The sequence below is a fragment of the Lichenostomus cassidix genome, chromosome 9, assembly GCF_008360975.1.
Source record: "Lichenostomus cassidix isolate B80296 chromosome 9, HeHo_3.0, whole genome shotgun sequence".
Classification (NCBI taxonomy): Eukaryota; Metazoa; Chordata; class Aves; order Passeriformes; family Meliphagidae; genus Lichenostomus; species Lichenostomus cassidix.
The window spans coordinates 12,126,504-12,354,814 of record NC_139490.1 but is presented as its reverse complement, the minus strand read 5'-3'; the positions used below and the strand labels follow the sequence as shown (position 1 = coordinate 12,354,814).

Below are 228,311 nucleotides of genomic sequence, written 5' to 3'. Positions count from 1 at the left end.
TTCCTCAGGGCAGAGTGAATTAAAAAAGAAAAATTGTAAAAATCAAAATTCCTTCTGGATCACATTGCGGGGGGGGAAAACAGAAATCCAATGCTCTTACTGCCTAACTCTGAGCTATAGAAAAATAACATCAGTGAGAAAATTACTATTTTCATAATTACTATTCTCAATAATTGTTTTTCAAAATTCCATTAAAAGCACTGAGTGCATTTGAAACTTTGAAGTGGTGAAGTAGATCAAAGGATATGTATGTTTATTCTCTGTTATTTGTTTATTCTCTCTTACTAAGGAAGCTGTATAGTATTTGACAGCTACAAGCAATGTTTTTGTGGAATTTGTAGGATCAAAACAGCAATAAACTTAAAGCAGTATGTCTCTTGATAGATTTAAATACAAAATATGCATGTTATGTTGCCAGTTAAATGGATTGTGGTGTTTTTCTCTCCTCGGAACAAGTATGCAGTATTTTAAACAAGAAACAAAAGAAAGGGAAATGATACTTCTTTTAATCATGAAAAGTGGAGCTTTCCTGTATTTTAGCCAACCTTTATTTGAAGGGGGGCAAAAAAAGTTGGGAAAAAAGTCTGTATCAAAGAGATAGGAGATAGGACATGGTTAAATGGATTAGATTGCCTCTGGAACACAGAGACATGTGTATTGCTACATACACTACTGCCAGATCTTCAACACAAAAATACCTCTATGGATGGGAAAAAATCAGAGCCAGGATTAACAAACAACAAAGAGAACAATTCCAGAGAGATTAAAAACACCTTTTCTCCATTTAGCGCCTTGACCAAAGAGTCCACCAGGATCTCTCTTCTTTCTTTGCTACATTTCCTAGAGCTGTATCTGGAAATAAAGAGGACTTTTAGTGTCACTGGCCCAGCCTTTGCAATGAAAACCTCATAGAGGAGCAAAATATTGAGGAAGATATTTTGCCTAGAAGCAGAAGTTCATCCTTCCAAGCAACATGTACCCTTCAGTTTGTCAACATTCCAACAACAGCTGCTGGTTATCTGTCATATGAATATGCTTTCAATGTACTGGGCTTGAAGCAGCTGGGCCAACTTGAAACCAATTTGAAAAACATGTTTATAGAGAAAGGCAAAGGAAATGACCTGTAACATTGTAGACACAATATGTTCCACATGAGAGCTCCATCAGTTGAGTTTTTACCAACTCAGTTATTTTATTATCATTCAAGGTCTTCAGTTTTCATTGTGCTTCTGTTTGTAAGTAGGTCTGCAATACCTCTGACTTCCAATCTGTGTTCCCACTATTTTCTGTGGTTCTTTGGTCCCAAAGGAAAAGCAGCAGTAAAACAGCAATTTAAGTGAAAGGCTCCACTACCCATTCTTGTGCAACTACAGCAAAGTGACTACATCGATGACTAAAGCAGGATTTGCTTACCTAGTAGGTATGTGAGGAGAATTAACAAGCAGGTACTTCCTTTCTGTTAGGCTATGAAGAGACAAGAATGAGCTTCAGAGAGTGATACAAAATGGTTCAAAATGAGTGGTTCCTCTTCCAAGAAATTCCCATGCAAAATGTGACAAATCTGCCTTGAGCAAAATGCTCCACCTTCCACCCATCCACCACTCAAGCCACCAGACTTTAGGGAAATGTGATAGTTAAATTGACCACAAATCTAACTATTTTGGATGTTAGGGTCACAGAATATAACAAAGGAGAAAGTTGATGAAGAGAGCATTCTCTTGTCTTTTATTCTGCATAAATGCTTAACTTGATCCAGAATTATTTCCAGTAAACTGAAGTAGTCACTTTTGTTTCATGACAAAATCATAGTTCAAGTTCCAGAATCTTGTTATTCTGTGACAGGAAGATATTGAACAACATGACCTGCTCTTATTTTCCTGATTGAATAGCAATTACCAGCTTCTTCAAATATGAGAGAAGTTTCAGCAATTCACCTAATTCAGAAAATACATTGGGGAAAAGGCAACATTAGGGAAGCAAAATATTAAATTAAAAACAGTATGAATCAAAACCAAGCAAAATCCCAAACTTCACATATTCTGTTCTAAGCCTTCCAGTGAGAAAACAAAGTCAAATGTGAGCAACATACTGAACAAACGCTTAGGTAGGAAATCTTTGACAGCAAACCAAGAGGAAAAAATTCCCCAACCCCTCTAGAAGCTGCAAAGTAGTAAAAATCAGTTAACCACAACAGGGAAGGAACAACACCTTTCACTATGAAATTTCTCAAGGCAAGGCAGGAGTATTATGGAGTTTTATGGGGGAAAAGATTACATTTTTATATACAGCTAAAGATTCATTATTCCGTTGTTTTTTTTTTTTAATCTGTCCAGGCTCTGGGACCAGATTTCCTGATGACATTCGCACACAACCTGCAGCTGAGCTGCTCCATGGCTGGAATCCTTAGTCAGAACATCATGGATGTGACATACTGGCTGCAGAGTACAGCACTGGGCCTTGGTATGCCTTTTCTACCTTTTCTATGAAGCACTACTACAGCAACATTTCCACATCAAAATACTTTTTTTTTTTTTTTTGAGAAAATGTTTTAAATAATTCACAGAAAATGTAAGGATTTCTGGTAGCTGTGATGTTTCAGGAGGCAGTGGATCAAAGCATGGTCTCTCTCTTTGCTCCTCCTTTGCCCCTTTCCTAGCAGATCTGATTTCAGGCTTAGAAGCTGACAATTGTATCAAAATATAACTAAGAAGCAGAGATAAATTAGTAGCAAAAAGTAGTCAAAAACTGGACCTGCGCAGTCCAAGTGTTTCTGAATTACAACCTAGTTTTACAAACTGCTTCAAATCAAGTTGGTATAAAAAATATTTTTTTCTCAATCATGCTTTACCAAGCAAAAAAAGGAAGTAATTTAAATATCTGGACTTGCCTGGATGTAATACAGAAGAATCTGGATACTGAATTTAAAGCAGCTATCTTATCTGTGATGCCTAACATTTCCATGCATGCAGACAAAAGTATTTCCCAGGAATTGTGTTGTTTATGTTTTGCAGCTTGCTTCTCTTATGCTTCATTGAGGCCTTTTTCATACAAGTTTAACAGACATTTCTCTAACTGAATTAATTTTCAGGTAAATTCATGGAAGTGAGATTTGACTACAATGACAAGATTAAATTGTTTGCACTCTTTATGTTTTCCTTTGTTCCATGAAATCTACTGTTTACTAAAATACAGAAAATTATTAATTTTTTTTTTAATTTCACTTTTATCTTTTATAGTGAACTTCTTCTGTGAATAAAAGGAATTTTTTACCTAGGGAAAAATCCATAACTCAGTCAGATTTGATTCACACCCCTCAGTAGCATGCATTTGGTTTGTTGTTCATTTTTTCCCCATGATGTCTCACAAATAACTAATACACTTGCTTAAGTCAGACAGACTCTCTGCTCAGTTTGAGCTTTGTTTACTTATATGTTCAAAGAGGAACAAAGACTGCCAAGATTAATCCGTTCAGCTTAATACCCCAAACCTCTTCTAATGAGTGAGCTTTCACTAGTTTTTGCAATTAGCATGTTTTAATAAGGCTGTACAACTATAGATTATTAGTCCAATTAATTGCTTCAAGAACAGTTTTATGAATACTTCTGATTAACTAATAACCATCAGTCTTTTTGAGAAGGAATATATTTTTACATGAAAAAACAGATGTGCAGAATCTATTTGAACTTTTTTGTTTGGTATGTTTTACAAGCTTCTTTTGGTGTGGGTTTTTTTTCTTTTTTTGGAATATGTTATATGAAGTCTAACTCCAAACTCCTCTAGAAAGCAAGAAGGGAACTAATTTTATTGATCTTTTCATGTATGTTTTGTTGGGAAGGAAGCCAGAGAATTAGCCAAAGTTTTATTTGATTAGAGTGGAGTTCTACTTTCATCTGTAGCTTGTGAACTTGGATTTCTTCAACAGATGTGAACAGAAAACTTTATTCATTTCTAAATAGTCTTGTTCTTCCAAAAGGACTCCCTGACCTCTGTCCAGGTATAACAGCAGTTGATACAGCCTGTCTTTCAGCAAAGGCCACAGGATTTCAAAATCATCCAGTTGAATGCAACTATGCAAGTTAGTTAGGCTTCAGACTTTATCAGGTCTGCAGATGAAAAACAAGCTATGCAGGAGAAAAACGTTCATGATTTACATCACCCTTGAAGGCCATCACATATAAAAAGCAAAACAGAACAGTAAATTACCCAGCAATCTGCAAAAAGAAATTTCAGTTAGGCCTAAGGGTAGAATCAATCTGCTCAGACTACTCTCTTCCTTGAAGTTTTCCTGTTGTTTTTTTAATGCATCCTGGACTCTCCCATTCACTATCATCTGCCTTTACTTCTACTGATGGTGATCCTGCTGTGCTCTGTTAACATCGATACAGCATCACTGTCTGGATCATATGCAGTGGGATGAAATGGAAATCCATTTGTCTGTCTAAATCCTTCTGTTAAAACTGGAGGTGGATGATTGCACCATGACAATCTGATTTACCTTCAGCCCCTGCAGAGCCCAGGATGGGAACTAGGGGAATACTGAGGAAGACAACATGCTAACAGTCTGAATTACATACCCTGGACAGGCTCCAACAGTGGGCAGATACTCCTGTGCCTTGTTACAGAATAATTCTAGAACCACCTCAGCAGAACCTGGTTCTGGCATTGCTGGAGATATTTATAGCTGTAAATGGTGCGCTGATCCACCCCAGAGGAGAAACTCCTCCACCCATCAGATAGATCCTGCACAAAGATGGCAGCTGGAAGGTTCAACTGCCTTTTATTAGTAAGAGCACTCAGTGTTCCTTTTTGCTCCATATCCTTGATCTCATCACTTCCATTCTTTTCTCTCCTTATACAGTACCTGTTCACCTATTAAGTAGCATCTGGAAATGTGAAAAAAAAATTGAAAAAGAAGATACCTGCACATAGCTACCAAATCAGTAGGATATGAGCATGTCCCTGAGCCCTAAAGTTGAAAAAGCCTTTGATGAATTAAAAGATGCAATATTAATAATATATAAATAGAGAGAAAGTACCAAGAAGGCTTGGAGCATATGCTGGATAGCAGATTCTGCTGATCCTGGCCTCTTCAAAGTACTCTCAAAGGTCTTCAGAATATATTCAACAGTATTACTTTTCAAAACTAAGGTTAGAATACATTACCTTAACAAATAAATGATCCTAAGAGGCTGCCCATACATCAAACACATGTACCTGGTCTGGGGCACGTGCTAGGACATGGCTACACTACAGGCACAAGCTGTGTTAAGATTTGCACATTGCTGATCTTTTGGAACATAATAAATATCAACAATATTAAGAAGATTAATTTGTCAATCAGGGATTGTAAGAACTGACAATATTTGTGACCAAAATATGGTGGACTTTTTTAAAATGTAGATCAACAAATTATCGGATTCAGGAAATCTGTATCCACTGAAACTCAAAAAAACCCAGACATTATTTATCCTCAGACTTTTGGGCTCAGTTTGATAACAAATGAGATGAAAGGCTTCATAGGATAAAGGACGTTTCTGAACTGCTAACATTGATGTGTATTTTTTCCTTTTATCTGTCTGTGGTTAGCCTTCACATGCTTTTCAAAGTGGAGTACCAGAGTAATTCTCTTCCAAAAACTGAAATAAAGAATTACTACAAAGATGAATTTCAGCTGGAATATGGCCAGTTATTTACAGGGAATACTCTTTGTGAGTGACAACATCATAGGAGGCTGTATTTTTAATCATCTAAAAACCAATCAGCTACAACAAAATTGCAATTTCTGACACTGTTTTCAGCTTCAGTTATGGTAAGTATAAGACAAAATACATGTCCTGAAGGAAATTACCACACATTCTCCTTTTGGATTTTGTTACTTTCTTGATTACATAAAAATTAATTTTTCCTTCTGAATCTATTCAGACATATAGGTAATGCTCTGCTCTCTGTGATAGGCCAAGGTTTACTCAGCCATGGCCAACTGATGTGATGTTGGCTCGTAATCAGATGCTAAAATGAACAGATGGCTTAACCAAATCTAATTTGCTATTTTATTTATCCTTATGCAGCCGCTTTATCATACAAGTATTAAACATTTATACTATACAGTTAGAAGAACAAGACAATGTTTAGAGCTAGTTTATGAGCTAACCTGACAAACATCTATTCTGAGATGCAAAATAAATCACTTAAGTAGGATTCCAGGTCAGTGTTTTTTCTGATGTAGTCTGGGATGGAAGCTGCAAAAACTGACATTACAAATTCTAGTATTCAGTAATGCTTGCCAACTCAGTAGTCAATGCTGCATTGTTGATTGTTTGGAGAAAAAAACCCCAAACATAAAACCAAAAAAAAATCCCATCATCTCCAACTGCATGAATAAGGAAGCAATTTATTAAAAGTAAACCCAGACTTCGAAAACTGGCAATCTTCTATTTCCAAAATGCTTCTCAACAGGGAATGATGACATCTGCAAATTGTTTGATTACTTCTTGTAATCATTTATTCATTGTAAGATCTGGGCTTGATCATCTCCACATTATTGTCTTTGCAATTGTCTTCATGAGATCAGAACTTCTTATCTGATATCAGTATCTTTATGATGACCTCATCATTGTAAAATTAAAACTTCTGAAGACTTTGCAATAGTGTTTTGACACTGTCAGAAGTCATCCTTCTTCAGAGACTTGACTTGAAGTAAGATTATTACTGGGCAAGAGCTTGCAGTTCTGCAAATTAGGCCATTAATTGCAACCTAAGTTTAAATCCTATGGTTTGGCAAAAACAGTTTTATATAAGTAGGCCCAGTAGAGTTTTTGACTCTCCTTTTAGGAAAATATTAATTATGGGTCATATTGTTAAGCATGAACTGTGCATTGATTTAAAAATATATTTCTAACTATTCTGTATCTAAGGCTGCTTTAGTGAGTTGACTCTAGAGAACCTCATAAAAAATTAGGTGTCAAGTCTTATGCCACATTCATTCTTAAAATGCTTGATGACATTCAAATTTCTGTACTTTGAATCTGTAACTACATCTTTTAATCTGATATTAATATAGATTAGTTTTCTAATAGATTTTCACACATTATGTAATACACATATATGTAGAGATTACCTGTGTCTGAACTCCTTTAATTTGTCTGGTTACTTAGGCATAACAGAAAACAGAACTGAGCTCATAAATTCTATTCTTTATTCATTTATACACTGATTCATTTAGAAGTTCCCTGTAGAAAACATCAGTCACATCAGGACACAGCATCAACAGACAATTAACGTTGCATTCAATGCCAAGTACTCATTAATGAAAACTAAACAGATGCAAGTGCACTGATGCAAACACGCCGTTGTTCTTCAGTGCAGGCACAACATGAAAGGTAAAGCTAAAAATGCTTTTGTATGACTACGTTTCATTTGATCTTCTTAGCTTACATGTAACTTCCACAGTATTGCATCACCTATAAAATATTTACTTCCAATCCACACATGATTAAATCAGAGGATGTACAAGAATCAGCAGCTGTATTATGGAGTAAAATTCTACTGCTACCAGAAATTTGTACACTTTCAGTTCTGCAGATACCTGACTTAAGTTTCAGTGAAATGAGTGAAGAACCAGTTCAGTACTTTTCTTCTCTGGTGGGAAAAAAGCTAATTGATTATGACCCAACTGTGTTTCCTCTTATTCCTCTTTGACAATAATATGTCAAAATCTGCCCCATGTTATTCAAGAAGAGGAACATTACGATTAAGAACACTGCAATAACATCTGATGGACATCTACCACTACATAAACTAACAATAAAATACTGTAAAGTTTGTAATTCAGCAACCAACTTATTTAAAAATATACACATAAATTCACATAAAACAGAGCATAACAAAGTAAATTAAATTCACTTTGTCATATCAAGAGTTTATCCAGCTCAAATAGCAAGATTCTTTAGCCAGGACCCCGTGAGACTTTCAGCTGTTTTCACAGGTGTAGAGGAAAACACCTCTACTAAATAGTATGCAAATAAAGCAAGGCCAAGGGAATAATCTATCAGTTGATCAGTGGGTTATTCTGGTCTATAACTGATAAAAAGCAGGACAAAACAATTTATAAAAGCAGCACAAAAGAACAGAAAACCTGTTTACTTTTTCTTCTTAGAAAAATGTGGGCACTCTTGCTTCTCGTAGGTGCTGCATCTGTTTCTGCTCACCTGCAGGATCTTTCCCTTGATGGGTAAGAACAGACATCAAGTTTTATATTTGTGTGATTTCTTCTGAATGATCAAAAGGCTTTCAATTTACTTACCTTTTTCAAATCAAATATTTTTCTTCCCTTACAGGCAGAAGGTCTTTCGTGTGATTCCACAGAATGATGAGCAGGTGGAAATCCTCAATTTCCTTGCCAGCATCATGGAGGTAAAGGACTTGGGAAAGTGGTTATATTGTAGTTGAAACAAATATTTCTCCTTTTGCTCAAATAACAGATATCTTTTTTAAAAAAACATGCCACTGAATTAAAGACCTAATCTTGATTCCATTCAAGTCAGCTGGACTGTTTCTTTGGAAGGAATAGGACAAGGTGATAAAACTAGAGCTGTACAAAACATTCAAATATCTCCCAAAAAAGTCTGGTTTACCCAGTCTTAATGTCAAAGTGTTCATCCGAATTTACTAACAGACTAAATAAATCTTAAACACTGTATTCATTGTGGGGTGCTTTCAAGAATGTATTAGATAAATCATGGAAATTCCAACTACCAGAACTTTTACCATTACAGGCAAAACATTTTCCTCATGTAAATAATCTAAAAATTTATACACCAAACAAAATTAATTTTCCATTGGCCTCTAGTCTCTCATGTCATCTTTTCTTCTCTGACTTTCCTTTAAAGCTTCCTCTCTCTCCAAGCTGCATGTTTCTCTCTGACCTTGATGTAGATATATGATGACACAATGACATGATAAAAAACAATAAAGACAGCAAATGTGTTTTCAATATTTCTGTTCAGCTTTGATGTTGTAAAATAGCTGTTGCTGAAAAAGACACCATTAGCTTTAGGATGAAAGGATGGTATTTTTAAAGAAGTACAGATGTGGATACCTCTCATCAACAGGCTACTATAGCATGCCGGAACAGTTTTCTGTAGAAGAACATACTATTGGAATGGTGCTGGCAATATTAAGAAAATTAATATATACCATGCTTGCTTTTAAGTGTAATGTATGAAGGGATTGTTTGTTTTCTTTTTAAGAAAAGATCCCTGAAATACCATTGTTATACAAAGTAGTCAGTCAAGACTGACGTAATCGTATATTCTGGAACAATCATCTCACTTGATGGCAATAATTCGTGAACAACCAGACCCAACTTTCTTTTACCTTCATGAGACGAAAGGGTGAAAAGGCATTAGGCTGGCAAATCAGCTTTGCTTCCATTGGCTTTCAACAGGGCACTAAATCCAGAGGCTCAGATGCTTACTTCAGAAAAAATAAGTGAAGTAGCAATAAAACTGTTGTTTGTCCACTTGGAATGAAACATCTTCAAAGACACAGGTTCCTCCCATCGACTTTATTGATCTCTCTTTAAAACCCTCATACAGACAACAATCTTTTTCAGATGATTTATGTAAATATTCACATAGTGAACCCCTGATAATGAGTTCATTTCTCTCTAAGATTTGTAGGAAAAAACCAGAGCGAAAACAAAAGAAGCTTTAAGAATGAAAGAATTAGTAAATATAGTTACAATATTTACAAGTCTGTATGAATGAAGATGCTGGAGAACACTTGACATCTGTGAAACTGTCTCTGTCATCTCCAGAATTCTGCCATATAAAAAGCAGGGCCTAATCAAATCTTTCTAATCAATTTCTAGTTAAAATTTAGGTTGATACTTGTGGCAATCACTGCTGGATCAGTGAAACAGGATGAGAATGAAATTCAGTATATTAATCACAACCTCACCAGCACACACACACCTAAAAATCACAGCATGTGTGTATTTACCTGTTTATGTATTCATTTGGCCTTCTTTCAGGTCGACTTTTGGCAGCCAGACTCTGTCACAACTGTAAGGCCAAAAATGCAAGTTGATTTCCGAGTTGAAGCCAAGAAGTCATTTAACGTTGAAGATCTTTTGAAAGAAAGTGGAATGGAGTACCAGTAAGTTTATTCTCACTACTGTACTTTGAAGAGAAGGGGCCTAAATATTGGGCAGGATGTGTTTGAGCTTTTTATATTGGTCAACTGATTTTTCTGTCATGAACTTCATCCCTCCTGTGGATGACTCTGCTGGGTTCAGCTTTTCTATGACAGTTCAAATGGGCTGTAACTGCATTGAAGGGGTGAGATGAAATATTGATAGAGGCAAGAGACAGGAAGCTGAGATGCAGTACCAGAAATTTCCCTGAGGTAAAACCTCACTGCAGTACACAAGGCTGGAGTATGGAGTGGGATAGAAATATTTCCTACTACAGACAAAATGCAGCGAAGGTCTAGACAGAGCCAGAAAATACACCAGAGGGAACTGGACAGGGAACTGAAGCCAGAAAATAAAATGGTGATCTCCAAGGGCCACCATGAGCAGGTTCCCACAGAGTTCTCTAAGTTGCAGAACAACAGCTGGAGGGCCAAAAAACCCAACAGGTGACAGACAGAAGATAGCTGCCAGGTGAAGGGCCAAGGAAGCATGGAAAATATTCCCAGGACAGCCTTGGGCTGACTGAATTCACATAGCAGATCCATGGCAAGGATCTCTTCAGAGATTTTAATTGCATATTTCCTAGAAGTAAAAGAGGCCCAAGCTGACCAAACATGATTGCAGCACAAGTGGAGGAAACAGAGCACACTGCCACATCACTGGGAACAGAGGCACTGTAGTGAGTAGCACTAACGGAAGAATAAGGAGCATAAGGAGTTGCCTGATCCTGCTCTTTACTTCATAAATTCCAATCACTGTGTGAGCATTAAATGAGGATGAAAAATTGACTTTGAGCTGGAGTGGGGTTGCTCTGCCTTCATTTCTCCTTTCACCTCACTTTAGCATTGCAAATTGGGCGTACCCAGCTTCATTATCAGAATTCTTTGATGTGTAAATTATAGTCTGTCAACATCATGTACTCACACACTGAAAGTCAGCATTATTTGATCAAATTTTTATTATTTAATTTGGCTGAGTGTAGAGTTTTTTTCTCTCAGCCCCACTGTTGTTGCTACTAGATCAGACACCTTCACTGGACATCACACAATTCTCATGATAACTTTCATGAGCTGCTGAATCCAAAGGTAATCCATGCCTAAATTGACTGGCCTGATGTCAATCATATCTGATTTGGATGCCACTGCAGGAACAGAATCTAAAAACACTCTAAAATTTCTAGACTTTCAATAATCCCACAGTGCACATACAGCACAGGAATCCAGTTTCAGTGGAATTTCCTCTTTAGCAAAGGAGTGTCTGCATGTGTTAGTTTTCCTGTAACACTCATTAACTGCCTCAGGTCCATACACAAATCTTTTGATTGCAACAAAAGGCCAGAATGTCTGGAAGCTGTCCCTGACAAACTTGAGGGGATCGTCCTTGTGACAACCCAAGCTGTTACAATTCTTTTGAAGTGCAGCTGCAGTGCCATGACATCATGTCATTTGCACTGTTTGTTCTGAAGACTGCTGGTGCCTCAAAAGCTGGCCTCCTGCTCCTCTATCCAAATCACAAATTATCAAGGGCATATCCTGGATGAGAAAGATTTGTAAGAGTTTTAAGACAGGCACTGGAACAAAGAGGACTTCATTTTTTGATAGCCAAGGCTGAAATATAAGCAAAAGGTCCTCAAGAGTATGTTCAGTGGTAAGCTGTGCCTTTGTGTCAGCCCCAGGGTAAGATCAGCAGAAGAGATCCAACCAATCCAGACAGGATGTTGAGGTTTCCTTGCAATTGTGTGCTCTATTTCAATAACTCACCTCACATGCAATAAAGTAGCTTGGAGGATGGACAATGCCACCTGCAACAGAGCTGTCAAACCACATCTAACCTTTGGAATCTTGGTTTGACAGGGAATTTCATCAGGCAAACATCCTGGGTTGCTGCCTGGTTTTGAAACATTGCTGCAGTCTAACTCTCCTCTAGTGCCAAAAGTTCAAGAGGAAACTTTTCCTATGAGGCAGAAGAAACTGGCAACATAAGATCAACCCAGAGCTCATTACTAGACACTCTCTGTCTCAGCATTGCCATTTTTCTGAAACCAAGCTGTTGCCAGCCTGGAGGTTTGTTAGTATGGCAGTAAGGCAGATGCTAATCAGCAGGAGCCTACTGCTCCCTGCTCATTCTGGTGGCAAGGTTGAGGCTGGAAGTAGGTTGAAACTTGGAACTTATATATGTTATTTTCAACCTGCCCACCTTTCCTTTCACAATCCATGCTGCCTTAATGCCAGGAAGACCTTGAAATGTCTTACTTTCCTGCTAGATTGTTGTGTGTTTCTCTTCATACTTTTCATGGTCCTTTCTTGCAGAGTTCTGATTGACAACCTGCAGGCTGCACTGGATGCCCAGTTTGACAGCAAAGTTCGTACTGCCGGTCACAGCTATGAAAAGTACAACGACTGGGACAAGGTAAAGTCTAGAATTTACACATTATCAGCTTGGTACCTCAACCTTGGTAGTCAAAGTACTTCCAGCCTTCTTCTCTTTTCCTCTTCTGCTCCATCTGTTGATATGATAATGCCTCCAAACTCTTCCTCTCCATTACTGAGCTAATTTGTGCAACCTACACTTTTTTCCTCTACTTTTGCTCCCAGTGTTGCAAAGAACCTCTGACAGAAATCCAAAGACCAGGCTGAGATGCTTCACTACTAATTTCCTCTTTCCTTTTCACTACTTCTCCCACCTCCTCTGCCAAACACCTTAATTCCATTCCTTGCCTTGTTCTAGCTCTTCATCTCCCACCATAAGTCCTCCCCCCTTCCTCCTTTTTTCACAGCCATGCTAATTTTTCCTGACATGTAATTGTGGCCATGTCACTCTTTGCATCTTTGTGGTGGCTCCTTGGAAATCTACAAACTCTATTAAATATTAGGCCACACTAGATGCTCAGAAAGTCTGTTCTGGCTTGAAGTCTGTAAATTAATTAGTCTGGACCTGAAGAACAGAGACATCAATAGATTTAACCTCTTTATTAAACAGATAGCTGCCTGGACTGCTGATATTGCTGCTCAGAACCCAGACCTTGTCTCTCGTAGTGTAATTGGAGAAACATATGAAGGACGGCCAATGTACCTTCTCAAAGTAAGTGCCTCAATTTCTTCATGCCAGACTCTTCCCTTATTAATCTCTGCAAGATTATGATGTCTATTAAAACACCAGTGATGCTAACAAAGTAATAGACTTTTTGCAGGAAATCTGTTTTGTTCGGTGCTATTATGATTTTTTCAAATTTTATTTTTTTAAAGGAGCAAAATGAATTATTAGAGGTTCAGACATATAAATTCAATCATACTCCTGAGAGCTATTTGAGTGATCATCTACCTTTACATTCTCTCCATTTGTTATTTGTAAACCCATTTGCTCTAAAAGCATCTATAAATGTCAGTCTCTAGCAATAGGAAACAAATTTGTATCTTCACCATATATAATTTTGAGCTGGTTTTGACTGGGTGGAGTTAATTTTCAGTGGCTGGTACGGATTATGCTTAGGATTCCGATGTTTAGGAATCCTATGTTTAGGATTCATATTGATTTGTAAACAGGGATAATTCAGGGATGTTTTAGTCACTGCTGAGCAGTGATTACACAGCGCCAAGGCCTTTTCTGCTTCTCACACCAGCATCTAGGGGAATGGGACCTGGGAGGAGACACAGCTGGGACAGCTGACCCCAAATGACCCAGGGGATATCCCAAACCACATGGCTCATGGTTAGTGATAAACTAGGGAGAAGGTGGGTTGTGCTGAGATAGGAAAAGGCTGCAGGCAGCCTAAACCTAAATAAGTTACCGCTGTGTCCCTAAACAAGCGAGGTAAACAACTTTCTTAGAAAATGAAGCAAAGAATGCAGATATGTATGACTAACTAGAAAAGACACCTGTGGATAGTTTACTGACCAACGGTAATGTAATAAGGAAACCCTGCTATGCATGTGAAGGAAGTGTATAAAAAGGTGTACCAGGAGATAATAAGTTGCTGATGCCTACTGCCATCTTGTGTGTCAGCTGTGAGTCCACTGTCAGTGGTCAGGGCCATTGCATGGGGTCTGGTTGAGCAATTGCTTTCATTTGCATCACCCTTCTTTCTTGGGGTTTATTTCTCTGGTTTTGTTATTTTCCTTTTCGTCATTATTATTATTGATTAAACTGTGCTTATCTCAGCCCACAAGTTTGCTCTGAGTGAGCTACAGTGTTGTGCCTAGTTATCAGCGGGGGTTAAACCACAGAAAGAGTTGTTTGGGTTTTTTTTTTGTAATTCTTATTAATTAATAAGACCATAACTTAAATAAAGGTGAAAGGATAAGGAGCCTTTGCCCCAAAATGCAGAAGTATTTACAATAATGTATCATTCAAGCATACAAGACAAACTTTTAGAGACACTACAGGAAATAAATCAACAGTGCAGAATAATCAAATATTTGGGGGAAGCTTATCTACATTAATAAAAAAGAAATTATTAAGAGTACTGTTTTAGCTTGGATATCATGGTCAGCCACTGGTGGGAGCACTACAGAGACTTCCATTTAAACAATGAATACTATATTTGTATAATGTTTGACTTTTCAGGTCAGCAAGCTGATTGACTTGTTCTGCATACCATTTATTTTGTTCAAGCCCTGGGTGGGTTTTATTTGTTGGTTTGTTTTTTTCCTAGATGGGAAAAAGTGGTTCAAATAAGAAGGCCATTTTTATGGATTGTGGTTTCCATGCAAGAGAGTGGATTAGCCCTGCTTTCTGCCAGTGGTTTGTGAAAGAGGTCAGTAAGCTTAATGATGAAAAGGTATTTTATAAAATGCAACTATGTTTAAGACAATCTTAAGTGAGCGGCAAGAGCTGAGGCCACTGCCTTTTTACCATTAAACAACTGTCTGCTCATGCTTTCTCTCACTACATATAGTTAAGGTGTAACTTAAACCAGATAGTTGTGCTTGGACCTGTAATCTTTCAGCAGCTTAAGACAACCTGAAACATGTCTAAGAAATACTGATAACTACAAGGCTTACTCACACAGTTTGTAAATTCTTTTTTGCACCTCTAGTCAGAGAAAGGTGAGAGAAAAGCAAACAGCTCTAGTAACACTATAAACATAGTCAAGAAACCTGCACAGGTGAAATTAGCTTCACTTCAGGCTGGGATACTTTAGGTCTTGAATTCAAAATTGTATGTCCTTAACATTTTCTTTCTCACCATCAATATAAAGCAGGTGGAAGTTATCAAATGCTGCACAGTCATCTTCATAGAGACAGGTATACTACCCCTCACATGGGGGAGATCAGTTTAGCAGAGCAACTTACTGATTGAATCTCAAATTTTGTAATAACTTCTGTTTGAAGATTTAAAAAAAAAGCAAAAAAACCCAAACCACCAACAAAAACAAACAAACAAAGCCACACCAGAAGCAGCAGCTGGAATTTAAAACCCGAGAAAAGGAAAGCCAAATTACATGAGCAAGCCATGCTGGCAGAGGCATTGGTGGCAAGTGTAATCTCAGTCTTATCAGACAGGCATGCGGTTTTGTGTAGGGAGCAGTGGAAATTGGAAGTGACATTTCAGTGGAGTCAATGGGAATGTGATTTCATTAGTGCCTAATAAGGCTGCAGACAGTATGTGGTACCATTTTTCTCTCAGCAATTCACGTCACTGCAGCTGTCATTTTCACTGTCTGGTCACTTAATTCATGGGTGTACCTGACACCAGCAGTGCCTCTGCTCAGTGTGTCCATAGGCAGAAGTGCTTTAAAAGTGCAGACCTCTGAGCATCATCAGCATTTCACATGGGATTGTTTCTAGACATAAAAGTAAAAAAAATAGAGAAAAACACAAGCAAGGTGGATTTTTATATGTATCTCAAACCAGAAACCCACCCAGACAACAAAACCAAAAAACAAGCCTAAAATAAAACCCTGGAAAAGTAATTTCAAGTGATATGAAACTCTTTTTCTAGATTTTACATCCCACTGTCCTACTTGCCTTTCTCCATTGCATTGCCCCCTGTGTGGTCCTTTACAGCCGTGTAAAGGAAATGGGTGCAACACACTTAGAGCAAATTTCATGATCATTGTATGGTCTCTCAACACTGATATGGATCTGTGAACAAGCATAACAAGTGCCACACCATGAACAATCAGGATATACAGAATATGGAAGGAGTTAATGTGTTTGTAATTCAATATATGTGTCTGGAAAACTGGAGAGAAAGATCTGTTTCCTTATGAATAAATGCATCCACAGAGTTATGAATAGAAAGTTAGGATGCTGCTCAGAAATAGTCTCTATAATTTTGGTTGTTAATGGAATTTTTGCACAACAGATATAAAACATGGAAATAATAATCTTTCCTTCTCACATAAATTAAACTCAAACCTTTCAGGTGTTAGGATGTAGGTATAATACATGGACAGAAATATTGTTCTGTCTGTAATCTGTGAGCAGATGGAAATCTCTTTCCAGTGATTTATTATCCTGCTCAAAATCAACATTCCTTCACATTATAATTTATCCAGCAGTATAAGATGGTTTTTTAAAACAGTGTGGTGAGAGTCAGTGCAAATCTAATCCCATGCGACAACACAGAGGAGCCATCTCAAGTGCTGGAGTGACCTGGATGACTTTATCTACCACATTCATTAATTCCTGACCCACACCCAGGCCTTTACATGCAAACAGGAGACACACATCTGTGAAGACATCATCAGCTTTTTCTACTTTTCTCCAAGTAGGCTGTGGAGACCTATGGAAAAGATACTGTCATGACCACACTTCTCAACAAGCTGGACTTTTATGTTCTGCCTGTTTTTAACATTGATGGTTATGTCTACACTTGGACAAATGTAAGTATGTTCTTCTTTCTTATTATTGGAAAAGTCAACTGTCAGAACTTACTCTTAGTTTTCATCTATGAATCTCTTGCAGGACCGCATGTGGAGAAAGACGCGCTCTAAAAATGCCGGTACTGTTTGCGTTGGGACAGATCCCAACAGGAATTTTGATGCTGGCTGGTGCAGTAAGTGTCTCCTGACAAGAGTTATGAGCAATTATACACAAGTGCAATAGCCAATATACTTAATTAGGGATTTCCTCTACGTGATGGTCCAGCTTCAGCTGGAGTGAAGACCACCAGTGGAGTGGTTTGTGTTTAGTTACTCCATTGTGGAGTAACTTGTGTTTAATTTTTAGAGAAAAAATGGGGGGGAAAGCCTAACTTTGGCTGCTAGCATCATCAGTATGGCTACTTCTATGAACATATCTGCACACACGTGCATATATATACATATATATTTACACACATGTATACACACACACACTCTGCTGTGAGTTCAGAATAGAAACCAAAGCTTTCATAGAGAGGGGTCTCCTCTGAGTGGTTTCCACTATTCTGCTTCCTGGAAGTGCCTTAGAAATGGAGAAGTTGTGCAAGGAAAGGACTGTTAAGTACCAAAGCAAACCAATATCCCAAATAATTTCCATATTATAGGGCTTTACACCAGTATTCATGTTCTTCCAGTTATGCACACTGTAAAGGCCATATTTATTCATTGCTATGGGATTTTTCCCAGTGTCTTAACTATGCCATAAGATATTCCTTGTTCTGACAGGCATGTGTATTAGTGGGATTTCCAAGGCTTACCTACAAGAGTGGTGTAACATGACTCTCCTAACAACCTACTTTTTCATTAAGTACTCATTAAATTCACCTTTCTTCTCAGCTGCTGGGGCCTCAAAATCCCCCTGTGCTGCCACTTACTGTGGCTCTGCCCCTGAGTCTGAAAAGGAGACCAAGGCTTTGGCTGATTTTATTCGTGAACATCTTTCTACAATCAAGGCATACTTGACAATTCACTCCTACTCCCAGCTGCTGCTGTTTCCTTATTCATACACTTACAGTTTGCCATCGGATTACCAGGAGCTGGTAAGTCTCTTTGTCATTTTGACCTAATGAAAAGAATAAGCAAAAATCATCACTTGCTATTTAGCTCCCTTTAACTTCAAGCAGTTTCTTTAACATCTGGAAAGAATCCATACTGCCAGTTTTTGAAAATATTTTAGTATTCCTTAGCAAGTACAAGGGAAACTATGATGGTTTCTAGATGGCTCCTAAGTTTATCCTGTGCTTGAGCTTTATTTAATTTCCATATACCCAATGAAATTGCCACAAGGTCAGTTTGTTTTCCAGCCATGCTATCCAGAAATCCACTCTGCTGGGCAGCACTGCCCCTTCCTGACTCCAGAGGTTGCTGTATGTGTAGCTTTAATATTTTACATTAAAACACTATGGCCTGTAACCCAAGCTAGTGGCTTGATAGATTGAAATAACTCAACTAGTATCAACAGCAGGCAAGGGTCTCTGTCTATCACTTTCTACTGAACCTCAGATCTTACTGAAGTAAAATGGTGAAACTCCTACTGGCACAGGGTCAGGACAATGAGGCAGTTCTGGACAAAAGTGTAATTGAAAACAGATACATAACATGGAAAAAGTTTCAGTTTTGAGGCCTTTTTCAAGAGGCCTGGATTCAAACACAAACCTTTTATTTAGAAGAGGAGAGGATAAATGTGGTATTTTAAAGGACAATTCCTCTTTTATCAATTCTAGAGAAAAGTCACATTCTAATGCCATTTAAGTAAGATTTTTTTTAATGTTTAAAAACAGATAGAGAGGTTAGAACTATTAAATGTGCATAAAAGCTGTAAACATTTCATAGGCCAAGAATCAACAATCATGAATAATAAAATGACTTCACTTTTCTGGCATATTAGCAATTAGAATCTGTTGGCAGGGAAAACAACACAGCAAGACAAAACAAACACATTTTGATTACCCCTCTTTCCTGGATGCTGCCAAAAGTCCAAGGCAACAACACTGTGTGTTGCTCTGCTGTGCAGGTTTGACAGATTTATGAGTGCTCCCAAATACATGTCTTGATCCTGAACACAAATACAAACTGAGGCCAAGAGTGAAGTTTCTTGCTAGATTTTTTTACAGCCTAAAAATGAAGATTAAATTAAAATGAAGAGCTTGTTTTCTTAATTTATATTCCAGGAACTTTGTAATTGAAATTATTTCAGGGAGTGATAGTAATGTCTTGCCTTCATTTTTTACAAAAGCTTCATATTTCACACATTGCAGTTCAGTCTAAAGTAATAAAACAGCACTAAACACTTGAAGCTGCTTTGTTGTCAAGATCAAAAGGTTCCCATTTGTCAAAAATTTGCATGACATTCTGCCCCCACTGCTGAGTGAAGAGCAAGTGTGATGAAATGTAACTAAAAGTACAGTGTGTTTCTCACAGTATAAAATGGAAAAAGTTTACATTGACAGCTCATTACTAAAATAATCCTTAGCAGTAAGAAAGAACCTATGTGCTTTGCTAGATTTTAAAATTCTTAAATTAAAATTTTACATTGTCAATGTTCTATTCTAATCCATAGTAAAGTTTAAACTCCCCTTTCCTGCCATACCAGACAATTCTGCTATAACCATAGAGCATAAAACTAAACAGCTCAGCAATACAGGTCATATATTCCTCTTCAGCCACTTGATTTCACTTTGTATATTAGTCTTTCCAATGTCACTTTATCCTACATTTTAAAACAGTTACACTGCTGTTCCAGGAGGATTTCCATTATATTCTTCTACAAAGCAACCACAAACCTCACCACCATGACAAGGCAAGCTTCTTATGAGTGTTTTTCACATCTTAATTAAGGGAAATTATTTCCTCTATTGGTGATCCCAACAGAAAGACAGCAGGATCCTGGAGGTGTTCAACTTGTGCAGTATCTGATTTTAACAAGGGAACATTTGTTGCCAAAAGTCCTTTTGGAGAATGAGATCAGAGTATCACCCAATCAACATGGCCTGTATTTGGGATAATTAAACAGAAGGGCCTTATGCACTCCAGTGTCAGTGAATTAAATAGAAACACTGACTTCCACAGGCTGCAGGTCAGGTTCTCAATGCAGTTTTCAGGTTAGTTCAGATAACTTGGGACACATTCATTTAAGCTGTGACTAGAGAAAATTTAACATTTTCAATCAACAACTGTGCTCACTTGAGACAAGATAGCTACAAAAAGAGGAATTACTTTATATGTCAATTGCTGTGTTTAATGTCTAAAAGTTCTGCCTAGATTTAGAATTTAGAGAAATGCTGAAGAATGAGAATCTTAACTTCTAATAGATATTGCTTGGGCAAATAAAATAATTATAAATCATTCTGTAAATGAAGAAGCAAAATTTATAGTGCCATTATCTTATCTTAGATGTTATTTTTACCCTGACAGATCTAATAAATTAAAGGAAATATAGCTGCCATTTCTTATCTCTTTCAGTGAGCAACTGGACATGTGTTTAAACAAAACCTCGCATGTCTGCTTATCATTAATAACAATTTGTTCCACTGTATTTAATTAAAGGTAGCATAATACCATGGAGCTTATGTTGCATTCCAGTGTCTGAGATATAGAAGGGTGTAAAAAATGAGTAATTTGAGATTGAAGACACTAAGTCTGCAGAAGAGAAAGGTCCAGAGAATGTCTGTACCTTCCTTCCCTGAGCATGTAGTGAACAGCATGTCCTTGGGGCTCAAAAGACTTTTTCTGTTCAATGCCTCAAGAAATCACCAGAGGGCCTAAAACCATGTTGGTTTGTCAGGTAGAACAGGGCACTCTGAGAACCCCTTTATGCTCCACTGCATTGCTACAGCAAATCCCAACACCTGCAAGTTAACTGTAACTTAGAGCCAGGGACTAGAACTGTCTATCCCTCAATCATGGGGTGTAAAATGTAATAAAACCATGTATGTCCCTTCCTTTCTACAACTTCCCACTCTTCCCCTGAGATGCAAAAGGAACTGGGAGGTTATCAATCCCACAGCTCACAAGGATTTTACTGAAACTTGTCTCCCTATATTCAGGGTTGTTGTTTTGTTCCTCCCAACCTGGGGAGTTGCACAAAACTTTCATTGTTATCCAAACAACAAAAATAAAAACACCCAAGACAGGAAAATCTAGGTCAGGAATTTCTCAGAAGTTACACAATATTCTTGTGATGACACCCTAAAAGAAATATGTCCTCCTTTTGGAGAATCATATTTTGTCTGCTTCACAATCCTCTTGGCTCATTCTTTATTATACCCTGGAGTATTGCTCTTAACACAGAATACACACTTGAATCTCTCCCCCACAGGGAACAGAAGCATTAGCTTTTCACAATAAGAAAATATGTTTGGCAAGACCACTATCTCTCCACACCCCAAAAAGATGATTTTCATCTTTATTTTACCACTCAAATTTTTGTGCTCTTGCAATAAAGAACTATGCATTTAATCAGACTTTTCATAAACAGTTCAGCCCATATTTTTTAATCAGTTCATATATTTGCCTTAACTTTCCATAAGGTCACCCTATGCTCCCCTCATTTCCAGCAGACAAATCTTTCAATTCTTGTTTGTATTTGAATTGGGTCTGAACTGTAGTTTGAGAGAGCAGAGCAATGTGCATCATGCCCTTCCTTCCTTTCAATTCCATCTCTCAGTTAAACTCAGCACCAAATGTATCTGTGCAGTCCACTCATACTCACTTATCAGATTAATGTAGGTGTGTTATTACAGTTTCACAGGCTGCAGAATATTACATACATTTACAACCCAAGATAATTCCAGTATTAAGCCTGTATTACTTGAATGCATACTGGCTGCATGGGTTGTTGTTTCAACTCACCAAAATTCGCCCTCCATATTGGATCAGTCTAGCATTTCTTTTCCTCTTGAAGTGCTTAAAATAGGACATATTAGAAAGTGGAGATATGCCCAGAGTCTGTGCAGTCTACAAGAGTGAATTTCAAATATATAGCATGACACTGTGAATATCAGTCTGATTATTTAACTTAGTGCTTGTTTATGAAGTCCTGGATATGTTTAAGACATATGAACACCTGTGGTAAGAATTGTTGATAGCAAAAAAGCTACATCTAAGAGATACAGACATACCAATCAAGCATTGCAATCTGCTGCTCTTGTATCTGTGCTATTGCACAGATTGTATTACTCTGATTGTACTACTTGTTACAGTAAATATTGTTAAAGTCAACTGGGAAGCACAACAAACAGGAAAATGGGCAGCAAAACAATATTTCAAATTGGCTTCACAGCCCCTCTGTTGAGTTTACCACAACAGAACTGTTCTGTACTGGCAATCTTAAAATTGTGAAAAGGATGTGTTTAGTAGCAGCATCATCCAGATGAAGTTCATGAGTGAATCTGGCTGATAGACAAGAGTTTCCAACAGGTGTAGGACCCATTTACCTCAACTCAATTGCACTGGAAACACTCTCACCCGGGACTGATTTCTTAAGCACTCTAGAAACTGTCACAGAGCAACAGGTTTGTAAAGAAAAAGAATCATTCCACTGAAGTCTTCACTGGCTGGATTCCCTGGGCTCTTGGAGCATATGCTTAACAATGAGCAACAACAGAATAGTGAACTGAACTACACATCATCACAGTCTCTTGAGGGGGAGTCTGTTTTTATTGGCAAAACAAGAAGGCTCAGAAGTTTAGATTCACAGAAGTTTAGTTTAACAAGTTTAGTTTAGCAAGTTCACAGAAGTTTAGTTTAGCAAGTCCACATTTTCAGACTTTCATTAGAAAGGAAGTGGAGGGCCACTTTATTTAACAAGTAAAGCACACAAGACCAAAGTGAAGGGAAAATAGTTTTCAACTTCAGACAAATCAGTCTGCAGTCCAGTGAGGGAAGAAAGCAAGGGGTCCAGTCAAGCAGAGAAAAGGCTTTTGCAGACCACACTGAGATTGAGAGGGCAAAGGGAGTTGTCCACAAAGAGCAGCTGCATAATCAGCATCCATGGAGTGTTTCTAAATGGTCACAGTTTGCTGGCAAATTCAGCCTGATGATACAAGAGTAAAATGAGGGAGATGCCCCCATAAAAATTACCTATTAATACACAAAATATGCTTAGCCTGATAATTTATCTTGTTAGTTCAAACTTCCAGATGTGGTGAGAAACAGAAGCCTGTACCCCATCTTTCATTAAAAGCTAATCACTGAAGAAACCTAGGTTTGAAGGTTGTTAATTATGTAAGATAATGGCAACTGAGAACACAACTCTGCTGTCTCAGTGGCCCACGCATTCTGTACACAAGATCAAGAGAAATATTGGTAATTGCAGTGTAAACACAGATGGGTGATGAGCACAGGAAATGCTGCCTTCTGCTGAAAAGACCAGCTCTGAAAGCTCAGCTGGGAGTCAGAGGCTGAAAAGCCATTTTTGCTCCCAGTTACAAGGCATCACTCTGGAGTTATTTCTTCGACTGCAGGGCGCCACTTGTTTCTCTGCTACTATAAATCTCAGCAAAATTTTCCTTGCAAGAGAGGGATTCTTAACAGTATAAAACCCTAAACAAACAAACAACTCCAAACAAACCACAATTCAGTTAAGCCCATTGTGCCAAGAAATGTAGAAAATCATTGAACAACAAAGAGTATCCTCAAAGGTCAAAAGGAAAACAATGTTTGTCCTTGCAGGTGTATTTCAAATAATTTACAGGCTTGAAAACCCAAACCACTTTACATTCTTTTGGACAACATTGGGCATTATTTATATACCTCTGTATAGACCTCCCTATTATTTCCTTTTTATGGATTGCTTGGAGTAATTGAGCTATTTTGAAAAAAAGACAATCGCATTTTCCTCATATTTTGTATTTATACTCACAAGTATTTGCTTAATACATATCATTCCTTCTGCTTTATATTACATTATTAAGAGATGACATTAGTTCCTATAAAGTTGAAATTTATTTTTCTACCTTTAGGTTTTGGACTGCAAATCTCTTAGGAAAGTAAATGGTAGAGAGACACTTAAAGAAAAACAAAAAGATATCAAAACTTCTGATAAAGCTTCATTTCATGATGAAGTCATAATGCTTAGAAATGTTTTTTACTTAGAGAGGTTCATTTAAAACAGCACCTTTATCTCCAGCCTGGAGAGCTTGAGGAAATTGTTTATTTGGATTCTAGGCTCTAAACAGCTGGAAAACATAACTGCTCTTTCTATAAATCTCTGTTTTTACAACTTCCTGGCCCATAATAAAAAAATCCCTCAGGTAAAAAGATTTCCTGACATACTTTTTCCAGTATCTGTTCTGGTATGATTTAAAGCCATCATTTGGCTGCTGGGTGGAAAGAATGCCCTGGGTGAAACAGCCCCAAAGAGCAGCTCTGCTATTCTATTTTCCCTACTTTAGTTTACTAAAGAGAGAGAAAATACTAGTTACCAACAGGTCTGCATATTGTATCAGACACTCTTTCCAAATTTTATTTCCACTTTGCTTACATTTGAAAAGAGGAAGAATCAGTTTACATTTAAAAATTTGACTCAATCTCAGCTGCTGATTAAAAGTGTATATTATAAACAACAGATGGCTGAAGAAAATATGGTATCACTAGCAGATAGCAGACTCCAACCTCTACAAGTCCCTCAACATGTGTTAAAAATTATTATGGATTTTAGAAAAATCAATTTGTTGAGGGATTAAAAAAGAAAGAAAAAACCAAACCAAACAAAAAGAAGACCACAGGAGAGAGCTCAGCTATTCCAATTGCTCTACATCCAAAATTGTGAAATGCAGAGCAAAAACATTCTTCCTGCAATTGCTCGTCTTTGTGCGATAAGAGAGGCCAGAAACTAAACCCCACGTTGAGGTACAGCCAGAGTTATAGGTGGGAAGACAAGCTTCAAGTATGCTTTGGTCTGCCTGGTTTAAATATACTACATATTCTAAAGGACCACAAATTCCTACACCAAACTCCTATAATTCTAAAATGTTCAAAACCAAACATTTGGGAATGGGGAAATACTTGGAATTCTGCAAGAGAGTAGGCAGCCAGTGATAATGCAAACGTTGTGATGTTTTTCAGAAGATGAGAAAGTTAACCAAAATTTTCTAAATACATTGCTCAATATGCCTTTTTGAGTAATTCAGAGGAACACTTGAAGCATAAGGATGAACAGAGAATATTTTACAATATATCTTCCACTGGGAAGTAAGCCAGAGTGTAACCTACAGAGAAGGAAAGGGCCTGAGGAAATTCCTGGAATAGTAAGCCATTCAGCTGCAAGCTATAAAGACATGGCAACCCATTGCTAATTCTTATACTGAACATATGCTTTCAAAAATCATTCATATTTATCATCTGTTAGTAATAGTTTTCATGTTTTATTACCAACATGCTGTATAATAAAGAATTGAAAAAGCCACACATTCCAAAGAAAAGTCTGTAATTTTCCTTAATGCAAACATACAAAGCTTCATAGTAGTATTGATGGGCCTGATCCAACCCTCACTGAAATCAGTGGGAGTTGAATGAATCCCTCTGTGCACAGGAAATGAATTGAAATTAATGAGACTACATATGGTTTCATGGTAATTTATGCCTTTTTTGGCTGTTAATATTTATAAGACCTTAATCTGCTTCCACTTGTATCAATATTCAACTCCCCTGACTGAGTCGACTCTATTCTGAATTTATAGCTGCATGAGCAGAAGGAAAAGAAAGGCTATTGCATGTTTGCAATTTACTGTACCAAGTTATTACCATTCTCTGAGATTCTCTTATCTCTTAGTAAAGTTCCTTATTTACTTTTAACCTTGTACAAAAGCTTCTTCCAAGTCTAGAAAGTGCTTTTACCGCTTGTCCCCTTATCTGTCCAAACCCCACTGGACTGTACACCAGGCTGCAGCAGACCAAAACTCAAACTGGCCAAAACTCAAACCTTGGAGAACGAGTTCTTTACTGATGAGCTTTTCACAACACCAGGACAAGCTGTGCCTTGTCAGCTACTGACACCTAGTCATACTGAGAGGTGAACAACAGTTTTCAAATAAAAACTTCTCCAGCATGGCTTTTTGGTTTACTCAACAATGTAATTGCTTAGATTCACTCAGAAAGCTTCTGAAAATCTGCATTTATCATTCTTTTCCTACAGAATTCCATTGCTAGTGCTGCTTCCAAAGAGCTGGCCAGTTTGCACAACACTAAGTATACATATGGTCCAGGAGCTAAAACAATCTGTAAGTACTGACCAAAATATACTAATAATCTATATTAAGTGCTGCTAGGACTATAAAATGCAGTTTTCTAGTGATTATTGCCCCTCTTTCTAAGTAGTCCCCTTCTTTCTTCACATGCATGTACTAAGAGGTATATATGGGATCTGTAATTTCTAAATTATGTGATAATTTATTCCTTAGGGATCCCAGGAAGTGTGTGACCCCCTGGAAAGTAAAGTGATGTAGTAAAATGTTTATGAATTCATGTGCATAGCATGAATTCCTAAACCATACACAGTTTAGATTTAAACATAAAAACTTTGACCTGAGATTTTCTGCATTTCCAGTATCTCCAAGTCAAAGATGAATCTTTTGATTCCACTGTGTGATGTGAATCCTTCAACCACTCTAGCAACACTAATTTCTTTTACTTTGCATTACATTCTGAGACAAATACTAATGACAATCCTATTTGTAATTTGTAATGACTAATTGTTCTACCTTTCTTGGCAACTCGGCTGTGGATATGGCCTTTGCACTGCCAAAAACCAAACTGAGGTTGCCAAATCTAGATTACAGAACTTTGTATCTCCCATATTTAAGATTGCTTAATTAACTTAAATACGGAAACTGATTTCTCTTGCCTGTTTCTCCTTCCTGAAATAGTTCACACAGCCTCCCAAACATTTGAAAAAACAGTTTCTACCCATTTTTAGAGTATTTATGGAGATTGTTCCTTTAGAAATGTTTAGGTGCTGCTTTACAATTCTGGAGGCTCATTCTTTAGCAAAAGAGACTGTTTTTATTGTACCAGGTACTGAAAAGGGAGGGTACTATTTGTCCAGCAGGAAAAGACAGAGATGAAATCCCATACTTCACATCTCTGTGAACCTCAAGAAGCCACCCAGTGAGAGGGTATTTGCTTCTGATACCAAGCCTTTCTCAACACCCCCATGCAACCCCCACCATTCTCCTGTTCCTCAGACATTTGTCCTATGGTTTCCCCACAACAGTGACAAGGAGGGAACTTGTTTACACTTGCTTGCACAAATCAGCTGGAACAAAGCTCATAAATGGTTGAAAATCACAGAAGTTTTCCTGTGAGCAGGATAAATCAATCAATTCAGTGAATATTTCTTTTTATCTGTCCTTTCATTCCTGGCTATGTGACTTGACTCCAAAGTATTTTTCATTTGATGTGTAGTCACTCTTGCCCAGTTAAGCTTTATTTCATTTCTTTCCCTGCAGACCCTGCTGCAGGGGGCTCTGATGACTGGGCTTATGATCTCGGCATCAAGTACTCTTTCACTTTCGAGCTCCGGGACACCGGGAGATATGGTTTTCTTCTTCCTGAATCTCAGATAAAGCCAACCTGTGAAGAGACTGTACTCGCTGTTAAATATATTGCCAACTATGTCCTGGAGCACTTGTATTAGAATTGAGTTCTAAAAACTATTAAAGTAGGCTTTATTCAAAGATGCTTCCCTTTTTTTTCTTCCCTAACAATACATTTTTATTTCTCTTTACTTAATGTTCTTAGTCGTATTCTTAGTCCATCATAGGTCACTAGAACAAGTTTTTCAAGAGAAATTTTAGAAATTCAAGAGAAACAAAACGTTTTTATTAAGGCAACTGACATAATCAGGGGGGTTGAAAAAGAAAGAGCACAAGATTAAAGGTAAAGGTAAAGGTCGCTTTAATGATTAAAATTATCTTTACACATAGGAGATGGGCTGAGTGTTAGATCTTAGACAGCCTGATTCTTAACCAGAATGAAAACAGCCAGGTGACACACATAACTAGACTTTCACCCAAACGTTCATTGCCTGACTGGCAACAGTAGCAAAGAGAAGCTCACAACACACTTTTAAATTATATTAGCCCTGATGTACTCTACTAAATTTTCTCAAAACCCACCCTGGATCTGTCCCATCATCAAAAAATAATTGGGATCTGCTAGTCCAATCTGGATGCAGTCATGAAAATTATAATTACTATTAATGGCCAAAACTTGATATAAATCATGCTACCCTGCATTTAAGGCTCTCATGCTCACTACAGTAGCATCTCCCAAAATGTTCTCAGAGTCCTGGTACTTCCTGGGGCCCCATATGTTCCTACTGTCATGAGTGGAAGACTCATAAACAGCCATAAAGACTAAGTCTGGTGATAAATGATTAACTGATTCTTTCATGAAAAGCTGTACAGAATTATCCCCTCCCGATCAATTTTCTGTACAGGTAATGTGGGTCTGATCGGGTCAGAGTGAGTGAAAGTGATAAATTGCCACTCGACATCTTTCCCACAGAGCTGCAGAAAATGTGTTTGGCATCTATTAATGCTGTTTTGAGCTTGGCTAATATGGGACACACTCTGTAAAATGATAGGGAAAAACCTTATGTCAACACAGAACCTGGCTGATCTCCCTGCCTCTGCTGGAAGCTCTGAACAGAGACTTCTACTGTCCATTGATGCTCCTGGAATTAACCCCATTTCTGGCAGATCCTTAGCTAACCTGCTAAAACAGCCCCAGAAATCCATCTTTCAGAAAATGGGTCTCCAGAGAAAATCATCAGATTTAAGACCTGTCAAAAACTCCCTTTTTTTCCCTTTTCAGTGGAAGGAAACAGGAAGACAGGGTCCAATTTAAAATTACACTTTCATTTACATGTATAAGAAAAAGAAATGCACACATCCACTAGCCCACTCCAATTAGCCCAGCAGCACTTGGATCAAACTATTCCTCACACATGACTGATCCATCTGGTTTTGATCACTGGTGAAACTGAACCTACGTGTGAAAGTAGCATGTACCAGTAAAGAGCCATATCATTCTGTTTTGCAATAGAAGTGGGGGGAAGGATAATCAACATTACTAAAAATAGCACAGAAAGGATGCAGAACATACTGGCCAGAGCCAAACATGTCACAAAGGGCAAGAAAATAAATTTCTCGGAACATAAAATATTTTGGCTAATTTTAACTGAGTATTAACAACCATCCAGGGACTACCCCAACTGTAACTATGTTATTTGGGAAGATGTCACAGGCTTTACACCAACTGCAATGTGAATCGCTGATACTTGGTACTATGGTGTAGTTGACAAGGTGGTGTTCAGTGAAAAGTTCAGTCAGCTTGATGATCTTGGAGGTCTTTTCCAACCTTCATGATTCTGTGATTCCATTCCATGATTCCATGATCCAATACCAGACAGGCACTTTGTAAGACTGCAGGCAAGCAAACGTAGAGCTACAAATGCAGTTGAGGGGTAGGTCACAGCACCCAGCAGCTCCAACAGCATTTGAGTTACACCAGTTAATTTAATTGTGTGACTCTAAGGCAGAATATGGTACACATTTGGTGGCTCTGACATTCACAAATCAAGTCACAGCAAGGCAGTGATCTGCAGCTTTTCTGTGCCTTCTCCCCAGAAGTTCATATTTTGGCCTTAGCTTCCCATTAGGTCACCTTATGCTTTCCTCATTTTCAGCAGACAAATCAAGCTTTATCAATTAAGTTCTCCCCAGAAGGCACTCATTAGCACTGCTGATCAAATTACACAGATGCAGAGAAGAGCAATCAAATGTGGTATTATCATCCATGCAGCTTGGAACAAAAGCCAAAGAATATATGGGAGAAATTTATGCAGAAAAGGACATTCTGCTAGCAGGTAAGCTGCTAGTGGATAGACACTGAAAGAAAACACGGAGAGGAAGCAAAAGTTCATCAAGAAGGCACAATGCTTCGAATTCTAGCATCACTTTCAAAAAACATGCTAGAAACTTCACATGCAAAACTGATTGATAACCTATTCTCAAATGAAAGCACATGAAACTCCACATGAACACAAGAAAATACCTTTTTATCACAGATGCCCAAACATTGGACCAGATTGCCCAGAAATGTTGTGGAGTCTCCCTCCTTGCAGATGTTGTTCAAAACTTGGCTGGACACAGCCCTGGGCAACCTACTTTGTGCTCTTTGTGATCCTGTTAATGTCTGCCTGATACAGGTCAACCAAGGACTGAGATGAACATTTTCAGCTTTTCCTGTTTGATTTATACTGATCCTTTAATCAGATAAATAGAAAAGGAACATTTTGTTTTCTTGATTAAGAATCACATCAGAAAGATACCATCTTTCTCATATTCAGCTATTGTTTAGTCAAACACATTCAAACAGCCAATTCATTTCAGTGTTCCCAAACTCAAAAGGGATTAAGACCTGATGAAGTGCTTTAAAGACAATGTACTGCCTCTCTGCCAGGTCTCACAGGAGTGATATTGGAGATACCAGACCACTCACAGAGAAAATGTCCCTTCAGTACAAATCACAACTGCAAAGGCCTTTAACAAAGGCAACACTTAGAAATTCTTCATTCTTTAACACATAGAAAGGTAACTCACACAAAAATGTGTGAAATGCAGTAAGTCCCAACAGTTGTGAGAGAGTTAAACATGAGCTTCTGGGGAAGGTATTTCCAAGTTGGCTCAAAGTTGTCAAGCAACTGCTGACACATAATGGTAATTCAGAGAAGGCAACTTTTGCTCCTAATGATCCAGACACAACTGCCTCAAAAACTGCGCTAGAAATTAAACCTGTGCTTACAGAGCTGCCTGCTCTGAACTCTGCTTTGCTGACATATGGCCTCAGCATGCTTCCTGTCACTTTGAATTCTTCCAAGGACAGATGTGGGCTGTGCATTGAAGCAGGTTGTCTCTGTGTTCCCTGCTGCACTCAGAACAGCTGCATTACAGCTGCATACAGCATTTACTACAGGAGGAGAGGAAACAGCCAAATGCTTTTGAGAATGGGTCTGTGCCCCTGCCCTTTACAGGAAGGATGCCAGGCTACTTGTGGTAAACTTTGCAACCACAGAAAACAGATAATTTGCTATCAGTAAATGAGTATGTACAGCTTAGCCAAGAAATAGGGAAAGCCAGCCAAGCATCTAAACCTTTTTCTTCAAAACTTTAACAGTTGGCAAGCACTGAAATCTTTTCTTTCAGCATTTAGCAGAAGACTTAAGATGCTTAACTGGAATTCTTCAAGGAAAGTATGAATCACACTGCTTTAATAAAAAAAAAATCAACTTGCAATTTCCTGGCTTCATGGGGAAAAATCAAATGTTCAGATTTCTTTTTAATACACTGATACATTAGGGCATAATGGAAAAAAAAAAAAAGGATAACAGTTCAGGAATAATAGCTGTCATTCCCAGAGACCCCTGTGTTGCAGCTGCTGACATGAGAGAGGGAGGGACTGAGTAGAGCTCCACATCACAGTGACCTACCAGTTCATGTCCAGAAGTGATACAGCTCAGAGCTGTTCCTACAGTTAGCCCACAACCTCATCAGCCTACCACAAAAATCCAGTGGTATATAATTTACAATTATAAAATTGTAAATTTTATAAATGGCAAACAGAACTCAAGAGACAAATGTGCTGTTATGCAGCACAGCAATGATATCATTGCTGACATTTATGTTGCATCATCATCACTCACAAACATGGTTCTTTTTTCCCCTTTGTAAAAGTGCAACATTCTCAGATTATGAAACTGTAAATACAGCAACAGATGCAAAAAGCCTTTCACTTACAGGTTTATGTCTCTGTTCATGGGATGTGTTTATAAAAAAAAATAGCCTCACACAAGTGAACTTTTAGAAATTCAAGTGCTCAGCACACTTAGCAAAAATATTCTAATGTCACTCAAATCTAGAAACTGAAATCCATTTCTCCTAAAAAACTATCCTCCATATATGACAGCAAAAACTCTGTCCCCCATTCTCTTCCCTGGCCTATACACAGTCATGCCATGAAGGTCTCTGAATTAGTTCTTCACCCACCGTGGAGAAAGTTAAAGGAAAAGTAGTGGTGGTATATTCAAATAAGAAGTTTAGGCTTACTGAAATCAACAGTTATTTCACTCAAAAATTAAGCTGTGAATCCTGTAAGAAACACTGGAATTTCACAGAGGGGGTTTTATGTAATTTTACACATAGCTTTTATTAATTCTTCAATGATTTTTTAAATGCGCCCAGAAATTGAATGAATAAATGGTTCAAAAGGAACAGTCATTTTGTACAGACCTTCAGGAAACTATTCTCACATTTTTCTCAACAAATGGAAATACTGTTCATGACCTGAGGGCTTTCTTTAAGAATGATAAATAGAACATTTCCTACTTGAATGGAACTAGAATTCCTAATGACATAATGATATTTTATACCTTCCCTCTTTCAATGCCTACCTTTGAATCACGTCTGAAAACCAACAATATAATCCTTACAAATGTGGAACATCTTTCCTCCATTAAAAAGAAGGCTGAATAGAAAATGATGCTTTATCTCTAGCTTTTGTCACCACTATTCCTTTACAGTTTCAGTTTCTTACATCTCTACTGTAAGTTATACTGTTACTGACAGAAGTCCTGGCAACAACATATTTAACAATAAAATATGTTTAAAAATAATTATTTTTAAATGTAAACACAAAATGTGTATTTATTACATGCTAAATAATAAATACGCTAAACTAGAAAATCCATTACAATTTAGAATTTTTAAAACAAAGTAAAACTTGCATTTAAAAAAAGCCCTGTCACACTATAGTTACACCTGACTGTGTTCAGGTATTGTGCATTTGGGAACCACAAAGAAGCTAATTTCCTAGGATTCTAATCATATGCAGCTAAGAAAACTTCCTTGTTAAATTGCATAGTCCAGTATAAACTCCTGGCTAACACTGGAAAAGCAATTCTTGAGAAGCAATTCTGCATTTTATATTCACTTAAAATCCATTAAAATGTAAAATTATTAAAAACCTGAAATACAGATTCTAGAACTCTGACATTATGTTAAATCCAGACCAAACTTCGTCTGGACGTATCTCTACCCACAAAATTTCTCAAACTCCCCTAGATTTAACAGTTGCACTGAAGCTCCCTGCCTGAACAGAGCAGGCACTTGCCACAACCATTAAAACAGGGAAAGCCACTTTTGCTGTAGTGCCATGTGTGCAGGGAAAAGCACCCAGAACTTCCCCACAGGAGGCAGCCACAGTACAAGCTCTGGAGCCTTCACCAGTTGGAACATTGATCATCCTTCGTGTGGGTCAGACCCACCCTGCTGCAAACCTCTCTGGTCAAACCAGGCTCTGCAGTGCTGCCCAGCCAGCTCCAGTCAGAGCCCATCACAGCCCTGAGTACTCAAAAGCTGTGGTGCTGCCAGCATTCAGCTTTGCATGGCATTTTCTCCTCTCTAAGGACAACTCTGTGTCTGGGAATAGTTAATCACCTTCAGATTTCATTCTCAATTCCCTATTGTCACCAAGGAGTGTGTTGTGCCTGCCCAGGTGTGCACTGCTCAGGGAGAACTCCAGCCTGCCAAGCACTCAGCCCAGCCAGGAGGACAATTCACAGAGCAGGAGGAACAGCACCACTCCTTCATGGACATCAAAGTGATTTTGTTTTCTAACAGGGAATGAGTCATTCTCATGCCTGTTTTAGTTCAATTAAACATCTTTAGGGGAAAATTTATGATCAAATACAGAATCACCACTGTATCCAGGGACAGTTGATGAACACCATGTATTTATTTAGGCTTCTGGGCCTCTTTTAATATTTTATTAATTTGGCCTGGATGACCATTTTGTGTCTAGAATCTGAATTATTGACAAATCAGCTAGAATCTTCCCTCACTTTTCAGATCCTTCCAGGCTTCTGCATTCTTCTGAAACAATGTCTTTCTCTGTCAAACTCTGTAAACCAAGTAATATTCATGGCTTCGGATTCTGATAAAAATTATGTCCTGCACATAATTTTGGACAATTTTACTAGAGTAAACTAGAGGGGGAAGAAAAACGCTACAAAACCCAAACCACGAGCCAGTCCTCTGCCAGCCTGCACAACCTTTCAGTTCTACAGTGCTTGATGTTATAAAGCACCCTACACATCAGCAGCCTTGAGGCACTCCCAACTCTGCTGCTTCAAGGCGTGGTAGAAGACATGAATCAGTCACCAGTCACTTTTGTTACAAGCAGAATTCCAACATGCAAGAGTTTCTTCAAGAAATGCAGATGCTGCCTTAGCTGCACAGTGAGATGAGATGCTTTCAGAACACATCATTCCTTCCACAACAGCTCCCCAGCTGACTGAGAATCCTGGCAGCCTCCACTCATCCTGGAGCCAGACACGGCTTCTCACGACATCTTGTGGCAGCAGGACCAGCTGACAGGGCTTTTGTTTTCAAAAAAGTAATTTAAGATGTGAAACAGTGATATTCCAGAAAACCAAACTCACAACAAAAAGCACCAATTTATAATCAAGTAATCTGGACAGAGTAGCAACACTTTTTATAGACAGGAAAATTCCCTATAAAAATAAAGACATAAAGCATAAAATAATAAGACCATTATTTTAAAGCAAAGAAGTCAGAAAACTGAAACAAAATCAGTCTAAAGGAATTCAAAGTGCATGTGAGCTACAGATATACAACTATAATAATACATGTATTATTAATACTTAAAATATTCTTACTAATTCTAACTAAAAAATCAGAATTTTCTTTCCACTTTCTGGTTTGCAGGGAGAGATTGGCATAGAAGGGAAAAGCTTCATTGTCCAGAAATGCAATCACAAGCTGACTCAGGCTAATTTATTCTGATATTTATGTTGCATGTAACAGGATAAATAGCAAAATAGCAAATCTTATTTCCCATTTGTTTTCAAATTATGTTTTGAGAAAAGATGTCTTTTAATTATACCTCAAAAAAATCTTGGAATACATCAGTCCCAGAAGAATTAATAGATAGCTCACCTTGAAAAAGGAGTCAGAAATAGCCCTAATTAATTAAATATAATAAACCAAAATTATTTAATATATGGTCTTATTTCTACAAACATATTCCTCAAGGCACACAAGAAAGATGTTTTCCCAGCCACTAACTGAATAAACCTTAATTCACACTGGTTTTTGATGGAGGGTATTTCACTTTCTCTCTGCGTAACTTAGTGACTGAAATCCTGACCCAGCCTCTCATATAGCTTCTGGAACAGTGGCAGCTTTTGCTGTCAGGGCAGAAACAACTGGCTTTGTCTAGACTTGGTTGGAGGATAACAGGTTTTATGTACTCAGAGATGAGCACTGGAGGACAAAGAGAAAGCTTCTGGGAGGAATATTCAAGTGGAACTGCGGCTTTCACTGAAGTCATGAAAGGGTTTTCAAAAGCGTTTGCTGTAGCACCTTCAAAGCAATAAAACCCTACACCAGGAATAATTCATACTTGTTCTTCAAATGTGAAAAAAATAAAAATCTAATCTCATCCAGGTCACGCACACTGAGATGAGTATGTGTACTTGTGTCTTTCTTACTCTCACCTGTTAGTGTGCTGTGAAACACATTAAAGAGTTAGCAAAGACAGCCCTGTCAGCACTAGGACTGAGTACACCAAGCACCTCATTCACCACAGGCTTGTCACACACAGCATCAGCCCCCTAGGAGTGAGACAAAACATTTCAAAGACTAAAAAAAAAGGGCACTTTCCCACAGGGATACTCAGAAGCAATAGACTTAAGTCTGCAAAGTCCCTGAAGGACTACTGTGACTCCACAGAAACAAACCAGACATTTAAAACCCTACCTACTCTCTTGTCAAGCCGCAGACATTTATTTCATGTGCAATACAGAACTTCAATTTATAACCTGCTACAGACCAAAAAGCAGACTGCTGGCACAAGACTTGCTGGCACAGTCACACAAACAATTAATGCGAAGTTGTGAAGCATGGATTGGGCATCTTGGTGTCAAGCCCTCCTCCAACATCATGGGTGCGCTTTGGCAAAATCTGAAGAGATTGCTGGGGGCAGGGAGAGAAGCCACCTCAGACACTCTTTCCAGTGGAAAAGGTAATTAAGCTGTTGCTAAACAGAGAAACAGCAATGGGCTACAAACCGGCAAGTCCTAACCTCCATTTGTCTCCACTCTGAGAAATGGTCTACAGACTAACATTATCTCTTTGATGAAAATCGAGTTTTTGGTCATTTCTACAACCAAATCAAAGCAAAAACTCGAGAGTCCAACCACAACCCCCACGTGGTGCCGCTCCGAGCAGCCACCCCCGCGCAGTGGCGGTGTCACCACCAGAGGGGGCCAAGGACACCTCACCTGCATTGCCCCTCGGGCGCTCCACACTCCATCTTCCTGCTGAAGGAAACATTCACGTTACATCTGAACTCACCAACTACTCAGTGCTGCAAAAAAGTTTGGCTTCTTACTTAACTTTTTCTTTTTCTGTAAAGAACCCAAATAGACACTCAAATGGCCTTCAAGTAGGAGCTAAAATAATCTTGGAGAATATTACCTCAGTGAAGTAAAGCATATCTTTGTCTCAGAAAACAGGTTGGGAAGCAGAGTGGCGAGAAGGTGAAGATCCTCACAAATTGTGGATCCCTGACACAAGAACTGATCTCTCCTGCTTTCAGAAAGCAGCTTATCAAGGTCGGCAAACTTTCTTCTCTTGTAACTCTGATTGGTATCCCTCTTAAAACAGAAATTTCACTTTAAAACGGACTCTTTCCACTGCAGATATGCAGCAAAGGACAGTGATTGTTGTGACAGACAATCTTATTACCACCTCCATTTCATTTGAGAATAACTGTCTGGCAGCACTTACAATAAGAAACTATTTTAAACCTCATTTTTAAAAGGAAGATCACTTGAAAATTACTTAAGACCAAAGACTTTCACATTTATTTCAGAATCAGTAAATAATTTCTGTAATACAAAGAAATCCAAACTAGAATGAAGAGCATTAATGAAATATCTTTCAGAATCTAGGTAAGAACTGAACAAGACTGAAAATCCAGTCAAAGGGAAAGAATGTTCATTCTCTCTATCTCAAAAGACGTTAAAACAAAGGATGTGGCCAAGAGTCTGAATACAGCTCCTTTCTTTTACTGATTTTGTTAAAAAGAAATGTAACAAACCACTTTAATGTTACAGCTTTATTTAAAAGAAAGTGACTTTGAAATTTTTGGTAACACATTTTCTATACAAAATCAATACAATGAAAAATAAACTTTAGCAGTGTTCTAGTGCAGATTACAGGCTGTGAACTCATAATCAAATGTACTATATTGGAAAAGGTAACTTTGCTCAAAGTCTTGTTTGCAGACTAGCACCAAGTGATCCCAAAAATCCAGTTTTACTCTACATGCCAGAAAACCTCAAAGTCCACCCAAAACCACACTTCCTAACTAAGCAGTTGTTCAACCTCACTGGTTTTCCAATGTACAGTAACAGCTGTGACTAACTGTACACAAGAAATACATCAAGATTTCCTATAATACCTTCAGTGAGTAAAGATCAACTTTTATATACCTTTAAAGATTTCAAAGTAGTCATGGACAACAAAGTATTTGAACAAAACTTGAATTGCCATTTACATGAAACTCTGAAGCCCATGAAGAAATTTCAAAGCCCTGTAGCAGTTCCTTTTAAAATATTTCATTTCAGCAGGTCAATTGCATTGATCTTGGGATCACATTTTTTAAACCTGTATCTGTAGTGCACCAAAATCCCAACATATCAACAAGCAGTAAGAGTAAGATCCAGGGAAAGAGAAAACCCAAAACAGAACAAGCTATGCAATCCTGAAATTCTTTTACCATTCTTATCATATGCTCAGTAGAAAGCAAGATTCCTCCAAAACTCCACTTACTTCTATTTTTAATTTGTCTGAAATCAAGTTTCTCAAATAGACTGCAGAGGTCTGTTTCTTGCTTTCTGCTGGGCTGCTTCTCACTTCATGATTCCTGAAGTGAGATTCAATCTCATTTTCTTTATTATGGCTGTTCATGTAAATGTTCTAGGAACAGCATCAGTGAAAAAGGATGCTAATCCAGTAACCCCAGAAAATCTGCAACTTAAAGTCTTCCCTAGAAACTGAAAAATTTCCCTAGAAATTCCACTTCCTTTTCAGGCTCTTTGCCTTTTGCTTTCATCTGTAAAACATCCATCAATCATCCTTTATCACTGCTCTCCACCCTGTGATACCAATGTAAACAAAACCCAGCAGTAGAATTATCAAGTTTTGCCAGAGAAAAAAGCACCATAACATTACATCTTTGTTCCTTTCAGTAAGTTATAGCAGCATTTAGAGGCCAAAGCCTCACATTCTAATGATTAAAGCCTTGCTCCCAGGTCCTCTGCAATGCTTTGGATCCTGGCTTTAAAACAGAAGAGGTACTGAACATGGGATGTGCTCACAGGAATATGGATAGGAGTTGCTGTGAATTTGTGTGCAACAGACCTCCTTAGTGTCTGGGGACATTACAATGCAGATTTGGTTCTCTTGTGAGGCCGAGAAGTCACTGGCATTGAACAGTTTTGCCATAGCCACCTCTTCCAGCATCATAGTCTTGCCGATATTCATCTCGGACCTTACAAAGAGGGAGAAAGGGAAGTCTGGTAAAGACAAGGCAAAGACAAGGAACAACAATTTCTCAAAAACTCTTATACCACTGGAATATAGTCATACTGACATCACAACATGTAAGCAGCTACAGAGAGCTGGCCAACAAAACAGAAGGCAAAGTACATCATGAAGAAGCCCAGAACAGCATAAACCAACTTCCTCTTTAATCACGACTGGAAGACTCTTTAATCAACAAAGCCCAAGCAAGGATGGCTGGCCTTGTGCTTTGGCAGTACAAGCCACTGCCACCTGCTCCACTTTGGGTAAGCCAACTGCTGTCCTGTGTGTTCCTGACAGCCCCTTACATTTCCTGGGCTTACTTACAAGCATTATCTCCCCAGGCAGCCAAGAGATGTTTCTGCAAGTACTTTTAGCGAAACAGATGGAAGAGTTATTTATTCTTACTGGATTACACTGTCACTGATCAGATGTCTTTCAGTGTTGTCTTGAACAATGACTCCTAGGTTGCTATTTCTGAAATTGTTCTGTGTTCATTCAAAACCAAAGTCACCAGTCCCTTAAAACCCCAAGCTCTACAATGACCTACCTGTCCCCCTGATCTTCCACGGCCATACTGCCTACCCTCCTTAAATCCTGCATCCCAGTCTGTCCTTATGATCCTGTCATCAAGTCTGGTTCCGTTGATGTATCTCATTGCATTTTCTGCATCACCTCTGGCATAATACCTTAGGAATAGGTTAATGAAAAAAACGGACCTCTAGTTTCAACACATGGAAAAAAGAACAGTATCAAATGGGCTATAAGACCAAGTCTTTGCTTGAACCATCTTCCTGCTCAATTACTTTAAAAAGCAACTGCTTTTAGGAAGCTACACCAGCTGAGGAAACTGCTAGTGAAAGGGAGGAACATGCAAAAATTCAAGCATTAAAAATGCATATATTGGATTAAGTTTGTCGATCATGCTGACATTAACAGCACAAAGCTCTATTGCTAAAGAGTGAGATGCCCCAGGCATGGTCTGTTCAGGTTGCAAGCTTTCACAATTCTGGTGAGTTCACTGGAACCAGTAACAGAATGATCCTCAGAGATGAGCACATAATGAAGTCACACGACAGGAATGAAAGATGCCAACAGAAATTTTACATGAAAGTACAAAAAGAAAGACCTTTTTACCTGGGCACGGAGATTATGAATTTTCACAAAGGGTAACTATCTAAGAGATGTCTGCATTTAAGCATCACAGTGAAAGCAACCTCTTAACCCTGCTCGACATGCAGTGTATGCTCGAATCACAGAAACACGGTTGGAAAAGACCTGTAAGATCATCAAGTCTAACCGTGAGCCCAGCACTGCCTTCTCTTGCCAGGGTCTCCCACAGACCCTTCAGCAAACGACTAATTTAATCCTCGGAGAACTCTCCCGTGCCTTAGAGCCTGCAGTGCAGAGCAGTTCACCCACACCCTGACCGCTCCTGCCGCCCCGCACAAGGATACTCCACGAAGCAGAAGCCGCAGGCGGTTTTCTTCACTTTGTCCAGCCCCATGATGACCTTCTTGATGTCGCCGCTCTTGCCGAAGAGCTCGTGGATCTGCTCCTCCGTGGTGTAGAAGGAGAGGTTCCCCACGTAGAGCGTGCAGCTCTTCCTCAGCAGCCGCTCCTGGTCGTACCGCGTCCCCTGGGCCGCAAGGACACAGCGTTACCTCACGGCTCGGCCCGGCCGGACCGCGCGGAGCCCACCCCCGGCCGCGGCTCACCCGGAAGTGCTGGTCCCGGTACTGGCTAAGCTCAGCGTAGGAGTCGCTGCGCAGGATGCTGAGGGTCCCGCCGGAGCTCATGGTGACGCTGCCCGGCCGAGGTGAGGTGAGGCGAGGCCAGCCCAGCCCAACCCAGCCCAGCCCGGCCCGGCGCGGCGCTGCCCAGCGCAGGAGCACCGACACCGCCCGCGCCGCACCTGCCCGCGCCCCGCGCACGCGCTCTGGGGCCGCCGGGCGCGCAGCCAATGGCGCGGCGGTGCGCGGCTCTCGCGAGCGCGGCGGGGGCGGGGCGCGCGGCACCTCTCGCGAGAGCGGCGGGCATGGCGCTGCTGCGGGCGCTGCTGCTGCTGCTGTCCAGCCCGCGGCTCGTGGAGCGCCTCTCGGAGTCGCGGCCCATCCGCGCCGCCGCTCGGGTCACCGCCGCCGCCCTCACCCGCGGCCAGCGCGACCTGGCCCCGCGACTGCTCCGCCTGCGCGACGCTTTCTTCGCCGAGCTCAGGGACGGCGCCCGCGCGCGGGGGTGGCCGTGGCCGCGCGGGCCGGGCCGTGGCGGCCGCCCCGGGTCAACGCCGTGACCGCCGAATGGGGGAGACGGGAACCGCCGCCGCTTCCCTGCGCCGGGCGCACGGGCACACGGAGCGCGTTGGAGCCGGCCGGTGAAGGACCACGGGCACTGGTGACTGCGGGGCCCCGGCAGCCGCTCCAGACTCCGGCGGTGCTCGGGCTGGGGATGGCGAGCTGCGGACTGGACGGTGCGTCCCACATCGCATGGCCTGGAGCGACTCCTCGGGAAGGCATGAACACGGGAAGCTGTTCCTCATCCGCGTGATGCATTTCCATTTCAAAGCCAGTATACGCGTTCCACGGTTCTCAGGAGCAAGCAGACTCACGTTAGAATCATCCACAATGCTGTGAAGATTGTCACTTTAAGTGCTTGATAAACTTGAAATAAAACCACAATTCTCATGGGAGTGCCTGTAACAATGTCTATCTATACAGCAGTAATACTCTATATTTGATACAATATTGTTACAAAAAAGGCTTTAAGTGTTGATGATGATGGATGGGATAATGGACATCGTACAGGAAGGCAAACGAGATTCAATAGCTATCCTAAAAGTACACCTCAAGTCTGTCATAGCAAGAGGGGTTTGCAAGGAAAAAATGGCCAGTAGACCCACCCCGAATTAAATGAAATATGTATATATGTACATACAGTGGAAAAAGATGCACCCATCATGTGTGATACACTGGGCAGGTTTGCTTAAGATGCTGTATCTGATGACATCTATGACACTAAAGCAGTTAACCTTCCTACAGAGCATGTTTCACTGTTTGATCCAGCTGAGTAGAGGCTCAGTGGGCAGGATCATTTCCATTCTTTGTATCATCCCAGGTGAGAATAACCTCATACATCGTCTGAGATACAGTTTCCAGCATTGCTGGTACAATTAAACCTTTACCAACAGAGACAGGTATGCATGGATGGAGAAATTGCCTGTACAGTGTAAATTACAAAGTCCTGGCTGGTGAGACAAAAGCAGTATATTGTCAATCTGAGCTGGCAGTTGTAGTCCAGGTTCTCTTACTGGCTCTCTGCAGGTTAACTGTGCAGTGGTAGACAAGTCTTCATCCCATGGAAATGGTGCTCCATTACATCCCTGAAGAGTTTCAAGATCTATCTTACTCAGACTGCCAGAATTTATAAGTTTTATGGAAATAATTTTCAAGTTGTTTAAGGAAGCTGAAAATGGGAAGCAGGACATGGAGTACCAGCTGAGGCACATGGTTCTTATCCCAGTGTAAGAGAACAAAAAGTTAACACATTTGGTGTCATGATGCTTTTACAACTATTTACACTACTTTGTGAGTCACCAGGACAAACAGACAGGCACCTCCTCTCCCCCTGCCTCCCCCCAAACACGCACATTTAATTTACAGGCAGGTCAGCAATGAGGAATGAAGGCTGTGGGATGAACATACAGGGAACACAACACAAAATGCTTTACAAGAGAACAAGAGTTATGTTCCCTGAACATATGGGTCATACCCATAGCTTGGAAAATACAGGCAAGTACCTCACACGTTCATTTTTTCCAAGCCTCTCTCTACAGCCTGGCATCGACCTACATTATTCTTGTCTCTGTTGAAAACCTGGCTCTTAAGACCTTATATAAGGTTGTGTGGGTGAAGAACTGCCAAAAGCATTACCACCTTTGTGAGCAGAAATAATTCAAGTGTCAGATTTGTTCCATAGAGAGAGGCTTGATCTCCAATGCATGTGCCAAGTCAGGATGTTTTGGATCCAGAAGTTCACGTAGGCAAAACCAAAGATTGTAGGTCATGCTGTGCTATTGAGAGTATACATCACTGTCAGCTGAAGCCCAGGTGTTGGCATCCAGTTTAAAAGGAGACTGCTCTCCAGTGGAGAGCCAGGATATGACCTGTCATTCCCACTGATCTGATTTAATGGAGAGCAGTTCCTGCAAGCAGAGGGGGCGCAGGGGATGCGGCTCCACCCTCGGGGCTGCCTCCCCTCCACGGCAGTAGAATCGGGGGATCTCTGACCCTGTGGTGAGCCCTTTCAGGGATCCCTCTGTTCCAATGGCACGAAGGATCAAATCCCCCCGAATTACCCTCTTTCTGTCTGCACAGCTCCTCGATCCAGCTCCCGCAGGACCTGCCGTGCGCTCTGCCGGGGTGGCAGTCGTGACAGAGCAGTGACAGATACGAGACACACGGCGGGAGCGCACAAGGGAAGGAGCGCCCGAGCTGCAGCCGCGGAACACTAGACACGCTTAACACCATCACAGCGCTGCCCTCCCGAACTGCCGGGGGCGGTACGTGGGTAGCACGTTCACGAGGATGGAACTGTGGCAAGAAAGGCTAAATAGGCAAAGCTTGGATTTTAGGATTTAGCACAAGTACTTAGGCTGAAGCATCTTCCGTGTTCTAAATCAGATTCTGCCAGATCAGCACTGGGGATTTTTGAAGACGGACCCACCCAAGGCAGTGGTACAGTGCTGGTGCCTGTACTGTGACTGCAGTCTGGTCTAATGCATTTTTTAAGAACATAAAATAAAAGCTTACCGAGTCAGACCAGCTTTTGTCTAGCCCTGTAACCTCACCCCAGCAGCTGAGTTAATGCCTATTATCAGTAAACACCCCACAGCCCCCAAACCCTGTCAGAGATTATAAGAGCTTTCAAAAATAAATCTCACATGGAAAGAGCTAAGCTTCAATCACAGTTTTGGTAGGCTCTAATTTCATCCTCTCTCATCAGGAGAACTACAAAAGTTCATATGAAATGCCACAGGGTTGATTAAGTAAAATTTCAAGCAGGTTCTATCCAGAACTGGCTACCCTAAGAGCATGAGGAATGAGAATAATGAGACGTGGGAGAGCTCCCAGTGCTACTGATGGTGCTGAAAGAGGAGGGTCTCACAGCAGCTTCAGTCAGTGCCCAAATGAAGTACAAAACTAAAACATTGTTCTAAAACCTAAAGGCTCTGATGATTTCTCTCTAGCTCAAGGATGTAAAGTCCTAACTGACTTCTCCAATTTCCACTGGACAGGAAGGGTAATTCTGGTGGGTCTTCCATTGATAAGTGTGGAAATATCAAAGTCTCGTTCTTCAGTGAGACACCACATTTTGTAATTGTGGCTCTGACAGTACCAGGGATTATAATAAAGATGTGACAGTTGCTGCAGGTAGAATTGCTTGCTCGCTGCTCTACTGTCTGGCAGAGGGTTTCCTCTCCAGACCCAGCCATGTCAATGACTTCCACGTGCATGTCTGTTTTCTTGATATTAAGCAGAGACCTTGGAGGCATGTAGGTGTGAGCAAAGAGTAGAGTGTAGTGCCTTGGATGGCTTGAGGATGCTGGAGAATGGATGAGTTGCTCCAAGTGAAACAAACAGGGAATCAGCCCTCCCTGGTGTAAGCACCCAAACAGAAGTGCCCCCAGAAGGTTGAACAGAACAATGAGGAGTTTCCATTTCACAGCTCTGTTTGGTGACGCGCTGAACAGGACCAACGGCAGGATGAGAGGAATGAGAAACCGAGGCTCCTGGTGACTGAACAGGGAGAGAAATGCCAAAGGAAAAAAATAAAACAGCAGCAATGCTGGACTGCCCTCAGAATGCACCAACAGCCCAGGCAGCTCACGGACCAGCATTAATTGATGGACATATTTCTTTAGCATTCTAAAGCCAGCACCAATGGCCAGAATATGTAAGATCCCAAACAGCATTACTCCATTGACCATAAAATGTGTAACTCGTGGGTGACTTCCATGCAGTGCAAGATTATGAGGATTAAGATTATAGCTGAGAAAATTGAAGGGGGTTACTATCATTTTGTCATGTAACTGAGCTATTACATCTATTAGGCTGCTCTTGTTAGTGCTGTAGAGGTTGTCTAAGCTCATGGAGGTAAAATAGAAGGTGTCAGCAGTTATGAAAACAATAGCAGTAAAACATGCACATAAGATAAGCTTCAAAAGGTGGTTTATGAGAGTTTTAATGCTCTTTTCAGAGTCAACAATTAAACCAGCCCAGTAAAGCAGGGGCATCAGAGCAAATGCCAGAAAAGTTGGCCTGTTGAAAAACCCAGCAGTTGTTATGACACCTATGAGAGAGCTGCTTGTAGGCTCTGCTGAGCTGCCACTGGACTTCCTTGGAGAAACCAGTACCATGAGAAGAGCAAAGAGGAGTCCTTCAAGCGTGTTGGTAAACGTTCTTGTATAAAACACCAGAGTGACATATGATCCAGCAAGAAGTACCAGCGCTTTCCACGGGTCTGCTCCCCAGAAAGGGGCTAATCGATAAACACTATAGTCGAGTATGAAAGAAAAGATTGTAAAGAGCAGGCGAGGAGATACAAGAAGAGTGTAGCTGTTGATGCAACTTGAACATATGTCCAGCTGCTGCAAAGACTTGATCACCCAGTATGTAACTCCTGATGTCATTAATGGGAAAACAACTGTTCTGCAAGGAGAGCTGGAAAGGAATTCCCATGGATAATAGACCTGTAGGTTTAAAATATCTCCTACAAAAGAAGAGAAAAATACATACATAGGTAATATATTTTATTCAGTAATTGAGAATTAGGGATAGTACTTCATATAAGTGGCATCACAATACAGAGCAGCTCCTAAACTTTTGGGACTGATGGCAACCTTGGCATTTTCAGGAGCGTACCATTCATTCATTCATTCATTTTTACAAAGCGTCAAGCAGCCTGTCACGGTCCTGTGGTTCGAGGCGCCCCCGGCTGTGCACAGCGCAGAGCAGGAACTCACCCACCCGGGCAGCCCTGCGGCTTGCGGGACTCGCCGTGTGACCGAGGGGGATCCCTCGGGAGCACCGCCCGGCCGCCGATGCGGGATGCGGGACACGGTGCCCGTGGCCGCGCCGCTTCGCGTCCCCTCCAGCCCGCGCGGGGCCACCCCGTCCCGGCCGCACGCCTTACCTGCCATGACCTCCGGCGCCTGGAAGAACTCGTCGGGGTGCAGGTAGCCGCTCTGCGGCAGGAGGCACCAGCCCGCCCGCAGCGCCGCCAGCAGCGCCCACAGCGCCCGCGCCACCATGGCGGACCGGCCCCTCACGCGCTCCGCCAGGGGGCGCGCGGCACACGGCCGAGGCGCCGCAGCGGGAGCCCGGCGCGCATGCGCAGCTGCCCAGCAAGCGCCGCCCGCGGCCGAGCCGCTCGGAACGGCAGAGCGGTGAGGATGGGCACGGTCTGCGATCGGCGGGGCCAGCCCAGCGCCCAGCACACCGCCTCAGCCACATCGCCACCTCCAGCCCAGCGCCCAGCGCCCAGCACACCGCCTCAGCCACATCGCCACCTCCAGCCCAGCGCCCAGCACACCGCCTCAGCCACATCGCCACCTCCAGCCCAGCGCCCCACACACCGCCTCAGATCGCCACAGACAGCGACCACCTGCCGGGCAGTCCGTTCCAATGTATAATCACCCTTTCCGTGAAATCCTCCTGATGTCCAACCTAAACTCCCCCGGCAGTTTTAAGAGTAGGAGTTCTGTGAGGATGTTCCCTCATCCTGTCACTGCGTGGGAGAAGAGCCAGACCCCCACCAGGTTACACCCTGCTGTCTGGCAGTTTTAGAGCAGGGTAAGGTCACCCTGGAGCCTCCTCTCCTCCAGGCTAAAGACCCCCAGCTGCCTCAGCCGCTCCTCATGGGCCTTGTGCTCCAAACCCTTCTCTGGGTACATCCCAGCACCTCAATGTCCTTCCTGAACTGAGAGGCTCACAGCTGGACACAGCACTCAAGGTGTGGCCTCACCAGTGCCAAGCGCCGGGGGACAATCCCTGCCCTGGTCCTGCTGGGCACACGCCAGCTCATGTTCAGCTGCTGTTTTGTAATTGACCAAAAGCAAAAGAAACACAGCAGTGAGCACAGCTGGGCACAGCTTGCCAGCAGCCATGGGTTTGAGTGCTGGGCAGGGCCTCACTGCTCCCTGCACAGACACCAACCCCAGTGGGCACAGCCAGGGCTGGGAACAGTGGGCAGTGAAGGGAAAAGGCAAACGTTCATGTCCCAGAAAAGCTGTAGTTTAGCTACCAGGCTGGAGTCTGGTTAAAGGGTAATTCTCATGTTTATTTGCTGGTTTCACTTATTTACATGATTACTATCTGGCTTTACCAGGTTTTTATAACACCAAATGTCTCTTCATCCCAGGATCATGAGGTGGTCTCTACAGTCAGGAGGACAGTGCCTGCCAGCAGCACAGCAACATTTGTGGTTAGTGCAGCTATGAATGCACTAATGGCTACTCAGAAGTGAAGTACTTTGTTTCACCTACAGCAAATACAAGTTTCATGCACAGGCACTCAGGACAGCCCCATGTGGAAGGAGGACAGCCATGAGGTTCTTGATGAAGGCTGCATCAAATTAAAGGTCACAGGACATCTCTGTCCAGCCATGAGAGCACTGGGTGTAGAAAGTCAATAAGCTCAGTGGATGCTCATATTTGGCTTTGTTCTTTTCTCTGTCAAAGGATAGCCCCCTTTCCACTCTCTTTGGGCTTCTTTTTCATCCAGTGACTTTGGAAACTTCCCCTACTTCCTTCTGCTGTAAGGTAGAAGACTTTGTCCATGGCAGAAGCTGTATTCTGGACTGGTCTCTGTTTACAGCCTGTCCATTTTCTGTGCACTTTCCTCTATGGCAGCAGAGCTCAGGAGAAACTGGGTAGGATGGGTAAAGCAGGGATGTGGAGTCTGAACATAACCAGCCAGGAGGCCACTAGAGAGAGGATTCACTAGACAAGGTTTTTGATACTGCCTTCCAAGAAATTCTTCTACAGGTCAGAAACCCAGTAACCATCTAACAGTTCTTGGAGATTCTGGGTGGTTCAATATTAGCAACGATGGCAGAAATGCTCCAGTTTTAGGCTGATCTTGTAAACCATGTTGATACTGGATTGCTGGTTTCTGCCCCAAATTCCACCCCACCCATGCAGACAGGGGCAGCCGCCAGCCCTACCCCACTCCCTGATGAGCAGATGCTGTTGGCACTTGCCCTGCAAAGAGGCAGGAAGAGGCATTCACATGGTAGCACAGCACATTATCCAAACAGCAGCTTTTCTGAAGAGAAGGTGGCAGGGCAGAGGTGGCCTGGAAGTTGCCATTTGGACAGTGCTAGTCCAAGCCTTGTATCTGACATAAAACAAGCAGGGGAATGACAGCAGCCATGAGTGAGTATTGTGTTATCTTATCACCTGCCCCAGAGCACTGGGGTGTTTGCATTCCTTCAAGGGACTCAATATATTCACTCCCAAGCCATTCTGTATATGTTCTCCTCTCTTCTACTGGCACAATCTCAACAGCAGAATCCTTAAAAATCAAGTCTTTTCCCTGAAAAGCTGAAGAATCAAACATTTTGAATCCATTTCCATTGCTGCTGTTTCCAAAGTAGACCTGAAAATAATGAAAAATGCTCAGTATTTTGCGAGATGAAGTGCCATGTTCATCTCATACAACATGAAAGATGACAGGAACTGTTTTGTAGATGAAAAATTCATAAACAATTGCAAAATCTCTCTTATGCGTTTCCTTTTAGATGCTCCAGTAGATCAGATACAGAATTCTGCCACTGGCAATTACAAGAACAGCATTCGTGATTTTGTTTTTTTAGTTACTAGCTGGAAAAAGAGCTGTAGTTTTAAAAAAATTCTCCTGCCTAAATATTGCTATGCAATGTAGGATTTGGCTGCCCAGGAGTTACAGACATGACTGAAGCCCAGCACAGAGATATTGCTCAGCATTGCTTTTGAACTAATTAACTTCAGGATGGAGAGGCTGCATGGTTTACCATGTACCTGGCTGCAGCATAAACATACCCAGCAACGTTCTATTGCCATTCCAAGGAAAATTCTGGAGTGGAAAAGCATTAGCATGTACCCTATTTCTTGTAGACCTCAAAGAGAGGCAGAAACAGGGGTATGCCATGGGAAAACACCTTAAGCTCTAGGAAAATTACTACTGCAACCAGTGGCTGGGAAAAAAAGTTGAAATCCCTTGTGCACCAGGGTGGATTTAGTGGGTGAGTTACATGGGTTGTATTTTACCTTCTCTGTCACACCCCACAGGGCTGTGCACAGTGCACATGCTGCCAATGCCATGATGCAGGACATGGCAATATGGTCCTGTTGTCTTTATCCTTGGATGTGTGTTAGACCCTCAAAAATAAATGGATTACTGGTACCTGGGCTCTGTCCAGTAGTCCATATACAGCAAAAACGTTGAGATCTGGGTGAACCATAACGGCCTGAGCTGGCACCTGAGCCAGGTGACAATCAGCAAACTGGGTGACTTCAGCACGGGCACCATTTGGACACAGTAACTGGAAATCACTGGACTTCAACCTTTGGGCCCAACTAGCAGTGTTTTTACCTGAAAAAAACAAACTGGTCATTGTAAATCAATGAATGCTTTAGAGCAAGAGAAAATTAATGAATTACAATAAAGAGACATGTAAAACTACATACCATCTGTGTTCTCAAACACTGTTGAGTGCTTCACAAAGGCCACATCCCCAGAATCCTCTGCCAGGCACCTAAAGGAAGTCAAAGATGTAAGTTCAATTCAAAGCATCTTTATGTGAACCACATTTTTTTAATAACTCATAGGTTTAGAATGCTTTTTTTTTTTTGCAGGCACTCCTGCAAACAAATGCACTGGACCCAAAGTTAGTAAGAAAAACCAGAGAAATTAAGCATCTTGGACAGAGAGAAAAGCAACATCTTTGTAAAATATAAAAAAAATTATTCTGAATTATAAATTTCAAGAGTGGAATAGAGTAGAAAAAATTTATTAAAAGCAGTGTGGAAAAACAACAGAAAGGACCAGTATTAGATGAGTAAAGAAATAGAAGATCTCTTATGTGATCATCAGTGCAGCATTTGCAGCCATGTACAGTGGTGATCTCTAGTTAATCTAACTGCAATTTCTAAGGGTACTGTCCCAGAACTAGGTTCAGTTACCACTAATTTTCTGAAGCAGAAGCAGCCCAACATCCCAAGGGACCCTAAAACCACCTCCTCTCCTATGTAAGTTATTCTACAAGTGTTTTAAAGAAGCATTTCCTAAAACAAAATAATTAAATCCACCTGTGAAATAGATGCAAAGCTGTAACTGTGCATGGCTTATGTAGTACAAAATGCAAGGGAAACTTATTACTGGTAACAGTTACCAAAAATACATATATTTCAATTGCACCTGGTTTAACATCAGCAGTTCTGATCAAAGGTCTCACACAATGTGGCTGACACTGTCAGGCAGAGAACAAGGATTCAATGGTGCTGCTCAGTGCACGTCTCCATCAGAAGCAGCTGCACCTGACAGATTTTTCACTACTCTGCACAGTTTAATTTGCCCCAGGCACTGGGATATGCACAAACTGAATAGCCTCTCACACCTCTAGCCAAGTTAGACTGAAGACAGCCAGTGTTGAAGGAATCTGGAACTCTGAGGCTGAATTTTAAGTTCATCTCAATCACATTCCATAACTCGTTCTTCTTTCAGAGAGGATCACCTAAGTGTCACAGCCAGACCTACACCTACTTCTACTGTAGAAGACTGTAATCCTCCAGTTTTTCCCAAATTCTACCCCTTTAAATACTTAATACTTTAAATACTTCTCACATCACTCAATGAATTAACCACCTTCTCTATTAAAAACAAAAAGTTGTCTCCATATAAAGTTTGACTGTATGGGCACTTTTATCAAATGCACAACCTTAGAATTATGAGCAAGGCTCATGCAGCTTGTAACAGCATTTGTTGCTCATTCATCTGGTGACTGGGAGCTGGCTCTGTTAATCCATGAAGTACAGCAGAGGATCTGGGATTTGCCTGCAAGGCATGTACCCAGCAGAGCAGCTGGACTCAACTAAATAGATTTGCAAAAAGTATTTATCTAAGTCTAGCACTTCAATATTTGCCAGGCAGTTGCTGTTGAAGCTGTTCCCATGAAGGAAAAGGGTGGCTTTCTGCCAGCTGTTATGTGCACTCTTACCTTCCAAGGTGAAGGTCAGGAGAGGAAGTGCTCATTCCATATCTAAGAGTTTCACAGTCTTGGGTATGGCCCCCTATATACATTTACACTGTTACACAAAGTATTTATTACATTTTATACTACTTTCCTGCCTGTATTTTTAACATCCTTTGTTTTGAATAGGATTTGGTAATTGAACATTGGCCATCGCTGTTTGTGCTGTTCAGAAATCTACCTTGAGATACATCCCCCAGAGTACTTCAGAGTACTGAAGACACACTGCAGGCTCCCTGTCACTCTCTGCAAGGACTTCCAGCAGCCAGATCCTGGCTACTGTGTGCCTGCTTCCCTGCTAGAGCTCCCTATGGATGACCTGCCCATGCAGAGTGGCAGACTGTCTATCCCACAAGATTAAAGCAAGAGTGGAGACCAACAACTATCTCCTTGGTCCTCATGAGGTGGATGCTCTGTGTACAGGCATATGGGTTGGGCTGCTGGTCACCTGGCTGTCTGCAAGGAAGCTGGCAAAGGCTGTGACATGACCCAGGTCTTTAAGATCCAGTGAGGCTGTGATCTTATGATCCTTATGAAAGGCTGTGACATGATCCAGTGCAATGCCTAACCTGCGTTATTGAGGATATCTGGGGCACGTGTCCCACCCCATTTGCGGCACCTGCCATAGCAACAATGACCTCTGTTTGCTGACTGGGATGGAAACCAGGTGCTGTTTGCTTTTTGTCAGGCTGACACACTAAATCACACTGTAGGGATCAGTTACCTGAAGGCTCCACTGTAGCTGTAATAACGTTCTTGGCTACTTGCACTGCATTTGTTGTTTCCACTCTCATCTCCAATACACAGCTGACAGAGTTTTGCTGGGTAATTGTCCTGTTCAGCTGAGGGTACACAGCTGGCAGAGAAAAATTCACTCACAGCTAGGGAAAGACAAAACCAACATAAGGAGTGAAAAGCGTGGTTGCAAACTTAAAATTTCAAATCATTATATTAAAGACAAAACACTGCTTTGCAACAGATATGATTAATATAGAGGTATGAAATATCAACATTACTTCTCTAATTAAAGCTTATCATTGGACTATTACTATATTTTTGATATGTAATACTGTTGTCTTACCTTGAGGAATATTACAGCCTCTGTTCTTAATAATCCCCCTCTTAAGTAGTACCCCAATGGGAATATTCCATCCGGCATTTCTCCCCAGTCCAGTGTGGCAGGACTTCTTCCCTCTCAGCTCACTGATGGTGAATGCATTGGACGGATTTCGTTTCACCAACACCACAGCATAGTATGCATTGCTGCTGTCATCAGCTTGTAGAGAAAAAAACAAAACACAACACATTACAGTTTCCCTTTAGCATTCCCACAGCTTAGTGATCATATATGCATCTATTATACTTATTTGGTGGCAACTTCAATTGCACCAACAATCTGCTAATCAGGGAGAATGGATGTACATGTAATTATTCTTCACTTCTACTGCCTCATGCTGTGGTCTGTAAGCTGGGACACACCTGAGCTGAATAATCTACAGACAAGACAATGAGTGTTCTTGTTACCACCACCTCTTATAAATACATCCCTCTGAAAAACAGTGTTTGGGGCGTAAGTAACTTAGCAAATCTGCTTCAAGAAGTTATTTTTATGTGAAAACTTTGAACCTGCATTGAAACTTTGAAGAGTTTTGCAGCAAATTTAAACTCTGCCTTAGTGACACTGTGGACACAAGCCCTCTTTTAATCAGTGACTGAAGCAGCCACATTAACAGGAAGAATTTGCTTCTAACTAGAATCTACAGTGCAATTTCTGTATTTTTGCTTATTTTAAAAATATTTTGACTTGGTGAATACTATTTTTTTCCATTGAAATTTTTTTTCAGAATACAAAAAACAAATGAAGAGGTACAAGACTCAAAATTGCCAAACTCAACCTGGTCCTGGAGCAGGACAGACAAGTTGCCTCACTGTAGAAGTTCACCTCATACCCTCCTCTATCCATGGTGTGAGGGTAATAATTCTTATTTCCTTTGAAAACAGGTTTCCCAGAAGGGCTGGGAACAAAAGACTGTGCTTTTAGTGCTGTTTTCAAACAACCTGGAAAAATAAGGTCTGTATTTATGTTTCTGGCCCTTCTTACCAGAGTAACCTTCTCCAGCAGCTGGTACAAGGCCATATGTCTTTCCAGCTGTGTAAATATCAGCTCCACCCAGAACTACAGCATCAATTTCCTTTTTCTGAAAAATAAAAGAAAATATAGTATTTCTGTGAAAAAACACAGCAGATGTTTTCCATGCTACAATGATGACACCTTTATGGTCACACCCATGGCACCTTGAAGGGCAAGGCTTACAGCAAAAGAGCATCATACTGCTAAAGAGAACATCCAAAACATGCATAAAGCATCATCAGTGAAACAGGGACAGGAGATTTCACACACACAGGCTCAAGCTAGATGGGAAACAGTGCCCTCATCACACCCAAAGATCGTTGGGGTTCAGGCTCATCCAGACCATCTGAGTGACAGATCATCTCCTTGAAATCCAGTGTTCCTGCTGGTCACCAAAGGAGTGTACATATCTAACCCCACCCATGCAGCAGAGAGCAGCTTCAGTTCATTTGGTTTATGGCACAAGGATTGTAGCAGCCTACCTGAATCAGTTCCATGCACTCCTCCTTTGTCTTGGCTGAAATACACTGAATTTCTGGCTTCAAATTCTTTTTTCTAAAGGCAACGGCCATTTCACCACATTTCCAAATCTCCTCAGTGGACACAACACACCAGTTCAGGCTTTCTGGCAATGCTGCACAACAACGAAAAGCAGATACTACATTCACTTTCTTTGCAATACACACAGAGGGATCACACTGCCCACTGTCACCTGTGTCCCATACACATTATTGAAAACATTTGCTTCTGTGTTGCTCCCCATCCCGCCAGCTCAGACTTACTCCTGACCAGGAACCAGGGCACTTCCAGATTAGGAGTTATGTCCCCATTGCAAACCTCTCCATAGCACAGGAACAATTCCTACAATTGCTGACCATTTAGCCCAGCCATAATGTGTTAGTTAAATGCAGAAAAAAGCCACCCTGAACACAGGCTTCCTCACACCTGACAGTCACGGAGCAATGCCCAGAAGAGACAACTTAGGAAGGTGAGGGGCATTGCCTCAGGGAGGCTCAGTTGCCAGGATTATTAAGCTTCTTAAGGCAAGGATTCTTACAACCTGTGTTTCTGACTTTCCCAGAATGTGTATTAAGTAATTTCTACATTCCTCTGATAGCAGGAAAGACCGTAACACTTCAATAAAGAGCAAATGAGGGTTTCCTTCAGCTTATGGAGGAAATCCTCTGCTAGGCACCAATTCATCCATTTTTACAGACTACCTGGGGATTTGTGCAGCAGCGCATTATTATTTCCCCTTGTCAGCAGGTAAGAAATGAAGTACCAAGTAGCAGTAGCAGCTTACCAGATTAATGTCTCTCATACACCAGAAAGGGTAGAAAATGCCCGTATTTTATAACAAAGTGGGCCAATTTGCACAGGAAAATGTTCTGCAATGCAATATTGCTTCCAGGTCAAAAAGTGGCCTTTGCCCATGCTCAATGATCAGATTGGCATCTTGCCATAACCCTCCAAGAGTGAGAAGAAAATAAAGCAGAACAAGATTATCTGTGCTATCAGCTATCTTTTTTCTTGGTTACAAATAGGAATCTACAGACAACTTACTGTTGGGGTTGCAGCTCAGAGCTTCCATAGCACGAAGATACTCATCACCCAGCCATGCCTGGTAATTCTGAGCTGTGATTGCAACAAGCTCTGTGGTGGCATCTCGGAACAGAAGATTTTGGGCACCGTAGGCTGCAGAGTCAAACATCTGGAACTTGGCACCCACCCCATTAAATCTTTGCTGCAATGTTAAAGAAGAAAGAAGTACCTGTCATACATGTGTGACATCCCATACCCCTTCAAACCCCGCAGAGCCATGGGTGCCCAGATATCCTGGTTTCAGTTTGGTTAGACAGGTGAGAGAGCCCTCCTAAAGCACAAAGTAATGAGGAAGAAACAGTATCCTACCTGTCCTTGGTTCAGGAGCCGGAAGACAACAGTGCCATCTGTGTCAGGCCGCACAACCACAGCCCGAGCAGGGACTCTGGCCAGGTGGCAGCTCCTCCACTCTGTCACCTCAGCTCTTCTGCCATCGCGGCACAGCAGCTGGAAGTCCCGGGAGCGGAGCCGCTGCGCCCATGAAGAAAGGCTTCTCCCTGGAATCAGATGGGATGTGTTCATGGAACAGACATCAGGTGGGGCTCATGCTTTTGGCTCCAACTCTCCTCTAAGCCTCATATGTGGAGCAAAACACACATCTGAGCATCTCTGAACTATTCCTGACTGCACAGCATGTCTGTGGTGTCTGTGCATCTCTGTGGTCCTTTCCTGTAACACCTGTGAGGCTGCATTGAGCTGTTCTGGAGTCTGCAGCAGTATCAAGAGCATCCCTAAGTTTAGGATCACATACCACATTATTTTGGTTTGGTTTTTTGGTTTTTTTTTTGCCCTGGGTCAGATGGGTCCATGATATTAAAACAATGTTATGCTCAAGGTAGTTTTCACACAGTGCCAGATAGGGCAGATTAACTCTCTCCTAGTCTCCACTGAATCCCTTGGCAGGCTGGAGCAGTAAAACAGCCCAGGTCTGTATAAAAAGTTTTGTACTGTTGAAGCTCTCTTTCCAGAAGCAGCTTAAGATTCCACCTCTAACCTTTACAGAAACTATCAAGCATTTAAAAAAATCTCCTCCATCTTTTGGTACACACCTCAGTGGGTACATATGCTTTCACTATTACAGCATTTTTTTGCTGATTCCTCAATTCAAAATACATCAAACATTTGATATTATACTGTCATTACAAACACAGTATTTCCGCCCTTGCAGCCATTGTTGAACAAGCTTCAGGATTACTCACCATCTGTATATTCAGGCACTGTGCTGTGCTTCACAAAAGCGACCTCTCCAGCACTTTCAGCCAAACACCTAATAAACATAAATCCAAGCACAAAGATGCATTATAAAACCCCCATGCTCTGGCCACTGCTGACAGCCCGAGGGCTCTGTGCTCCGTTCCATCAGCCACAGACACTGACCTATTTCCTTGTGCTCAGAGTTTTGCTCAAGGCAGAGACTAGTGGCTGGTAGAGCATGAAGTAAACTATCATTGTCATTTGGTGAACATGAACAACATGTTCAGTGCTGCCTGGGACAAACACCATGACCTTCTTTGTCCAGGACACTTCTGTGTCTAAGGCAGTCACACAATCCTTTGGGGAACACACAGGAGGGGCAAGTGTTTCTCGTAAGCAAGTTCTGCCCTCATTAATGCTGTGACTTGGGGACTGAGAGCTGCAACACAGCACACAGATGGGAAAGAGGAAAAAAAGGGAAAGATTGGTGTGCAAAAATGGAGGGCAAACCAACTCAGTAATTCAGTGCAGCTGAGGCAGGATGACTGAAATAGACAAGTAGGGCAGCAGTTCAGCTCTCAAGCTCCAAGGATCATCAGGTTTTACCAGGAAAGATAAATCAGTAAAGCCTGCTGAAACACTCAGATTGTGTCAACAGCTGCTGGACAAAGCAAACAGCACTGGGCTTTCCCTGCCAAGTATATGTGCTAAATATCCATTTGGTTTCAATACTTAGTTATTAATACCTGAAGGAGTCATTTAAAAATTACTTTTGTTCAGGCAGGTTAAAAGCATGGCTATCCTAACAAAACAGATTTTCTAACAAGATCAACTGCAAGCTCTGTAGTTTCAATTTCCTGTCAGTGAGGCCTGGACATGATGACTATGAAGAGAGTACAGTGATAAAAAAATTGACACAGACATGATTTTTACCTGAAAGCCCCACTGTAGTCATAGTATTGCTCTTGAGAATTTAGTTCACATTTATTCTGTCCTTCTGAGTCCCCTTTACAGAGCTGACAGAGGGATTTGGGATAGTTCACACCATTTGCTCCAGGAACACAGCTTGCATTGAAATAGTCACTTACAGCTAAATGCAAAATTAGAATGAGACAATTTTTAGCAAAGAATAAACAAGATCCTACAATTTCATTTTAACACATCCACGCAGAACATTTCTAAAAAGACTTAGAAGGCACAAGTTATTTTCTTCTTAAAATACAGCTTCCAAGTTTAAAAAACCAAAACCCCTCAGTCTTCATCAGACCTACATTAGGTCTATTCCATCATGCAAGGAGCATCAAAGTCAAAGAATAAAAGGGCAGCTGAATCGTACATTTCTGTACAGACAGGGTCCCAAGACCACTAGGAAAGCATTGCTGAAGAGCAGATCTTTGCCCTGTAGTTCTTGCCTTTTGGAAGGTCACATCCCATGGCTGCCAGGTGCCCAGTGTCAGTGAGATAACCCACAGGCACATCCCAGCCTGCAGTCCTGTTGATGCCAGTGTGACAGGAGCGCACACCCTTCAAGCTGTTGATGGCGATGTTGGAGCTCTTCTTCACCACAGCCACAGCATAATAGGAAGTTCCAATCTCTGCAGCACAGGAACAAAAAGAAGCAACCTAAGTAGCCTCACAGGAGCATTACAGTGAAATTCACTGATTTTTGGCCTCTTGTGGCTTCCCTATCCACAAGCAAGTCACTCTGTTGCAATTCATTAATCTGAAAATTATGGAACAAACAACACAGCAAGCAGGGAGACAGTAAAAAACCAACAAAAAACAACCCAAAAAAGTTATTACAGGAGCAGCCATTCTAACCCAAATGCCTCAAGACAGACTCAGCCACAGCCCTGTGTCTCCTGTTTCCCCAAACAGTCTGTTACAGGCAGGAGCAGCCAAGAGGGAAGCTGACCATGACCTACTGTTTAGAGTCTTCAAGAGGACCCCAAATAAAATACAAACAGTAAATACAAGCTTTTTCTACGCATTTTAAGTAATCTAAAAGGTATTTAGCCAGAATATACCTTGATCATATACTTCTCCAACCACAGGTTTCAGACCATGCTCCCTTCCAGCCTGGAAAATCAAACGGCCATCCAGGGTCACTGCATCTGCCAAGTCATCCTGTGCAGACACAAGGGCAGAATATCTGTTAAAGCTTAATTATCAGTATTTATCAACAACCAGAGAACCTATGCATTTGGAAGAGGCCCCTTAACCTGTATTTGTGTGTTTTCTTCCAGTTATTTTAAGGGCACCCAAATTTGTGAACAATTACCAAGAGGAAGTTTAGACCTTCAAAACTGCCTTCCTTCAGAAGCAATGCAGAAACCAGCCCTGCATCATGATGGCTTCACTAATCTTAATAGTCCAAAGGAGCCTTAGAAATGGATGCTGCAGCCCTGTGCAGGATCTTAAGGCCCAGTGATTTAAACCTTCATTCATCTCTGTAGCTAGTGCCTCAAAAATTGAAGATTTAAATTAAAAAAATACATTTTTGAGATCACACACAGATAGTTCAAATAATATCCTTCAGGGCTACAAAATCTGAATGCCAAAGTGCACTCCAAAGCACCCACAGAGTCTGCTGGCTTGTAGCTCAGCACCCAGCCAGACACACATTTTGGGAGCAGGGGGCACTGGGTTCCCAAGAAGGATGAAAGTATCTAAAAAGACTGTTCAAATGGGGAGAATACAAATCTGAGGCATCCAGTCTGGGGAAGGTGTCCAACACCACCACATATTTTCTGTTGATTTAACACCAAGCTGGCTGCAATCCTGCTACAGCTGCTGTGGACAGCACAGGATGGGACATCTCCCAGCAAGGCCAGGGGAGCTGCTCTTGAGCCCTCTGGCCAGCAGAACCAGCTCCCACTGTGCACTGAACCCATAGAAGCCAGGAGAGGGCACTTCACACTTGGACAAGATATTGCCAAGAAAATTACCAGCAGGGTGACATTTTGCATTTCTAAGCTGATTTCAAGTTTCTCATCAGTTTGTTTAACCTCAGTTTTGGCACTGGAGGGGGTAATTTAGTTTCCCCATGCCTTGGGAGCTTGCAAAGCACTGGTCAGGGCAGGGCTAGGACTGCCTAGCACACCACAGCAACTGAACCACATAAAGAGCTTAAATAATTTTTAAGGGATAATGTGAGAGCACAGGTAATATGTTGATGTTGACATCTAAACCAGATTTGAAGTTGCCATGTAATTTGAAATCTTTTAATTGTTTGACTCAAAGGAGAAAAAAGATTATATTATTTAATCAGCCAAACCAATCTACGTCCTGAGAGCTGCTTCTCATGAATGAGAACTAAAATCCAAGGGAACCTGAAGAGGAGTTGGGGTTAAAGATATTTGCATCTTAAAGAACAGACACAATCTTTCTGGAATAACTAAATGTGATAGATGTGTATCTAGACATGACATTTCACTGGTGAGGGTCAGAGCACAGGACAGTTTAGGAATCAAATACAACCTGTTGTTTATAAGGGACACCTGACAACAGAGGAGGTGGGAGTTAAGAGGATTTTACCCTCAGGGAGAACAAAATGAGCTTCTAGAATTGATGGTGGATGGAAAATAGAGCAAATAAACTGGAAAGGGCTGGCCACAGAAGCTGTGAGGTATGTTTTATGGCCATGTTTTCATGGGAAATAGCACTTTTCCGAGTGGAAAACTGAACCTTTGAGCTTTGAGCTCTATTTAGCCACAGAGCCTCTGATAAATAGCTTCTGTAAAAATAGCAGAACAAGACAAAAACAGTCTATTGTTGTATTTAACACAAATTAGTTTTCAAGCTACAGACCTCTCCTTTAAATACACAGAATTATTGATGAGGTGACTTATCAACAACAGTGTGGGCATTTCTTTTTGGTTTTTTTTGTTTTTGTTTTTTTGGTTGGTTTTTTTTTTGCAGTAAGCCTTTACCATTAAATTTAGCAAAAGCATGGGACTCACACACAATTTTTTAATAAGTATACATGTGACGGTAATATTCCATTCATTATTTTCAGAGGAAGTTAATTTCTGTGTGTCACAACATTTGAGAATTACCTACATAAGTGATTTAAAGACCTGCTGAAAATCAGCTCCAGTCACATTAAATGTTGTCAGGTTCTCTAGTTAAATATTTAGGTATTTCTTAATTTTTACACACCTTCAATGAAAAAGGTTTTTTCCTTTATCCATATGCTAACACATTCACAGGTCTAAGTCCAAGTTATGCAGTGTTACAAAACATCTCTACTTCTTCAGCCACTGTGTCCAGCTCCCTTCTTGGCCTCAATGATCAGAGTTCAGTGCAGTTGCCAACTCAGGGGTTCCACACAGTCCTACGCAGAGCAGGCCAGCTTGAATTTTTAATAGATTATTAGCACAAAGAAAAGAAAGGTCTCAAGGACAAGTCTTTTCTGAAGCCTTACAGTGAAAATTCATTTTATCAGAAAGCAACTCACTCATGCTGTCTGCCTGCCTGCTACTTCCAAAGGCTTGCAAATGCAGTTCTGTGAGCTCTGTATTTCAGATGCAGATACTCATCAGTCCTTTCCATAATCTGCTTTGCAGAGTCTAACAATGCAGCAATCAGCCAAGTGGTTTTGGGAAGATCTGACATTAGAATGTCCTGTCTAATCCCAAGGTAAGATCCACATCTGTATTGGTATCTGCTCCCAGCATTCTTAATACAGTCTTGACTCCTTACTCAAGAACAGTATTTATCAAGATGCAATGAGGTAGTTTTAGGAGTCAGACAACCATTCTGCTTGTAATTTTTGTCAATAGAAGATATCAGTTTTTGAAATCTGTTCCTTTTCTCTGGCCACACAATCATCTGCCTCATCTCCCTTCAAACTATTCCTTCAGATCTCCTTTCCTTCCTCTGAACCTCTTGTCCTTGACAGGCTGCACCTCCTCCACAAAACCTGATTCTTAGGCATATCTACAGAGGATACACAAAGAACATTATTTGTTAACACAGCCAGCCAGCGTTCCCTTCTCCCACACTCTGCCAGTGAAGACAACCACGATTTCCTGCCTCCACACTTCTTCCAATATACACTTTTTACCTCCTACCCCCTCCTAAGGAGGAAATTATTTTGCATACATCCACACATTCACAATCTTTAAAACCTTCCCCAGAGGCATGCTCTTTTTGGAAACTGACAACACTCTGGGCAGCTGAATTAATACAGCTTAATACAGAGGTTTGCCCTTTGCTCACCCCACTTGCTGCTTTGCCTCTGTCTTGTACTCAGTATTGGGAGATTTGATTTGATTACACTCAGCTCATCTGTTTATAAAGCAATTTCCATGGCAGGACACTGAAATGAGAGTTTGATCCAGAGTTTATCAAAATACAATCTACTTAGAGACTAAGCAGCACAGCTTTAACTACTGTCTGCATCTTGTAGCTCCATCTCATCTTAAATCTGCCAATCTGACACAATTCCCAAATCAAAGATTAGTATTTGGTAGGAAATATTTAAGCCTTTTGCTGTGTTCCTAATGACTGGCCAGATGTGAGCAGCCAAACAGATGACATGGGGCCATTCTGACATTCAGGTTCATATGTACACTTTTAGGTCTTTTTTTAAAAAAAAGATTTGCCTTGATTTTTCAGAGCCATGAATGCCAGGAAGCAGAGGGTCAGCTGCCTTCATGGCCCAACACTCACCACAGAGTTGTGCACCTTGCCAGGGGATTATTATCAGGCACATGGAGAAATGGAACTAATGACAGTGCTGTCACTCCCAGCTCACCTTGATCATGTGGGTACAGTTAGCAGCAGAGCCTCCTGCTGTACACTCCAGAGGGGGAAGGATGCCAGCCTCACTGAAGGCCTTGCTCATGCCATTGCACTTGGACAGTTCTTGCTCAGAGACCGTGCACCACCGGACATGCTCCAGGCCGAGAGCTACAAACACAACACCAAGAGAAAATATTACAAAACACATCAGTGCTTTTGTAACAGAGCTTACCACTTAGAGGGGCTCAAAGAGCCAAACTTGCATTCTGCTTCTCCCTCCTAAACAGAAAAAATCAGGGCTCACTTTGCAATAAGTCCTTAGTCCACTTTCATTCTGATTAACGTGAAAACTGAAGCTTTTTTGGACTGACTACAAGATCAGATTCAGATACTGAAATCCAGTGGCACTTGTTTCTGACATAAGAAATATGGGTACCCTGGAACAGGTCATGGCATCCAGACTGTTCATAACACCTTGCAGAATAATCATCTTAATCAAGTCAAAAGCATGTGAAATTATTACTTAAAATTATATGCTATAAACCAAGAAGTCTTTGCAAAGACAACTCTGGTCTCAAGTATTGCTAGTTAGTACCTGGAGTCCTGCCCCAGCCCTTTTTGATCTGAATTAAAAAAGCAACCTTTGGTGCTCAAAAGCCTTGCCACTAGGCTTATTATGAAAACTAGAAAAGTAAACTTGGCCCTTCAAAACAGTCTTTCATAAGAGATCATGACCAGAGTCATGAAAAGGGGAGGGCAGAGCCATGAATGAAAAGACTGAAGTTTAGTAGTGGAGATTTCCATTGATTAGTAAAGAAAGGTGCCTTTCAGAGGCCCCAAACGCCACCCTCCTAAGTGCCAAAGCTACAAACACTTGGTTGCTTTTGCAAGGAGATGTCATCGTGCGCAGACAATGTGGTGAAATGGCAACACGAGCGTGGGTTACGCTGACCAACAGGCACAGACCATTTTCGTAAGCAGGGACAAAACATTCCACCCCTTCTCTACAATTTCCATTTTTAAGCTGGAGTCTGCTGTAAACCATTTATCATGTGGTTTTCTAATACCTCTAACTGGCCCTCTACTCCCCTACCAGTGCCATTCAGCTGAGATGCCACATCTGACTGTGCAAGCTAAAAATGACTCCAGCAGTGCCCGATAGTGCTCTGTGCACATTTTCTGACTTAGTGACTGCAGACTAAACAAGACTGTTGATGCCAAAAAATCCCAAACTGAAACAGTGGGTTTGGCTCGCTGTTCCTCTGCAGCACAGAGGGAACTCTAGTGCTGTCAACAAATATTAAGTCAGAATTGGAAAGCTTACAGGAAGTTCTCATGGCAGCGTGTGCCAGCAGAGGGAGAAACAACTGCCCACCTCTGAGTTACAGGAATTCTGAGAACAAAGATGGTTAGGAGAAAGGCATAACAGGTCATGGTAAAAACCCATCCCACAGAAACTTAACATTTATACTACCTCCCCTGCCAGGGTGAAATTTTCACCATTAATTCCTTGGGACTGGAAGAAGAATCATGTTTCTTGTTGCTAAAGGGTTTTGGGGTTTTCTTTTTATAAACATAAGCAAATAGAAATTAAACTGGGGAGTCAGCACCTCACTATGTATGTATACTAAGTGCCATTTTTCAGCCTCAGCATTCTGATTTTAGATATAGACACACAGGAGGTAAAGCATGAACTGTATGAAGAAATCATTAGCCATACACCTGAAATATAAAGTTCATTTAGCTCTATATTTCAGCCAAAATAGTGAAACAGCATGAATCTGTCGGATTTTTCCCATCACTCATCAAAATCTGGTTTTATTGCTTCCTTTCCAAATTGCTGAACTTTGATGTTAGAGGAAAGGCAGATCTGGGCAATGTCATTGTTTCTTCCTTACAGGTTAACCCACCTGAAGTGGGCTTGAGCACAGACAAGGCCTGCAGTTAGCCTCTCTTCCTACTGCGAAGGAAAAGCAGCTTAAAACATCAAGTCAGTGTCTGAACCGAAATTTATTATCAATTTTGGCATTTCTGTATATCAGTAGATATAAATTTTGAAATGGCAGAAACTGGCAACTACCATTTGAAACATGCTCATGGTCCTAGACACATATACATATAACTATCACTGACAAACATCCTATTAACTCCTCAAAGTAATGGTACTAGATTGTGCAACATCAAATGGCAATTTATACAGCTACTACTACACTATCAAGGGCTTTCAACATAAACAATGGGAAAAAAAAGAAGACTAAAATAGGACCATTTCTTTTCTGAAGAACTGAAAAGTGCTGCAGAAGCAGCACCTATACCTCTGGTGAAATTAAAAACATCCACCATCACAATTTGGGAGTGGCAGGAGAAAGCCAACATGTTGCACAGATAAGTGGAATAAAGCAATATTTCCATTTTTACATAGAAAGTGTCATAAAACTGCTCACTGTTGTGAGAAACAGACACCACATCAGCAGAAATTGATTCAGTGCTGAGGAAATACAACAACTGACATCAATGAGTGAAAATACATACATGGTGTTTAATATAGCCTTTTCTACTCCTTGTCTATTACTTCCTTCTGTTAATTTTCCTGGCCATATGAGACTGGCTCTGAAGTGGTTCTAGTTTCCTTCTGCTCTCTCACATCACACACATGTCCCAAGCCACAGCAAAAGCTTTTGGAGGACACTTACCAGCATGAAAGAAGAGAAGACAGAAGACATTTCTGAAGCTTTTCATGGTGAAAATTTTGGGATCTGTGATTTTTTCAGCCTTCAGAACTCCCAGAGATCAAGTTTCCTGCAAGAGTGCTCTCTCCAGCCTGGTCTTAGGTGAAAATCAGCTGCATTCAATTGCCGATGCACTTTGTTCAACAAGATACCTTGCTTACCTTGGCACACACCACCTTGTAATGACTACTGGAAAAGAAAGCATGCCTCTCTGCACACTGCCTCTACACTTGGAAAAAAAACATCAGACCTGGAAATTACAAAATATCTGAGGCACCAATGAGGTTGCTACTGCTTTGGCACCACCCACAGACTTCATTCAACAAACTGCTGCACAGGAGAGCTCAGGGGTGGGGCAGGGCTGTGGAACCACATCCTCACTCTAAATTTGAGATCTGTGTATTCCCTGTACATGGGACTCAGGAAGCAAAAGGAGACTGAAGGTAAGCAGAGCAGTCTAGTCACTTTATGCCACATTCTCAGCATTGTCACAAATTGCAATAAACCATAACCAGAAGCCCAGGCTCTTACAACAGCAAAGCCTGGACACTCTACAAGTGGTACAGCACATGCTAAGTGCACATTCCCTGAAATTTAATAGCAAGTGCTAAAATATAGCTGAATTATTCTGACTTTTTCAAGGTTTAAGAAGAAGCCCAGACAGGATTCTCTCTCCCAGAGTCAAAACTGCTGACACTAGCTGTGTTAAAAGCTGCTGTGAATTTTAGTGTAATTTTCACAGAGCGACACTCATTTGTGCTGCCCTTCATTTCTCATTAGTCAATGAACTGCAACTGCCTGTAACACTTTGTTCAGATAAAAGCCATCGAGTGCTGCTTTACTCTGCTCACTGCCATTTCTCAGCTCAGCACCCAGAAACAGAAGGGCTGTGTCCTGTGAGTCCTCATAGCCAGGGAGAGCACACAGCTTTGTGCATCCAGCAACAGCCTGTACAGCTGGCAGTGTGGCAGGATGCTTCCAGCACTTACCAGCTACCTGACTGCAGTCTGGATGCATGCTAGCTCTGACCCTTACTGGCACCTGTAAGACAACAGCTGAGTCAATGAATTGCTATTTCAAGTTTGGAATTAAAAAAAAATAGAGAATGATCCCTCTAAGACCTTCTTCCCAAACAAAACCTTATGGCTGAACTCTGACTCTTGGCTGGTTAGACCATCTGGAATTAGTCATCTCTTTGTTGTCTTAAGTGTTAAAGAATAACCTGGGTGTCCCTGGAGTATTTCCAAATGTTTTCCTGGAGCCATTACTTGGATCCTTCCTGTGCCCTTCCTACTGGCCAGATTAACATCTGAAGCCCTCATTCCTGGATGTTTGCAGAAGGGTTTACATTCATATACACATGACAAGAGCGATGCACAGTCCTAGCACCACTTGCTTAAGACTGCAAGGGCAGGATTAATAACAAATGAATATGGTACCAGGCCTCTCCTATGGCTCTCCTGATTCTCTGTGGGAAAGGTTCAAAAAGTAGAGCAGCAGCCTTTTTGTACAGGGCGTGAATTCTGAACACAACCCCATCTAAACAATCACACAACCACAGTTCATCAGAATTTAGATAATTTTCCTATTTTATTCTTGACTCTATGAGTATCTGTGCTTTAAAGAGGGATCAAATTTCTTAATCTAGTTTTCAGCACAATTTAGCAAAAATGCTGACAAGGAAATAATTAATATAACTTACAATAATAATAGAGAGTAACAAATACTTCATCAAGCATGTGCCTGTATAGCAATTACAAACAGCTGGGTTATCAGGCAGAAAGAAAAGCCATGATGCCTTCACTGGGCCAGCTAGAGTGGTAGTGCATCAGTATGATGCCATTTGGATTTCCTAATTACTCTAGTTGTTGAATTAGAAGCCTTAAGCAAAGTACGTGTATTGCAAAACAACTCTAAAATACAGAGAAGTGTACCTGAGAAACAAAGATATATCAGCACCTGATGCTGGAAAAACAAAACCCAGAGAAACACTAAGTAATGCAAACCCCTGACACTTGCACAAGATAGGACAACGAGGAGCATCAGGACTCTCAGAATCAACTTTTCTGCCAGTGCCCAAAGGCAACATCAGAAACAAGCAAACAAAAAACGCAGAGCAAATGCCCCAGAATCCTTTGGGTTTTCTTGATCCAAGACTTGTTTTCACTCCAGCATGACAACTATGTAAGATAATTGCTGCGGACTTCAGTCTGAGTGGAGTGTTTGGTGATACCTGGCTAGTGTATGACAAGTGCCTGGGGGCAAAGTTCAGGGACAGTTACTCAGACACTCCAATATATGAAAGAATAATTCCTCATAGACCTACTCAGCTGAACAGGGTTCTTTCTGATGGGTTAAAAAAAGACGGAGAAAGAAATGTATACAGAGATCTCAGATATGTTTTCAGATTTGATATTCATATCCTTCTATTTTTTTAGAGGTGTTTTTTAAAGATATCTCACAAGACACCTCAAATAATCAGTCACTTTCAAAGAGGGAGACAACAGTACACTTCTAGCTCCCTTAAAAATCTATGACATTATTTATCAAAAGCTGCATCAATTCAGAACACCATGCCCTTATAAAAGCAGGAGGTCTGAGAAAGACAGCACACCTAACTTCCCAAATCTTGAAAAACAGAAACTCTTTTGGGCCATACACCAGCAGCTTTAACTTCCTGTAAGCATCATTAGCATTCCACAGAACACCAGCAATAATTGTGTCACAAGGTTAAACCTGCTTTTAATGCAGTAACTTCCCCAGCCCCAGTGTGGTCACCAGAGTCTCTCTAATACATGATTTTCATTTACAGTCTCAGTCAATTATTCTAAAGTGCTACAACACCTCTATTTATCATAATTAAAAACACACTTGACAAATGTATTGTACAATAAAGTTTATTAGCTGTTCTCCTCTTTCTAACAAATGGAATGGATAGTGTTGATAATTCTTTACAAACCAAAGCTGATTTGGTTGTGTGACTGCCCCATGACTGCCATAAGTACATCCCTCTTAAAAACAATCAGTTGCAAACAAGCAATGGCAGGTACCAAATAATACGGGAATTAGAGAATTTCATTATTGAAGGGTTTGGTACAACATATTCATAACATTCAGCACAGAAGTTTGTGCATTGCAAATGGAAGATCTTGTGCCTGTGCAATCTGAGATGAACACGTACAGAAAAAAAATATATTGTTGACTCTGAATTCTCCCTTTGGTTAAGACATGCATATTACGAAGGGGATGGGGGAAGACGAACACCCGGAATTCCGTAGAAAAGAGGAGAACTTGCATGTATTTTTTTCTTGTACTAATATTCCCTGGACTTCATGCCCAGCCATCACAGCCCATTTAATTTTTCCGTGATTAAGGAAGGTAAATTCTAATTTGCTTTTTTATTTTTATTCAAAACAAAAAGCTAGGAGTAGGTGGTAAAAGAAAAATATATATTTTATATATATATATTTATATGTGTGCGCAACTATGTAAAGAAAATAATTCCCATAGTTACAGAGTTTAGTTAAAGAAAGTTTAATATATATATATATTTATTATAACAAAATAGGCAGTTATTGTGGGTAAAATATTCATTAAAATCTGACCCCTAAGAACACACACATTTTTAGGCTATGAATCATACTCTCATTGCCCTAATGACCATCTCTGCTGCTGTTTTCTGTATTACTGCCAATGGAAATTTGGCATTCCTCTGAAAAATACAAGGTTTCCTAGCACCTAAACATATTTTTAGGCTCAAAAAGTGTGATGACCATTATCTATAAAGAATTTCTGTAACACACTATAAATAGTGTTTCATGAGGAAGATTAAAAACATTACATATCTTTGTCCCTAGCAATTTTATTGGCAAAAAATGAAAAAATAGATTATAAGAATATCCGTATGAAATTATGAAAATGAATATCCCTTTAGGAGTAGTAATGGGACTTAATGAAAATGCTAACTCAAAATTTGAAAGTTTCTCTCTAACTGCCTGGAAAGAAAAAAAGATACCGTGACAATAGGATTGAACTCAGAAAATAAAACCTGAAATTGATTGCCCTGACCAAACCATGCTATTAAAGTTAAGCGTGCAAAGTTACTCATAATTTACAACTTCCTTGAATACAACTTTTCTTTCAATTGTTATGAAATTTTAAAAGAATGTCTATAAAGCTTTTTTGAAAAATCTTTGTAAATTACTTTCCCTTAAACATTAAGGAATTTTACCAAGCAATTCCCTCCCACCCCCACCCTAAACTAATAGCTGGTCAGGCCATTCCACTGCCATGTTTGAAAAATGGCAAACCAACAACACACAATAATACAAATTATTTAAACTAAGAGAGACACCAAATGTAAAGCATTATGGGAACTGCAGAATGTGATGGTTAGGGTATGAACCACGCTGGAAAGAACTAGAGGCAGGCTCCACTGGAAGGGCTTAAGAGTCGTCAGATGTAGTAGGTGATGTCAGTTAGAAAATGAAAAATAAAAATCTGTTTTCATAATTTTTCCTTTGCTGGAACCCAGATGTAAGGACCAGACTGTTCCTCTATGATCTGTTTCACTTGGTTGTAGATTTCCTCCAGTGTGTCTCCCTGGACAATAGCTGCAAAACATAACGTGGCAGTCAGCAATCATCCCTCCTGGCTCCTGCAGAAACCAAGCTGCTCCTTGCCCGCAGAGTGGCAGGAGGATTTCTGACTGCTGAAGGAACTGACACTTGTGGACATTGCTGGTTTCTGTGCTGGAGTGAAGCACAGAGTTGTACTGCAGGACACACAAAGCACTTCTTTGGGGACAGGAAGTGGCTTCCACTGCACTACCAAATGCACATAAAACTGAGCAGTTTTCTAACCTTTTCCTAGCCACAGGTTCCAATTCGCCTGAGTCAATTCAAATCCTCTAGTATTCTTTTTAGCCCAACTTTCATTTGTGTTTCCAACACAAAGCCAGACAGTGCAGGGCTGTGTCCTCACAGGCTGGTGAACTCCTCAGCTCGATCCTGAAGCTGCCCAGCAGGGCTGGCTGACCATGGGATGTCTACCTGCTAGTTCTACCTTTGCTTTTGGCTGAAAAGAGGAGGAACTCATAGAGTTTGTTGTCCAGATGACAGTTTCAAGTTTTATAGGCAAGAGGCTTCCTTATACAGTTAAAAGTGCAATCTATACTCATTCCTATGGTGTAAATTAAGATACCTTTCTGCCAAGGCTAGCAAATAATTAGAAATGAGCCAATATGGATGTGTTCTGACATGTCAGAATTAAGTATGGTCTGGTGAAAATGAAGTTTGAGCTGTTCCTACCAACACTTCAGACTGGAATAGCAATCACTGGGAGATAGCAACTTCTTTTTAATTAGTGTCACACTCTCAGTGTCAATAACCCAAGATGTAAAGTTTAGCACGAAAGACAGTTTTGGAGGCAGGTCAGACTCACTCTTCTGTGCATTAGTAGAGTAGTACTGCTTCTGAGCCTTGCTTTCATGCAGATTACTTCCCTCTTATTCCTACCATTCCATTCTCGTATCTTCAAAACTTTCTTCCCATCTGCAGCCCAAAGCTGTACTGCCTGTGGGAGGAGGCTGCTCCATTGTTATAGATAAGCATAATGTTCACAGCACAACAGGGCATTAGAAAAATTAGAAATGTCTTTTTAATGCAAATAGCTATAGGCTTCAGCATCTTCCCTCCATCTAAGTTCAACCACACCTCTTCCAAACTTCCTTGAGGATAACCTCAAAGCTGCAAAAGATGTGCTTTTCAGGTACTTCAAGTAAATTTAAAGTCTGCAGAAACTGAACCTGTTGATGAAGTTGGTTTCAGTTACCACACATGATGTGGTATTTTTCAACAGATTAGGGAACACTCACACTTCCTGTTTTACCACCTGACTCACATGGGTGGTAGCCTCCAAACTGTAATTGGGATATGTAATGGCTTCAAGTATCTCAGATTCAGAAGAGAATTTCTGGTTTGAACTGGATTATCAAGGAGAGAAGTCTGACCATCTTCCTTTGGAGAGAAGTCTGACCATCTTCCTTTGTCAACAAGCCTTATACTCTAGAGCAAAATCATGGATTTTAGCACTAGAGCACTCAAAAAGTCCCTTAGGTTTTTGAAATATCATTATTTATGTCCCTTAATTTCTTGGAAAAGTGTCCTATATAATGTCCTGAGACAGCCTGGGATAATACCAGCTACTAACTAAATATTTAATAGATGTGTATTAAAATAAAGTCATTCATTTTCTGAACAGCAAAGCTGACACATTTGCAAGCCATTTGGTGTGGGATTCTATAATAGGAAGAATTTTCAATATATGTTGCAAGTCCCACAACTTTCTGGCAGCAGACAGAGACCTATGGGAAGAGCAAGGTACAGTCTTTGGAATAAACTGACAGCTGGATTGCACAAAATGGAGAGAACAAGGCAGCAGGAAGACTGGGGCAGGGAATCTACTGGTTCCTCTGTCTTCAGCCTCTGTGCAGCCACCAGCCCATCCTGTGTCTCTGCCCAGCTGGAGCAGACTGCTGCATCCACAGCTCTGCCCACATAAGGTGTGGGAGAAGGAACTGGGCAAAGGAGTCATGTCACAGAAAAGAAGTGAGTGGGGCAGCAACACTAAAATACTGCAAAACAGAACATAAGGGAAAGGAGCAATTGTCTGTCAGGGTAGGAACAGGGAAGGTTCATTTCTGGGCTCTTGAAGGTCATGACTTGACCAACCTCCCCCTGTTAGAAGCCACAAGGCAAAGAATGAGCCCAGTTTGAGTGATTGCAGCCCATCCCTTGCTGTTATAGTGAGACCCATGGCATGCACAAATTTGATTCCCTTAGTACCATAATGCTGTGGTGTTCAATTTCCAGAGGCTTAATTTAACCTTATGCTTGATCATCTTCATAAGTCAGAAAAAAAAAACTAATAAAAGTAACTAACAATTTCCTACAAGTAGCTTTGCTGAGCAATTTCAGGTCTGCAAATAAAAGCTTTAAGTGTATGAGAAACCAACAAAGCAAACATCCACATTTCAATACCCAGGAAAATGGTAGAAAGTCTTAAAGTTTTTAAAACCTAAATTAAGCTCCCAGTAAATTATTGTGTATATTAAATTAATTGATCAAACTGAAATCAGTGTCGAGATACTAAGATGACTATATACCTCAAAGTATCACGGATGATCTGAAAAACAAAGCTCAGCTTTATCTCAGTGGTTAGGCAAGTACTATTTTTACAGCAAGCAATAAAATTTTAACTCTGGCAAGTGAACAGTCACAAGCAAAACACACCTGTGAAGTGTTCAGTAAATTCTTGCTCCAGTTTCATGGCTCTCTCAAATGTCTTCCTGGCTTGCTCTTCTGTTAAGCGTTTATTCATTTCCCTAAAAATGAAAACATTATACCTTTTTTAAACTACTAACAAATCCTTGGGAGTCTTTGAAGTTTTAAACTGTTGTTTGAGTATTAATCCTAATAAGAGGGTTAACCCTAAAGAAACCAAGCAAAGACTGTAGTGGAAATGAGCTGTTCTGGCATTATATTGTATGGAATTTTAAACAATGACATTTGTTCTCAAGCACATTAATTTGTATTAGAAACCCTGTCCTAAAGTCCCTAAAATTAAACTCAGGGAATTAAAAATTATTTAAAATATAAACATTACAATTGTCTGCACATAAATTGTGATTGGCTTTCAGATACAACAGCCTCAAACAATTTAGCCTGAGGTACTTCAGTTTTACTCACATGATATTTTCCACTGTTTTGGGTTTAATAAAAATGGAGATTGGGTACAGCTGGGCAATCTGCAACCTTTTGATCGCATTACCAGAAACATCCAGAATGCAATGTTTACCCTAAAAGTGAGAGAGAAGGGGAAAATGGCACTAAGCAAAGTTTAAGTCACAAGTAGCATAGCATAATAGTTTAAAAGAGAAAACATGTCTCCACTGCAACCAACAACATTAGAGTATCTGCATCAATGACACTGTGATTTCATCACTTTGGCACAAGGTCCCACAATCTCCTCTGCTGGATTACACAAAATTTGAGATGTTCCTGTCCCTTCTTCCTTCCTTCCTTCCTTCATCACAGGTAGCAGCCCAATCAGCAATGCAGAATCATAGAGTAGAACAGCTTGACTTCAACCACACCACCAAAATTTTTTATTTTGCTTTTTCTTGGTATTAATTTGAAGATGCTTTAGGGAGGCAGCCATGACACTGGGGCAGTTTAGAGAGAAGCCAGATGACTTAATTGGCATACCTGAGGGAGTGACCACCCCTGCTGGCAGGCAAATATGTCACCATAAAACCTTCAGATGGAACTGCACACAAGCCCTCTACTTCCCCAGGTACCACCCAGTAGAAATACCACACTGGAGATGGTGAATGCAATTTATTTTGGTTGATTTATTGTTCATCTCTTGAGAAACAAATATAACTTGACCATTCCTTGGGCAGCTGGAAGACAATGTGTAAGGCTAACTTCCTCCCTCTCTCTATTCTCCCACAATAAAGAATTTTCCAGCTTCATCTCAAAGGTTCTTCCTGTTCTCAGTTCCTTTCATCTCAGATATGCTCATTTCCACCTCACACATTTTTATTTCTTTCATTTCTGAGTAGCATAAGATTAATTTTGCATATCATCATTTTAGAAGGGTGCAGAGGAAGAGGAACAGGAAACCACTGTCAGGTGACTACATAAAGAAAAGCTTTTTCTTTAGCAGGAATGGTGAATGGTGGAAATCCGTGACCCAGGATACAAACCCACAAGTACCATACAACTAAAGGTTACTCATATCATACAACACCATTCCTGAACTCCTGGGAAATCATTCCTGGAGGAATGTCTGAAATTACTGACATGCTTCTGCTTCCTGGCAGAAGAAATAACCAGGATCATTTACATTTGAACTCCCAAATGTATTTGAGAGTACACTCTCATTTGTATTCTCAAATGAGAATACATTTGAACTCTCAGAAATACACTTCCTTCTTCCCACTTTTTTATTTTTTTTACAGACAGATCAAGTCAACTTCAGTTTGAATTTATAAATAATTAGAATTTGCAAGGAATAGGTCAATCAAATTGCTTCAGTATAGAAACAGTAAGGTCAATCTTCAAAATGTACTGGTAGTTATGGAAAGATTTTTTTTAATGGAATTCTTTACATTTTCTCCCTTCCCTTTGTTAGCTAAAACCACGAAGAGCACAAATAAGATTTTTACAAGTTTTCTTCTGCACAGGTCTATGTCAAAGAGATCATCATATTAATTAACTCCACAACCACTACTCTTAATTATTTAATGATCTCTGTATGTGAGCTAGACTAATTAGGCTATAATTCCAATTATTTCTTCAATATTCTCTTTAAATGAGAGAGCACAATATGGTTGCTCTTTTCCCACAATTTAATCACAATGCTTTCGTTATTCCAAAGCTTCATTATTTTCCTAAATGTGTCTGTAACAATGTGCTTGGTTTCTAGATTTATACAAATTCCTTTAGAAGTCTGAGTGCTGCTAATGGCTTCTTGCCATCCTTCCCTATTTCCCTGTCAGCACAGGCATATAATCACCTCAGTAAATGGAAGTAAGTGGCACTGATTTACCTTTTCTGCTACTTCTCGCACTGATTGGACACTTGTTCCATAAAGATGATTATTGTACTGGCCAGCTTCAATGAATTTGTGATCCTGAATATCCTTCTCCATTTGCTCTCGAGAAGTGACAAAATGGTAATCACGTCCATCCACCTCATAATCTCGTTTTGGTCTAGTAGTATCTTTAAATATAAACCAGTAGTTTTTACAGTGAAACAAAAAACAGTGACTTTTTTCCCTAAAATAGCCCAAAAGTCTCCCATTTATACTGCAAAATTTTCACAGAGATTGACAATTAATGTAGGTCTATAAAGTTTAAACACTATATTAACTTTTTTTAACCCAGCATACAGAGGATGTCTATAAAAAATTAAGAGAAAAGTATTATTTACAATTGCTTTAGTATTTGCTGAGACTTACGTGGAACACATGAACCAAATTTGTCTGGAAATTCAGAGATCAGGTCATCATTTATTCTGTCTTTCATGGGTCCCAAAACAATCACAGGTCGAGTGTAATTGACTATCAAACATAAAGGAATAATGTTGTAAGTTTTATTTCATATATTTGTTATCTTTCCAGTTCATCAAAATAAGCTTTCTCACATAGCAATCATTTTAATACTAAAAAGAATATGTATTCCTAAAGAGAATAAAAACATGTTGAAGAACATAAATCAGTTAATAGTCATGCCATGTTACACCTTCATTCTCAAAACACCATCCTCAGTGACTGAAAATGAGTCTTAAGCCATGAAGCCTTTGGAAAAAAAAACCTTTTCACAAAGTAACATCCTAAATTCTACTGGAAAAAGGAAAGAGGGGAGGTTGGAAAATCTTTTCAATTCAAAGAGGCACCTAAGCAGTAGCACAGTTCATGAAATTCTGTGTTGGGAGAAGGTTCTTTTCCTTTAAGGCTCCAATGAAGCATTCACATACATATAAACTCACAACCATAAATTGTTTTTGTAACTATTAACACCGTTACAAAATTTAGTACCTTTTAAAAGCAGCTTAATTATTTATAATAAAGGGGTTTTGGTTGAAAATTAAGCTTAAGCAGATTATGTCTAATCATACTGTAAGAACCATAAAGACAATAATGCCTAAGTATGTTGTCATGATCATGTAATTTCAGAAGTTCAAATTTTAATTTTAGGTTCAACGTGTCTGCACCAATAACTCCAAACTAATTAAAGTCTGGCCTATAAAATATATTTTAATTTGACTCTCAGAGCTATTTCCTTTCTACTGTATTACTGTATTCATAAAAGGAATGTCTTGAATCCAGTAACTATCAATATATTAATTAAATAAGAAACATCTTTGCTGTTTCTCCCTTTGTGAGCCACTCTGGTGAGGAGGAACACAGAGAGCAGCAGCAGCTACTCCTGGATTTCCATTCCACTGGAAATCAGTGAAAAGCATTTTTTTTAAATTCAAGTGAGAAGACATTTTCTCCTAATGATTTCCATTTCATTAAATTTTACTTTTTTTCTGCAAAAAATCCCTTGGCAATTACTAACCTAATTAGCTGAATTATAAGAAGACTATATAGAAATGGCAGACTGTTTTAGAGACATTTCAGTTACAGTTGGTAAATAGCCAAATGATCTATTCACACACTTTTTGCTGTGACAGAAACAGTGAGAATGCTAAAATAATATGAAACAGAAGAAAACTGTAATTTTTGAGCCTCTCATTGACAAAACTGTTAAGCATAATGTATTTTTCCTTCCACAATATAAACCACACAAGAAATTATTGAAGTAGCACACCTTTGGATTTTGCACTAAATAATTTTGCAATTTTATTTAATAATTTACACCTTTATAATGTATCCATTTGAATAAATTAAAAAGGGTGAAGAGGTTTATCACGGTGCTTAGTACATAAGGGCACATGAAGCATCCTGATAATTCAGATTATTTTATAGTGAGTGAGATCTACACACCTTCTTGTTGATTGACTGGTTCATATGACAACACATATTCCTCCTGGCCACCTAAAATGTAAAGGCAAAGACATATCAATGTATTTTTTTCCTAAAGCAACATATTTCAACTGAGTCATTCTATGGGGTGTAACAATACAGACATTGCTCAGCAATATGCATTACAATGAAACTGATGAAGGACATCTTTCAAGAGCGATGAATTATAAAAATCACAAAGCTAAGCCAAGCACCGAGCTTTAAAGCATAAGACACAGAGTATAAATAATTTCCTGGTGTACGCTGGCATGTCAAGCTGATGTCAAGCACAAGAAGAATTTTCAAGCCTTGCTGAGCTGCTGCTCCCCACGTGTCCTGGATGCAATGCATGCATGCTGTCATTCACTGCTAGAGCAATGCCACCCACATGGGGAACTTCCTCCATACTCTGAAGCCAGCGTTGACAATAACATTCTTCCAGATTTATACATGGCTGAAAACCATGTATGTCAAGATATACAGATCTTACGTTAATTTTATCATGAACTGGCATTTATATAAAGAACTTCAGCCACTCTAATTCTACCCAAAAATATATGACTGCATATACTAAACTATTATTTTATCAATTAATGTTTAAAGACAAAGTTAAAAACAAAGAATGCCTTGGATTGTTCTCAGCTCCGGGAAGCACATTAGCAGTGAATGAAACTAAAATAATTGTATCTTGGATTTTGACAGCTGTAGGCTTTTTAAATGTTAGTGAAAGCATCTGAAATATACCTCAGTTGCCATCTCTCTAAAAGAGGGACTATTTCTAGTCTTACATGATACCTCTGAGTAAAATTTCTTACAATGAAGTAATTGAAAATTAACTCTGATAGTAGAGAATTTGTAATTCTGAAGACACAAGCTCAAATTATATGACATTGCTTTGAACTGAAGAAAATACAGTCCTTCAATATTTCACTTGTTTAATTTTGGAATATTCTTTGATGTTCATAAGCCATCAAACAGGCAAAGGAACATACCAATGCTACACCACAACTGTACAGAAACAGATGGCAGAACAAAGGTTTTATAAATTCGTGTATTTCTTCTATATATCTATTCTCTATTTCAAAGCAAATACCACTGATATTTTAAATCTAGATTTTACCATTTCATTAACAGAAATATTTTCCTTATTTTGCAATAAATTTATATTCAAACTGTCCTACAGCAATAGAGGAAGGAAGACTTTAATTTCCTAAGTTGTTGCAAGTGAGGAATACCTTAAGACAGACACAAAACCATGCAACCTGTACATTTTAATATCTCCAAAAGTTACTCATGCAAATGGATTTTAGAAGGACAGTATATACTTTCAGAACCCTTTTTAGGCTAGAGAGAGGAATAGGGAATCATGAACTATCAACTCATCTATGAAAAATCCAGCTCACATATAATTAGATACTTCTTTGGAGAAGTCACATTGCTATAAGGTCAAAGATAAGTTACGCAAACTACTAAAGAGATAAGAATAAGTAAAAGGCATCCCCTGATTGAGGGCAAAAAGTATATATTGTCACTGCTTTTCAATACTTTGGAAAAATGAGTATTAATAGACTGAACCTTTTGAACAACCGTACTCATCTGTAATCAAGATAACTTTCATATTAGACAGCAGTAAGAAGAAATTAAAAGAATATTTTAATAAAAAGTGCTCAGAATTACACATTCAGATAAGCAAATCCATGACATTCATAATAAAATCATGGCTTCTCAAGTAACAATAGAGTAAAAAACTAACTAGTAGTACCAATAATGAGCTTTCAATGTAAATAAAGCAAGCTCTCAGAAAATCCTTGGTAGTGGGGGAAGAGAGGGAAGTAACAAATTTATAAAGAAAGAGTCATGGTTAGATAGTTTTAATGGTGTATCATTAAAAATTATTTAAATTTCTGTTTGTCAAAGGCAACTTCCATATGTGCTCAATTTTGTATTATTCTCAGGGACTACAGATGCCTCCCTCAATTGGTTTCTTTTCAATTACAGTCTGCAACACCATCAGCATTTTGCATACATGTGTGTGTATATATATATATATATATATATATACACATTCTCTCCTTCAGTGTAATCATCTGGAAGAAAACATGTGGCTCATCACCTCTGAAAAGATCTACAGCTTCCAAACAAATATATCTGTTAATGACCTACCTTCCTTATAATCCTAACAAAAATTACATATTTCTGCAGTGCCCATTACACAGTTAGCAGGCAGCCAGGAGCTGAGCAGTGAACCATTGCAAGACTTTTACTGTTCCTTTTTTCATGCCTCTCTTCAAATCCTAAGCTTTGCCATTGTCCTGCTCTGCTCTATCCTGGCTTCCAGGTCTGGAGTACAACCTTTCTGGGAAGCTGTTCACCGGAAATGAATAGTGGGATTGAAGTTCTTGCTGTGGTTCAAGACATTTTAAAGCACAGTAGAGCAGCACCATGCAGCCTATTACCCACCATGAACAGGGAGTGCTACTGCAGCCTGGGTAATAGTAAACAGTACTGTAGCTTGTGCTAGTTGGAAAAGCAAACTGAGTGTGGTAAATAGAAGATACTCTGTCTTCAGAGAGAGAGAACTAACATGCTGATTTATCAAACTGACTCCAGCACTGAATGTGTGTCATATGCTTTGAAGACAGTTCATACTAAGCATCCACACTTGACAAAATAAATGAGCTGAAAGCAAGGGTAAATACATGTTTGCTTATCTGTACTTTCACTCAAGTACATACATATTAAATCTGAGTATCAGTCATGAAAAACTTTAGATAGTTATGTCATTATTTAACAGATTACACAGTTTGGTTACACTTCCAGTATTAAGGCTCAACTACATATAATTATACTTGTCAGCATTAAATTTACACTTCAATTTAACTGGTCTAGCTAGCTTATGTAATTTAAAAACAAAAAGAAGGAGTAGATTCAAATTAAGCTGAACTAAGAAAATCATAGACAACAACAAAAATATCCATAAAGGAGGTTTGTAGCCATTCTAGAGAGTTTTTTTAAAAACAAAGACATAGAACAATTTGCAGTACTCCACCAAATACACAAATATGGATTTCATCTGAAGATGATAGGAAAGTTCTACTTAACATGTAAATACCCAGAAAAGACAGACAGACAAAACCAAAGAAGGAGCTACAAAAGGTTTTTAATAAAACAAAGGTTTTAAATAAACAAAGAACTTAAAAACACTTACGGTAACTACTTTCACTATCGCTGGCATTAGAGGTTACATGCTCTGAAATTGCAACACAATGGGAAAAAAATAAGGAACATACACCAATGGCATGAGTCAAAAAGAAAGAAAATCGACAAAAAATAATCCAGATGAAAGACAATACTCATATCAAAGTGCTGAAATCAATACATACTGCATATAAAAGTTTTAAGGTACTTCTCATAGCTCTCAGGTTCAAGCTTAATTTCATGTGAAAGGAATTGATGTTAATAAAAAGAAAAACATTAAATAGCACATAAAATAAGATTACAAAAAGTACACTAATTCATAATTCATATGTAACCCTGCAATTTTTAGGCTTTCACTTCAGGATTAATTTTGTTGTGTAAAAATCATGGGATTATGCATTTCAACTTTTATGCAGGCAATTTATTGATTACATTTAGAGTCTTGTAGCAGAAAATAGTGGATTATATTAAATACAGTGTAGCACATAACACAACTTACACTAAGTGTGATAAGGCAGTTTCAAAAAGTCTGTGCTGAAGAACAGACTAGAATCCAATTGTTGATAGAACAGAATCATCTAGAGATATTTCTGGACCATATTACATAGTTTAAATTAGCTATGATCATAAGGCTGTAAAGGCTGCTTATGATCTTGTGTTCTAAATCATAAGGCCAGAAAGGTTGCTAAAGTCTTCTGGCTTAGTCCAAGAATTCCTTTGAAAGTAGCCATTTCAGAACTGAAAATGAATGTTACAGCTACTAGAATTCTTACTTCACGATTGAGGACAGGTAAAGAAGTGCATTGGCCTTTACAAGTCATATGAACACTCTGCCTCACAGTTATGCCTTGGGAAAAAATGTTATCCTTAATGACCCTTAGCCACATCCCTTTAGAGACTCCTTATCCTACTGCATAAACCCCTGACAGTGTATGTGTTTAATATCTGTGATGAAAGCAAGGTCTTGACTTTTTTTGTTTGTCATTTTAATACACTTAGTGGTGGGGTGTGTGTACACAAACAGATCTGCTAAGAGCAGGCAGCAACTTTTGAATCTTACTGGATTCAAACAGAAATACAACAAATGCTTATAAATCTCCTCCATAAGCCTCCACCTAGTCTAAAAGCATCACAAGCATTCAAGTCTGACAGAAAAACTTTCGTGGCATTTGTTAAGGAAAAGTTTTAAGTAGCTGTAAACATCAGTCACCTAGAGAGAGGAGTGAAAACTGTAACTAGTTAAAGTATCACAGCAATGGTTGTACTACTACTGTAAAAAGCCATAAAGTTATTTTAAATAAATAAACATACAAGGACAAGATATAAGTAACATTAAAAAATAATCACCAGATTTAAAAACACAGTACTATTAAGGACAAACAAGTAAACACTGGTAAGCTTCTGAAAACAAAAAAAAATCTAATGTGACAGTCACGTAAACTTTACATGTTCCTGAAAGCAAAACCTCCAAAAGATTACAAACTAAGAAAAGCTTATGAACCATTTTTAGTCAACCTCCTTATGCCAGTAGAGCACCAATCTCAAAGAGATCTGTCAAAAAAAAAAAGTAGTAATTTTTCAGATGGAGGTTAGAATAACTTGGGAGTATTTTGATCACTTACTCAGGCCTTTTGATCCCATGTCGTCAGGGACCTCCTGCAGAGTAGTCCCCAGAGGGCAAGCAATAAAAAGACAATCACAAAGAAAATAATTGTCAGTAATATATAAAATTGGCGCTACGACAGGAGACAGTTCCGAGAACATCACAGGGAAAAATAAGTCTATAGAATTGGACTTGACTGGCACATGAAGTGCAATCAGTAATGCAAATGGCAGAGAACACAGTTTGTTTGGAACCTGGTCTGAATTAGCACATTTATGCAACTACGTTTTGAGAATACACTTTTTTTTTAGCACTGGAAAGAACAATGGAAATCAAAGTAATCTCTCTTCATTAGGAAAATCAAATTAGAATGAATGACTTTGAAGAACCAGTCTAAAGGGACTGATTTGAGAAGCTGGTAAGCTCCACTATCCTTTCATCAATACTGTGCCTGTTCCCATCACTGACAGCACTGGCAGGCAGCTACCTCCTCCAGTTAGTCAACAGCATTGCCCAGTTTGTTCCAAACTCAACACTCTTGTGTTAAGTTTTATTTTAACAGCAAAGGAAGGGTTGCACTGGTTGTGTAGACTGTTTGCCATTGGCACCACAAGCTCCTGGCCTGTTGCAGCTCCCGAAACTGTCTCCAGGGTAACACCCTAGTGCAATCTAGCAGGCCCTTCTACTGCGCTTCGCTCTCCATCGAGTGCCACATACTTACGGTCAATATCACTGGTTTCCTGCTCACTCTGGTCCTTGTTCTTGTAGAAGGGAAATTTTCGGGAAAAGAGGTTCTTTTTACGCTTGTCATTGAATGACTGCTGAAGAAGAGAAGGAGGGGCAAAACAAAGGATGTCTAATGTGTGTGTGAACAAAGGCCCAGAGCAGCAGCTTTGCGGACGCTGACTCCTACAACCACCTTATGCAGTGCATATCTCAGTTTAACACTCATCCTCTCAGCTCGTGAGAAATAGAGATTGGGATCATGGCTTTGCTCATACTCTCCATGTTTCACATGCTTAGTACTGAGAAAACTGGCAGGCTGGTTCATCCTATACAGCCTGACCTGTATTGCACAAATTTAGGCTTCCCACAAGGGTAAAAAAAAAAAAAGCGAAAACTAGGCTGCTGTAAGATGGCCAAACCACAATGACTCAAAGTCAATTAAATCACTGATATGATCTCATTTAGGGGTTAAAGCATTTTAAAAAAAAAAAAAAAAAACCCAAGGCTTTTGCAAACAGCTGATAATATAGCAGCACATCAGAAGTATTTGCCAGCGTTACCAACCAACTAAAAAAACAACTCCAAAACTTATCTGTGTTAATATTTTACTTTTGCAATTCATTGCAAGTTCACTGAAAGAAATTACTTTGTTCTATGTAAATCTGCATCCTAATACGAAGATTAACTTTCAAAACCACAAACTAATTTCATTGGTTTACTGTGGCAGTTATGTTTTTCAAGACTACATTTATAATTACCACATGAAAAACCCTGTACATCAAGGATCATGTTCAGCAACTTTTGACATTAACTGCTTGTGTTGCTGAAGAATTTCTGCATTTCAGTTGCTACAAACATTTCTAGAGTTACTCACATAGACATTCACACCCATGTGAATATAAACTATTGCACTTTGTCCAAGTAATGGAGAGCATCAATGCATTTTCATTCTTATATAGATATATCTATAGGTAATTAGCACAGATTTTAGTAATAACTGCCATGTCTGCTGAAGACATCATGTGACTACAGCACCTTTAATTTGCTGTTCCAAGTCAATAAAAAAACCTCAGAGTATAGATCAACCAGTTATGTTTTAATTGCAATTATGCCCAGAACTAGAGCTAATACAGCTAACTTAAAGTCAGCAGAAATTTCCTTCCATCTTTAGGCATGAGTGACTCATCTGACCAGTTTTGCCAAGACATAAAGTTTGCCATGTTTTTGTCATTTGGTTTGCAGAAAAAACTACAGCGGAAAGGATGGCAAAATAGGAAAACCAACAAACTTGGTCTTGAGACCCTGTTCTGTAGAGGGACTATTTATTTCTAATCTAAGCAGAGCCTAGAGCCTATGTACAGCAGGAAGTAAGAAAAGTGCCACAGAAACATGTTTTAAAAGCTACTGTAAAACAGAAAAATCATGCATTCAAGACTATTACAAACTGTTTCTAAAATTTGGAGCATGTTAATTTTCAAGTAATTGTTTGTCTTTCTCCAGCCAATGTGAGCTCAGATTCCTCTATTATATGCAATACAGTTGCAAAAGGTATATTATCCTTTCTACCAGCATTAAGTATGAAAGAATTGCAGTAACAACTAGGGTCAAACAGGACAATGTTTTTTGCAAATGGTGTGCCACATTTTTTGATACAATTGAAAACTAGCACTTGGCCTTCCTAAAGAGGATGTCTACAGATGTGCTCCTTTCCTACAGTGCAACACAAAAGCTGCATCCTGCTACAGGACTAACAATCCTTCTGGGCATCTGTTTTAATACAGACTTGCTTGGCAATAGCAGAAGCATCCAGTGATATTTTCATTACCAAGGTTTGTTAAAAAAAATACTTAAAATGACAAGGTGTAAAAGAGGCACATGGTACCATGGGAGCACAATCAGAGACATTGAGCTCTGGAAATAACAATACTGTGCTAAGGAGGAAATCCATAAAACCTTTAATTGCCCTGCATCTGTGTTCGACTAAAACTGTTGTCCCACAGTAAAAATTGGTAAATTATCAACCTGACACAAAAAGATCAAGTTGCAAGCCAATCATATGCTTGCAGGAACCATAGTTGGCATGGGCAAATTTTTAGGTTATGGTTCTCCTGACCTTCTCTAACAGAAGGCTTTGCAAATGATTTCTCACAACCAGGAAGGTTAATGTAATCTACAGAACACGGACAACAAAGAAATATGTCCAAAGGAGATCTTTGCTGAGTATACTAAAAAATACTATAATGTGAATTCAAAAAGTGGAAGTCTCACATCTATATAATTGTTCCATTTGGGCATGTCAATCAGTTTGGCAAAAGGAGACAAATGTAATAAAGCTAAAATTGTTCAGCTTAGCTGAGGTGGTGAGAATGTGCAATTTGTACAGTTAAAATGAGTGGCTGATTTATTGTACTTCATAAAACATAATCAGGTTCTTCATTATAGTTTTGAAAGTATTTAATAATAATTATTTTAACTTTCTGTACAGTAAGTCTTCCTGAGCTAATATGAAACTTTATATATACTGCATGTCTAATGGTCAGAGTCAGTTCCATTGCCAAAAAAGAGAAAATAAAAGTAATATTATACTGATTTTGCATAAAAGATTAGCCAAAAGATTACTTTTAAAAGACATCATGATTATAAAAAGCCAGAAGGATTTGCTTATTAGTTGAAAATGCGTAGTAATTGCATTAAATTTTTTATAAGCCCACTGGCAATCATTCACAGGCATCATAAGCAGGAATATATTAAACCAGAAGCAGCACAGAAAATGGGATAAATGTGTATATGAAAAGAACAAACAAGAATAAAATGTAACCATCTCTGCTCCAGATTTTTTAACTTTCCTTATAATGAAAGGAACATGGATTTTAATGTTAGCCACTGCTAGGGTTATTCTTCAAGGTAATAATGTAGAAATTTTCAAAAACTGTATAAAATTGGTATTTCATCCTGTTCATGGAGTATTAGCATACACAGACACAGGAAGGCACGTGGTCCATGAGGACATGTATGGTGCAGCCAGCTTATTGGGAAAAGTATCATCATGACAAAAACAGGAGGAATATTTTCAGGAGAAACTCTGATGTTAAAACATTTACAGCTGAAGCAAAAGATTGTGAATAGTGTAAGTGTGTTTGCAAAATGAAATGTTACTAAAGGAAGAGAACTGCAGTTCTGTATCAATGGCAAGCGTAGTTGCTTTTCCACTCAGTGTTCCATGCATTCCTTTGGTGCTCTGTCAGTACACAGGGCCTGTGCACCAACTCTGCTACTGTCAAAATGTTACTTCAAACACAGCAGTAGTTAACTCTTTGCACTTTAGAGCTAGACAAACTACAAAACCATGCAATTATCTTTCAAAGAACATGGTAACATTTGAAAAATCACTTAATGTAATGAAAAGAATCTGAAGTATTTAACCCCTCTTTATATGACTTCTAAATAGCAAAGTCAAATTACCATGTCAATTGATAATATTTTATTCTAATACCAAATTACAAATGCACCAAAACAGAAAAATACTGCAAATAATCCAGTGAATCTCGGAGGCAGTACTGCTCATCCCCATCACATGTACTGGGACAGGAATCACATATGGTGCAGTGAACTGCATCAAGGGACGGATGAAAATTAACTCTGCCCTTGCATGAAATTCTTTGAAGTTTCTATGCTCATAAATGAAAAAAAGAAGTTACTTTATGCTGTCTGGATAAATGTGTACTTCAAAACTTCTTTTCATCAGGGGGATCCTGTTGAGGTTTACTTCATTGTTTTCTAGATGCATTAAAAAAATTCTTACCAAAAGTTTCTACTTTTCTTGAAAATTGCTGCTAAGTCCCTCCTCAAATAAAGGGAGTCCAGGAGTACAAACCACACTCAAGGACAACATTGCTCTACAAACAGCACTTGCAGAGCTGTAAGAAATGACACTGTTCAACACTCAATTAGTATATACAGCTCCTACAACCTTACAGTATTAACAAGCATATATGTTTCTATCCTAATTCTTTAAACAATTTGCAGTGTTTTGGCAATTAAAGTCTGCTTTGGTGCTCGGAACTATTTTATTTCTATTTAACAGAATTTAGTCTTTTCACTCAAATCTGAAACTGATTCTCCACATATAAAACCACTGAAAAATGTTACCATTCACAATGGCAGGTGTAATTAGCACTTCATTAACTCACCCCTTTATCTCCTCTTGTTTTGGAATTGAATTTCACTGTCTTCAAACGGGCTCGTTCTTTTTTCTCAACCCTACCACAAAAACACACACAAAAATGGCAGAATCAGCAAAACTCCAGAACGTCATGTTACTGCTTGTAACAACAGAAATATATTGGTGTACCTTTTGTACTACACATTTTATTGCTTATGACACACTCAGAAAATGGAAGCCTGCTAATGCAAAACTGTTATTTCTCAAGTGATGAGCTGTGAGAGTATTGGAGTATTTTGTGGCTATTATGTGTTTAATAAATCCAGAGGGTGCGAAGAGGAAAGACGACACAGTAAGTGAACAGCCTCAATTACCAGTCAACAGCAGATATTAACATTCAGAGCACCTGGACTCTTATTTGAGTCTTCAGTATACCAACAAAAACCTCATCTCCATGGACTCTGGCTACCAAAGAATGATTTTCCAGTTTTCCACGTTCTGGGTAGAAAGAATTCATGACAGTGTCATGACTTGAATAAAATTAATTTTGCACATTTTCATCCATAAATGGTTATTAAACTGTTATTAAACCAACAGGTAATGTTATTAAATGCACAGCTTGCTTAAAGCGAGAACAGATATGGATATGAACCACCTTTATCAACTTTAGCACCCACCTTCTAAGGCTAAATAGGGTTTAACAAACTTCTCATTGAGTAAATGAGAATCCCACTACAGATTACTTTGAAAAAAAAAAAAATCAAACCAGTGGCTGTTGTGGTACAGAATTAACAACAAAGAGAAAAGCATATACAAGATATGTATTCATCATTTCAGATGTTTAATAGCAGACATCTCAAAGTCAATAAAGTATGACATACCTCCGCTTGCTTGGGATAACTCCAATTTCATCACTTTCTCCATCTGGGGTTACCTGCCGTGCTTGCCACCATTCATCATCAGAAGCATTAATGACATGGAGAATATCGCCAAATTTGAAGTTCAATCCTTGACTCGGAAGGCCACTATCTTTAGTCTTGTCATAATCAAAAAGAGCTCTGCGTTGAAAAGGAAAAATTAAATGTAGAAAAAAGCAAGAAAAAGCCAGGAGAGTATGAATAGCACAAAATAAGAAGCAAGCTGCCTGTGCTATTCATAAATGATTGCATCATTCTGACAGGTACTTACAAGAAGGCTGAATGCACTCTCTCATACACACAGAATATGTAGTGCAGTACCCACACACACTTCTAAGTTTTAATGAATGAGAAAAAACTTCATCCAGAGCAAAAGTCTAGTGCTTTACAAAAAGTCTGCAGAAGACACCTCCTGCAATTCAATAAGTACTTTGCACAGAGCAAGTTACATGTCAGCCTAGGATAAAACAGACAAGCAAGCATTTAAAGCACACAGCCCTGTCAAAAGTTCTGTAATGCACACTGTTTCATATAAAGTTATAAACTGAAATTATTTTAGTAAATAAAAAGTACTGTCTTTCAAGTAAAAGTCAGTATCCTGCTCACAGGGAAAAAAAAAAATCAACTTAGAAATATGATCTGATCACCACTTTGTAGTACCCAAAGGCAAAGGACCTTATGAACATTCTTTGGGAAAATTCCTGACCATTTCAAGAGAATCTCATCCTTTTTCCTAAGGTAAGCCTGTTTTAAATAATAGGCACTCCCAGTACCTGAACAGCAGCTGCGTGACTACAGTTTTATTAACATTCCCTCTGCCAGCAGGATTGCTTTATGCAAACCCACGATTACCCAGCCCACTCCCATGCCTGCTTTGTACTGACTCTGTTCCCCTTCCTGCCTAAGAAAGCACAGCTGTCTGGAAAGGCACATGGTCCCCCACACTATGGAACTGATCTGCTTTACAAGTAATGTCTTTTCTCCCTTTTGCATCATTTTATACCTGGACAAGTTCCCTGAGGAAATGGAGATATCTGCTGTATGTTTCTCCCAGCACAGCTGAGGGTTTAGCAGGATGTGGAAATGAAAGATTACAGGAGCCTCTCAGCAAACAGCAAGAGATGCTCTTAAGATTCTCCCTTATAGAGAACTCTTATTTTACATTTGAAAATAGTTCATGAACCTATGGAAAATAAGTGCTTGTATGACACAGTGAAAAAAGTCCTCAACTTTATTTCATTTGCCAGCTCATATGTTGTCAGTGCTGCACTTTCTACACAACACCTGAATTTAATTTAGTTGATACCAAAACCATCACAAAGTAGTGCCAACAGATTACAATGTGATTATTTAAAAGTCTGTCATTTTCATTGTCCAAATTGACTTGTTTCTTCATCCTAAACACTGGTTTTACATACCTTCTTCTGCTAGATTTTTAATATCACAAAAATTTTTAACCCATGTAAGTAATAACCTGTTTGCTCCAAAATGTAAATACTTGAAGCTTTGTAAATATTGCCTTTCTAAAGCACTGAGTGTATTTCTTTGGCTTTGAACAGCATTTGTTCATAACCAACAACAAATTGTTTACAGGGAAAAAAATTCAAAATATTCTGTCAGACCAATTCACCCTCAGTATCTATTGCAAAACCAGAGTTGTTTGAGACACCATGCCTTTCTTGGGCTATAAAATATATTAAAAAAACTCTTCCTAAAGGATTAAAGGTTTTAATAAACATTTTTAAAATGTCTAAAAAAAGAAAGAATTTTTAAAATGCCTTCAAAATATTTACTCTCCTGATACAAAGAGCCTTATATTTAAATCTGCAATACCTTTAATTTAACTTTATAAAATTTAGACTTTAAATTTTGAAATAGCCTGGAGGTTGAAATATCACCTTCCTTAGCAGTGCAATCTTCATGATAAGATCTTGTGGGTTAATTCCATAGCATACTTAAGATATCCTGATTATTTTTTAAAAAATCAGAATCATTCTTTTTCCTTGAAATAGCCAAAATATTGCAGGTAAGAAAATGAGAGATAGGAAGTAATTATTCTTCCAAATTTATTCTGCACATTTGTTCAAGAGACACTCTGGACAAATATCATTTCACATCTCAAAATAAACTGCACATAATCCAGTATGTACTTTCAATGCAGATTCAAGCTGTATACATTTTCACTGAATTAATTACATGCATCATGAAATTTATTTCCTGAGATTTCTGGTTAGCATTCACGCAATGATTTCTACCAGCTCCACATTTAACTTCTATTTTTGAGTTTGCATATAACTGTATAAAGCTGTGAGCTGGGCCTAACAGCATCAGTGTATGTGTTAACTGCATGAGAAAAAATGCTTAGGAGTGAAATGGAGGCAGAAATGGATAAAATCATTATTACCAGCATGTGCTTTTCCAACTAGATAGATGGTTTCACAGAATAGTTTTTGCACAACTAAAGGCAGTTTAACCAAACACATTTCCTCTGGTGAAGTCACTTCAAGAAAAATAATTTTATTGGGCAAAAAAGTCATAGATGGTGAATATAGTTTTATTAAAAAGATGGTTTAGGGTGTCACACAATAGTGACAAAACTATGCAGCTAACATTTCTAGGAATACCAGGAACTGCTAATGATCATGTGAATGACCTCAAAAGCAAATAGAACTAACAAAACTTTCTTTTGATTCCAAGTGATTAACATGGCTTTTCCTCTATGCCTGGCATGTCATCAACCAAGAACTCACTTCACAGCCCAGATAACATATTTATCTACAGGCTGATATATAAAAAATACTGCTTCTATTAACTTCCTCCATTGAGAGTTTTATTACAGATTAAAAATGTTATGTATACGTTTACTTAGTGTAACTCATAAACACAAATTTACTTAAAAAGAAATTTAGTATTCCTGATCAACTACTGCTCTGAATGCAGTCCCATGATATTTACTGTAAAGTTCTATTGAAATTTAAATGGAAAGTCCTAGAAATTATTTTATAGAGAAAGCACAAAGTAATCCCTTTTATTTCCCTTTGTATTACTCAGGAAAAAGAGCACTAAAAAGGTAATTCAGCTCCTTTACCCACAAGCCTAAAGAAACTGAAGTTCGGTTGCATATTTCATGAGTATTTATGTTTCAAAGCCAAAAATTTAATGGCTGTGTAACAGTGCCAAATTTTCCAGAGTATCTTTTTACCTGCCACACTCATTGCTTTCAGTATCATAGACCATTGACCAAGTTGTACTGAAACATTTCTTCAGCAAACAAAGCAACCAGGAAATCCTGCAGCAAAAGCACCTCCATGTTCCGTTTCATTAAATATTAATTGATTTTACCACTTCACAATAAACTGCCAGCTTGTAAAGGAGGTTCTCTGAGTTTTTGGGAAAGTTATTTGAAACTTAATGTTTGAAATTTCAGAATAACAATTAAACTGCAGGCAAGTACACTTAGCCTGCTGCTAATACCAGATCTTATTTTTTCAAAGGATTTAGTTAAAATTTCCTAGTGATTTTAAAACTGTAACATTTCTTCAACTTGGAGACAACCATCTTTGCTCTGGTTCAAGCCAAATCAGCACCATTGTTTGAATTTGGAATGTATTATGCTGGTCACAAAACCACACAAAGGTAAGAGTAATTTTCGATTTTGAATGCTACACATTGCAGACTGAGATTTGCCACAGCAGATGAGATAAAATATGGAACAGATTTACCCTCTCTTAACATATTATCACAGAAACTTGACACGATGCAGGTATCTCACATGTGCTTTTTGAATCTGCAGCTGAATGTACATATAGATATACAGATATGGATATAGCTCAGATGCAATTATGAGAGATTATTATGAGATTATTATTATTATGATGAGAGAATCTATCTCCTCAGTAAACAAAGATCAGAAGAAATATAAAGCAAAATAAGAGAGGGCACATCAGCACATCTGAATTAGCTGGGGACAGGGGGAGTGCTGTGGGGGGAGACCTGGATGTGCAAATGGAGAGTCAGCTGCTGCTACTGCTATATTTGTATTGCCCTCCAAGGACTGTTTCCTAGATTGCTATGCAGCATTTTTTGATACACATACGATTACAAAGAAAAATCTGCCGTTTTACTTAAAATTGTATTTTCAGGCAAACATAATTGCCTTTTCCTTAATATTACATAATACCACAAAAATGCTGTTTAGAGGCAGACTATTCATAAAGATACTGTGTTTACAGGGACCCAGTGATGTATATGATTTTATTTCCTAATTTGTTGATGATTTTGAGAAATCACCAGAGATGATTTTCAGAGTATTTTTATTTAATAGGTTTTCTGCAATTGTGATTGAATGTCTATAAACATTTTACCGTTGGATTTACCATTCAATTCAGCATTTTGTTACATAACTAGCATCCTCTAAGGCATATCCAAAACCCAGTACAACTGAAAAAAGATAGCTGAAGTTACTAAAATTGGGTTTGAATTGGTACAATTAAAAGTACAGTATGAATATACCAGAGTGACTTATTATAAGGAATAAAAGGGATAACTAACATGTTCTGTCAGTATCTAGCAAGATGTGAAAATATTCATAAAAGATACTTCAATGTGGCCAAAATTACATCAGAAACCAGACAGAACAGATGTGAACCCATTCTGTGCATGCAAAGTTGCCTCCCAGTCTTTGGCAACTTTTGGTGTGATGACAAGAGCAGATCTCAAAAGCCCTAGCAGCACCCTCTGTAAAGAGATGTGGGTAGAAAAGTCCTTTGGCTGTGGAATTTTTGCATTTTAGATTTTTGTACTGACTTATACCAGCACTGGCTGCCAAGCCTCAAAAACCTTGAATGAAAAGGTCCTCACAAGGCTTCTGTCAATAACCTGGAGAAGGCTGCAAGTTTTGCAGTAGCTGGCAAAGTCAGAAGCTCAACAACTTCCATCAGTGGAATGAAAGCTACATAAACATGAAATGCTTGTCAGTGGCTTAAAATATCAAACCAATGTGTGAACATGAGCATAAGCGGTTTAGAAACTAATCAGGCTATAGCTAACCAAGCAAAATAAAAGCATTTAGAATTGTTTAGGCTTAGTTATATGATGAGGGCTAAAGCAATAAATCTTGGGATTATGGAAAGGAAGATCTCAGCACAATAGCCATATGTACACCTACATGTGGAAATTCAAAGATATTGATAACTGTGATATCAAGCACTTACCCTTAGTATTTAAGGCATTTATTTTTAGATGTTTAAATTCTGACCCCCAAAATACTTAAGGCAGACAGAACTATAAAAAAAAAGTAGGCTCAGATCTGAGAAAACCATAATCCAGCTACTGAAACAGTAAGTCAAAACATAGGAACTACCTGTTGGAGCCAAGTTAAAAGAAGCCCTGTGAGTATTTAGCTACATTTGTGTCAAAGCCTTCAGAAATAGGTCACAAAGGACCATGACTTCTCTGAGCATCAATGCAATTACTCAGGGAAGTGCTTTGTGTAAACACTGCTTCTTTTACCATAGTTCGCTAGATAGAACACACCATGAACAAAAAGTATCTGCTTTGGATGAGAAAAGTCAGCAGCACCTGAGCCTGCTTACTTTTAGCAGGTAAAACCAGTGAGGTCCTACAACATTTTAAACCATATTTAACCCAAGCACTACAACTACTTGAAGCCTTAACTGCTCTGTTGAAACATTCTGCCCCTACCAAGAGGCTACTGCTGGCCCTGGTTCTATCCAGAGATAAGATAATTTGGGGAAATCTAAGATCAATTTATTTTTAAAAATGCAACCCGTTTACCCATGTTCCATACTTGAAATGTTATGCATTATCAGTACATGATAACTAGGAGTAGGAGTTGAGTGACACATGAATAAGCTGCACCTTGCCATAATTTCCCTGTGAAACCACCTATTTTCTCATCTCCTTCATGTTCTTATATTTCCACTTCCTTTCAGCCTCCTTCATGTTTAACTTGATATGAATAAATTAATGCAATATATTCGGTTCATTTGCTTTGCATTTTCTCCCTTGGTTACCATGGAAAAATATTCTGTAACAAAATGCAATTGGATAGAGAAATAAGTTTCTTTAATAAAGCCAAGAATACAACTAAAGTAAGCTAAAGGAAATAAGATGGAAATCTGTCAAAACCTTAAGAAAGGGAAGACTATAAATTTGAACTCAAGTACTGAACAAGGGAGAATATGAAGACTACTGTCACAAAACCACAAAACCACAAACTGATCTAAACAAGTTGTTAAGACTTCATATACACTGACTTAAAGGAGAATTATATGGTTTTGCTAAAGGATTATCATCTCTCTCAAAGCAAAGGACAAAAAGCACATAATAGCATCACTCTTCAAAGTTCATATAGGGTTCTCAGGGATATTACTTCTTTTTCAGCTATATTATGTTAATCAACCAAAGTGTTATTTTTATTATATTTGCATATAAGTATCCATTTATTAGTACTTAGGAAATAATTATATGAAAATTCAAATACCAAAACAGTAAGTCTACAGAAAAGCAGAAAAACACAGTAGCAATACCATGAAAAAGATGATTACCTGACATAGAGGGATCTCTTCTGGCTGGTTCGCAAAGATCCTGATCCTGAGCTAATGCTACTGTTCATCATCTGTTCCCGTAAATCATGGATTTTAGCTTCAAAACGACTGTATTCTGTAAAAAAGAGAGGCATGGCAATTAATTTCCTGCCAAACTTCAGCAATTAAACTGAAATAAAATCTAAAATATTTGCAGTTAGAAAAACAAACAAGAATATTGTACTTCAAAATTCTGTGATTGTAATCTATAGTTCACAGTAACTATTTTTTTCTAATTAAGACAAACATTTCTACTAATAAATTTCATACTAATAAAAAGACATTGATAAATTTTAACCCATGACAGAAAGAAAACTATAGAACATACATGTGAAATACATGTTTATAATCAAGAACTATGTATTTTAAATTCAAAATGTTAAGATATGGGAATGAAAAATGTCTGTACTTCAAAATTACTGGATTTGATTGAGATAAAGAATTTAACACCACAAGGTGGGAAATACACAAAACATCTTCTGAAATGTGACCATGTTCCTCTGGGAGCTCAGGAAAGGAAAAAAAATCCAGAATTTTGGCACAAATCTCAATCCACTTGTAAACGGCATTAGAGATTCAAACTGCCCCCACAGAATTATGTACAACGTTAATCCTGGAAAAACGGATTGTGTTCTTAAGCAGCACCGTGTACTAATAAAACTATGCTAAATGCATTTGGTTTTAGCTACAAAGGTAGGCAGGAAAATAGTAATTGCTTCTTCAGGACAAACATCTCCTGAAGTGAGGTACTTACATGCCGTCAGCACAAAATACGAACTCAGAGCAAGAAAGTTTTTCCTTCAGCTGAATAGTTTGGACTTCAGGATCAACAGATCCAGTTGTAAACCCTTCCTAGTCAAAGGCAATGTTCTGCAGCCACCACCTTCCCCAGGAGCCCACGTGATGGAGATTAGAACAAGTCAACAGTGGGAGAGGCAGGCTGGGTGTGCTGAGCAGCTGCTGCACTGGGCAATGCGCTGCTCTCCAGGCTGCACCCTCACTGCCTGCGGGCAGCACGGCCATGCAGCAAGTGCAGGGCTCACAGAAAGGGCTCTACAATGAAGAATCCTGAGAAAATCCCTAAACTAAGGTTCCTTCAACAGCCGTCTAAAAACTGTGAATGTTTTGTCATGTTATGTTCTGTAGCCCTTTCTCCCCACACACCCATCATATAGTGAACACCAGCAGCATCTATAATTAACCCTATCCAGATAATGACAATATGAACAGTCTCTTAAATAACCCCAACTTCTGTCCTTTATAAGCAAAAGCTAGTAGCTTTTAAGATATCTTAGTTTTTAAAATAGCATCAAGTGTCTTTTTACAAATAAAGTTCAGGTCAAACACTTTACCAGCACTAAATCAGACTGAGGAGGCTATTTGACCAGAGAAACAAAAACATTATTTCCACCACTACCGATCCTACCTCTAATAACAAAAAAATGTAAGATGACAGGACAGTAACCCAAGAGGAATGTGAGAAAACGACATTTTTTAGAAAGCAGCATTCCTTAGGGGAAGGGCTCATATGCAGTGAGAGAACAGCCCATTCCTGCTGTGCTACTGCTGCACTGCAGGGCTTTGGGGAAGTCACCTCATTTTACTCATTTATACCCAAGAAATGATAAATGTAAAAAATTTTGTATGCCCCTGTATGAAAGGAAAGCAAGCACAGAAAAGACCAGATAATCCAAGCATTTTCTTGTGCTACAGCCTGTTCAATACTAAAAATATCTGCAGCTCTTTGCAATAGCTACTGGAATAAAAAAATACAGATTTCTGAATCATGTGTCATTTTCTTGAAGAACCAGACTTCCTCCTATGCAGCACATAGCTGTAAGAGGGAGGCTATCCCCCACTATTGCTTAACTCTGCTTTATCCTATATTTCATCCCCTGGTTGCTGGTCTTGCAGCTTCCTGAATTAATTTACTTTTTCTCATCAGAAATCCTGGGAAGTAAGCGCTGAATGAGTGACAGGGACATCTGTAGGAGTAAGGAGGAGAACAATTTCACCACAGAGGTTCCTGCCATATGAATAAAGCAAAAAATGGAAACTAATGGGCTGGGACTGAGAAGGCTTTATGTTCAAAAAGAAGAAATGCCAAGAAATTTCATATTTAGGAGAAGTTTAACACTGTGCAGTCAGAATCTGGTGAGCTCCTTTGATGTAGAGCTGGCTAAAATTTGAGTTATATTGCTCTTAACAGAAGGTTTCAGGAGGAACAGGATGGAGAAAAATCTCATCATCATTGGGTTTGGAGCTGAAAAGTACACAGGATTTTGGATTTTAAAAAAAGAAATGTTAGTGTTAGATACAGTGGTACTGAAACTAATGCTGGAGACAGAAAATGAGACAGCAGCAGGACTCTAATAGCACCAGAGAAGCAGTTTTAGTTTGATACCCAAAGGATCAACACCCATGCCCCATTGACTAAGCAGGGTTGGTTCAACTTCAGCATTATAGAGTGTGAGCTCTGCTAATGTGACTAGAAGATGTTATATTTCTATTGCTGTGGTTAAGAAGAGGTGGATATCAAGTGTCTTTTGCACCTTCAATCTCTTACTTCAGTTTATCATCCCTGTATTCTCACAAATGCTAGAGGACTATTTTCTTTACAATTCCTTTGTTTCTTATAGGTATGCATAATAGTCATATATAGTGTATGACAAATTTGATATTTGTTCTTCTAAATCACAGTGAACAGCACAACAAAATTCCAAATGGCTGTCACAAAATCATACAATGAACATAAAAATACATTACTTTTTTTTAAAGTCTTATTTTGTAACATCAGCATTCCAGAAATCTGGAGCTGGAACAGACACAGTCAACAAGATGAAAAGGACACACTCTGCTTTCTTGGCCAACAGGAAATGAAGAGCTTGGCTGAGAAGGGATATGTTTGATTTCTGGTGTAGTGTTATCAGGGTAACCAAATAGAAAGGGCATATGCTTTTTAAATGAAAAAGTAAAAGTGATTTTAACCCATATGAAGTAGGCTGGTCATAGGAATTCCGTCTACAAATATGCTTCCAATTTCCCAAAAGAAGAAATTCAAAATGAAAAAAAACCACACAATCCAACCTTGCAATCCTTTCAGGTAAGAATGTGATCAGGCTGCAAAACCGAATGTATATGCAACACAACAGCAGTGAATGACACTTAACTCAGAATCTCTTGTAAGGTTTGAATTTTAGGAAAGCTGCTGATACTGTTCATCCAATAAAAGGTAACAGGCAGCAACACCAGCATGAGACACAATGAAATAAAAACATTAGAATATGGGCATCTTTTCTTGCCTAGAATTTTCTCAAAGTTTCCAATAAGTTTAGTATCTGCTGTCATAACATAGAGCTGGAGGAAGCAAAAGCACCTCCTGCTTTAATTCATGGCATTTATCCAAGAGAACTCCACCATCACCAAAGGAAAAAACCCCAAAGCCTACTCAGGTTTACACATAATCAGTTGTTAAGAACATAGGATGAATACATCTGGGCTCAAGTTTAAACTTTAAAATTATACTGGATAAGCAGATGGTGCAAAACTAGACTAAATCTGCTCTATTTCATGTCTGCATGCATTCCACAGCAAGAAACAAAAAGGAGGCGAGGAAGATTAGCAAATCCTGGAAGATTACTCTGATGCCAAGCTGCTAAAGTGATTTAACCCTAGAAATCTGTAATGTGTTCCATGTCAATATTTACTTGAACAAAAATCAGAACTACAGAAAGGGTCTGATCAGCGAAACTTTCCTGGACTGCCCATCTGGTGGGCAACAAAACACAGAGACAAACAGAAAAACGGTGAATTGTCTGTGCAGGCAGGGGAAGAGGAAAACGAGGCCACAAAGAAAATGCATCTGGTCTGGAACACACATTCTAGCAAAGGGGGCAGAAGAACAGAAGGCCACACAAGGGATGGGAAATTCAGCAAACAGCACAGAAGGAACAGCAACTCTAGGAAGCATGGATTTGCGTACAGGGAACAGATGGCAGCACAGCACTGAGAAGCAGAGATTCTTACATATATTGAACCCACGTAGAGCTGAAAAAGTTCACTTTAATTAAAAAAGTATGGCCCTTGCTTCCCTTTTCCCATCTGCCTATAGAAAACCCTCTTTAGTAGGACCCATTGGATCTTCCTAAGTAGGACTCTTGTGCTGACAATTTTATATAATTACTAATTTATATTCTTCTATCAAATCTCGCAATATTCAATTTTCCTTTTCATGGTGCCTCCAAACAGAAATGGAGTCTGGAAGTTAGGATGGCCACCATCCCACTGATCCTGTATTTATCTTCCATTTATTTTTCTTTTAAAATGCCCAGACCACAGTAAAAACATTATAAATCATTTTGAGGAGATATTATTTCGCTGCAATGCTTGTCATTTGATATTAACATTGCCTGGGACAAACCACAATGAATTCCATATGCTATTGGTGACTTTCATGCACTCTGATGTTTAATGAGCTTTTGTCTCATTAATCACTTGAAAGACTGGGCCAAGGAATTTTGAAGATTAGAAAAATTGCATTTGTATTTAGTTAAGAACACCTCCCACAGATCCTGGAAAACTCAGAAAAAGACTAGGTCCAGCCACTGCTGAGGTGAATCCACTAAAAATGGTGCTGAAGACTTACCAAGCATTCACAAGCAATTTTATTTAGTATATTAAAGAGTAGGAGTGAGGTTTTAAGGGATTAAAACATGTGTAAGCTGCCTTATAGTGTCTCTCAGGGCTATATATAGCAAAACCCTTACCTAATCTTAATGGCTCCAGTTTTTAAGACACTCTAATTGACTAATCTAGATTACTTGCAAATGAGTAGAACCAGGTACAAAACAAGCAAGAACAAAAGCCTGGAAAACCAGGAACCACACACCCAAAACCAGCGCAAACTCTTTTGAAGTGTGGGTTTTTTAAAGAATTTTTCATTTTATGAAATTGGGATGCACTGATCTTTTGAACCACCTTTAAGATAATCCATGCCCTCATCTAAAAAGCAAGCAAAGCTCAGCCTTGATAAAAATAATTACTGAAAACTAAGTTTTGTACAAGCATTATTGGCTTTGTGCTACCCCAACTGGATTTTTGCACACAGATTGACAATATATTTCAAGACTAATGCTCAGAAAACAATCCTAGCTTATACAAATGAAAATGCTACTATTTCCCAGAGGTTAGTTATTGTCTTTTGAATTCCACTAGAAAATAGTACATAGATGCAGCAATGTAAACAGAAAAAAACAGCCAAGCAACAGCCATTGAGCAGGGAGCTCTAACCAAGATTTTTCTGCAATTCCTCTTTTTTTTTTTGAGTCATTTGTTTTAAAGAAAAGATAGGATGAAAAATACAAAGTTGTCATACTTGAATCTTATTTTCAGTAGATAAATACAATACTCCACCTAAAATGTGACTAACAAAGTATAAATATTTTTGATTGAGCTATAAATCTTGAATAAATTTTGCACTGGAGAATCCTTATTTCCATTAATAAAACTAAAAGAATGTGCGTTAACTACCTATATAAACAATGTCGGTTCAGAAGCAGATGTTTTACAAAAATACCATGAAATCTCTTGATGTTTTGGTTCCACCTTCTCCTAATCCTACACCAATCCACCAGATCACCTAAGAACATGAAGCTAATCTGATCACTTAAACATCTTACCACTCATTCAGAAAAGAAATTATAATTTTATTTTTGGTATGTCAGGTGAATCCTTGGGAAACGAAAGGCTGCTACCCTTTTCTATCATGACAAGCTTATCAGAATTTTGCCCTGCTTTGGGGAGAGGTAGGGTGACCAGTGAATGACTGCTGATGCCAATGGACTTGGCCTGCTTCCTTTTTCAAGGCCCTCCAAGAGCAGACTCCATAATTTATGTAACTGCAGTTAACATTATCCATATCCTTAATACAGTTTGGTTCTGATCTAACAGAATACAACTACAATAGAAAGCTTAATCCACTAAATTATTTTCTACCCAATTTCAAGCAAATATGTTTTCATATTTTTAATGTATTTGTTTGGCTATTGTATTATTTTTACACTTAAATGCACTCAAGCTATAATACAGTTATGGCAGTCTACTGGCACCTTATACCTTTTTGGAATGGCAAAAACCAACCTTCCAGAAATTCTGAATTTTGAGGCAACATTATTATTACATTTCAGATGATTTTTTATTTTGAATCAGTGTAACAATGGGTGTCAATATGAAACAGGGAGCCCTCCAAGAGCTGTAAGCCTCTGCACAGTCCTATACTTCCCCCTTGCTGCTCCTCTCCTCACTACATTCCCCTCAAGCACTCAGGTTCCTGTATGCCTGCTATGCAGCATGATCATAATTCTGACCTTTGTGAATCCCCACTCCCAGGAGATACACATATATACAAACTGCTCAGTGCTTCCCCTCATTCCTCCACAGCAACATGACAATTCTTCCTGCCATCCTACTTCTGCAGAAAACCCCGAGACACAGCAGGGCAGCACTGAGGTGTGTGCAGAGCCAGGGAGCAACATGAAAATGAAATAGATCAGAAGCCACTACAAATTAAAAGGGCTTATCAGAACACTTTTGTGTACTGAAGCAACATCTCCTGTTTCGAAACTGCTCCAGGTCATGGCATTTCTTTCCCCGTGGAATTCACAGTAAAGCAAAATCCCTTTTTATTCATGAGTGATGCCTTGAAAGGAGGTAGAAATTTGTAGTACTAAGTGTGGGAATAAGGAAAAGCTCCCAAAAAATGGTGAAATTGACAACAACATCCTGGCTTCCCAAACATATTTCTACAGGGTCATTCCTGTTCCACAAACTGCGGCTCTTCTCCCCCTACAGATCCCTCCTCTACAGCATCCAGCCCTAACAGGTCCAAACCCACTCATCTGTGCAACTAGGAACACTCTGCACCCACATCCATGCCATGTATGTGCCACAGAGGATGTACCAAAACAACCCAACAGTGACCAGTTTCCAACAGCAGCTCCTGGCAAGCTGCAAGATAAAGCCTGCAGTCTGCAAGGAGAAAGTGTTAGGTCAACTGAGAACACTTGTGGTGGTGCCTGATGCATGAGCCACTTCTGTAAACAGCAGAACACACTCACATTCCATGCTTGGCTTTCACCTGTCCCAAGAGTGCTGGGAAGTTGTTGAAATTTAATACAGTAGCATAGAAAAACTGTGTAAGGCATCCCTTGAATTTACCGAAGACTCCTAAAAACTATAGGAATACCCAGAAGGACATTTTAAGGAATGCAATTACATCTGTTTTCACCCAATTCCATAACCAAGCAACATTGCGGAGATTTAAGGGAAATAAAAGTCAGCAGTTACATGATTTGAGCCCAGATTCAATAAAATCAATTTCATTCAGCCATAATAGCCTACCCCAAATCCAGTAACTAGAGTTTAGTTACCATGGATTTGAAGAGGTAGATACAGAAAATTCAGCCCTTTGCATGAGAAGAGTTTTCCAGTGATTAATTTTTCTATAACCCAACTCAGACTTTCCTGTGATAGAACTGCTTGAAAAAATCCTCTATTCCCGAAAATGTGGTGAGAAAGACAAATTGGAAATTTCTGATGGGAAAATGGGAAATATGATAGGATGTAAAAATATAAATTAGCATCCCACATCTATGAACATCATTCCCCACCACATCTATGAACATCAAACTGTCATACACAATTACAGGGAGTGAAGTGAGCCAGTCCCAAGTGTCTTCCAAATGCTCCTATCATACTGAATCTCTTTACTCAGTCATAATGAACCCTGATGGATGTCTAGAATCTCCTTGATCTGCTCTAGCTGTCAGCATCTTTTACAAAATCCTGCTGGATTGGTAAATATAAATCCAATACATATGTAATACAAGCAATTATAACTGATGCTCTCCATCTTTATGAAGATATTTGAGAAACATCAATAACGAACAACAACTTTATGAACATTTTAATACTTGTTAACCTGTTTCCAAATGGCATAAACAAAAAAATGAAGATAACTACACATACACACACATATATATATATATAAAGTTTACCACTTAAATGAATCTAGTGAGGAGAGAAGACTCCCATGTGAAGCTATAATTTAGGAAATGTGAAGATGACCAAAGAACACACACACTTTTACCAAGTGCACTCAATCACACTAGATGGTATTTTCTATTTGGAAAGTCAAATCACAAACAGACTGCTTTCCTACAATAGCAAACAATAACCTTTAAAGAAATATTCTCTTTACTAATCTCTGAGATACAAACAACGAGGATCTGATTCAATTTACCTCCCACACCAGACCCAATGATGCTGACAGCTGGATTTCCATTCAAACTTGTTTTACAAGTAAGAATAAGGCAGAGACGTCAGACATCAGTAACTAGAGCTCTCTGAGGTAGGTTGGACACGAGTCAATTCATACTTTGCCTCCAAAGTACGGTGGATCTCAATTTTCTAGTTATAATTTTCATTCATGGCATACCTCAAAAGGGTAGAGTAAGCCCCAATGTGATTCTCACATCTTCACTCCAAATGAAGATTTTGAGCACCGTTCCAGAAAGAAAGATGCTCATGCAGACCAAGCATCTTGGGGGGAAGAAACAAAAAGCAATCCTGTCTTCAGTTAATGAGTCAGATGTCTGCCCATCACCTAGGGTAATTTGAGGCACATCTCCCACATGCATCCTCTCAAATGGGCCATATAAGTCTTTGAGAACTGAATTCTCAATACAGCTCAACTGCACACAGTCTTGTTTTGAATGCTTCAGTAGCCATGAAAGAGTAAGTACAGCTCTAGCCTTGAAATCTACAAGTGACAGTCGCTGAGTAATTTCTAAAAGGCAGCATATGTTGCTCTGGGCAAATCTCTGTACAATGACTCAAAATCTCAGCAGTCAGTCAAGTACCTCAATACACATTGCAAGAAAATAAATTATCTACTTGGACAAGTGGTATAGAAGAAAGCTGTTATTTCCAGTGCAGAAAGAGCAGGAACCATCCAAAGTGTTTAGTTTTCTTCTTCTGAAAGGAAAAGGGTTCTGACTTTTAAAGTATGAAAGGATTCTTTTCTTCTTGAAGCCTGAATCCTAGAAAGAGACAACTGAAAAACTGCTGCTTTTGTATGAAGTCTGCACATACCCTCTGGCAAGGAAAAAGAAGTATTTGTGTACTGGGAGCACATATTCTACACCACAGAAACATTTATTCTTCTCCCAGGAGCCACACTTCACCATGCCTTCCTGGCAGAAAAAATAGTGACCATAAATGCCCTCTTTGAACAGAAAAAGCGGTCAGGTGTTCAAAAGGACAAATCAGAGATAAATAAAAGCATACATTTTATTTCTCAATAAGGTGAGGGGCCTCTACCCAAGGAGCAAGAAGGTGCAACAATTTGACTGACCTATGACAACGCTGAAAAGCCATACAGAGGATAGGTCAAATGTGTATCAACAGAAATATTTGACAATTCTGACAAAAGCCAAAGAAAATATTTCAGAACCAATGCTGACCTTACTACTCTTTTTGAAAGGAAGCCTCAGAGTGAGCTCTCTTAGAAAATGAATGCTGGAACACAGCAATGTACAGATAGAACATGTGACCAGGATACACACCCTCCTGAGACAATACAGGCATTGGCGGCATTGGCAACACTGGCTGGCTGCAGGGATTTGACCAGGAAGCAGACAAACCAATCATTTGACCTTATTATTAACAGAGTTCCTGGGTGAGAGGAGAGATAGGATGTTGATGCAGGTGGAGGGGGTTAGGGAATGTGAATATTTCAAAAGTTGGAGAGGTCAGGATAGAAGAAACAAGACACAAAAGAAGAAATAAAGAACAACTAGAAGTGTGCTGCGATCAGCCACCTTACAGATGAAGGCAGCAGTCCTGTTTCACATCCAGTCCTGATGAACACCTACATTACTTGTTTCTCCTCTCATAAGAGATGCTAGGTGGAAGGACACTGTAGATTATCCTTCTCTGAGTTTCAAATTGTACAAGGGAACTTGAATGTCTAAAGCAGCCCTTACCTTCTGGACGGTACTGAGCTACAATGGTCACTGCTTGGCCTGCGTTCTTCAGGGCTGCTGCTGCCTGTTCGTGGGTTGCTGCTTTTAGATCTACTCCATTTACCTGCAAGTAATACAAAAAGGTTCTTTATCAAAATTAATGCTGGTGTTTATCACCACAGAACATACACCTGTGGAAAAAAATTAACTGGACACAAACTAGTTTTCATGCCATGGGAGTTTCCCCTGCTTCCAATATCCTTACTGAAAGCAAAAGTCAATAAAATCCTCTCTCATATATAACCCTCTTAAGAATTACTGCAACTGTTACAGTATAGCACTCAGTGAATGGTCAATTTTCTTCTCAAGAGTGTGTTCTTTCTTTTTAAGGAGACACGGAGAATGTTACTATCATGGCTCAGGAACCTTCTTAGCCAAAGAGTGCCCACGGACAATGCTGTCACCACATCCAGCGTCAGACAACACACTCTGTGAATCTCACATTGTTTTCAATGCAGCAGATTTAAAAACAGCATCACGAAATAACTGAAGCAGAAACATGTGTGCCACATTTTAGACCAAATGCAGTTTTCATAGTTCAAACTAAAATAAAGATGTGCTTTAATATCAGAGTTTTAGTAACAGCTGTTAAAAGGACATAATTCTTCTTAAATAACTTCCAAACTACAATCTCATTGTCCAAACAAATTATTCTCCATAAATTAAGTAATTTCACAAGGAAACACACAAAATATTTATGACCTTCAATACTAATATAGAAAAAGCCCCTAGAAAGGTATGAGATGGATCTTTTTGAGACTAACAGGAAGTTCAGTCACTCCAGGAATTAAAGACCTAGTTTTAGATGCTGCTGCCAAGTATCTCCATCTCATTAGAAGGCTTATTTCTGAAACCTGTATTTTTTCAATTTAGACACACACAGCGCTCATCTACCAGACTGACATAAGTTAATGCCTTCACTGAATGTTTCTGAGATAGGCAAGTGCTATTTTAATCAGGTTATAAATGAGAAACTGAGGCAGGCTAAAGTCCTCAAAGATGCTTTGGAAGTCCATTGGCATCTGTTCCATTATCTCAAATTTAGCTCAGTTAATAACACTCTTTGTATATCATTAACTGGCATTAATATGCAGGGAGGGAGAAACTTTTGTTGCTGTTTAAATAAAAGAAGCAGGAATCCTACAGAAATTATCCGATCTCCTTTCCTAAGCTCTCCACTGAGGTCAGCTGGCCCTCCTGCAAGGATGAAAGAGATGAAAATTCCTTCTCCATCTTCTCCTCCAACAATGTTGAAACCAAGACCTGTTGATCCTCGATGTAGGACGACCTTTCTAGGCTCCCTGAAGGAAAAGAAAGGAATCTATTATATTCCTGGTCACTAGACATGAGTAAAAGTAAAATAAACAATTAGAAAAGTTTCTAAATGCAAAACAAAATCCCCTCCCTGTTGTTAGGTGAACTGAACATATCTATAAATATGTATGTACAAATAAATAAATACATTCCTATCATGCTACAGTTCTATTCAGCACTAAATGTCATTAGTTAACACTTCTCCACATTGTACAAGAACATCAAAATAGGTTGTGACATTCTCAAATACATTTCCAATTTACTTGAAAAAGTTAAACGAAACCAAATTGTTGCACTCTCTTTCATAGGAACCCCTCCTAACTTGAATGAGGGGAGGAAAGAAGAAACATTGATATGGCCATTCAACTTCAAATGCAGAAAGACTCCTTCCAAAAATCTACTAATCTGCTACTCAATCTAATACAAGTAAAGCATAAATGATCTCAGAACAAGACATTTCTAATAAAGCAGAGCAACTCTGCACTGCATTTCAAAAATCACTAGAGAGCACTAAAGAACAATTAATGGACATTAAGTGTTTGGAGGCATTATTAATAATTTACAGGATAAAGTAAGAAGTTGCTTTTTTTCCAAAACAAAAAAATCATTTAGTCCAATCTTTAAAAATCACTCAATTTTTGCAATAGCTATTAAATCATCTTAAGGTCAAATTCTTTAATTTCACCCCCATTGACTATTATATTCATTTTCTCAGAGCACTATTCTATCACAAATAAATCACATTGTGAAAAAATATATATATATATTTCTCTGGATCACACCAATACATTAACAAAAACAGAACAGAAGAGGGAACAGAAAGATGCAGTATCTTTTAAAATAACTCTTGAAATTTATAAACTTCATTTTGGAATGGAGAGAGTGTCATATGAGAAGGTAATTTAAAGAAATCTAAATATTCTCTGAATAGCCCTTGCATTTCAGAAGAAATCTAAAAATAGCCTTTAACTGTAATTTTAAAGGAAAGCAATAAAACCATAACGATATCAACAGGGTAGAATCATTTTGGCTTATAACTCTATCTAACCCTAAGTTAAAAGTACAAAGACATATCCTACCTTCCTCTACACTAAAATCCATTCTCCAATTTATTATGCCACTTAGGTTTCAATCCTGGGTGGACCCTGCCTCAGAAACTGAGTGACATTTTCCATATCAGATGATGGTGTGACACAGAATTCAGCAACAGCATACTGAAAATGCAGTATAACATCCCTATACTTGCAGAACAGAAGGGCAACAAAATTACAAGAGCTTCCCTTTATCAGCAATGATGAACACAAGATTAATGCAATCTACTGAATCAGTGAAGGAACGAACAGTCTGTTAATGGGAAAGGATTAAGAGCTCTCCAGCCTTTCTGGATTTAGAATCCATCAAAACAAACCCTTGTCTGTGGGGGCAGAGAAGACCCAAACATTGCTGGCTTTAAAATAAGAAATAATCTCTGGTCTGCTCATATCACCCTAAAAATCTCTGTCAATGCACGCAGCATTCCCAGGGCTTTGTCTTTTTAATGCTATGCCTGGACTGATAAATAAAGTGTGTGCATGTATATATATAAAAATATATCTGGTTTTCTCCTTACAACAATGTTTACACAAGTGTTAAAAAACAAATATTTATTTCTTGAGATAAAATACAGTATTCACTAGTGTTTTGCCCACAAACACATCCTCAGGGTTCCCTGGTAATCAGTTTGACACTTAGCTTTGGTTCTTCATTACCTGGTAATCTCATCATCTCCAAGCATTCCCTTGGGAACTGGTGAATATCGCCCTGGTGATGCTGGGGGCAGGGACTGTCCCAGGTAGGCAGATGGAGTGATATGGTTATCCACTGGCTGAGAATAAGCTTCAAAGAGGGGAAGGGAAAAAAAAAAATACGTTAGGATAATATAGAAAAAGAGCTGGAGGAACTGAAACAAAGGAGCAATCTCTTCTGAAAACAAACTCTAGCATTATAAATATCATAGTTCTAAAATAGTGTGTTAAAGCCACACATTTCCCAGTCTCCTCACTAAGTCAGCAAGCAAATTTGTCGGTTTGATTGTGTCTCAAATGAAACATTTTTTTGAAACAGTTACGGTGGACAGTTGAAGCCAATGGGGACAGTCCAGAGATTTATCTGTTTTAAAGCTGTCTTTAACTTGAATGAAGCAAAGTTTTAATTGAACTACAACATATGTACTAGAAGAAATTTAGCATCTTAATGATTACAATTGATGGAAAATAAACACCAGGAGAATTGTTCTAATAAATAATTAAGAAGGTGCATGGTATTTCCAAGTTAGGATCATCAATGTTAAGTGCTCATTAAGGCACAGTCATACCCACTGTTTGCTATTACAAATCATGTTCTACAGTTGGAAATGTTTTTCCTGGTGTATGTGCTTTAAATTTTGAGGCTTTAACATGAAGGATGGGGACTCTTTACAGACACAGTATTATTACAGTTGCCAGATTCTCTTTGCTCTTACTTGCTATATCTGATGTGGTGCCTAACCTTTGAGGATTTGCACTAAACCCAAAGCTCTTTAACTGAACATTCATGACACAGATTGCAGAAGCAATCTGCATATTCTCCTTCTTTTTTTTCCCTTTTTAAACAATTATCAAAAAGTTTGGATCATATACGAACTTATCAAGAGTATTCATACGTAATATATTTGTTAAATAGCCAGCTTTCAAACCACCCAATCTGCGCTGGATGGAGCCTGTATAATTCTAGATTCCTTTTACACCTGTAGGCAATAAATTCTTTACATGGCATATGCATCAGGTCAACACTGTCAACATTTCTGCAAGCATTAAAATCCACTACTAACAGCTTCAGCAATTTAAAAGCACTGATAAAGTAATTGTGCTATTCAGACACACCAGCCCTCAGTTAGTTGCATGAGACTGTGCAGAACGTTTGGAAATCATAATTCTGGATACACAAGAGGTTTCAGCAAAATTCAGAACTGAAGTTCAAGAGGTGTCTGGTGTCCTTCTATAACACAGACAGAAGGAAGCTCCCTCACAGTGCTTGGCTTTATGAGGTCTAAAGCAAAGAGAATACTGTTTTCATTAAAAGCAAATGATCAACATAAGATTCACATCTCAGAATTCCCTAAAAATTAAGAGCTGTTCGACATACATGATTCCTAAAACCGGATTTTTTTAGAACAGCTGCAACACACCGACACTGCACCTTCATCCTTGTACTCTTTGCAGGGATTTTATAGATCCCTGTCTGTCCCAGCACAATATGTAGTTTCTGTGCACTGGTAAGAGATTTAGACACCTAACTGTCAATTTCAAAACTTGGGGTTTTTTAGTCACGCTGGAATTCTAGCAACAGATTTTTGCAATAATTACTAAACCATACTGCAGTATTTACTTATCAATGGAAAAAATATATGCATTTTAATACAATATTATATCCATGTCATTGTACACATTTTTGCTTAAAACCAAACTGCACATACATACAGTTACTTAGGTTTTTCTCAGAAAATTTTAAACCTGAAGCACAAAAAATGAAATGCAAGACATTATGAGCTCTTTTCCAACTACAGGAAAATGGGTTTTGATTAAAAAACTTGAACAACTGTTGCACAGTATAGCAGCTCTGTACATTCTGTTCATGCACTAAATTATCTCATTTCACAAAATGAATTTAAAATTGCTTTTAACAAGCCCATGGCAGCCATAACGATGCATATTTTATAGGAAGTAAGTAGATACAAATTCTATATTCATTGACTTACAGTACTTTTCATTTGATTGCTTTTCAGGTTCCTAAAGCTTTTAACTGCACTGTGCTCAGAAACATACACACCACCTACTACAGGACCTTATTTTAAAAATTTCTTTATCCTTTCACCATGCAACCAAAAATGTAACCAAAAGTCAGCTAGCAATGAATATAACTATTTATTATTTCAGACCTGTGGACTGTTCCACAACAGCACTGGTTACATCCTTTATAGAGTTTTACATCTGCTATTTACTTGGAACAGTCTGGTCCTTTCTCTTTCTCAAGGCTGGTGCTCTCAGTGCTATGAAAGCAAACCTACAAGGCACAAAGAGGCTTTCTGTGGAATTCTTGCACAAAACCATGCCTGCACCTTTCCTGAAACTGTTTTACATGGAAATTAGAGCTGGAGAATATTCATAAGGAACATGATGGGAATAAAAGGAAAGCCATCAGTTTTTGAATCCTAAATGAGATCTAAACTTCTATTTCCAGGTAAATATTATTACTGATGGAACTGATAAACAAATTGTCTCTTGGATGAACAGAAAATTGCATGTATAAAATCAACTTGCTTTGACAGGAAAAGTCAGACTCTTAAGAAGAAATTCCATTTCCAAATCCACCCTCTCCTTCACATAAGACAGTTCTAGACAAAAAGAAAAAAATGGAAGATTTCCTATTACTTTCCTATTATCTGTAAACTGAGGACACCAACTACAAGTACAATCTCTAAAATGGGAAATAAAATTAAAAGTTTATTGTCTCTTACTGTTATTACATATTCTTCTTTTCCTGTACTTATGCCACTTAAGAAATGATAAGGCATTCATGTCTAGTGAGGAAACCAATTATTCCCTACCTCCCAGTATTTTATTTCTCAATGTAGGGTGGAAATGCTGTACCAATGCACAATAACACAAAGGAAACAATACTCTGAAATTAATTAGGAGTCAAAAATGCATCAGTGATAATGTCTTCAAAAGAGGCCTGTTTAGGAAGAAAGTTCTCTCTCTCAGAAACTAGGCTGTTGTTCCTCAGCACACAATAAACATGGGGGGTACTTCTGTCACATTTCCATGTTTTCTATCCTGGGAATTCTCATTTTTCAGCCCGACAGGGAGTGGAGAACAGAACCCAGAGGGCAATGTGTTCAGAAAGAACAATCTTTCCTAACTGCATTCTTCTAGAGTCAGAAGATGCAGATCACTGTAAAGTAAACTGTTCAGACTGGCAATCCACACCTCAAGAGCTGAAAGAAAAATCTCACAGAAGCAACAGAAACAGGCACAGCACTCAAGTACTCCAGGTCTGTGGCCAAGCTTTCATCACCCATACCCATCCCAGTCTCTAGAGCTACAGCACACAACCAACCATGAGCTATTTTCTCCACATTTGTGCCCTGCTGAATTTCTGGCCACACACAGCCCCAACTCTTCAACAAGATTTTCTACAGTAACTTCCCCACAGGCAGCTGGACGCCGTTCACTCACTCTAGTAAATATCAAAGCACAGAGGTCAATTTTCAGCCCCAGGTGCACAATGTTGGTATACCATCTGTACCCTTCCCAATAAATACTGCCATAAATCAGAATCTCAGAAACCTCTTGATCAAATGCCCCTTGTTTCAAAGGCACTAACCCCAAGGAAATATCAAATGATTTAATGATCTATATGGATTCTAACTTATTTGGTCACTTCTTCTGAGCCATCAGACCACCTGAAAATGTCACACCATTGTGTGGCCAATACTTTTCCAACAGGAGTTCTAAAAGAAATCTGATTTTGCACTACAGCTAGACACTGAAATTTGTGAATCTGGTTCTCAAACAGTTCTTCAGTATCCTTAGCTCTGCACTTTAAATCCCCATCACCAGGGCAAGCGAGGCCACCCTATAAATAAACAGGACCAGTTCAGGAGAGAAAACCTTAAAGACAAACCAAACTGTAAATCTGGACTTTTGAATTAACTACCATGTTCACACAAGTTAGCACAGTGAGCAACCTACTGCATGTTCTGCACAGTACTAAGTACTGTGCACTGTGCTTTAGCTGTTTCTAGTAAAATGAGAATTTTTTAAAAACCCACAGAAATAAAAAAAAGCAAACAAAAAACCCTCCCAATGGGGTTTTGTAAGTGAGCAGCTTACATACAAACTCAGGTAGCAGAGTTTCTGCTTTAACATCATTTTTAACAGACATGTTCACAGGGACCCTCTGTGCATGTCTTACTTCTCCTTTGTGGTACGACTGAAATCCTAAAAACATGGATAAAAGGATTCTCCTGGACAGAAATAGGAAGGAGCATTGCAAATACATGTCTCAAAAGAGCTGCAGGTGAGTGGGTGAAGAAAGAAGCCTGGTAACTGTTTCAACACCGACCCACAATCCAGGTGATCCTAGAAAATGCCTCTAATATCTGCCATCTGGTAAAAGCACTTCAAGATCCTTAATCTAAAGCTCTTGAGCCCTGTACTGCTCTGCTCAGTGCAGTATAAAATACTCCATATAGGTGCCACCTTCTTTTGGTAAGAGTTCTATCTAGTTGAGCAGTTTCTTACAGAAAGCAGAGACTTTCTAGGTGCAAAATTATCATATTCCTTTATAAAGCAGAAACAGCCTCCAAGGAGATTCGTGTCTCCCTTTGACATTTCTGTTGTAAATGTGCAAATGCTGAGAGGTAATGGAAAAGCTTTTATTCTGCCCTGCATTAGAAAAATAGCATTTAGCATCTCAGACACACGCAGTTGTTTCTTATAAGTGGAAGACTGAGGAAAAGACTAAACTGATTTCCTGGAATTAAGTCATTAAACACCTCAGCAAGACCTTTGGGTCTGCTTTGTGTTCAAACTCCTGGCAGTAAGTTCAGTCTCTGCACCAGCTGCAGTAACAGGCAGCTGCACTTTGATCAACAGAGACACAGGCTCAGGGAGCCTTGGGTAGAAAAGGCTTTCCTGCTGCAAGGAAAAGCAGCAGACTAAAGTTTCATCAAAGGACCCAGCACTTTGCAGAGCAATGCTCTTCGGTCTACCAGAAACTGTAGAAAACAGAGTATCTTCAGATAGAGAACTGAAGGTTAAAACTGTAGCTAAATGAAATGAAACTCAGAAAATCTTCTCAGAAGCACAGACAGCCCAGAAATCTTGTCAAGGGTCATTGAAGGACAGACAGACAAGACACCTGGAATCTGAGAAAAATTTCTAAGATTTTTTTTCAGAATGCTTGAGTAGGAGGAGAAGGGTTTCCAGGAGCAGCTACTGGAGCTTGAGGTACATGACAAGGTCAGGAGATTGGCTTTTCACTTCTAAGTAAAAGGATAGAAGTGACACCTCCCACAAGGGATGGGATACTGGCACAGAATGCCACCATCTCTCAAATCACACCTAGAGGGAGAGCAAATGAGAGAAACTCAGGAGGGAGGATGGTAGTGGGACAAAAGGGGCCTACATGTGTGACCATTTATCTCCAGGTAATGGATGTGACACTAAGTCATGCTCACTGCTCCTCTTCACAGCCCCCAGGAGCATGAGACACTTGTTGTCTCTCCTCGTACTCAGAAGCAAGTGATGAGCAACAGTGAGTCTCTAGGGGGTGAGACATGTGGCCATGAGAGCCACAGAAACACACCTGCAGCCCCACTGGGGCTGTCTTTTCAGTATACAAGCTAGAGGGTGTTTTTCTGTATAGCTGATACTTTTCCTCTTTTATCAATTTAAATCCCATTTTTGCCCCATATAATTTTCAAAAGCTTGTAACAGTTAAAATACTGAAAATGGAATATGTTAAAGCCTTAAAGGAAAAATTAAATCAGAAAGATAAAATGAACTTACAGTTTGTGATGTCAGGAGGGGCATAACTGTCATTCATGAACATGCTGGTGGGTTTTGCAACCTTCAGATAAACAAAGTCAGATGTGTTTTTTAAGGCAGTCACTGCTTCTTCATGAGTAACTTCTTCTAAGCACACACTGTTCACCTAAAGAGAAAAACAAATTCTCAACACAGGAAAATATATTCTTTTCATAGGACACTCTCTGAAAGCTGCTGGATGACCTGCATATGCTTTTTGTATCTCTGAAATAGTACCTGATGTTGATCCAAAACTACTTTATTTAATTTTGTCAGGCAAATGTTTTTAATGGATAAAGTAATGCTGGACAAAATAATCTCTCACAATAAATTATAACAAAAATTCCTTAAAGCCTTCCCTATATTTTATGATGTAAGCAAGTTAGCATGGAATTTTTTTGTACAGATGACAAATTGTAACACTGGAAAGCAAGTCACCATTAAAAGGAAGTTTTCCAGTGCCCTTGCATTCTGAGGAAGTCCTATAAACAAAACCACTTCCTATGATGAAGACTGTAAAATTTAAAACCATGAAATACGAACAGCATTAGCATCAAGCAGATGGACCTTTGGGTTTGTGAGCTTGCATGGCATATGAAGATGAATATTTATTGTGCAGCTAATAGAAAGCATATTCTCTGTCTTTTTTCCTCCCAGTTCTCAGGTAAGGATTTGCTCTTGTCTTGAGCTGATTCCACGGAACTATCCATTGTAACAAGAAGTCCTCATTCCTAATACTTAAAAGCAGGATTCTTCACATGAAGGGATAATCCCAGTATTCTTTAGGTACCTTCACAGTCCCCAGCTCTGTGTTTTAAGTGGCAAAATTATCCCAAAAGTGTTTTTACAGATGGAAAACTCTGCACTAAACATTTAGAGTTAGTTTTTACTGTTGGAAGAGCAATAGAACACATGTTCTGCTGTTCTGCACTGTGAGTACAGATGTACCCCAGGGCTCTTAGAGAGGCAAATACTGGTAGAGGAAGGAGTGTAGACCAATTAACCCTACAAGAGTTAACAGTTCAGAAATATATTCAGAAATTTCTGGCTGTGGCTCTCAGTTTTCTATCTGGACAACAAATTCATGGATTGAATTTAAGGAAGTTGAAAGATATTTTTACTTTGTGCATAGAAAAATCCACCTTTGAAGCTATTTTAAGCTTTAAAAAAATTAACATGCCATTCAAAAGCATTACAAACACTGAAATGCAATATAAGCAGCAGTTTTGCTACAGGCTGGCTAAAGGCTGGCCAGCCACCAGTACAAGGAGTTCTATTCCATTCTTCTCTTTTGAGAAGAGAAACAATCCTATTGTATGTTTGTTTACAATTCTGTCACTCAGATCCCAGAAAAATAATAGCAGGCATCAGAAATAAACATGCTGATTCATACAGGTTTTGCATGGAACATTGGGCTGAGGAATAGATTTCAGATTTCCTGATGAGATGGTGTTGAATGATGCAGATTTAATTTTATCACTGATTTCCAGGCAGCTTAACCACAAATTGAATCATGTCTTTATTGAGCCTAAAAGTGAATGATCATTAAAAAATGCAGCTCTTACTTACAGCTAAAAGTTTGTCTCCAATCTGAAGTTTGCCATCTTTATGTGCTGCCCCACCTTCGATGATTTTGGTTACATAAATGCTGTTGTCCCCAGGTATATGCTGGTTTCCTACACCACCAGCAATACTGAAACCAAGACCTGCTTGGAGATAAAGGCATTACTCAAGAAACCCATTTGCATTCATTGGATTCAAATTCTTACATAAAATAACACTCCCTGTATCACACATAAATATATACAATATCAGGCTCTGGCTGAAGCAATTCTGATGCCTTTTCAAGTGAACTCCATAATTTTGTAGAAAATTAAATTCTAGAAAAGACATAACATGTACACAAGTTCTGAAAAACAAGCTAAATCATTTACTTCATGCCTTGTAAAATATGGGCACAGCAGAGCTACAGAATGGCCATTGATATTTATAGAACTATTGCCCAGCAATTACTTTCTCTAAATTATTTTAATCTCTCAAAGATCCTTTCTAGGTAATCCAATTAAGTATTTTACTCCAGTTTTTAATGTACTTAAAAATTACTAGATACAATCGGAAACACATTTTTGTCATTTAAAAGAACTTTGATTCTACAAGAACAGTTTCAATTCTATCCTTCTTATGAAACAGAAACTTTATATTTCCAACATACCTTTGGGGCCTTTCACAAGTTTGATTTCCACTATTTTTTCTGTGACTGGTTTTCTCCTTTTGACATACAATCGTACAATTGATCCTGCTTCTTTCAATGCTTCCACTGCTTTGCTGTGTGTCACATCCCGAACATCCACCTCATTTACTCGGAGGATACAATCGTTAACCCTGGAGACAGCAACACTCATGTTCAGCTGCCGTGTTATGGCACAGTGCACACATTAGGAGCCCAATATTTTATCTATAATATACTAACATACATGTTAACACATTAAAATAAAGAGATTTATCTCCAAAATTCCACTCATTAAAGACAATGCTCTAAAATTAATCATTAGTGCTTATAAACAAATCAAGGATCACTAGAAAACATTTAACAGGAATATTTCATTCACAGCTGAAGAGGCATTATATTACATGTGCCTCATTTAGACAGTGTTTTGGCCAGGTGTTTGTACAAATTACCTTTAGTTTACAGTTGGAAAACAAAATTTAAAAAATCAAAACCTAGAAGGCACACAATGAAAACACACTGGTTTTAAGCTGTGATATGAACAAGTCAATCTTGCTTTTCACAAGCAGTTTAAGTGCTGGCCTTCCAGTCCATTTAACATGTTGCTGTAGTAACACTGAGCCCTCATTACACTAAGTGCAATGCCTGGCCCACCTGTCACCATGTCCTGCCAGATGTACCTCTGGCAATGGCCAACCAGCTAAAATGAAGCCTTCAAATAAGCTCATTAGGACTAAATCCATAATACATCAGGTATTTGCACACAAAATGATGGGGCAAGTTCTGGGTGACACAAGAGAAAAAAAAAAAAATAGGCCTACAATCAATGTGGATGGGGAACTTTGAAAAATTAAGAATTATTTCCAAGCATAAAAAAGGGTTTTTATTAAGCTTAACTATCTTGTGGATAAGAAAATCCACACATGGATAACAAAGGTTACCTATCCTACCTGTCTAATCTTTTTCTTGAATTAAGGACTATGAAACATATGGCATAATAAATTTGTACCACAGAATTGAAAAAGTTCACTCAGTTTTCCTAAACTGCAGATATTATTAGTTTGGGAGACACGTATTGGTCCACTCAAACATTCTTCATTATTTCCAAAACATATCTGTAATGACAACCTATTTAACATTTAATGCAGGATGATAAAACTACTAAAAGTAACAGAAAATTTTCTATCCACTGTTTAAAATACAATCATAGCACTTAGCAAGCCAACACAGAAATTCATCCTACCGTAATCTTCCATCCTGTGCAGCTGCACCCCCGGCTATAATTTTTGTAATGAAGATACTGGCATCATCCCCAATATGTGGGTTGTCTGTACCACCTGCAATGCTAAAGCCAAGTCCTGAATTTCCCTAAAGACAGAGGGTAAAAAACAAATTTACACATTTCGTTTTTGGGGAAAAGATACTCGGGTGTATCTATTTGATTCACTAGAGAACCAAATCAACATAGCTTTCACTGATAATAGAAATATTAAAATACAGTTTAAGCAGTATGCTGGATATACACCTTCTATGAAAATAAGTATAATTACATATTACACATATGTAAGGAGAACATAAGTCATTGTACGACTATAAGAGACACAGTTTCAGGCCCACAGCTTTCTCATTGAACTTAATAAACCACATAAAATATTCTATGTCTAGTGTGCTAGATATTTGAGATTATCCATACAAATATTTGCTCCTCAATAAATTATTAGTGACACATTATTTTTCCCAAAGAAGCCTTTAAATAGCTTGTGTCCCACCATTAATATATCCCCACAGATGCAGAGATTCACTGACATTTTTCTCTTCAATGGTTGCTTGCCCTTACCATCATCTGCAAGACCTCTTCACCCTCTCAGTAACCACCAGAACTGCACAGGTATTACATACAATAATAATTTGTCTTTTTGTTAATACTGCACCTCAAGTGAACAGAGCTAGGTCTCAATGTAGGAAACCTAACAAAGAAATGCATGTAACAAGCTGTCACTTGTAATCTCAATATAAAACTTAATGAGATATAAGTAAAAGCCTATAAAAAAATAGCAATACAGGAGATGAAATCAGAATCTGCGCTGTTAGGCTCTGCAAGTCTAGGTAGCAACATTAAATGCAGGATGTCTTAGAGGAGACCATCCCCCCATTTTACTCTCAATGGTCAAGGATATTAATAAAACTTTCAATTCCTGCTTAGCAACTGAATGTACCTTTTTTATTTAGGGTAAATAATCTACCTAAAATAAAAACGGAAGAGTAAGAATTGGTTTGGATTGCTATTTTTCATATTAAAGTATCATAAATCCCATTTCAAACAGAGTACAGAATGAATTCAGCATGTTACCCTTTCAAGAGTAATTTCTTCATACTCGTAATCTGCATCCGTGCCATTGACCTACAAAAGAAAGAAAAGCGAGACTTACAGAGAATTTTTCACTTTACACAACACAGTTTGCTTGGTTGGCAGTTCACTCCCATCAAATCTCAGCTGATTCACAGTGACCACTGAGCTCAGAGGGGACATGTGATTTTCACACCACTCTGTTTTTATGAATCAGACAACCTTTTTGTATGAGTTTAAAAGCTGCCATTTCAGAGAGCAGACTGTTCTACACAACTACTGTAGGGCACAAGTCCTCTGTTTCTGATTGCCAGAAAGAAAAAATGCTCTTGAGATCCTCAGATGTTCCTCAGGCTATGCAGCAACTTGAAACTGAGAAAAAAGAAATGGGATGTGGGGTAGAGAAGAATTGTAAGGAAGAACAGAGCAGTATTTTCCAATTGTTGCTCCACACTGAGCAGAGAAAAATCAAAGACTGATGCTTTATACCCCATTCTCATGAGAAATTGGTAAGATCCTTCTAACATAACATTTAACAACTGTTTATACTACTATTTATCATGTTACATACATACTAAAGTTCAACAATTTAAAACAGGGACAAAAAGAGAAGAGTTCAGAAGAATATTTTGTAAAGCTTGATGAAAAACCAAAATCCTAGAAAGAAGCCTTGTCATCCTCAGGTTAGAAAGGATACCCACATTCTTTGCTACCTACAGAACTACAACAAAATCAAATACCAGAAGCAACAAATATCAAAACTAAGCAAAATAAATTAAATAACAAATTCTTAATCATATTTAATATTCAAGAGAATTTTTTTTTTCAATTACTAAGATATCTTGGAACTCAAACTCTTTCCTCCACAGTTACATACAGCAGCTACAGACAGTTCCCAATTTCTAGCCTTTTAGGATAAAATATTTAACAAAGTAAGAAATAACATTTGTAGTATTATTTTACAAAGGACCTTGTCTATCCTTAAGATGCGGAGTATCTGATAGACTTCTGTATTCTTAACACAATAAAGATAATGTATAGAAGAAAGCATTTTAAAATCTGACTGTTTTCTAGCAGAGAATTTTAAAAGGGAATTTAATTCACTCCAAATGAAATAAAGATCGAGCTACTTCCTTCCTCCTATGTTTAACATATTTAAGTGCTCCAAAAGCTGGCTATGCCATGACTTTTACAGGCTGTCTAATATCAAGCTCATTTTTCCCTCACTCTCTAATTATATCTCCCCTTAATACAATAGAAGCCATATCCATTCCTCACAGATTATCATCTTCTTTGCAAAGTACCTCAAAAATGATTATGTCCTCAGTAGCTTGTTCAGTGGAACAGATACTGTGGTTTTAACACATGATATTTCTCTATTAAAAAAGCGATAAGGTCCTGACCTCCTGAATACGTGAAACTGGATCTGTTACTACACCAACACAAAGGAAGCCACTGTGATCAAGAGGTTTTTATGGCAGCTTAGTCCTTGAGCTATTATCTACAGGAATGACAACATGTGCTAACTGAAGCAGTCATCCAGCATTACAGTACCTGCAAAAGGTTCATGATGATTGATCAGTGTGCAGTGCGTTTTTTTATTTTCTTTTTTTATTAAATAAATAACAAGGATGATTAATCATTTCCCTATTCATTGCTACTGGAAAACAAAGCCAATCCTAATATATTTAAGTAGTCTCTTATTTCCATGTACAAAACTCTGTAATCCAATTTAAAAGATCATCTAGATAAACAGGAGCAAACAAAAACCTCCATCATTTTTATCTTCTCCTTTAGCTCAGTTCTATAGTCTCCCTAATTTTTGAAAAATTACCTTTGTATTTATTTATCTAACAAACCAAACATTATCAGAGATAGGAGCAATGATAAAAATCATTCACCTAGTCTATCTTTTCCAAGTTTTAAAGGGATCTCAGACCCACTAAGCTAAGCTTTATTTGCAGGAGTTTCCCCTGGATGAAGAACATTCTATATAAATGTTGTAATTATGTCTCACAAATGAAAATCTCAGCCTTCACATAACTACACTTATTACCTTAAAGTTTCAAACAGATCCAACCCATTTTTATAAACATTTAGAGCACTAAAACCTTAAGTATAGCCACTGCACGAAGAAATGTTTTTATGTGAAGTGCAACGGAAATAGCACATTAAATATTTAAGCATCTGCCTGCACAGTTGAAGAAACAGATTGTTCTCTGGACACTGAACCTCTGGAACCTCAAACAATTGTGTTTTGCACTGTCATACATTGCTACTCAGAAAAATTCCCACCTGCAATCTGCAACATTTTTTTTCCATGAAACAGCTATTTAAGGACTTAACCATCATGGGAGCTGACAAAATCAAGCACCACCCAAGAGATAAAACAGGTTTTATTAAGCAGTAAAAAAGCCCTACACTACTACCTACATAAAGTATTATTTAAAGTCAAAATTGAAAGCAAGTATTGACTTACGTATGTTGAAGTCTCCAAAGAATCTGTATTCACCAGCACTGGAGGGGGATTTGCCTTCAAAAATAAAAAAATTACACAGCATAAGAAAAGGCAATATTAATGATAATTTTGTAACATTTAACTTGCTGGCTTTCTCAAAGATCCTTTAATAGGTAACCTCACCTTGAGAATCTCAAAATTGACCTCCTGAAACACTTGTTATTCTCCTGAACAAATTGCTTCCCTGACACAAAACCACACCATTAGGGAAGTCTGAGATGGTATTTAATATCTAAATTCTGACATTTATTATCTTGTTTTTCAAAAGAAAACCTGAGTCATGCTACCATTTGACATGATGCCAGTTACCCCAGAACTTGTGCTATGATACACAGAGGTTGTTTTACCAGTCAGTATCTCGAAACCCATTTTTGGTGGATTTGATTTCCCTTTCTTCCTGACAGGAACAGTCACCACCCCCCTCCACAAACTGCAAAATGGAAAGCTGCAGAAATGCAACTTAGGGAAGAAAGGACCTACAAAACGGACTTGCAAAAGCAAACCCACAGCAGACATTCAATTACCACACAGCAGCACATGCCTCTGTCAGAAAATTGTTAAGGATTAGCAAGCCATAAGCAGCAGACATTATTGCTACAGAAATCAGAAGTAATATTAGCATTTTTACAAACCAGGAACCAGCAGAGTAAGCTTGCACTTTTAGTCTCTCATACTACTGAGAATTTTTCTGTGAAAAATGTGGTTTCAACCAAAAGAAAATCCATAGAAACTGATGGCATTTCTCAGAAATATTTCCAAATTTCCCATTTATCCATTAATTAACTGCCTTTAAAACAGGCAGCATATATTCTGCTTTAGGAATACGGGCAAAACAAACAAAAAAGAGTGTGCAGATATATTCCAAACTCCAAATACTGCTGACATATTAAATTCAATGGCACTAAACAAAGTTAATCTCCTTACTGCTTTAATGATTCTGAAGGGGGTTTTAACATATATAAAAATATATTATCTTTAAATTTAAGACATTCCTTTTTTTTTATCTCCTATGTATGCACGTGTGTGTGGAAATAAGTTTAGGGATAGTCTAATAGACTGCAAGTGAAGCCAGTATTAAACTCACTCAAAGAAAGTTAAAACCATGACAATTGCATTAACCTATTCATATTCTGCATTTTTGTTTCATTACTATAACAGCAACATACTTCTGAAGAATTCATGACTTTTAAAAGCTCACAAATCTAGGAAGTGATGATTCAGAGGTGCTTTTCAAAAGGCTGAGATGAACAATCCACCATCATCACACAGGAGTCATCAATCTGCTATCAGGCGTCAGAAATTAAGCCTGTGTCATTTAATAAGTACTAAAATCAGGTGGGATCCACACTGGTTAACAGAGCAGACAATTAAAAGGAAACAAAAAGGATGACACACATGACTGTCAAAATGCCATCAAAAGCCTTTCTCACCCAGCAATTCTCTCAATAGAAGCATGGGCACACTTCATGCAGTAAAGACATTAAGCACTAGTTATTAATGTCACAATAAAAATCTCTGTCAAAATCTCTGTCATAACCATTTGCTGCCATTAAGTTAAATTTCCTTTTCTGCTTCTTATTCAAGATCAAGTTCCAGTAAAATAAGAGCAAATTAAAAATAATATCCTGTACTAAAAAAACCCAATCATTGTGCATCACCATAATTTATTGTTAAGGTTACAATAAATATAGTCAAACCATGTGGTTTTATGTCTTTGCTGAGAAGAAAGCAAAGATCAATTGCTCAGTCATGCTCTTTTCACTCCATTTTGGAAAGTATTTTTATTCAATATTAGGATTCTGTAATATCCAATTATATTCAACAAACACAGTGCCAGTGAAAGCTGGTTCCCCAGGATTTTTATTCTTGAGGCAGACAACTGTTCTTCTTTTCATGTTTAAAAAAAGAAAGACGACTAAAAGCAAAATTGCTGTTAGTAGGTGAGGTTTGGTGAACAGTATGTTTGAGGGACACACATCAGCCAACCAATGCAAAACCCCTTCCGTAAGTTCAGTGATTGTTCCTAACACTCCTGCATTTATCAGAATTCTCCATCAAGAAGCAGAAATTTACTGTCTCTTTCAAACATGAATGAGAAAAGCTCCATGCCAGGCATTGCAAAGGTACTGTCTGGACATGGTTGCACTGGCCTGCTCAGCTCAAATCCTGATGTGGGCAGAATCCTTCTATAAGAAGGGAGTATTTCTGAAACTAATCAAATCTCTGGTCTTCCTGATGGAAGAAATACAAGTGACAGATTCAAATAAACACACATCTACTGGAAATTGCTCTATAAAACAGCCGGCTGCAAAAACTTTTGCTAATTATGGGTTATGCAAAAATTAGAAATGCAGCAGGTGGTAATCTTTGTCTTTGCTGCAAGTTTAGTCAGGTAGCTTGAAAGCAAAATTTAAGAAAAAAAGAGATACTGATGTGCATACTACAAAAAATTTCAAGTGATATTCTAGATAGCTTAATTTCCTTTATAAGTTAATAAATATCTGTCACCAAACAATTCCAAAAACTGACCCATCTTTTCAGAAGGGGTGCACTCATAATTTCAGACTTCTGCACCGAAAGTTGCAGGAAAGTTACCAAAAAATAAAAGCAGAATTACAAACTATTTACAAAAATGTAACTGCTGCCTATCTTCGATTGTTCCATAGTTTGCCATGCTGTGGTCACATATGCCAAGTTACATGGAAGATATTAATGTTAACTCGTGTTTACTGCCCTCACTTGTCTTGACAGGGTTTGGTTTCTCTTTTGGGGAGTGTGTGGACATTATGGGACCTAAAGGGAAGTACATTTTATGGGTCAATCATGTTAGAAATGGAGAGGTAAAAAGATCCCCTTTGTATTCTAAATTGCTCCCAAAGCAGTAATGCCAACAAATGGGTGGAGAACATGAGAAACAGCATGCAAGTGCAACTGAGGAAAGACACATATTAAGTATTTCTATGAAATGAGAAAACATTTTGTAATAAATAAATCAAGCAGTAACACTTTAGTAAGGGTGAAATGGCTCTAAAGTTATTAGAACACAAAATATCGTATTGCTTCTTTCCATTATTTTGCATGGTTTTTCTTCAGTTCTTTCACAACTTACTAATTACTGCCATATGAAAATATAAATGGACTAAAAGCTGACATAAAAAGAACAAAAGTTAGGGTGAAATTCTAGTGTATTTAACAGTTCACCTCCAACCTGAATGTGTGGTGCAAAAAAATGTGTATTTCAACAAAGCAACAAAATAAATTATATAAATAGAAGTTGAACAAGTTTAACAAAACAAAACAGAATAAAAACCTGTGGTATGGTGGATGGGATGGTCTCAGCAGGGACTGGTGGGACAGGGATCACAGGGACAATGGGAGAAGAGGAAGGAACAGCTTCTGTGGGCTAAAAATCACCAACAAAACGTCAAAAATAAAGAAAACTAGAAGAACAGTTTAAAACATGCAAGAGTCAAATTCAACAGCTTAAACAAATGCTGAACTATCACACAGATTCAGAGACTCTACAATGCAGAGTCCCCTGACCCACACTGTACAGGGCAGCACATCCCCAGCACTGCACTGATGGTGAGGAACCCAAAGCAGGTAGACATGCCCAGCTTTATTCACTCCAAGGCTCTCCCCTTGCAGCACTGAGACTTTGGGGTCCAACAAAAAACCTGCTCATGTCAGTGAACAGACTCAGGATTTCTGTGGGCTGGTTTCACAACAGAATCCCTTCACCAATACATAACAGAGTGCAAACACAGGGAAACGGGCTGAAGTTAATAGCACTGAACAAAGTTAATATTCCTCTTTAGTAAAGAGGAAAAATCAGAAGTACTTTAAGGTTTCTAAACTCAGCAAAAATCAAAGAAAACCTTTTAGTCAAATGGGTGGAAGGTCCTAAAGGAGAGTCAATTTACCTCTCAAAGATCTTCACACAGGTTAACCAAATATCTGCAGACTAGGAGAATTTTGGTCTTAGGAATCTTCATTAAAGTAACAATCAGAAAACATACTGACACTTAAGCTGCAAGGGAATAAGATTCCAAACAGCATTTTGAGCAAAACTTTGACTCAAATATTTTTGAGATGTTCACATACTGGTTGTCAGCAAGCTGTCAGCAACATAAACTGCTGGCAACTATCATTGAAATTACAAGCTCAACAGCAGATCAAAGCTCTTGCAATTTAGTTGTTCCAAGATATTCTTGTGATCTTTAAAAATAATAAAGCACAATGACAAAAGAAAATACTAGATCCTGAAGGTGAACAAAAAACCCAGAACATACCAGTATGAAACATGTTTTAAAAGTCTGAGATATTTTAAAATACAAAGGAGCATACATCAAATGCAGCCACCAAATTAAAGAGTAATAGCAAATAAGAAAGCTGAAACAGCCCAAGAACAGTAACCCATATTAAATGTACATATGGTATTTCTACAGGGATTTTTCAGCTCAAAGTCAATCCACCCAAAAAGAAATCTGGTGATAAATGTTGTAATTTTTGAAAGAAGCAAGAACAAAATATATTTGATATCTTGAGAGGTATTCCTAATGTCATTAAAACATTCTTACATATATGGACTAGAGCACAATATTTCAGGTGCTTAAAAAAAGGAAGGTAGGGGACAATCTAAGTGGGTCTAGAAAAATATTAATATGCCTTTTGCAAAGGATGCAGGAAATGCTCAGAGCAATAAACCTGTGGCATCTGAAATAACAATGCAGCCCTTAGAGGAGAGAACAAAGTCAACAGCTCGAGCAATCCCTCAGCCCTACACATGCAAAAAATAAGCCATGCCTTTAAGTAGGCTTTGTTCCAAAGAAAGTGGCTTTCCATGTAGGTAAACACACTAAAAACCCTAATAACCAAAATTTCAGATATACACATATTACATACCAAAATACAACACAACACTGAGGCTGAAAAGCTAAGCATTAGCTCTACAGTTACAATCCTGCAATAAGAGAAGGTTAAAACCAAACTGAAGTTATTCTGAGATCCTGACCATACACTTCCCTGACCTTTGACTTGGCCAAAAAATTACCAGTGTTGCAGAGGATTTCTTTATGGACCAAACGATCTGAACCCCTCTCTTTGCACCAAATGTCAGCTTTATTTTCCTGCTTCCTTTCTTTCCCCAGTTCCTAACTCTCTACGTGTTTCTCATACCCAAATACTTAAAAAACCTACCAATCAGTTCCAAGTTTTAACCTTATTATTTTAAAACTGACTTTGTTCAAAGTCCTTTAATTCTTCAGGGGTCCAGGGTTCATAAGTTATTCATACAGTCATCGTATTTTCCCTTTGTGCTGTTGGTTTAGGATCCACTGAACCTTAAAAGCTCCCTGCTCCTCCAAGCATCCTGGCAGTGATCCTGCAGAGCCTCCTCCACTGCCATGTGCAGGAGGAAAGAGGCAACAACATTGGCAACCACTTTCAAAGCATGTGCAAATCCAAATGAAGGCAAGACCATCTTCACTAAAATGTTTCATAGAATGCATTGGACTGATGCAGGCACTGTGGCTAGGACAAGGAAGCACAATGCAAGAAATTAAAATATTTTCAATTATTAGAGAAAGAAAGCCTAGAACTTCCTTATAACATAAGAACAATAATTTTATTTTATTAAGATACATAATCTATCTGCAAATGATTATATGATACAGATACCTGCGACAACACTAGAATAAGCTCCCAGAGTACCATCTTAATGCTCCACTTTCCAGGAATTTTCATTAAATATTTGTGATATGTAGGAATTTTTCAAACATACACTGAAATATTCTGACAAATTAAAGCTTATTCTCAAAATAACTTTCAATAAAGATGTCTGACTAAAGCATTTAATGATCCTGGTTTAAACAGACACTAGCTAATGCAAAATACAAAGAAAGCAGCAAGCCAATTAAAAGCCTCCTTTTGAATCCATATGAACTACAGTGTACAGTTATGATATATTATATGTAGGAATGCATGACTTGAACTGTAACTCACTTGAACAGATCTGCCAGCCTATATAAATGTGCTAACACCTACACTGAAAAGTCATTCTTTTACAACAGTATAAAAAAATTGCTTCATATTTATTGGTGTAATGATGGACTTTATATTTTAAAAAATCATTGAAGTGGTATGTTGAAAAAAGCTAAGATAACAATGCCTTTAAGTGATCAGCTGAGTTCCTCCAAAGCTAACACTATGTCCAGATGTTGTGAAAAGAAAGAACACACATTTCCTCATGTTTAACCAACACACAGTAAGTCCTTCTGTAAGGAAATACCAACTAATCCATACGTAAATCAGAGCACCATACACATCCTCGAGCAGACAACTAAGCCAGCAAATTCTGTAACACTGTTCTTAGTAAACTATGAAAATATATGCTTTGGAAAACAAAAATCAAGCAAACCAAGCTTTCTTTGCTTTCAAGAAATTACTGTAAACCCCTATATTGTATACAGTGCAACAACCTTCATTGGAAAACATGACAGCAAGTATTCCCTTGCCAATTTGATTTCAATCATTGCTACTTTGATTCCCAGCAATAAAATACAAAGGAAAATTAAGTAAGGAAGTCATTAGAAACAGCAGGGATAAAACTACAGAAAGAAAAAAAAAAAGCTACATACTTTCTCCAGTTTGCATCAAAAATGCACATCCCCAAACACATAGTGCAACACCTACCTTTCCTAAACAGTAATTAGAGCACGAGCCATCAGACACCCAACCACTAGCAGCTTTTACTTTTGCTGTGCTTTTCGTAGGGCTCTTTTTCACACTGTCACGTAGGTTTACAAACTTCCCTCTGTGCTTGGCAGCCACTGGCAGCGTGGAGGAGCTGAAAGGTGCCCGAGTGCCCAGCGCTCGCTGAGGCTGCCGCAGGGGCTGCTTGGGCTGCACGTGAGGATTCTGACGGATTTCCATCCTCGGGCTCCTCGTTAGATCACACAGCTTGAGGGTTCCCATCTCACCACCATGAGTAGTCATCAAAGTGGCAACTCTAATAGTCCTTTTGGCAAAAAAAACCCAAAACAAAACAAAAACAAAGCAAAAAGCCCCCAGGCAAACTATGGAGGGAAAAGAAATGAAAATATTTCTTCCTGAAGAAGTTAAAAATACGTTTCCTAGGTTATGGTCATAGGAAGAAACCTGACATGCTCTGCATTAGCTAGGTCTGCATGTTGTGTGCTCTCTCACTCTATTTAAAGAGCACCATTGAACCACCACACAACAGTCAATTTGCTGGGCATAAATAATCAATGCAATGCACAAATGATTGAATAGAGGGCAAAAGTCATCTGACTATTATAAAGAAGCTACAAAAGGTTATTTCTCCCATAAACTCCTACTATTCCTTTCATTTTTTTCCATTTTACCACCTCAAAACTTCTCCAACTTTTACATCTAGAAAATTTTAAAATTCTTCTGCTTTTCTGAATGCTTCACGGGGGCAGAAGACTAATGAATTTACAAGAAGGTTACAATGGAAAGTATATGAATTGTGAATGGGCAGATACATTGTGCAAGATTTCAACATTAAACTTTCAAAGAAAATAAATTTGTTAATACCATAAGACCTACTTTGTGTTAATAATTTTAGGAGTTGTATTTCCATGAAATACAGCAGCACCACGAAACCAGAACTTTAGGGCAAACACTGTTTATAATAAAATATTTTTTAAAAAATTTAAGACATTTAAATGTACATGAGTTTTTCATTATTTATTCAATTTTTAATGCCAAGGATGCATGATCTCTATTCCATTTTTATTCCAATATTAAGACAAAAAGAAGCTCCAAAATTAGTCCTTCCCCCATTTCCCCAAAAAAGCACAAAAAGAGGAACTAGCTTGATTTAATCATGTTGTTGTATATTTAATTTCACCAGCCCATTTTAAATTCTAAAAAAAGGTAAGGGTCAAATGTTAATTTCCCAGCACCTATATGAAAATTGACAGCTAAATATAGACACATATATTCCCAGCCTTACAGAGGAAGAAGTGGACTCAAATCAGTGGCCACAGAGTTTTCTCAACATGGACACACAACCAGCATTTGCTCAGCATGCACCATCTGCTCTTGCCCCATGGGTCTGTTCCAGGAATATGTGGAATATCTGAATATCTGGTGCTGGGTATGATGAGAATGAAGGACACCAGCCCATAGAAAACACAACTTGATTAGGTCAGCTGTACTGTATTTAGATAACATGGAGAGATTTCATCAGTTCACAACATTAAAACATGGTTATTCTCCCTCTCCCATTACATTTTCCTACAGCAAATGTGAATATTTAAATTATGAGTCAGCATAATTTTTACACTCAGAATAAAGAAATAGACATACAGACCTAAGTACAAACATTTCCAGTTATTTATAGCATGAATATTAAGAGATAAATAGGTACTGACAGATGCTCCTCTAATCACCAAGAGCTGCCATGTCTCATCTTCTATCCAGAATGGATGTAATCAAGAGCTGCAGAACATATCATTACTGCAATATTCATAAATGCAGAGACAGAAAGGTTTGTGGCCAGTGACAGGAAACCAGAAATGTGTTGGCCATACCAACATTCCCAGACTTGTGCAGGCACACAGTAGGGATATCTTTGAGCTGTGAAGCATTGAGGAGCTGGAAGACTGGATCCACTAACACATGTGGGCAGATGCACCCAGGTTGTTCTGTTCAGAGAGTCCAAGAACCTCTAGATTTTGATACTGAAGGGCAAAGGCAGAGATGAAGATAAGCACATTGTGATCGTGCATAAATACAAATAGTTGAAAAGCAGCATATTACAAATTTTTCTCCTGTGAGAAATGTCCACAGGTGCATTAACACTGAGCAGCTCTGAGGCACATTCTCCAGCCTGCAGGGATTATTTGGATGGAGGCTGTCTGATGCTGAAACCTCTGTATCAGAACCCTCTTTGGCAACAGTGTGCTAAATGGCAGCATTTGTAGACCACACACATCTTTTCCAGAGACATTCAAGATTGCTCGAGGTTTAGCAGGATGCATTTATACCACCCATTTTACTTGCATATCAGTACCCAGCATGACATTGTCTAATTACTAAAGTGCAGAAAAGAAGCAGCAAAGAGGTTTGGGGTATAAGGCTTTTCTCTTGCGTACATAATAAATCCCAAAATACATGATGTTCCAGATTCAAAAGGAACATTTTATTCCTGGAGGCATCAACTTTGTTGAAAACACATAGAGCCAGTAGTGTTTTGATTAAAACAAAAATAAATTCACTTTTAAGAGTGCTAAGTAAGAAAGCTGAGGGCAAAGGGAAGAGACGCTGGACACCATATTCTTGGAAACTCAGCTGTCTGGCTTCCTATATTCTCCTTCAAACAGGAAAGGAGATGATATCATGCAAAAGATAAGACAAAGGAATTCACGTATCTCCAGTGTGTTTTCAGACATTTTGACTTCAGTGGCAAAAGAATGAACATGATGCAACAGAAAACTGCTAACAGTGATTTTTTTTTTTCTGGAAGTCCTCATGCCTTTGGTCCCTGAGGTGATATAAATAATGTGTCAATAATTAAAAGAAAATAAAAACTTGAAGGCAATTGTAGTTCAAAAAGCAACAGTCCAAGCACCAAAACACAGCCAAGGGACAAGAGGTAAAGGCAAAATACCTAATCCCTGCAGGGCTGTATAGTGTGCCATGGCAATCTCCAGTCAAAAAGGTCAGGCTGCATTGAAATTTCATGGTATGCAAGTACGGAAAGTGACTACAGCATAATCGAAGCGTAGTGATGCTTATTATATAGAACAATCATGGTGTAAACAAAATGAAAATATAACAGCAAGCAAAAAAACAAACACAAGAAAAGGAAGAGAAGACAAGATGAATGTTATTCAAAGACATTAATCAGATATTTGAGCAGTATCAGGATCACTCTGCCCAATTATATCCACATGTGAGGTAAGGAGAGCCTGCCTTGGAGTCACACTGGTAGAATTAAAAAAAAACCAGCAAAGCAGTGGGACATATGCTCAACCCAAAGCTAGAAAACACAGTTGTGTAACTGAAGCTGCACAGGTCTAGCAGATCATCTTTTGACTGCAGAAAGCAAGTGTTCTCTGCAGACTGCTTTAATTATTAGCATGAGCTGCTCTGCTTTAATATCAAGCACTAAGTGATTTTTCATAACCAGAGGGGGTTGAGGATCAGGTTGTGCTCTCATATTAAATACCACCTCTGAACAATTTGTTGCTAACACAAAGCTGAATCATCAATATTTTATTCTTTTAAATTACTGCATTAAATATACAGTACACACTTTGCAGCAAACTGTTAAAGTACCAGTAATCTTCTGTAAGTAGTTTTTCTTCAAGAATCATTTTCTTTCCACATTCTCTACCACCCACTCAAGCGCTGAATAGCAACAGTACTCGTAGAAAGGGAAAATAGTACTAATATTTAACCAGCAATGTCTACTGTAATGGTCTTTTTTAAAGCTTTGAAGACCAACTTTCATTACTTCAAAAAGCAATTCTAATAGCTAGAAAAATACTTCAAAAATAATTTTGTACTTCACCCTTCCTACTGCCTTCAAGCAGATACTACAAAATCAGCAACTTCTGTTAATGTGACTTGACTGATGAAAACAAGTCCATATTAATCATCTCTTCTTGAAAGTAGAAAATAAAATATCTTCTAAAGTGCACAAAACTTTAAAACTGGAAAGAAACTATTTTGATCCACTACCCACTGACAAAGCTGAATTTAAAAGGCATAGATTCTTTCTAAGGATATATAGTTTAAGGTCTGGTAGCGTAGTTTTGTATCTTTTCTCTGAACTACATCCTAGAATACCACAGGACATATCACCAGTGAAGTGTGCTATTTTAAGAACTCTGCATCCATCTTCCTCAAAATCACAAAAGTCAATACTCATCTAAAAATACCTTCAGGGATTTATAGGCTGTTTCATGGCATCTGACAGCGATAAGAATAAAGCACAACTGCCACTCATGTGCATTGCCAGCCCCTGTTATCCATGTATGCTGCCCAGAGGATCCAACAGAGCACACAGCTAGCACTAAACTCATGCACATCTCTGTCCCCTTCTTCCCTAAGTCAGCGCCAGCCTGTGGCCTTGGCAGGTCCTCAGTACCACAATGTCAGTGTTGTTAAGTCATAAATTTAAAGACATGCATATTTTTCCTGAGTGTATTTCTGCACTACTCTAAATAAAATTTGCTTCAAGAGCATTTGAAAATGAAACATACTACAAGTATGTTTCCCTACAGCCCAAATCGAGTTTCAAAGACATCAAATTACCAAATTTCACAAGAGCTAAAATTGTGTAGAACTATCTGAACATAAGCAATCATGTTTCAAGTCAAGTATTGACTTGAAACTTCAAACAACATTCAGGCATCAAACCAGCCTATAACACAATCAGGTTAATATGCTGCATGTATCTGAATTTTGAGAACTGCAAAGACAGAAGCCCTAATTCAGGGCAGGCAGGAGTCCTTTCATGGCTGATAAGCCAGTCTAGAGAGCAAAATCTGCTGAATACACAGGATGGGAAGCAGAACCACCAAAGATGACAAAATCATAAATATAAGAACTACTCACTATTACCTGACCAGGGTAAATGATAAATTTAATCAGGATTGCCTCAGCCCATGGGTGGTTACAATTAAGCTTTTCTAACATTCTGCACTGATGCAAAGATAACTCTGGATTTCTGATCTGCGTTTCTGACTCTCCTACCCCTAGAGAGCCCAGACAGAAAGCAGAGCAACAAAGAAGCAGAGTCTGAGGCATGTCAGGGTCTGCCTAAATGAAGAGGGATGAGTTAGTACATAATGGTTTAACAATGAAGACAGGCAACTAACTCATCTTGGAGCTGTAACATCAGTTCAGGTGAGTATTGTAACAAAGATATGAAAGGATTAAAGGCACTAGTCTGAATGTCTGTGACTTTAGCTCTCACCTTTTTCAGAGTGAACCACAGCTCTTGAAAATCCTATCTATGTGAGCACTCTATTTTAAAGACACACCACTAACATGCTAGATATTCTAAACTGTAGGGCTTATCTGGTAGCTTGATTTTGTGGTGTTTTTTTTTTTTTAACTCAGTCAACAAATTGATTCTCTAACCTAGTTTCCTCCTCAAACCCCACAGCATTTTACAATGAACTCAGATGAACTTAAAACTCGGAACTTCAAATATAAATAAATAGCTTTGAAGGGGGAAAACAAAGAGAGCAGAATATCAGTAAAATCACAGATGGTGAGGATGAACTGAACTGATTTGAAGACAAATCAGTTTGAAGCAATTTCTTTACTGTTTCAATTGTTTATTGCAATCTTTATCTACAAAAACAGCCTCGAGAGGAACAATTTGTACCATGGTTCCCCAAGCCAAAGTAAAGCAGTGAAGGCAGTGACAAACAGACTTATTTGCTGACATAGGCAGTAGCAAAATGAGAGTTTTGTATGTGAGATAAATGAAGACCAACAAGGCAGAAATGGGGAACCTGGACCTACAAAACTATCACCAATACTACTACCATGCAGTAACTTATGGTTGTTTGATGAGTAAAATTTTCAGGTGCTAAGAATCTCATGCAGATACAAACACTAGTCTCAACAGAGCTAAAGTTTCAGCAACCAACCTGTTCTCTCTCTGTTAAGGTCTAAAATTGGACTCTTGAAGACTTACCTTACTGTCCACATCCTACATGAGGTATTCAGAACGACTTACTCAGCTCAAATTAATTTGTCCTGTCACACCTCTCAGGGACTGATTTACTCTCAGTCATATTCCAGATCCATAACATAAAAAATGTACACAAAGTTAACATTAGTTTTAAGCAAGCTAATTTGTAGCTTTTGTTTTTGAAATACTAAGCAAATGTCCAGCACTGAACCCTTTGCAGCAGGTCAGTCATCTGTATTCACCAAGCAACTCAACACTGTAAGCTCAAAACAGAATTGCAAGGCTCCTCATTAAGTTCGTAAGTGCTGTTGAGAATGAATTTAATGCATTTAATTTGCAACTCAAGGCAAGGCCTAGAAAGCACCTTTTAAATAATATCAGCCTTAAGAATAATAGCTTTCATTATAATTCTAATGCACCCACAAAGAAGCCCAAGCAGGATTCTAGCATCAGAAAGAGCCCAGACAAAGAAAAAAAACAAATTCTAAGACTTTATTATAGAAGAATAATGGCAGCCATTGGGTGTCAATATTTTAGTTTTTGATATTCACAGTAGAAAGGGTATGCTGTGCTAGGGAACTGAAATGTGATAAACTGTTCACTCCTAAGAACATTATTAAATCAAAATACAACATTAAAGATTGGGTATTGTTTACATGTTTCTCAGAACACATAATTTGCAATCATTTTTAAATTATTCAGGAAATAACTAAACCTAGACAAAACACCCATTCTGTTATTTGTAATTCATTGAAATATCAAAGAAGTTCTGTACCTATCTAGCTCTGATCCTGAAAAGTGATCTCACTCAATACTAGAAACACATCAATTAATTGTCAGAACCATCTCACTACTCTTCTCCGACAAGTTTTTTGTTTGGGATATTTTTTAACTGAGTAAATCTACAAGAATCATTATTCGTAACATATGAAAACTATGCATGTGAACCTCATCTTATCTAAAATTAGGCTAAGAAACATTCAGGTTCACTTACTTATAGCACCCCACTGCCCTTGAAGTCCTTAGGGGACAGTCTTAAAACAAGAAGCAATGAAGCAATGTGAAGCAAGTTAGTGAATCAGAGCTAGAGCTTCTCATTTTAATATAAGTACTTATTTTATTGATAACTCTATTAATCTATGAACAATCTATTATCTGTCTAAAAATATTTTTATAAAACAAATAAATTTTCCCTAGAACACTATGGATGAGCAGAACATCCTTTACCTCACATTAACAAATAGCAAACAGAAAACCACACAGGAAAGTCATCTATAACAACCCATTAATTAAAATCCATTAGCTTTAAGCACATAAATGTCAGGAAAAAAAGGAAAATTAATTATTTTATTTATACTTAGTTAAGGTAATTAGAGTGCCTAACCTACAATATGTTTGAAATTTCAAATTCTTCATTACAAAAAAGTCTGTAGAAAGGACTGAGGCAAGGGTTTTGTACTTCTGAATTTACAATTCAGGAAAAGCAAAACAAGCTGATTAATCAGACCTTCAAGAGTCCCAACTATTTAAAGAAAATTCTGCAGTTTCCTTTTTTATAATCTCTAACGCCAACAACACTACACAACACATTTCTAGTAATGTTTCAAGTCCTTAAACACTGAGAAGCTAAGAGACATCAATTAAATCTTTAAACAGCTTAAGGGAAAAAAGAAGTGAGGTTATGGCCTGCATTTATTTACCTCACTACCGCAATTACTGAAAAAGCACTTCATTTCTCATATCCTCTGAACAACAAGACACCAAGCTAAATGTATCTTTAGCCACAGTGTTTTAACACTGGTAAGGCCATGAGAGAAGTTCTGAGTTTCAGGCTGACTCTGACAAGTAAGATTCAAATGTTTCCATTTTCAGACCAATGTCCAAGCTGCTCCTTGCCCAGACTGCTCTGAAAGAACTGACCTAGATCCCGTCTGCCTCTATGAGCTCAATTCTAATGAACTACAATAAAATAGAGTCAACAGAACAGAAAAGACAAATCTGACTCTTCAATCCAAAGAGAGGCTATCTCCTTAAAAAATACCCTGAATTCTGTTTCCAACACCGTCTTGCGCTTAAACAAACTTTGAACAAAATGCAAAGGAGGTCCCATAACCCCAACTCTCCTCCCCCTCGTTAGGCTGCAAACAAGCAGAAGCAGCTCTTTCATTGTTGAATCCTTGCCGCCAAAAGAATGCTGCCCAAGTTCATGAGAACTCATGGGCTCACATTATTAAACACACACGTCATCTCCAGCTCTTGGAATCCCTCTGCTGGAATAGGCAGAAATCTGTGAAAGCATCACAGCTCTTTGGCCTGGGTTTATATTTATACTCTTCCATAACCCTGTGCTCTGGCTGCTGCTGAAACCAGGGCACCAGCCTGACAGACATCCCAACAGTTTTCTTCTGCGCTTTTTCTTTTCCAATGAGCAAAAATGCACATAGAAAATTGTATTTCACAGTACATTCTACTTCATCTGATCATGGTTACTGAAGTTGAAAGACAAAAGTTGATAAAAACTGAGCACTACAGCAAAGGTAAAAATGAGCAGGCAAAGAAACAGGGTGAAACAAGCGAAAAATTAACACTGAAAACTATGAAAGAAGAAAGTGGACTAGCAGATAAGTAAAAGCATATTAAATGGAAATGCTATAAACAGATAACTACTCAATGGCTTTAAATTTCAAGAACCAGAAAACAAAATGGGGGGGGAGGGTTGTGCTGGTTTCTGAGGCTCAAACCCAAATTAGCAACTGTCAGTTAAGTTTTTTAAGTCCTGCATTACTTGAATTTAAGTGACAGCAGTAATGTATGGTGGAAAAATTAACACCAGACAAAACTCAACCTACCAACACTCCTCCCAGTTCCCAACTGCATCAGAACACAAAAAGATTCTGTGGCTCCAAGATGGACAGCATTGTATCTGCTGTACTTAGAAGATTGCATAGCAAGAAAAAAACAAGAGTATTTCTAATTCAGACATGCCTTAGGGCAACAGCTACAAATTCACCTGTTACTTGTATCATTAATCACATTCTCTGAGAATATTAATCTAACCACTAGTCCTTTCCAGATACATTTCAAGATTAATTCCTGCCACTCTCATCATCTCACGACTGACACATCACTCAAGGGATAAATCTATCAGATTGCATTTCCTTAGGAGACGTGGAGATTTCTAGGTCAGATGATCATGATTGCTGAGTGACACATAAAGGCCAGAAACTGAGATTTTATTCCCTGCATTTAACTCGCACTATTGCCAAGCTTCCGAACGTCCTCTAGACATTTACTCCGGGTTTTTTTTCGTAGTGTAATTTATTCAAAAACATCAAGTAACACAGTGCACTACAGACAGAGACAAATTATTCTGATAGGTCATGTCCCTCTCCACTGGAAGAAACAGCACTCCAAACAACCAGTAAAAGTTGCCATACTGGATGAGAGCAAAGGCCCAACTGGTCAAGAGTCTCACCAGCAGTAAAAACTGACAGATGGGCAAGTAGGAATTAGACATATGCCCAGTAATTTTCCCAGAAAACAATCTCAGAATCTGACAGTCAAGGTCTTCCTGAGCCACTCTCTGTAACAGCTTCTCTGCAACAGCCACCTGCTCTTTGCAAATCCATTTAACTCCGCTTTTAAGTAATTTTCTTTTTGAGCTTTCAAAGAGAGCGTTTTGTCCACAGTGTTTTGCGTCAGTGACTTTCACAACTTTAGAAGACATTTTATAGGACAGTTGTGACAGATTTAGAATTAGATAACTATTACAAAATTTCTAGTGGAGAATTCTCCTAATTTCATTTTCATTTTATAAGTCTATCATATTTTCCCTCAGTTTCTTTTTTCCAGGTTTATTTTTAAGTTATCTGTCCTTATAGATAACTAGATTATTCTTCTTGATGCTTTATTACCCTTTTTACTTATGCTATATCCTTTCTAAGACAAGGAACACAGAACCCCCCCACAAAATTCAAATGATACACAATAAATATACTCAGATCATGTTCTGTGCTACTTGCTACTGCTTCTTTAATAATACCCAACATTTCATTTACCCTTTCTATTACTGCATGGTACTAAGGTGACATTTTCAGACAATCATGAGTGACAACTCCAAAGTCTCTTTCTGGAATTGAGATACTTCATTTATATCCTATCATATCCCTTTTATCTCATGGCACCATTAATTTTAAGACTTGGATGCAAGAACCATAGTTTTCAAAGACTTCTGTAATTATAACAACCTTATGATGACCACATGTTCCCATGTAGATTTTAGTCTACATGTTTCCTGTTTTTAAAGGTGTCTGGATGATCTCCAAGTCATTATTTTTCCATTACAAAAAGAAGCTGCCTTGTCTTAAGAATATCTGTTTATCCAATTACCTGTTAATTCTTTCATAGTAATAATTTCCCAAAGTTCATAAAATAAGGAAATCAGACCTACTTCGCTGCAGTCTCAGAGAGTACAGCTCAGCTCCTTTTAAAAAGAGCATTATATTTGCCTTTTCAAAATTTTTGTTCTAGGAATACCAAGACAGTTTAAACAAAAGCATCACACACAACATGACAGTTCAGGCACAGTAAACACAAGTTTCATAAGAAATCCTGAATAAATGTTATCTCCTATTGATCACGTGTGCCTCAACACATTAATCTAAATTATATTGGCACCTGAATCTTATCATTTTTTATACAGTAAAATGAGTAGCAGGAAGTACTCTGAGCTCACAGGTGGGACAGCCCTAGCTAGTTTTCTGCTTGGAGATAGGCATCTACTTTGGCATTCCACACCTATCTGGGAATACAGTTTTAGGTCTGTACTATCACCACCTTCATCAGCAATATTTCATGGTCAATTTGCATAGCACTTGATATAGCATCTAACTACTCAAGTGCTGCTCTGTAACGAGGCATAATGTGCTCAAAGCCTAAAAAGCTGTACACGGAATTTTCCCCCACTGCATTAATCTTTTTGAATTACAGAGTTAAAAATTAAAAGCAGTAGTAAAGAAGAACAATAAAAAGAGGTTTTTTAAAAAAACATAAATTGCTTTCCAGCAGTTTACAGCTTTCAAAGAGCAGTTTAGGCCATTATATTAGATGATGGACCAGAGATTGTGATGTATTTTGACATTCTCAAGTAGAAACCTTATTTGTCATTATAATTTTTACATAGGAAATACTATTTTATTACCCTGATTTAACAACTACATCATGTCCCACTCTGCTTTTAAAATGCTTATTGCACCGGTATAATTCTTTAAAATTAAGTTTTCTATCTGACTTGGAATACAGATGCCTTTTTCTCCTAAATAAACAAGCTTTCTAGTTTCTGAAATCTATCCCTACGTATTTATAGTCTGTGACCATATAATCTCCTGACTCTCCTTCAGATGAACTAAGCAGAGGTTGTTAAGTTTCCATTATTAAGCAGGTGTTCCTGAATATCAACAACATTTATAGAACACTTTTTTGAACACTCCAATGATTTATCATTTATTATCATTTATCATTTATTTTATATGGTTTCACACTGATTACCCTACATGCTACAGACAGAATCCAGAGTTCTTCCTCTCTCCAATGGGAAAGCTGACTCCCTTCTCACCTGCTACATCACACTGCGTATTCAGAGACAGTTATCTAAGAAAAACAACTACAATTTACTTAGTAAATTAAACTTGCTTTGAAGTAGAACTGTACCCCAGAAGCACAAGCAATCGTTACTCCCCTGCCTACTTTGTTATGAAAGCCAAACACTGCTACCTGGGAGGAACATCACACAGGCTGTTCCACTCACTTCTACAGGCATCAGTCTTAGAAAAACAACTTTAAATAAGCAAATACACACACTGTGAGGCAGCACTGATAAAGAGAGTAAAGGAGGAGAAGCTACAAGACTCATCCAAAACATTCCCACGGTATGCCAGTTTCCAGGAAATACCACACAAAGCAGTGGGAAGAAAGTGAAGATTCCATCAATGAAAAGTCCTGTACTATACCTGCATCCCATAAAAGATGCAGCTTGTATAAAGTTCTATTAGAAGACTGACACAGCTACATGGATACTAGCCTCCAATAACAATAATAATACTAACTTCCATACAGTTTAAAAATATTGGCAATTTACAAAACAACCCAAAATTTAAGCTTACTACAAGGACATGAAAAAAAATTAATACGCAATTCTATTTTACCAGTAGTTTAGTATAATTTATTTTCTCCTGACTTTTTCTTATCTTTTCTGTGAAAAATATGTATGAGGTGATCTGGTTTTATGGAAATCATTGTTCAAATATATTATTTCCAAAAAGACCATTGCAAGAGAAAAGAATATACAAAAGAAACACTTTAATGGAGCAATAGACTGAAAATTCATAAATGCCAAGATGAGCTTACAAGAGACAAAATGAGTCATAAATGCCTGTTATCTGTCTGGAGAACACGTCAGCTCAACTACATCCTAATGTGCAGTTAAACACCAACAAAAAGAGAAGGGCAGCAAATGCACAGCAGAAACAAGCTGTAGAGCAAGGCTGATGTATTAGACAAGTGGGTTATAGGCAGCGAGATGAAATCCAATACTGACAACAAGTCACATGGAATAGCAATAAACGGCACAGAGACACCCTGAGGAATACCAAACTGGAAAACAAGTCCAGAAGTGCTTTGGCTGGTGGCAAAGGTTTTTTAAAATTATACCAGATAGACAGAAGGGAATCCTTGCTTTTCTTTTAGAGGACTCTTTCAGTCCTCCAGTGTGCTCTTTTGATATTGAGTCTTATGTGTGCATCCACAAAAACCTGGTACATGGAAGGGAGCCTTAAGTCTTTCAAAAGGCAAGTGACAGAACTGCACCAGTTTGGGCATTTCTCATGGTTTCTTAGGGAGTGAACCGTCATATGGCCATGCTGGTCAAGTGAGGATCAGAGCTTTAACAACTTGAGCACCAACTGTAGCAGCAGCTTCCAGTAGGTAATGTTGGTAAACCTTAATGAGGCACAAGAAAACTTCTGCGACTCAGAAGAGTCAGGAAGCACTATTGGTTTGCCTTGGAGTCCAAGCAGTCCCTGGAAGAAACTCAAATAGTAGCAAGAGATGATCACTTAAGAGGCCAGTGGATGATCCCAAGTAAACAAAGGCATAACGTAAAAGATATTGCAGCTTTCTGAGTATATGACAGAGTAGGTGATTTTTTTTCTCTTTTCTGTCATGACAAATGACTTTCAGGGAGAATATTCACGTAATTAATTTTGACCTGTACAGAAATGACTGTTGCTAATGCTATTCTGGGAAAGACCAGAAAAAGCAGATCCTCAAAAGGATTCAGAGAAGACTTGCTAGGTGGTGTCGTATTAACAAGTCGTCAAGTCTCAGTACTAAATTTGGCTTCTGTATTACATTTTCTGAGCTTCCATGACAGATGGCACAAGGTTATCAGCCTTTATTGTGAAACAGGAATGTTCCTATCCATTTTGTAAGGAATAAAATGGAAGAACAGTCCCAACTGATCCAAAGGATTTCTCCTGAATTCTAACTGGAGAAACCTGTAGAGCTTTCCTGAAATCATCTAAAGAACTATGCAATCTTCACTTGAATTAAATTTGGAAAGACATATTACAAACAGCATTAAAGGAGCATCCTTCCTCAAGGGAGGAATGCAGCCACTGGGACCTCTCTGCTACAGAGCCATTACATGATAAGCAAAATGAGACTGATGTGGTTATACCAATAAACAAGAATGAGGCACTTCATTTTAATTGCACATGAGAAACATAACATGAGGAGGTTGATGTTTTCCTTGCATTTCCATTTTTTGTGGATCTGTCAAAGAAATTAAAAATTGAACTGTACTGGAAATGCTTTCACAATATGCTTATGATTGACGTTCAGCAAACAGCAGCACGTTGAAATTAGTTTGAATTCTCTCCCAGGGAGAGGGAGTGATGGACATGTTCTTCACTCAGACTATCATGCCCACCTTTAACAAAAAAGGAAAAAAATAAGGGCGTTCAAGAGCCTACATGCTTCACTGAAATTTTTAAAAATTGTTATTCATCAAGAGAAATTTAAGCTCCTCCTTTGATTTGGGATGCAGACAAAAGCAGTGCCCCCAGCAGAGGTTCTAGGAACAAGAACCAAATCCTTCTCAAAAGATACTGCATAGCTGGTGTGCACGTAGAGATTTCAATTTCTCTTGTTTAACAAAACAATTTCTCTCCTTGAGTTACTATAACTACCAGAAAGGACACGGACATGAAGTTTACCAGGACTCTGAGCTGGGTGTAAACTAGAAGCCTTAGTTTATAATTGCACAACACGATACCATGTCAGCTCCCAAACATGGATGCAGATCATTCTAAAAGACAAGGTCATGTTTTCGAAAAGCATCGAAGAAGTTTCTGTTGAGCTAAAATCTTCAAAGTAAAGGAAATATTCTGCCCATTCTTAATCATAATTGAGAGTGCTCTTGATGTTGTGGACCAAAATAGAAGAATAGGAAGAAGACGGTTTTCTCTTTAGATTCAGTGGTTCTGTCAGACAGTAATTTAGTTAATAATTGTATTAAGTGGAACATGTACAGCAGCTTTGGCAGCAAAACAGAAATGCTATACTATAGGAGCCATGCTAGAGCTGTTCAGTAAGCTGGCAGCTGGTGAAAGACAGACTGGCCTGTATTTGACTTTCAAAACATTTTGTCAATCAATACAAGCTTCAACTGAGAGGGCAACTATCACAATATAAAATGAATTAGGGAAGTTATATAATAGCCCTAAAGAGTCCTACCTTTTTCACAGGCTTCCATGCACTTGGGTTCATACAGCAAGACCTTGTTAGTCCACCTGAGTTATTAGCTGAAGACAACAGATTAAGAGGGGATCCAGTGTCTGCCTTGCCTGAAGATTCAGTGTCTTGGGCACAGTGCAGACAGAAAGCCCCTGTAGTAGCAGCAGCAGAATTCCAAAAGCAAAAGATTCTGTGTCCCCTTCTTTGTTTACCAGATTTCTGACTCATTCTTGAAAAAGCAATTTTCTTGCTATACAATGCAACAGAAATATGAAGAAATTATGTTACCAACTCTGAGCGAGACAGAGCTGTGAGAGAGCAGGTGAGAGAAAGTGGAACCTAAACCCCTCTGGCAGGAAGCAGTGCCTGCAGGTAGCTGGAGCCCCGGTTCAGTTCCTGTCACCACTCCTCCAGCTCTTATCAGCAGTGCTGTGCTGCAGGTGATTAGCTGAGGTAACACTGCACATGCCAGCACTGCAGTCACACACATGGCTTGGGCAGCAAGCAGCACAACCCCATCGCTGCACAGGCCCCACTGCAGGAGAGGGGAACCACTGCTACAGCAGGGAACCAGCAGGATGCTAACAAAACCTACATTACATGAGCCATGGCAGTTATTCTTCAGATTTTTCTATAAATGTTATGATTTTAAAACTGCTTATCTCTAAAATGTCAAGCAAATTTCACAGTCTTGAGAAGTTTTCATCTCTACTGTACACAGAAAATGTTTACAAAATGAACCAAAGGTTCCTGAGAAAGTCCTTTAATGCTTTGGTTAAACTGTGAAGAATTTCCTACTTTTTAGCCTATTGACTGAACACATATTAATGCATTTCTCTTACAGAATAAATTCATACCATTTTTATCTCTTCTACAATGCCATCTTACAGAAAATGCAACCAGTGGCAGAACTAAGATTTGCAAAATAAACTCATGCTTTTGCAAACGTGTGATTCTGCATAGCTAAAAATCAAGAATGAGAAGGAAACTTAGTACAGTAAAACTCATGTTTCAGTTTCAGAAGGTGCTTTTTTAAGGAGAAAATCATCCAAAGCACATACTATTTAAGGTGCTTTCTCCTGCATTCATCACAATATTAGCAGCAACAATATATAAATACTTCACTATATAGCAAAACACAGAAAGGATGATTAATATTACCCTAAGAAATCAGTTTTTGAAGAAGTACAATAAAACAGGGATTAGAGATTGGACATTTTTTTAATCATTAGCTTTTTAACACACCTTGCAATAGCTCTATGCTGTGGTCTGATTAGACATGGCATTTTGTACATTCTAGAACTATGTCAATATTTCACTGACTCTGAAAGCAATAGTCTAGGACTAATAGCACAGTAAAGCTTTTATCAAGATCTTAAAAGGAATATACACAAAGTCAAAAAATGACTGAGCTCAAACAACTCAAAAAAGCAGTTGACAAACTCTAAAATTTAAAATCAGGTTTTTTAAATTATAAAGTGGATTTAGGATTATTTTTCTGCCCTGCTCCTTCTCATCTTTCCTAAATCATGTCCTTGAAAATAGAAGTGAAAATTAGCACAGCATATTCAAGGAGCTGAACAATTTTTCAGTATCAAATGCTGCAAGTGTATCATGCTCAGTTACGTGCTAAGAACAGCCTCAGTGCATTGCTGTTAGAACCAGCTTAATGACATGTGAGAGTCAGACAAATCAGTTTCTGGATTTGTAGCACAGCAAGGGCCAAATACCAACAGTTAAAATACTTTCTGAGACATGACAGCTGGACTGACTGGCAAGAATAGGGGCTTCTCAGAGCTCTGGAAAGACTTCAGAGAAAAGCAGTGCTCTGGATACAGTTATCTCTAGATACAGCTATCTTCCTTGATGCAAGATGCATATCTCTTGTTAGGACAGCACTTTAAATTACCCAGTATTTCTCATTTGCATAATGGTATATTTACCAAGCTCATAGCCCAGTTATTCACCCTCGTGACAGTATAAATTTGTTGCATGCTTGGTTTTATCATTATCTTCAATTTTATACCACAGATTTAGTTTTTATGAAAGAAATTAATAAATTTGCTGCCAAAAATTGAAATATCTGCTCATAATGAGATTCCTTAATTCTTCTAATTGAGTGACTTACACCACATCACAGAGAACAAGGAGGAAGAAACAATCAAGGCCTCAAATTCCTGAGCATGTTAAATCTGCTTCCAGGACTCAGAGAAGCCTGGTGTGGCTAGCTTGGCACACATGCATTCTTCTGGGCATAAATCAAGGGACAACTACAGCAAAAAGCAATGCTACCATATCCATCACCAACTGCAGCCTTGTTTCTTTAGGATGCTCTCTACTCAAAAACAACCTACTCCAAAATCAACCCTGCTGGGGTGAGGGTGACCCAAGCAGGTCCCAGAAGGACCAGCGTGTGCTGTCCCCTCTCCAGGAATCATTTCCCTGCCACTGGAGATGGAGGGAACTAAGCAAGTATGAGCATTTCATGCCATCCAAGAAAGCAAACCAAATGAAGGGGCAGCTAAAACTGGGGGCTTTGTAGCAGATCCACAGGGGAAGCAGGATACAACTACTTTAAAAACCGTCAAATTGATTTTGTATCTGTTAAAAATCACGATGTCACCAACAATAAGACTCAATACATCGCATCTAATTACTTATTTGGACTCTGCAAATGTGGTTACATTAAAATCATGGGGATGTATCTCAAACGAGTGAATAAAAAGCATCAAGAATGTTCAGAATACTACAAGACAGAACTCAAATGGAAGAGAACTGAAAAACAAAATTGCACCAACCACAATGAACAACCTCCAAATGCCTTTTTCTCTCCTGAGGCTAGAACAGCTGCAATGGGTGGATAAGGTATGAGCACAGTACAACATCTTTCCTGAGGAAGTGGCTTCAACAAGCTCTTACTTTTTTAGTGCATTACTTCTGAATATGCTCATTAAGTTTTTTTTAACAAACACTTCAAAATATTCTCTGTTTTCTCCCCTCCTTCTGGCCAGGAACATGTATAAGCAGCTCTTTTTAACAAGGAACTGTCACACCTATGAAAACATTTGGCAGGCTTTCCCAGAGGTAAGCAATCTTTTTCATAGCAGAAAAATAGAATGAACACTGGGATATTCACGGAATCAAGGCTTTGGTTTGAAGCAGTCTCAGGAACTTTACCTGACCAACCCTCACTCAAAGCAGAGGCTATTCCATATTTTATTTATCAGCAGATTTTTAGGCCTGATTAGTCAGTCCAATTGCAAGCTTTAAGCATACCAATATCACTTCTTCAAGCTTTAAACAAATAAGAGCACCAACAATTTTTATTCAAAATGTTAATACTGTATATTTTGCCTTTTAAAAAATAACAGTATTTAAAAGCTATTATGCCTATCTCATGAATCATTTGGCATTGCATAATAACCCATTAGAGAAACTACAGGATCAATCTTCCACATCATGTACAAGATGCAACAAGAAAGTCAAAATTCTCCTCCAAACTCTCCTATTCATTGTTTACATCAGATTCATAAGTATAAAAACAGCTAACAATAAGCAGACTTCAGAGGAAGTACCAATTTACCACCTTTGAAACAACTACTAAAAGATACAAATTATCCTAACAAAGTTTGAATATCTGAGGGTAACAAATTCTGCCCTCTTTTACAAGTTTTTGTAGCATTTCAGGTTAAATCCTTCAAGACGTGTTGACTAATGATGAATTTTACTTGACAGTAAGCAAAACAAACCTAATCTCCCATGTTTAAATAAATCTGACATTCCAGCATTGTTCCATAAGTCTTAGTCATATTTTCCAAAGATATTAATTTTCTAATGCCAATAAGTTTAAGCTTCTCTCAGAACTCATCCGAAAGCCACACACTTAAAATTTAGCTTGCTTGCTTTCACCTGACTTTGAATGATGATTAATACAAACATCACTTAGAGCAGATGGACTGTGAAGTTGAAAAATGTTGTTTTTCTTACAGACTGCACTATTGAATATAAGACATTCCTTCATCTCATTTATGTATTGTTAGTAGCCATAATCCTAGAAAGCTGTTACAGAATAGAATTTGTTGTGTTACCTGGAGTTAAGGTTTTAAATTATTTAATTCTTTAGATAAAATTCCTTAACCATTACATAGTCTATTTGATTTGACATCTTACTAGAGCTCTGGAATTCATACTTCTTAACTACATTATTGCCCTCCCGAGCTAGGCAGCAGAATGCAAACTACATTTTTCAATATTTCACTGTTTCATTAGAACAGCTCATATTTAAAATTGCTGGAGGCTCATCACTTGCAAAATACCTTAAATAAAAATCAGACCTCATTTAGTGTTTCCATTTTCATGCTTTAATGCTAGAAATTATACGGAGCTATTTAAAACATGAAAATGAAAGCAGACAGAACACACCATTCATAAATAAGAGATTCCATGAAATCATGCATATATAAATAATTGCTCTTTCTGACTAGCAAGTAACCAGCAAACATGCAGACACAATCACTTGAACAAGTGGCATATTACCTGGGTGGAGCTGGCAGCAACAGAAATGCAGTCAATGAAACCATGTCTCCGAGTGAAAAATGCCACTATCTGCTGCCACCGGGAAGGCTCAGTCCGTAACTCATCTGTTGAGCCTTTCTTTGCCCACTGCTTCTGTTTGGGGCCTGCAGAGCTGTGGCTTGAGCCAGTGTTGCCTCGACTGGCGCGAGAATAGAGGAGTGTGTTATTTCCGAAAATGTAATTCATCTCTGCAGCTCTGCAGGTGGTTGCCAGGCAGTCTTAATTCCCTACCAGCTGCTGAGTGGTGAATGAGCAGGAAAAAAAAAAAAATGCAGATAGAATTACAGCAGCATCGTTTACAAACCAGGAAAACAAAATTCTTGCTAGCTGATGCTATTTTTCTTCCAAGGCTTTCCAGCCCTTACATCCCCTCTCTACCTGTGATTACAATGATGAGGATAATCTTGAGCAATTTCAAAGAAAAAAAAAAAAAAAAAAAAGCAGCAAGCAAAGGTTTTCCTTATTTTTCTTTCTCGAAACGCACAGGATGAAAACCTCGCTTTCTCCTCCTAGCTGCCAACAGATATTTAAGGGAAACTGGGTAGCAGGTACAGTACAACGTTACAAATTCACAGCTATGAGGATGGTGGTGGATGATAACAGCTACTGGGTGGAGAAAGCACGGATCAAAAATAACCAAGTTTCAATCACTGCCTGTAGAAATATCCAATAGCATCTTTTCACTTCCTTGCTTGCATAAATTATGAACCCGAAGCAAAGAAAACAGGGAATCTATAGAGGAGAACTGCACTTGTTCACTGATTCTGTCTCTATGAAAACATTTCACAGGGCAAAACTGCTAACACCATGTTTAAAACAAATATATAAGAAACAACTGTTTGCTGGTTTCTTGTTTTTCCCCATTCTTTTGTGCATAAAACAACTATAGAGGGAGTGAATCACAGTGCCACAAACAGTCATTTTGTGTTGTGTGTCAGAAGATGTATAGAGAGGTTGTTCTGCTGTGGTTTGGGGTTTTTTTAATCAGCAAGAAGATCAGAGAGCCTAAGATTAAACACTGCAAGTGCACACTGTCTTGTTCTCATTCTGTGAATAACATGTCACATCCATAACCCCTATGCCCAAATTTCTGTGACTACTGCAAAATTATTATGAAAGCAATAAGTGTATATATATATATATATATATATATATCTTCTCAAATATATATCTATTTCTCAAAAGAACAATTCAAAACCAAAAAACTCTTACTGTTCACTAACGACTTTTCAGTAAGATTATTTTTATTTCCCATGCACAAGACAATTATTATTGTTATAGGTGTGCATATTATCTGCTGTCTTCATAGTAAAAAAGAATGCAGAATGATTACCTGAAAGATTATATGGAACTCAAGTTACAGAACTCACCATTCAAATTTTTATAGCCAACCATTTTTTAAAAAATCCTCCAGCTCACATCAGACAGATTATTTAGGCAATCAGTTAAATACCAAGCTTTCAATGCAAGCTCATCTCTGGAAACCCAAAAGTCATTAAAACCATTTGTGGTATATTTCTACAGCCATAATCATGGCACCAGGGCAAACATTTTAAAAAAGCAGAAAGCTTTCCATATGATGCACAAAGGCAGAAAAATTCCTTACAACACAGCCACAACTTACAGCCACATAATTCTAAAAATCCACTGATTCATGATCAGTGCATTTTAGTGGGGTTACCAAATTCCCCCCCATACTTTTTGGGGTGCAACACAATCTTCTATATAACAAATTCTTACTGACAGCTATCCTGTTCTGAATAAGAGTTTTTTCCCAACAGCTTCTATTACAAGCAGAAACAAGTACATTAATTGAAATCTGTCATGGTGAGATCAATGCACCATTTACTTCTAGTCACTAGTACAGCTCAATAACACACCACATGCCAATATTCTGAGCACACCTTTCAGACAGACTTTATTAATATTTATAAAATGCAATGGCTTATCACTGTACGTCACATGAAACTCAGTCTGACTTGGGCAGTGTCCTTAAGGCTACGAGCAAAAGATAGATCATGGAGGTTAGGAAATGCCTGACACACAGTAGATACAATGATCCTTTCCAATGGACATGCTTTTTATAGTGGGAATTTTTTCACATGAAGACTGCAGCCCTACCTGAGCACTACGTTTTTCCAGACACAAAAAAATATCTAGCCTAAAAAATGCTATGAATTTATTAACAGAGAAATTGATTAATCCCTGGCTATGATTGAAGGTGTTTGGAACAAGGTACAAATTACATGCTTTGAGTTCCAAGTCTTTATAAAGAGTCAAGGTGAAAATATTTTTTAGCTTTTTTCTACATATGGCCATGAATGTCAACACTGCTATACAGTTTATTAAATATCTTAGAGCACAAGAATTTGTCTAACTTTTGAAAGAAATTGTTCGAGAATTCATTTCTCTCTCCGTCTCTCCCCATAGGCTCCAAATAGAGCCACATGGAAAAGTATTGTTTAAAATTCTGGAGGAAAACACCACAGTGCATGGACAAGCAGGGTACCAAGTATCTATTTTTCTTGCTGTTATATCAATATGTCTGAAGACAAAAGAGGTCTGCTGTGTTTTAAGGTAGTTTCTTTCAACAATGATTCCCACACAGCCACTATGGCATCAATGACAAAGTGATTTTCAAAATCAGCACTTCAGGAAAGCATCGTATGGACAAAAATCTTCCTGAAAGTGGAGCAATGATGATTTAATTTCAATTGAGAGAGAAATCCAGAAAAGTACTTAAGGAAGAGGTTATGCAACCCCGCTGGTGATGCAAGACAGCAATCTGTGTCACCTACACTCCATATGGATGTAATGATATCGAGCAAGATTTGCTGACGCCTAAGCAGATACAGTTGCAGTTATTTGTAGAAGGAGCTGGTACTGTGGTGATGAGAGAAACCCTGATTTTTACATGTTACAAAGCAACCTGAGGATAAAGGCAAGGCATAGCTCTAGACATAGCACAAAATCAGGATAGCACAAAGGAGTCCACATTAGAAGAATGGTCACTTGTGCAGTTGAAAAAACAGTGGGAGGCAGTAAAAACAAGGGCTCATTTCAGTCAAAGAGCATTTCAACAGAGGGTCAAACACCTACAAGAGAAATTGGGAAAAGTTCTATTTGCACAGAAAAGGCAATATCCAGAGAAAGGAAAGTCATCAACACAGATGTAGCAGCTGGAATTGCATCTGTGAATGATTGCCTCCAGAGTCAGGAGGCTCATCAGGAAACTCCAGGAAGTCCTAAAAGGAGTGGAGAGCTTCCATCACCCCTTTTTCATATGCTGGATATTAAATTGATGGGGATAAAATTAAAAACAAAGCCAACAAAAAACATTCCACACCAAAAAAACCCCAAAACCCACTATTTACTGTTAGGCAAGAATTGAGAATTTGCACATTTGAAAAGATTCCAGCACATAATTAAGATTTCTGCATCAGTACACATATCTGTCTGCAGGTTAAGAAATTTACTGCAAGATTTGTCTGCCTTTGTGGTGGCTGCAGAGTAGCATTATTTGTTCTGTGGCCAATTAACAAGATACAGTAATCACAGTGGTTACGAAATGTAAAAATCAACATCAAATACTTGGACTAGAATTCCTCTGACTTTGTTTCCAAGCAAATTCATAATGACATAATGCTGTATTTTAACCTCTCAGATAAAGGTTTCCTGGGCATAACTTTACAAGCAGAATGCACACCTAAAAATTAAAAAGGCACAGCAACAAAAATTGTTTGTGAACAGAAACAGTAGTTATATTTCAATCACCCTTTATAAATAAACAGTCCTCCTGAAGCATTTGAAAAGTGTTTTGTACTAGTTTTACTACTATTCTGCTAAACAGAATATTGGCTAAAATAAGCACAGACCCTAAAGGAAAAAGCAACTGACAGACTTCACAGAGAAAATTCAAGAATCACCTGAAATAATGGCAGGGACTTATTTTCAATACGACTTAGGTTTTGACCAAAAAATAGAGACAAAAGAAATGTGCAGAACTTAGATACTCAAACATAAGACTACGCAAGTTAAACTCTTCAGGCATGGGAACAGAAACAATACTGAAAATACAGACACAAATTAATGTTTATTTCTTACACTTCTCAGAATTCCAGATTTAATAACCTTTTACTGTCATAAAAAGACTAAGTCTCATTAACAAGCGTATTCTAAGCCAAAGCCCAGGAGTTCAGGACTCAAATACTGTGAAGAAAGAAAAATTGTTAACCTTTTTTGCTAAGAGATCCTAGAAAGCCTGTCTTAACTTTTAGTTCAGATAGGACTGAATGATAGTTCTTGATCAAGCATCATTCACATAATAAGAAGTACATATCTCAATGCTGAAACTAACTTATAAGTAAATATCCCAGCACAATTTTCTCTAATGATCTATTTTAGCATAAATATTTAATATAAAAGATCATTACCTTATTACTCACAATACACCTCAGACAACCTACCAATCTGGGCAGATGGAACTGCCTGGTCTTCCGCACTCTGCTCATGAACCTCCTGCCCATCTTTTTGGCTCGCCAGACTGATAAAAACATCTCGTGTTTAATGCAAGTCTCCTTAGCCTTGCTTCAGTCATCAAAATGAACCCAACTGCACCGAGAGCTCAGGGAAAATCTCGGGTGAAAACAGTGCAATTCGTTACTAGGAGGACTCGATGTTGATTACTGTATCTTAGGTTGTTCTAATGTTTGGATTAATCCACAGTCCATCTGTTACAGTTTTTCTTTCTTGTCTGTGTTGACAAGAATTCATTGAGCAGATCCATATGGAGAACTGGGCAGATTTGGTCAACTGCTTCTTAATATAAAACACAAACTGACACCTTTGCAAATATTTCCACATTCTTCAATTACAGGAAGTTTAAAAGTAGTAACCTTTCAAGAACTTAGGGCAACTCATTTTAATTAAAGACTGCTTAACAGCTCCTCTCAAGTGCGACCACCAAAGTACAATACTAGTCTAAAAATAAGTATGTCTGAGGGTATGTTCAAGCTTTTCTTTATAATTCCTAGTATTCTAGGTATGTTCCTAACACCAGAAGCACTGCCTTTCTGCTGAAGATGGCAAAGCTTTACAAAGTTCCCAATTTAGAAAAAAGTAACAGATTGCAACCTTCTCACAATCATAACCCATCTTGCAAATTACATGTCAACTGATCTTTGATTTCTAAATGGAAACAGCATCTTCATCTTCAGGATAATCTCACCTACCTGCTCAGACTGCAGCAGGACAAGAAAATGTACTGGGGCAAAGAGGAAGTTAAAATTACTTTGACTGTTGGCTTACCTTGAACCTACACAGTTCAAATCATAAAGACCATTACCCTGAGAGCAGAAAAACTGTCCCAATGAATGCAGAGGCCTGTTTTAACAGAAGCTCCACAAGCTCTGAAAGACTTTTGGGGAAGCACTTGAGGGAATGGAGAGGATTGGAGGGAAGACACACCAGGAGATAAAAAGAAGGGAACCTATTAAGCTTATCAGCACAAGATTTGGGTTCATATGGAAAGGAGATTGTTGACATTGAAGGAAGGATGTGTGAATATGCACATTTATGTAACAGCTATTTCCACACAGATTAATGGGAAGGAGTTAAATGAAGGTACTTGTTTGCAGTTGAAGAAACAGGGCAGAATAGAGAAGCAATGTGTGCTGCAATACCTTTACTGCTATAGCCAGATAGCTAAAAGACTATCAGCAGATAGCCAAAAGACTATCAGCAGCTAAAAGATTTTTTCAAAGTCAGAGAGTAACTGTAGATCACTGTGTTTACAGGCTATAAGACAACTATCATGTGCTAATCTATAGTTCTGAATATAAATTTTAGTTTCTGAAATAACCATTCCCTAGTCATTTTCATCATTTTAGAGACTCAGTGTTACTGACTGTAGTTTCATCGGTGTCTCCTGAGTCAACTCTTACCCAAACTGAGGGGTCAAACCAGTTCATTCTTCATTCCACACTAGCTGCCCTCTGTCTCTGACCATTCCTGTTGTTCTTCTCTGAGTATCCAAATTTGCCTTCTTAATCAAGATAACGAACAGTGCAGATTTCTAGAGTGATAACATAATGCAGTTTTATTCCCATTTGCTTCTCTGATTATTCCTTGTATTCCATTTGCCTTTTTGACTGTAAATTGAGTACCAAAATGATTATTCCATTAATCTGTTATAACCCTGAGCTCTTACTCCTCTGAGATAATGCAATGAAAACAAGTTCTTCCAAGATCCTTCTGGCAACCTCCATCCATCATGATTACCAATCTTTATCCTTAACCTTTACTTTCCGTTTGTTGTTGGTTTGGTTTTGGTGGGGCATTTTTATTTGCTTGGGTTTCTTTAAAAACTAAACCCCAAAATTATTTTTTTCCTTATTTCATGACAATTTAAGTTTCTCCATAATCTTTTTTGAGTGCATCCATTGTTTGCATCTAAGAAAACCTAGAAACCTAAATCAACAAGATGATCTTCAGGCACATGCTTTAAGGGATTTGTGCAGCAGAAATTCTCTTTGCAGGGCATTCATTGCTTTCTCATCTCTAATTTCTCCACATGCTCATTGATTCTGCTCTTTAGAACAGTTTCACCGTGTTTTGCCAGTACAGAAATGAGAGTGAGTTCCAATTTCTCTCCTCCCTTCTGGAAGCTATTTTAAGAACAAGTAGTACCTTGCCATATCTCATTCCTGTGATACCACAGTCAGGATAAGTAGGCTGTTACACAGCACTGCAGCACTAATAGATAAGCAGTTTCAAATCAGGGTTAATTTAAAACCATTACACTTAAATACCATTAGGCCCTGGAAGTACTCTTCCAAAGATGACTAAAGATATGAACAAAAGTAGGCATACGCTGAGTGGGCACAAGACATTTATTTCACAGAGTAAAACTACAGTGCATGTAGTCAGCAGAATTGCTGTGCTACGATTACAAAGCCTGTCTTGGCAAAGGTTGGGGTACCACTGACACACTATCAGACACATTTTTGAAACTACATGTCCACAAAGTACAGGATATGGGACACAAAAACACAAGCTGCTGCTTCTAAGCAAGAGGAGAGGCTGAAGGACATACTTCTCACCCTGCAGGCACTCACAGCACTAGGTCAAATAAAATGCCCAACTAACCTACTGCCTCTCTGAGCACTGATCAGTGCAGGTGTAGAGGGATCCTTCCCTGCTCAATACACCATCACAAGCTCCAACAGAGGTGCACAGCGCCAAAGAAGGCAAACTCTGCCTTACTGCTTTTATTCTAATAAAGGACTACTTGCACTCTAATGCAAACTGAGCCTGAATACTTTCTCCCAGACCTGCCACTACAAGGTAAGCAGAAATAAAGAACAGGGGCACTGACACTGGGCACAGCTACTGCTTCAAGGGTATTCACTGGACACTTCATTTGGGCAAAAAGATTCCTTTAGTTAAAATTTGGGGGTGAAATTTCCATCTCTTTTTCAATGGGGAACAGTATTTCACCTCAGTTTGAAGCATTTCATTGTTCAGAGATGGGAAAACAGTAACTCATTTGCATTTAATGTCATAATATTATGAAGTCATGGCTTTATTCACTGAAGTAAGTTTATATAACCACGAAAGATTCCTCCAATGTGCTTTACATGGGCAAACAACACTAATCTACATGTTTAAAGCATTTTAGAAAAGACCTTTGGTAAAGGGAAGTGGGGATTTTTACTGCATGACCTGAAGCACAAGTGTTGTAGCAGAATACAACAGCCCCAGCCAGAATGACAGGTCTGTGCAGGAGATCAAACAGGCAGCAATGGGAAGGGGAATCTGCCCTGCCTGAGCTGCTCAGCACTGTCTGCCCCCAGAACCCCTCGTACAGGGAGGAGCATTCCTGGGAGAAAGGAAAGCAGCCAACTGTGTTTCATGAAATACAGACAAGAGTCCATGATCATGGAACTATTAATTGAAGGTTAACATATTTCCCCCCCACTACTCCCAACCTATTTCTCACAATTCCTAGCATGTGCTACCACTACATTGAGGATTGCACAAAGCTGTTCTAGAGATAGCAAATATTCAACCAGCAGAATGTCTTTGATTCCTTACAGATATTTGATTCATTCAGTAATCAAAATTTTCGTGTATAGCATGAATAAGCAATTTTAGACCCCTTACTAGACTAATAAAGCCAGTACAATGTTCCAACTAAAACATTTCTGTTCAGCAGTCCATGTCTGTGACACTTGTAAGGAACAAACCAAAGGTAGGTAATTTCTTCACACTCTTTGAAGATTGGTGCTAAAGTGAAAATCTCCAGAGACAGATCATCGAAAAATATTTGATTAAAGAAAGAAGAACTGCAGAGACTTTTCTCAATCAGTAAGTTTAGCTTCCTGCTACCACATGCAGCCACATGATAATTTATAAACTCAAATACTTTGAAAGGTTTTAGAATTTGTGCGAATTTCAAATGGGAATTATGGATACAACGGAAATTTATTGAATACTGCAATATTAAGTATTTATTTCAGAGCAAGATAAAGATGTATTGTACTAGTCATGGCACATTTTTCCAGTACAAGATATATTTAGTAGTTTACAAATTATTACATGTTTTCTTTAGAACTTCTCTATTACCAGCAAAATAATAGCCCAACACAAAATACACAAACATAATACAGAAATATATTGAAGCCCGAATCAGATTCTAACTTAAATGCTGAATTGCCAAGCTACATCATATATATATGATAAATAAGCTGTAGCACACAGGTTGCTTCATATAATTTTTTTTTCTTATTGCACCATGACCCATTATTTAATACCCTTGTAATATTATTTTATACCCTTGTAATACCTATTGTTCAAAGATTTTTTCCTTGATAGAAAGCTTCAGCTTCCACTCCACAGTTTTTACAACTTGCTTGGTACGATATATCTGTGACAGATTTCACTTGATTGGAGCTGTTCCATAAGCCAAATTTTAACTGCAAAGCCATCACTGCGAAGGGGCTGTGACCTCACTGCTCTCCAGCGCTAATTCAGTGCTCCATTGAGCAAACCCTGCTGTAGCATCGCCATCTCGTGGGCAACCTGCAGAGCAGATCACTGCAGAGCTCTGGGGACCTCGCACTGGAGCCGCACGTTTCTAGAAATTCTGGTACTAGCTGCCTACCTACCTGGAAATATTCTTCAAAATCTCTGGGACAGAATACTTGTGAAGGATTTGAAGTTTGACCATTTTCACTACCTCTTTATGTTTCTCTACCATTAAATTTATATTTAAAGAAGCTGGTTTACAGCATTAGCATTCCATTTCACACTGTATTAGAGAACAGAGGACACAAAATCTCCTGAGCCAAGTTTACCTGTTTGTTACCTGAGACCCAGCAAGTAAACATTTCTTCTTAAACTGACAAAGCTCCACTCTAACAAGACAAAACCTGTAAGCCTTAGTTAAACTTTAAATCAATATAGCTAGTATCTCCTATTTCATGCTTATTGCAAGAATGCAGTATTTTAACCCAATCTGAATCTCAGGCAGCCCACTCCTCTGTCAAGAAGACAAACCACCTTCACTTACTACAGTACTCAACATTTGATAAAGAGCAATCACATCTAAAAATTTGGGATACACATTTGTATTTTTGGTCATCTAAAGCAGCTCTTTAAAATAGCATCCACCTATCCAAGCAAGTTGTAAAAGCTACTTTAAGTCCTAGACTATTTGAAAGCTTCTCTCAAGAACAAAATGCAAACTAGTCAGAGCCAGGCATCTCCCTTCCCTTCTGTTCTTTTGTGTTATTGCTCCAGACTGCAGAGAGCTTGCTATAACAGAAGGTATTCCTCAAAATCCAATTCTACTGCCCTCTGCAGCATTGCTTAAAAAGTAACATGCAACCATAAAACCACTGACTTCTTCAAAGAACTAACTCTATATTTGAAATTTCAAATGCATTTAACATTCATATTTAAAATAAAAAACTAACTCCTCTTATTATTTTATTCATGTGCTAAACACATTTGGTATTTTGTTTAGTTCCCTTAAGCAATGAACTATTGCAGAAAGCTGATTGAGATCTTGTATATCAGCCAAGACCTGGTCCTTGCACAGTGCACTAAGCCAACCTACCAAATAAATCACACAAAGCACTCTTAAATCAGAGCTGTTGTTGCTAAACTGCTCATCTTCAGCATGAGCTATGCCAAAACTATGAACACCTTACAGATTATCAGGCTGAAGGCAGAGCAGACCAGCTATGCTAATAATACAACAGCAACCTTGGTTTTTCAATTCTGGAGAGAAGCAAGCCAGCAGTCAATTAGCATCAGAATCCAAAATTACCCAAAACACTGGTAAACAACTGAAACCTGGAGCCTCACCCCAGTTTTCAGATGAAGAAAGCTTTGAACAATTAAAATTTACCATATGTTAATTTGAAATCAGGAGTTACCTGAAAATAATCAGACATATGCTAAACACGGTAATACAAGCTGCATGATATTTCCCTTATACACATTCTTCCCTATTGAGTGATGATTTCCCAGCATTTACCAATTTGAGAAATGTAATAGCAATCCTCCTCAGAGACCTAAGATACACAGTATTTTGAAAAGGCCACACCATATTTTTCAACTATACTTAATTCCTAATTCTACTTAATTCTATTTTGAAAATACTTTTCTTTCTTCCAGACAGTTTTACAGCACACCTCTTTGCCTTTTTATCCCTTTATGCTCTCTAAAAGGCAAGACTAACTGCTCAAGGAATTAGGAAAAGCTTGTGAACGAACAGAGTTGACCTTAAGTTCCCAGAGGAAGAGGATATTTTTAAATTTATTTCTATTGTTTGCATATAAAATGTGTTTTATTCCTTTCCAAATATCAAATTCAGGGAATTAGACATGTGAAAGTTTGTTACTGTCTAACTTCTTAAGCAAGAAAAGTTTGAAGTCCTAGCCATTCCCAAAAATTGAAAGCTGTCACATTACTATTCTTAGAAGGCTCTTCAGATAGCAATATAGCCCTCTTCAAAAAGGTTATTCATTAGGGCTCAAAGAATTCAGCTTGTCTAGCTGAGGACTATGGAAAAATACTGAGAGTTCATTATGGAGATATCACTAAAAATATGGTTCAATACCATCATATACATTTTTAAAAATTTAGAAAATATGGAAAACAATTACTAAATGCACTACTGTTGCTTCTGACACACTACTGTTGCTTCTTCTACAGAAGTCAATGATAAAGAGATGATACATTCAACAAAATTTTTCTTCATAATTAAAAAAATGGAAATATAACTAGGTTCAAAACATTTTTATTAAATTATCATAGAATGGTCTGGGTTGGAATGAGCTTTAAAGATCATCTAGTTCAAAGTCCCTGCCATGGGCTTGAACACCTTCCACTAGACCAGGTTGCCCAAAGCCCCATCCAACCCAGCCTTGAACACTTCCAGGGATGAGGCAGCCACCCCTTCTCTGGGTAACCTGTGCCAGAGCCTCTCCACCCTCCCAGTAAAGAATTTCTTCCTAATACCCAATCTAAACCTACCCTCTTTGAGTTTAAAGCCATTCCTCATCTTGTCCTGTCACTACATGACCTTGCAAAAATTCCCCCTCCAGCTTTCTTGTAGCCCCTTTGTGTACTGGAAGAGGCTCTAAGGTCTCCATGGAGGCTCCTGTTCTCCAGGATGAACAGCTCCAGCTCTCTCAGCCTGTCTTCACAGGAGAGGTGTTCCAGCTCTCTGATCATCTTTTTGCCCTCCTCTGGGCTTGTTCCACCACCTCCATGTCCTTCTTATCTTAGGGACCCCAGAGCTGATGCAGCACTGCAGGTGGGTCTCACCAGAGCAGCACAGAGGGGCAGAATCCCCTCCCTCAGCTGCTGCCCATGGGGCTTTAGAAGCAGCCCAGGACATGTTTGGCTTTCTGGGCTGGGAGCACACACTGTTGGGTCATGTCCAGCCTCTCACCCACCAGCACCCCCAAGCCCTTCTCCCCAGGGCTACTCTCAATATAACAGCATTTGCTCTTTGCAGTAACACAGGACACCATCACATACAAACAATTCATGCTAAAAGTATCAAGCTATAAGCCTACCACAATGTAAGCCCATGTCATCCTTCTAAAGCCCAAGCACTCACCAGTATCAAATACTTCGTCCACTTTTTCCTCAAAGCCAGACAAGGACTCAGAGGTGTTACAGAAAACAGAATTTAGTCTGACACACAAAACCACTGCACTATTCAGAGAATGATTGAGCTACATCTATATACTAACACAGTAAATAAAACTGCCTGTTATAACCCTGTCCCAAACCTCACATTCATTTTGTCTTTTTAATCTGTAAATTCATCTTGAAATTACTGAAGCTGTCTTGAAAAAAAATAGTGCTGCATGCTGAAAAACTCCATTGACATACACTGCACATAGATTCTCCATTAAAATCTTTAATGGAAACAAACTCAGAACCAACTCTACAGGATCCTGACCGAAAACCCCAAATGTAACTGACAGCAGGAACCACAGTGCCCCCCAAAACCACACCCAAAATCTTAAGTTACCTATAGTTGTTTTCTGGGCATTTTACTACAATGCACATCTAGAACATGTGGAACTAAGTCAATGCTTTAGTATCTACAAAGTAAATTTTACAAATGAGCAGTTCCATAAAAACAGAAGCAGGTATTTTGCATGAGTTTTTTTTACCCCACAAAATTGAATTCCTGGAGAGCATATCAAAACAGTTCACTCTAACTTAAAAAATGCCTACCTTTACTGGTGAAATGTGAGAATGGGAAACAAATCCATGGACATTCTCAATCTGTGACAGATTCTTCTCTGAGACATGAACCAGCTCTGGACCCGTCACCTCATTGGCAATGTGTGGAGAGCTGTGCTCCTGTGGGGGTGTATCTTCATCCTGATAGCGGTATTTCTGGGGAAAAAAACATAGAAAAGGATCAGCCCAGCACAGAAATGAGAAAAAATTATCCAGAAAGCCTAAGTCAGACAGAAATAGTTATTCTTCTGACCTTGCCAACATCAAGGCAATAAAATCTATAAATAAAAGTTTTAATTAGCATTTTTAGTTTAAAGATTGATCCTACCCAAAAATGTTCCAGGCCTTTTAGTCCCACCTGGAATTAGTATAAAGCTACTTAAACCCCCGCAGGGTTTACTGTGAAGCATCCCAACATTTTCCAATCACATTCACCTTCATACACTACTACTATACACCTAAGTACATGCATAGTTATTACTAATTTATAGGGAGAGCATGTCATGTTATTAAAGGTATAGAAAAACCTTCTAAACACATACTAATTTTAACCTTGAAACAAGTTATTCCTGTTATTGAAATATATTTAGGATAGAAGATATTCCTGTAGGGTTTTTTTTAAACAGAATTCTAAGATCTACATACTACAGCTTAAGTCAAAACCAGACACTTTTCTGGTAATTCTTTTACACATCGTAACCCAGTAGATGACTGCAAGTAACCCATTTGTCTGTAAGCACAGGAACACTACACCAAACCAGTATCTAACATACAGTGCATAATCCCTAGCCCCCTCAAGAGTTACATGCAATTTCTATTTCAGGTAACCACAAAGATCCATCCCCTTCATCAAAAACTCCTACAATATTACAAAGGTGAGATCTACAGGATAAACTACAAAGAATCTGCTTGAAATGATCTGTTACCAGCTCCTGTAATGCTTAACACATTCTTAACTCAGTTGTAAAGTAGAAGCAGTACAAGTACATTTTGTCTAAAAATGGTAATTATTAGTAGAGAAGCAGAAGATCCACTTCTTGCAGCAGAAGTAATTCCAAAGAAGAAAGCAAGACCATTAAGACTTCTGTTACTGCAAGAATCCAACCCCAAATACTTCCATACCTTCTCCTTAGCTGGATATACCAAAGGAGAGATGGTGAAAGCTGACAGTTGTGAAAAACTGCAAGTGATTACTCAAAAAGCCCTCATTTTTCAAATCTTTAGCAGAGAAGTTTCATGAGATAACCAACTTAATAGCTCACTACTACCAGAAGATTAAAGTTCTTTTTTACTTTCCCTGCAGCAGTGAGATGCTGGATTGCTCAGCCTCAGACTGCTGCCATTCATCTATTTCCTGAGATTGACTTGTTTTTCACTTATCAAAATAAAACCCTGAAAGGAGTTGACATTGGCTCTCTAGAGAAGCCATATTAAATATTTGAAACAGAGAAGAATTATCATCTAAACAAAGTGTTGGCCAAAAATACAAGGGTATGTTACCAGAGTATAAATTAGACCACACTGGCAATTAGAGAAAATAAACACTGGAGCTTCAAGAAGCAGAGAAAATGTCATGCAGCATGTGAGAAAGTAGGAATTCTGCTAGCTTAAAGCAGCCTGCTCCACTGTAGGCTGTGTTTGGCTGGACTTGAGATCTAAGATGTCCCTTGCAGACCTCAGGCTTTGATTTCATTATGAAATACAAGAAAATTATTTGAAAGTAGATTTAGTTTCTAGATCATTTCGGACAACATCCTATAGAAAGCTAGAAGTGGGTAATTCCAGTTTTATTGCGGGGTGCAGGGGAGGGCACACACAACAACATCCACATAGAAAAAACAAAAACAAACAAACAAAAAAAAAAAAAAGCTGAACAAACTAGTTAGTCAAACAGTCACAGGTCAATCAAAACTAATTTCCTTTATAGAATAGTCAATACCTTTAGACTAAGCATAGAATTACCTTGATTTTTTTTTCCCCTGAAAACGGACACATTTATTAGGAACAGGTACCTTATTAGTAACAAGTACTTGAACATCAATGACTGCAAACAGGCTCTAGATTTCACTGAGATATATATTTTTACATTTTAGAGTGTATCAGTGCTTATAATAAAACAGTGCATATGAAGTTTTAATAGATCACTTTATCATTATTTTGATTTTAAAAAAGGAAAAATGTCCCGCAAAAGGCACGCACAGGACCTACAATCATCTCAAAAAAAATTTTTAAGTAAACTGCTAATTAGATTTTGATGCAATATTTAAGATTGACTGTACTATTATTTGCGAATAGAAGACAAGAACATGAAGTCAAGAACATGAAGTTGTTTAAGAAAAGACTGGATGTGACACTTAGTGCCATGGTCTGTTTGACAAGGTGGTGTTAGGACATAGGCTGGACTTGATTATCTCAAAGGTCTTTTCCAACCTTGTTGATTCTGTGATTCTGTGAAGAGCATGAAAACATAATATCCACGCTCCTACCTATTCTGAAAGGTACCACAGCCCTCCACAGAAACTATTTTTGAGCAAAGTGCTTTAAGCAAGGTAAACTACTACATCTTGTGCCAGCTAATTCTCTCTGGATGTGTCTGTAGTGCTTTACTGTGGAGCAGCATCTCTGAATGCTGTGCCTCTGGTCTGAGGCAGAGCGTTCAAGCGAGCTGCTTGGTCAAACAGCCTCCACTCAGCACTGCCCCTTGCCTTCCTCTCCCAGGAGCTGCCAGCTCCTGCACAGGAACTCAGTCGGCTGCTCCAGTCACGCCAAGTGAACTGTACTGCTGCATCCAAAGCCCTGTGCAGGTTCCCCTCCATGTCTATGGGGGTCCACAGACATGATTTCACAGCACAGCCCAGCTCTCTCCAAGGGCAGCCAGAGTCCAAAGAAGCAGAACCCATTCACTCGCTCTTGGTCAAGCAGAACTCATCTCCCTGCCCCTTGCTGAGAGCACACAGCTGACTTCAATGAGCAAGCTCAGCAAGCTAATCCAGCAGAATGGTTTTTCCTCTTCCAGCAATAACAAATTTTCTGAAGTTCCCTGGAGTGGTTCATGGCGAATTGAGGCACACATCAATACTTGCATAACAGGGAAAACAGCAGGTAAGGAGTAGGGCCAACCCATCTCCAGTGGCTAGGAACAGAACATTAGTCTGCTTGCAAGGAAGAAAATCCAATCTTGCACCCAAATCCAGGCTCCAAGGAGACCCTAATTTATATGAGCCAGCCCAGCAATGGACACTTCAAAGGCAAGGAAAAGGTGTGGCAATGCAGCTCTGAACTTGCAGACAGTCTCAGCTGCACACTTCCCAGCACTCAATCAGGTAGCAGCCAGGCAATTTAATTCCTTTTTTAAGAAGCTTTATGGACTGCTTTATAACTTAAAACCATAATTTTAAGTCCAAAGCAACCAAGTGCTAAATATTTAACACATCCTTTTGACAGAGATACTGCCCCAAAGGATTCTGTTGCATAATACAGGTGTGTCAAGATTAATTCAAAACATTTCTCTTCTGATGCAACATAGTTAACAGGGTATCTTCAGGCTAAATTATACCCTCAATAAGTTTTGAATTGTCACCAAACTCTATGGTCACTGATGTAAACAACTGAAAAATACATTAACTTTAATAAACCAGTGCTAGTTTGCATGAGATGAGAAAATTATCCTAATTCACCACAGTGAAATAATTTTTCAGGCCCACAACCTCCTTGCTTCAAGTCTCAGGTCCAGCAAAGTTAGACAAAAATAAGACTAAAGAAAGTATCTGTAACTATATTCAGGACAAACAAAGATTTTTTTTTTTTTTGGACATTTTATAGCACCATTTTTCAGAACGGAGATCACCTGCTCACAGAAAAAGCACAGAAAAGTTTTAAGAAACTCATTCCAAGAGGTTCATTCTAAGAGATTAGGTCTTCCTAATCTCTTATCTGTATTTTAAAAAGAAGATATTTCTAACTCCCTTCCATTCTCCAGACTTTAGCCCTCCTGTCCCACCAGCCATACAACTCTCAAGTTACTGCTTACTTCCAACAACAAATCCCAGGAAAGCACAGTCTGACTTACAGTCTGTCCCTGGGTTAAATTTTCATTTTCATTGTACAGGTCCAACCATGTTTTGAAAGAGGTTAAGAATAAAAGAAGACTTGAATAAGTAAATCTAATGATTTGAATTTTTTAAAATATACAGAAGCTCACAGGGTCAGACCGTCTCTGAGGCAGTATGAACAGACAGTGTGATAAAAATACAAGTAATTTTAGACCACTTGGACAGACTTCCCCAAGTTTAAATACTTGTCCTTTACTAGTCATTGCTCCATTTTACAAGTTAAACTAAATCTGAAAGGGCCCTTTAAAAGATCATTCCAGCAACTGAAGTTACTGTGAAGCACTGTTTGACATGCAACATCTCCACTCCTGCATGAAAGGACTTGATGCAATGTCAAAAACAAATGGGTAGAGACTAAATACCTACAGTCCTCACATCTCCCCAAAAGCACAATTCTGTCATCCAGATGCCCTTCAGCAGAAAATAACTTCCAACTCTAATAACAAAAGCAACAATACAGACAAATTTTGCATACCTTGCTAAACCAAAACTAAGCAAAAATTAATAACCTATTAAGATGCTAATGCATTTTATACAAGTCTTTCCTGTAGTCTAGGGTTAAACTAGAAACTAGTGCTTAGGAAAGTAATAGTGCCTTCCGCACAAAGGAAAAAGAAAAGGACACAAAACAAAAGGTATGCTCTACTCTTGCAGAACTGAAGTCAACTTGAAAACTTCTCATTTTGAAAAAACAAGAAGATTTTGAAAGCCAAATAAAATCTCTTTGCAGGTAAAATTCATACTCAGAAGTTGAAAGATTGTGCATAACAAACGAAACTTAAGCAATGGAAGAAAAGATGGTAATGTTTCTGTCTTTTTAGAACTTCACTGATCATGGAATAGGACATTCAGTATTATTTTCAACTTAGGCTTAAACATATAATAAACTTAATGATTTCAAATATTGGAACAGGGTTTTTAATCTTTGGGTTTGCTTTTTCAAACACAAGTTCAGTACTCTGAGTAGCTAACTGCTTCATTGTCAAATAAAAGCACTAAGTTTTCTTTAATAACTAGGGCTATGACAAAGACATAAGGCATTTCACCCTCCTTGGACAGTTTCAGTTTGACATTGTATCTTGAATATAACTGCTTATAACACGGTTATTTAGGTCACAGTGTTCCATCATATGTCAAAATGCACAGCTAGTGTTAAACCTATTTATGTAATGCTTCATGTCATGGACATCCACAAACAATAAAACAATTGAAGTATACACATTTACAAAGAGTCCAGAAAAATTTGTAATCAAGTTCACCTGCTCCAGAAGGCCAAGGAAAAGAGAATAAGGAACACTCAGATTGTGAATCTTCTTTTCATGTCGTCAAAAAAAAAGGAAAACTGAAAATATTATTTTATGTGATTACTTGTGTGAGATTGTTTCTTGATGTGAAGGACAGGTCCAGGACTGTATTACTGTTTCACATTGTCTTTAAATATTTACTCAGTATTCAAAGGCTTCATCTTCTCAGAGGACAAGAGCATTTTATTTTTAGTACTATCCAGCCCAACAACTTCTATCCAAAAACTGTCAAGTGCCTGGTGCAAAATCTCTCTGTGCTACCAGCAAGTCACTGTTTAAACAAATCCTCCCGTTCGTTTGGGATGCAGGTAGCAGAGAGGCAGCACACAGCACCCACTGGGCACTGGCAGCGCCCCGGGTTTATCCGCAGGTAACTCGAGCTGGGCAAAAACAGCCCGAGCCATGTCAAAGTACCCCTGGCGAGTGCCCTGTGCTCGGGAGGCTGGGGCTGCCGTGCCCAGTAACCCTGCCCGGTGCTGTGGTCAGTGTCCCTGCCCGGTGTCCCTGTCCGGTGTCCCTGCCCGGTGCTGTGGTCAGTGTCCCTGCCCGGTGTCCCTGTCCGGTGTCCCTGCCCGGTGCTGTGGTCAGTGTCCCTGTCCGGTGTCCCTGCCCGGTGCTGTGGTCAGTGTCCCTGCCCGGTGCTGTGGTCAGTGTCGCTGCCCGGTTCCCTGTCCGGCCGCACGCAAGGCACACGGCAAAGCCGATGCACGGACACTGCGCCCCCGCCCCAGCAGCGCCCCCCGGCGGCCGCCCCGGGGAGCTGCGGGGCCGCGGGCGCGCAGGGTCCGCGCAAGAAGCGCCGCCATGGCTCAGCCCCGCCACAACATGCCCAAAGTGCAGGCTGCATGCTGGCTGGATATTTTTAGTTTGCTCTTAAAGTGAACAGCACTCCTGCTCTGCAGCTCAACGGGCAGAAGCCAAGCCGAGAGTATTTTCATTCCGTGGCTTTCTTCCCAAGTTCGTGGTTTAAACATGAGCAGAGCTTATAAATAAGGAGTGTGCGGCTCCACAAATAAGAAGGAAAGAAACCTTGATGTTATGTCAAGTAGTTTCCAAATTGCATCAGTAAATAGATACACATTTCCAATTGAAAAATGCTTTGGACACGGGAAGGATAAGCAGATTCAAAACAATGCAAAGCCTTCCTCCTGGAAATAAAGCATTCAACTTTAAGTTTTATAATAATTACATTATCAAAAGAGCCTTAAATTTTAGACTTCTCCATCCCAACCTAGATGAAATTTATTCAACATCAAGATTTTGTGATACATATATGTGTGTGTATATATATGTACAAATAAATGCATCACATATCTATATATGTGACTATATATGCACACACACAACTGCTACCACTTAATAAAATCTAGTTAAACTATTTTTTGTTAAAAATAAACACTGACTTGGAAACCCTGAATACATAAAGAAAGTTTTAGAGAGAAAGACTTCCTAATTTCTGCCTCAAAACTAACTTTATACACATATCCCTTTAATTTTAAAGGGGCTTTTCAGTACTTAACATTCTCCTCATATCCTTGACATTGCGTGTTAATTTTACTGAAAAAAAACCCCAAACATTTTTGACACAGAGCTGAATATATTCTGTTTACTATTCTGATGATTACCAAATTATATATGTCTTATTCCTCTGCAACCTAAACAGTTGATGTAGTCCTAAAATGACTAAATGCCTGAGGGCACTGTTAAACCCAAACCTGCCACTAACAATTGCTTCCATCAAAATGATGTCAGGAGGCATTTCCAGCCCTGGATCTCAGTGCAAGTCTCCTGTGTATTTAATTCTCTACAGCTGAAGAAAATGAAAGCCAAGTGCAATAAACTGATTACATGATGATTAATGCTGATTAATGAAGAATGACGACATTTTACATGCGGCATTCAGTAAACTCAAAATGTTGTTCAAAGGGATCTTTAAACAGTAGGCATGATAATTCATTACTTCTGTCACCATCACTAAAAGCTTGGATAATTGAGGAAGGCATGGAACAAAATACACACTTATTTAACCAGAAATTTAAGGTACAGTTACATTAGACACAAAAGCAATCATTCATTAAATGCAGCTTACATTTCCAGGAAAGTCCTTTTATAGACCCACCTTACATCCAAACATTAAAGATATTGTGTTGTTGGTACATGCTACTTTACAGTGGCATAGCATCGGAGAAAAGCAATCCAAGTTTTTTATGCTAGGAGACATTTTTTCAGACCCCGTGCACTTGAATCGATCCGTGACTGAGATTCCAGAAAAATGCCTCTGTAAGCGCTGCTTGCTGCCTGTCTGTGACATTTAATCTAGTCCATAGTGTTCAAAAATAAGCCTTTATATAAATAGGTTGAATCCTTCAGGAAAAAAAATGTTGCTTCACGTTAGAAACCAGATCTTATAAAAAAGGCAAAGAAAAAATCCCGTGTCCATTTTTAAAATTTTTGAGTCAGCTTTACATTGAATTACGTTAGCGCCAGCTTGAAGTGACAACTGTCTCCCGGCCCAAAGTAATACTCGGATGCTCTCAGCCAGAAGCCCGCGTTAGATCCAAGGCAGCTCCACCTGCTGCAGTGCAAGGACTGCTATCTCCTCCATGAAAACAGAAGCAACTCCAGCAGAGCCACTGCTCAGTGTGCGCTGCTTGCTTAGGGGAGGGGCGAGATGTTGCAGCAAGGGACTCGTTACACGGCCCGATAGAGATAAACCCAACGCTTCCTGCAAGGTGCTTTCGCACTGCACCAATGAGCATGTGAAAACCCATTTGAAAATCAGCTGGGTGGAATTATAAAACCGGGGAACGTCGTAAGCTTAACAGCAGGGAATTTGCTGATCTGCAATTTACGCTAGCTTTTTCAAGGAAGTGTCAGCAGACCACAAAATGAATGGCTCTGGGATATTTAATCCTCGTTTTCAAACATTAAAAATTCAAGGTTATTTGACACGTCAAAAAAAAATGTCTTTAATTGCTGAATAAAATTCCTAATGGTCTACCAAAAGTAATAAAGAAACAGCTACAGAAATACACGGATGCTCTCCAGCTTCAACACAATGAAATCAGAAACTGCTGGTTTTCCCTCTTCTCACTATGAAGTCATGAACACTCTGGACTATGCATTGATTTGATTATGAAGAGCTCTTGGTAAAGCATTTCAAACAACTGCTCATGTGAACACTTGAAACAGTTGAAGACAAAAAGATTTTTTACTTAGAACTGAGGTAAATACTGTCAGTCTTCTTAGAATTTGTTGTTCTTTGTTATGTGCTAACAAGTCTAAAATTTCTAAAATTGTTTGGTGTTTGTTTTTTAATCAAGCCCTATGGGATTCAAACTTTATTTCCTTTTTTACAAGTCAAGGGGTCTCTGCAGGATTTCAATCTATTTATGTATTTTTATAAATTGTATTACAGAATTTGATCCAAAACATGCCCCTCTGCAATTAGTCTGCTCTTGCACCATAAACTAATTTGCCTTTGCAAAAAACTTCAATAAAATAACATTAGCTATCATTTCTATTTTTTATTGCATTAAGCAGTATTGTAAAGAATTTAGGACAAGACTGTTCACTTAAGTTTATACCTGTAGCAGCTTTTTGTCATTTCCCTTTTAGTTCCTTTGGTTTACCTGATAAGCACCCCCTGAGATAGCAAGTTTAGTGTAGTGTAAAATTGCATCCACACTTCCAGCTCAGAAACTAGTAACTTCATGAATTATACTGAGACAGTCATCTTTATATAAATGTGCAGATTGATGAAACCAAAACTAAGGCAAGATGTCTGGAGAAAAAATGTGTAACTCAGCCCACAGTAAACCTCAAAATAAACTTCATTTGCATGAGGACCTCGTTCTTGGTAGACTCTCCAAGGATTACCGATGACAGTATTTCCATATTAATAAGCATAGTTTTCTTTCCACCATGTGCTGTGACCTACAATTTTTCACCAAATAGCCTTAGACATGATTTCCCGCAGTAGATCATCTTCTGCATGTGAGTGCAGTAATATGAACAGGACCAAAGGAAAAAATCTAACACTCAATTGTCACAGAAAAAGAAACAAAGAGTGTAAAAAACAAAAATGCACCTTCTTTGTCTAGATGAGTTAGATTACATTTTTCTTGCAAGAATATCCAAGGGCAATCTAAGTAGAACAGGATGACAGAGGAACCTAAAACCCATTTATGTCCCTTCTGCTGCTGGGGCTCACAGTAAATAGGCTCCTGAGTGAAGAAACAGGGCTGAGCACATCTAAACACCACTCCATCAGCACACATGGAGCAATGCACATGGGGAAGGAACACAGGCACAGAGTGCTGTCTCGTGCTAAACACAGCAACGTTCCTATCCCACAAAACAACCTTTTCTGTGCACCATGGATCAACAATCCATCTTACTTCCGTAGCTCTAATCACATTGTAATAACATAATTTCTCACTGAAATAACACACAAATGCATGGCAATTTCATGACAACAAATAAAGTCAAAGAGCCAAAAGCAGTTCTTGAATGTTGCAGAAATAGCTTTTTGTGATGCAGAAAATATAAGCTCTAATGTGCCATGGGCATAGAAGAATCAATAAGAGGAAGATACAGTCTACACATCCACAAAGGATTCCATCAGTAAGATACAATAAAGAAGAGAAAGCTTAAGTAACTTCAGGCAATTACATCTACATTGCTGATGAAGACCACATAAAACATCTGAATCTTTCAGCCATATATTTGCAGCCATAGATAAATAAATTGGTTACACTACAAAATCATCTTGACCTTTATACAAAGATGAAATTTTTTACACATTTGCCTGCCCACAAGCTTAAAAATATAATATTTAAGCTTATAAAATTAAAATATATTTTTACATATTTTGCTGACTAAATCATGAGATTTAACCATAATGAAGGTTTCACTTGTTCAAAACAATTGTGTTCAAAAGCTTTTAAAAAAAACAGTTGTTAACATGCTATATGTTCATATTTCAGAAAGGTTTATGTTCTCATATTGAGAAGCACATGAAACAGAACATTTCAGAGTCTACTTTTGAGCTCTGAAGAAACATATGCACACTTAATTATTGCTCTGATTCAAATTGAAGGTTGAATTAACATTTCAAAACATAAAAAATAATGTATTAACACAGTGACTAAGCCATTAATTAGAAGAATATGACCTTAACTCCTTAACTACCTATCACTACTCATTCCCAATTTATTAGTCTGTATTTCGTATTATCACATAAAAGCTTGAACTCCTACAGTCAGAGCTCACCATTTCCATGTTTCCTCAAAAAGTGTTCTGAATGAAAACAACTAGTTTAATCCTAACAAAAACACTACAAAAAATAAATGGTCTTTGTTTCAGGTTTTGTTTGAATGTTTACTTGGCAATAACCCATCTTTACGTATGGCTCCCACATGCACAATAAAAATACCCACCTCATTATGATCTTCAATTAGTGAGCAAGACTAATTTTGTTATCGTAAAATAAGAAAGCTCCTACTTCCAAGTCTCCCTGAGCACTAAGAATATGGGATAGAGAGAAACAAGAGCTATACAGCATCAAAAAAACATACACTATAAGACTTTCATAGAAACGTAATGCTTCAGTTCAGCACTTGCCAACTATTTCTGCTTGAACACAAGCAGTACCACTGTCATCGATCCATGTGTTCCACCTGTATCCTCAATACAACACACTTTAGGAAACAGCAATCTCATAGGCAGCACAACCTGGACATTTAATGAAATGAGTAGTGAAGGTCTAACACAACAAATGTACCAACTGTTCAAACTGCCACACCAAAGGGGAAAAGGCTTCATAATTCTTCAGACTGAAGGTGTCCCTTAAGTACCACTGCAGGCACCTGTCAAACTGGTGGAACTCAGGCTTAGGTGCCCCTTCCCCAGAGGCCTGAGCTGGTACACTTCTGGGATCTGTAATACAATCCAATTTAAAAAAATAAAAACCATTACTGAAATCTAATAAATTTATTTTATCCTCTCCTTTGCATAATTGTAGTCTGTAAGGTCTTCAAAGAGAACACAGAATTTCAAAATTATAAAGGTCTGCAAAAAAGCTTGGATGCTGGTTTAAGATTACCCCATACTAGCACAGAGCTCTAATGTAATGTCTGTAATGCTTTCTTACTCAAGAAGTAGTAATTTTATAAGCACTTTCTATAAGGCAAATGAAATCTGAACACTAGTTTGAGAACAACTGATGTCTGGTGCAAACTGCATCCATCAGCACCAGGAAACTCTCTGGCTCTGCAGTTCTTGCTCCCTGAAGTATCAGATGACCATCCAAGCCAGTTTTGAGAGAGTAGCCAAGAAATGTACTGCTTGTTCCTGCATGCTGCTAAACTGCCAAAAACATCATTTGCACCATTCTTTCGGGCAAAGAGGTTTATATGCTCAAAACACTGAGAGCTGAAATTCCCCTTCTAAAGGGCATCTTTAACAGCTCTCCATAGTTTAGAGACATCTTTTTGTGAGTTTGGCAGGTAAACGTTTGCAGGAGTTAAACCAGCAGCCATAGCTGCACCTCCAGTTCAGGATGCTGATGTGCATCTTCCTTTTTAAAAAGCTTAATAGTCTCATATACAAAATTTGCAAAATACAGCTGTCTGTGTCTTAAGTTTCCAAAACACTGAAGTATACCACAGTCTCATTAACTTCAGAAGGAAAGTGAAATGTTATTTGGAAAGAGGAATCTGATTAATAGTTGCCTTTTTTGTTTTTTTTTTTAAACTTGCCCTGCAATGGCATTTAAGCCCAGAATAGGTCCTATGAATAGAAACTTTTCAGTGGGTGTTTGTGATTTTTCTCCGAGTTTATTCCAAGTCTTAAATTGTTACATATAAGACAGATCTGGGACATCACTCCAATGAGGTCCTTCATAAGCCTTGATAAGTCAAGCCAAAACACAGACAAAATTGTTTCCCTTCCCAAATGAGTGAACATCACTATGGGCATTTGTATAATCTTGCTTTTGGAGTTCTTTTCAGTCCAAAACAGAGGAGGAAAATATAATGCCACATTGGAGAAAAAACCCAGAGGTGTCTGCATTATCATGTCTTCTATATGCAAAAATAATCAGGCTTCAAAATATGTGGTGACAGACTGAAGAGCGTTCAGACAACAAACTTCATGAATAACAGACTTTCCTGACAATTACCACTGCATAGAGGTCCTACATATTCCAAGTGTGATTTCAAAGATAGTTAATCATATCATTCACCTGTCAGTTCCTTCCTCTTAGTAATTCTAACATTACAGCTTAACTTCAGCCAAACTGACTGGAGGGATAGAGGTCTCTGAGGATATCCATCACGTGCAAGTTTCTTACACGTAGGCAGCAAGCATAGGAATTAATGCAAAAAGGTCCCCACCAAAGGAAGGGGAAACAAGCAAAACAGTAAGGCTGCCTAAGCAACAGCAAGCAGAATTTATATACTGAGAAAGGGGGGAATAAAAGAATTGGAAAGGGGGGAAAATCTGGCAAAATGCTATATAGGAGCTTATATTGAAACAGTAGCACAAAAAGTTATAGGTAGCCATGTTTTTTAAGGCAGGCATGAAGCCATTTCGTGTTTTGGAATTTAAAATGCCCCAAGTGAAAGATCTTCCTTTTCTTCTGATATTTTGAAAGTATTTTAACATTACTGGAACACGCTTTAAGTCTTTAGTTTTCACACAAGAAGTTCCTGACAGTGAGAGAGGTCACAGAATTGGCTAGCAATGACTATCATGAAAGCCAAAACTCAACGTTATTTTTTCCTAGCTAGAAACCACCAGAGTCAGGAGAACACCTTCAATACAGACTAAGAAATGACTGAAAATAAATGGTTCCTTTTGCAATACTTGAAGTTTGATCCAATAAAGACAGTGTACAATATCTGACTTTGTGTTAAATTCGCTGCAGAAAATTATTCCATTATATTGGCAACATCTCAGTGAGAGAAAGAAAAAAGTTACTGTGTTTTGAATTGACTGTACTGTGATTACAATACAATTCAACCACAAAATTCCTAAAATCAAAGTGTATTATATTGCTTCAAACATATTTAACATGTCCAGAAACAGTCCATTGTAGGTTGAGCCTGGATGATAGGTAAGCACCTAACCAGCCACTCATTCACTCACTCTCTCCCAGAGGGATGAGGGAAAGAATCACAAAGGCAAAGTCAAGAGGAGAAACCTCATATGTCAAGATAAATAAGAGGAAATAATTAAAAAGAGGAAAGAGGAAATAATTTTTAAAAAAATCAAAACCCAAACAACCACATATACAAGTGAGGCAAGCCAAATCACTAACCACCAGCAGATCAATGGCCAACTGCAGCAAAAGCCACTTCCTCCTAAATTATTGCTGAGCAAGATATTAAAATATATGGAGTATCTTCTCAGTCAGTTTGGGTCAGAGGCTCCAGCTGTATCCCCTCACAACCTCTTGTCCACCCCCAGCCTACTTGCCAGGGCAGTAGAGTGAGAAAACAAGAGGCCCTGACACGGTGTGAGTGCTATTCAGCAATAGCTAAAACACTGGCATGCTCGTCAACAGTGTGTCACAACCTAAAACACAGCACCATATGGGCTGCTGAGAGCAAAATTAACTCCATCCTAGCCAAACCTGGTACCAGTCTGACCTGAAAATTCCTTTGGAATTAAAAACTATGAGATCTTTGCATTCAAAAAACATTACTGAAATCACTCAAAGTCTGTGATTAATCTAAAGTTGCCTTTGATGTGTTGCTTCCATCTGTCCACACAGGAGAAAAAAGGATTTATATTCATATTCAGCCCTAAATGGTTCCATGGAACTCTCAAAAAGATTTCTAGTGAACAACAGACACTGAATGACAAAGATAAAACTGATAAACTACAAAAATCCCTCTGAAAGACCCAAAAGTTTTAGAGCATTGTCTCATCCCTTCCCCATACCCTCAATGAAGCTTTCACCAGTCTGTATTTGATGTGGATGGACTCTAATCTCAAGTGATAATTATCAGCCAAGCAAGGTTATACTCTCAAGGCTATACTCGGTGGGAAAGATCAAATCCACCAGCAAGCCATTAGCTGGAACTCCTCTCCACAGTGTCAACACCAGGCTGGAGCAAGGATGTAATTACACTCTGGACTGCTCCCTGTAGGACCCAGGCTGACTAGGCTAAGCATATCCTCCAAAACAGGGTGTTCCTTATGCACCTATTGGGCTTAAACAGAAGGCTGGTATGATTAAGACTGTCATGCAGGAACTATTGGAGGGGCAGTGTGATGGGAGGAAAGAGGGACAACATCTTTGAGGTTTATTCCAGTATGGATAACATGTGAAGATCCTTCAGTTACAGTAGAATTGCTCAGAATCTGAGTCCTCCTATCCTATCTTTTTGAAAAAGCCCCTTTAGGAGAAGCAGTTTTCTGTAGTCGAATACCTTCTAAATGGTCCATGCAAAGTAGCCACAAAAAGTAGATCTGCTGCTGAATAATTCACAAAGTATTAATAAAGCATCTGTGCCTCCCCTGGAAAAATAAGGGCAGACTGGTAAAAAAACAAATGAAAATGAGTGAGAGAAAATATATTAATACATGCTTTTTATCTGGTGAAGCCTCAAACTACTCCAGATTCATCTTGATAGCTGCTCATGCTTGCTTAACACCCCATCAAGAAGAGACTGCAATTTGACATATTTGGTGCTACATCAAAGCAGCAGAGCAGAACAGAGATGAGGCTAACAACCTCTCATGGCCAGGAGATGAAGTGCTTGCACAATACTAGTAACAGTGGGTGTTTTTAACTCCCCTGCTGGCAGTGAAAAGGTTGTTCCCAGAGACAAACGCAACTCAGTCCTCTAGTCCTGATGGTTTCAAAACATCAGGAAAAAAACTGATCACGTATCAATTATAGCCTGCTGAGATCAGGACAGAATCTAGAAAGCAGTGCTGTTCTGTGGATGCTCAAACACCTGCCATACATTTTGAGTACACAGATGACTGCCGCTAAGTTCTATTGTTTTCAAAAAGACTTTTTCATACAACGAAGTTGGTACAATGCTTAAAGGGGAAATGCCAATAGTTTATTTCTTATATCATTCTATCGAATCTAAACATTTCAAAACCAGAGATGACACCTTCCTCTAGATGGGAATATACTCACAATGATACTTTTTGACTGCTATAGATAAAAGCATTTGCTAGCCCACAGTTTTAATTCATTGCAATTCCATCACTTTCTCCATCTTAAAATGCAAATCATCTTACAGGCAAGGACTACAATTGCCATCTCAATCCAGGTGGTAAGGGTGCTGGTGATTTACACTTTGTTATTAAGTGAGAACAGATAAAGAAGGCTATTACTGTCTGCAGGTCATTGACTCTTCTGCCACTTTCTGGGAAACTAAAAGGTAAAGGGGAGAGATCCAAGAAAGCACAAAACAGACAGGCAGAGACCACATCTTGAAATGCTTCTGACAGGGCCTCATGAAGCAGGCAGGGCAGACAGACTGGGTTGAAAATTTGCTGGACCACCTGGCTCAAAAGGTGACTGATGGCACCATGCCTGGCTGGCAGCTGTGAGAAGGTACTGGGACAGGTAATGGGGCCTTTATTGCTCGGCATTTCCACTGGCTGCTGGCATGAGCACACAAAACACAGCCCAAGGAAACCAACATGTGACACTCCACTGCTGAAGTGGCCGATGCAAGACACTTCAGAACATTTCTGGGCCAGAAGACAGCCCATGAAGCACAAGGAGCTGTGCTGAGTTCTGCAGCAAGGACTAAACAAATCCATGCACTGGTACTGGGAATAATAGCTGTACTGAGATGCATCTAATACTTATGTGGGACAGCAGGCTGAAGGGAAGCCATTAGCAATTTAGGGTAGCATTGACACTGCTAATAAGTTAGTATCCCTTCTCTCCAGTTTTTAAAAAGTATTTTTCAAAGTGTTTCTGCTGCTTTTAGCAGATTCATTCTCCTATGTAACGCTCATTAATACGGTCACCAGTGCAGTAACAGTTTCAGAACTTGCAAGTAAGGAGAAAATAACTTAATTAAGCTGAAAAATAGAGTTAGGGAGTGAAGGTTATAACTGTAAAAGCTGAAACCACTAATTACAACTTAATCACCATGACAGAACAGCTTAAGCAAGAAGTGTGGTGACTGTTACTTGATCTGAACTTGAGCTCCACAAAGGAATCTCAAATCACATTTTCTTATAGCAGGTTGAATTACTAAATGCTTGTTAACATAAAATAATTATTCTAACAGTAAGAATTATTGTCAAATTAGAACCAAACTTAGCTAAGAATTCAAGTAGTGATGCATTAAATACTTTATTATTACCAAGTGGCATTTCCCTGACCACAAGCAAACTTTAAAATCATCATCCTGGACTCAATGCTACTTATCGACCCCAGAGCTCCTGCATATTAATACATGTTTCTAAACACAGCATTTCAGCAGGAATCTAGGGCAACACAGGCACCAGTCCTTAAAAAACACCAGCAGCTGTTGGCAAACTAATTGCACAACTGTTCAAAACAGAGTTTTTCTTTTTAGTATGTTTTAGCAAGATGCAAGATGCTACAGAAAATAGCACCCTACTTCAGCTTTGAAATTACTTCAGTTAGGACCCAAATACCTGAGTAAATGTGACATGTTATAGCTAATGTAGGTCATTCTCCACTTCTTCCTCCCGTCTGTTGCCTTTAAAACACCTAGAAAATAGCACCTCAACAAAAATTATAGAAAGGTTTTTAAACCATCAAGTGGAGCAAAACTATTAGATCAGAAAAAAAAAAAGAAAGAAAACCAGAGAGTATTACTTTTCTGTATAATTTTGAGAGAATCATAAATCTTGCCTATTGGAAACATTTCTGATCATCTCATCTGATAAAAGCCACAAAAATAAGAAAAATTACAGGGAATAACATCAAGGATAAAGATACTCAGTGGCTTCTGTTTGAGAAGACTTAATTGACAAAGCTCTTCATCTTATAAAGCAAACAGCTGAGTTGGGAACATAACACTCAATCTTTGAAAAGATGAATGGCATAGAAAAGACATATAAAAAGCAACTACTAACTATTTAAGACAACACAGGCATTAGCAGACAATTAAATTACCCAGCAGACATTAGAAAGCAAACAAAAGAAAGTACCACAGAACTCATTGCCAAGGATATCAAATAAAGGAAAAGAGCAAATGAACAAACCAAAGTCTTATAAAAATGTGTAACTGTGACGACTATCTCAGGAAACTTTCATACACTGCCTGGTGGAGTAGGACAGCAACTGAAATGGGCACTGGTCCTTCATTACAATCATCAAATAGAATCATTAGAGCTGCAAAAGACCTCGAAGTTCATCAGGTCCAACCATTAACCAGGCACTACCATGTTCACCACTAAACCATGTCCCCAAGTACAGCATCCATGTGCCTTTTGAACGCTTCCAGGGATGGTGATTTCACCACTTCCCTGGCCACTCTATTCCAATGCCCAACCATCCTTTCCCTGAAGAATTTTTTCCTAATATCTAACCTAATATCTTAAGATGAATTTTTTCCTAATATCTTAAGATGAATTACCAGTCATAACTGGAAGGAATCCACAAAGCTTACCCACAAGTCCAACTCCATTTTTAAGGTGTAATTGTACTCTGAAGGATTCAATTTGTATCACCTATTACCAGAACATCTGAGATTCAGCTCAACTCAAGGCTTCCCCTAGGCATTGGGGAATAGTTATTTGGTTAAAGAAATGCTGATATAACAACAAACGGGAAAAACAGAAAGGGGAAAGGCAAAGGGAATGAAAATGACAAAAAGCTGAATGCACTTGCACACTGCATTTTTAGACACTGCAGTGCCAGGCAGTGTCTAAAAATGCCATACAACACAGAATGCAGGCAAGAAAGTTTTCACATTCCTTGTATGGGTTTTTTGATGCTATAAGGGAAGTCATCACACAGAGCTGGAGTCACTTCCATAGCACTTGGATTGCTGAGGACACACAAGTTTAAATTAAGAAAGGAAGAGATACAAACAATACTTGCCAGAGTTTTCAAAAGCCCTCTCAGACATTCCTTAGAAAAAAGCAGTGATCACCAAAATAAAAATGGTTTCATGTTGCCCATTCTCATATTACTGAAATTCATTACCTAGGCTAATGAGGGCTGGGATAATCCAATTTTAATTAAAATTGCCACATGCATATATTTATATTAGGGATGTGGATAAATATTAGCTGTATGAAGGAATTCCCAAAATAAGTTGGGGATATAAAAAAAATGTAATATCAACATGATTTTACAGCTTCATGATCAGCACACCAACAAATTCATATCAGCTCTGTAGTCTGTAAGTTAACACTTCATTTCTTTCTACCGTTCAAGAGAACATCCTCACATACTTCAAATGTCAGAGGGATAAGGAAGCTTTGCAAATCCTCAGCAGGAGATCCCGGCATTGTCCTGGTTTGTTAACCTGAGCAAAGCACACTGAACACAGCAGAGGGCAGCAGCTCTCCACTGCCACTCGAAAGCACTTCCCTGCTTGCAACAGCAGCATTTAAAGGTAAGAAAGCAAACCACTAAAGATGAGAGTATATTCCTGCTTCTGAAGTCTTCGTTTTACAGAAGCACACTTCACTCTCTACAAAGACCAAAAAATTCACTATGACATCCAAGCATCAGATCTGAACTAAAAACAAAACCAGATAAAAAACAAGTTGATACTATCAGAAAGGTTTTAATTTCCTTCATTACAGTCACAATCTGGTGCCCAAGTTGTTTCAACGTGCTGGTTATAAACTGCAGTACATTGGTGAGCTGGTGCACAAAACCTAATTTTTATTTGAGTCCCTAGATGAACAGATGAAGAAACATTTTAATTAGTGGTAGAAAAAGTAAAGGTTTTCATATTGCCAGTTAACAGTCACAGAGTAGAAACAATCCTCTTTTGAAATTAACTTTCCTGTTTAGAGCTATCAGATATATACTTTTACAATCCCTGTGACAGTAGAGATACATTAGAATATGCTACAAACGGTGCTTAAAGGATTTGAGATGACTAAAAATCCTCATTTTTGGATCCAACCCAATCTGAAGCTTTTCATTCAAAATGCAAAGCAAGAGAGATTTTTCTGCTAGGTCTCTCACACAACCTAAATACATAATAAACAATTTATTATGATCTTTAAAATCATCTAGCTACATCATAATGTGCTTGTGTTATCTACATTATTGTTATAAAAGACTTTTAATAACTAATTACTTTAGCAGCAAGGATCCTTTTGATTTCCAGCTTTAATTCATTTTGGCTTAATTCTTAATCTTCCCATTTTGGCATCATTTCATTTGAAAAGTCACTACCATCTTTTGGGTTTGGAAACATATTCTCCAAGTCATCAAGACTAACTCTTCCATCTTCCCCCCACCTCCCTCCTTCCCAGACAGCACTTCCCTCACCACTCTAACAGTACTTCCAGCTGTGTATGAGCAATTTGCAGTGGCTCTTATATAACACTGTAAAACAGAACTTTTCCATCTCCTCTGAATACCCTGATGGTCTCCAAAGAGTATTTCAATCAATCAAAATAAGTTCAGGAACACAGTTATAAAGACCATGCAGCTTCTAGCCCAACTACAGACTTCTTTCTAGTCACCTGAATTATAGTTCCTGGCCTAAAACCAGCTGTGGACATCAGATCCTGTAGACAACCTATTAGGAAGTTAGGAAATAAAGAAATTGATCCATTTCTCAGCATACAAGTGACGTTTATTTCCAGGAAAATTTCTACAAACAGCTTTTAAGATGCATTTATTAATAATAGATCACTAAGTTAACTACTCAGTTAACTACTTAGTTGGATCACTAAGTTAACTAAGTATTCCCCAGCCATTTCCTTAGCCTGAAGGAAGATGACACTCAGAAGCTGAGAAAGATTTCATGTAATAAAACAGTCCTCCTTGAGTAACTGAGTAGCCTTCTTGAGTAACTGTTATTATAGAATTTAATTACAAATAGCAGAAAGGTGATTTGGTTGAGGACTCTTTTTAGAATGAACTGCAGCAGCAGCATCACTTTGCACTGCTAAATTATGACAGAAGTTTCTTCTTCATGTTGAGTCTGGAGGTTTTTTTGAGGAGAATTGTACCTGAAGTAACTAAACTAAAGCTAAAGCAACCAAAGTAGATCTTTCAGACTCAGTCACGTGATTAATAGTTGCATTTTACCACATATGAACAGCTTGGTTTTGGGTTTGGTTTTTTTTTTTCCAAATAGAAAAATAGCAGACTGAAGAACATGAAAGAAGTCTCCTTTTGGGTAAAACACTTACAAAAACATACAGGAATATACTACAAGTCAAATGTGCACACTTTTGCATTACTGCATATTTCCAAAGAAATAATGTGTGTACAAAAGTGAAAGGCTCTTTTAATTACAGGAGAAAAATGGACCAAATTCATCATTATAACAGTCTAAGGACTTCAACAGAGCTATTATATAGATGAACAAAGTTGAAGTGCGACACTGCAAGAGGGGACTGTTCCATCCCAGATTCAGTGCTACCACATGTCACCAAGCCAGCAGCTGGGCAGCTGGAAAGCCCAAGTCAGAAGAGCCTTTGGAGTCTGCTTAAGAGAAAAGCTCTGGAGCTTGAGATACAAGATGTGCAAGTGGTGTGTCACCTGCACAACATGCAAGCAAAGCGCTCCTCAGCAGTGGTGTCTTCAACAGGTAATAAAGGCACCCCAAATGCAGGTGGGTAAATGTAACTACCACACATTTTTTCCAACAGGCAAAAAAGAATGGCCACAGAGGAATGAGAATTCCCTGCAGTGGTGCTCCATCTCAATGGCACATTTGAGAGATCTGTGAATGGTGGCTGGCACATGAAGCCCTGCCAAGACAAGGAAAGAGCAAAAATGTCCTCAACATATGTTAATTGTGGGCACAAGTAAAGTCACTGTTAGAGCACAAAGACTAAAAGAAGGAAGTAATTCTTGTTCTAATGTTTTCACAGTGTGGAGGGTGGGGAACCATTCTTCCAGGCAATATGGGTTTGTCACTAAAACCCCCCAAGGCCTGTTCATTCTCTGTTGGGCATTTAGATGAATTCAGAAAATGCTGATGATTCCTGCCCACACTGACCTTTAAGACAGCAGTTCTCAGTTATACTTTTAGTATGTATTAGAATTTCATTAAAGTGTGTCCTTCCCTCCTCCAAACCAAGATGTGTATGGTGTTCAAAGAAACATATCTTAAAAACACACAAACCTAACAAGGCTGAATATCCTTTAAATTGTGATGGTCTCCACCTGAATATGTTTTTAATATTTTACTTTTTCTGGTCTGGTAAATACCAGTCCTAGGAATGAGATTCAAGTAATGTTATTCCCACTTATGAAAGTATGAGTAATATCCCCTGACAAAACATCAGACTATGATTAAGCCTCAAATAAAGTGCAAAAACACCCCTCATGTTAACAAAGCCCTGGTGCAATGCACTGCATTGACAAAAGAAGTGATCAGGCACAGTGCTGGCTAGTAAAACAAATCTGACTAGCAGCATACCAGATAATCAGCCAGTGAGCTCAGCCATCCTGAAATCTCACTTCAAATAAGAGAGGAAGCCTTTTGGGGTTTTTGCCATCAAGAAATCTAAATAGCTCTGTCTACTGAAGGAATCGTGTTGGAGACCATATGCCCAATTACGAACAACCCTACATTTATTCACCCACTGTTTTCTCCCACTGTTTTCATTACAGCAGGAAACTATGCCAAAGTTGTTCTCTCTAAGGGTCCAGTTCCATGAGCAGCAGCCAAACTGAGCAAACAGTTTGATTCTGCTGCAGAGAGAATCACTGTTCTTCTCACCTTCTCCTTCCAAAAGTGTTGAGCTGTGAAGTCTTATTATTTTACCTGCCTTTTCACAGGCATGAGTCACTTTAACTGCTCAACAGTTAACCCTCCATCCCAGCAGCTATCTTTCCATAGGTCTAGTGCTTGTTTGACTTTTCCATGAGCTGTTTTCACTCCATAGGCAGCAGAAAAGCACACAAAGTTCTACCAGCTTCCTAGCAGGCGAGCATTGAACAAAAAGGGGTAGAAACATTCTCAGTAGCAGCAACTGGGTTTCACTGTTACTCATGAAGCCACAGATTGAATTCCTCTCCTATAGTAAACAAGGACAGCAAAGCAAAAGTGATCAGGAATGAATGTTTCACCACTCTGCTGTCATTAATCCTACCTGGAAAATTAGTCAGGTTATGATCATCAGCTCTGAAATAAACCCACACAGTTCTGGGCAGGCAAATGGAGTTGTAAAAATGCTTTGAAGGGGTCTTATTTGTAGGACTGATTTCAGAAAGTTATTCTCCTCTTTTTACTACTGTATTCAGCATCTCCAGCCTAAACATATTCCACACCATGTTTTCAGATACAGTCCAAGTGCCTGGTGCAATAACCAAATATAACTGATTTGTCACTTATTTCTAGTATTAATTAGCAGCTTTTACATTCAAAACAGAAGGAGAAATAAGTACAAATACACATAACGATACAAGAGCTTCATCTAAGATTCATCAGCTTCATATAAACATCTCAAGTGCATGGTATCCAGTTTCCCCAAGCACACAAACTTCAACAAATAAAAACATCACTGATGCCTGCATGAATAACTGCACAATCCTAATAACTTCTGGGCTATCAATTAAATGACCCTGTATACTTGCAGCCATTTAGAAAGAGCAAGCAAACACAAGTAAACAAAGATTATCTTAGAAGATGCTCTGTCATAGAAGCAAACGCCACAGATTTATACCTTTGTTTTGTATTCTATGTGCATTTTGATGAGACTAGATAATCCACTTAAGGGAGAGCCAAAGAATACTATAGAGAAAGTGCCTCTGGCTCAGGAAGTTCTTGAGTCTTAACTGCTGTTGGTTGGGAAAATACCAAATAACATGTTAACAGCAAGAGAACTCTGAAATCCAGCGAATCCCCTTAGAAAGACATTAAATGCAGAACGCATATTATATCCTTGTAATCAATACATGGTAAGACCGTAAACTTCTACTAATAATTTGCCTTCAGTTAGTCTATTTTCTCATACTTTCTCATACAGCTTTCCAGATTTTGCATATCAAGTCTCTTCATCATTTCCTTCATCATCACTCTCTACTACCTGCATCACACTTGGTGCCATCAGTTATCACTTTCAAACATATTTATCTTCAAAACTCAGAGAAGCCACTTTCAGTTCCATCCACAGAATCCAAAATACAGTATTTCTTAATTTCTTTAGTTACAACCTCTAGAATTAACCACCAGATTAGAAACATGACCCCCTGCCAAAGTTTATTCTATATATTAAAACTTCAGCTTTTTAAAGAGCTGTTCACAACCACAAATACAGGCAGTTGGGGCATTGTTTCTCCTGGCATGACCACAAACTCAGTATTCTCTGCTTGTATTCCTCACTGGTTTTGTCAAATACCCTTTAAGCCCAATATGGCAAACATTCCTCACACACTTGGTCTCCTATTCCACAAGAAAGCTGGCCAATCCTTTAAACTGCAAACAACCATCCTTGATTTTGACACTTCCCAGCCATCTAGTAGGCAGCTGTTTCTTTGGCATTGCATTATACGTCAAGCTTACGTGCAAGAGCAATATCATACCATCTGCTGATGCTGCCAACATTAGAGCTGCACCATTTTTTTTCACTTCCCAAAGCTTTTATGACTGATTCTGCACCCTTTTATTCAACACTGTGACCAGATGACATACCAAAGTCAAGTGATTTACTATTAGCACTATTCAGCTGGCTCACTAGATGACTATGATTTATCAATCAAATATGCTTGTAAAGCAAATTGATTTTAGTGAGGACATGGAATGTTAGCAAAATGAAGTCCTTGGCCAAAACCCATGATGACACATCATTCACATGTGCCAACTTGGAAGGGCTGTTGTGTACTATTAAGTATTAAAAGTATTTCTCAAATTTTCAGAGTAATAATTTCCCATATAACTCATTTACATCTTATCTACAATTTTAAATTCATAATTCTGTATTTTGTTCCTCCACTTAAGAAAGCAAATTCCTTTGGGCACACCAAGTAATTTCTCCATCAAATTTATACACAAAAGCTTAGCTTTTAATTGTTTCTATTTTCACGCAATTGCCTCTCACATTTTATTTCCTACCAACATTGAAGCTTTCAAGTTTTATGCGCACAGTACATAACACAGAAGGTTCAAACTTTCATTGCAACCTCTCTTTATGTTTCTCCAAACACTTGTTAGACCTGGAATATAGGATCAAGTACACTGGAAAACCACCGAAGTGGTCACTTGGCTGAAGCACAATGAAGAAAGGTTCAGGGGACTGGGCTTGCTCAACCCAGAGAAAGGCACTGGGCAGGAGCTGCTAACAGCCTTCTCCTGTCTAAGAGGAGACACAGGAGAAACTTGGCCCTTGTGCACAGCAGGAAGAGAGACAACTTTAGATTGATACAGGCTGAGAAGGTTTACAAAACCTAATCAAAGCCTTAAGTGACCTGGTGTAAGCTGATGCTGCCTCTGCTTTAAGCAGATTCCACACAATTAATTTGAGGCAAATTCTAAAAACTGACTATGAAAACAATGGGACTGACTTACAGTGAAATGTACAACCAAGTGAGGAAAGCTGCAGGTATCCCACAAACTCAGTGTCACCTTTCCCACTTCAGCCATGCTGGCTGCAGCTGTGCTCCTGTGGTCAGGCACCTTGCAGTTCACCCAGAATTTACTGAGGTCTCACAACTTGAGTTTGACAACTTAGGAAAAAAACATTCATCTTTCTCCGTTAGTAACAGGTTGATACATCATTTCCCCTCTCCCAAAATACTGGAGTTTGGCTACTGTCAGAACCAAGGACTGGACCGCACTGATACTGCTCTGGTGCAGTCCAGGCAGGATGCTTCTCAGTATTTTGAAATAAAAATGGTACAAAACAATTGTTTTTTCACACTTGTCAGGCTAGACATATTATTTAAAGCTATTTTAGATCACTGTCATTTTAAATTCAACTGCTTTACTGAAAGTATACTATGGAACAAAGTTAAGAATGACTGCTCAAAAATTGCTTTTTCTGGAAAAATCAACGACTTTTCATAGTCTGTATTTTTAAGTGCCATGAACTCATTTAAAACTGTGACTTAAATAAAAATCATTACTGTAAGCTCAGCCCACGTGCCTGCTCTTAATAGTATCCATGGTTGCAGTGATGCAAATTTGCCTACCTACATCAAACCAATGTGCCCACATAAGGAGGAAAAAATACTGTATTAATCAGTATTCTTTGCACTAGATTTGGACAAAGTAAACCAGTTTGAAGTAAACCTTTGAAGACAATACAGACAATTAGTTTAGGGACCTGTTCACCTATTGTGACTAGATCTGAATTCTGAATTAAGCAGAACAGTAATATCAAAGATCAAATTATGAGAGATTTCTCAAATCCATTAGAAAATTCATCTTGCTGGCCAAATTCTTCTCTTCCCTAGTCAGAAATAAAGAGTAACAATGAATTGTTTCAAATACTCCTCCACTGAAGGTCGAGAAAGGGGAAGCATTTAACATTTTTACTAATCCTATCATACAATACATTAATGCTGATTTCAAAATTGCCTGACTTACATGCATTGATTTTCCTTGATATTTGGAATAAAGGTTTATGCACAAAACCAAGGAACATACTTTTCATTAGACAAGGACATCTGAGTAATCAGATACACACATGTACACAGGGAAGCACACAGTTCTTTCTTTTCTGATCCCCACTTTAAAGTAACAGCTTTAGTTGAAGCTACAAGGTACTACAGCAGCATTTAAATAAATGAGGCCAAAACTTCACAAGAAGCAGGCAGGAAGGATTAAGTGCTGATAACTCCAGGTGGAAATGCACCATCACTCTAAGCCCATGTAAGACTACGCTGTCCAGAGATGATCTCTCCCTCTCCTGTGCCACATTTCTGTGAGCGTTTCTGTCAGCAGTCTCACTTTCTTAGTACCCATAGAACTAGCTTAATCATACTAAAACCCAACTTTTTTCACAGAATGTTTTGTTGGCTTAGCTTTTCCTATAAATTGTCCTTATGCCCTTAGACAAATAGTTATGTGAAGGTGAACAAATGCACTAAATAAACTGAAGTTGAGCACTTTAGTCATAAAAATGACAGCCCTGCCTCTCCCTTTTCTAAAACGAGTAAAACAAAATTAAGGTACATATTCATGTAACTGAAATGAAGCAATTAATATCCAATTGCAATCTCACTGTACAAGAAAGAATATTCTAAAATAAATAAAGCCAAAATGCCACAAATTAATACCACTCAAACATAATTTAAAAGGGTATGTTTCACTTCCAAAAAAACTGTGACAGTTCAGACACCAAAAAGACTCTTTTGCTCGTGAGAGACAAGGTTATTTCACTAATTCCAGTTAGCCTTTGCTTCCTTATTTCAAACAATCCAGGAAGCATCTTGATCTTTTCTTTTATTAAACCTATCATTAAATCCACCTAATATTCTCAAAGATGTTCAATTTTATTCTACTTCTTGAGAAAGTTGTTTGTATAAGCAAGTCTTATGATTTCAGATTATCCACAAGAATGCCAGAAGTTAAATCAGTTTGTTGAAAAAAATTAGCAACTCTTTCAATATCCAGGGAAAGGAAAGCAATACAGAACAATTTTACCACTTGAAGAAAAATAAAAGCCTCCAAAAAACCAAACTTACCAAGTCAATATTTTACAAACACAGTACTAAATTATTACGTTTATGCATCAGATTTTATCTTTAGCAGTTACAAGTGGACTACATTGAAAACAAACTTACAAAAAACTTTATCCTAGCACAGAAGTAATGACACTAAGTTATCTGGGTGTCTTCATCTCAAAGCAGCAAGATGTCAAAATAATAAAACATCTTGAAATATATCCATCCCTAACATGACTTGCCAGATTCATCTCTTCTCTTTGATGATTATTTTAAACATGTCCTGATAAAGGTTATGTAAAACATCATTTGAAATTTCTTATTCCGGAATAAAAAGCAAACTACTGTTTTAGCAAATTTAAAGAGAGCGAATTTTTACAAAAGAGCGTCTTACTGAAGATTATGAAAAAATCATTCCACTACACTTTTCAATATGTGCATAATTAGCTCTTCAAAGAATTAACATCTATGATTGTTCTTAGCAACAACTACATAATTTATTTTGACGATCTGTGCAGTTTCAAGTTTTTTAAAAAATCAACAATAGAAAACCATCAAGGCATTTTCATTACAGGTAGTAAAAACTGAAAGAAAGATTCAACAAGAACTTCTAAGATTGTAGGCATTCATCAAAAGCTTTATCGTCTTACCTTTGTTGTTACAATGCATAAGCAATCCATCGTTTCAGCATAGCAGGTATATTTCCAAACATTTAAAAGGTTTATTTTCAGTCACAGCTAAACACCATCTCAACAGAATGCGAAAAAGCACACTTATTTAATAGTCAAAACAGTTGAGTGAGTGCCAGGTTTCCCTTTGGATTCATTCAGAGGTAGAAACACCGTGGAGAAAAAGCAGCAGGCTAAAATACAAATGCTTTAAGTTTCATGAAAAATTCTTAACCTATTTTGCTTATCTATGTCTGAAAAACTTAAACGTATCCTTGAAAATATTCTACAAAAGATGTCAAATCCTGTTCCATACCAGTTAAGTACCTCCTCGTATTCTATTTCATATACTCCTCTGTCAGGATTACCTAACACATGAGCATCACAGGGAATCATTTGATGAAATGCAATACAAAATTATTTTATGGCAAAAAATCTCAATTCAGCTTTTCTTAGCTGGTTACAATTTCTAAAATGAAGCGTTTGTTCAAAAATAGTTTTGGTTGCAAACAAGTATTTCTCCTCTAACGTCATTTCAGCATTTGCAGACTGCAAAATAACTGATTTCCTAAGCAGTAATGAATGGAATATTCCATGTAGATCAGGGAGAGAAGAAAGTGGCAAGGAAAGAGTAATGCATATTGCAAGAGGAATGCTATTTTGAGCCTTGAATTAACCTAGAATTTCATTTCCTTTTGTAAGCCTGTAATGCAGTGACAAGGCGAAGTTTGTATGCGCAGGCATTGTCTTCTCAGCCTAATTAGCACAGCTGGGAAAAGCCTAACATTTGGGCACAAAAACCTCCTGTGTACTCTGAAACACTAACCTGACAGTTCCATACTTTGGTAAGAACCTTATTACATTAATTTCCCACAAGAGGCATTGAAAGCAGCTCATAAACTCAGTTTGCACTATCTTGTCCTATTAGGTCCCCCACTAACACCTTTGCTGCAAACACAATGAAATATATGGAAAAAATTCAATAAGTAATTTGAAGCTATAAAATCTTACCTGCCTAATTTTGCTTTTACCCCAAGATATACAACTGACTGTATTTTGCATCCAGACAACTCTGGAATATATTGTGTATCTAGAGCACTTTTTTAAGCTTTCTGCAACTTTGCTCTGCTTGATTCCCCAGCCCTTCCATATATACTGGGAGAAGTGGTGGGGAGGGGGGTGATCTGGTGTATAAAGAAACTAATCTTTCCAAAATCACATATTTCATTTTGTGGGCAGGTGATATCTTTATAGGACAAACTTGAATGGAATTTTAAGGTAAATCTTACACCATTTAACCACCAAGACGATGATTTTCACATTGTGTGTCCAAGCCAAGCCAGAGATATTTTTTGTTTTTACACTGTCCATAAAATCTGTGAACAATTTCTGCTGTGAACACCTAGGTGAAGTTCTCACTGCTACAAAGCATCAGTGGGAAAAATAAGCATCTTCCAGACTGCTGAAACTGGCTGAACCCAGACAGAAAGCTAAAAGTTCTAACTTCAAAGAGCAAAAAAGCACAAGTTAAGCTGACAGAACATCTCTGTGTCAGAAAAGGGAGTGGGATTACTTTCATAGCTGAGTGCACACAAGGTACCCCACAAAGAAATTATTCTTGCATTTTCCATGTCTTCTTCTGGGAAAACTGTAAGGTTCAGAGAGATTAACAATGTGCAGTGCAAGTATCCAAAAAGTTAAGGAAAACCAAGGATACACATTTTTAGGTCACTTGGCACATGTCCAGCGTCTAAGCCAGAAACATCTCCGATGACTAATACAAGACATGCAGGCAGTCCAAATGTACATTTCTTGCACAAACAGCTCTAGGAACTCCAACAGCACATGGAGACTTGGCTTGTCCCTCATGCTCTGTCCATAAAGGGCAAAGATTAACAACACCTCTTCACCTAAATTTCTCCCAGCCACCTTGGTTCAAGACTGGGCTTCTGCAGACTAATCCTGGCTACAACTACCTTATGCTCAGAATCAAGCACTTTTATTCTCAGTTCTTTTTGTTCTCTTGCCTTCTTTGGGATGCTTTCAGAACTAAGCATCATTATCATATATTTTTCCTCTCCCACTCGCCACCATCTTTCCAACAAGACCCAAGACCCAGTAGTCCTGTCATTTTAAGCACAGAACTTCCTTCAAGTTGCCAATGCAGACTATGAGACGTAGAAGAGACTTATCCAAAGAGGTGAGGAAAAAGCAATTTTTTGCTGAGGATGTGTGGATCAGGCTGCTCATCATAAACAAGCACATGAAACCCTTCAGAGCAGACAGAAAGTCATCTCATAACAGTGTGCTTGAAAAGTAGTAACCCATGCACTGCACAAATCAGAGCAGGATGTACAACCAAAGCTGCATTAGAGCTCTTTACCAAGCACTGCACCACTATGATGGATTAAAAGTATAACTACTGCAATTAAACAATTGTATTGTGAGAAGCAACAAAGATATTAAAGAGCACATCAAAACTTGACGCAAAGTCATGAAATGCATGAAAAGTCATCCTTTCATGCACTGAAGAGTAAGATGTTTCCACATAGTGCTGTTAATCATTAAAATAATTATTATTCCACTGAATTTGTGAGAAACATTGTGATCTCTTCAATGTCATTCGTTCTTATTAAAAATACATCTTTCTGTCCTGTCAGCTCCAAGTCATCTCAGTAATAATCAGTAACAACTATTTTATACAGCTTGGCCAGAAGCAAAAAGTGCATTTCCATTCACCACTATTCATGGCATTAATATTAAACAAAGGATTATTCTCATGTGAGAAACACAATGGCAAGAGATGGGGATTTCTTGCCTTGAATTACTTATGAATTCTCTCAGGTTATGTTTGGCAGGCACTTTTTGTACCTTCACAGGCTTATTCTTTTTCCAGTGTGAGAGATTCTATCTACAAAGTCACCAGATAACTAAATAAAGAAAAATTCCTGCACAGATAAACTATGCATAGCAATAAATCACACAAATGAAAACAATGCTTTGGAAAATACTGATTTTGCAGATAAATGATTTCTTCATCTATCCACAAATCTAACAGTGCATGTGGTTATTTAAATGCTAATTTGCTCTCTGTTTCTATGAGAAAAGCCACATAACACAGATCTGTCACAGGTGTAACCAGAGGAGCAGGCTCAGCTCAGCTTCACAAGGGCATGTCAAATGCCCAACCTCAGCATATTTGAGAATACATATCAAAGACTCAGTAAAGATCAAGCACTATCATCACTGCAAGCATTTTCTCAGCTACTTTAGTACAGAAAGCACTAAAAGTGTAAGATGTCATCACTTATCTAGCTACCTTTGAACCTGGCTGCAAGATGTAATTATTACAAGTTTATAAAAAACATAATTAGATTTTTTAAAAGGTGGACTCATAAGTTGTCTATTTACTTCTAAATTAAGAAATTTAGAAATAGCAGGGCTTTATTGCTTGTGTACACATCTTGAACTGAACATGGGGATTTTGATTATTTGCTTATGCATTCACTTTGACCAGACGCCTGCCCCTGGAAGATTTTTCAGCTTCAGTTCAAGACTTACATTCTTTTCTTTGTACAAAGAGTCTGGATTTCAGGAATTGAAGACAAAATACATAGCAAGCCAAATACCATTTCCTCACTGTAAAGTCAACACAAAGAAAGCAACGAAGCTCCTGAGTAACCCAGAACTGTGCTAGGTCCTGAAATAAAATAAGCACATCATGTGTGCAGAGAAGTTGGTATAAGTAATGGGCAATACACACATACAGATACAAGCAGAAAGGACCAGTACAATAACAAGGAGCACAACAATCTGATGTAGCACATCATCAAGCTAACCAGTACTGAATCTTTATAAATACTAAAGCAAAGAAGGTATTTGAACATAGTACAATAAGTTGAGGATTTTCAGAAGAACAGCTTGTTATTACAACAGGTAAGAATAACTTCATAATGTCCAGGTGAAGATATTGCAGTCAAAATTCAGAAACAGAAAAACAAAACTAGAGCATTCTGCACTTTAATAATACACTCCACAAATGCAGGTATCTCCTCACAAGACTTCCTCTAAGATCCTGATTAACTGTGTGATGCACCATTCCATTCTGAACACAAACTGCTACGGACTAAACACAGATTTCTTCATTGCACTAGAAACCAGACATCCAAAATTCTTTCCTCCAGACTACATCAGCCTATTTTATTAAGAAGTTACACAAAACTATCACAATCTTACAAAGGTTAAGGAGACATTACTGGTTGCTTTGTAAACAAAGCCAATTCCCATACTGTAGGTGAAAATGAGGTTAGCTTAACTTTAACCCTTTTCAAAATATTCACATTGACAGATACTGAGCAAAGCGAACACAAGCCTGAAGCAGGTCTTAACAGCAAAGGAGGCAAAGAGGAGCTGCATTAACAGAAACATTTGGGGCCCCAATACAAGGATTTTGATAACCTGGACCAAGCTCTGCAGAGGACCATTTAGACAGTGAGAGGATTTTCAGAAGACTTGACCCTTAAAGAGAGGATAAGGCCACAGGGCTTGTTTAAGCTTGGACAAAGAGTTCAGCAGAACCTAAAAGTAACCCTCCAGTACCTATAGTGGGGTAATCTAGAAGACAAAGCCAAGTCCATGCTGCATGATGGAAAAACCCTAGAAATTAAAATTTCTGTCTCAATTTATTTGTAATCAAAAATAGGGTGAAGCTTTTATCAGCATGAGGATAGTCAAGCATTGAAACAGATTGACCAGAAAAATTTTGCATATCCCATTCTTGAGATTTTCAAGACTTAGCTGGTCAAAATCCTTTGCAATGTAACTGACATCATAGGTGATACTGAATTATTTTGTAATTGCAAGATGTTTAGCGAGTTTCCTTTCCACTCTACCTTGGCATCAAATTTTAGCTGAAATTGCAGACAGATCAGCTGTTTCCTTACTTCCTATTTTGCTTTCTTTGTATGAAAAAAGAATTTGGCAAAAGGCCCTAGAAGAGAGTGAGCTTGCCAGTCTCGACGTGCCAGACACTAAACACATGGTCTTGTGCAGATAGATGGGAAAGCCAGAGATCAGACCAAAGTTCTTCAGACACTAGTACTCACTAAATACAAAGGTATCCTCATCCAGCTCTAAGAGACTCCAGATTGAGTACCATGTCCTAAGGCAAAAAATTTCCTTCGAGACATTGCTCAGTGGGGTTTTTTTCAACATCTAAAATCAAATTATTTGGCTACTTTTAAATTTGAGCTAATCAGCAAACATCTTAACTTCTCTGATTTAAAACAATCACAATACTGAAACAGAACCTACGGAATTAAAGATTAAAAAGAATGTCATAAAACTGCTATTCCTTTAGCAATACACTACTCAATTAGGTCAGAGATTCCTTGCAGTGATTCAAGTTTTGCTGTGTGTTTGTCAAACAGCAAGTGTCCGACCTACAGATGGCACCACAGATCACAGCAAACAGCTCCCGGAGCCGCTCTGCTCTCACAGCGCCGAGATCTGGTTTCAGATTTGTTCACTTTGCCAGGCACATTTGAGCTCAGTATTTAATACACACGAGGAAAAGGGATGAACCATTCGTCCTTTTCAGATTGCATGTATACTTTTTTTTTAACTACTTCCCAGTACTGAAAGGATTAACATTCCTTTCCTGCTTTATCACTGTCTTGAATCACATTTTTTTTTTTTTTAAAGGGTTTTTTTTCCCCCCCATCATTTTGTACTGGAAATTGAAACAAATAAAACTGTTAAATAACATTCCAGGAAATATAGAGCATGGAAAAGAAAACAGATCGCTGTGAGCAGGAAAGCCTGCAATCTGTAGCTCTGACTTTCCCTAATACACAACCTATGGGGATTACAAACTCCAGTCTTTGGATTCAGAAGCAGGAAGGAAAAAACAGAACTAGGCTATGTGCCATTAGAAGTCCTCAAGCAACCTAAGCTTGTATACCACTATTCTATGTATATACACAAGCACACATTGCTAAAAAGTCATTCCCAAAGTCAGCTGTGTAGAAAGTTCTTGTAATTCAATCCTTAATCTCTTTAGGGGAGCATTATATTCCCACTCTCCAGCAACTCTCACATATACCATCAAAGTGTCAGCTGGAGGAACACTCATTTGGCCCACAGTAACTACAGCAAAAAAAATATCAGCAAGGTAAAAGAAACAGGGTTGAAATATATTACTTCAAATGCTAACAATGTACAAGCATGAAAAAATACATCCCATTCATATCACCTGCAGACTCATCAGCCTGGCAGGACACAGAACACAGTTAAAATAATCTCAAAGTGCATACAGCATGCCAATCTGTTTGTGTCTGGTTAATGAACTAACACTGAACTGGACAGCAGCCTTGAAAGTCTGAAAATAGAGAACTTCTTTTAAAAAAGCCAGCTACGAACAAAATCAGATATACTAAATTCAAGTCCCCCCCAGTGTCTAGTAAATTTCAGCAAGCAAAACAAATCATTCAAACACATGCTGTACCGGAATTATTATGCCCTTGGGTTGATTAAAACCAAATAAAGAATAACTTTTCAAAAAAACCCTAAGTAGCTAAAAAAGCATTGCTGAAACAAAAAGTGCATTAAGCATTAAAACACAAATTTTCACATACTACACATAGCAAGTATGTGGAATATAAACTGTTAATATGTGAGAATTTCTCCTCATAATTTTTATTAAATTTTGAAATATTGAGGGAAATGCATTTTTTCAGGTATATAAAGAAAAAAACCCAGTCACTGAAGAAGAAAGAATTAAGGTCAATAAAAATGTACAAGATTATATGTTTATGTAACAATTGTCATATGTATTTGAGAGCTAAACTAAGACATTCTGATAGACTAGAAAAAAGAAAATGAAACCAACCCAAACTACCACTTTTCAAAATTGTTCACCTTACAAGTTCACAGAGAAACAATATTCTAACTAATGAAATACAAAGTAACATTTACTGTAAATGACAGACTGGGAGAAACGCTTGCTTTCAATTTCACATGAAGTGGGATCAACACCAATATAAGCAACAATGTTTTTAGATACTGGAAGTAAATCTAAAATCTGACTTTCATATACTGAAGGTCAAACAACTGTGACTTTCACACGATACTCAAAACAAAAAATATGAAGGAAGACAGTAAGCTTTTTCATAAATGTTCAGATCTGGGCCACTTAGAAAAATAAAGTAATCCACACCATATCAGGTTCTGTTATGTAACACTACCATGGACACCAAACTGTACTGGAGAAGGAAACAGTGCAGCTGAAAATACAATGTCTCTGGTGAGACTTTAGGCAATTCTTCCTTTCGAGACATTAGTGATCTTGCCATGTTAATGTGCCTGTTGTCATTGGTGCAGTGTCAAGGACAAGGCCTTGTATTACTGGCAGTCCAATCTCACAGGAGAATAAAAACTAAAAATGCAACTCTGTAATTGTTACACCTTCATGTACAACATAAAAAGATACAGGAACAACACACCCCTTCTTTAGGGCTGGAAACAGTTTCTGCAGAGAGCGAGGAGTGAATAACCACAAAGCCTGGATTTACCACCACAAACCCCACTTCAGACATCAGTGTCTCCTATAGGGGAAGCACAAAACGTCTGACAGTTGCAACATCATAAGACAAATCTCATAGCAGCAAATATGTGCTTCAAGTCCAGGCTGCCAGAATTTGGAGCATGTTTAACAATAATGAAATGGTTTGGAATTGACATGGATCCTCAAGTCCATTACACTGTTCCCAGATGCATTATAGGGATTAAAAAAAAAAAAAAACAAACCCAAAACAAAACAAAAAACCACCAACCAAACAAAAAAACACCAAGAAAAAAAAACATTTAAGCCCTTTAAGACCATTTTGCTGCCTTGAAAGACCTTCAATAAGGGAGATTGCCCATGTGCTATGTGATTCCAGTGCTCAGGAAAATATTTTAAATGCTTTTGTACATCTATTTCTCTAGTGTAGGTCTAGCACATCTTATATATGAACAAAATTTTATCTTTCTTTTTCACATTTTACAAATACAGGAAATTTCTCTTTCCCAATTAAGTGTTCAATTCTTTTAAGCAGCACCAAACATTCCCAGTTGTCACTTCTTTCCAAGCTTTCAATCCTTCATGTCAATGTCTTTCAAGCCTTAAAATTAAACATCTTTTTTGCACCATGGTACCTCAAATCTGACAATATCTCCAACAAAGCCTTAGGTAGACCAAGTAGAACAGAACAGTTTTACACCACACTTATGTCAATAAGGTGTTCTTTTCATCTATTAACATGCCACAGCTGACTCACCTTAAGAGTCAAAAATTACCCAGCTCTTTTCTGAGAAACCAATTCTTAACTATTTAACAACTATTCTAGTAGTTCAGCCTTAATGCAGGACATTAATGCCCATTAATTAATTCAACTGCCCAAAGCTTCATTCTAGTCTTAGCTGGTGAATCAGCAGCATATCATTCTCTTCCCAAGGTTCAATTCCTAATTTAGGCAGGATGTTTTCACTAATAACCCAAACTAGGATGCATTTTTCAAGAAACTTTAACTGATACTATCTCAAAAGATAGCCTATTATTAAAATTATTAAACCATACCATAATTTTACTCGTCAGAATTTATCACATTGATGGTTTTTTCCAACCACAAGAATTATTACCACAGTAGAAAGAAAGTGTTTTATCAAACTGTCATCAACAACTATGACAGCTATTATTTGGCTCCTTTATCACTTTCAAGGAGCTACCAAAAAACTGTAGAATCATTCCCTGTACCTGTTAAACCTAAATCCTCCTCTCCTGCCTTGCTTTTTTTCCCTTTTTAGCATTTGTCCATCTGCCTTTTTGGGAACTTCATCCATCCTCCATGACTAAGGGCAACTGTGATGACTCTCAAATTGCCTCATTAAGCTCTCTGCACATGCAAACATGAAATACATTAAAACCAGCTAATTTCAAATCACCTCAGTAGACAAAAGGAGCCTTGCCTCTCCTTGCCTACCCTACTATCTACTGCTCCTTTTGCTCCTACTTCTGAGACGCCTCTCCCACCATACCTTGAGAAATGGACATTCTACAGCTCTAAACTCAGATTTAATGATGGCATACAGGTAAGCAGCACAATGTCCTTTTCCATGCTCTTCCATACACCCTAGCACTACCCCATTTCCTCCAAAGATGACAATTCATTAAGGTGACTATGATGACAGTGCAATTCTCTATGCAATTTCAGGTAATAGATTCCACAGAGACATACAATTCAAATTTTAATAACAATCTTGTGTCACCAAGATTCACAAAAAATCAAAGAAAATAATCTATTCCCAAATTGCAAATCAACTAGAATTTTAATTCCTCGGTGTTCAATTACTTACAAACCTGAAAAATACAGTATGCCTTGGCTGCTCAGTTTTTTCATGTAAAGATATTTTAATGGCTGTTCTTGGCAATATATAACTCTTGCTCCTGGCTTAGCTGACCTTTCATGGACTGGCCATTTTTTGCTCTCCAAAAGAATTCAAGTTTTAGATTTCCTCTATTGTTTCCTTTAAAGCATTCCTGATGTATTTCACACAAGCCTCAATATGATAGATTTGAAAAAAGCTACAATGAGCACAAGCTATTTTTTAAGTGTACAAACTCATTAGCACATCACACACTTACGATCTGCAGCTAAGTGAACCTTCTTACACAGTCCCAACAGCCCTGAAAAAAATTCACTCATTAAGGCATCCCAACCACTTTATCTTGCTGAGTAGTACAATTTCCCAAGCTTCCCTACAGGCTGCAGCACCAGTGCTTTGGCTGATCTCTCCCAGTGCTCCTCCTGAGCTCTACAATCATTTCATGAAAATGGATCAGCACTGCACACTGCCTTCAGTTACTGAGAAATTCACACACTTTTTCTAGGGCTGTCAGTTTCCAGGGCACACTTCGAACTAGGTTCACTTCCTTAGGAACAAATAATAGGTCTGATGTGAAAATATTCAATGAACATTGTAAGTTTAAACTGAGCAGGGAGATCTTGTTTTAGTGAAAAATGAATGCCAATGTGCATTTTCCTGATCAGTTTTCTCACCACTCGCTAGTGACAAGTGACTGCATATAGTTTTCAAAAACAAGTCCTTCCAGAACACAAATACAGAAGTAGCAGAGAACTTCTTATGATCAGACTGAAAAGGTTACTAATCAGAAAGACACAGCCGCAGATTTCCCAAATTATTAATGAAGTAATGACTAAAGAGTCATGAGTATGGATGAGTATAAGCATACTAAACCTGTCAGCGAGGTTCCAAAATCAAAGCATAAATCCAGTTTAATGGTCACTTAATGGTACATTTGACAAACGAGTTTATAAATTTTTGACTAAGCAAAATGCATACATGTTATTAAACATTTCAATAATTAAATCCCCTATGACTATTGATCTTAATAATGTACATTTTCTTTGAAAATTAATATTTTATAAAATGAAGGAAACTTAGAGAACGATGTCGAACTAAGTCTCAACAAGAAAAATAAAACCGATTTCCATATCCTACCTCTACACTGGGGCTAAGGCTGCTCGGCAATGTTTCTGATGTCACTGTTGTGCTTGGAAGGCTGGAAAAGTCCCAGGTATTCACAGGCTGTATTGGTTCAGATGGCTGAGAGTGATCAATGCATTTTGGATTGTCCAATAAGGTCACTTCATAAAATTCTTGAATATCTAAACATGTGGGGAAAAAAATGCAGTTAGGCTTGATAGTTACTCTAACAATCTGATTTTAACTACATCTTCCTCCTGCAAAACAAAAACAGCTTCCTCTGTCATGGGTAAATTCATAGTATCACCACAACCACATGAACCTCCCCCACTGCACACACAACTCACTCTCTGTGCCCCAGTCTCAGAGCCTCTGTGTCCCCACTCACTCTGGGCTTCTGCCACCAACCCCAGGAGCACAAGCTGCAGCAGAAACAGCAGAAGCACATGAATAGAACATGAAATGGGTGTCTATAACAACTGCAATCACCTCCAAAAACACACATATTAAAAAAAAACCAATCAGAAACAATACAGGCTAAGACAAGGGCAGAAAAATGAAGTTGTTCCATAAAGCTTTTAGTCTCTTATTCAAAGTAAAAATCTGCCAAACAAGAGCTGCAAACTCTTGATTTTTAATCACAGCAGCTTCATAGAAGACAAACATACAGACATAGTAAGCCAAAGGAAATAGGACCCTGCCATGAGTAAGGAATCTAAGCTGCAGGGTTTTGTAGCTTTCCAGAGTAAGTAACAGAGGCACAATAACCTTTATAGAGCCACCCCACAAAAGAAAGACCATACAACTAAAAGTTGTAACTACTGTTGCTGGCATTCCAGTCTTAGTGTTTTTATAGACTTTGCACTTCTGCTCTCTACCAGTTCAGAAAACTGAAATTCTCAAATTCCATTTGTATCTTCCTTCTGAGCGAGAGTCAAATTCCTACCAACAGCTTACATTAATTTTTAAAGTTATACTTGCTCTTAGCACTGCTGATTGGAAGAAATAGCAATGAGGGTTGCAGAAGACATTAAGTGACCTAGATATACAGGAGCAAAGCAGCCTAAGATACAAATTGCCTTTAAGTCTATCTTTCACATTAGCTCCCTCAGTTGCAAATTTGTCTCGTAGCTGCATTAACATCAATACATCAATCAAACACACCCAGTAAAGATTTTTTTTTTCCCCTCTGATAGAAAGTACTTTGTATATTGAAATAGGCAGTGGTTTAAGTGATTCTATAGCTGCAATCCACAGCAACCAAGCCAGGAAGATCACTACATTATTTATGGGAAGGGGTTATTTGTGCAACTGTTTTGCTACAGAAATCTAGGACACCGATTTTCAATTCTGCTACTATTCTTTTAAGTCTCTGCCAGTGGAGGTAGCCATTTATTGCTCCTGCAGAACAACTCTTTTCAAAAAGCACAGCATTTCCCATACCTCACCTCCACTTCTCTATGGAGAACACCACAATAGACTTGCTATTGAAAGATGGCAAGACATGTATGCACCACTTAATGAGGGGATTAGTTTCTGTTTATCCTGGACTTGCTCCAAATCCACAAAGTTTCTAGAAACTTGGTGTCTATATGATAATATCTACCTTCTTAAAAAAAAGTTTCCATTTTTACTATTCAGAATCCAAACATTAAGTATATACAAGTATAGGCAAGCAACCTATGAACCCTGAAGGCATTAGGTCCACAAGAATGAAAGTTGACAATTAGACTTTGATAAAACCAGAAACTTAAACCATACTAAATTAAACCTAAAAATTCCTCCTTGCCCACAGCTATATATCAGCTCACAAAATGATTTCATTACATCAACACACTTGAATATGCACTGAACATGTTAATGACGTATGGATGCATTAGCATATGAAAAGTTCTAACATTTTCCTAATTATTAGAAATAGCAGGGACTAAAATACTAGGCTTTAGTTGTATTCATGGTCAGATTCCCTCTTCAAGCTAGGATGTGCTGGTTTTATGTTACAGCACTTTTCTCCCATATTAATTCCAAGACAGATTATATCTCAAACTAAGTTACAGAAAACTGATTCAAACCAGGTATCACACAATAAAAGAAAACACAGATGGGGAACATTTTGAAAATAGAGGGGAAGATTAAAAGAACAGCTGAAACTTGAAAAACAGGAGCACTGTGTTTTAGGAATCCAAAGTGACAAAAAGTGATGAATGATAGGCAACACAGAAAACCATACTGGAATTTGGTCTGCCTACAAGTAAAACCACATTAAGCAGCCAAATCAGAAATATGTTTGACAGCAAAAAGAATAAAAGCCCATACAAAGTAAGTGACAGACCACCAGTTCTGCAATGGAGGACTCTTACAAAAAAGAAAGTTATATTTCTTAGCCTATTAGTAGTGTGATAAACTAAGCAATGGTGATAAACTGGGGATTTTTAACTCTAAAAGAAATTTGCTGGTGTATTGTTCACCCCCTTCTCATATTCTCCACTCATCTTAGTTTTGTTCTTTGAACAGGCTTGTTCACCAGTAACATGATACACCAGAAGCTAAAACTGCTCACTCTTAAAGCAAACACGAGTTATCTGCCAAATACAAACTGAAATCCAAATTGACTTCACAAAGGAGATCGAGCTTCACTAAAAACCACAACACAGTAATTAAAAGAACAGCAGAACTGCAGAAACAAATTCTTTTCTTTCCTAAAGTATATTTGAGGTCACTTCAAAAGACTACAATTCTGCCTAAAGAAGCTGCCTCCAAGGACAAGGATTCCAACCAGCAACATGACACTATTCCTTCAGAACAATTTCTTCCCTGCTCCTTAGAAATCAAACATAAAGCCTCTGCTTACCACTTGTACAGGTATGTGCAGTGTCTGCTACTGTTTGCTATATATTCAATGGGGAGTACATTGTAGTCAGGACAACTTAAGATCAGTGCATGTTCTAAAAAAAAACTCATTGTCAAGCAAAGCCAAGCCTTTCCTACAAAAAGGAATATTTAAGTTTAGTATAGTCAGCTGGGAAAATTAAGCTGAGCAGAATTATCTTCTGCATCCACTTTTGCGTCAACCTTTTGATAACTGTAACTTTGCATGTGAAAGATGGGGTACCTATAACAGCATTTTCTTAAGGAAATGGTGTAACCCTATATTCAAGGTGTTGCCATTGCTCATAACAGGCCATGGGCCTTGAGTTAAGTGAATATCCAGGCCTCTGCACTTGTCCTGGCCTGCCCAGAGGTTTGTTTTAGCTTGTCCAACTCTACCACCAACTATCTAGAGACCATGTGACTCATCTACCTTGCACAGCTTTTACTTAGCTTCAGACAACTGTGTGAGCTAACATCTATTCCTATAAATAATTTTTTATATAATACACACAGCTTATACATAAATAAATATCTGTTACATATATTCCATAAATAGAATACATAAATATATGTGAAATCATTCTGTGTTACATCACACAATTGTCCAAAGCCAACTAAAAGCTGTACATAAATATAAGTACATGCACAGACACAGACTGAATTCACAAATTTACATTTGTGTGTGTGTGCAACAGCTAACACATACCAGTAAAAAGGGGTTATTCTGTAGGAATTAAATACCTATGACCCCCTGACAAAAAGCTGCATAGAGGAGCAAAGGCAAAGCATGACAGCAGAGGCCTTGAAAACAAAGACACAGGATGGTATCAGAGGCCTCAAGCCTATAAACAACTCTGCAACTGCTAATTACTGGTCAAAGGAAGCCAACCTTGGGAGCTGGGCGAAAAGAAGTTCAGGGTTAACAGAACAAAAAAGATCCAGCAGATATAAAATACACAGTATATACAAGAAGTTCAAATGCAACTGCAAAGTAGAGAAGAAAGAGTGAAGCATAGAATATGTCAGCAAACAACAATAACCTCAACAAAACATAACAGTGAGGAGAAAGAAACAGTAACACTGCACATCTCCATGGGATAGACTCCCTTTATTCGGTCTCCCATTCCCTGCTCTTCTCTGACCATACTTTAATATGTTCTGGTTTTCAAACATCAAGCAACTCCCTGTAAGTCTTTCCATTATGTTGGTTTCAGCCTTCTGATATTGAAACTTTGTATTGTGGTATAGAGGGAAACAAATTTCACTGGCATTTACTATTTATCTACCTGAAACAAGGTTGCAATGGAGATTAGTGTGGGTCTCAAAGTAACAAGCAATAGCGCAAGAGGAAACGACTTCAAGTGGCACCAGGGGAGGTTTAGACAGGAAATTAGGAAAACGTCTTCTCTGAAAGGGTTGCCAAGCATTGGAACAGGCTGTTTGTCCAGCGGAATGGTTGAGTCCCTAGACGTGTTTAAAAGACTTGTAGATGTGGTGCTTAGAGATATGGTTCAGTGGTGGACTTGGCAGGGCTGTGTTAAAGGTTGGACTCAATGATCACAAAGGTCCTTTGCACCTTAAATGATTCTGTGGTTTGTTTGTTTGTTTTTTTTAATTGAAAGCATTCCTCTAATGATCACAATAATCTACTGTTATAAGGCTTTGCATTGTTACACTTTAAGCATCTTGACCATTTGTGGGTTATAGATGTTTTTTCTTTAATAGATGCCAGGAAATTCCACACAAGCTTAGCATTTCATGAACTTAAACAGTTACACATTTACTACAACAGACTGCTCTGGACACTGTCCATGTAAACCAGCGAACTACATCATGCACTACACAAAGGTATAAACTGCTACCACAATATATGTGAATTTAATAATCATATTTGTGTATGCTGAATTAATTGTACCCCGTTTGAAGGTTTTCAGTTTTAATATAGTTAACAGCTTTGCGCATGAGCAAGAATTAATTTAGCAATATCATGCTTCTTTTCAGTTTGTTCATGTTTTAATAAACTCTAAATTCATGTTTTACATTCTAAAATGCAAAGGGGAAGGGTTTACCTACTGGCAGTTCTAATGCTGGTAAGCCTAATGCAGCCCAGGAGACTATTCCCCACCTTTGACCCAAGGCACTCTGATTGCTAACGTTCAACTTTGTCACCAGGACCCCCACACCCCTTCTTGTGACATTACTTCCAGCTGGGTGAAACACAGTATGTATTGGTACATAGGAATGCTCCTCCCCAAGTGCTGGGCTCTAAATTTCTACTTGTTCAACTCCATGAGGTTCCTGTCAGCCTATTTCCTCAGCTTGTTGAGGTCCTTCTGCATGGCAGCATGACCAGGATTTACGTGCTTCAGCTACATAGCTTATCCTGCACTGGCATTGACAGGTATTCCTTCCTGATACATCTTCAACAGCAGAACAATTTCAGCCAAAGCCAGGAAGTCAGCAAAACACTAGATAAATTTGCATCACCATACAGACTTTACCACACAAAGTTTTCAATACTAGCTTTGTTCAGGAGAACCTCTCAGAACCACCACCCTCCCTCAGACTTGCAAGCAACCAAGGAGCTTTTGAATTCCATCAGAAATTGACTTATTTCAGTTTAGTCCATGTGACCAATTCCCTCGCCATCTCTCATTGGTCTGCCTCTTCTCAGACATTTGTTCATCTAAATAGGGCACATGCAAATGCCTTGTTTATGATGTTATCCATATTTGAAAAAACAGGTTTGTTAAGAAGTTGACTACCTGAGTGTTGTCCAGGAAGAGGTGCCACCCCATTATAAATTAAGTACTTCTCTAAATCAAGGAGGGGAAGTAAAGACATCTCTATTCCTAGGGCTTCCTGCCAAAGCACCCAAAGCATTTGAGAACTTAAGTCTTAAAACTACTAGAAAAGAAAACAAAGGTCAACATGCTATTTCAGTTCAGAGCAATTTGAGATGTATGGTATCTGCCAAATTCTTAACAGCCCAACATAACAAATGTATAGATGAAAGAGAGTTATGATCACTGTCAGAACAGGCAAAAGAATCTGCCAACACTAGACTTTCATTCTTCAGCCATAAAGCAACTCCTATTAACTCCAAGGAAGGCTCAATCATGCATGCTTACTTCAGCTGCTACATCAAGCTAAGAATACCCATTAAACACAAGTAAACCACAACTTGAAAAGTGAATGATTAGTGATCAGCAAAAAGATACAAACACCAAGAAAAGCTTCATTTCCATTTACGAAGCCAATGATCAGAATTAAGTAAACATTCTCTTTGTGTATTTAATGGTTGTGTTGTCATGGTGTGTGTCTGATCAAAAATAAATATATGCATTTGTACTATGAGAAGTGAAAACCAGCCTCATCACAACCCCTGTAAACCCCCTTTCAGGCTTGGCTGTTTGGGGATCTATTTCTTCTTTAAAACTGCTGCACACTATCAAGACATCTTAAAAATTTAAGGAGCAACTTGTGGTGCAGCTTTCTCACTACACATGTGCTCTACAAGATCCTTTGCTGTGAGCTGCAGCATCCAGCTACTGATCCTCCAGCTATTCCACTTGTTTCAGTAACTGTGTCCTACCCTTTGAACATCCTTTCTGCATACACTTCTTTGCTTAATTCAAATTCCAGGAGATGTTATTTTCCACTTTTCACTTCCAGTTCCCATTAATTGGTGCTTAACTGAAAGTGTCCTCATCTAACCTCAGATCTAATTGTTTGCTTTTATTCCTCTAGCTGCTTTTTACACTCAAATTCAACTCCTTGCCAGCCTGACCACTTACACTTTCCAAACTATTCATTCATATTTTCCTCTTTGCTTACTAATCCCTCCTTCACCATATCTTCACAGAATCAATTAGGTTGGTAAAAAGAACTCTGAGGTCGAGTCCAGCCTATGACCTAACACCACCATGTCAGCTCCACCAAGTGTCACATCCAGTCTTTCCTTACAAAAGTGCTTCATATTGTCTCTATCCAACTTTCCTTCAGAAACCCACATGGTTACCTATGTACAGAAAAGGTAGGAAAAACTGAAACACACATGAAAATTGACACAACAATATTCTGCTGTCTAAACTTGCTGATTTACTATCACCTCGTGCACACTTAGTCATCACCCTAAGCCTAAAAAATCCCCCAAGAACCTCCAAACACTCCCCCGCAACAAACAACAAATATCCAAACTAAAAATTAACTCCCAGCTATCCACCCTCCCTCCACCAGTTGCAAAGGAGTTGCCACTACAGCAATGAAATTTTTTCTTAAAGGGATATATTTACTACTGTCTTCAGTGGCAACAAAAACCTTACTATTAAGTCTTATTTGTCGTATGGCCCCTAGATAATGTCCGTACAGGACTGATGAGGTTTCCCACCAGACAAATGCGTTCAAAAAGCCAAACTAGTTTTGAGATGAGTTCACTCAACCCTCCAAGCTGAGTTTTCATACAGTTGCATAGCTTTGCTTAGATGAGAGCACAAGCATTGCTTTTCTCTACCCACAGAGAGCTCAGGCTCCAAGGTAATTATGTGACAGCAGTGGCAACACAATGCTGGGTGTGCCACAGAGTAGCATCTCCTCCAGCGCTAACACTTGTATGTTTCCTGAAGCCAAATTTTAACACAAGTTTCTAAAAACCATTTAAAATTGCGGTGCTTTTATAATTTGCCCACAAGTTCTCCTTGCTGCTCCTCTGTCTTCGGCTGATCTTTTAATTTCAAGACAAAATAAGTCAAAGTTTTGAGATTTGCACATGACAAGATTCCTATAAAAGCTTTACCAAACAGCTTTAGAGCCTCCCCTAACTTGGAGAAAGAACATATAGCTAAGGAGGTTATTCCAGTGTCAGCCCCACACCTTCTGCAGTCTCTTAACAATCTTGCAAATTTGGCCTAGTTATAATTCAGGAAGCCATCTGTGCAAGGAGACTCCTAGTCAGCTGCTGCAGTTCAGTTTCTTTGAAGATTCCTTCCCCCTGCACCAAAACAAGCTCCATCCGTCAAAACACAGGCAAACCAGATATACAGGGGAAACATGGCATTCCAGCTGCAGAGCTGGACAAGATGTTCTGTCCTTGCTGCTAGGACCACCATGGCAGCAGGAGTAAGAACAGGACAAATATTCTCTCCAATGCTTTCCCCCTTCCTCTACACTGTACCCAGCACTGAAGTAAATGTTGAGGGAGATTAGGAGCAAATCCAGGAATACAGACAGAAGCATGGGAAGAGATAGGCAGCACAACTAGGGAAATAAAGTGAAGCAAGGGCAAGACAGAAAGTAAACTTTCCCAGAACCTGGAAACTGCACCAATTACTCAACATTTCGACTGTCTTTTCAACCCCTGGATGAACAGCAGATTTATTGACAAGGTGTTGGTTTTTTTGGTTTTTTTTTTTTTTGGTCAGCAGACCCTTTCAATGGTAACCTTGGGAAGAGAATACTGCAATTGATATATTCTACAGTGCAGCTATTCAACACTGAATACACAGTCGGTGAAATACCACAAGGATAAACTTTTGCCACAATACTATTTATCTGCATACCAGTAGCTACTCAACTTACTACTTACTTGCTATTTTAGGCTACCAAAAGCAGCACCTAATCCCAAAAATTCAATACATCGCCCCGTCACACACACACACACACATGCAATACAGGGTGGAAAACACTTTAAAAAAGCAAGCTCTCAAACTGCACTACATACATACAAAATAGTATGTAATTTTTTTAAAAAGAGGGGCAATGAGACTATATCACTTAGTAAGTTCCTTGAAGAGGAAAACATGAAGCTCTTCCAAAGACTGGAGCATTCAGACAAACTGCATGGCAGAAACATACTAACAACGACTGAATTAACCTTCCAATCATCTGGACACCACTAAAATGTTTATCCTCCCTCCATCTGGATGAGAGTAATCAAGTACTTAACTACCTTTGTAAACTCAACCCTAAGTCAAATTTCTCTAAAACTAACCAACTTTGTTTATTCAAAGGAGGCCATAGCAAACACAACCACAGTACAGCCTTAGAAAACTTGTGCAGAAAGTCGATGAACACCTCAAAGTTGCAAGGATTATATTGCATGGATGCTTCAGCCTCAAATATGAGCAAAGCTATTGTATCACAGAAGATGCAGTCTGGGGGTAAAGTCACAAAAATGCAGCATGGACAAGATTTCAATGTGAAAATAACCTATTTAGCACCTGCAACAATTTCAGTACTATCCAATGTTACAGAAGATCCAATTCTCCCTAAACCTTCCTCTAATAAAAATGTAATAATAATAAACCCCAGCAATATTCACTGACTACCTAACAAGATCCTCAACTTATTGTCAAGAATTCCCTGATTCTTAATGTAAATATTATTCAACTGAGACTGAAAGAATGTGCACTAAGGCTTCAGCAACCTTTGAAAATGGGAAGGCCCAAGCTGATTCCAGAGTTAACTGCGTCATCACAGCATATGCTTTATTAATTATACTGCTGAAATAGAAGTGGATACTGAGGTTTCCCAAGAGCAAGTACTTTTGGTTTCAGGTCAGGAGAGGAGCTTGTGTTTAACTGTGCTTGATTTCACGTTAGCCAGCAAGTATAGGAAATATTCCCAAGGTGGCTAAGTGAGAAGGAGCAAGAAGAGCTCCAGAGCTGCCACACACAGCTCAAGCTGAGGCCACACATCAGGTAGCAGGAATGTGGTCAGTCCACCCCAAAGCAGACCAACTTGGAGGAGTGCTGACCCAATCCAGTCTACAGTCTAGGGTTGTTTTCCTAATTTAGTTCAGAAAGCCAATGTGGACAGAGATGAGAAATCTGCAGACTATGTTTTATATTCCTAGAATTTTCAGTTCCAATCACATTGCTGAAACACCTGAACAAAGAGTATACTTTATGAAATCATCAATCTTTTTCACAATTTTCAGAAACAGGACTTCCTTTTCTGGGGTGTAAAAATGTGTTAACAGCATTTGTAATATGTTCTGTTCAATTTATAAAGCTCATCCAAACTACACTTTCATGCATACTATGGGGAAGCTGTTCTTTGGTTTAGTAAGGCTTACCAAAGCAACTACATTTTTAAATTCAAAATTTCCTACTCTGGATGCTTAGTGCTAGGAAGAGCCAGTGCATAAGCACAATTCTCAAAGCCAGTCCTCATGCAAAAGGACTCTAAGTGAAACAATGAAATTTCTTACACATTTGAAATTCAACACATTGAACCTTCCCCAGTCAGATTTGCCATTTTATACTGAAAAGCCTGTATACACATAGGTACACAATTAAATACATATATCTATATATATGTAATACCCCACTTTAGGCAAGAAGAGTAGCACAGCCAACTGCATTGGCAGTGTATGTAGAGACTCTTCTGGAATTCCCTTTTTCTGACACCAGTGCACATGGAGTTAGTTATTGGCAGGAAAATGAATGCTTTTAAAGTAGCAAACTACCTCATGTTTCTAGCTATAGCTGCAATATTTTTGATTTTAGAAGTCTATTTTAATATGGTAAATCTCAGCACAACACGCTTTAAAAGCAGATTAATTAAAAATATAATGTGTATAAACAGAAGTCTGCTTCACATATTTTTCTCTCAGAAGTGTTAGTTTTGCATGCAAGTGTTTTTCGTCCTATATTTCTAAGAAGATAAATATATGTGTACCTTTTGAAGAACCTGGAGCTTCTGAAGAGGTAAAAGAGTGCCTAAGCTAAGAACAGAACTCACCCACAGAACTATTATTTCACTATTTGAAGAAAAATATCAAATACTTTACCAAAGTGAAAACAAGTCTACCCCATGGTTCTATATATGGATATTTTCCTTTGGTCTCCTAATAAATTGGCTCACCAATGATCAGAATATCAGTAACAAGCCATTTTAACTGAAAACATGAAATCAAAATCTAGAAAAGATAGCACACATTTCTGAGCCCGTACAAAAGGAAATTGACTAGAAACTGACACTATTCTCAAGTTGATTTTAATTACAGGCCCTTGGTATTCATTTAATTAAAGTACTAGGCATTATTACACATAGCTGGTTGAAGCAGTGGAAAATACCACATTCCAGAAGACAGAAAATATAAAAATGGGCTTTTTCACAGACTGTTTTAAGGTCATATTTGGTTACCAGTTTTGTTACAGATTTGAAGTTCTTACAGTTACCTCACTAAAAATGTAACACTGTTGCAATGTCGATGTGGTGACACTGTTCTTCACACTGACTAGTTACTGGTCTAATTCAACTAATTTAAAGCCCTAATTCAAGAACAAGGTCAAGCTTGTAGATTGCTGAAGTAAAATTTTATTGAGAATACTAAAAGGAGAGGACAACATAAAAAAAGGCTCAAATGAAAAATTAATCCTACTTAGTTGTCAGCATCCAAATAGAAATTATGAAAAAAACCCCTTTCATTTCTAAAACATCTTTAGTTTCTAAAACCTTTTAATATCTAAAAACATTAAACACTGTTAAAATCTGTGGTTTTCAGGAATATTTAATTTCCTCCATTATAAGCCCAAAGATGTATTTCTGTGCATAATGCTATTTATTGCTTGAAAGAACAGCATTTGATTACCAAGTCAAAAATTATACTAAAAAAAATACATGAAGTTGACAGCAGATCCTGACTACAACCTTCACAAATCTACCAACTATGGGCAGGCAACTCTTGGATATAGTGCAGTAACTTGGCAGAAAAAGCATAAAATAAATGGGTGAAGTTTGGTGGGGATTTTTTTAGTATTGTTTTATTAAAAAAAAAAAAAAAACCACCCAAACCAGAAACTATAAGTAGCACAATTTCTGGAAGAAGTATCTATAAGAGAAATAACTTGGTATAGTTGAGCCAGAAACTTGCTGCCAGAACAGCACTGGCTATTTCAGTTGGGAACACATCACAACATCTATAAAAGGCATACTTTAAATTCAGCCATAAAGCAATGAGCAATGGAGTATTCCAGGTAAGCCTAACCCCCAGCACAACCGAGTGCTTCATCCAACCTGCTCTTCATGGAAACAAGACAGGCAGGAGCAGCCTCAAGGTCCTGCCAGGAACTGCAGCCATCCTCTAGATCACAGCTTTTCCAGAGAGTCTCCCCACTCTTAAACCCCATCATGCAGCAATCACACCATAAAAGAAGGGATTTCCAGGAAAACAATAGCCAGGAGCAGCCTGCCAGGAACAACAACCCCCCTGAGGTACTTCCACAGAAAGGAACAGGGTAAAGGAGAAAGACCCAAGCTGACAGCATAAATTGCTTGGCAAGGACCAGCCTTCTGCCAGATGGTTTTGGGAACACAAGTATGCAATCTAATAAACAATCATACAGGGACCCAGGACATGCAAAGCTAATGCAACATGCCCAAGAAGCACCTGCTGTGCACACACAGATGAACTGAATTCAACTACAACTATGGTCCTGTGGTTGCAATGTGCAGCTTCTTACAAGTCCAGAAAACAGCCCACACAGCCCACCCAGGCAACACCACACTGCTGTTTTCTGCTCTTGCAGAACAAAGCCAGCACACATGAGGCTGCCTGCCCTTTCAAGTTTACTACTACCACTAGGTGTACAGTTATAAACCATGAAGCTTCATATGTGGATATACGAACTAACTACATCGTGCAGGTTTGAGTATCAAAGGCTAATTGATTGGTATCTTTTTCAATGCAAGGGAGAAAACAGAGTACTGCATGGACCTTCAAGAGTTTTAAAATAAAAAGCCCTCCCACATACACACACCCAGAATAAAAAAAATGGCAGTCAACATTGAAATTTTCTGAAGGAAAATAAAAACGTGCAGATGCTGTACATTAAACATTTGACACAAGACTTCAACATTCGGATCTGCCAATCAGTGAATCCTGTTCACACATGTCTCACAAGGATTATGTTTAGCTCTTCATCATGGAGTTGATTAGCATCAACTGTGTAGTGAAGAGAAATGCAGAGTTCCTAAAAGGAAAATATTCCTGTAACTGACCTATTTTCACAATTACCCTTCATGAACTTGCATGGTAAGAAAAAAACCCAGCACAATTACCGTCTTCTGAAAATCTGCACAAGACAAAATAAATGCTCCAGAGGGAAGCATTCAGCAGCAATGTATGTTTATGTTTTGCCTGTCCCTGTGCTTTCAGCACAACACAGATTCGAAGAGGCTGCAGCCCTGTGAAGGAAGATGTGCATCCCTAGGACAGTAACCATGAAGTAAGTAACAAATATAGCTACAATGTTTGTCATTAGCCCAATTCAGACACTGGTTACTGTTAAAAGACAAGGATGCAGAACCAACTTTATTCTTGAGGGTAAACTAATATTAGCTGTCATACAGATAGTGACAATCAATCAAGAAGAAACCACTTCTCATTGCTTTCCTGCAGAAGTTTCCAAATAAAGATGGGATTCTGCAAGTTCTATTTACGCTCTGGCTTTTTTTCCAAACAGACAGGCAGGAAATTCAAAATTACATGCAAGTGCTTCTAAGAACTTATGGGAACCTTTTAAGTGAAGCACTATAAGGACTGTAAACTGAGAATTAGTAGTGCTTTCACTACACTTTAATATGCAAGAAAGGAGAAGAGATGACTGTAGTACTCCCTGAAGCATTAAAGGTTTCTTCTTGTTTACTTTATGTTAAATTTGCACTTCAGTTATACACTCTGTGATGTTTTTAGACACTCTTCAGCAAGAATTGCCTGATTCCTTAGATTAAAAACATTGCAATTCATTCACTAACCTTTTACAAAAATACCCCACCCGCCTTAGAAATTCTTCAGGTGAACAAAGATGCATAGAAAAACCATCTAAAGAAATCTAGGATAACATGTCACAGAATTAAAAACTATTCCACAGTTTTAAGCAGTTCGGACCAGTTAAAAGCCTCAAATGAAGAAAGTACGTGTAACAAGTGAACTGTTGATATGTAACAACACGTGTGTTACTATGCAAAACAAAAACACAACAAGAAGCACATGGCTTCTAACTTAAGGGCAAAACACCTTTTGCTCTTAATACCACAAGTGACAGCATCAGCAAGAACAGACCGGATTGCGCACAAACTGAAAGAAGTCAGCCCTTACCTATCAACGCCTGGAAAAGGTTGCTTTGGAAGATGCTGATGACACGCTCGATGGAGTTCCGCAGCTGCCGGTCCTCCGCCTGGCTCAGCTTGGAGCGGTATTCCTCCAGGAGGCGCAGGGCTCGCTGGGTATCTGCAAGCGGAGACCAGACACACGGCTGACCGGGCGCACCGGGCAGGAGCACCGGGCATGCAACAAGCCCCCGCGGCCAGGACCGCCCCAGCCCGGCGGGCAGCTCTTTGTTCGCGGCCGGCAGAGCGCGGGCGGGACGGTGCTCTCGGCGCGCTGCACCGCCCGCAGCCCGGCGGCTCCCGCCAGCCGCCCCCCCCGCCCGTCCCGCCGCGGCGGCAGCTGTCAGCCGGCGGCTCCGGCGGCCCCGGGGCGCGGCGCTCACCTTGCTTCCTGACGGGCATCGCGCCCCGCGCCCCCCGCCCGGGGCTGTCCCGCCGCTCCGCCGCGCGAACTCGGAGCGCGGCCCGGGGCGGCGCGGGGGGCGGCGCCCCCTGCCGGCCGGGCGCGGGGGGGCGGCGGCCGCCCCGCCGGACAGACCCCGCCGCCCGGCGAGCGAGCGGCTCCGCGCGGGGCTCCCGCCGCGCCGCCTCGGCGCCACACGGGGCGAGCCGGGCCGGGCCGGGCCGGAGCGGGCCGGGCGGGACAGCGCGGTGCAGGCGGCGCGGCGGGCCGGGGCCGGGACGGGCAGGGCTGGGGCGCTCCCGCCGCCTCCCGCCCGCACCGCTCGGAAATTCCAAACTTTCCAGCCAAAATGGCGGCCTGGAGGCTGGGGGAGCGCGCCCCCCCCACGTGACCGGGCCCGGCGGGCGCCCAATCAGGGCCCGGCGCGGGGCCGGCACCTTGGCGGCGGGCGGGGGAGGAGGCAGGTGAGCGCTCCCCGCCTTAAAGGGGCCGCCCCGCCCCGCCCGGCCCGCCCGGCCCGCGCCGCCGGACACCGGGCAGCCGGACAGCCGGACAGCGCCGGACGGGCACCGCACGGGAACGGGAGCGCAACGGCAACGGGCCCCCGGCGATACGCGCCCTGAGCGGCCCCGGCACTGATCGGCGCTGCCGTCCCGGGCGCGCCGCTGTCGGTGCCCGGCGTGGGCTGCGGGAGGGCGGGACAGCTCCAGGTGTGCGCCGGTAGCTGCGGTGTCGCTTGTCCCCCGTTAACTCCGGGAGCTTCTGGGCAGCACGGAGCCAGCGCTGGTGTTGGAGTGGCGGGCACGGGCCGCTCCTGCGGGGAGAAGGCGCGGGTGGGGCTGAGCCTGGCTGCGGGGAGCCCTGAGCCGCGCTACGGGGCAGGGGGGCAAGGGACAGGCAGCAGGACAGAGATAACCCTCAGACCTCACCGGCATACACAGTAACCTGTACACGGAGCTCTGACAGCCACCTGTTGCTGGGGTTTTCTCCTTCAGTCAGCCTGGTGAAGAGCAGGATGGGGAAGGACTCGCTTGAAGCAGGATAAAGAAATAGCTTTGCTGCAGTTGACAGAGGATGTAAGGTTAGCATAAGGACATTATGGGAGGAAGCATGAAAAGCCTTGCTTCTTGGAAAGTTTAAGAAATGGGCTGTATAGGCTGACATCAGAGACAGGTCAGAAACACGATAGTTACTTTCTCAAAACTGGCATGGAAATGGTAAGGAGTTGCCTTCAAAGGCAAAGCAGTTTGCTTTATTTCAAGATAGTGAAGAGGTGACAGAGCATAGAAATTGGTGCCTTGGATAGAAACATGTGAGCTAAATGGTCTTTGCAGCATATTCTTTATGCTCATTAAAAGGAAATGTATATTAAAGCTGCTGAATGTAGGGGTAACTTGTACTGAGAGGGAATGTTAACTTATTTCTCAATCAGATGGACAGTCAGCCAGAGCCTCTGATCTGATACACTTCAAACCCTGTTTGTGTGCACATATGAGAGCCAGAAAGAGACTTCAAAGTTCAAAGCAAATACTGCTGATGTGTGTTTGTTTGGTTTTTTTGTTTGGGTTTTTTTTTGGGGGGGGTTTTGTTTGGGTTTTTTGGTTTTTTTTTTAATCCAAGTTTGCATCTCCATTTACACTTTTTGGATTAAAGCACAATTAAAAATGTTCAAGAGCTTATCCAAAGAAACTGGAAATAATCTCCTGGGCAACTCTTGCAAATTTCAAGTCTAAAAATCAGAACTAGATTTCTGTCTGGCAAAAACCTAGTCTTGAAGGAAACTTACACTGTGACAAATCTAACCCAGGTCTAGAAAAGGCCTCTCTTCTCCCTCCCCAGTACTCCTATGTTTTGCTCTTTGATTTGTGCCACGAGTTTCTCCTCCTCCCACAGCTATGTACTGTGAGTGTTCACACATCTCATTGGAGAAAGTGGAACATACATTTAGTGCTAACTGACACACATTGCCCATTTTCTTCTTTTCTAGTTGTATTTTCACATTTCAGAATTTTGGCACAAACTGGTACCAGTTTAGGTATTTTGAAATGAAAGCAGGCTATGAAGGGACTTTGGCAGAAGCCTCCTTCATCTGGCCTCATCAGTTTTCAGTGTTTACAACAGCAATAAATGCACTTTAAAGGGGCAATAGTCCTCTTGATGTCAGAAGAATATATATACAGAAGGAGAGGAAGAACAATCTAAATTTAGCTAGCAGAAAGGAGACATCTGCAACATTTAGGTTGATTTTGCTGACTGATATAAATGTACTATTATATAGCAAAAAAAGAATATTTTTTTACAATTAAAGGAACAATCATAAAGAAACTACTTCTTCATATACAGGATTTGATGTTTTCAAGTCTTTTTTATTTTAAATAAGAGATAATCCCATTACTTATGGTCACTGTGCTGGGGATAGAGAAATAATCCCATATATAACACCCTGAGACAGCATTTCTCACTAGTTTCTAATGCTCTAGGGGTGGAAAAAAAAAGAACACATCAAAGAGGGGGTCAGGATGATGGATCAGCAAGTCAGGAAGCAATTAGGTGAGCCTTATTGTACCTCAGAGAGCAGTGTTGGTTCCCAGCACTTCTATTTCTGTTTGAGGAGTGTATTTGCTGATTGAAAGCAATTGAACCAGAAAGCACAGTATTAAACTTCAGTATGAAAAGTGGGTTTGAAATTCCACACATAGAAAACATCCCATGGAAAACATCATAGTACACATAGAAAATATCCCATGAAGGCCAAAATGACATTTTCACTAGCAGCATTGCAGCAAGAGTCAGTGTTGCAAAACTGTCCTGTATTACACATCATCTTTTTCAGGCTCCAGCCTTCAGGAAATTGTGTAGTTCCCTTGGAGGTGGGGAAAACTAGTATGAACCAGAGCATCATTTGAGCCACAACTTAAGCAATACCATTTAAATCAAACCATTACAGGCAGCATGCAGAAAAACTAAATTGTGGCTGGTGTGGTCCGTATATAAGTCAGCATTACGCTGTGCTTAACACACCCTGGCTCTGCTCCAAAATGACCCTTGGCACAGAACTCCAGGACAATTATACAAAGCAGCAACCCATTGCCATTGCATTCCTCTTGGCCCTAGGAGCATCTGAGGATGTGACCAATGGCCCTTCCTCCCTGCCCTCAGAACTCCCCATTAAAATTCTTTCTTTTGCAGCTGTTGCCAGGAGTGTGTCTGGGATGTTCTGCTCTGGGATGAACCTCTGGCAGGGACAGGCAGCTTGTTACAGCACACGTACTGCTCTGCCTGTTGAGGACGTGGTGCTTAGGGAGGGGTGTGATACAGGACCAGGCAGCTTTTGGCAGCAGGAAAGCCAGCACAGCACAAATATGTTTCCTGGAAAACCTTGTGTAACTGCCAGCTGATCCTAGCCCATGCCATTTGTACATGGGAAAAAGCAGCCCTGTGTCAGAGCCTAATAAACCCAGTTTTATAAACTACAGTGAAGCAGAGACGATGCTTTCCCACTCTGAGAAACTATGCCAGAGCTTGCTGGCAGCTGCCTGCTCTGGCAAGTGATCATAGTGGTGAGCCCTGCCACGGATTTGTACCTGATCCTACACCAGCTCCTACTCCCCAAGGCAGTCCAGCTGCCGCTTTAAAAATGGCTCTTTCTGCTTTAGAAACAGCACCTGATCAGCCTGCACCACACCACAGGGAACAAAAATGCTGTCAGGCTTCTTATGCTGTGAGGCACTCACACTTCAACCACAGACAGGGCAACAGGACATGGAGGGATTTGACTTCATGCCAGCTAGCTGGTGAACTCCATGAGTCCCACTGGAGCCAGTTGACAGCAACATGGACTTCTCAAACTGGCAATGGCAGTAGATGTGTTGCAGCTGGTGTCCCACACAGTAACTGGAGAGGTATGATGAACTCAGAATAGGAGACCCCAAAAAACATTCCCTAGATCCACACATAATGACAATCAACACAAGAACACCAAGAAAGAAAGGACAGCAGGCATCAGCGCACTGCAAGAGTTTACAGTCATTAGTATGGCCAAAAAAATACAGTAAGAACAAGCTGAGACAAACTCCATTACAGCAGAAGGTGGCATAGATTGAATAAACACAGGTACATCTGTTCATGTTCATTTCAAATTGGACACTTGGTGCATAAGGTGGAATATTTCTAGAATAATATATTTATAATATTAATTTTAGTAAAAAGAAATTTTGACTGTTGAAGAATGAGTAAAACTCCAGACTTTTTAAATATTTGGATTACTAATGAAAGAAAACACAAAATTGTCCCTTTCTTAATTTTGTCACATTTAGTGTCCCAAGTCACCATATAGTACTAGCAGCCACCATGTAGTATACAAAGCAGATGATTTTCCTTATTCATTCAGAACTGGGAGTTGTTGCTCATGAAAAGATCTCTGACAGCTGCAGAAAAGCTTTCACTTCACTTCCCCTGCAAAGTCGGTGCAATGCTTCACAGCTAACTGGGGAAGCAATGAGACTAATGAAGCCTCATTTCCCCTGCCTAACAAGGAATGAAGCCTGAGTGAAGCTGGCTGGTTCATTATGCCTCCACTCATCTGGATTCTCTGATGTCTGATAAGATTGGATTGTGTGCCACAGCCTTACCTTCCAGGAGCTCCCTTTTCAGAAGAGCACCTTTTCTTCAGCATCTGTAATTTTGTGGGTTATAAGAGATGCAAACAACTTGTTGAAGCATTCTATTTGAATCAAAACGTTGAATGGTAACGTGTTTTTTTCCCTGCAAAAGCTACTATGTATAGCAAATTTTCATAAGGCCGCTAAAGACTAAAAGTACTCTTTTCAACACAGTCTGCAGTTACTCTGTCACACAACCCAGTGAGTCACGTGCCTGTCACAGATACCATTAACAGCTGAAATACCAGCTCACTTTTGTCTATCATCTTCATTTTTGTGTGTAAAGTAGGTTGCTGCCTATTACGTGGGGAAGGATCTGATCTTCAGTTTTTAAAATCAAAGTTTTATTTTTAAAAATCACAGTTCAACCAATTTAATTTAGCCTACTCAATGGAATTCTTATGGGATCCTCTTACACATCTCTGCTTATTTAATTTTAATTTTTTTTTTATACAGAGAAGACAGTTTGCCCAGTAATACAATCTTCATAATTTTCATTTTTGGACTGTATATCCAGTTTGTCCTCATAACTGAAACTTGTCTTAGGTTAATTTGATCTCCATCAGAATACAAGGAGGTCTTTATTCTTAGCATTAGAGAGTCCAGCTGGGCATGGTTAGTAGATGAACATGTTCCTGTTTACAGAGAGAGTAAGAGAAAATTGGACTTCTTTTTGTCTAAGAAATCATTTTTCCCCCCCCTATCATTGTGTAGTTTGTGTATGCTGAGGTTGTTTGAGCTCTTGTTCAATTGTGGATTGTATGCCATGTGTATAAAGTAATCTCATCTTTCTTTTGCTCTTGTAATAACGTTTCTCTGTCTGGTTTGGAACAGTTCACAATCCTACAAAAGAGTGAGTTTTATTACTCCAGCAACCTCAGGAACAAGAGCATTATAGGAAATATGTGAATTCGATTTCATTATTTAGAATGTTTTATTTAAATGTATGTACCTAATGTATAGAATAGAGCAATTAGAATTTTTATAAACAATTAAAATTCAGTGCCTGGCTGCTAATGCTCCAACGTCTTCTGGAAGGCTGCAAAACATCAAAAACAAAAGCATACAAAACAATATTAATTATAATCGTTAACAATTACTGCCCATATGACATGCATCAACTAGACCATCTTCCTCCACACTTTCTATAATCAGGGCTGTGTTATATAATATCAGCTTAACAGCTTCTTAGTTGACTTCCTGATGTAAAGATAAACATCATTATATAACCTGCCTATTTTAACTTTCCCAGTCAAATTAAGCAGAGAGGTTGGTGTGTTGTATGAAGTGAGTTTGTCTGTGAGAAAACCTGATGCAAGAAATAAACCTTCAAAGAGCAAGTTAGATGCTCTTGAGCAGTGTTTTCCTGGGAAGAAGGCAGCAGGTGCTTTGGGGTTTGCCTTACTGAATGCTAACGGGAGTGTTTAGAGAGTAAATTCATGGATGTTTGTATGATGACAATAATCAATTAACACAGTATCTATTAAAAATAATTAAAACCCTTCACGTCTTGTGCAAATGTAACAAATGCCCCCAAAACCAGCAAGGTACTCTAGTTCAGACAAAGCACAAGAAAGGGCTACTAAACCTCACTGTGGGATTCCAACACAGACTACAGAGTTGCACCTTCTCCTGGAAAGGACAGAAGCCACTCTTACACTATGGAAATAGAGTAAATAACATGGAAGTGCTTTTTCTTTATTTCTGTGGCACAGTCCACAGCATGCCATGAAACAGAGCTGCTATCCATAGCTCAGTTTACTCTCTGAGCTGATTTTCACCACCCCTGGAGTACAGAAAATGGTGTGCCTGCACCACGGGATCCAGCAGCACACAGCAAAATGACATCACAGCATATCACACCAAGACACCTTTGTTTCCCCAACCCAAACAATGCAGTATTTGTGGCAGAGAGCATGGGATTGTGCTCAGCCTTATGTGCCTTGCACAAGGGTGAGAGATACACACTCTGCTACCACCACACTGTCCATCATGTGCACCTGAAAAGATAAAAAGTCTTTGTATTTTGGGACCACAGACAAGTGTACCTAGATTAGGTGAGTGGGAAAAATAGAAAGTTTGGCAGTGATTTTTATAGGAATCAAAATCATGTTTGTGAGGAAGTACCTTGTTTTCAAAGCTAAGAGTCACTCTCCAAACAGTTTTGTTGCAACATATTAAGACGTTCTGCTTCACACTAGAGTATTTCTAAACATTGCAGGAGCACACTGAGCATGTGGAGCTCTTATAGTAACCTCTCTCTCCTGGAGTGACAGACAGCTAAACTTGTTTAAAATTCCTTCTTCCTATGCTAACACCTACCTTTTGAGCTCACCCAATAACTGGAGAAATACATATCTGAGGACAATCAGCAGGAGCACAACCAGCACACTGCTGGGCTGCCTTTCACAAATCGTGGCTCCAGCTGTAGCCTTGTGCCTGTTGCTGGCTGCAGGCTGGGCTATGGGTACCCAGGGCCCAAGCTTCCCATCTCCTGCCCCTCCACACTCCCTGCTCCTCCAGATGGTAGAAGTTTTCTGCAGAGATCGCTTGAGAGGAGTTGTTACTGGAGCCAGCATGATGAGTTTGCCCTCCTGGCTCACTGGTTGTGAGCAGGTAATTGAATTATCAGGCACACCTTCCCTTTAATGGTTTTTCTTCCACCTTGTTTGTGTAGAAGCTTCGGGAGGATAAAAGCAAATATGTACCACAGATATGTGAAGGAAAAGAGCGGTGTTAAAATGGAATGCAGCTGGAGAATTCAAGAAAAGATTTAGTCCTGTTTGGAATTTTATAAATAATTAAAGGGAGAGGCTGCCAGTGACTGAGGCTGAGGGGTGAGCTTTCCAGTGTCCCACTGAACAACTGCAGAGCTGCAACAGTGAAGAAACCTGGGAAACTGTCCACCTTGCAGGGATATACTGATAAAGAGGACTTAGGGGCTGCAGGAATTGCCCACAGTTAATGCACCCTGCCCTGCACCTCAGGAGTGAACATTCAGTGGTGCTGAGCTGTGAGTGCCCACACAGCTTTTCTATTATATTTTGACATGTGTTGAGGTGCAGAAAGTCTTCATAAGCCTGCCCATTTTCAAGAAAGGCCTCTGCAGAGAGCCCTCGTGGGTTTTGTAACAACCAGTCTTTAAATCCTAGTGGTATTGTGCTTTCTCTTACTGATTGTAAAAGAGATTATCATAGTCCAAAGTCCTGTTACTGACTCGCATGCAGATTCTTGTTTGTCCTTTCAGTAAATCCTGTATTATAGATAATTCATTTAAGCTTTGTTGCTTCTATATCACTTATTTTGCCTCAATTCCTTGATCAAATACTATTGCAAGTAGAGGTCAATGAAAATTTTCACAGTTTCTAGTTGTAAGTTCCCAAGGAGCTTATACTAGACTCTCAGAATCAGAGCTACTTCTGAATACACTAACCTAAGAATTCTGCTGCTGTTGGCAAAGCTGCATGGACATCTAACTTCCCCAGATGGGTCCAAGTGTCCTGCTGGATGCTCCAGAAATCTACGGGGAAGCTGGTAGTAATAATCAAACACACACACTCAGAGAAAACATGTATTCTAAGTCTATTTACTATTGGCATTCCAGTGCTTCTATTCCTTCCATTTGCTTTCTGTCCTAAAAATACAGCATTTCTGGAAGTAATCCATCAACCTTCCTTGTTTTCAGATTTTCGAATAAAATCTTACACTACCCACAAATGTGATTTTTGCAAGGTAAAAGGTAATATCACCAGAGGCTGTATCACATGCCTTCTCAGAGCTGCACTACTCCAACAGCAGAGAGTGTTGAGTAATGAGTTTGTCTAATACCAAGACTGACTCATAAGGATAAGAAAAGTTGGAAGACAGGTACATTCTTGCAATTCTTGTCCCATTTTTGTGATAATTTGGAAATGTGGCCCAATAAAACATTAACTTGTTGGTGTGCAGGCCTCTGTCCAGGAATTGTTTGCATTTATGTATTTGCTTAATGCTGAAAGCAGTGAAGTTTCTTTCATTTTTGATGCAGAGACTATGTGTACTCAGACTTAGAGGTAAAGTATTTTCCTTTTTCTTTCATCAGTAAATATTTTATACTTCACAGAGACAAGCTTATAGAAGAAGCATGGGGTGACATGAAAAGCTACAACAAAAAGAAATGCTGTGAAGTTGGAATAGTGTAGAGATCAAAGTCACACCAGGCAGGAGAGAGAGGCAGGAAACAAAAACAGTCAACAAAGGATGACTGTGAGCCCTTACTAAGACCATGAAAGGGGAAGATAATTGACAGGGGCTTCAGGAGTGAGATTTACAGCAGATTGGCTCCACTTATGGTCCTGCACCAAACACTGGTGAGAGCTCACCTGGAGTTGTACACAACCATGGCCATCTGTGTTCAGCTAAGGTGAATTTGCACTTCATGCAAGGTGGCAGAGGAGGAAATCTGGGATGGTGACCAGAGGAATAACTCACAGGGCATCTTCAGGTCACCAAGACTATTGAGCAAAAAAGAACAAGTGTCCCCCCAAAAGTTTCTTGGGTCAAGAGCAGTGGAGTTTGGAACTGCTTCCCAGCTAGCAGAGTGGAGACAAGTCACTGAGCTGGTTTCAAGGTGGGACTTGAACTCACACATCACAATAGGCTGAACACAGTAAAATATTCCTCTCTAAGTATGGAGAGTCCTTTCATTTCTGTCTCCTGGAGGCTCAGTGCTTTTCACCTCAGGTGCTCACAGAGCAGACCATGTATTTAAATAGAAAAGTAAATTTCACAGCCAGATTTGGGCTGCATCTGCATTGAAATGGCTCTGTATTGAGGGGAAACAATGTACAAATATTTAGATTTTGGGTTTACTTCATTCCAGCAAATTCTTTTCCATACAGAGTTTCTCTCATGCCTTCATTCTTGACATTTCTGGAGTCCTCTGGCAGGTGGTTTGGACAGTGTTGTAGTGTGCAGCAGCTTCAAGACAACTTGTTGAAAGTCAGGGGTCCTGAGGAATATTCTGACAGCTGAGAACACCTCTAACATAGTAAAACACCAGACATGCTCCTCTAAGGTGAAGGGGAGGGGACAGGATTGACCCTCAGGTAGCTTTGGGGTTGGTATTTTACTGCTTTATAGTCAATCTTATCAAGGATGGAACAGAAATAAGTTAGTGAGAAAGAGTAGAATTCTGCTCATCAAAGCTGCGCTGAGTTTACATTTCTGCTTTGGGATAGCAGAGAAATTCCAGGCCTGTGGGCTAAGGGTAGGCTCAAGAGAAGAACTCACTCCACCATCATTGGTGTGGATTCTAGGACTTCTACTCACCTTCCTTATCAGAAATGGCTCAATATCCTCACAGCTCTGCTGGCATTCAGGCAGTTGTAGAAGCATGCCTCCTGTTTCAGAAACTCACTGAGGATTTTTTCAATTATTAATTAAAATCTCGTTTGGTTATGATTATTACACGCTGGAGGAAGCATCCAGTTTCATTGCAAACAGTTCATTTAGACTCTCTGAAGACATTCCATCATGGAAAACAAAACTAGCAGTCCAAAGAAAGAAAAGCATATCATTATGTATGGCATTACATTACAATTCAGAAGGGATTATCTCTGTTTCTATTCTTTTAACAATACGATGAAACATGCTGGCTGTGTTAATTATTGTTTGCTAAGGCTATTTATGCAGGGTACAACTTCAGTGTAGTTCCAGTGAATTTCTGATGCATCGTTGCCTCTGCAGATTTAATTTTTCTCTGCTTTGGCTTAATGTAACTAAAAATGAAAAATCTGTGGCTAGTCTCTGCACAGCAAGCCACATGTTCATATTTATATCAGAAGCAGCTCATACCTGCAAGGAATTAGGAGGTGTGCTAATTTTCATATCTGGGGCTGGAATTAGCTGCTAGATCTCCATTGTGTTTGTTTTATATATAGGCCCACAGAACTGAAAGCATCAAAGCAATGTCGCATCAATATAAAGCAACCTCAGCTCTCGCTTGATTCCTCGTGTGAACTTCTTGGAATTTCTGCAGTTAGTCAGGGAGAGTTCAGTTCTGCTGCCCCCCTGCTCCACACTGCCCAGGTTCCACAGCCCTGTGCTCTCCCTGCTGGACCACAGCAACCTCCTGGCTGCAGCCACACCAGCCAGGGCACCTAAGGAGATTCAGCCCTGAGATCTTACCCCACAGTGCTTCAGAAATTTCACTACCCATGCAGTATAGTAAGTAAACTATGTGGTCTAGCCCCCAGTAAGTTTAACTTTTCCATACAATACAAACACTTGCTGCTTTTTTGAATTTTGCAGCAGGTTATTTTTGTACACTCTTTGGATGGGTGGAAAGTGCTTTTGAAAATGTGGGAAACATAACACTCCCTTACAGATCTTACCATCCCACACATGGACCAACTCCATTTCACTGCTGGTGGCTACAGGGGAAAGCAGACTTCAGGCACAGGCAGATAAAGTCCAATCCCTCACAAAAGCATCTCTGCTAAAGCCAGGGACATCACTCCACAATCACCACAGTTTTCACATCAGAGTGAAAACATCACCCTCGGACCACGACAGTTTCGGCAGTGACATATATTGAAAGCAGGACCCTGATTTTCCTTTTAGAAACCCCTAAAATCTTTTCAATATCTCTGCAGACCTGGGGAGTCATCTTTAGGCTCATTAAACAATAGGTTTGACTTCTTAGGTACACTTTTATGATGTAAAAATTTACAAAAGCAGTCCATCCTACAGAGATCCACAGATCATTTGAGGAAAACCACTCAGCTAGAAGGACAGATGAGGCGGTATATGGGAAGTGCAAACAGAGTCCCTGCTAGTCTGTTGATGGAGTAGCACAAGCCAGCAGGGGTCCAGGGTGCCCAGCCTTATCATTTCTATCTCAGGCTTGCTGCTCCTGGTGGCCTCTTCATCCTGGAAAACTGTAAGGAGACACCACCATTCCCCAGGAGTTACTGAGAGGCTCAGCTGGAGCCCAAGCTCCCCTAAATAGCCAAGATCAGCTAAGCTCTCTCAGGCTGAACAAGAGGGAGCTTCAGAAGTGCCCCTCAGGAACGGGAGCAGCTGGGACAGGGCTGCCAGGCAGTGTGATGTGCTGCCTCACAGAGAGCTGCCCCGGGGCTGACAGGGCAGCAAGAGCCCTTGGGAGCTGCCAGAGGCTTCCTGGGACACAGGCATCCACCAGAGCATTCCTTTTGTGTAAGCAGTAACAGGTTCTGCCAGAAACAACCTCCAAACTTTCTTCTTCTCACTAAAGAGCACACTACGTGGGCTCAGATCTGTTATTCTGATCCCTCCAGCAGCACTTGCGGAACAAACCTTCCTAAAAACAACAACACAGCTCATTTCTGTTGCTTGTGCAGGAGCATACATTCAGACAGGATATTTTATCTCTACTTATTCAGCTTATTCCTCCTCTTATTAGCTAGCACGTTGCTGCCAGGAGTTCCAGCAGCTGCCTGTTCAGTGGTGAGGTACCATCTGCAGGCAGAACAGCTCCCCAGCAGTGCTGCCTCAGGGGTTCACCACACCAGAACCCTCTGCACTGAAGCAGCTTTCAGTGAAGCCTCTTAAAGCTCTGCTTTAAGGGTGCTCACACACCCACATTCCTTTAACGCTGCTCCTCACATTCCTGATCTATTTGTATGGAGTATTCCTCATACACTGTGCATACATACATATGTATATATATACATACATATATACATATATATACATGTTGCATGCAGTATACACCAGTATAGATACCTTGTAGCTCACTGAAATAATATTAAAACTCACATTTTTATGATCAATGAAAATGTCTTTAATGCCTTTGAAGAACTCTATATTGCCATTCCTGAACTCAGTCATCTCCCAGGACAGATGCTGTGCAGGCAAACAAAGGAAAGCTTTCTTCAAGCCCTCTTACATCACACCTGAATATTGCCAAGGAAGGATGCAAATATTTCTTCTATGGTGTCTCAGATAAAACTGATGGTAAATACCAAAACTACCCACTTTCATTACACCTCTGGGAAATGGGCTGAAACATACTGATTCCAGAACAACCACCAGATTCTAAATCCTTTCAGTCGCTGCTAATTACCAACATTGTTTGACTAAATACCATGCAGCAAGTCACTCAGGTTTACTACTACATTCTGAAAATGTCGTGGGTTTGTTGGTTGGAGGTTTTTTGTTATTTTACAGAGTGAATTTTTTGAAACAGTACCAGCCAGAATGGAGAGTGGGAGGGGTCTAAATTAGCAATGCTTTGTGTGCCCATTTGCAGCTTTCCAGGTCACACGTGCTTCACAACAGGAAGCACAGGAACAGTAGGAAAGTCCCTGTCTGTACTGAGCAGCATTTTGGGGCAGGTGAGCAAAGCAGCAGACTCTCTCACAGAGGGGGAAGGGGACTGACTGTTTGCCCTAATTATTGGCAATTTTACCAAGCTAAATTACAACAAGAAGTTCTCTACAAACTCACACTGCTGCTTCCAGCTGTACAAAGCACTCCTATGTACCTCTGACAGTTTTTCTGGCTCTATAAGGCCACAGAATCACCATTTGGTTGCAGAATGCTTATGAGGAGACATAGATGTTTTTAATGCAAACAGTCAGCACACATACTCCACGGCAGAACAGTCTATCTACACATTCCTTCCCCTTCAGCTGGTTGTGAGATTATTCTGCTAAACACCCAACATTGCCAGCATTTGGGGTACAGCTGCAAAAATAGCTGTTTCTGGAAGGCTGGTTACATCATTCCATGCTGCTGCAGCAAACCTTGGGGCTGCTGTTCTTAATTTGGGCTGTAATACATCTTCAGAGCTGGCCCATCACAGAGGAAGGAGAAAGAACTGTCTTTTCTCTACTTTCATCAGCAAAAGCAACAGACAAAGTTTACACATCACCTGTGCTGTCCTGAGGCAGCAAAATTATCCTGTCATGGGATTGATAAAGGGCAGATAGATTTGTCTGAGGCTGGAGTCCCTGCAGCTGAGGAGCTGACAGTGTGAAGGCACATCTACCCCGGCTCTGCTGCCCTGGGTCAGTCCCCAGAATGCCCTGAGCCACCCAAATGTGCTCCATCTGTGCCATTCCTTAGTGCAACAAAGTCTGTCAGGGGCTCCCAAAGTACTCACCTCCCACTGAAGGCAGCACTGCAGCTGCCTTTGGACACAGAAACACACCAAGGGTCAGGAGTGACCAGGTGTGGCCCTGTCAGAGCAGAGAGAAAGGGTGGAAGCCCAAGTGTGTTTGGCTTCCTGCTCCTAAAGCCCTTCTTTCAAAAGGGTCTCAATTTTTCAATTTAATTCCATCCCCAGACAGCTTCAGCCAGTGCTCTGCTCTCATCAAGATTCAATTTCCTTCAAAATACGAAGTGCATTACCACCCATGAAACTAAAAACAGAATAGAAAAAAAAATATACATATGTGAGTGCTTCTACATAACTGTCTAAAGTTCTTAAGAGATTGCATGGGAAAGAGACATGGAAATTTCACAGATTTTCAGATGACTCAGGGGGCATCCAAACAGTAAATGTGACTCATGGGCTGCGTAGGCACAAACAGGTATGTGGGTAGGCTTCTGGAAGCCATATGGTTTCCTGCAGGAGCTGAATATCAGCACAAGCAGTGCTGGGGAGAAGAAATGTGACGTTTTATGGCATAACAAGCTACTTAGGCAGTGTCTGTCCAAGAATTGCTAGTGCAGGGGAGCCTGGTGAGGGCTGGCTCCCACCAGCACTGCAGAATAGCATGGCTCCTCCAAAGAGTGGGATCTATTTACAGGAAACTCTTTGGGGCACAATGAAATTTAAGGGGGTGAGAGGTAGTTATATTCCAAATAAATTGATTTTGTTGAAACTGGTCTTTGAAGACCTCTCTATAGGAGGCCACGATCAGGCAGAAAAGAAACATTATGTAGGACCCTGGCAATGTTTAGTCTTTGTGAATGCAGCTGGAAACAATTGCATCTGAACTCTAATAATGTTTAAAAATGCACAGCCAGAGCAGCAAGAACCAGAGCAAGAGACCTACCCCACAGAGCCAAAGGAGTTGTAGCTGTGCTGTGAAATACTACAATGAAGTATTCAGGTGAACTCCTCCAGTCCAAAAAGGGACATGCTGCAGTTGTCAGGTCCTGGCACGAGACAGTATAGACCCACAGTCTGCTGAGGATGAGGGAAGGATGAAAAGCAGTTACACCACCAGGGAAGGCAATACCCACCTCCCACCTCTCCCAAGAGCCACAAGAATTTACAAGGTTGTTTTCCTTCAGGGGAAAGGAACAAGGAGGTAAAACAGAGACTATGTGGATTTTGTGATTTTCCAGGAGTAGCATGAGCCAGGGCAGACCATTGTCAACCTCAGTGTGAGTGAGTGTGAGTGAGTGTGAAACTGTAAGAGTGTGTAAGAGTGTCTTATTGACAGCTACAGCCTGACATTCTTTTCCAGCAAGGCAAAAGAAAATTGGAGGAAAAGAGTGGATATTTTCCCCAATATTGCTCCTACAGCAAATTCTTCCCCTACTCTGCAGCCCAGAAAGAAACTGAAAAGGAGGGGTTAAATAGCAGCTACATAGACTCAAAAGGAAAATATTTTATTTAAAAGTCAATATCAGTGTAACATAGAATCTGGGGGACATGGTGCATTCACTCATACAGCTTCAGTCTCACCTCTGATATGAGGTGAGAAAAACAGAAGGAATTCATGTTTATTTTGTCAGCTAAAGGAACCTAGGGACAGGAGGCTTGCATTCTGCTTTGAATCTAATGGTATTGAGTGCCAGGAGATGAGACATCCTTACTTGTGCTCACAGCAGACCTGATCTGCTGCAGAGCTGGGGTCACACCCTCTCTGCACAGCACAGGTCCTTGGAGTCCCTCTCCAAAGAAAACTCCCATAAAAAGTGGGGCCTGTTCTGCCTGAAAGTATGGAAAGGCTGGAGAAAGCCTGTGTAGTGGGAAGCAAATCTCCTTTTGAGATCTGTGCTTAAAGAGATAATCACTCTGTGGCATTTGACCCAGGGCATGTCCATCACTGTGGCTTTCAAAGTGATGGAAAACCCCTTCTCAGCAAAGCAGAGAAAACACAGATAGCATAAAGTTATGCTCTGTTTTGGGGGTGAGAATTTTGCTGATAAACACTTGGAGATGAGGTAAGTGCTGCTTTCACATGAGAGCAGATTCAGTGAAGTAAAAGAGACAGAGACAACCATCTTGATCTAATAATACATGAGAAAAACTGGAATGACAGAAATAAAACACTAGTCTCTGGGTTGTCAGAGTATCTGTGCTGATATGGGAACAGGCAGGAAGACAACAGAGGGAGAACAGGCTAAAAAAACTATGATCAACCATGAAAATTTACTTCCAAAAGCTGTTTGAAAATTATGAACAATGAATAGTGAGCCCCATGTTGAGAGGCTGATTAGGGTGCCTATCCACTATATCCTGTTGGCTTCTGCAGGAGCAGCATTCCCTGCTTTGAAATATATTGCTGATATTAAGTTAGCAGGAGTCTTTTGGAGCATTGCTGCTCCATATTTTGGTTGGTGGATGTAAAGAACTTGGATTAGAGTCTCTCTTCCAGCTACCTGGAAAACTATGACACCTTAAGACCTTGAAATTGCAGGGCAATGAAGGTGAAAATGGAGATATTTTCTCACCTTCAAGAAATCTGCCAGATCTGCTTGGACATGACCTGTCTCCCAGCAGTGGGCAGGGAGGGATGAGGGAAGAACTCAGTGGCAGGAGTACTTCTAAGATGGGAAAGAGCTGCTGGAGTTGCCCCTGTCCCATGGATTACCCTTGCCCTGTCCCAAAAGGAGCTGTCTCCTGATTGCCCCTCCCAGGCACATCACAGTGTCCTTGTCATCCATCATCTGAGCCAGTTTATATCCAGGACACTTCAGGCACACCAGCAAAAACAAAGCAGGCAATTACCAGCAATGTGTGAAGTGAATACAAACTCAGGTTACATACAGTTCACTTGGAGTTAATGCACTCCATGTTTCCTTATTGACTTGGCACGATCAAGCCTTGTAGAAACAAGTCAAGCACTACTAAATAGACAAGCCCTGAAAGTCTTATGTAGCTTTTAGATGTTAATCTTTCCCCAGAATCAGCAATTAATTAATTTTAATTTAACATAGTAATGATGTCTCTCTAAGAGCTTGAACACAACTGATCATGAAATAAACATAATCTAATTCAATCTCACTGATACTTCAATTATCTGCACAAGCAGCTGGCTGGGCAGCTGCATCCCTGCCTGCACTGGAAGGGCAGAGCACTGAGCTCTGCTCCAGGGATGGCACATTCCCCAGGCAACAGCCTGGCATATTATATCATCCCAGGGGTCAGAGACCTCCTCAGTCCAATGTGGATCTACTGATATAGCAGCACAGCCCAGGAAGTGCAGGATTGGAGGGTCAGAAGGGACCCTCAGAAGGGATGGCAGACCTTTTTAAAAGAAAATTCATCTAAAGTTTAGTAGGTCCCTGGATGGAGGCTCAGGTCCAGGTCATAATTCTCGGTGCTCTTTCCGTCATGAGGAAGAGTGGGAGAAATGCCAGTTTGAGGCAGAGAGGCAGTGGATGTGCTGTGATCCCCTCTGTGAGATCTGTGGGGAGTTCAGGCTGGTCTGCACTTCCCTGCTGCTGGGAGCAGCCCAGACACTGATCCTGCAGCTGCTCAGGCTGGCACAGG

At 39.1% G+C, this 228,311-nt stretch overlaps 6 protein-coding genes across 23 annotated transcripts; 2 read left to right on the top strand and 4 right to left on the bottom strand.

Annotated features, from left to right (window-relative positions):
• Positions 1 to 8,123: 8,123 nt before the first annotated feature.
• CPB1 (carboxypeptidase B1) lies at positions 8,124 to 27,736 on the top strand. Its single transcript, XM_085069484.1, has 11 exons — positions 8,124 to 8,230; positions 8,337 to 8,412; positions 10,034 to 10,158; positions 12,505 to 12,604; positions 13,175 to 13,276; positions 14,847 to 14,948; positions 16,911 to 17,021; positions 17,104 to 17,194; positions 17,898 to 18,100; positions 26,197 to 26,281; positions 27,509 to 27,736. Exons 1-11 carry the CDS (start codon positions 8,160 to 8,162, stop codon positions 27,694 to 27,696), a joined length of 1,254 nt encoding a protein of 417 aa, XP_084925610.1. The 5' UTR covers positions 8,124 to 8,159; the 3' UTR covers positions 27,697 to 27,736.
• A 9,514-nt stretch (positions 27,737 to 37,250) lies between these two features.
• NCBP2 (nuclear cap binding protein subunit 2) lies at positions 37,251 to 40,654 on the bottom strand. Of its 2 annotated transcripts, XM_085069481.1 has the most exons (5): positions 40,569 to 40,650; positions 40,453 to 40,534; positions 40,192 to 40,373; positions 39,285 to 39,423; positions 37,251 to 38,702 (listed from the first exon to the last, which is right to left on the bottom strand). In XM_085069481.1, the coding sequence occupies exons 2-5, from the start codon at positions 40,531 to 40,533 to the stop codon at positions 38,631 to 38,633; spliced, it is 474 nt and encodes a 157-aa protein (XP_084925607.1). In that variant the 5' UTR covers position 40,534; positions 40,569 to 40,650; the 3' UTR covers positions 37,251 to 38,630. The 2 variants fall into 2 exon arrangements, with proteins under 2 accessions (XP_084925607.1, XP_084925608.1); XM_085069482.1 differs by having other exon boundaries at positions 40,453 to 40,654.
• A 79-nt stretch (positions 40,655 to 40,733) lies between these two features.
• On the top strand, positions 40,734 to 41,423 carry NCBP2AS2 (NCBP2 antisense 2 (head to head)). Its single transcript, XM_085069483.1, has one exon. The coding sequence runs from the start codon at positions 40,773 to 40,775 to the stop codon at positions 41,025 to 41,027; it is 255 nt and encodes an 84-aa protein (XP_084925609.1). The 5' UTR covers positions 40,734 to 40,772; the 3' UTR covers positions 41,028 to 41,423.
• A 104-nt stretch (positions 41,424 to 41,527) lies between these two features.
• On the bottom strand, positions 41,528 to 46,384 carry PIGZ (phosphatidylinositol glycan anchor biosynthesis class Z (Gwada blood group)). Its single transcript, XM_085069480.1, has 2 exons — positions 45,926 to 46,384; positions 41,528 to 45,502 (listed from the first exon to the last, which is right to left on the bottom strand). The coding sequence occupies exons 1-2, from the start codon at positions 46,041 to 46,043 to the stop codon at positions 43,953 to 43,955; spliced, it is 1,668 nt and encodes a 555-aa protein (XP_084925606.1). The 5' UTR covers positions 46,044 to 46,384; the 3' UTR covers positions 41,528 to 43,952.
• Positions 46,385 to 47,039: 655 nt separating this feature from the next.
• On the bottom strand, positions 47,040 to 65,377 carry MELTF (melanotransferrin). The gene is made up of 15 exons (XM_085069479.1): positions 64,391 to 65,377; positions 61,711 to 61,865; positions 57,977 to 58,076; positions 57,362 to 57,544; positions 56,883 to 57,039; positions 55,955 to 56,022; positions 55,065 to 55,252; positions 54,717 to 54,897; positions 53,636 to 53,787; positions 53,124 to 53,220; positions 52,104 to 52,298; positions 51,747 to 51,903; positions 49,461 to 49,528; positions 49,178 to 49,365; positions 47,040 to 48,390 (listed from the first exon to the last, which is right to left on the bottom strand). Exons 1-15 carry the CDS (start codon positions 64,434 to 64,436, stop codon positions 48,112 to 48,114), a joined length of 2,214 nt encoding a protein of 737 aa, XP_084925605.1. The 5' UTR covers positions 64,437 to 65,377; the 3' UTR covers positions 47,040 to 48,111.
• A 1,930-nt stretch (positions 65,378 to 67,307) lies between these two features.
• DLG1 (discs large MAGUK scaffold protein 1) lies at positions 67,308 to 211,111 on the bottom strand. Of its 17 annotated transcripts, none has more exons than XM_085069462.1 (25): positions 210,934 to 211,111; positions 210,540 to 210,671; positions 196,580 to 196,746; positions 158,152 to 158,316; positions 122,626 to 122,718; positions 119,277 to 119,330; positions 116,801 to 116,851; positions 115,694 to 115,818; positions 114,436 to 114,605; positions 113,793 to 113,929; positions 112,206 to 112,350; positions 106,362 to 106,488; positions 104,444 to 104,600; positions 103,261 to 103,363; positions 93,179 to 93,293; positions 86,574 to 86,750; positions 85,721 to 85,790; positions 81,526 to 81,625; positions 79,212 to 79,253; positions 75,986 to 76,036; positions 74,453 to 74,554; positions 74,042 to 74,214; positions 72,175 to 72,284; positions 71,719 to 71,810; positions 67,308 to 69,039 (listed from the first exon to the last, which is right to left on the bottom strand). In XM_085069462.1, the coding sequence occupies exons 1-25, from the start codon at positions 210,950 to 210,952 to the stop codon at positions 68,933 to 68,935; spliced, it is 2,784 nt and encodes a 927-aa protein (XP_084925588.1). In that variant the 5' UTR covers positions 210,953 to 211,111; the 3' UTR covers positions 67,308 to 68,932. The 17 variants fall into 17 exon arrangements, with proteins under 17 accessions (XP_084925588.1, XP_084925589.1, XP_084925591.1 ...); XM_085069463.1 differs by having other exon boundaries at positions 81,526 to 81,622; XM_085069465.1 differs by lacking the exons at positions 79,212 to 79,253; positions 81,526 to 81,625 and adding exons at positions 77,579 to 77,614; positions 80,824 to 80,857.
• Between the last annotated feature and the right edge of the window lie 17,200 nt (positions 211,112 to 228,311).

Bases quoted from the DNA above. Each gene is read 5' to 3' on its own strand.
- CPB1 (XM_085069484.1), top strand. From the start codon at position 8,160: ATGTGGGCACTCTTGCTTCTCGTAGGTGCTGCATCTGTTTCTGCTCAC. The intron at 12,605-13,174 runs GTAAAGTCTAGA...TTTATTAAACAG, and splicing joins AGTACAACGACTGGGACAAG to ATAGCTGCCTGGACTGCTGA. The intron at 14,949-16,910 runs GTCAGTAAGCTT...TTCTCCAAGTAG, and splicing joins GCCAGTGGTTTGTGAAAGAG to GCTGTGGAGACCTATGGAAA.
- NCBP2 (XM_085069482.1), bottom strand. From the start codon at position 40,533: ATGAGCTCCGGCGGGACCCTCAGCATCCTGCGCAGCGACTCCTACGCT. The intron at 40,374-40,452 runs GTGAGCCGCGGC...CTTGCGGCCCAG, and splicing joins ACCGGGACCAGCACTTCCGG to GGGACGCGGTACGACCAGGA. The intron at 38,703-39,284 runs GTAGGTCATTGT...CCTCTTTGTAAG, and splicing joins GTGGAAGATCAGGGGGACAG to GTCCGAGATGAATATCGGCA.
- NCBP2AS2 (XM_085069483.1), top strand. From the start codon at position 40,773: ATGGCGCTGCTGCGGGCGCTGCTGCTGCTGCTGTCCAGCCCGCGGCTC.
- PIGZ (XM_085069480.1), bottom strand. From the start codon at position 46,043: ATGGTGGCGCGGGCGCTGTGGGCGCTGCTGGCGGCGCTGCGGGCGGGC. The intron at 45,503-45,925 runs GTAAGGCGTGCG...CTTCTTTTGTAG, and splicing joins GGCGCCGGAGGTCATGGCAG to GAGATATTTTAAACCTACAG.
- MELTF (XM_085069479.1), bottom strand. From the start codon at position 64,436: ATGAAAAGCTTCAGAAATGTCTTCTGTCTTCTCTTCTTTCATGCTG. The intron at 54,898-55,064 runs GTAGGATACTGT...TTAACATTGCAG, and splicing joins GGCTCCTGAACCAAGGACAG to CAAAGATTTAATGGGGTGGG. The intron at 52,299-53,123 runs GTAAGAAGGGCC...TTTCTCTACAAG, and splicing joins TGCTGGAGAAGGTTACTCTG to CTGATGACAGCAGCAATGCA.
- DLG1 (XM_085069462.1), bottom strand. The intron at 122,719-158,151 runs GTAGGCATTTTT...GGTGATTTTTAG, and splicing joins CTCACATTTCACCAGTAAAG to CCCACAGAAGCTGTTCCTTC. The intron at 103,364-104,443 runs GTAGGATTCCTG...TATTACTTGCAG, and splicing joins AAGGAGATCGGATAATTTCT to GTAAATGGAGTAGATCTAAA.